This window comes from Megalops cyprinoides, chromosome 13 (assembly GCF_013368585.1).
Source record: "Megalops cyprinoides isolate fMegCyp1 chromosome 13, fMegCyp1.pri, whole genome shotgun sequence".
Lineage (NCBI taxonomy): Eukaryota > Metazoa > Chordata > Actinopteri > Elopiformes > Megalopidae > Megalops > Megalops cyprinoides.
The window spans coordinates 33,064,011-33,342,352 of record NC_050595.1 but is presented as its reverse complement, the minus strand read 5'-3'; the positions used below and the strand labels follow the sequence as shown (position 1 = coordinate 33,342,352).

Sequence of the window (278,342 nt, the reverse complement as noted above, 5' to 3'; positions counted from 1 at the left end):
GGCAAATTTAGATTAAAAGTTTAATTTGGAAATGGAATATCGTTCTCCCTGATCACGTTTTGTGAGCGCGCCACTTTTACCGACTGGATCATTATCAAAAAACACGCAAGAACAATCAACTTGAACCTAAACCTTAAACATGCACCCGCTCCTCGGGAAAAGAAAAGGAAAAAACAGACATTAGATCGTTTTTGGAGTAAAGACTGTATGGTAGATGATAGTGATAGGCGTGTGTGGATTCATTTAGCGACCAGTTTTCACGATAGTCATCTTTTGAATAATTTGGCAACAGCGATTGTAGCCTAGGCTATTAGCTAGCTAGTTTCTGTACTGTTGAATCTACTGTACGTTAAATAAAATTTGATTTCGGGATATGTTGAATTCATGTTAAACGACGACTGCAAGCACAGTGAACCCATTAAACAGGTTTTTATTTTCGAAGATAACTCAGGGCTCCCGCTCCTTGACACAGCAGATTAACTGGGACGACACAGCCAGAGGCTCTGGCTACAACAGTCGTTTTAAAAGAAGTTGAGTTCACGAGGTAACCGCCTTTGCAAATCAAGGACGTAGGAAGTATTCTGGGCTACTCGCCGCGCGCTATTTTCTGTATCAAATTCTCTATAGCCTACTACTGAACAGTATTCTGTCTGAGTATGTTGTAAATTTTCATATATAACGTTAGCTTGTTACTTATTTCGCTTATCTTTAATGAACAAGCTAACGTTAGCTAGCCAGCTGTTTTGTCACTGACATAGGCCTATTGCTGAGGTAAAGTTAGGTAGGGGAGACCGGGGATGGCTGTAACACGGGTCACTTGTAACACTTCCAATTTCTCCAATCAGGAACAAGTTACGAATCACCTGATTCACTCTGCACATGCTCAGTTTAGTCCTTATTCCACATGTAAGGAAGTAGGACTGTGTGGCAGACACAGCCAATTTTAGAGGTTAAAAACTAATTTTGAGGTAAGAAAGTATTTTTTACTTAATTTATTTTTGTGATAGCATTGCCTGCTTTGTAGTTAAACTCATCAAACTTAAATCACGCTTATTGTGTGTCTATGTAGATATCTTTCATGCATGTTGTTAGTGCTAATGTTCTAGCTGTGAGCTGTAAGGTGAGCTAGTTCATGGCTACAAGAGTCTGGGTTAGTTGTAACAAGAAGAGTCTGGGTTAGTTGTAACCACAATGAAAAATGTTACAACTTACAATAAGCAAAATTTTAGTTGTATTTATATGTTTTCTTTGAATTTCAGTATGCCTAGGTCTTGGAAGCGAAAGACAGACAGGGGTGCCTGTCAACATTATGCAGAGAGCATCAAATGATGTAAAAGAGCAGGGAAATTCCATCAGATCTGTGGCAAAATTGTATGGCATATGCCAGGTCACTCTGTACAGATTCTGTAAAGAGAGGAAGAGGTTAGAAGAGAAGGAATCAAGGGAACTTCCAAGTGTAGGCTACCATAGTGGAAAGAAGGTCTTCACTGATGAGCAAGAGAAAAAATTGACAGAATATTTGATGAGGGCTGCTGATGCATATTATGGACTGTGTCCACGTGAGGTAAGCAGATAGGAATTGGTAACGGATAAGTCAGGGGAAAGTTAGCAATTTATATTAGTGGCAAGGGAAAATATAATGGATGGGGAAATGTTGAACATTTTTTATGTGATTAAAACTACAGGTGAGAGAACTTGCATATCAGCTTGCAGTGAAATATGGGTGCAAACATCCAAAGTCATGGGACGAATCTTCAACGGGTGGAGCAGACTGGTTTTCAGCCTACATGAAAAGAAACCCAACTCTGTCCATTAGGAGTGCCGAGGCCACAAGCCTGGCACGGGCCACTAGTTTTAATAAAAACAACGTGGCAATGTTCTTCAGAAAAGTTGAAGTGATAAGGAGACACAACTTAACTGCAAATGACATTTGACATATCCATGAGACTGGCATAACAACTGTGCAAACCCCAGACAGAGTGATTGCAAAATGTGGCAGTAAACAGGTTGGGGCGATGACATCAGGAGAAAGGGGTTGACTGGTCTCTATCGCATGTGCAGTCAATGCCATTGGCAATACAATTCCTCCAATGTTTGTGTTCCCACGCATACGTTACGCAGACCACTTTGTCTTATCTAACCCAGACTGTGGGGTGAATTGAAACATTTTACTCCTTGTGTTTGAGACTAAACCATGCATTTTCTGTTTGTGTTGCAGAGATAACAGCTACACCATTTAATAGCAGACACATGTAACTAGTGTCTTTCACATTTTGAATGCACTGGCTTAAAAGAGCTCCAAGATACAGACAGAAATGTCAAAAATGTTACAACCATCCCTGGTCTCCCCTACTTTAGGTTAGGTAAATTAGGTTAGTGAGGTATCAGCTAGCTAGCTAGTAATACCGGTGGGAGAATTATGTGACCAACTTTGTGAAGAAAACTTCACCACAGTATTCAGTCGACATTTTAAGTTTTAGAAACTGCAGACCAATAAATGTTTTAATTAAGTTAAACAAAAAACTTACACACAGTATGTACTGTACTTCCATGCTTTCCTGTTGTTCAAGGCCATAGATTTTCATCAATGTTGCGCCTGTTTTCCCTGGCTATACAGTGAGGGAAAACCCGTCTGCTGTGTGTAGTCCATAAGTAGTAGTCTTCGGGTGTGATGGGATGGCATGCCATCATTACATTAAAGTGTGACATTTGGTTATGTGGATTAGTGTCATACACTTTCCATCTCCACAAGGAAAACAACTCTTATATATAGGCCTAATGAGATACATCCTAATGGTGGGAGACACACCTTCATGTTGGGCAAACTCTGCCCCAGATGTGCATCTCCTATGTCCAGATGAGCTTAGTAGTAACAGAGGTGTGCAGCTCTTCTTGAAAGCACTTAAGTGATGTTTACATGTGCATATACCTTCTTATTTTAAGATATCCTGATATTGTTTTATTCTTCAGTCAGTATATGCTCCTTTAAGGACTGGGATTACGTATACAGACATAAAATTCATAGCAAGTTATGTGTCCCCCAATATCAAACTCTCTCCTACGCCCTTGCCAACCGGTAATGTTAACTACACAGAAATCCAGTTAGCTAAAGTTAATGTTAACGTTTGATAGTTAGTAAAGTGCTTGAAAGCTTAATTAGCTAGCTAGCTACTTGCACATTCAACTGAAAAGTACAATTACCACCTTACAAAGACAAATCTAGCTAGCTAGCTACAATACAAACAAAACAATAAACGTAACTAGCTAGCTACTATCACATTCCGTTGACAAATACAAATATCACCTTGCAAACAAACACATAGCTAGCTTAGCTAGCTACAATAAAAAAAAAACGTATAAAGCTAGATAGCTTGCTAGCTAATTTGGCTTTCATGCACTTTCCTCAACTGTCATATTACTAATAGCTATCTGGCTAGCTATCAAACTAATACAGCCTCATCACATCTCTTCTGACCAAATAGGCTAGTTAATTTTACCACAGACACTGCAAGCAACCTGTTCTGACAACTTTAGTACTGTTAGCTAGCTAGCTAGCTACCAAATTAGCATTATAGTTTGTAAATTCGCATAGTTACCGCCGGTGTGCGAAATACCCGGTGGCAATCGGGGGGTCCCCTACCCATACCTGCCACCATTAAGGGGCAGGTTTTTTGGCGGGGGGCGTTGGATAGTAAATAATTGTATGTAGTGTGTAGATTGTGTTTCATAGAAGATCTGGCAACTTGAGTAACGTCAGACAAACATGCAAAACTTATGGATCCGTGTGTGACGGACTGACCCATCACACAATTACTGCCCCCCCCCATCAGTTTTTGCTGTGTGCTATTTGTGTATTGTTTTCTTGTCACTGCCTTTACTCTGGCACTCATTGCGCTGTTTGAAGTTGTTGAAGCTGAAGTTGCTGTTTGAAGTTTGAAGGTGTATCTTATTAGTTGCCCTGTACCCTGTAGTTCAGTGGTTCTCAACCTTTTTTGAACAAATGCCCCCTGACCTCATCATGATCCTCTTGCCGCCGCCCCCCCCACCACCACCACACACACACACACACACACACACACACACACACACACACACACACACACACACACACACACATACACACACAGAATCAGAATCTGAATCAGAAGACTTTTGTTTTTGCACGGTGGGGGTACAATGAAATTGTGGGTGGTCTGCAACAACAGCACACTGGAATATTTATATAAGCACAATACAAATAAGGCACACGACATTGGGTATAGAAATAATATGCAATAAAATACAATAAATACAATAAAATACAAATTTAAAAAGAAGACTCATATTATTACACTAATTCATGGAGAACTGTTTTTGGTCAAAATTAATGTCAAAATCTTGAAAACACTACTCACCTTGGAGTGATGTAGCCTATTCAGGTTTTGAAAAGGCCTTGAATGTTTGATGTTTTGAATATGAGTTGGGAAATGTTGTCTTTTGGGGAAAAAAACAATAACGACAACAACAACACTTTGGGAATTGATTGAAAAAATATTGTAAAGATACTTATTTGAAAATCCATAACAAATTCAGGACAACACACAAAAGCTTTTTTTCCAAGACTACGAATCAAACACGTGAACAACAGAAACTAATTGCCTGGCCAACGAAAAAGCAGCGGTCCCTCGCGCTGTCTTTAACTTATATTACATACAAACGGTCATTTTATTGAAGACCGAAGACCAGTTCACTGAACCTAACGAACGACAAAAGTAGGCTGAAATGAACTGAATTGAGAACTGAACTGAACTGAATTAAGAAGAAAGCAGACGCTTTTTTTCTTGTTTTCCGCCATGTTGTTGATGTTGTTTGATTGTGTTTTGATATTACAGTTTTAGGTAATAGCCTACGTAATTGTGCTTGTGTGCATTTTGATTGGTCATGGAATCTTAACCCGCAAAACTGGACTGCTGTCAGAGCCGTCAGAAGTTTATAGGCGTTGCTATGGAGATCATTTACCGGTAGTGTATGAGGAGAAGTCAGAGCAGCGGCAGCATGAAAATATTATAATTGTAACCGAGCGTTCTGTCGTAAGCCTATACTTTTAATTCAGTGAACAAGGAAACGGGAGCTCCGAACCGATCGACAAGCTTTATTAACTTCTTCATTCATCAGTCAAAACCACATAACTCATCACCATCACTTCCAGTGTGACCTTTCAAAATAAAAGCACTGAAAAATCGCTTACATAGCCTAATCATTCGCACACAGACATCAGAATATATTTTATTTCAAATTCAAATGAACACTTTTTGTACTGACAGAAGCTTAAAAGTTGTGATGAATAACTGTCACTAACGCCCCCCATTTATGCCTGAGCGCCCCCTTTTCAGCTACCTCGTTAACAACGCCCCCCAGCATTGCCCGAACACCCCCGTTGAGAAACTCTACTGTAGTTGTACAAATTGGATAGTACTGTGTCCTCAAACAGACCTTGTTCTCAGCTGAGAACTACTGTCTCATTGTGGAACTATAGCCTACACATCCTGTCCCCATACTGTCGCTATACTTACTGCATGCACTTTTGTACATCGCTTTGGATAAAAGTGTCTGCTAAATAAATGAATGTAAATGACGATTGATCATAATAAAGTTTGCCATGGAAATTACGGGACTTTCCTGGGAGAAACAACAAAACGGGAGGGCGCTGGGAGATGGCTTTTGACTCATTGCAATGAAAAGCAAATACGTTATTTTGTGTCTACATCCCACTCTGTACGAAAAATAATATCAGCCCTATGTTGGAGACAATGCAGAAATTTGCTGTGATTTCAAAACCGTCAAAATCGTCACACAGAGAAATAACTAACCTTTGATATGCGGTACGTTGTGAAGCAATAGGGGCTTCGTGACTTATTCAACTTATATTCGACTTATTGAGAAGCAGGAGTGTGAAAATGGGTGAAGAAATTAGTAAAGATATTACTTTGCGGAAGTTTTATCTGTCTTCATAATGTGATTACTTAGGTAGGCTATGTACAAATATGTGACTAGCATCATTACAAAGCTCCGGTTCCGCCCTTTCTTGTGGTATGTGTTCCATATCTATGCAATGACGAGTTCATGAGTAGGCTAATTCAAACAAGAGTAGGCTAATGGGTGTGGAGATGGACGCAGAGCTGTATACAGATTGTAACTATGATTAAATTTGATGTAAATTCAAAATTATTTTTCTCGCCAACACTTCGGCGCATAGACAAGCAACTAGCATCGTTAGCAATGAATACTTTGTGAGCAATTCAGCCGAGAAGGGATGTGAATTTGGACACAGGCTGCGTCTGTCAGACCTGCCTCCAGCCAACCCCCTGTTCAGCCACGCCCACGCTCTGAGTCGCCTGAGTTTTGACCACCTGCAGCTGATTCTGTTAATCACCACTGGGATTTAAGGACTGCAATTCAGGCACCTCTTTGTGCGGTATTGCACTTGTTTGCTGAGCTGCTGGTGGTTGTGCTTTGCGCTTTTTCTGTTTAGACCTGTTTTCCTGTATGTTAACTCTGCTTATTGTCTGGCGGTTTGGATTTGTGGACTCGATTAAAATTACTGGAGCTCTGCACTTGGGTCTTCTGACTCTTTCGTTACAGAATACCTCACTGCAATATGGATCCAGCAGAGCTTCGGGAGCTATTGACACGACAAGAGGAGAGGCTAGGAGAACTGGTGCAGCTGCTGCAATCTCATCCACAGTACCTACCCATTCCAGGGCCGACGACTGATTCGTCCACATCTGCTGCCGCTTCTGCTCAGCCTGGGTCGGCGTCCAGTTCAAATGCAGACCCAAGTTCCCCAGCATTCATTGCCACCCCCGAAAGATATGTCGGCAATCCAGATAAGTGCAAGGGCTTTCTTATGCAATGCTCCATGTATATCAACCACAACCCCCAAATGTTCTTGTCTGAGACTAAGATTCATTTTGTGATCTCCCTGCTAACTGGAAGGGCATTAGATTAGGCGACTGCCCTATGGCACCAAAACAGCGCTGTACTAAATTCAGAAACCCAGTTCATAACTCTGTTTAAGCAAGTGTTTGATCACCCTGCCTCAGGACGTGAGATTGGTAATCAACTGTGTGAATTGCGCCAGAGGCATCATTCAGCGGCTGACTATGCTCTTGAATTCAGAACTCTGGCAGCAGGGAGTGGATGGAGTGAACCAGCCCTTCTCACAGTGTATCGTCAAGGTCTGAATGCTGAGCTTCAGACAGAGCTTGCCTGCCGTGGGGATACTTCAAGTCTCGACCAGTATATTCAGATGTCCATCTCCATTGACAACCTTTTACGTGATCGCAGGAGGTGGCGCTCAACCATTCCGGTAACTCGCCCCTTACCTGCCGTTTCCCCCACAACGCCTTCAGCTTCCTCCACTACAACTGATCCTGAACCAATGCAGCTGGGCCGTACTCCACTGTCCAGTGAGGAGCGCCAACGGCGCTATCAGTTGGGGTTGTGCTTGTACTGTGGGGGAACTACATCAACAGCGAGGATGCCCTGTCCGCCCTCCTAAGCAAGGTTCCCTCTGGAACTTGGGTAAGAGTATCTGCCCTGCTCAATGTATCTGCCAAGCAGTTTTCGGTACCAGTTCTGATTTCCTGTGGTTCTGTCTTATTATCCCTTTCAGCACTAGTTGACTCTGGTGCCGTGGGCAATTTTATTGATGAAGCACTGGCCCGAAAACTGGAGGTGCCGCTACAGCCCATTGATCCGCCCCTGTACATCAATTCATTGGATGGCCAACCCATTGGATGACCCAACAAACCTCCCAATGTCAGTTACAAGTAGGTGCACTGCATCATGAAGAGTTGCAGTTGCTGGTTATCGCCTCCCCCAAAGATCCTCTGGTGCTTGGACATCCATGGTTGTGCTTACATAACCCAGTCATCTCATGGAGTCAGGGAGAACTTGTGTCTTGGGGCTCGCATTGTCTTTCCTCCTGCCTAGCACTTCCTTGTCGTTCTCCTTCAATTGAGAGTCCTAATGCAGTCAAGTCTGAGAATGTTCCCACAGAATACCATGAGTTCCTAGATGTGTTTAGCAAGAAGGAGGCAGCCACTCTTCCCCCACACCGCTCATGGGACTGTGCCACTGATCTATTGCCTGGGTCTTCGCCACCGAGAGGTAAAATTTATCCACTTTCCATCCCTGAATCTGAGGCATTGGATCAGTACATTGATGAGGCAGTAGGACAAGGAATAATTCGCCCTTCCACATCCCCTGCAGCATCCAGTTTCTTCTTTATAGAAAAGGATGGAGGATTTCGTCCCTGTATTGACTATCGAGGTCTGAATGACCTTGCAGTAAAGTTTTCGTTTCCCACTCCCATTAATCCCTGCTGCCCTGGAATAGGTCCGAAAGGTCAACACGTTCACCAAACTGGACCTTAGAAGTGCATATAATCTCATCCGAATACGTGAAGGGGACAAATGGAAGACTGCATTTATCACCACTAGGGGGCACTACGAGTACCTAGTAATGCCATATGGTCTAACAAATGCTCCTGCTGTGTCCCAGTCCTTCATGAATGAGAACTTCCATGACATGATCAACCGGTTCTTGATTGTATATATTGATGATCTCCTTAACTACTCATCCAGTCTGTCTGAGCACATTCAGCATGTCCAGCAGGCGCTTCAGTGGCTCCGAGAACATCACTTTTTTGCAAAAGCTGAGAAATGTGAGTTCCACCAGACTTCCATTCCATCCCTAGGGTATGTGTTGGGTCCCGATGGAGTCCGTATGGATGACAGCAAGGTTTCTGCTGTTCGCAATTGGCCAGAACCAAGGACAGTGAAAGGGCTACAGCGGTTTCTGGGTTTCATACGGAACTTCAGTTCTGTAGCTGCCCCACTCACGGCTCTGATCCGAAAGACCACAAAGACTCTTCAATGGAATGATTCGGCTCGTACTGCCTTTCAAAATCTGAAGGAGTTATTCACCACTGCCCCTATGCTGAAGCAACCCGACCCAGCTCTACCATTTGTAGTGGAAGTGGATGCATCTGAGGTAGGGGTGGGTGCCGTTTTATCACAACGTCATGGTACACCCTCTAAGTTATATCCCTGTGCCTTCTACTCTTGTAAACTGTCTTCAGCAGAAAGGGATTATGATATAGGGAATAGGGAGTTACTGGCAATAAAGTTAGCCCTGGAAGAATGGACACATTGGTTAGAGGGAGCTATTCACCCGTTTGTTGTGCTAACGGATCACAGGAACCTTGAAAACATCCGTGAAGCAAGGAGACTTAACCCAAGACAAGCCAGATGGGCCCTATTTTTGACTCGTTTCAACTTCACTGTCGCCTATCGACCAGGCACAAAAAATGTCTTTCCAGACAGTTTGAAGCCACAAACAGGTCTTCTGTTCCAGATACGATTATACCATCGTCCTCTGTGGTGGCACCAGTCAGATGGGAGATAATGGACGCCATTCAAGATGCCCTTCGCATAGACCCAGGACCACCAGATTCACCACCAAATAAGACCTACATCCCAGACAACATCCGGCCTCAGCTCCTGCAGTGGGTGCACACTTCTCTCAGCTCTGGTCACCCTGGGATAACATGAACTACAGAGCTGATCTCCCGTAAGTTCTGGTCGCCCTAAATTACTGATGATGTCAAAGACTTTCTCTCCTGTCCAGTGTGTGCCCAGTCAAAGAGTTCACGCACCTTACCCACAGGCAGGTTGGAACCCTTGCCCATTCCAGATAGGCCTTGGTCACACATAGCCCTGGACTTCATTACTGACTTGCCCCAGTCAGGAGGTTACACCACCATTTTAGTTATTGTGGATCTAAGATGTGCCGTCTGATTCCACTGCCAGGCCTCCCTACGGCCATGGAGTTGGCTGAATGTGTGTTCAATCAAGTATTCAGGTTTTATGGGATCCCAGAGGACATAGTCTCAGACAGAGGACCCCAGTTCACTTTTCGGGTTTGGAAGGCCTTCTGTGAGCGCTTGGGAGCCAGAGTCAGCCTATCCTCGGGCTACCATCCCCAATCCAATGGTCAGACAGAGAGACTTAACCAGGAGATTGGACATTACCTACATCAATACTGCTCCAATAATCAAGAAGATTGGAGTCGGTATCTCTCATGGGCCGAATATGCACAAAACTCCCTTGTTCATACCTCTCTAAAACTAACCCCCTTCCAGTGTGTTCTAGGCTACCAACCACCATTGTTCCCATGGGAAGCAGAGTCCAGTGACGTTCCTGCCGTTGATGACTGGTTTTGGCGGAGTGGTCAGGTGTGGGAGACGGCCCATGTGCAACTCCAAAGAGCTGTCCAGAACCAGAAAAGGCTTGCAGATCGTCGCTGTCGCCCCACTCCTATATTCCACCCTGGGCAACGGGTGTGGCTGTCAACGCAGGACCTCGAGCTCTGTCTCCCCTCGAAGAAGCTCAGCCCCAAGTCCGGCTCCTCGGCCTAGTGGTCGCCCGCCCAGACAGCTGTCTGGGGCGTCAGGTACCGCCCGTGGAGGTGGGGGGTACTGTCAGACCCGCCTCCAGCCAACCCCCTGTTCAGCCATGCCCACGCTCTGAGTCGCCTGAGTTTTGACCACCTGCAGCTAATTCTGTTAATCACCACTGGGATTTAAGGACTGCAATTCAGGCACCTCTTTGTGAGGTATTGCACTTGTTTGCTGAGCTGCTGGTGGTTGTGCTTTGCGCTTTTTCCGTTTAGACCTGTTTTCCTGTATGTTAACTCTGCTTATTGTCTGGCGGTTTGGATTTGTGGACTCGATTAAAATTACTGGAGCTCTGCACTTGGGTCTTCTGACTCTTTTGTTACAGCGTCTGTCAGGCTTTAAGGGTTAAAAGATATTTTTAGTGACAATTGCCGTTGAGGATTTCAGGGGGACCCCCCAGACCCCTGTGTTTCGCACCCTGGTTATCGCTATTAATCTAAACACACATTCGTGCATAACAAAGGAAGGAATACAAACAATTAATAAACCTAAGAAGGAACATAAAACATATTAGGCTAAACAATTTCACTAGCACATCCAATCCAATTCAAAAGTAACAGAAAGTAGCCTTATCAAGTTACGTAACTTTAATATTGTGATACTTGGATTAGGTTACTGATGACATTTTTTAACAGGTAATTAGTAATTGTATCAGAATACATTTTTAAAGTAACCCTCCCAACCCTGCTGGGTGTGTAACTAACAGATACCCAGCTAACTTGCTATAACGGATAGGCCTATATTTGTTAAATGGGACAGTCGCATCATTGACATCTTGTTCGAGTTCTGTGCTCGGGCATGGTTAGTGATCACACTGATACGTACCGTGCCCGAGTCCAACTGAACCGTGCTGGAGTCCACCTCTTCAAGTGGGCCCGGGCAGCTCTTAACACAGACACAGGAAAACAATGCGTCAAATCGTCACTTGCCTTTTAATTCAAACTGCCCGGGTTTGCTGTCTTTGAGCAAGCTCTTAAAAACAAATTAGACTAAAAGACGACTGCTGCCACCGTTTCATGTATGGTTGTTTTGTCCGAATTCAAGTTGCATTTTTGCTCGTTTTGTCGGGACACTCCGCACTGTGAGACTCTGAACTGCACGTTACTGTCACTATAGTTCAGTTGTTAGGTCACTCTTGCAATTACCTGTCATGTGATAGCGGAGGCGTGCCGAAGCCAGCGCTGGTAATGAAACCTGCACTTGCGTGTGGTCCAGGATGAAAACGTTCAAACTGAAGCCAAATTAATGTAACTCCACTTTAAACGAAACCATTAAAAAATTCAGACGTCTAACATACTCACGAGGTTTCATACATTTGTGGGACAAAACAGTTTACACTGTAAACCCCAAATCCATTCATGACACAAAATGTTAAGTCCACACAAATGTTCAGGACTGTCAAAATGACATAAAAACTTTATGTTCACATGACAAAAACACGCATCCCTGATTAGCTTGACATAATTTTTTATGTTAAGTTGACATTTTTTGATTTTTGAGTTCATTTTACTAAAATTTATAAAGTCGATACAGCCTAATTAGTTCAGGGCCAATTGACAACTCATACACTGTCCACTTAGCATATATTTTGATAGTTCAGTGAACTACAAAATAGTTGTAAAAATATGTACTTAATGTTTTCATGTCCATATGACAAATAGTCAATTTCTTTTTCAATAAATGAAAATTTTGTGTTCACTTTACATAACAAAAACATGCAATTACAAGAGTTGCAGTTATTCTGAACACAAAACCGGTTTGTTGTCTTAACAATAAAACTGTAATAATTTTCTGAGTTTTTCCCCCAAGTTATTATTTTCTAGCATACACTATTTAATAAAAAATTGTCAAGTAACATTAAATTAAAGGTTGAGTACTTAGAAACTTACATTTCTTTGTTTGCGACTTTGCGTAACCTAAATTCTTTGAGTAGAAACAAAATGTAAATTTATGTTATATTTGTGTCAATACAGCTTAAAAAATTAATGTTAATACGGCATATGTTGTTACACTCAATGGACAGCTTAGATATTCTACACTATTTATAAATTTTCATAGTTGTTTGAACTTGCAAAGGGGTGTAAAAATATGGACTCAATTATTTAATGTTTATTTGACAAGAAGTCACTTTCTTGGCCTGTAAAATGAAAAATTTGTGTGCACTTTACAAAACAAATATACGTAAGCAAAATAAGAGTTGTGGGGTTATGCTGAACACAAAAAGGTTTTGCTGTTTAACATAAACTGTCACATTTATGTTTTTACCAGCTTATTATTTTCTGGCACACACAATGTGATGAAAATTTGTCAAAGCAACCTCAATTTTAAATATTAAGCAAAACTTACTCTTTCATTGTTTTTTTTTTTACTTAAAATCTTTGACTAGAATCAAACCTAAATCTGTTATGTTTGCTTCAACACAACTTGAAAATTTAATGTTAAATAGCATATATTGTTACGTTTCAATGGACAACATACGAAGTTGTACACTATTTTGATCTTGCAATTTGGTATAAAATATACACTCAGTTGCTTAATGTTTATTTGACAAATAGTCACTTTCTTGCCCAATACAATGAAAAATTTGTGTTCACTTTACATAACAAAAATACATAGTCACAACAAGAGTTGCAGTTATGCTGAACACAAAAAGGTTTTGCTGTTTTAATATAAAACTGTAAATTTGTCAAAGACAAAGACAAATTTTAAATGTTCCGTACAACTTTCTTTGTCCAATTAAGTATCTTTGAGTAGAAACAAAACCTAAATGTGTGTTGTTTGCATCAACCCAACTTAGAAATTTGTTAAAATGACAAATTCAGCTCAACAAACAGCATAGATATTATGCACCCTTAAGTTTTCAGCTGTTTGAACTTGCAAATTGGTGAAAAAAAATGTGACCTCACTCATTTAATGTTTGACAAGTTTATTTGCTGTCTTAACATGGAACTGTCCAGTCCAAGTATTGAAAGCAAATTCCATTGTTTTTGTTCATGAACTTGAAATTTTTCAGTTGAAACAAAACCTGAATTTGTGTTACAATGTTTACATCAATATGACCTAAATGTCAGTTGTCATATATTGTAAAGCTCAATGAGCATTTGGCATCTTTAAAATGTTATTTTAAATATTACAATTAGAATAAGATACTTGCATCACCTTAACACATTAAACATTTTTATCAATCTTTACAGGCAACTTTTTGGTTCAACACTTCAAATGGTAGCATTTGTCATAAATTACCATCTTTGTCATCAATATGACTAAAAGAAACCAATGAACAGTAAAATGAGGCTGATATCTGAAAGTACCAACAGGAATAGAGGAATGAAACAAAACCACAGAGAGACTCTGAGGTTGTATCTCTGGTCCCCAGCACAGACAGAGTGTTCAGATGCTGAGGACACAACTCAGGGGAGGAGAGCATCATGGGTTGGCTATGCCAGCAAGCAGGACCACCGCAACAGCAGGTGCAGCATGGCTATCCCCTTCAGGCTGTCATGGAAGCGCATGTTGACACAGTGCTACATGGCAAAAGCGTACCAACCTGGGCTGATGGAAAGCAGCAAAAGTTTCTTGCTCAAGGCCAAGATTTTGGATTTCATTTTGTCTCCATCAATGTGCAAGAGTACTTGCTGAATGAAAAGAAAGGTGTTCAACATAGATTTTGGGTAGTTAAGTTGTAAAGCATAAATAATCCCAAACAGATATATGAAGGCATCAGGCCAGGAAAGGAGGGGTGAAGTCATCACTCTGCCTTCAAGGATTATGCTGACTTGACATGGCTGCAGGAAGGCTGCATTTCCCTCTTCAGCATTAGGGACAATAGACCGTATGCAGATTGGGCTGTCACTGTTTTCCAAAGTTCCTGGTTGTCCCTCCTGGAAAAAGACAGCATTGACAAATTCATAACCAAATTTTTAACTGAACTGTTTTATGAACTGTTTTATACTTCTCATGGAACAAACAAGATCATTTCCATGGTATATTTTTACACTGTCTTGCAAGTTAATATTATTTACGCAACAGGATTGTCTAACATGTTCTCACACAATCTATTTGTAGTGGCCCAGCACATGTTTTCTATTTTTTTTACTATTTCAAATGGGTAAAATCTTATTTCATTGTAAAGATGTGCGCAGCGCATTGATTCACCCAGCTCCTCCTTGCCCTGCTCTCACTAGGGATGGGTGATATGGACTTAAAACAATATCACAATAGTTTTGGTATTTATTGCAATAACGATATCAATGACGATATAAATATAGTACAATTCACCACTATGTTTTTGGCTACAGGTGGTAGCTGCCTACAGTCTTGAGAGCTTCAGAAACACAAACATTGATCTAAAAGTTAAACTTATCCACCATCAAATAGTTTATTAAACTATACCAATTACATATAAGAAAAATAAAAAAAGCAGTAAAAATCCAAACACCAGCCCTTGCAGAAATGGTTCTTCTGTAAAAGTGCAGATAATGTTTAAATAGTGCAATAGAAAACATCACACTATAATAATTCAAATTAATTACAAGTTTGAAATGCAAGCACAGATTCTGTATTTATTTATACTCTCATGGTGCAAACAGTGGCAGAAATAGTGCAGAGAGCAAAAATAACAACCCTAACCATGTCTTCAGTTAGGTTACAAAATTACAAAAGAGTGCAAATACAACCTGATAAAGTAACAAACATGTTAAAGTAACCTCACAAAGTAACAAACTTCAATGTAAAACAGTCAATGATACAATCTTGGAATGTAAATAAAATACTGTGGAACATGCTACCAATTAGGTAGTGCAAGTTATCACACACTCGTCTCATGGAACAAATTGTAAAAACAGTGCAAATATTGTATCAAAAAGTAACAATCCCAACCATGTCTTCAGTTAGGTTACAAAATAGTGCAAAACACAACATGATAAATTAAAAAGAAATTAACAACTGAAATGTCAATAAAAGTTCAATAAAAATGTAAACACTGAGAAACTCTTAAATTGTAAACAAAATGTGGAAATGAGGCTTACAGGAAAATGTCAGGTAGTGCAAGTTATAACACATACTGGAGAAGCATGTGTTTCAGACAAGTAGCTTTCAAAAAGAGAACAGGGCTCACACTTTAAGATTTTTGGCCAAGAACACTAACATATTCACTGTGGCTGGTTTCAGTAGAGACTTTTGGCATGTTACTACATTTCCACCAGCACTGAATACCCTCTCTGAAGGTGTACTTGTGGCAGGGATGCTTTTTTGCTAAACAATGATGTCGGGGAAATTCACCTGTGTACCTTCACCATGTGAGAGGATTGCTCTCACCATCTGCCAGTGGACCATGAAGTAGTTGTTTAATTTGGCCTCGATTTTTTCTGTGTCAGAAAAACTGGTCAGCTCAGCAGCTGGTTTCTTGAAAAGCTTCCAAGACTCTTCTTCTGCTTCTTTGATGCATTCTGGGGTTTTTTCCTGTAGATTCAGCTGATGTGTCAGGTTGGGTAGCAGCCAGAGGCAGTGTCGCTTGCGTGACAGAAAGGGATTCCACCTCTCTGACTACTTTGGCTTTGATGATCAAGATCTCTTCTTGACTCATATACTGAGTGCGGAAGCGTGTATCAAGAATTGTTGCCATGTTGATCAGTTCCTGAACCTGGGTTGCTGTATTTGGTGTTCATGTAGTCCAGTATTGAACTTTTAATTGTCTTGGTGAGGTCTGTATCTTCCTCTTTCCCCTGCAGCAGCTCACTGTTGAATAGGTGAAGAATAGGCTTCAAGCATGACACTGTGACACAGTTTTCAGATGAGAGGGCATCTGTGAAATCAAGAAGAGGCCCAAGTGCCTTACTAACAGAGTCCAGAATACCAATATCCTGCCATGTACGCACCAGATGCCTGCTTGACCTGTCAGCAGCCAGGACTTGGGTGATGGCCTTCTATTGCTCAAGCAGCCGATGAATCATCTTCTGCCTTGACCCCCATCGTGTTGGTGATTCAGTCACAAGTTTGTGCTGAGGAAGGCCCAGTTCTACTTGAGCATCTTTGAGTGCCCGCTGCTTTTTCCAGCTGTGAGAGAATGCACTGACGACTTTCTCACAAACTCCCACAGCTCTGTCAATCCTGGTATCCCTCATACTTCTTTCTGCAAAACAACAAAACAATGAATGAGAGTTCAGTTAAAATTTAATCTTAAATGCACACAATACATACATACATATTATCTCTAATGAACTGCATTACTGATCAGAATATGTAGCTATATGACTGAGCAACAAGTGCAGTAAAGATTAAGCTCATGAATCTCATGTTTGCTCAATATGCATTAGGGCTGCACGATATAGCCATCGCGATGTATAGCACAGCTATTTTTAGCACAATAACAGCTATCCCCGGTATGTGGCGTTAGGTTTTTTCCCTGTATGTTTTTCAGTATGGGGTAAGGATCATACCAAAAAAAAAACATGCAAAATTAAGATTTTGTAAACTCTCACGTAAGTAAAATCACATAAAATATGCGATGTGTATTTTGTCTGTGAGAATATGATTCAGAAGTTCAACTTACAAATACGAAGTGCATTTTTACAAATACAAAGTGCTTTTTTTACACTTGTGGTTTCTTCATTATGAATACGAATTGACAATCGTGAGTTTACTGTCAAAATACATCACGGGGTCACAGCCGTTATGTGTCGAGCAGATGATTCATTGATTCCACAAACTGTGCATGCGTTCAAAGTGCGGTGTGTTTTGGTTGAACTTATGGCGCCAAGATGGCTACAGAAGACACTACGGACACGGCACGAAATCAGGTAAAGTTAAATATTTCATGTATGTCACTGCACACTTCTAATATGATATTCGTAAAATATTGCTGCATTGAAGCCACATATGACATTAGTTGTCGTCATTGTTTTCTTTCTGTTAGGTCCAGTTAGTGGATATTCTAAACATGGCACACAATCTGGTGTCGATGTTGAACAGCAGGTTAAGTAATGTTACTCCAGGGAATGTCAGTGCAGTTAGACAGGGAAATACAAGACAGCCTGCTGAGGGACAGGGAAGCCAAACAGAGACACCTCAACAGACAGGACAACTAGTAACGAGACCCCCGCGTAATGGCTCCGGACTTTCAGTGCATCAAGAAATGGCTAGGTATGTTCATTGGCTGCATTGCTGCACCTTCTTATCGTCACCAGTGCATCTTATCGCATTTCACTGATGCGGGCAACTGATGTTTTGAAATCATTTAATTTTGTTGGTGAGTTATCAAACATACTTATTTTCAGATCTTTTCCTGGACTTTTTCGCAAAGAGGCAAAAGGAAAAAGACCTTTTGCACCATATGCACAACCACAAAAGAGTTTTTGGTGAGTTTTTTCCTGCTTGATAGACAGCGTTCAAAGACCCCCAAAGGAGATGAGGAACTCCAACTTGTACTGGCTGGTCTTGGGAAACATTCTCTAACAGTAGCTGAAGACAATACAAATTCAGAGGTATGTTTCAGGAAATGGAGTACCAACATTAACTTTTGTTGTAATAATAGTAAGTCCTTTTTTAATTGCATGCTTAGATAGATTTAAAAAAAAAAAGCTGTATGATGACGTGTTAATTCATATATTTATCACATTGACCCAGTAAATTTATATGAAGCATGTTATTCAAGTTGACAGGTTTACTGCTGAATGCATATCCAAGACTTGGAAGCATCTGTGGGGGTTGGTTGCTACACAAGTCCACAGGCATGTATGAACTTAAAGTGCTGCTCTTTAAAAGTACTAATTCTTCATAAAAGGAATGTTACTGTTAAAGTTGCTGGTTTTTCCATTTCTAGGTGGGGGTGGACAGCGCAAATTACTTGTCATTCCTCCTGACTCAGATGGATACAGTGGGCAGCAGTTAAAAGGAGTGATTCGTAATGGAAAGTGTACACTGTACATAGCTCCAAGAATTTGAAAACATGCCCAAAGCTCCATGCACCATTTGCAAAAAGATTATTCCACTTCAAGCCCTTCCACTCCATATCAAGAGCTGCAAGGAGTAGAATATAGATCTGTGCAGCTCTTCTGGGGATGTACGTCAAATCTTTGGCTACTGTACGTTGGGTATAATTTGCTGTAACTAAAACTGTGGAGTAATTTCATACTATTTTGTGGTTTATAACTAGGAAAGCTCAACCCACGTCCATATGCCTCTAGTGGACCCAGAATATCAATCAGAGATGGTGAGATTTCTGTATTTATTTTTCTATTAATAAACCATGCCACATGAGTCTCGTATAATATATTGTAAATTATTATTTTTAGACTGCTGAGTGTCCTGTGTGCAGAGATGTATTCAACATTGACATCACTGAGACTCACTCATCTAGCTGTGGATTACGGTACTTCAACTGCAAATAGTGAACTTTGTTAGAATTGCATTTTAAATCAGGCTCTGTTAATTGCTAATTAATTAAAATTTTGTAATTATAATTTTGTCCTTGCAGAACTGCAGACCATGAAGGGAATGGCAACATCTCAAGTGAAGCAGTCAGTTCCTTTCAAAGGTAAAACCTCCTCTATCCCTGCTGTTCACAGACTGCACAATTTCCATTTCTACCAGAAAAAACACAAACTCTCAATTTTCTATAGTTAACAGTAACTATAGAAAGATTTGTCTGTTTGCATAGGTTCATTTTCACATCATTACTGTTCTTACTATATTCTAGTATTTTATTTTTATTTTGATCTGCTTTTGGAACACCCAAATTTCCCCTAAGGGACCAATGTCTTATGTGTTTGTCATCATGTATATTTTCAATTTAAAGTTTAGAGGATGTCCTGAATTGGATCAGTTGCCAAGTGGATGAAGGCAGCACATTCTCCCTCTATGTGTCTAGAAGTGACCTCTTTAGTAGAAGAATGCAACAGTGGCAACGGCAAAAGAAATCCTCCCCTAAATGCAGACTGAAGGTTTCTTTTTTGGGGGAAACTGGCATTGACACAGGTGCTCTCAGTAAAGAATTTTTAACAGGTACAGCTACATACCACTGTAATTTTGGAAGTTGTCACTTTTTTGTAATAACAGATTTTCAGTTAACTACATATATTCTTTTAATTAAGAAATGGTTGCAGAGATCAAAAAGAAACTTTTCATGTTGCCGCCTTTACCCTGACACTCATTGCGCTGTTTGAAGTTGTTGAAGTTTGCTGTTTGAAGGTGTATCATATTAGTTGCCCTATACGCTGTAGTTGTACAAATCGGATAGTACTGTGTCCTCAAACAGACCTTGCTCTCAGCTGAGAACTGTCTCATTGTGGAACTGTACACATCCTGTCCCCGTACTGTCGCTATACTTACAGTATGCACTTTTGTACGTCGCTTTGGATAAAAGCGTCTGCTAAATAAATAAATGTAAATGTAAATGTAATGGGCAGCACTGACAGGAAGGGGAAAAATCCTATTTACTGCCTTAACAGCCTGGATCAATACTACTTCAGGTGTATTGTGTTGTCCTTGTGTGCTGTATAGAAATACATTCATTGAAAGGTTACTTCAATTTAAATGCATATTCTTTTTTAAATTCTCTTGATATTTAGGACTGCAGGAGAAGTTATAGCAGTTAGTCTGGCACAAGGTGGACCTCTTCCCAACTTCATGCGTGAATGGTGCTACAGATACCTCTGCTCTGGTGATTCAGACCACATTCAGGTGTCTACCAATGATGTCACAGATTTGGAATTGTCACCTTATTATGGAGGTAATGTTAAGTTTTTGAAATCCAACTATATACTGTATATATACTGTTTGCTCATAAATGTACTTGCACATATCAAACCTTAGGGGGATGATTGCTGTTAACTGCTGATGTAAATAATAGGCCTATTTTTTGAGACAGTTCTATTTAATGACTTTTGTGCTTTCAGATAAACGGAGCAACAGATGAGAATATTAATGATCATATCAATGACATCCTAAGCTGTGGATACACTGGAAAAGTGTCTGCAGATAAAAAATACCTCATAATCAGGTAATTTTAAATTAAAATGATCTTGTGTATAGTAATGGTTATAACAACAATATCTAAGTATACCTTTTAGGATTTGACTTTTCCCCAACCTCACAGAAAATTTTGTGTACATCGTAACTTGACTTGTGTAACTTAAAAACCTTTTGTCTGTCCAGGGCTATTGTACTGCATTCAACCATGAGGGTCATCCCCATGCTTGACCAGCTTAGAAAAGGCCTGCAACTGTATGACCTGCTGAAGGTTATGAAGACACACCCAGACCTTCGTCTGCCACTGTTTGTTCCAGGGGAAGATGGTAAGGTATATACATTTGTCTTTGTTAGGTTGTCCCCATTAAATTTAGTATGGTGCAATACATGCAGTGTTGTAGATCTGCACCCTTTGTGCTTTGTTTTTGTAGGTGGATGCAGCTTTCATCTTGGAAAAATGCCAACCTGATTTCAGCGAAAAGGGCTCTGTGAAATACAGATGAGAAGTTAACATTATGAACTTTTTCCAAGACTTCCTACATGAAATTGAGGACTGTGGTATGTTTGAGCTGATACACAGTTACTGATCTGTTAATGTTTTTTTTTTCATTCACACTAACACCCATCTTTTATTTAAGAACAAGAAGGCCAGGGTGATGAGGGAAGTGAAGTTCCACAGCAGCTGACTGTTGGCAGAGTCATGCCGTGGATGACAGGACAAGCGCATAAGCCTGTTCTGCCAAGTGAGAAGAAGGACTTCATCATATCTGTGAAATTCTACCATGACTGTGACAGACATCATACCATTTGTTCTCCAACTGTAAGTGCATGTAGCCGCACAATTACATTTCCAGTTGCTCACCTGACAACATTCAATGAATTCAAAATCATTATGAAAACAGCCATATCTCATGGGTAGTCCTTTTATAGGGTGTGAGCTATTCAGCTCTTCTCAATGGAATAGAAGTGCAGTGCCTCAAAACCAGATTCGTGTTCATCACTTTCATCTCATCTGTTTAGTGGGTGTTTTTCTGATGCTTTACCATGTTTTCTATTAAAAATTAATGGACTTTTAACATCTATAGTTTTAGCTACTTACAAATTCTTTTACAGCCAAACTGGCTTTGTTTGTTTAAGTGATGTTCAGCTGGTTTTTCTGTTAAAAAGCATGTATTTTCAGCTTTGGAGGTTATGAAATCTGTTGAATAAATTTACAGAGTTTAGTGGAGCCCTGACAGCAGTGTAGCATTGATACAGACAGTACTAGTCAAAAAATGAATGTAGATCTGACCAATTCATTTTGCTAACATTGTACAATACAACGATTTGTCGCATTTTTGTACTAGATATTCAAATACCGTGACTTGCTGCTCACAGATTTTGAACACACTGAACCATGGATACACACAGGTCTCTACCATATGACTCATGTGGTGCCAGAGGATTGATGATGGACTTGACACTCAATTTCTGGGGCTTGAACTCCAAAGCGTTCTTCACTCACACCATCAAATGTCTCCCAGTCAGTTCCAAACAACTGAGGGTTCTGTAATTGATTTTAAACAATAACAGTAAAGTTAAATGTAAAAAGGAAAAGTATTTGAAGTAACAGCGAAGTAAGGGTGCGTAGTGTGAAGCTTATACTAAACAAACCTGAAAGTCTTCTTCAGTTTCATCACCAGTAGATGTATCTGTGTATTTCTTACATTAGATGTCTGAAATGACCATTTACTGCTATAGATTTATATAAACGCTATGGTAACCTTTGATTGTGCACACTTTTGCCAGCTATGAAGCTGCCTCTTCCGGTCCCCTTCATGCTGAACATGGTTTCAGCTATTGCCACATTTTCCACTCCTTCATCGCATCAGAAGCCTCATAATGCATAGTGTATGTATAAGAGTATGTATGTATGTAGGTATACTACCTGGAAGGCCAACCATAGTTTTCCCACTGACTTCAGAAAAAATGTAAGAGCGGTGCTTGGTTTGTTATTTGTCGCTGGCTCCAGATACATGATCTGTACACACATAGGCAATAATGCTTGCAACAAATTATGTCTGAAATAACAAAAATATCACATATTGATGTAATACAACACACCTTTCTAGAGAATCCATCAATTGCCCCAAATATGTTGTACCTTGAAAAAAGAAAAAAAAAGTTTAAAAAAAAGTTCTACATAACTTTCACTATTAATTTTTAATTAAAGCTCCAGTAATATTTGCTTTAAAAATTACCTTATTAGCTTGTGATTGGTGTCCACGTGCACTAAAGACAAAGGATGCTGTACAGAGTATGTCCTTCTGACAATGCACCCAAGCTGCATCATTCTTTCCAAAACTCCAGTGGCATCAACTCTGTGCATAGACTCTTTGATGCGTTCCCATTGAACTCTGTGTCCGTCTGCTTGCAAGCAACCTTTTACCATTCTGTATCCTGCATTGGGTAGTTTGTTTTTTACTGACAAAACAACATTGTCAAGTGTCGGATAAGCTGCTGTAGGAAGATCTTATTGACAACCCAAGTTCACGCATGCGCCTGAAGATGCTGGATTCGCTGACTCCCAGCAGGTGTGCAATGGATGATATTGGTAAGGGCATGGCTATCAGATGGGCAAGCAGGTCTTCAAAAACTTTCAATTTGGGTCCCTCTTGAAAAAGAGCTGCATTAATTTTTCCTTGAAAGCTTAAAAGACAGTCCACAATATCTGTGGGTATGTGAAGAACGCTTGATGCAGATGTCAAAATAAACACCTCCTGGTTGACAATGTACTGGAAATAATCCAAATCCAAATGTGGCTGACTTACACTGTCACTTATTTTTGATGCAAGACGCATCATTAATTGTGTCAGAAGTGACTCTTGTAAGATCAATCAGTTAGACAGGTTAGTTAAGTAGCCCGACCCAACTGACCTTAAAACACATGTAAGCTTGAATCTGTTCCTGAACGACCGTAGTAAGGAAATTATATTGTTATATGATGTAAATAAAGTACCTGATTTCGTGCCGTGTTTGTCGTGGCGGGAGCCATCTTAATGGCAGTTTGTGGCAGTTTGCAGTTTGTGGAATCGATGAATCATCTGCACGACACATAATATATGTGACCCCGTGAAGTATTTTTGACAGTAAACTCACGACTGTCAATTCGTATTCATAATGAAGAAACCACAAGCGTAAAATTGCACTTCGTATTTGTAAGTTGAACTTTTGAATCATATTCTCACAGACAAAATACACATCGCATATTTTATATGTGATTTTACTTACGTGAGAGTTTACAAAATCTTAATTTTGCATGTATTTTATTTTATCCTTACCCCATATTCAGTGGCTGCGGGTGAGCTAGAAACGGGGGAAGCGGAAACACTACCTTTAAATCTATCATTACTTTCAGCCTGTTCCCCTTTATCCTCCTTGATTAACAATAAAACAAATAATTCACAGAATAATTGACACCAATCGTAAATAAATGATTATGCTCGCGAAACAGCACAGATTGTCTGTAGTTTGTGTGCTTGCGAAAGCGACAACATGTGATTGTATAATTAACAAGGATGGCATTTATCGATTTAAATTACTTTATATGCTCAAAATAACAAGGATGGCAATTTGAATAATTAAGTGGCAAGTAATCCCAAAGCTTTCTCTTAAATGTTTCAAATGATAGCTTTCTTGTGTTAAAAAATTCAAATTACAAAACGGAGCTAAATTTAGTTAAATCGATTTAAATTACTGAGAATAAACTTTCAGGTTAGGTTGAGTGCAATGAACAATAGTTTAGAACACAGACCTCACAAAAGCTGTGATGTGTCATGAGCCTTTAACGTAATTTACATCGATAAATGCCATCCTTGTTAATTAAACAATTTCACGTTGTAGCCTTTGCAAGCACACAAAACACAGACAATCTGCGCTGTTTCGCGAGCATAATCATTTACTGTGTTTACAATTGGTGTCAATTATTCTGTGAATTATTTGTTTTAGTATTAATCAAAGAGGATAAAGGAGAACAGATTGAATGCAATGATAGATTTAAAGGTAGTGTTTCCGCTTCCCCTGTTTCCAGCTCACCCGCCTCCACTGAAAAACATTACGGAAGAAAAAACCTAACGCCACATACCGGGAATAGCGCGATACATCGCGATGGCTATATCGTGCAGCCCTAATATGCAGCACAATAGTCAATTGGTTTCACCACAGGGAAATGTTGCTCATAGTAAGATTTTCTTCTTTTTGCTGTTGACAAAGCCCCATCTCTGGAAGTGCAGCTTCTAAGCACATCATTGGTGACAGTTGCATCAACAATTTCAGTCACAACCTCCCTGCTGACATTACTCTTGTGTTTGTGCAGTGTCTGAGCCACTGTATCTTCAAGTACTCCACTGGAGAGTGACCGCAAATGATCCAAGCCCTGTATCATTTCTTGAGTAGCACTCTCTGAGACATGAAGGACAGTTTGTGTTTTCAGGAGGAGAGAAGCCAAGTTGTGTTCAAGCTGTTGTTTCAGAGAATTTATGTTTCCATTTTCTTCATTTGGCTCATGGTTGCTGTTACAATCTAGATCGCTCTGAAACGAGCTGACATCATCATGGGACTGTGTTGCTCTTTCAACTGTGTCTGTGAAATCATTTATCCCAAACGATTTATGATTTCTTGACTTATGACAATCAAATGTTGCACTGACATTTGTCTGGAATGAACAATATTTAAATGGACATTGTACCATCTCATGATTCTTTAAATGTTGTCTTAAATGTGATAGAATCTCCAGCCCATAAGGCTGAATAAAAGTGCAATTAGTACAGTGGAAGGCCAGATGTGGGTCATTTGCAGGCTTTGGTCCTGGCTCTGTGTGTGTTCTGCTAATATGAATTTTTAGTGCATTTTCAGAGGCAAAGGTACACACACAGCTATCATACACACATGGCAAGGGGCTGATTCTACTGTGCAGACTATGAACAAGATGATAATGATGGAGAAGACTGTTTTTGATTGACAGTGGAAATTGCAAAGTTTACAAGTCCATGTCATTTTGAAACTTTGGCATAATCTGCAAAAATACAGATGGAAAAATGATTACATTCAATTACATTATATTGTTCCGTGTGGTCTACATGGCTGCATAACTTCTATAACTGTTCTGCAGTCTTCAAATATAGTATGACACTTGGGGAAGTGGGCGGAGCCCAACCAGCATGCTCTGCAGCTCGTGATATGCATATGTACAAAGTTGCCCACCATGACTGTGTTTTACAGTGCATTTAGTTAGTCCCTTCCCTTTTTCCCTTGTGTGTGAGCCTGTTTGTGTTACTAATAAAAGCTGCAGGTCCTCACTGATCTCTAGCCCGAGGAGCAGCTCAGCTGGGCAGCCATCAAGGGGGCAATATGGCGCCATATCGGCCGCCATGAGCACGTGGATGACGCCAGGGACAAGCTGGTCAGCCACCGGAGGGAAGAGGGAGAGAGCCTGGGTGCCTACGCTGCGGACCTCTGTCTGTATGCCCGGCGTGGGTACCCATCTTTCGACGCCGCAACACAAGAAGAGCCCACTCTCCAGGCCTTCGTATGGGGGCTCCGTCCGGAACGACCATGGAAGCACGTCCGTCTGCTGGCGCCTGGGACCCTCTCGGCAGCCCTGCTCGAAGCAGAAAAGGTAGAGCATGTGCTGCACACGGGAGACCGCCCCCCCCAGCGTGGGGCACCGTGTACGGCAAGCGGATTTCGGGGGAAGTGACGAAGCGGCTCGCCAGGTCTTCGGCGCACCGCCACAGCGACTGCGACAGGGAGCGAGGAGAGCGGCCGGGCACTCGACGGAGGGCTGCTACCGGTGTCCTGCCTGGCACTGACGGGCTGAGACCGCGAGGCTGGAAGCTCACCAGGCTACGCATTGCCACAGTCACCAGCAAACGCGCCTAGATGCAGGGGTAAAAGTCACTCCGGGTGTCTGTTGCTAGCCACAGCGGCAACCATCGGTTCTGGCTAGCCAACATCCAGGACCCCTGCATCATCAGGCTGGACTTGTTGGCCAAGTGGGAGGCCACGGTGGATGTCCCCAGGGCTATGCTCTACCTGGGGTCAGAAGCTGTGGCACTCCGCTCTGCCGGTGAAGAAGGCCTGCAATCGACCAGGCCGCCGCCACCAGCCGAGAGGCCCGTCCCGTCACCAGCGCCAATCCAGAGGGCCACCAGGCCGCAGCCGCCAGCCGAGAGGTCCGCCCCGTTGCCAGCGCCAGTCCAGAGGGCCACCGGGCTGCCGCCGCCAGCCTTCTGGTCCACCCTGTCGCCACCACCGGCCCAGAAGGCTGCCACTCCACCGCCCGCAAGAGAGGAAAAGACATGCTGATTTTGCCAGCGCGTCAAGGACCGGGACACGGCGACCCCGACGGTGGCAGCCTTGCAGACCCTTCCCCCGGACGACAGCAGCACCTCCTTGGTGGGCAACAGCAGCGGCGTAGAGACCCTGGACCGGCAGCAGCTCCTCCTGAGCCAGAGCCAGGACCCTGTCCTCACCCGGGTCCAGGGCTGGGTGGCAGCGGGCCAGCGACCAATGTAGCCTGCAGTAGAGCTGGGGAAAATAATCGTTTTTACGATGCATCACGATGCGAAAGTGAAAGATTCTGCATCGATGAAGAAAAAGAAACTAATCGATTCTTAAAAACTGTAATTAACCCTTTCATGCATACGGTTACACCGGTGTGATTAGCTGTTTAGCGCATATGCTAAATCGGTGCGGTTCGAACTAGGGAATAGTTCTAAGAACTAGGGTTGGCTAATAGCTGACAGACATCACGATGTTGAGCTGGCATCCTGATTTAAACCGCCCCCCCCGGCCTCCGACACAGACAGCTGGGCGCATCCTACCACACACACACACTATAATTCCAGTGTCTCTGCTATAACATAAAAATATATATTTATTACTTATTTGCGGGGATTTCCCCGGGGATCAACTTGAACCGTAGAACTGATGAATGTGTATTTCAAGGAGTGTCAGCCAGAGAGCGCAAAAATGAAGGATGGTTTTATTCTAATTATTATATTAGCTCCTTGCTCCTCATTTAAAGGAAAAACAGCTTATTTGATCACACTATACCGCCCAGTGAAAGCATGTTTTAATTTAGGCGCACACATAAAAATTATTTTTAAATCTACCTGGTTTGCACCTACCAGGGGCGAGTCTTTATTTCTGTCGCAAAACTGAGGATTAAAACTTACAGAGCGAACTCTCCCGTTCTCTGCTATACCTGTCTTAAACAAATCATTCCTAATCGTTATATTGTTATAAACCTTTTTCACCATGTATCATCCTGCACATTTAACTATATTTCATGTTTAGGAAAAATATAATTCACGAATTATTAATATTGTAATGACTAGAGGGAACTCTTGCTGATTCTTAGCGTTATCTAGCACTGGTGCTACCAGTGAAAAAGTTGAAAACTTTAAGAGCACATGAAGAACTTCAGGGGCACAATGAAAATTCATCAAATATCTTTTTCCTCAATTTGGGGTTTGGAGGAACATTAACGAGTAAAATTACTTTAATTTATTTGAACACAGAAAGTACATTAGCTTTATAATTATTTCTTTCTGTTTTTACGTAATGATAATGTAATTATAACAGTCATCTTGATATTGATACTAAGAGAATATTCAAGGTCTGTAGCTACCATACAAACCGACAACAGCCGAGTGTAAATAAGGCTTGACAATTAGTTACTGACAGAATTAACAGGACAGCTGATATAACGTACCACAGACAAGGTTTGCTTAAGTGAAAGTGATGCTTAGCACTAAGTCTTGCAATATGAGTGAAATGCTTGCACTGTACAGCTCCGAAGACAAGACAAACAGGATTTTCACTCGACACGAGTGCTGTGTGAAGTCAACGTCAACATTATTTTAACCCACATCACAATCTTAAATAAACCAAACCAGACTGCGACAGTTTCTTTAACCAAGCTTGAGAAAGGCTTTCTGGCCTATGAAGGCTAATTATCTCATGTGCATGCTCCCCCTGACAGGAGCTAACAGTACCGATAGCACCACACTATAGAAACAAAACGGTTAATTTCTTTACTCAATATACTCTCGTCCTTGTAAGGACTCCCGATAAACAATGTAACGTTAATGCTGATGTTACGAATATGGAGTGTGAGATAACTCACTGGTGACATATTCTTAATAGGTGGATTCTGAAAGAATGAATGAACAAATATTTGTGGGACGGCTGATTTTTTATTTCAGTTCATGTCAACTGCCAACTGAAGAACACAATACAAATGACAGTGTAACAGTATCAACATTGTATCAGAATCATAAAAATATTAAAATCTCTCACAGAATACAACAGATATTTCCATTTAAAATCCATAGGCTAATGGAATCACAATAAAGATGAAATACAGTTCTATATGACAATAGGCTATTGGAAAATTATCAGTTCTATAAAGGCAAATTTATTATTCTGTAACATTGGACTATCTACAATTTGTACACGTCATTGAGCAGTTTGTCTGCAACTAGGCTTCATTAACTCAGGCAGGCTCTCTGTTTATGTGTGACGTCTCACAGCTAGTGAGCTGCCCGGTTGCCTTGACAACGATAAACTAAAGCGGCTATTCAGCCGTTCGATCTCTGGCTAAACTGTTAACATTCTATTACAGTTACGGGAAACATTAATAATGAAACTACACAGCATATAACATAAAAACAGTCTGTTATTGGATTATTGTCATTGAATTGGTATCCGTGGAGCCAGGCAAACGTTACATCTGACTCACTCCTACTCGTTTTGATCCCAGGTTTGTCAACGTAAATGGCAAGCTAGTGGCTAGCAAGCTACCATACACATATCGGTAACATTTTAACGATTCTGCTATAGACTGATATATTAATAATAACAAGCTACATGACAGAAACAGTTTCACTACCCAGACGACGTACGTTAATAATACAACGTACGAGTGGTTATGGTGATATCTTCCCACTTGAAAGAATGAAGGAACAAATATTTGTGGGTCGGCTGATTTTTTGCTTCAGTTCATATCAACTGCCAATTGAAGAACACAGCGCGTTCCCACAGCTTAAATACCCACAGGTGGTCTCGTGCGTTCTACACTCAAATACAGCAGTTAAAATACAGTACAGGAAAAAAATGAAGTGGTGTCTATAGACATTCAAGATTACCTGTATACCTGCAGGACCACACACGTATGGCTTATGTTTATTAAACATATTAAATATTACATGACATGAAATATCCTGTATCTCACACTGATACTTAAAATGCCAGTCTAGTTCCTGATGCATGCAATTGTTAAGTTTGTTCGCTTGCTAGCAAATTCTTACAAGAAGTGTTAGACAGTAGTCAGGCACAGTATCAAACGGGGAAAACGTGGGTTTGTGGGACATTAACGTGGGGCATTAAATTTAGCCATACAGAGTTATGACTCAAAACATAATTATTATAAACTTACTGTTGTAACGTGATGTGAATCTTTCTGGCAAAATCCGCCGAGTGAGTCAGCCGCCGAAATCTCAACAGACGTTAAGTCCTGATGACGTTGATTTGCCGGCAGTGGCAGATCAGACCACTCATCATCAGCCTCCTCGGTTACCTATTGGTGCAAGCCTGGAAGTTGAGCTTTAGAAGAATACGCGGCTTTCCGCGAAAATCTGTTATTTTTGTAAAATAACGGTTTGCATTCACTACAGTATCTAACATTACTGCATATTTAGCATAATAAATCACATGAGAAAATGTATATTTTAGTATGTGTTCGCAGCTCAGTTACTTTCACATAGGTTTGTAGATTCATTTATAGTCTGTCTGAATATGTTTTTATGCATGTTTGTCTTAATACCAATGTTACATTATTTTCTATAGAGTGGATATTTTAATGGAGTGGATCGAATTTACAGAAAATACTACCTCATGTGCACACATCACATACAGGCCAGTTGAATAGCCTGTCCATACTGTATCCATACTGTACCTGTCTGTTATTTCTTGTAGGATAATAGGATTACGTCATCATCTAGACTTCATCAATATGCAGCCCACTGTCAACATTTATTCATTTATTGTCATCATCACCAGCAGTTTGACTTTTATAGACTACTGTGCCCATAAATTTACACATTCTCATGTAACTACTCAGATGATTCCTGCCTCTCTTTAACAAGTCATTTGTGTCATTTTCTGTGATACTTATACGCTCAACACTTGTGTTGACTATCCAACACTAACATCCTGCATATATCTTCACAGTAATGAACTACTTTTGTCATCCTGATTGTTGTAATGTCTTCTGTGGTGTTCTGGTCATGCTGTGGTCCTCCTTTATTCTCTGCACACATATCCAAGGAAATTCCTCATGGATGCTGTGTGATTTTGGATTATTATTAGGCTTTAAATGTATTACTTGACTATACTTGACTTGAATTTGCTCGACTCATTTAGTAATTGACACAAATTAGAAATCATGATTTTGTATCTTTAGGTGTATCAACTTGCTTGCTATGAATCATGAACCACAAATGGCCTGTTGAAGATAAATTTGAAACTTGTCCATTATAGCAATGTTTTTTTTATTATATCTGTACCACAGAAAACAAAACCCAGCTACTTACATCAGAGGTACAGTACACAAAATGTGTGATGTATCTTCCATTCCCAATTTAATCATATTTCTGTAAGTGGTGCTTGGGCTTTATTGCATAGACAGTGAATTTTGGAGCCATCCTTACATTTTGTACAACCCAGGGTTGCTTCCAGCATGTTGGTCATATACCCAGAATGAAAAATCAAAAGACAGGTGACCAGCTGTTATCAACAGCCTTAACGTCTGCTTCTTATGAATCACAACAATATGGTAGTCCTGCTGGAGACAGCCAGGACAAACAGACATCAAGTCAGTGGTCAGACATGCCAATGCTTATCCCTATTTTAGAAGATTACAGAGAACCTATATTCTCATGGATGTTTTGCAACACCTGGATTATACTCACTAATTTAAAAAATTATTTTAAAAAATGGCATAATTAACTTTTATCTAATATACATGTATATTCACTACTTTGTCATTGCAAAGAGTTTGTGTGCTGTTTGTTATTGTCAACAATGGTAAATAATAATAATAATAATAATAATAAAAATAACTCCTATCTGACCCTGAATGGCTAAAGAGGAGGATGTTGTCAGTGCCCATAGATTTTGATCAATCGTGCTCACTTGCAGCCACAGCAGAAAATTGTTTTGATCTATGGATCTAGATTTATCTGTAGTGGAAGCTCTGCCCCTCCAGCAATTTCTGGAACTGCGCCGGTTGAGTTTTGAAGCGCACCCAATAGTGGTAAGATCGGCAGGAACGATCTGCAAGTTCTTTGATCTGCTGTCTAGAGCATGTGGAAGACTCTCAACGTACGCATGTGGCTCTCAATGCATGTGGCTCTCAACGCACATGGCAAGACACAACGTTTTCGTCGTGTGAAAGACAAATAACGGTATGTATACAACCTTATCAGGGGATAGGATTATGCTGACAATAGTTTGCACAATGTAGTGTCTATTTTGCAACTTAATAACAAATGTATTTTCTACTCACTGTTGCTAGTCAGCATTATTAACTTGGCAGTCTGATGCACTAGCTGCATTGCTACAGATAACATGACCCTGGGGAATATGGTAATAAAATGAAAATGGAGAAAAAGAAATTGGTCAGTAGGCCTGTGAGACACAGCTACTCATGTTAAACCTGTCTTTGATATTTTTTTTCTTCCCGCATAAATTTATGCTCATATTGAGGTTTAGCCAACCTCAATTTGCTTTCAATTATAAGTGCACACATGCAATTAAAGCACACTGATGTTATTCGGAACCTATAGGTGTATGTAACCTATATATTATATGTATAAGTAAGAAGACTGCAGTTTAATTAGACTGCATCTGATGTAAATGCTGCTAAGTTAAAAAGAGATGCTGAACAAGTCCTTCTAACACTGGCTTTATTTTTTGCTGACAGTATTTCAATGTTGATTCAAATCAAAGGTGATTTCTCAGTTTGTGTAATTTTTTTTATCAGATTATATTATACTGTAATATTTTCCACTCTGAGTATATCTACTTAGAAGGCTACAGTAGTAAGATTATTAATATTTTGTAATGGGAAAAGTATTTTTGGTTGTTCTCAGTATTTCATCATGGGACAAAATAAATAAGAATCCAATTATTTGTAGCAGTCACGGCAGAATATGAAAGAATTATAATGTATTTTTAATGTTATATATGAATCTACATTGTCTCTTAACTAAATGCTGTAATCCTCTTTTTCCCCACAGAAATGTCATCTACCTTCAGACTATGAGTGATGTTTGAGGATGGTGCCATTGAAAGGATGGTGTTTCCAGAGAGGCCACATTCTGTCAGCCACCTCAGATTTTTAGAGATGCAACATTTCAATATCACTGGCCAAATTGAACTCCAGTCACACATAATGTGTAGTCTGACCTGTATTGATAGTGTTTCAAATAAAGGCACAATCAAGATATTGATGCACAAAGCCATTTCCAGCTCTCAGCCATCAGAGAACACTGCCCATGTAACTACCCCCCATTCTGGATCATCAAGTGAAAACTTTTGCTTGCCAACCTTTTCTCATGGCATGGACTTAATTCTAAGGAAAGGAAATGAAGAGTATTTCAAGAATGGAAACCAGCTGATTTTAATTAGAGAACAAAGACAATAGATTCTTGATGTTGTAGCAAGAGCATTGTATTGTAGAAATGTCTGTCCAAGTGAGAGTGACTTTGAGGAAGCTGCAGAGGCCTTGATCAAACAATTCCCATACATTGCAGATTGTGATGCACCAAAAGGATGGGGCGGGTGGAAGATTGGTCTCAAATTCAAATTTGGAAAATACAGAACAACAGCAGAGAGGGGAAGACTCACAGAGGTTGCTGATAAGAATTCTAAAGAGGTCACTGACCTTGAACCATCCCGTAAGTGCCTTTGCATGGTTGCGGTCAGTTCTGCACAGTTTCCTTAAGGAAAGACTGAACAAGATCTAGAAGAGCTAAGAGTCAGAATGGTCTTGGAGATGAAGAAAGTACATAAAGATCTTGCAGCAATCAACTGCTGCATGGGAAAGACTTTTGCATTAAGAAGACATGAAATTGTAAATAGCAGCTCTGCTATAACAACTATAAAGGACAAATGGCCGGCTTTTTCTTCAAGCACAGGTAATTGTTTGCTTTCAGTATGAATTTTTCTAGGTTATCTGTGTCATCTGTGAAGTGCTGTAATGTCTGCAAATAGTCAATCGTCCAAGTAATTTTGCCAGGTCTATATTGGGTCATTCCATAGCAATTTACTTAAGACCTTTCACTTTATGAATTTTGTAGAAAAAAGTAAAATCCCATAGCCCCAAATACTTTTTTAGTTGTGAAATGTTGAAGTTTGGCCCTAAATGTCATTATTTTTGCAATTCTTTCTGAGTATGTAACCTTAATCAATTGCTTATTTTTCAGTGGATTGGGTTGAAATTTGTACTGAACATCCAAGAAACCCCTAAGGATAATTTGAACCATGTATTCATGTAAAAAGTTATTGTGGAATGCAATCTTTCATTTCTCTTCCTGACCTTTAGATTTGTTCTGAATTTCAACAGATAACTAATCAGAACCTCCTGCGATCATTCTATGCTGTGTTGGACAAACAGAGCGGTTGTTGAATCTGGCCCGTGAGAAGCAGCTTAGCAAGTTTGAACATCGGTTGTCAGCTATTCTCAAGATGAATGATACCAATGTGGTATGTAATTTGTTTAACCCTAATATCTGACTGTACAAGTGGATCAACTTGTAGTTAGGTTGTGGTTCATACACTGTTTACAGTAGTCTGTTTTCTCTACCCTTTCAGCAAGCAAGGGATGTTAGCATGGCAAGAACAACTGCCATCCATTGTCTCCCTGTGCTGCTTGGTGAGAGTGACTCTGAAGTGTTTAAAGTTTTCAAGGTGAGCTCTGAAGTAAGGACACAAAAACATCAAAAATTCTGTTTTCACATTGCATTGTGAAATGTTGATTGTAAAATGATGAAAGATAGAGAACTGTTTCCTGATGCAAGTCGAGACTGTAGATAGTGACATTAAGAAAGTTAAAGAAAGATTCAATAATATACTGCTTTTCAGTAACACACAAACAAAATCAAAATCTAACAAAATCATGTCATGTGAAAACCTTAACATGAATGCTGCATGAATAAAAGAAAGAAAACAGAGTTACTGTTGAGATTCAAATTAAAGCATGATATGGCCTGGTCATGTGTGATATATCCATCTAGTGTAGCAGTGGCAGCATCAACAGGTGAAATCTCTCTGAACTATTGAACAAAACTAACACCTTAAGTATTAAACCCACGCGTGAAATAGGGTTGGGTGATATGACACAATATTTTATCATGATGAATGTAAACACAGGTTTAATAGTAATTACGTAACTGCAGTGCATTCACACTCATGCTTCAATTTACTGCTGTAACATGGCTTCTCACAGCCACCTGGTTTCTTGGATTTAAGACAATCAGTCTAACAGAATACAGTGGTGAGGGGATGAAAAGAATGGCGGGGATCCACATGGATATGAAGAGGGGCGGGCTTCTGGTGAGGTTAGACCTGGACTCTGGAAGTGATGAAACCGGAGGTGAATGGGATCAAGGAGGGTCATGATGATTCACACTGAAATGATGGCTTACTGCAGTAGGGAGGAGAACAGATATGAAATTTGACAGCAGCGTATAATTGGCTGATTGAAATTGTGGCAAAATCTGGTTGGCTTACCAGAGAGAGTAAATATTCTATCACAATAAATATAATTTTATATCATGCCAAATCACAGGCACACAGAGAGGGCCAGAGAAGAGATAGACAGGGAGGGTAAAAACTCCTATGACCTTTTTTTTTAGCTAGCTAGTTGTTCATATTAGGCTAGCAAGAAAACGTTCACAATTGCAAAGTTGCAACTGGCGGTCAGCTACGTTTGGTCAGTCATTATAGCTACCTTACAAACCAGCTTTCCCTGTGCTAACTAATGCAAGCACATTGCTGCTTCGTGTCATTAGTAAGTAGCCTAGGCAATGATATGTTGTTTTTGTTTTTAAGGAACTATACCCATGTGTTCCTCAAATAAAAAGATTTTGCTATACAGGCATGTGTCGCTTAACGTCCACGATACGTTCTGTGAAGTAGGACGTTATGTGATTTAGACGTTGTGCGAACACCATATACTTGGCAAACCTATATGGAATAGGCACGAGATGCTTACGAGTCGAAGCATACAATGTTATACGGTAAACTTTTTAATTGTAAGTATGCAAAATTCACATTAAAACAACGATAGCCTATGCTAGCCTACAGTACATACATAAGACATTATAGCATAGGCGTTTATTATAACTATCAAGACATATGTATTATATGGTATACTACGTACTGTACCATTATACGCCTGGCAGCGCAATCGCTTTATTTCCATGAGACATGAGATACACGTGTTGTGTGCAGTTGCCTGCGCTACGTCTGCTACGTCCCGTTCTGCGATTGGGATTTTTAAACTTTATTATAACTTTATGGGACTACGGATGTATATGCGAATGGACGTTAAGCGGCGCGTGCCTGTACAAGCATTTGGCCTTTTCTTTAGTGATTTCCACAATTGGTTTTCAGTGACTCTGCATTTGTAAATTTGTGTTCCCTTTAGAGCTTTTTAAACATCTCTATAAATATGTAAAGCTGCTATACTATTTCATATCTCATTCCAATTCGAATCGATATCGAATGGAATCGAATTGGATTGAATCAAATCGTTACCTTGTGAATCGAATCGAATCGGGGCATCTGTGCCAATACCCAGCCCTAGTAGTACGCATTACACAGTATGCAGTAGGCGGTTTCGAATACAACCTTAGACTGCATCCGAATACTCAGTATGCACTAACGTTGGTTAAGAACGTACTACCCGACCGTTACTGTAGTACTGAGTATGCGAGCGAGTAGTAAGGACACAATTCAAACATACTCCGTCGCCATCTTACCTGTCCTTTGACCCGGATGTTTAAATGTTTACATGTTTTAAAAAATCAGTCTGCTTTACTTAGCTGACTCTCAACATGAGGTAAAACGAAAACCTAACGTTACATAACCAGCCAATTGACTTGTTAGCTTAACCTAACTGGCTACATCGCCATCTTCTTTTTCCTTTTCCCCGGGAAATTATTCTTCTTCGGTTATTCGGGCTCCAACTGACATGGGGTATCGTAGCTTAGTGTAGTACGTTCGCATACTTGGGATGTAGTAGGTCATCCGGGTACCGTTCAACTACTATTAAATGCCTACTAGGTATTCGGACACCCTACGGATTGTGACGTACTGCTTTTTGCGTACTATATAGTGTGGAGGTATGAGTATTCAGATGTAGCCCCAGTCTTCCCACGGTAAACGATAAAGCCTAGTTGATGACGTATTTCAGTGTGTGACCCGCAGCTCACCTGCAGAGCGAAAACAAGCATGGCGGAAGGCAGGCATGAAGCTGAGGAGGAGTTTATCGGTAAATGAGGGGCTACCTCTATAATCTGGAATTGGTTTGTTTACAGAAAATCAGATGTAGAGCAAACGACCGTAATATGCAAAGTTTGCAAAAAACGGTGATTACAAAGGGTGGAAACACTTCCAATTTGTTCTACCATCTCAAACACAAACATAGACCTGAGTATGAAGAAAGTCTGAAGATGCGCGAGGAGACAGAGACACCAACGTCAAGTAGGTCTAAAGTTAAAAAAAATCCTACTCAGGCGAAAACTGACAGCGCATTTGCTAATTGCATTCCTTATGATAAGCAAAGTAAATGATGGACCAAATTGACGGAGGCAGTGGCATTTTGTTTGGCAAAAGACATGTTGCCATTCAAAACTGTCGAGAAGGAAGGATTCAAGCGATTGATCCATAAACTGGACGCAAGATATAACATGGCTTCAAGGAAGTATTTCTCCGAAACGGCCCTGCCAGCGATGTGTGAAGGGTGTCGTGGTAAGTTACAAACAGCGCTGTCTACGGTGGAGTTTTTTTGCCTCAACTACAGACATGTGGAGTAGCCGAGCGAATGAGCCATACATTAGCCTCACGGTCCACTACATAACGAGCGACTGAAGTTTGAACAGCTGTTGCCTCCAGACAAGTTCTTTTTTTTTCCAGACAGAGCTGTGGGAGTTTGTGAGAAAGTCGTCAGTGCATTCTCTCACAGCTGGAAAAAGCAGCGGGCACTCAAAGATGCTCAAGTAGAACTGGGCCTTCCTCAGCACAAACTTGTGACTGAATCACCAACACGATGGGGGTCAAGGCAGAAGATGATTCATCGGCTGCTTGAGCAATAGAAGGCCATCACCCAAGTCCTGGCTGCTGACAGGTCAAGCAGGCATCTGGTGCGTACATGGCAGGATATTGGTATTCTGGACTCTGTTAGTAAGGCACTTGAGCCTCTTCTTGATTTCACAGATGCCCTCTCATCTGAAAACTGTGTCACAGTGTCATGCTTGAAGCCTATTCTTCACCTATTCAACAGTGAGCTGCTGCAGGGGAAAGAGGAAGATACAGACCTCACCAAGACAATTAAAAGTTCAATACTGGACTACATGAACACCAAATACAGCGACCCAGAGGTTCAGGAACTGATCAACATGGCAACAATTCTTGATACACGCTTCCGCACTCAGTATATGAGTCAAGAAGAGATCTTGATCATCAAAGCCAAAGTAGTCAGAGAGGTGGAATCCCTTTCTGTCACGCCAAGCGACACTGCCTCTGCTGATACCCCTGACACATCAGCTGAATCTACAGGAAAAACCCCAGAATGCATCAAAGAAGCAGAAGAAGAGTCTTGGAAGCTTTTTCAAGAAACCAGCTGCTGAGCTGACCAGTTTTTCTGACACAGAAAAAATCGAGGCTAAATTAAACAACTACTTGCATGGTCCACTGGCAGATGGTGAGAGCAATCCTCTCACATGGTGGAAGGTACACAAGGTGAATTTCCCCGACATCAGTTGTTTAGCAAAAAAGCATCCCTGCTGTACAGTCATGATTGGACTGGAGTGTTTACATAGTTCCCAGAACTCCAATAGATTGAGCTATTGAGCTGTTCCATTCATTTCAGTCTCAGAATCACATTTTCCCAGTTAAATATTCATTCATTTCCTATTAATAATTAAGCTCGTCAACTTTATAGTTTTGAATCAAGACCTTTGGCTTTTGGATCCAGATGCTTGTGCCATATAACTTGTGTAAAATTGAGTAGGCTACAGTTGCATTACTTCTGTGTGTCAAGATATATATTTAATCAAAACTTAAATACATATAAGTATTAGCACTGGCAAGTACAGGGATTGGGATTTAACCCCCAAAATTAATTGGGACATCCTAGTAAATCGAGGGAAAATAAGTATTATAGCATATTTGTTCTCCCTTTCCTTGCGCTGCAGCAAACACAAGACATCAACGTTGTGCGTACTGCAGTCCTTCGGTCGCTATCAGCATCACTACAAGACAACGACACGGAGCTGTTCTACACCTGCAAGGTGGGTTGATATACACTCCATAAGATAACTTTTCTAGTTATCAGTTATCAGTCTATCAAAATCAACACTACAAACAAAAACAAAAAAGAAAAATGATACCCAAGCAACATTTTATTATTAAGAGTATTTTTTCTTTTCCTTTCGTATGTTGTACACATTATATAATAATCATTATAAATCAGCAGTTATTTGGGGATGTATACTTATTTGTTTTCTTTTTGAGAGTTAGATGATAAGTTTTAATTTCACGTCTTTTTGTTAAGTACAGACCTGGAGCAAGGAGGAGATAAGTTCAGTTTCGCATAAAGAATGGAAGCAGGAGTTAACAATCCAGCCTGATTCTGTCCAAAATTCTAAAATACATGCTAACTGATTAACTCATTCGATCATGTTTGTTTAATCTGTGTACCAACAGCAAACTATAAGCTAAGGTAACCCTCTAAGTACAACTCTGTGTTTCATAGACAGAAATTAGATTGATATTGAATTTCTTATCCTACTCTAAAGGTCAAAGTATACTTTTAAATCAGTTTAGCCTACTACTCTGTTTACTACATGTTAGAATAGAATGCAGTAGTAAGCTATTTATTGTATCCAATTCTTGGAACATAGGGCACAGATCAGGTTATCATAGTGATATGCCTTGATTAAAAGTGGTACAAGTTTTGCAAGAAAGTAAAATCAGGTGTATAGTTAGCTACAAATGGTAAAGTTCCTTACTTTAATCAGGGTAGATCACTGGTAAAAAGAAATGTACATACAATTTTAAATCGAAGATAATTTGGACATTGTTTTGTAATGTCTATAATAGTGCCACATCTTGCAGCATATTTTGCACACAGCCATAGTCTTGCATACCTTCGGTGGGACTGTGGGTCATCTCTCCATTTAAAACATAATCTGCTCGTCCACTATGCAATTTCCCTTTCAGCTACATGTCCTGCTAATACATGGGGCCTGGGTGGGAGGAAATAACTTATGTCACCTAGTGCTGGGAAGTTCATTGTAACCATATGGACACACTGCACAGCTATTGGAAAAATAAATAAATGATTTAATTAATTTAAAATTTGCATAAAGCACCCCATACCTTTTGTGAGATTTAAGCTTTTTATTAACTGGGTGCCACAATTCTGTGTTTCATGTGCAAGTAAAACCTTAACATAAAAAAGAGGTGCTATTTTATCCCTTTTTTTCCCCTAATTGACTCTTGTTTATTGCTACTTGGGCAATGAGTGTTGTGAAACAGTCCTCTGTCCCAGGAGTTGTCCTAGTGAAAATGGTGTAGGAAGCTTCATAAATACTCATCAAGCCGCATTCCAATGTATTCAATTTTTTTTCAACTGTCAGTGCAATCCCTTGGATAATTACTTTGATAATTACTTGATAGTCCCCCGATTCAGTTTATGTAAATGTTTCTGCAGCGCCATCTAGTGACAATTCAAATATTATATATGCCTGATTACTATCTTTGCCAAGGAGGTCATGTATTCACCTGTTCCTGTTTGATTGTTTGTTTGTTTGTTAGCATGATAACACAAAACATAGAGATTTTTTTTTGCAACAAACTTGGTGGAGGAACAGGGCAGATCCAGACTTACAATGAAATTCGCTTTTTTTTCTCTTGGTGTATGTTATTTGACATTAGCCTAAGTGGAAGTCTATGCTCTACTGAGTGCATTTTCCAGTGACTAAACTACTGTTCTGTCCATTGATATATACTGGATTGTTATTTGAATTGGATTGTGATGGTTTAAAGCCTTGCTGTCAATGGTCATTTCCATGAGGAATTTGCATGAGTGGCTCCCACCTAACCCTGAAAAACAAATGTTGAATCTAATTCATGTCTAATTTTCATGACACATGTTGGGTTTTGCAAACATTTTAGGAACCTAATATAAAATAGCTATTTTTATTACTGATGGTGTGTGTTAAAGCATCATATTTTATTATATCACAGGTATATCCAAAACTGTAAAAAATTATGTGCCCGTAACAGGCAGAGTATTTACTCAAAGTTTTATTTGTAAATTTTTGGGTATATTTTCCAGGAGGGAAATCGCTATAAGATCTGCTGCCATTGTGTCCATAATTGAGGACACTGAGGATGTTACCATGGTGCCATTCCATCCCCGTGACATCAAGGTCCTCCTCCAGGATCAAGTTGTCCTGCAAGGGACTGACTGCTGGCCTGATGCACTCATCGTCTTGTTTGGCTTGATCTATGTCCTCCAGCTCGACTATGCAAAAGGCATGTCATATACCTTTGAATTGTCATCCAGAAAGTGTTGCTGAACATAGATGTAGATAAATTAAAACCCAAGACGCTATCCTTAAAAATAAGTTCTAAGCTGTAATGGAATCTAGCTGTAGTGCCTGCAGAAGTTTTGAGGACAGCTGGTTGTCATGAAGATTTTTTGTTTTTTAAGGTCAAGGTCAAGGTTACTTTATTTGTACCCGTAGGTAGATTTGATTTGCAGTGGAGTTCATACATCTTGACATACTTTTTACAAACATAGACAGTAGACAGCATAGTAAATATGATAAAAGTGCTCCAAATCCCAATCATCACTAAAAACTACTTGAACTAAAACTAAAAATAAATAAAATAAAATAAATAAATAGGATAAATAAATAAAAAGATAAATAAATAAAAGTTGCTTCTTTATCATCTTTGCAATGTTGCTACAACTTGTTCAGCTGAATAATGACTGCTGGAAAAAAGCTGTTTTTATACTGCTTTATTCTGCAGTGTGGGACTAAAAATCTTCGTCCAGAAGGGAGAAGCTGGATTTTGCTGTATGCTGATGAGAGTCGTCATTTAAGCTCTGCTGTAACTGTCTGGTGTACAGGGACGCTGGGTTAAGCTGTGACTCACCAATCAGCCCACTAGACCATTTAACAATTTGACTCTTTCTATTCTTTAAAGATAGGTTTCCAAACCAAGACACTAAAGAAAAAGATAAAGATGTTTTTTATGAAGATGTTAAAGAACTTCTTGCAGACATATTTTTTGGACTTTGTTTAAGATGTTGACTAAGCCCTGATGACTAGCCCTTTAAATTTTTTTCTGAAGGAGTACTTTAGTTTGTTACATAAAAGAGTTTATATGAACAGTAAAATGTAATTGGAACAGTAATTGGATTTTACAGTTTGTAAAATAAAAGACACTTTAGACTTGATAGACTTGATTTTCTGATTTTTTTTTCTTGGATAACTTTATATTGGATAACTTTGTATTTTGTATTAGTAGTGAGAATGAGACAACAACAAATACAAGTTTAGGTTTTATTTTGAAAACATAGGTGAAAACCAAATACAATGCTTTGTTCCACATCAACGTTTAATGTATTTACCCCAGTTGGACTAGGTATATATACTAGGTATATAAACTGACATAGTAACAGTTTGTACAAAACATATTGTAGGTTTCTCACACAAATGTGTTGTGTCTTCATCACACTTCTAGAGTGGTGATGTAAAAATAACAATTGAGTATATGAAGCAGAAAATGTATTGCTCAAATGTCACTGAAAAACTGTCAACACAGTTGCAGACTGCTTTTGTTTAATATCCACAAAACACGGAAACGTCATAAAAGATGCATTATGTAAATATAGCAAAATATGTGAAGTTAACTTAATTTTTATAATACATTTAGCATGACAAATGTAGATATTTTGATGCAACATTTATGTGTATAGAAAATTTAATTGCCTTTAAAAACTAAATCTTCTATGCTCAAAGCACACAATAACAGAAGTAAATGGATTCAAACAGCACAAAATACTTAGTCCAAATGTACAATGACAAATATGTCAACATATTTTAAAGGGTTCTTGTTATTTGCATTAAAAAATACTTGTTCAAAAATTAATAACTTAATGTTAAGTTGACTATAAGAATATAGGTTAAATGTACAAAAAATCATTTAGTTTAGTCACCTCATGTGTATGTGTTGAAAAAACATTAATATATACACTTACCAACTTAATAACTTTGCATTATATATACAAGATATTACCTTAAAATGGCACAGAATTATGTGTTATTAAAACACAAATTATTTTATCATGTTGAAAATTTTGTGTCAAACTGACAAAAATCTCCAGTCAAAGACGCATTCATTTTACGTCAGGTGTACTCATAACTTTGATGTTACTGTACTGGAAAGTTTTGTGTGCACGCTGTTTCCAAAAAAATATTTGAGTAGAGTGAACATATTGGGATTTCGCTGAACAATGGAAAAAATATGTTTATTTGAATTAGAAATTACAATATAATATACATAATATAATTGTTGTATGTACATGAAATGACTAAGTTGTGACACATAATTGTGTTTATGTTAAATAAATGCAATAATAAACATCCAGCAAACTCATAATATTATGTCATATAACATTTAAATTTCCTGTTGGTATGACATAGAATTAAATGCTCAAGAAACATAATTTCTTTTTGTTGTGTTATTAAAAAAATTAATGTTAAACAAACATAAATTTATAGTCAGAGAAGGGTCATGTGACATACTTTTTTTGTGTCTGGTGTACTCATAACTTTCATGTTACTGTATTGTGGTAAACTAAAAGTTTTGAGTGCAAGCTTTTTCCAGTAAAATTTTCTGTTAAGTGAGCGAATTGGGATTTACAGTGTAGGATGCAGTGTAGACCTATATCTGTTTCATGTCATACATATTCGTTGACTGTCAGTCTGATAAATACGCTTCAAACATCACCAAAGTCATCATCGTTTCTCGGGGGCTTAATCCCACCTTACTACTTTCTCTGGATCTTAATGTTGGGGATTTGTCAATTCCAGTTCCAAATATTCTAAAACTAGAATATTTTGGCTCAATGAGTGGGAAAATGAGAGCTGTAGACTTTACAATGGTATGTCTCCATCTAGCGGATATAAACGAAAGCACCCTACATTTACAAATCTTATCTCGTATGTCAAGTAGTGCATACCCAGCAATCTGGAAAACTGGACACTATGTGCATCCTTATAACCTTATGTTGTGGGATTTCTACGTATATTCTATATTATACTTGTTGTCCAACTGTCATTATTGTGGAGATCGATTGTCTATGACTGATGACGCGACACCAGCCCGTATTCTGCGCGTTTGATGTTATTTATGGATATGTAAACTGGTGAGTTTATCTCTTTTTTTCGCAAGGACAGAGTTGCTATAAAATACTCCTAAAGCTATGCTATATAGCCCTAAATGAGCTACAGAGAATCAGCCACTCAAAGGTTGGACAATAGTTTCCTCGCCATCATTTCTGTGGAGCCCTCCATGTATCAAGAACTGGACCCTCGAGGACTACATGCCATGCATATTCTGTTGTATAACTTTTAAGAATTAAGATTTACAAGACTCATTGTGTCTTACGCACCTACATTGCTGTGTCTTACTACCTAGTACTGTTAAGAACTTCATAGGAAATTCTTTATTACTCTATTTGTCCACCCAGTGCCAGCCAGAGGCAGATGGGCTCCCCCTCTGACCTGGGTTCTGCTCAAGGTTTCTTCCTATTAGTCAGGGAGTTTTTCTTTGCCGCTGTCGCCTTTGGCTTGCTCTGAGGGGGTATCAGGCCTGGAATACCGATGTAAAGCTGCTTTATGACAACTCATGTTGTAAAAAGCGCTATATCAATAAACTGAATTGAATTGAAGAGTCAATAGTTCAGTCCAGTGACCATATCAATACTATGACATTTTTATTAGCACTCTGAGCTTTAACTGATTCAGTGAAGTGAGTGATTAGATGAAGGGGTGAGGGGGTTCTGACTGAAGAATACCATCCAGTTATTTCATATGACCATTTGGAATCCTTACATCTATAAAAGTCTTTGATGTTTATACCATAAGATGAAAAAAAGTAAAGATGAAACAGAGCTATGTCAATGACAAAGGAGGTGAACAGCATCATATAAATAGTTATATCTGTGTCCAGTGTCCCTGTATCACGTGTTTTCTCCATGTTTTGCAAATGAATCTGTCTGCTTTGTATTCAGTTACCATTTATGTAAGTTATGGATGTGGTATAGATATCAAGGTGCTTTATTTGTGCATCATGATTTAAAGCAAAGCATTCAAGATTTTAATATGCTATGATAAGTCATACAACATCAATAAAACAGTATTTCAGACAGATAGCAGTGTAGGGAGTATTTCAATGTATTCTATTAAGTCATATGCTCAGATGAAGGACTACAGTTATATTTGAACAAGGCATATAGGTTGTGATGAAATAAGGCTGGATTTATTGATGCAACATGTGCTGCTTTTAAACCATTTAACAGAGTCTGCTTTCCAAGTGGTAATTTCAAGAGATGGTTGTTAATTTGGCTCAGCCAAAACCCATCTTGCAGTCAGAAATAGTTTCATGGATCTCTGTCAGTGATTGTTGAAGCTGTATATTCTGCCAACAAGGACCGAAAATGGATACGTAAGATTAACCTGACAGAAGTGTGAGTTCTCATTAGATTTAATTCCCTGTGTAGCCAGCATTACGTACCTTCTTTGCCTCAGCTGAAGATTCTGTCAGTGAAGGGTTGTTCTATGTTAAAGATTTTGATCAGTCAGTCTGTTGTTGGACCATTATAATACACTTCAGTATGTGTAATGTTTTGCCTAAAGTGTTCCATATGGGTGATTCATCACGTGAATCATCAAGGCAGAAGCAAGACAGCATTAAATTTACTCCCCCTTCAGACATTACTTATCTGTCCAGAAGAGGGAGCCATACAACTTAAATGAGAAAAAGAGAAAGCTTTTCACCATTCAGGACCTGTGACCTAATGTCTAGTCAGTCAGAATGTGTGCCATTTTTGTCATGGTACTCTAAATTTTATCTATGCTTTTCAAAATGGTCTGTATTTTTGCAGGCATAGTAATGGGTTTAGAATTTATCATATATTCATAGTAGTTAGATCATAATTTCAAAAGTCAATTACAATTAGTTGATAAAACATATATAAATAGCTAATAAATATATAAATGCCGCTAATATTAACACAGTGAAGCAAGCATTATGAATGGCAACAGGCAAAATTGCATTTACAATGAATTTTATCAATGATGTTTATAATTGTGCAACGCAATTGAGAGATTGATGACAAAGGATACATAGAAAGCCCTACAGTGGCTGATCTATATGAGCGTCTGACAATGTCCAGAGAATCGGGTCTGGAAATTGGCCGGAATTGCCCTTTCACACATGTAGCACACAACAGGAGATTGTCCGTGACAGACGCGTTCTCACATATTGGAAATATTCCGGTTGGTTTAGGCACAGGGCAGCGCCTGGGTAGAGCATGCAGGAGACAGGACATGACGCAAAAAGTATGTTGCAGAAATCGCAGTGGCTGTATTCGAAACCGCCTACTGCATACTGTGTACCGCGTACTACACAAGTATATACTATATACTGCATGCTATTTTTCAGTGTAGTACCCAGTATGCGACCATTAATGATTACATTTGTAGTATGTTACATTGTCGCATGAAATCATTGCGAGTCTAATAGAAACGTCCAGATTTAGATTTCCTCGTGTTATTTTCCAGTTAGACGCCACGTGCATTCTCACGAGTGAAAAGTATTGATGAGTTCAAGAAAAGTATTGTAGCGTTGAATTATTTTCAGGTTTTATTAGCTGTGCAGCGGAATACAAAACTCACGGTCCGGATCGTATCATGGTTTCTGAGTCACGGATCGGATCATTTTTCGGATCAGCGAAAAAAGGAGACAAATATAACTTTGCTTTCCATTTATTACTTAAAGAACACTTAAATCAAGGATCCTTTGCCCGTGGTCTTAAATGAAAACAACTTTCAAGATGTCCAATAAAATCTTAAAATATTCAACACTCAATTGTTGCGCGCTTCTTCTGCTGTTCTTAGGCTGTATCCGAAATCGCTCCCTATCCACTATATAGTGCATATATATATATATATATATATATATATATATTTTACACTTGATCGTTGGACTAGCTAGCAGGTTAATGTAAGTTGCAACTACCTTGTCACTTAGCTAGCTAGCTGGCACAGTTAGACACAAAGATGTTCATACAAATGTTCGAATAAATTTGCAAACATAAAACTATATCCAGAAGATTATTAATTTATTGTAAGACTGTGAGAGTGAACAAGTGAGCGATTTTGTCTTCGCAATGCTTCTGCTAAGTGAGGTTGCTGGTTTTTAAAATGGCGCTTGTCTCTTTTCACTGCAACTCTGCATCGAGATTTAGGGAATTATTACTTTAAAAAGTAACAGCGGCAGTAAAACTGTATTTCACACTAATATGGTTAAACTTCGCAATTAATCCGCTGTTCACATGCGTGCCGAACCCTGGGTTCCACATGGATCACGGATCAACTACGGTCTGTTACACCACTATTAATTATACATGTATTATAACAGAAAGGTAAGTTCTTGTTGTTTGCTATGTAATGTTAGGTCACCAGTTCACATATCTCACTATACCTATCACTATTAGCTACAGCTTAGCTAGCTACTAACCAGATAATACACTACTAACCAACGTTATTAATCATCGTAAGAGACAAGTTTTGGCAGTATAGCTATACCTAACTATCTCTTTAACAATCGTTGCACTCAAAATAACACGTATTTAGATATATCTGCAATATCAACGAGAGTGGAAAGAAATATACAGGCAAGCAGAAAAGAGTACGAAGCAGATGTTTGTATTCTTCCGGTTTCGTGCCAGTCGCATGATATAAACGTCATCAACACGTCCACTTGCTCGCTGTGAACTCTCCGGCAAATTACATGCTCTATTCACACATGGGCTCACTCCGACATGAGACAGACTTTGTACTAGGGAGCTGGCAGAACGAAGTCCATCTCATGTCCAGTCCGACTGATTTGGACGTTTGCGTTCTCACATACAGCTCCTCCGGCTAATGGCTAGATGAGTTCCGGCTTTCAGTGCATGCCTGAAAGGGGCTTCAGATTGGATGGGGAGCGTCTGAACTGCTATCTTCAGGTCTCTCCACAGATATTCTGTGGGGTTCAAGTTCTGACTTTGGCTGGGACACTCAAGGACATTCAGAGACTTCTCCTGAAGCTGCTCAAGCTGTCTTGGCTGTATGCTGGTCTTTGTCGTGCTGAAAGGTGAACCTTCACACCAGTCTGAGGCTGTGTGCACTTTCGAATAGGTTTTCTACAGAGACCTCTCTGTATTTGGCTGCATTCATCCTAACCTCGATTCTGACCAGTCTTCCCATCCCTGCTATTGAGAAGCACCTCCATAGCATAATGCTGCCACCACCACACTTCACTGTAGGGATGGTATTAGGTATTGAGCAGTGCCTGGTTTTTGCCAGACATAGAGTTCAAATTTTTGTCTCATCAGGCCAAAGAATCTTTTTCCTCATGGCCTCAGACTCCTTTAATTGCTGTTTGGCATACTCCAGGCAGGCTGTCATATGCCTTTTAGTCAGGAGTGGATTCCGTCTAGCCACTCTACCTTAAAGGCCTGATTGACAGAGTGCTTCTGTGATGGTTGTCCTTCTAGCAGGTTCTACTATCTCTGCAGAGAACCAGAGAAGCTCTGTTAGCGTGGCCATTGGGTTCTTGGTCATCACCCTGACTGAGGCCCTTCTTGCCCAATGGGCCTTTTTCACATAAAGATGGCGGACCTTCCGGTCTGAGCCAACAGGGGGTATCTTTACTTCAGGTTAGCCATCTTCCCTATTACTAGCGAATCGACAATGGCACAGTCGAGAAGCAAGAAGTGGTGCTGTGTACCTTTGTGTACAAACAGCAAACAAAAACAGCCCTATTTAAGCTTTCATGCATTTCCCGTGATGAGGACTGCAAGAGACAGGGGTTTACTGGGACAGAAATTCAGCCCTGGACTTATCTGCTAGGACCGGCCCAGGGGGAGGGGTGGGTGCTAGGGAATTAAAATATAAATTTGGCTACGATTCTCAAGTTCTGTCTACAACTGAGACTACCTCTTAATTGATGTGCATGGACTTTACAAATGATTATATTCTTCTGAGTATACGTCATGTAGCAAGTTTTATATCATCATGTTTAATGCGGCTAGCTAGCTAGCTAGGTACAACTTGGACATCAGCAGTCCTGAAGTTCCCTTTAACCCGCTAGGTAGCCAGCTAGCTAGCTTGCTTGCCTTGATAATGGCACACAGCTAACATTGGAAACTTTTGTCGTTTTATTTAGTGTTAATTAAAAAAACAGAGGTGACAATGCAATATTTTAGATGAGCACGTTGTTGGTAAGCTTACGCAACTAAGCTCTGTTTGAACTAATCGTGATGTGACTTTGTCAGTGTCAAAGTAAATGATTACATACGTGTGTCCTTGAACACTGCTGTGCAACATTCCTTAACAGTGAATGCATTCATGAAATTATGGTAGGCCTATCTTGTTATTGATATAAACGTTCATTTCTCAGTCCTCCTAATTGAACTATTTCATCAGATGAGAGGAACACAGAGAGGGCTGGTAAAAACTTATTGGATTTTTTTACTGTCCACCGGCCCACCAACCTTTGTCCTGGTATGCCCGATGGCCAGCTGGCCACTGGCAAGAGTATGGATTCAAGCCATCAAGAGAGAGGAAGGCCCACGTCTGTGATGACACAGTTGTTTGTAGCATGCACTTTCGCAGTGATGACCTGTTTACAACAACTAGTGGTCTAAACAGAATTTAAAAAGATGTGGTGCCTTGTATTTTTCCATGGTTCTCAGACACACATTTTCGTTGAAGGTCGGCAGGGCGGCAGTGTAGCATAGTGGTTAAGGAGCAGGACTCATAACCGAAAGGTTGCAGGTTCGATCCCCGCTGGCCCGCTGCTGCTGTAACCCTTGGGCAAGGTACTTAACCCACAATTGCCTCAGTAAATATCCAGCTGTATAAATGGATAACATTGTAAAACAACTGTAACCTATGTAAGTCGCTTTGGATAAAAGCGTCTGCTAAATGAATAAATGTAAATGTAAGGTAGGCATTGTTGACCGGAAGTAACTTTACCCCCTATTGCTTTCCAATATGGTGGCATGAAAAAGGCCTATTACTGGGTTTGGACAGACAGCCAGCTCTAGGAAGAGTCTTGGTGGTTCCAAACATCTTCCATTTCATAACGATGGAGACCACTGAGCTCCTGAGAACAAACACCTACCACCTTAGTAGATTATTTTATGGGCAGTATTGTGATGTATTTTGGATTCTGTGTTCTAGGGACTGTTGTATCATAGTACACTTGGCTTCTGTCAGATTGCACTAGTTAACTTGTGGTAGGGCTCACACAAGTGTTAAGCTCACACTCCCTGGTCTGACACTGTTGTTTAAATTGAATGGATACACTTATGTTATATTGTGATGGAGGTAGCTCTGGATAAGAGCATCTGCTAAATGCCTGTAATGTAATGTAATGTAACGGAGAGTTTCTTGGCTTTGTTTTTGGTCTGACATGCACTGTGAATTGTGGGACCTTATATAAACAGGTCTGTGTCTTTGTAAATGTCCAATTCAATTCAATTGTCCTATTCAATTTGCCACAGGTGGACTCCAAACAAGTATTGGAGACTCAATGATAATCAAAGCAAACAGGATGCACAATTTGGAATGTTACAGCAAGGGGTCTGAATACTTATGTAAATGAGATATTTCATTTTTTGATTTTTATTAAAAAAAATTCTAAAAAACATGTTTTTGCTTTGTCATTATGAGTCTCATTAATACATTTAATCCTTTTTAGTTTGTGTACAACACAACGAAGTGTGCAAAAAGTGAAGGGGTCTGAATACTTTCCAAAACCACTGTGTGTGTGTGTGTGTGTGTATATATATATATATATATATATATATATATATATATATATATATATATATATATATATATATACATATATATGAGTACAGATAATACATGTGCAAATTATAAATATCTATAGATTATGATTAGGTGGCATTGGAATATTGCCCAAAGCTATTACCGGAAAACTGCTTTTCTATCACATTACATCTCTGTACAACTCAGAGTTCTTGGGCTGAAGTCTGAAATACAGAACATCCACTAGGAGACAGCAGAGACTCTTGGGATGCTATAGGATGTACTCCTGCCCACAGAGATCCTTTTCAGACAGAATTGTATGAATGATATACAATAAATATAAAGTAGGAACTAAAACAGAATGACCTCTTCTAAGGTCAATTTGCATAAAGTGTAAACATGATAATGGTAATATGAGTTATGTGCTTATTTTGTTTATGCATCCAAAAAATTTGCTTCTCTAATTCCAAATATTATCATCAGGGACACAGACCAAACACAAAGCAGTTTTTCAAAGCAACACTCATATATACAGAGGCTTCTGCATATTTCCTCCTAATACAATTTCATTGAACTGTTCTTGCATTCTATCAGATATTTCACTTTCAGATGAATTTAACTTTTCCTCCATTGCAAAGTCTTCAGATAATGGCTTGAAAGGTCATTCTGAGTTAATCCGCTCCACTGAGACTTGTGTCTCATGGGTAATAAAGACAGATATGCACTGGCCTTTCCTGAAGAAAATGTAAATGCCAGCATCCTAAGGCAGAGTCTGGGGCCAGCGCTGAGACTGATTTTGAGAGGAGTCAGCTGACTGCCATCTGTTCAGACATGGCTGTTCATTTCTGGACAGCAGCTGAAAAGCACAGGAAAAACCACAGCCATGCACACACCTGTATGTGCACGATGGCATGTCACGCTAAAACCACAAAGGATTGTTTATGTGGAGTGTGGTGGTCTTGTATTTCTACATCAATGCCACACATTATTCTCTGTGGATTCCTGTTGGCCCCCACCCTCCCCCCTTGCTGAAACGAGATGTATAATGTATAATAATTCCCTCTTTTTAACACAAGGAATTTTGAAATTATAGCTGAACTGTGGAATTGCTAGCCTTTTATGCTCCATGTGGCACTTATGAAAGGCTAGTTATCCTTCGGTTCAATTCTAATTTGGAAAACAATTACATGCCCTTTTCTATGTGCATTTTCTGTGTTGCTGCTGCACTCCTTGTAGCCCTTGAATCATAATAGTTACTGTAGTTATATTTATTCAATAATAGCCAATGTTTACCATAATTCCACAGTTTTCAATTTAAAAACAAAATGTAAGCAAACCACAAAGGGCTTTGTAAAGCATTGACTGAGGGCTTTGGGAACATAAACTGTGATGGTTTTCCAGCAAAATTAGGCAAGATAGGACAGGGGATCTAATTCACTCATTGCAGCAATCATAATGGCTTGAAAAAAGAGCGAGCGAAAATCCATCCAGGCTAGGAGGTCTTGATTTGGACCTATGCATAAATGAGACTCTGCAGTTGGTCAGATTCTTTACTGGATACCAACTTCATTTTGACTAGAATCCTATATATAGGTTGTATGCATCCTAATGCAAAGGATGCGTGCTCAAATGCCTCAGGGAAATGTATGGCTTCAGTTTAATGTTTTACGAGGAGACGGAAGCAAAGCTGACTGATCCTTCCTCTACTCATGAGTTATTTTGATCATCTCTTTGTTTCAGTGCACATTAGCACAATGGGGAGGAGAGGCTGTGAAATCTCCACTATCAGCCTGAGTGGCCACCAAGGGTTATCAAATTGTGCTGATTTTGTACTTGAAATTCTGTCTGATATCAGTGACCTCTCCTGGGTTTGGTTCTCTATGGTGCAGTTTACTGTGTAAACAGAGTGGACAAAATGAGGTCCCTCATGCACTGTGCAGCACACCCCATACCCCTATGGTCTTTATGTTTGAATCAAAGATCTGAGGCTGATAGAGATCTAGGGGTGGTAGTGAAATGGGAAATGGGGAATGGTGAAATTCAGCACATCCTATTTTGCGTTATTATTAATATTGTTAATAATATCAATAATATATTGTTAATATGTTCAGCAGAACAGTCAAATGTTCCAAATTTATGTTGTGTCATCATTTTTGTACAATTGCAGGTCTCTTTAAATGTGAGTTGACCTCAGTGACAAAGGGCATGTTAATTGAGTGTCAGTGTACCCTTGCATGACATTAAAGTGCTTTCATATCTTGTTTCATCACTGAATACATTTCATGAGAAAAATGGTGTATCTTAGTCCCTATAAGATTCAGCTATGGCAAGCATAGCACTGGCAGAAATGAAAAGAAATGGTTGTGCATGCAGCTTGCATGGGAATGCTTCCAAGCCTGATGGAAAGCATATGTGGAGAATGAATGAATTGCCCATTGGTTTCAAAACACCTAACAGGTTTGAGATAGCAGCCTTGTTTCCTGATAGGAAGTATGCACATACTACCTGACACTAGAGTGACATATGATTATATTGTATAGAAAGGCTCACATTTGAATTTGAGAAAAATGTTTGATACTATCCAACATATTACTTAACCTTTTGCATAGATATACCTACTGCTATTACAGAACCATTTAGCAGAACCATTCTAGTAATTGATGGCCCATGGTGGGAAGAGCCATGCTTTTACTGCTCTTCTTACTCTAAAGTGGTGTAATCCTGTCCATCTTAAATTAAGGGGTACTTGGAGATTGTAAGGAATAAGTGCTCATATCTGTTTCAGCTACCAGAAAATGGGCATTAGCAATTCCCCAGTCATCTTAGGAACTGGCAAAGGCCTCTCCTGTATTTCCATAATTCCCTCATATCTTTGTTTTTCATGGCCCATATCAGTATGGATCTGTACAGTACACTGCCTAATGGTACTGTCAAGAACTTCAAAGGCCATTAGCTTCAATTCCCTATGGTGAGACTTTGGAGACCCTCTGCCCCATGCAAGGGTGGGACAGAAACAAAGAGACTATGGGATTGGCAAAACGTGTAGTGCCAATCCTTATTCACACCAGTCAAGCTGCATGAATAAAGTGAAAAAAAGACTGATCAAAACGGTGTCGATCTGCATGCTCGATATGCATTCATTTCACATGGACGGTTTTTCTGGACAAGATAAGTGTAGTTCTCACCTCTCCTCTATGTGTATGCTGTCATTTCAGCCTTAGGGTAATTGCACAGTGCGCTCTGACAGACCACTGTGTCATCACCTTCATTCTTCAACAAATGTATAACGAGGTAGAGCTATGGAATGACCAGCAGAGCCTTCTGTTACCACCCTTTTTCAGAGGAGATGTGACAGTACCAGCAGAGCGGCTGAGAGATCACCTGTTGTGTGAAATATTACGTCAATTTATTATAGCTATGATCAGCACAACTTTGTATAATTGGCCTCCACATGTGTATGCTTCATTTTTGTAAAAGATGTATGTGTGTTCCTATTTTGTGTTACAACATGGGCTAAATGCTTATATATTTAGTGCTTGAACATAGCAAATCTGGATCTACACCCAAAATACAAAACATATTTCCCGTGATTGCTGAAGTATTAAATTGATATGTGATGTTTTTCTGCTCATGAGTGTGTGGGATATCTCTAATCATCAGTGTTTTGACAGCTGTTCTCTCAGCAAATTACTGGCATTTATAAATAACTTCATTTATGGATATGTTAGGATAGTTGACAGGTTAAGTCATTGTGGTGGAATATTCAATACATTTAGGCCTATTCAACATGGGTGAAATAGTGATTTAGTCAATATAGCATGATATTTAATGGACTTGGCTCATGCAGCTGAATACCCATAGCATTTGGCCAATGCAGTGAGTAGATTGAACTTTCAAGAGGGAATCATGGGTACCTACCCTGCACACACCCTGTGAAGGTGTTTCCCTATGACCTTATGCCCAAACCACAGCTCATGATGGCACCTAACAGGGCAAATTGCCAAGGGTCCCCTCTAATGAGCACGTGGGCCTCATGCTCAGCTGTATTCCACTCAGCTGGCAGTGGAATGTGCAGTAGGATATCTAGTTAGAGGCAAGATTATGCTGCTTTTGCATCTAGAGCAAAACACAGATGCAACAGCATAATGAATCAGCTCAGCTTTTCTTATGGGAGAACCATCGTCCAAACATGAGTTTTGTTCAAGGCAACACACTTTTATCATGCACACTCCCTTTTACATTTACAATACTTTCAGAATTCAGAACACATAGCGGTACAGTCATAAAGTACTGCCCCCATCTTCTTTCAGGTACATTTCCCACCTTTCCCTCTATTTGTCCTGTATGCCTATTATATTTCCCAGAATGCAATCGTTCATGGTGAAATCCACACTGCGTAACAGGTGGAAAAGTCCCCTTTCAGCACTTTCATATTCAGCATTCCTGAAGTAAAATGTGGAGACCCTAGCAGTGCCTCAGAGGGGGTGTCCCTGAAAATCCTCAACCGTGACAGAGAGGAGGATATGAATAATTCAGAGTTGCCTTCTTTCTTCATTAACGTACTGCAGGGCTGCTTTGGGATAACCCAGATTGGGCACCCATTATAGCAATTCTAAAATTATCCCCCTCAGTCCTTTAGATACCTAACGAGGAGATGAACATGCAGTAACGAGATAGAACAAGGGCCCCGCATCTTTGAATCGCAATAGCTTTATTTTCATTATCATTCAACTCAGGCAATTCAAACAGATACCAGCAAATACATGGAAAAGAGAAATCTATGCTATCTACAAGAGCTTGCTCTCTGATGGCTGTTCTACATTTGTATCTCAGCAGTGTTTGAATTTTGCTGCTGTAGATGGAACATATACTAATGTGCCCTTCTACAAATTCTTGGCTTTAAGCCTTTATGGAAAGCTTTCTTTTTTTATTTATACAAAACACAACAGAGAACAGTCTTCAAAAACAGTTTCAAAGAAAAAGACCCCCCCTCCTAACCCCCCCCACACCACCCTCTAGTCACCCCCCCCCCCCCCTTCCTCCCTCCTCTACGCTCCTCAGCCCTTCCTCCCCTTCTTATCCTCCCCGTAGACAGAGTGGAAAATACAACCTATGGCTGGATTGACAAAATAATAATAATAATGTATAAGTACATATGGAGGGGGAAAAAAGAAAATAAATAAATAAATAAATAAATAAAATTAAAATAATAAATAAATAAATAACTAAGAAAGGAAAGAAAGAAAGGAAAGAAAAAAAAAAACAGAAAATACACCGACAGAAGATCAGCAGCACTGTATAAAGCTTGCAGAAAGTGGACTCTAATTTAAATGGTTCACTTTCCTTTCTTTCTTTTCTTTTTTCCCCTTCTTTCTTTTTAAATTTACCCCCACCCCCCTCAGAGGAGGACAACATCTTGTTCTGTCTTCTCCTTTATTATACGATATATTTAATTATTCATTTACTTTCGTGGTTTAAATATATTACCCATTCTACCCTTCAGCCTCTCTAACTTTATCCCATCTTTTGGCATAAGCTAAACCTCCTGTTTCCTGTGCCATAAGACACTCAGTTCTACAGTAATAGCTGCCAAAGTTCTTGAATCTCGCAATTCTTAGAGTCTCCACTGTCAACCCAAAAATAAGCACTTTTCCCAGCAATATAATTATGTTGTGTATTGCGTGAGAGTGATATATCGCCCAGTAACACTGTAAACAAGTTTAGGTGAAGACAAACATCATGCATTGATAACCAATCTTGAACCTTTGTCCAAAACAAGGTGACAAATTGACAATACCAAAACAAATGCTCTACAGTTTCCATCTCTTCTTGGCAGAATCGGCATACAGGGGATGGGTCAATTCCCCAGATATTTAACATCTTTTTCATTTCCAAGAACTTATATATTAGTTTGTATTGGAAATATCTTATTTTTGAATCGAGTGTTGTTTTATAAAGGATTATGAAGATCTGATTCCATGGGATTGGTGTATCTAACATTTTTCCCAGCTAGCTAAAATCTTGTATGGTATGGCAACTAAGTTCTTCGTTCTTAAGTAAAATTTGTACATATCTTTATTAATCTGTGTTTTTTTGCCATTTTCATATGTGGCCTACAGACTAATTGGCATCCAGTGCCATTTCTAATTTTCCTTTTCCATGTTGGTGGTAAAGATCCGTTAAGTTGATTGTATTGTTGTAATGTGCAAACATTTCCATAAATACAAATTAGTTGTTTATATGACATGAGTTTACCTTCTTCATCAACCATATCCTTTATAAAAATTATGCCTTTGTCAAACATTTGTTTCCAAAAAATCATTGTTCCATCCATTATAATACTGGAGTTCAGCCATATGATTTGTTGTAAGATTTGTTCTGGATTTTTTGGTGGATGAAATTGGTATTGTAACCAACTTAGTAGAGCTTCTTTCAAAAAAGTGGAGACATTTGAGAATATGTAATTAATTACTGAATAATGCATAGGTTTGATTTGTAAGAATGGAAAAAGACCTTTTTCAAATATGGGGTGAACACTCTTAAGTATTTTACTGGAAAACCACTGAGAGTTGAAATAGAATTTAGGAATAAGGGAGGCTTTAAGTGAGAGATTCAAGGCTTTTAAATTTAGTAATTTTAAGCCACCAGATATGTAATCATTATAGAGATATGTCCGCTTAATTTTATCTTGTTTGTCATTCCATATAGACTGGATCTTTGTATTGGCCATTAGGTTCTTGCTTTAACAACAGAGAGATTACACTTTCTTGCTGAGTACCCGTGAGCATACCTTTTTCATATGAAAAATTAAAACATGTAAGGAGGGGTTTTTTGATTTGTTCATAAAATGTTTGGTACACTTCAAGTGGAATACCATCAAGGCCAGGTGTATTTCTGGGCTGAAAGGAAATAGGTTGGTAAGGCTCATTTTCTGTAATTAGGCCTTCACATGATTCTTTCTGTTCATCAGATATTTTAACATGAGTATGAGGAAAAAATAATTTACAAGTGACTTCATTTAATGGTACAGGTGAGGATTTAAATGAAAAAATATCTGTAAAATATTTCTCTACTTCATTCAAGATATCAACTGGTGTAGTGAGAATATTTGAATCATTCTTGACTCCAGTTCCAGTGTCTCTTGTAGTGTGTTCACACAATGATTTACAAGGTGACAAGAACAAACACTGTTTGGAACAACAAACAACAAGAGTAGTGCAGGACACATACATAGAATGGCGTAAAGATGGAATGAATGAGGTATATAAAAATATGTATATGAACAGATACTGTACAATATGTTAACAGCTACTGCACAATACATTAGATTTACAGGAGTGCAGGCTGTGGGTCTGTACAACAATTTGTTTCAGACAGCTATTGCACATACACTTATGCTGTAATTGATGGAGGCCTGTGACTGCAGTATGCGTTTACACAGTGGGATTAGTCCTGCTTTGCTCACATTTATGTGGTTAAATAAAATCCCGCTAAAAGACATTGTTTCACACAGTGATCACACTAATTGCAAATTCACAATGCCTTTGCTATTCTTATAGTAAACTGTATCCCTGCAATGGCAATTGCATTTGAGTGGATTGCTTTTTCAGAGAAAGCAAAACGTCCTCAAATATGTATGGATTCAGATATGACACAGAATTTACTGGGAGCATCCCAGCCCCTATTCTGATCTTTCTGCAGTTGAGGAAATACAGTACGTGGTGCACAAAGCAGTCCCCAGACTTATGGAGTGCAGACACAAACAGCAGGATTTGGTGCACAGTAACAGTGATGTTGGGTGAGCTGGGAGGAAGGGAGGATAATACTATAAAACTTGTGCACTGGGGAATGACCCTGTCCTTAATAATTAATGTTCTGATACCATCTCTCCTCCATTCCCATTCCACCATTCGTCTTTTACAATGATGGATTTTTCACAGTTTCCAAAGGCTAGCCTAATGGAGACAAATGTGTGTGAGAGCATGATGTTCAGGGACCAGTTCCTGTAACAGTGGTTGATGTTTGCCCCATTCACAAGTATTGAAAAGGTGATTTATGCACCTCTTGCTCTTCTTGTATTCAACAAAGGGAGGCACATTTCTTCATTTTATTGTATGTCTTTAAAAAAAAAACACAGCAGACAACATATGCAAGGTTTCATCCAAATCAGTTCTCCAGTCATTTTGCCACAAATTCTTGAAAGTTTTTATTTCCAACTCCTGTATCCAAGCTGAATCCACTTCCTGAGTTAATTCTCTCTATTATTCAACAGTAACATATTCCTCAGATAAGGATTTCTGCATTATTTCTAGGAAGTCTCAGAAAGTGCTGCAACTAGCTTTTGTTTGTTAGCTTTTTATTGCTTTGTAATGAAAGCAGTTGCCTATTTTTTTACTTACTTACTCCCTCATTCAACACATTGAAAGAACCAACCCAAAAGCCATATTTTGTTCCATGCACAACAGCCTGTGGAATGCAGCCATAATGGCACACTAACATGAGCATTGCAATTTTCAGCTGAAAGCCAATCAGTGGAATCCTTTGATAAATGGTCCTACTTAAGTGACTATCATTTGTTTCTGCTAAATCTAAGTGCTATACTGTGTGTAGCTGAAAAATTTCTATTTCTCCCCCATCCGTTTGGGCAATTGAAGCCCTGCTCTTGAGATACAACAGGACTCTGCATCCTCTTTTGAATATGGTTGATGTAGTGGAGAGCCACTGTGTACTTCTCCTTTTCCAACATGCCCTCAGTGAGTTTGAGGACTGGATACACTCACAGTGCTGGAGGCCCACTGCTACCGGTATTATATTTTCCTTCTTATTTATCTGTATGCTTTCAATGATCAGTTGTTGAGAGAGAAAAACCTACTATATGAATACATTATGTTCATGGGGGGCTAAGGTCACTTGGAAAGTGTTTTCATTCAGTATTCATCATTCAGTTGTATTATGATGTTCCTGTCATATTTACTGTGTTATAAGAGCTCACATTGGCTTGTTGATGTCTCATCCTAGATGTCTATTCATCATTGGTGGTAGCTTTTCCACATCCAAGCAAGTCCTGTCCTCTCCTAAGACCTTGACGTTGCCATGGAAAACACTGTCTGCCTCTAGATTGTCAAGGGCCTTGGGATGACACTTATCAAGGGTCTGACCATCATGGTGCATGGAGCGGTGATCAGAAGGACCTGCAGATCCCTGCTCTACACCATCTGAAGAATCTACCCCTTACTTACCATCTACACAACCCAGCTCCTGGTTTAGGTACTGGACCTCTCCCACCTGAAATACTACAAATCCTTCCTTGCTGGCTTGCTTACTTGTATGATCAGACCCCACAGCTCATCCAGAATGCCCTTTGACTGGACCACAACATCCACAAGTACTCCCACATCTTGCCACCCTGATCTTCATCCACTGGCCTGTACCTGTAGCAGCTGGATCACTTTCAAAACACAGGGGTTAGTGTATCAGGTAGGAAGGGGAACCTGTTCTTCCCTACTTATAACTGATTATCAGACCCTACACACTGGTTAGGTTTTGCCTCTCTGCAACCTCAGGAAGCTTGGCCATCCCTTCCCTATGTGGTCACAAAGCCTAGTTACATCATCCATCTGGTCTGTTACCACTGATGTATGAATGAATGATCCATAGTGTTCACAACAATACAGTTTCTGGTGATCTTCCTTTGCAAATTGGAGATCTACCTTTCCCAATGGACTCCCATACTCAGTCATAACACAGCTCTTTCCCTTACCTGTGAAGTCCTGTAGGGTTGGTTGTATTGTCCCTATAAATTTATTGTAGCTCTTATTTATATATATGTACAGTATATCTTATTTATTGTAGCTCTGACACTCTGTGGTAAAAAGGCAAGATGTACATTTCTTAAGTAAACAGGAATGTTTAATTGGTCTGGTCTCATTCAGCTGAACATGACATCAGAGAGTTGCTGTATAATAGCAGATGCTGCATCACAACTTGCAGTGTGTCAAATGTCACTTGGGCTCTGCCTCTTCAACACATTTGTAGACCAGCAACTTTTAGACTAACTTTCTCTGTCTGACCTCATTTCATTGTAATTGGGTGTTTTTTATCCAAGAGTGCAAGGCAGCTGCAGATATTCACAGTTCATTGTTAATTGCTGGCTGACTGTGTTCAGAGAGGGAATGTTAGGGGACCCAAGTCATTTAGTCCGAGAAAAGGTGTGTAATACCAAGATGGCATTTGCTTAAAGTGGCTCTTTGACAGCGAGCATTTTCCTCAGAGATTTACACAAGGCCTGGTTCTACTTAAAAACTTAATTGTTTATTGTGAAACAGCCAATGTAAAATTTGAAATTTGAGTGTCAAATTTCATGCTGCAGGTTATGTAAAAGATGTAGGAGAGGGCAAAGAAGTTTGTGTGTGTGTGTGTGTCCGCATGCACGTGCGTGTGTGTGCATGTCCAGCTGTGGCTCAGCAATGGAATCTGAGATTGGTGATGATATTATTTGATATGCTGGTGTAGCAAAGGGCAAGAGCAGTCACCCCACCCGGCCTCAAACCCGGGTCTACAGGGTACCAACCATGCGACTTTGACCGTGACGCCGAAGAGCCAGGCTCGTTGGTATGGCAGTCAGAGCGCATACTCAACTGTGGTGACAGCACTCCGTCACACTGCCCACCCCTTCGGGAAGCGCGCCCATGCGCTTCACGCACCATGGCGTCCCTCACGCATTCTTTTGCCATACTTCTCCCATCCCAGGGTGCCCCACTCACCAGTGCTTCACCCATCTCTGGGGTCCTTCACACCGTGCTTCACCCATCTCTGGGGTCCTTCACACCGGGGTCAACCTAACCTGGGGGTCCCTCATACAGCTCACACACCGGGCACGCCTCCGATGGCCTCGCAGCCAGCCATCCCACTGCTGACACCATTTGTAGCAAAGGGCGAGAGCAGTCCTGGCTCTTTGGCGTCGCTCAAGGCCGGGTGGGATGCTTAATGCTGCACATGGACAGTCACACCAGGGATCTGGCCACAAACGTGTGAGAGCAGAATCCAGATGGCCAGTGAAGTCACTGCCTCAGGGAAAATACTAATGTGACAGAGGTGGGACTGTGACATATGGAGGTGAGACACACTGGGCGTGAGAACACTTAACAGCCTTCAAAGGTGGCACCAGTGACAATGACGCAAACACGCGGACCCGGCCTGTCAGATCTAGAGTGGCAGCCCAACCAAATGGGTCACCTGCAGCTCAGTAACCTCACCAGGGGAGGGGGCAGATGGAGCTGATGGAGATGGTGAATATGTGGTTTCAACACAAAATAAAACCTCCATAAAATATCACAAATGTTTTGTGATATTCATTTCGAAACAGCCAGGTTTTTATGTGTAGATATCTTTTTTACTTTACAGAAATGCACTAAAAATAATTTATAATCCTCCATGATAATTTATCACGAGATTTGTGACAACCAGAAAAGACGGGGCAGATGCACTCGTGGTGTGTCAGGAAACAAGCTCAGTTTAATGTGGATGGAGTGATTCATTCCCCGAGAGGCCTGTCTGAACTTTGCAGCTGGATTTCTGCAGCACACCTGGTGACTGATCCACTCTTTCTCCATGCAGACAGCTCTGGGACTGCTGCAGTCCACAAGTCAACGTGAAAGTGTGCCTCCAATGCCTCTGTGCACTGAGTGAGTGCATCGTTTAGTCCAGTCAATCGGCAAACACCGCAGCCCCATCTCAAAATCTACAGCTCATGGGTTTTTGGAACTTTGAGCAGAGTCAGTGACCAGTGTCACTTACACTGACGTTTACACTAAGGACATGGGAGGCCCTGGTGCAATTGAGAATGCTGGAGGGTAATTATGTGTTTGTGGACCACTTGCAGCAAGCCCCTTTGGCCCCAGTAATTACTGTCTGGAATATGAATTATTGAACAGAGTGATCCCTCTGAAAAAGTCAAAGTCAAAGTCAACTTTATTGTCAATTCTCCAATATGCACAGGACATACGGAGGATTGAAATTGCGTTTCTCTCAGGCCCACGGTCACAATACAACAGTTCGACATAACACAGTGACACTGAGAGACAAGAACAAGAATTATTTACAGAAATATAAGAAATTTAAGAAATATTTACAGCAAGGGCATCAAGGCACATGGTAGGTTTAGAAATATAAAAATATAAATATAAAAATATAAATATAAATATAGATTCCACAGGATATGATGTTATATAAGTAAAGTGACTGTGCAGATCTGTGTGAGTTTGTGTGTGATTAATGTTGGGAGTAGGAATGGGTGGAGAATAGTCCAGGCTTCAGTTTTTGGGGGGGGGTTCAAAGTTCAGTTCTGTTCTGGACAGAGAGGAGCCGCTGCGTCTGCACGCGCCACCATGTTAAATTAATATTACTGTACTGAAGTACAAAACAGAGATACTGTGCATTCTTGGAACAGCAGGAATGCTAAAGTGCACCATACTCTATATATTTGACGGATGCAGAGTACAAGGACCTGAAGAATCATATTGACATCTTCCAGGACACACCTCATGCCAGTGTTTCTTTTTTTCACTTAATCCTCCTTCTCAGTAATGATAAATTAGAATTAAATTAAAATAATATCACAGTGTGAAAAAGTACTTTTCTTTCTCTGGGGAATTAGATGTCTGCCTTTCAAAGCAGCAGGCAGGTCTATTTGAAAAGCATGCACCCTGACAGGAACAAAATGCCTCTAATTGCCTTCACAGAGAGACAATAAACAAAATGGAACATTTAGGACATTTTCACACTTGCATAGATTGTTCAACTAGGCTAAACTGAAGTATAGATATTAGCTAACTGATACACAATTGTAATACTTTAGCATTATGTTATGCTCACTTAGTAGACAGAGTTTGAAAGTGTATCGTATTAGTTGCCCTATAGGCTGTAATTGTACAAATCTAATAGTACTGTGTCCTCAAACAGACGCTGCTCTCAGCTGAGAACTGTCTCATTGTGGAACTGTACACATCCTGTCCCCGTACTGTCGCTATACTTGCTGTATGCACTTTTGTAAGTCGCTTTGGATAAAAGCGTCTGCTAAATAAATAAATGTAAATGTAAATGTAGACAGAGTAGAGCAACTTCCAGCGCAAGAGAACAGAAATGTATCTGTCCCAAGTTAAATGAGCCAGGCTAAAACACTCCCAGAGCAGTGAGTGTGAGCACAAATGTAATGTGCTGTAATGTGCTGTGATGTAATGTAATACTTCCTTCTAATTGTTTTTCTTGATTTAATGTGAAAATCCAATTGTTTCATTTGCCAGCTATATAGTGAAATCACTGGGGCCCACTCTTTGTCCATAATTATGTACTTATCTGTTGGTTGGCAAGATGTCTCTGCCTCCACCAGAATTTCCTTACCTGACTTCATGATATGAAGGGTGAGAATTCCCATTTTTTGTCTTTGTCATAGTACAAACTTTCAAAATGTTACACTGTTAGAAACCAAAGAGCTTGAATGAAACTATCACTTCCTATTTACACAAGGTGAAAAAAAAGAAAACTAACTTCTTATATTAGTCTGTGAGATATGATCAGTGTTGTTGTGTTATCTTATCAAAAATCAACTCTTGAACCACTCAGGAAACTCATATATCTTGCATGTACCTCTGTTGAAGCAGTAAGGAGACTGGATATTTGACCAAAAGGTCTTGAATTGATTGCTAGCATTTAAATATTTGCTAAGTGAAATAAATTTAAAATTAAGAGTTTATTCTTTCTCATGAAAATTCATGGAGGACAATCAAAGAATTGTGCATATCATAACTGATAATTCATTGACATTATTCATTTCCCTGCCCTGCAAACTGGAATTTCTTGCAGTGTCATGGAGATGGCCAAGCTTCGAAATGACTGACAGGTTTCTTGTCCGACAGAACTCATGATTTGCAATTTGAGAACTATGTGCTGGTTTTCCACATAGCTTCAACAGCATATAGCATCCTTGGTGAATTGCAGAGATATGTGAAGGCCTAAGGGAAATTAACAGCAGGGGTTCAGCCCCAGGCGGCCCCTCCGACATGTTTATATGACAAACCCAATTGATATATTGCAAATAATACATATTGAGACATCTAGAAATATTTATCTAGAAAAAAGTTTTCACCTTTTTATAGAAATTAAGATGCAATGTAAGTATTTTATTCAGTGTATATAAGTACACTGAATAAAACAGATTAAGTTTACAGTTTACAGTGCTAATTTGTCAATATTTCAGTCTTTAGTTGGTTTATGTAACCAGGTGGTGGGAAGCTCTTTTTTAGTTGTTCCTTTTGATGAAATAGCATCACATGTGTATATCCTTATTAGTTGTACGCTTGGGAATATAAGGAGTGATCCTTAAGGAGGGAGCTACTTTCTGACCTGAGCCTTTGATATGAGGCAAAAGGTAACAATAAATGGTTATGGTTAGGACTGTGAATGTATCATCTGATTTTAGATCTATTGTTAAGGGTAGAGAGTAGTAACTGGTGTGAATCCAAGTGTTAATATGGTCTTGTACTTGTAACTGACTAAAGGGAACAAGTAGGGTAATTAAGACAAAGCAGAAGATCACAAAGAGCAATGTCCAAATAGTCCAACTTTGACCATGTAGTATAAATTGGTAGTGTAGGTTCCACCTGATTTCTGTGTATTCCAATAAGGTCAGATGGTTTAGAATTTGGTAATTGTAATAGGTAAGACCTTAGGGTGATTTTTTTCATTTCTGTAACAAAACCCCAAAAAGGGCCGAACTCTTCTTGCTTTGTAGGTGTGGGATATGCCTGACCAAGCCATTCCTTGGTGGGTGAAATGTCTGCCATCCCAACTGAATAAACTTGGGAGACTCATGGATATGTGAAAGACAGGGCTCAGGTGTTTATTTTTCCAGGTGCTTTTTGTCTGAAATGGTATTGCATCATTTTTCAAGAAATGACTATGTAGTCATGCGATTGATACTGTGGGTCTGAAGATTACATAGAAGGATGACTTTTTTTTGAGTTGATAAAGCTACAGTCACTCGCTAGGTGACATACTACAATGGAGCTACAATACAGCTAAAATATGGACATAAGTGAAGTGATTTTATATAAATATTTATTAGTAACATTTGAAAGGACATTTTACATACTAATTCAATAAATAAACAGCCATGGTACACTACACGTGTGTTTATAGAACAGATTTTCACTTTTTCAAAACTTCAACAAAACGTATCCAAAACAGAAAATACCCCACAAAAAGATCCCCTGTCCTGTATCTGAAGAAAGTCAATACAGATGTGTGACAGCCACAAAATAAAATAAAATATATAAAAATACAAAAAATAATTCTAAAAAAACTGAACAAGAAGGGGGAAAACACTTACCTCAAAATAAATGGCTGGTGAAACTGTTACAATACTCAGTTATTTTTGTCTTTACTCAACAGTGAAAAATGCTAAAAAGAAAAAAGAACAAAAAAAGAAGGATGACGAATCAACATGCAACTGAACACACACCCCATGCAAAGAAAACTCCCATAAGCACAGAATTGATAGGATTAAGTTTTTTTTTTTAGGATTAAGGTCATTTTGAACAGGTGGACACATCTAGGATGACCATTTTACACAATGTAGTATTTTAGGCCAGTCGATGTTTTGATCTTTATCTGCACCAACTCTTTCCATCACAATATTGAAGGATTTGTTTGGTCATGGAGATGGAGGTGTTTTCAAGGAATTGCAGGAGCCCTGACTCCCACCAGTTGTCCCTTGCCCCACCCACTGCAGAGGAAAAACAGGCAGTGTTAGTGAAGGTCTCTGATGTATACCAAGCAGGTGATACCGTACCAATGAAGAAAGAGGGAAACTCATTTAAAGGAAAGGGGAGACATAGCTGTTTCAAAACCTGAGCTCAATAATGGACTAAACTTGTCATCTTGAGTTCTAAATTATCCAGTGCTGTGCTGGCATCCACAAATCTCTTGTCTGTGCTCTGCTAAAATTTCTCTCAAGCGGAAAAACAAACCCTAGCTATAATTGATTTTTTTTTGTCTGAAAACAGTTAGTTGAACAAGCAGAACAGTGTTTTGTTGTAGGCTGATTAACAGAACAGGGATCAAGTCATTGTTTTTTTTTTTTGTTATTCATGGCTTTGTTTGATAGCAAGTATGAGCAAATGGAAGAAAAAAATACTCTTCCAAAAGAGGTATCAAGGCCTTTGAAATAACTTGGCTGTGCTTATGTTTTTACATTTAGTTTGGTAAAGATAAACAGCTCTGGTAAAGTGGGTCTAACCTTGACTGAAATCGCCCGGGATGGGTTGAATAATAGACGAGGTCTGTGGTCTTGAGGGTCACTGAGGCTTGAACTGAGATTTCAAAGCAGTGTAGCATGAATGGCCCACGGCAAATAAAATCAGAGTGTTTGCTTTCCTTCGCACTGCCTCTCATGCCCTGTGAGCTGGTGTCTGATGGAAGGATACTCCTGAGAGACACACACAGCAAAAACACCAGCAATAATTCAACTTTGAAAGTTAAAATCAAAAACATCATCTTGGTAAGAGTTGAATTAGGGCTGGTCCTTTTGCCATTTGTCATGTATAACAGTTATTTGAGGCTCACTTTTATCCATTTATCCATATCATCTCCAAATTGATTATGAACAGTAATCAATATCTCTACAGCCTATAGCCTACAGCCTACAGCCTCTACAGCCTATATTGAGTTTGTTTTTCAGTTATAGATATTGATAATATGTTTTACATAGATGGAATGGAGTGAGGTTCAATTTGTATATAAAGTATATAAAGAAATGATCGATAATAAAAGTGTGTAGTTGTGCAGTGTAAAGCACAAACCAAGCCAAGGTTTATCATCCAGCCTTCTAAGTTATGTGCCATCAACATGTAGTCAATCAAAGGACTGTTTCTTTTGCCTGTGAAGATAGTGGCTATTATCTTTCTGGGGGGCTGTTATGTTGAATGGTTGAATATTCATAGTCTAATAACAATTCTTAGCATGCTATGTACAAGCTTTAAAAGTACTACAGAAACCTATTTGGGAGGATAAAACTTTGCCATAGCTTTAACCCTCAACAGCTGGCCATCAAAATCCTTGCTGTTACATAAAAATGCAGCACTTTCTGTGCAGCACCCGTACACAATGCATGCTTATTCATATGCAATCACATTACTTTTACTTTTGCTTTTACTTTTTAAGAGTTCAACAGACTTAATTGTCTATTATTAGTAGTTGTAACCATTGGACACAAATACATCATGTCTGATTCTTAAGATGTTATATTCTGTTAGTGTATATGATCTGCTACAAGAAGTTATGTCATTGTTTTACAATGTATAATGTACTACCATGTGTTATGAATATGGTCATCTCATGTTGATGCTTCAAAAAAATCTTACAATATTCAGCTCATCAGTAGGATCATAGCTTGTTTCCGGTCTCATAACATAGACTTTGTAGTATATAGATGACATTTTCTGCTGCATGCAGTGCTGTGGCTGGGCCTGAGAGGGTTCAACAGACTTGATGCCAAAATGCCATTCCTCTGCCAGGGCCCTACCTCGACCAGAGGGTGCCAGTGGGCTATGGGCTTGCGGGGGTACATAAGCATTTCATTCCAGTGGTCACGGCCCAGACTCTCTGCATCGTTGCCCACCCGGCACACGCCAATGACCTCATTGTGACCTACACTGTGAAAAGGGACCAAGAATGTATTCTGTCTTAAAACTCCCCAGAGGATATCTGTGTTTCATGCATATTTTAGGAGCTCAGCCTTTATCGTGGAATGACTAGGTAATTATAACGTTCAACAGTTTCTATCATTTCATACATATTTACAGCTAAAGACATCAATGACTGTGAATCTAGATTCCACATGGTCTACTGTCATGCCTCTGTAGTCATATTGATGTCTTCAGGCAAAATCTGTCATATTCTCTTTGTAAAACACTTGCAAGTCTCAGTTTAAACAGAGTAAGGAAACTGAAGAGAGAGAAAGTGCCTGTCATCTTAGGCTTTAAACATAACTATGGCCTCTATGCAGTCTAACGGAAGGGTGTGTTGTCATTAATGTTTAGTAATAAAATAAACCAGTTTTAACAGATTTTCTATAATTGCAAAACTCATGATACTGCATGCTATAGTTATTGACTTAAACTCATGGGATGAAGTACAATTTGGTTAAATATAGGCCTCAGTTAGGACTATATTCCTGTCTTGCTTGTATAGCTTAACTGATTGATGTGTTACCATGTCAGTTGCTTACACCATTTCTTTTGCAGTGAAGCCTTTGTATTCTTGTTGCACGTTCATGAGCTTTAAATTAATTATGAAAGATTATAATAAGAGTGGTCATAAGTATTCAGTAGAAGAACTGATGTCTCACCGATCGTAGTCCATTACAGCTATTAAAAGGCAAATTTGGTCAATGTTTTCTGGAGGAACATCAAAGACTATGGCTTCGTTGTAGACAGGATTCAGTGTGTTTCTTTTGGTTGATGTTTTTCTCTTCTTTAATCTCCGTCCATCGCACATTAAAGAAACCTTTACATAAGGATCTGGAAACAAACAAGGATATTAACCTGGGCCTGGAGACAGAGGGCAGAGCACAAACATGGAACATGTACCATGCTATCATCATGAGGACTTGGTTCGCATTATGAAACATTCAATTTTTTTGGCAGCTTGGATAACACATATGTAAGCTCCTGAGTGGCTCAATCGGCAAGGTAATCATTTTGAGCACAGGCTGAGCCCCACAGCCCTGGTTTGAAATTGGCAGTGTCATCTGCTGACAATGACAGTGGGGGAACAGGTTGGCTTCATTTCGCCAGGTATAGGGTTGGGTAAGTCAGCCAAGGTTTTCCTTATCTCACCGCTCTCAGTCACCCTGGGATTTACCAGATAACTGAGTGTTCCTCAGATGGCAATAGTGGAATGGTGTCTATCCTCCAATGAGTGACCACTTCACTGTTGTGCACAGTATGACTTTTAGTGTGAAAAATCACTTTTGGCTGCATGAGCGTATCAGAGGATTGCATTTGTTTCTCTTCAGAGGTCCTGCAGGATTGCAGAGGTTGTCCAACAAATTCAATGTACAATTGATGATTCCAAATTTGGTTAAATAAATGGGGAAAAAAAATAATATGTGTGTCTGTATATTAACATTTTATTTGTGAAAGTCTAACTGAATTCCATATACAGTGTAGTTATTAAACTATGAAAAATGAAAATGTATGTTATCTGGACACCCCTCAATCTTCAAGACACTGCAGGGATTACATGAATGCTTACCTGATGCCCCAGTGATGTCCATGGCTTTCAGATTTCTAGCCTTTATCATGGTGATGGTTAGCCTTCCAGCAGTCGGTAGGTAGCAAAGAGAAAACATGAGATCTCCAAGGTCCACATTATCCTAAAAAATGAACCCGTAAGCCAGTAAAATTAATAGAACTGCATGATCAAAAAAGATGAACAACTACAGTCAATCAAAAAATATTTTTCTCTCCAAATGGCTCAGTCTGTGGATGTGACCCTGAAATCCCCTGTTTCTTCCAATTATAGACTCTGCTGCTTCACAGGAGAAAGAGGTCTCCTGTTTATGTGTAACAAGCAGCCATTCAATTATCACCTCTCTCAAGACTGCATCTCAGAGAAAGGGTGCTCTTTTTTCCATTAGACACCATCTTGAGCAGACTCCCCAAAAATACTCAAAAGTGACAATCTTCAAACCTCTCTGTTGAGTGTTTTATTTGATATTAGTTCTAGTTTTAATGTATTCCTGCCTGAACTGGGTGAACTTCACTTGAATAAATTATACGCTCTTTGAGGATATGCTAATATATGCATCTTATGCATATGACGATATGCATTGTTTTAAAATTGCAGTTTACTTACTGCTCTGTAAACACAAATACAAAATAAATGTTCCTCATCTTTGTTTTGGATTCAGTCCCTTCCCTATTGGGGTAGTGGTTTTAAAGTATATAGTATATGTATCCTAATTGTGTCCACAGAGGATCTGATAGAAGAAACTGATTCTGATAGAATCTTTTAGCAAGCTTTTAAGCTCTAGGTCCCTCTCTGTTGGGGACAGCATTTTTACAGATTGGAAGGTCATTCTTGTTGTCTGCTGAGATTCGTTCATAGTCTAGAGGGGGTCACACTTCTCAATCTGGGCCCTATAAACCACCTTACTCATAATGTAAGGTCCACCTCGTACTGTATAATAGCAATAACCTTACCCTTGTTTATTCTTGCTTCATAATTCATTTTATACTATGTATATAATCATAGCACGTGCACGATAACTTGCACGATAACTCAACGCATAATTGCACAAACTTCTTTCTATTTGTTGTATTTTATACCTCTTATTTATTTTATTCAATTTATTCTTTGTTGTTTTGATGTGTGCCGGACGGTGCAGTTGTGACCCTCAAATTTCCTTCAGGATTAATAAAGTATTTCTTATTCTTATTCTTATTCTTACAACTGCTAGTAGGTTTTTTTATTGGCATACTATCAACTATTAAGCGTATATTTTGTATCATAGATGTCACAAAACAAGTCCCCTCTGAAGGGACAAAAACGTTTAATTTTTTAAAAAAATACTTATCTAACAGAGACTTTCAGTGGAATAGTCTCTAGTGGCGATCAACAACTGGTTGGCTCTGGCTTCTGTTTGTGTACATAGCTTCTTGTGGGTTTTGTCGCAGAAAATAGGACGTACACAGTCAATACAGTCAATGAAATATTGGGCTAAGACAGCTGACTGCTTTAATTTTCTGAGAACAGTCATTTGCAATTGAAGAAGGAGGTTAGTCTAGTAGTTCGGGGTAATCAATTTTCGGAATACGTAGGAGACCAATTTGAGTACCATTTGTCCATGCATAACTGAAAGCCATATGTGCCAAATACTTATGATAAATGTGTACTATTATGAAGGATGAAGGACTGAGGCACTTTCTGAATGCTGGGAAATGTTTGCCATGACTGGTGTCTAAAACCAGTAGCAGCTCAATCAAACTAACAAGGTAATTTATTGCTCTTGTCAAAATACCAATGGATATCAGCTGGGAGACGAGAAATGACTCCCTGAATTGTGACTAACAACACCCGTGGAGCTGGACCATCAGTCCACATCTCACACTCAGACTTTCTGTCATAGTGGTACTCAAACACTGAGAGTGAGGTAACAGAGTTACATGAATCATCTGAGCACTTAGCCTCCTCTCACACTGAAAACGAGGGTGGATCTGTGAAACCAATTCCTCTCAGGCTAAAATAATCCAATTACCTTCTCCTATCTCCAGACTAAAGGGCGACAGTCGCCTCTGCTCTCACACGCACTTAGATCAAGTTGGTGGTGAAATTATGGTCATTTGCGCATGGTAAATCAAATTACAGCAGAGCACTGAAAAGCTGGATGTAGCTGAGAGACAATGGAACCAATCTATCTTATGTAATTATCCACCTTGTGACTCGCCCCAGGACTCCTTTACTCTTTCATGTAGCTTTAAATAGACGTAGCCCTCAACCTTGTTTTAAGAGAGAGCAAGAGTGAGAGAGGGAGAGATAGAGAGAGAGGACAAGAGAATTGTTTCAGAATCACCTGTATGTCATTTGCAGACTTATTTGTGTTATTGGGTAATAACACCTATTAGCTCTTGTTGCTAATAGTAAGGAGCTTTCAGATTCTGTTAAGAGCTTTGAGCTCCAGTAAATATTGATCCCTTATGGCTGGGTGGACCGGCACACTGTGGAACAGGTTTATGGGCAAAATAGACACCTTGTTTGAAAGAGGTCTCAGCAGCTCATCTCTTGGCAGTAAATCACTTTTCTTGTCCTTTTACTCTCCACGATTAAAAATTTCTGCTTCTTCTCTGTCAGTGGGAAATATTTTGCCTGAAAAATATCTCTGGGGCTGCTTGTCTTCTGTATGGCACCTATGCTGTATTCATAATTTAACTAATAGGTTTGCCCTTACATTGCAATAAATCTTATTTTAATGGATAAATATATCCATGCTTGGACATTAGTGAATGTATTGGAAACTGGACTTGTAAATTGGAGGGGGCATGCTTGAATCTGAAGTGAGACAGTGTTATTATAAGGTTTAGTAAGGTACTTGACCTAATTTGCCCCATTAAACAGTAACATGTAAAATGTAAACTGCATGAATCAATCTGGATAAGGGTGCCAGCCGAGCAAATTAACAATAGCATATGCCTACATCTCAGCGCAGGAAGGTGAGCTGAAGCAGAGGGACTTCTTATAGGGGAGTCCCATCCTTTGGTTTTCAATGTGCTTTTGCTTTGAATCCACTGACAGCAGGCCTCTCAGGTCACTTTACTTTATGCTCAAGAAATGCTGTCTGGCCATCGCCATTATCATGCCACTGATGTCAGCTGCAATAAGACATTATTAATTAATTGTGGGAGCTGGGGGTAATTATCTCACTCTGACTTTATCTGTGTACACAGATGACAGGCTGTGCGGTTTTCAGCTCTCACAACACAGGCACTACTCATCATATATACACATGCACTGAATACTGAATATATAAACACGAGTACATGTTTAACATCTTGGACATGTTTAATGTAAATAGCTTTCCAAAGCACACACGATTCTCTTTGGTTGCTGCTGGAGCTTAACTGGCTGTTTATATAATTCAAAGGGGAAAAAAACAGCTTTGAATATTTTCTTTGGTCCATGAAGGCTTGTTATTGTTTGTAATACAGATGTAATTGCAGCTGAACAGTAGAGTTTACTCCCTTGTTAAAAAGGCTTTACCGTCATATCATACTGGCCATAACTCGCGCTAATAAGAATTGTGCATGTTTCTTATACTGACGTTTTTTTTTTTTTTCTTTTTCATTTTAGCTTGAGACTGCTTTGTTTTGGTCATATAGTTCCTTCAAATAATGAGATGTTGCTTACTTTTGTAGTGCTGACCTGTCTGTCTTGTTTGGCTTCATATTACATGGATTCTGTCTGCTGCTAGCCTTCTTCCCACCACATATTATTACCCATTAAACTCATATGTGCATGTAATACTGTATGTTTGCGTATGTGAATTGTGTGTGTGAATGACAGTTCTGCACTCTACATAATGGGAAAGAATGGCGTCAGTTGAGTATTAATGGCAGGAAAATGAATCTTAAAATGAGCGTACTGGAGAAACAATGGAAACACTTCCATTTCTCCAGTGTGGTTGTTGCTTTTATGTGGGGCTGGGTCTAATGCATTGTGGTGTGAAAAAATGCACTGACTCTGACATATTGAGTTTGTGTGGAAGTGTTTCTCCAAAAAAGTAATGCTAAAAGTACAGTACATTAAGGTAGCTTACATCTGTCTCCACTTACTTGGCCTTTTCAAGCAATATATTGGAAAACTACTTATTTACTTAAAAGGTATGTTTCTGCAGCAGTTTAAAGGTTCATTTTTTCTTGCTCACAACAAATCTGGGTTCATTAAAAAAAAAACAATGCTTATATTTTGTGTGTCAATAAATCAATGTATTTGTTCCAGCGCTACCTTTATGATGAGTAAATCTTTTATGTGTCTCTGTGCTCATTTGTCAGTCATCTCCCATCTGCAGGAGGGTTAAGGAAGGGATGATCCATGATGTAACCAGAGGAAAGAGATCAAAGGATGGTGTCCCTACATGGTTAAGAGTGCATATTACATTGTTTTTTGTTTTTTTGGTAACCCATTTACAAATCTGACTCGAAATGAAAAAAAAAAGCTGGGACAAGTGGTATCTGATACTGCTACTCTAATTCCATTAAAAATATTCTTAATTATCTCCAACCTTATCGAAATGCAATTATATCAGCTCTTGTAACTGAGACTTGAATTAATATGTTCAGCCTGGATGGAATCATTTCTAAGAGGTTTTGTATTAGCAATGCAACAATTTAAAGGAAGATGGCAAAGCTGCATTCACCTATCGAATCAATTGATGACACCTATCGAATCAATTGAGTGGAATTGGACCTAATTAACCAAAAGGCACCTCCAGCAAGAACCTCCTCCATTCACATAAACAGTTTATCTTCATTATATGAAGAAGAAATCATTGATTTGTGCATTAAAATTGGACTTTTCATGAAGAAATTTGTTTCAGTCCTTCTGGTCCCACAGGGAGGTGGTCAGCAGAGGAAGGCAGGCTTCGGTGATGTGATCTATTAACTGTCTTTCAGAAGTATTAACATGGATCTCTGTTGGACCCTGAGGGCAAAATAGAATTGCACACCAATTTGCTTTTATTACTGTCCACCGATGCAAACTTGAACACCACTGCTGTTGCTGCTGCTCAGCCAGGTCTGTATAAATGCACAGGGGCAGACATTGATAAGCTCTACTGTTCTTTTGAACCCAATGCGTTTTGCTTATATACAGAATGAGTTAAGGTATGTCAATCATTCAACCTTATGCCCTTATAGCTATAGCTGTGTCAATATGAGAATAGGCAAACATGGGTGTTTAATTTATTTACCCTTAGCAATACCTGAATATCATGTAACATATAATAAGAATAAGTTTGTGAAGACTGACTTGATTGGGGCACATGAAGATTGCATGTGGAAATTACTATGAATAAATTTCAATTAATTTTCTGCAAATGTAGCCATTAGAAATGGCTTTACACTACAGGCTCTGGAGGCTGGAGGCAATGTAGGCTTTCCAATCAGGCTAGGTCCAGAGCAGAAATGTTTTAGTGTGATCAAAACAGAATGCTCTGTAAAGCATATGTCTTTTAGCACATACCAGGGAGCTGGCCTTGTCAAAGAACAGCCAGTACATTTGAAAAAGGCTGAATTTGAGATCTAATAGCACTTTACAAACACTTAAAATTTCTGGCAATGGTAGAAAAAAGCATTATGGAGTAGTGTTACTTTGTAAGAAATTGGATCAAGTAAAAATAGTGCTTGGGTTAAAGTATGAAGTACACTATTAGTTGGCTGCTTAGAATATAAGTTATAAGTATATCAGTAAGTTATAAGTAAGCATATTGGTATATAAGTATTTAAGTATATAAGTAAGTTATGTTATAATATTGTTAAAAGAAGCATCCCTTGAATTTTACCCAAATAATGCCCATAAGAGGAAATAGGATACATAGCCTTGATTTTTAGTCTTCTACTGCCGCTACCATAGGAAACAGTCAAGTCAAGCTCTCCACCTTCTTACTGTACCAGATTGAGTCCTAACAAAGTCAATCCTACCCCTTTGTCTGGTCAAGAAAGTTGGCCAAGCTTGTACATGGAAATAGATTTGCAATATATCTGCCATGAACCCCAGAGAAATTTGGCATGTGCATGGCGAACTCCTACCTCAGCTTAATAGCTATGATCATGTCACAGCTAAGATCATGCCAAGTCCTATGAGAGACCTTGATTGCTCCTCTGATTTCTGGTCAGTGCAGGATTTCAGAAGCAATGGGGGACTACCACCAGCCAATGAGAAATAACCACTGTATAGGTCCTCATCATGCACTATGTGTGAGACTTTAATATTACCTGTTGAGCTAGTTATCAATAAGCAATCACATCATTCTAATGTGGTATATATTTAGTTACTAACCAAGGCAAGCAGATACCAGATGTGATTGTCATTGCACCAGTAATAGTTTTTAACATGCTCTAGTGCTTTATTTGAATATTATTATATGTAGTAATACATTCCTTTGTTTTGTTACAACACAGAATAGCGTGATTACTGTCAGTGCATTATGCATTTTGTGAATTTTAATGCCTTTTGAAAGTGGGTTAGCTGAGTGGCTCAGTTGGTTCCGAGTGTAGATTGAATGCTACGGCCCGGGTTCGTCACTAGCTGACAGTGACCGGGAGCTCACAGGCGGAGCACATTGGCTTCGTTCCGCCGGGGATAGGGGTGGGTACGTCGGCAGGGGCTTCGGTCCCATTAGCAACAGTCGATCGGGCACCTGCGGTCCACGTGCCAAAGCTGCATATGAAATGTCTTCCTCTGACTCATCTCTGTGCTAGCTTAGCTTGTGGACCGCAGTGCAAAAAGAAGCAGCGGCTGACATCATGTGTCTTGGAGGAAGGCACGTGCTTGTCTACACTCTCCCGGATTGGCAGTGGGAGTTGTGCAATGGGACTGAAAATCGATGACAAATTGGGTATTCCAAAATTCGGGGAATTGGCCATTTCAAATTGGGGAGAAAATGAAAAAAAAGAAAAAAAAGAAAGTGGGTTAGATAGCTAGCTATGATACACTTCCTTGTGATGTTCCCCAACATGTTCAGAGTAGGTTTCAGTATGAAACAATGACACTCAGCATGTATTGCTATGATTATGTAAAATGCTATTAAAGTAAAAATGCTGAAATGAAAATATTAGTTACCACCATGGACAACTGGTAATAGTTCATCCATAAACACAGAATGGTGCAGTGACTTATTTATACAGTTGAGGCTCTGTGATTCATCTCCCACCATTACAATTTATGTTCCACATAAAAAATGTAACGTAGCATAACTGGGCTTATGGAATGACTTATGCATGAAATCATGGTGGGTCTGCTGATGTCCCTCATTTTCATTTCTTTGGGGGTCTGGCCCAATTTGGTGACTGAAACTGGTTCTGTGCATAGCCTGGAGCCTGGGGTTCAGGCTAGCCAGACCTTCACACTTGGTATCTGAACCCAGGATCCCTGGGATGAAATCCCATTATTATGTGACACAGACTGGTTCTGTGAAGAAAATCATTAAGCGTACACCCTATTCATGTTGAGATACAAACTGAAATATGTCTCTCTGAGCCAAGCAGTGAAAAGAACCATGTGTTTTAACCTACTAGAGTTGGGCCAATGGACAATGCCATCGTCCATCGCCAATGGTTGACAGACATTACGATGTTGAGCTGGTATCGTGATTTAACCCCCCCCCCCCAGTCCACACAGACAGCGGGGCACACCCTGCCACACACACACTATAATTCCAGTGTCTCTGTTATAACGTAGAAAAATGTATTTATTACTTATTTGCGGGGATTTCCCTGGGGATCAACTTGAGTCGTAAAACTGATGAATATGTATTTCAAGGAGTGCCAGCCAGAGAACACAAAAATGAAGGATGGGTTTATTCTAATTATTATATTAGCTCCTTGCGCCTGATTTAAAGGGAAAACAGCTTATTTATTCACACTATACCACCCAGTGAAAGCATGTTTTAATTTAGGTGCAAACATTAAAATTATTTTTAAATCTACCTGGTTTGCACCTAGTAAATCAGGGGGCGAGTCTTTATTTGTATCGCAAAACTGAGGATTAAAACTTACCTACAGAGCGAACTCCAGTTCTCTGCTATATCAGTCTTTTTTAACAGTAGTTTTTTTTTTTTAGCTTGAAATATAAATCATCTGAAATATAAATAACCCCCCCATGTCATCATCCATCACAATGTTTCACTCTAGACATCATCATATGCCAATTTGGTAGACACTGCCCAACCCTATAACCTACTTTCCCTGACAGGGACGTCTTCTTCACATCTGTTGTGAAAGGATTCCTATTCAGAGATCTCATCACTTGCATCAACAGTTCTTTATCAACACCATTTTATTCCTGTTTGTATAATGAGGATAATGGTATCTTATCAAATCTATATTGGGTATCACGATGACGAACTGAGATGGAGAGACAGAAATTGGGTATATTGGCCACCGTTGATTCAAGGGCCTATATATTGTTAAACAACAGCAAATATGACTGATCAGTGAAGAATGACAACTATGTAGTGATCAATTCAAAATCTGAAAAATACTAATGTTTAGAATAATTTCTTTACAATTGTACCTGTCCAGTTTTCAGCTTTTCACTAAATTTTCATGTTAATTATGCTGCTCACTAGCTTTCTGATCTAAATTACATTAAAAAAATGAAGAAAAAGAATCTTACGTCCTGTTTACCACCTATCTTTTTTTGACTGGGCTATAAATATTAACAGGCCATTAAAATAAACTGCAACCGCTACATTAACATGGACAAAGCACGACTGTGATTGTTGCGACTAATAGGAAAGAGCTGGATGAGGACATGATGGAGTGCATTACAGGAGCCTCAGTGGGGTAGGTGACGGTGTGGGAGATGTGTAAGTGGAGACAGCTTGGCTGTGTAATGTGTGCACCACTCGTTGGTGAATGACTAGGTGCTGTGGCGGGAGGCAACAGCACTTCAGGAAGCCCCGGTCTGGGCAAGACATATGAATAATGGATGCCAGTTCTGGCTCTATATCAGGCTGTCAAAGCAACCCTTTTACTGCCTTTTCAAATTTAGGTCACCTCTTTCCATGCTTCATGGTTGGCTCTTGTGAAAAATTCACATCTTTAAGTATGTTTTTATGTTACCACCATTTTTTTTTCAAACCAAGAGGGGGACCTGGGGATAGTTACAGTTTGCATTTGATTTGTAGCGTAGGTCTGCTCTCCACACGCTTCAAAAAAGTTTTAAGTGTGTCAACCGGAAGGCATGCAGCCAAGCCTTGAACCAGAGTATAATCTTGCCTCCACGGTTAGTGAATTCCATTTTCCCCAAGTCCTCATGCTAGAGAGTTAATTGGAGCTTTAATGTTGAAACACTGAGGAGAATTAAAAGCAGAATGATCTTTTTTTTTAGTTTTTTTCTGAGAGGTGTGGATGGGGAAGTTGGCCTGCAAAAAGTAACTGGTGTAATATAATGAAATTTGGATATCAATTGTTTAGAAATTGCTGGTAACAAGTGTTTCAAATCTGCAGAGTGGTTGGTTGTGGGGCTAAGTACATGCAACTTTTGTAAAATGTGATGGCCTAATTATCAAGCAGATGAAGAAGGACAGTTTGTGTCAACAATTAGGAGCGCTCTGAAGTACAGCCCCAGAACCCACACTGGTAGAGTATTAAATATGAGAGTAGTTAGAGTGTAAGACAAAAGGAAAAAAATTATCTGCTAATGACCAGAGACATTAGGTGTTAATATTGCCTTGGCCCGCTGCAGTAAATTCTCTATGCTAATGAGACCAAAGTAGAATTAGCAGATGCATGAAAGGTCAATGAAGAGTTGGACACAGATTTCATGAAATTAGAATGCCTGTTGTCAAGAAGAACAAAACAGTTTTCTCTTTGCTGATACAGCAAAAAATGTGCAAACTGGTCTGCACTGACAGTGCTTCTACTGTCCCCCAAAAGGTTCTAATAACATGATAACTTTTAGGAAGTCCAATGAATGGCCAACCAGGAATGAGAGACTAGCTTTAAGCTCTTATAGAGAAATAAGGCTTGTGAGGAATTTCAGATCTGGATTTACATAAGCGGCACTGTGAAAGAAGTGAAAGAAGATTAGACAGTCTTTAATGAGGAGTGATTAACCCGAGAACAAAATCAAAAATCAAAGCAAGAATCATTATGAGTTTGCTCATTTATGCAACACAGTATATTCGTTGGAGATCCTGTTGACATATTCCAAAGAATGGTCTGATATTCATTGTCTGTGTCATTCAAGGCTTGAAATGAATGTATCAAAAAACATTATAGATAAATATATGACAGGCACAAAACAGGAGACAGATGCTCCAGGATGTCATTTGTTGTCCATTGGTCTTAGTTTGCTGTAGGTCACTCAATACCACTGAGGAACTTCTGCAGCCAGATTAAATGTGTGATATTCATTCAAAGGCTGAACTGAAAGAAAACGAGTCTCATATCTACCATCTACTGGGTGGTGTTTCAGTCCAAGGTTGATGGGCATATTTAAATAACATGACTTAAGAAAATTAGAACTACAAGTGTCCAAATAAATGAATGACCTTAATTTAGTGTTTGTGCAAGCTTAAACTGATTGGTGTCAATTCCCTTACACTTCCCAAGGAGATACCCAATACATATATGCTGTTTCATTCTTCCACTCATTCATGATGACTACATTTAAGAGCTGTGAAACCCATGGAATGGAAGGTGAGTTTGAGTTTTAGCACACTATCAACAGATTGCTGGTTCATCACATGGCTATTACCTCAGTCGATCTCTGTGGGAAAATAAAGTCCATTTAACATGCCATTTAATCCTCGACTGAACCACCAGCCTTCTGGCGGATACAAAAAGACAAAGTCACTGTACATGGTTCTTTCTGCTTCAATGATGCTTTCCATATACACATCCCATTATTTGAAACCAGTGGCTACAATCTGTATTATTAATATGGTTTCTGATGTGCTTGTCACAGGAAACTGGAACAGGCAGGCTCGAACACTGGGCAGGCAGAGATATCGGGCGATCAGGGCAGAGCGGCAGGCAGCAATCAGGTCGAAAGCGGGCAGATCGAAAACGGGAAACCGCACACAGACGAGAAACTGGCGGGGACGAAACAGGCGAAATCACACTGCTACGAACTAGCAACAGGACAGGGACATGCAGGGAAGATATAGGGCAGGGCTGACAAGGGGATGGGAAGCAGGTGTGCAGGCAGGCAGGTGAAGACGATGAGGCAATCAGGCAGGTGGAGACCAGGCGGGGAGCGGGGCAGGGCTAGAACACAAGGAAAACAAAAGCACATGGACAGGGAAAAACAAAAACACAACAGCTAGGAGGCGGGAGCGCTGACAGTGCTTGTCAATAAATCTTTTTATTAGCCCAGGGGCTTAATTAATTGTTACCTGTAGTCAGTGAAGAGAATAATGGGTTGCTTATAAGCACTGAGAAATATGTTGCTGTTGCGTTAAAACTATAAGTTACAGTCTATAAATAATTACTTAATCAACAAGGCAATGAGGAGATTGCTGCTTAAATATATGCCTTGATTTTGCTTTATTTTATGAATTTGGCTGGGCTGATTTAACATAATAGTCTAGATTTCCATCTCTAAACAAGGAAGAAGTCTTCAAGAAACAAGTTAGTAATGCCTTGCTGTGAATTTTTGATAAAACCCAGCTGTGCTGCATATTTACTTGAACACCAGAACAGATCACAAAAGTGGCAACATTTTATTTCCCAAGGTTACTTATGCAGTCCTGACTCTCTGCACGCTCTCTTCCTCTCCATCTACCAATGAGGCCATGAATCACTCCCTGCCCTTTCCTTTGAGTCTGTTGTCACACAAGTATCTCACTTTCAGTGATCAGAGAGCTAAGCAGAGACTACCTCCTGGCACGGGGAGACAGACAGGAACACAGAGCTAAATGATTTACTATTTTTACTTTCACCAAGGCATTAACCCACTAAATAGGACACCAACAGTAAACCTGAGCAGGCACATTAATGCTTTTACAAGGACAATACCTGCTTCAAAAAGTGCTCTTAACACTTCCCCAACAGGATACATCCACCTCCACAACACCACTAGTGGGACCACTCCAAGAAATAAGATGTTTAAAAAGAATTCTTGGAACAGTAAAAGCAAAAGGTTGCAAAAGTACAGTGGGATTATCTCTGTGTGCAGAAGATGCAAGAGACAGGAATTGGCTCCACCCCTCCAACTCCTCCCTCACACCTGACAAGTATATAGCCCCTTTCAGACATGCACTGAAAGCTGGAACTTATCTAGCCATTAGCCGGAGGAGCTGTATGTGAGAACGCAAATGTCAAAATCAGTCAAACCGAACATAAGACGGACTTTGTTCTGCCAGCTCCCTAGTACAAAGTCCGTCTCATGTCAGAGTGAGCCCATGTGTGAATAGAGCAAGTAGTTTGCCGGAGAGTTCACAGCGAGCGAGTGAGCGTGTTGATGACGTTTATATCATGCGTCTGGCGCGAAACCGGAAGCATACAAACATCTGCTTCGTACTCTTTTCTGCTTGCCTGTATATTTATTTCCACTCTTTAGTTAATATTGCGGATATGTCCAAATACATTTTATTTTGAGTGCAATGATTGTTAAAGAGATAGTTAGCTATAGCTATACTGCCAAAACTTGTCTCTTACGATGATTAATAACGTTGGTTAGTAGTTTATTATCTGGTTAGTAACTAGCTAAGCTGTAGCTAATAGTGATAGGTATAGTGAGATATGTGAACTGGTGACCTAACATTACACCCCCCCACATGTTTCGGCACACATGTGAACAGCGGATTAATTGCAAAGTTTAACCATAATAGTGTGAAATAGTTTTACTGCCGCTGTTACTTTTTAAAGTAATAATTCCCTAAATCTCGATACAGAGTTGCACTGAAAAGATACAAACTCCATTTTAAAAACCAGCAACCTTACTTAGCAGAAGCATTGTGAAGACAAAGGCTGCTTCCGAAATTGCTCACTTCTTCACTCACTCACAGTCCTACAATAAATTAATGATCTTCTGGATGTAGTTTTATGTTTGCAAATTTATTCAAACATTTGTATGAACATCTTTCTGTCATCTTTGTGACCAGCTAGTTGCAACTTACATTAACCTGCCAGCTAGATAATACCGCTACCTACCTAGCTGTCACTAGCTAACACAAAGACCTAGCACCCAGCTTCATCTGTTGAAATTAGTTGAAACTAACGTTAGCTAGCTAGCTGGCAGTTAAGTCCAACGATCAAGTGTAAAATGGCGTTTGTATCTTTTCAGTGCAACTCAGTGACACAGCCTAAGAACAGCAGAAGAAGCGCTCAACAATTGAGTATTGAATATTTTATTTTAAGATTTTATTAGACATCTTGAATGTTGTTTTCATTTAAGACCATGGGCAAAAGTTCCTTGCTTTAAGTGTTCTTTAGGTAATAAATGGAAAGCAAAGTTATATTTGTCTCCTTTTTTTCACTGATCCGAAAAATGATCTGATCCGTGACTCAGAAACCATGATACGATCCGAACCATGAGTTTTGTATTCCGCTGCACCCCCCAATTATTAATAATAAATTATGTGTACTGGTAGCACCATTTGCAGGGCTATGTGTGATATTTTTTATAGGCTACCCAAAAGTACAATAGCTATGTTTGTCTTCTCCTCCTCTGTGCCACATTATGTGCCCATACCAGCGAAAGGTAAGACATTGAAAAGAAAAAACCTGAAAATACTTCAACTTTACAATACTTTTCGTTAACTCGCTTTTTACATTTCCTCATGCATGTCTTTGTCTTTTTACATTTCTTCATGCATTTCTTTTTACATTTCCTCATGCGTTTCTTTGTCTTTTTACGTTTCTTCATGCATTTCGTCCTCATTATGCAAATTCAAAGTGTGTCATGGGGTCAACTTTTCGCCTATTGGTTAATCGACATCAGATTGCATAGTTCGACTATACCTGCCTTAGTTGCTCCCACACAGGTGGCCAGGCTCACTACAGAAATGGCTGCCTCCAGTCAGGAGATCGCTAGAGAATTGAGGCGCTTAGCTGAAAATAATACTGTCAGTTTGGACTAGGGCTGGGTATCCTTTAAAATTTTTCGGTATCAGTGCCGATACCGGTACCTAGAATTCGGTGCCGGTACCAAAACGATACTTTTTTCGGTACCTCATTATGCTCGTTGTTGCATAAACTAACGTTAACTACATAAAAGAGTTCACAGCACTCAACTCTAAGATATGGAAAGAACGTAACTGCTTCCCTTTCCCGAAGTTGCAGAAACCATGGCGTCCAGTGCACCGCACCGCGTCAATTTTCCGTTGACCCTAAAGGGGATATTCCTGCCTTTTTCTACCAAACAAAGGGATTTACAGTCATATAAGGTAGGTAGCTAATGCTAGCTGGCAATGATGTGGCCGTGTGGCCTGAACTAGCTAATGTCAAAGGAAATGCGGGTTATGAGAAAAATGATTTCACTTGTAGTGAGCAAATAACGTGTAATTTTTTATGTAATAGCTTTATATGCAGCTCACAGGAATTAAAATAACAATTATATATATAGCTTTATAACGAATCCTACTGAAATCAATATAGCTGCCCAGCAAGCTAGCAAGCACAATTTTAACAGTCGCACTAATGTTTCTGCAATGTTCCCCTTCGCTACAAGACCGTCTGTGCTCATTATCACTGACTGGCAAGTGCTGGGTCGATCCGTATATATCTCAATGTTCATACGCAGTTCAGTAACTGTAGAAAAGGGCCACATGTTTCTGTTTCTGTCTTTGTTTGCGCACAACCCCCACCTCTCACAGGCACTTGTTTACGACTCAGTTGAAACCTGCCCAAACCGGTCCTGCTGCTCCCCTTATCAGCAGGACCCCTGCAGGTAACCTCCTGAGGCACAGGCGCACCCCCAAGGACGGCCCCCAGGTCACCATTTGCCCTCTGACCTACCCGTATCCTTCAGCCACCAATCAGGGCCTCAATAGGGCCAAGGATACGGGACAATATAAAGGTAGTGGTGACCTCCCCCACCTCAGTACCACAACAATACCTGGGAGGTGAAGAACTGGGGAGAATAAAGCCCTTGGGGACCAAGCATTGTGCTGTTGTAGTGTGCGTCTGTGCCAAAGAAACCACACACACATACAAACAACACACACAACCACATCCACCCATTCCAAATCCCCAATAAACAACTGAACCCGGAACCTGACTCCTGTGTCCTGACCGACACCCCACTGTGACAGCAATTTAGCCTGAACCTATTTACAGGTGAAACTGCCCCCTCAGTTTCAGTAACAATTAAAATTCAAGCTACTTTACGACTGTAAATTCTTGTAGGCTATTCATTAGTTATACACGTTCCATTAACTTCATTGCCGAATCGTGTCAAGTAAAATCACGCCTTGATTCTTATTCTTATATCCATTATGGGTGTAACTTGGTTGAAAATATGACTGTAATCCCCTTAGTTTGGTGGGAAAAGACAGGAGTTTCCCCATTATAATCAATGGGAAGTTGCAGTGCGTTAGCCTTCCATGATGATGATGAGGCTAAATTAAGAAACATCAAAGCGGCAAACAGGTATTTTCAGCTTTGCCGTGATGTTCCGACATACAGTGCAACCGCAAGTGAGCTGACGTTTAATTTCGTGAACGGTTGCTTAAATGACCACTGCAATTCAGAAGGGCTCTGCTTTACGGTAAATTTCTTTCAATGTTCCATTTGAAAGAATAAATATACATTACTATTTGTTAAATGTGTAATGTCAAACTGTTGCAACTTATAGCATAAGTGCACCAATTAGTCCTCATTGCAGTTAGCCTACTTATTTATTTTATATTCCAAGCTTGTTTTTAGCTTAAGCGTAGATTACTTATACTGATTCAAAAAAGGTCAAATTAGCCTAGTGCAGTTTGGTTAACGGCATGGTTTGAGCACAACGACCCTTTTACTAGATACTTACCTTCCATCCTTGCTTCCAGCAGCAGGTCTGAGAAAACGTTTGATTTTCGTTTGATTTTCAACGTCAGATAACGTTGTCTGTCTTGGCCAATGAGGGAATTTTGTGAAATGTTAGCCATACCAATAGCATTTTTTTCTGACAGAGGAGATGTGTCGGGATAGTACACGCATTTCTTTTTTTTTTTTTATCGGGAATTTAGATAAAAAAATACCAATGACCGATAATCAAAAATTTGCAAATATCAGCCCCGATTATCTAACGACCAGATAATCGGTCGACCCCTACTGTGTAGCCAAGACATTGCAGTCCAAATTAATTTCTCCATTTTGATTTTGCTAGTACAGTATGCTCCATGATTATTTCTCCATATAACTTTATGAACGTCAACAAACTTTCCTCAAATATACATGTGACTGGGCCTCAGATGTATTTTCCCTCAGTGAATGCTTTAAATCGATGTGATATATATGAATATTATATGACAGAAACAAAGAGTTGTAAGACTGACTTGGAAATGTGCTTTAAAAACATCTCTTGCTCTTGCATAGAAGTAAGGAAAAAGTCATTTGAAAAAATGTCATCTTAAAAGTTAAATCAGGCTCTAGGGATTCCCAGCTGAATCTTTGCAAACAGCCAATGGCTGCAGTTAAGTCTGAATTTATGTAATTGTTCTCTTTTAGCTTGACATTTCTTCAAGGCTGGTATTGCTGTAAGGTATGCCTCTCGAAAGCATTTTCGGCAATGTGGACTGTGTTACATTTCAATGTGTGGATCAGTGAGGTTACTCTTCAGGTATTAACCACTGCCCTTTCCCCTTTAGCTATGACTAATAAAGTTAAGAAAGTTTCACTGTTTTCCTTTCAAACAATAATAAGCATTTGCTTATAATTGTCTCTTGCTGTAATTAATACAAGTCCATGACAAAGTAAATTGCAATCAGATTCAACCAAGGCCTGTACTTTGTCAATAGTAATCACATGAATGAAGTATGCACAGTGCAAAGGCAAAGGACATGATATTAGACACTACTCAGTTGATTTCAGAAGACACTTACCAAGCTGACATACTGGATGTCCATGCAGAGTTTAGTTTCCCTAGGGAAGTCTGCCAGGTCCAGGAAGTTGTCCACCACCACTTGGCCAATGATGTCATGGCGGGAGAACCTGTCAAAATCGTACACGCTGAAGTGCAACTTGCGCATGGGCAGTTCAGTGTAGGCTACAGGGAACAGGAAGACCTCGTCGAACACTGGGTTCAGAGTCTTCCGGTGCACCTTGGTCTGGTGCTTGGTCTTACGGTCTGGGAGCAGGTAGATCTTCACATAGGGGTCAGAGGTGCCCAAGAAGTCCTTGGCGGGCAGGTCTTGTGCCTTGTGGATCTTGACAATGAGCTGCTCCAAGTCACAGTCATACTTGAGGATGAAGTGGAGCTGGCCACAGCTCTCGCTTCTCCTGCCGTCATCTGTGTCCACTGATCTCTGCTTGTACAGCTCCGGCTTGATCCGGCCCAGCCCGCTCAGAGACTCCTGCCTCTGGAACTGAGCTACGTTGAAGTCTGGGTTGGACAGATTCATCTGCCTCCGTATAGAGTTGTGCCTTCAGAGGAATGGAAGACGGGCAGTCAATGTGCCATCATTACAACATTATACTCTGACACACAGTGAGCAGCTGCCTTTTACAAGCCTTGACAATTTTCCCTTCAAAAATATGTTGCTTCTTTTAGCTGCCCATTTGGATAAACAGAATCAAAGTCTCACCTGCTCAAACATACCATTGAAAACAAATCTTTCTTTTTCTGAAGGAGCTTTCATTTACAGTGTGTCTTAATCAGTTATTCATAATGATTATATGATTATGATTAACAATTTTTAAAATTATAAATATTAGGCCATATACGCACTTGCAATTAAAAGGGACCTAAAACACCCTTTTGCACAATTTTGCTTATTAAAACTGCTCTGTCTACACTCTGATGTGGCTTAGATACGATTTAACTGATACCCGTTAAAAGCGTGCATTGAAAACTGGCATGGTATTGATGCAGTTGAAAAGATGTCTTGCTCTGCTGAAGCAACAAGCTAGCCAGTGGGCTGGGAATTGGGACTGACCGGACAGAGGAGGTTGGCTCAGTGATCTGCCTCTGCATCCGTGGGTTGTGGACACAGTTCTCTTTGGCCTTGGACTGGGAGTCCAGCGGGATGTCTGGTGAAGTGTGGCTGATCTTCATGGCTGATTCAGGCATTAGCACCGCTGACGGCTCCTTCACGCAGTCCTCGCTGTACTCATTGTCAATGGCATCCAAGTCTGTGTACACGGACTGCTGTTCTGGCTGGCCCTCCTTGGTGCCGGGGGAAAGGCCATGCTCACGCCAGGGGATCCAGCATAGCTTCCAGGACACAAATAGGGAGACCCCAAAGAGGGCCAGGCCACAGGCTGTTACCACCAGGGAAAGCAGGCTCACCGATACATCTGTGAAGAAGAGGGGGGCGAAGAGCTGGTGATCAACAGTGATCAGTGAACATCACCTGGACCCACTTGCACCCTCAGATTCACACCGCAGCTCCACCTTCAGACCCTTACTGTAGCTCCACCTACAGTAGACCCTTACTGACTCTCACTGGAGCTGCATATTCAAGAGCTCCACTCAAGCCACACATTTTAATGTCACACTGCACCTTTGCCCTCTCTTACCTTTACTGCAGTAGACCAGTATATTGCTTGTTAGTGGGCAGACAATAAATCAGCTGGCAATATGTCAGCCTATTTATTCTAAGACATTAGCGAATACCCTTCTTAGTCCCGAAGGGCACTTCATCAGTTATCATTCTTCATTTATCTCATCTGAACTGTACAGTATGATATGCAGCCCCCTCATTTCTCATGTTTTCAACATTCATTTGTTTTCTGTCTATTTTGGTGTTACTCTCTTACCTGTAATTTAGCTAATTCACTGCCAATATACTGTATGTGACTCATCAGAATAACACTGCAAAAAATAGCCCTTCAAAAATAAGAAATAAAATAATTAATACAAGGTGTTTTTTGCTAGTAATAAGTGAAAAAATCTGCCAATGGAACTAGTGGAAATACACTTGTTAAGATTTCTTGAAAGGGATCTTAAAAACTATTTTTGATCCATTTTTAACTGGTATTAGGAAGTGTTTTTGTGTCATGCAGTTTAAAAACCTTCTGACTTGTCGAAAAGGCTTGCTTAATTTGATATACCACTCAAAGTAAGATGTTTTCAAGACAGTTTCACCAAACAAGATATTCAAGATGAACCGTCTAAAAACAAGTCCTTGTAGCTCAAGGAAATTTTGCTTGTTTGGTGACTGTGTCTTATATTAAGTGTAAAGAGATATTTTGACTTGAAAAGAGACAAATATGCTTGGTGAGATTTGGATTTTTTGCAATGAAGATATCAGAACAATTTCTAAGTAAAGCCTACCTGGACAACAGACTTAATAATCCATGTCAGTGGGCATTTCAAGTTTACAGCAGAAACTCTGTTCATCTTGATAAAACTCCATAATTCCCATTAGATGTTGAGCAAGATTCCACAGCGAGGTGGGATATAAAATAGTGAAGTGAGACGCAGGACAGCAGGAATATACTGCTGACAAATGCTGCACTTCATCAGACATGTTCTTCTCTGGAACATGGCAAATGAGCCTCCAAATCAACTCATGAATACTGCATCATCGCCACCCTATGAACACGGTCTTTCTCCTTAGTTTTAGCAATCCTCTCTGTGTTAGGTAAAGGGTTCTGGAGATCTCTAAGATCACTGCATATTTCAAGTGAAAGTGTTGTGGAAGATAATAGAAGAAAAAAGTAACAATAACATACTTTTGGACAATGCACTGTAATTAATTAATGCAAAGCATGGCAAGCACACTGTAGTTATCCGATAGTGTTATTAGCGTGATTGCAATGCGAACTGCCAAATATAGACTACACACAGCAGACAGGTTTTCCCTCACTGTATAGCCAGGGAAAACAGGTGCAAAGTTGATGAAAATCTGTGGCCTTGAACAACCAGAAAGCATGGAAGTACAGTACATACTGTGTGCATGTTTTTTGTTTCACTTAATTAAAACATTTATTCATCTGCAGTTTCTAAATCTTAAAATGTCGACTGAATACTGTGAATACTGAATACCTTCGAAAATAAAAAAAATGTTTAATGGGTTTACTGTGCTCGCAGTAACATGAATTCAACATATCTTGAAATCAAATTTTATTTAATGTACAGTAGTTTCAACAGTACAGAAACTAGCTAGCTAAGAGCCTAGGTTACTATCACTGTTGCCCAATTCTTCAAAAGATGACTAATGTGAAACTGGTTGCTAAATAAATCCACACATGCCTATCACTGTCGTCTACCATACTTAGTCTTTACTCCAAAAAATGATATAATGCCTATGCGGTCTCAAAACGTGATCAGGGAGAGCGATATCCTGTTACCAAATTAAACTTTTATTATAAATTTGCCAGTTGTTGTGACACAACGACAAATAATGTTTTTACTCATTTAGAAAAAGCACTTTATTGGGGAACTAGTTGGAGGGGGGGGGGGGGGGACGACAAAAATAGTCCACCTAAATATTGGGGACACGTCCCCCCCCCCCCCCCCCCCCCCCCCCGGTTCCTACACCCCTGGTTCTGTGAATCTTTTTGCTTATACAAAATGTGTTTTAATCCATTTCAATGCATGTATGATGGATGGAAGTAAAACAGGATGCCATGTGTAGAGTGCTTGGCAGTCTGCATGTAGGGCTGTCTGTAGCACTGGGATTGGCCAGTACTGTACAAATCACTGAAGTATGAGGAAGCTGACAAGTGTACAGAACATTACAGAATCAATTTATTTAAGTGCCTCAACTCCATTACTGTGTGTAGTCAACACATTTTGTACTTGTAAGGACCACACTATTGTGAAACCAAGCACAGAGCTGGCTGCTGTGAAGATAATTAAAAATAGCAAATGCTAATTAAAGTTGTCATATTTTTAAAGATGTTTCAGAGTGGTATATAAGTGATTATCTAAGCTTACTGGCTTTAACTAAATTGTATGGTTCTAATCTGAGTCTTTTTTTATTTACAGTTATGTCAGGACCGCAGCTTCTTAGCCTGGTTTGTTTTTGTTTTCCCCGTCCATGTGCTTTTACCTGACCGGCTCCACCTGCCTGCCGGCACACCTGCGTCCCATCTCCTTATTAGCCTTGCCCTATTTATTCCCTGTTTGTTTCTTGTCTCGTTGCGAGTTTGTCTCAGTTATTCTGTTACGCTATGAGCTGGTTTCCCTGTTCTGCCTGTTTCCTTGACTTTGTCTTTGGATCTGTTTTTGGTATTGTTTGCCGTGCTTTTCTGGATAGCGACTTTGCCTGTTTTTTGACCTTGATTCCTGGACTGCGTTTTGGCTTAATTAAACTCGTTTGTGCATGCTGCATTCCTGTCTGCGCCTGAGTCCCTGCCTGAGCTGTGACAAGTTAATTATTTCATGATTACACCTTGTCAGCTTTACATTACAATGATAACAACACCCAGAACAACTTTTGTGTAGGGGCAACTAAATATTCTACTCATAATTTATGAAGACTGGCAATCTGAAAACAGTTACCTGTTCCTCAAATCAATTTAGAAAAATATCAAGGGACCCATGAATTACCTTTAAATACATACATACAGTTGTTCCATGAAATTTGAAGTAGATGTCATTTTTATTTCTAATGTAGGATTGCACATATCAAGTTTTACAGTTCCTCTATGTCAAATGCAGAGCTGACTATTCCTGGCACACCTGCAGGCTACATTGCTTCTCAATTGCTCATTCATTTTTTTGACTTGCAAGACCTTAAAGATCATGGTTCACTTTATTTATTTGTTTTCTGAAAGCCTTTAAGTTCATATTGCAGATTCAGCATCCATTCCATTACATGAGATATTGAGGGACAGATTAACCCTCAGTGAGGGACAGATGAATACACTGCTGTGGCTGCTTGTGCTCCAGTCTGTTCAGAAGCAGTGGGTTGTACAGTCTGGAGCAGTAGAAACAGGCACTTCTTGTCAGCACTTCCCCTCCTGCCAAACCTGTCCACATTAGTCTGTCAGTTCCTCCTGCTATGCCCTCCCGCAATAGCCATTCAGCCTCCAATGCCAAACTGTCCCCTCTCTCCTGTTCCCTTCACCAGAGGGCCCCTCATTTTTCACATCACCAAGTAGTGGAGTAGAGTGTCTGTATTAGTAAGTGGAGGGGAGAAGGTGGGTAGTTTAGCTTTCACTTTGTAACAATATCAGCCCTTACCTAAGCAACAACAGCCTAACAATGGCACTATGATAGAATTGTTACAGGAAAGTAGTTCCTCAGTAATATTTTCCCTGCAAACATTTCAAGAGAGAAAGATATTAAGCCAGTCAACCAATAATGCCCTATATTGCTTGCAAGCTAAGTTCTGATTGCTCTGCCATCTACAGTTGTAACAAGCTGGTTGGTCATCTTAGCCACACAGCTAATTATTATATATGGTAGGCAGCTAGTAGGCAGCTTGATAATAGGCACTAGCTAGCCAGCAGTATATTATAGGTACATAGTCAGTTATTTTAAACACTTAGCTAGCTAATCATTATATGCAGGCAGCCAACTCATTAGCTCATTCTTTTCTCATAGGCAGTTAATCCCGCTAAATTAATCCTGCTAAGTAGCCACTTTATACCCACAAGAAGAGGCATTTATGCAAACCATTACGTTTAGATGATGTATTATGTAGTATTATGATGTGTATGCAATACATCTATAATGGTGAGGGGGGTGTTAAGAGTATGACTTCCTGTGGTACTGAGACACATTCAATATGGCAGGCAGCATGTCCCTGAGTGTGGGGCGTTAACTAATGTGGGTGTGGGGAGTGATGGTGAGTTAGCACCCAGCTTCAATTCCTTCTGCTATACCAGCCCAGCTCAGATGGCTACCCTTTGGCTCTCAGTCATTTTGTTATGAGTAAGACAGGACCGATCACTCTGGATGGAAGGAGAGAGAAAGTCTCGTCAGCTGAATGAACTATTTTTCCATTTATGAATTCCTTCACCCAGTTCCTAAATGTTACTGTAATGCAGCATTTACAGGCACTATAATCCATTATCTGCTATAACCCATTTATGTAGCTGGATTTTTTTACTCCAGCTATTCAGGTGAAAGGGTACAACTGCAGTGCACCTGAGTTTACAAAACCCAGAATTCAGTGCCAGAATCTTGTCTCCAATCAATAGTTCTGGAGTTCACATATTCCCAAGATTTATTCCAATCTTAACAAACTATGATATACCAATGTAACAGAAGAAACGCATGATTACCTTTCTGAACTGGCTCAGAAAAATGAAACCATGCTTTACGTGCTGTACGCTGGCATTATCAGTTGAAGAATCCAAATCTTTGATTGAGTTTTATAACATTTTCGAGCAGTTTGGCCAAACCTACCACAAAGAACGTGTAGGAATTTGTAACTCGGACAGCAGTGTTACAATCACAGCACATTTAAATCTAAAGCAGCAGTCAGACAATGACGGAATGATGGTGACCATGCATGACTCTTAGCACTTTTACTGAAGGTTTGTGGACAGTTTGTGGACAGTTTTTTATGATTATTATTTTTTTCTTATTAAGTTTTATTCTCTATATCTTTAAAATGAATCCTGAGTCCTGGAAAAATGGTACTGAAAAAATGATACCCAGGGCAAGGGTTTTATTTAGAAATACCAAAACATGCATGCATGTTTCCACACGATAGTGTTTGGACTCCCAAGCCAATATGTACCTCTGAGTCCGAGTTTAAAATATGTATTTTAATCAAGAACCTCTGATGGCATAGAACTTTCAGTCAAGGTTAAGATATGTTCTGGTTATGTTCTGATGTATTTTCAAGAATATTTCAAGAACGCCATAGAGTTTTCTTGAATCTGGGTTTCCATGTAGAAGAATTTTGGTGAATGAATTTTAAATGGTTGGAATGGTGGTGGCTGGGATCAAGGCAGTTTACCAACTGATCTATCAGCACAGTGGGAACATAGGCAGATTCTGGCACAAGGAAGGGCACTAACATTATGTTAAAATAAACCTCTTGAAGCTTCCATCTCCTCTTCGCATTCTTTATATGCTTATATCCCTAGTCTCCTGTTAGCAAAACAAAATCAAGAATCTTAAGAGAGAACTAGAAAAGTGCATTTCCTGAAGAAAATGCAGAGTGTGATTGCGACCCGGCAGCGAAAACGTGCTAACATATATGAGACGATCGCTAGGATGTTGCTAGGTGGTTGCTAGGGCATGGCTAGATGGTTACTAAGGTATATGAGGTGGTTGCTAGGGCATTGTTGGGTGGTTTCCAGGGTGCTGCTAAGTGGTTGCTAGGGTGTTGCTAGGTGGTTGCTAGGGTAAAAAATATGGTTGCTGGGGCATTGTCAGGGTGTTGCTGGGTGGTTGCCAGGGTGTTGCTAAGTGGTTGGATAGGGTGACTGAGCTGTAACACCTTAAAAATGAAACTGAGGTGAATGGGAGGATGGAAGGATGAGTGAATGACAAAAAGACGAGTGCCGGTCAGTATGGCTTTCAATGAGTCTTGGGTGGCATGACCTGAGCCAGCATATGAGGTACTATAACCGTAGGCCAAAAGGTGAACGAGCTGTAAGACTTTGAAAAATGAATTGAAGTCATTGGCAAGATGGAGGGATGAGTGAATGACAAAAAGACAAGTGCGGGTCAAGACAGTCTTGGATGAGTGTTGGGGTGATTGTCCCGAGGCAACATGTGAGGTATGGGGGCTATGGGGTGAAAAGTGACCGAGTGGGAAGGCCATGAAGTGTGAGGGGGTGATTTTGAAAATGAATGGGAGTCTATGGGAAAAACAGTTGGTTTGGGGTCAATAACTCAAAAACTGCAGGAGGAGAAGTGGTCAAAAATTTGGTGGAATAAGAAGAAGAACTAGATAAGTGCATTTCCTGAAGAAAATGCAGAGTGTGATGGCAACCCGGCAGCGAAATCGTGGTAACATATATGAGACGTTTGCTGGGGGTGGCTAAGTGGTTGCTAGGCTGTTGCTAGGTGTTTGCTAGAGTGTTGCTACATGGTTTCTAGGTTGTTGCTGGAAGGTTGTTAGGCTGTTGCTACGTGGTTGCCAGGGCATTACTAGGTGGTTGCTAGGCTGTTGCTAGGTGGTTGCTAGGTATAAAAGGTGGTTGCTAGGGTATTGTTAGGTGCTTACAAGGGCGTTGCTAGATGGTTACTAAGGTATATGATTTGGTTGCTAGGGCATTGTTGAGTGATCGCCAGAGTGTTGCTAAGTGGTTGCTAGAGTAAACAATATGGTCGGCTGGGGGCATTGCTAGGGTGTTGCTGGGCAGTTGCCAGGGTGTTGCTAAGTGATTGCTAGGATAAACAATATGGTCGCTGAGCATTGCTAGGGTGTTGCTAGGCGATTGCTAGGTTGTTACCAAGTGGTTGCTAGGCGGTTGCTAGGGTAAACAATATGGTTGCTAGGGACACACCCAACTTTGGTGAGTGCTGGGTCACATGACCCAAAGCAGCATATCAGGTCCCGTGGCTATTGGTCAAATGGTGACTGAGTGGTAAGGCTTTGAGAAATGCACTGAAGTCAATGGGAGGATGGACGGATGAATATATGAAGTCAAGGGATGAGTGCAGGTCAGTATGGGTTTCAGTGAGTGTTGAGTGGCATGACCTGAGCCAGCATATGAGCTACTGTGACCATAGGCCGAAAGGTGACAGAGTGGAATACTTTGAGAAATGAACTGAAGTGAATGGGAGGATGGAAGGATGAATAAACAACAAAAAGACAAGTGCCGGTCAGTATGGCTTTCAATGAGTGTTAGGTGGCATGACCTAAGCCAGCATATGAGCTATTGTGACCATAGGCCTAAAGGTGACCTTGCGGTAAGACTTTGAAAAATGAATTCAAGTCAATGGGAGGATGGAGGGATGGAAAGAGTAAAAGACGAGTGCAGGTCAGTATGGGTTTCAATGAGTGTTGGATGGCATGACCTGAGTCAGCATATGAGGTACGTTTGCTGACAGCCTAAGTGTGACCGTGTGATAGGGCTTTGTAAAATGAATTGAAGTCATTGGCAGGATGGAGGGATGAGTGAAAGACAAAAAGACAAGTGCGGGTCAAGAACGGCCTGGATGAGTGTTGGGTGATTTGTCCCGAGGCAACATGTGAAATGTAACACACTCGTAAATTTTGCGTTGTGTTCGGTTAAAACACACCTTTTGGTATATTTCCGGACAACGCGGGTTAGCAAAGCCGTTGGGACAAATTTGAGTGCAACATCATCAAGGGTAGGATGGCTTACAAGGAGCTGTCTCTACGTCTAGACAGGCTCCATTCATTTGGCAGTATGTGCTCAACTTTTGAGCGTTGTTTTTGATTGGTTCTCTTTGAATTTGCACCGCCTCTTGTCTGCCAATTAAATCAATGCACATTGGTCTAAAGCTAAGCAACCTTAGTCTGCCATGCTTGCGACCAGTCGACCACGCCTAGGTGGGTGGCCATATTGTCAGACAAGAATGCCTTTCAGTGCTGGCAATTCAACAATATTTTCCTTCTGAAATCAGAAAAGGGCTCTAACATTACTGTACAGTGTAAAGCTTGTTTACCAGCGGTGAATATGCTGTCAACATCGAAATGCTTGATGTCAAACCTGAGGAAACATCAACAGGTAAGTTAATGTAACCACAATCAGTCACATAAAAGTTGCTTTGTATTGCTCTAGTTTTAGACCTTTATCTCTGTTAAATTCTGACATGAAAATCTATGCTAAGCTCCTAGCAAAAAGGATAGAGAATGTTGTTTCGGACTTGATACATAATGACTAAACTGGTTTTATGAGGGATTGGTCTGCCTCTGATAATGTCTGTCGTCTTCTACATATCATAACTGCCTCCTCCTCTAAGAAGATGTCATGTGCTGTACTATCGTTGGATGCTGAGAAGGCCTTTGATTTTGGAATGGAATTATTTGTGGCAAGTTTAAGAACATTTTGGTTTTGGGCCTTCTTTCATTCACATGATTCGTACTCTATATTGCCATCCATCTGCTTTGGTGCAAACAGGTTGCACGAGATCTCCACAGTTCAACTTGGAAAGAGGCACCAGACAGGCATGTCCCCTCTCCCCAATCCTATTTGCCCTATCTTTGGAGCCTCTAGCTCAGGCTGTCAGACAGAGCTCGGTTATTACACCAATCCAAATTAAGGAGTCTGTTCATCATGTCTCCTTGTATGCTGACAATATACTTCTTTATCTTTCTGATGTCGCAAAATCAGTCCCTTGTACCCTGGCATTGTTTAATAGATTTGGCTCTCTCTCTGGCTGTAAGATTAATTGATCAAAGTCAATTTTAATGCCTCTTAATACATCTGCTCACCTCTTTCTATTCTCTGCCACCCTTCCAGTTTTAGTGCAGCCTTCTGGTTTCACTTACCTAGGTGTTAAAATTCGCCCTACCCTTAGTTCTATCGTTAATAACAACTTTTCATCTGCTGTTGACAATATTAAAAAGGATCTAATCAGATGGTCTCCCTTAAATATTACATTGCATGGTAGAATCTCTGTCATTAAAATGAACATCCTCCTGTGAGTTAATTTTCTTTTTTCTATGATTCCACTCCCACCCCCTCACAAATTCTTTGATGATATGGATGCAATGTGTAGAAAATTTATATAGAATAATAGACGGCCGAGAATTTGATTCACAACTCTACAGTGTCCTAAATTATTAGGTGGTCTAGCGCTGCCAAATTTTAGATTTTATTTTTGGTACTTTCAGTTGAGGCCTTTGAGAATATGGTTTGACTCAACATCTCAGGTGGCTTGGCGATCCATCGAGGAAGGTCTAGTGAGACCAGTTAGGATCCAGGATCTGCCCTTTTCTGGCATAAAGCTGAGAGTATCGTCTCTTTATATGGGACTGATTGTTACAAATTCGTTAGTTAGACATATGAAGGCAGGCTTGTAGGCACTTGGGCATCCACAATATATTTTGTAAGTTTTCCCCTATATGGTACAATAATAATTTACTGACAGGTGCCAGACCCCCCCCTGGTCCAACAGAAATATTTATAGCTTGAATGATTTATTTGATACACAGGGTCTTTGGACTTTCCAAGGTTTAAAAGAGATGTACTCTCTCCCTGGAACTTCATATTTTTTATATCTTAGGCTTCCTTCTGCTCTTCGAGCCTATGGAGTTCCATGGAATAGCCCATAGCAGTCACATGATTTAAGAGAGTCCCTCACTACCTCTGATTCCACTTGTAGGTCTTGTTTCTCATTTGTATAACAAATTCACGAATGCCAATGTTTCTTCTCTTGATGTGACTTCTGTGTGGGACAAGTTTGTTGCACATGTGCTTTCCCAGTTACTGTGTTTGACAGTGCCCTAGTGCCCAGGATTGCTGCTTCTTGAGATGACTCTCAGATACAGTAGGGCTGGGCACTATATCAACTTTTTAAGGTATATCGATATATTTTCAAACGAGATATAGGATGAGACAATACCGTTTATATTGATATAGTTTGATGTTGCGTTACTTAACCCGTTTCTTCCGTAAAGCCATGCCAGTGTTTGCATCTCTCCTCTCTCACGTTCTCCGCGCAACCCCACCCCCACTCTCCCTCTGCGTCTGCGCGCAAACCCGGCCCCACTTGCTGACAAGTTCTCCTGCAACATGGATTGCAGCTGTACATTTTCAAACAGGTAAGGAAACCCTGTCTTTGCATTTTATTTTGATCACAGTCTGTTTTAATAAAAGTGCTTGTGACCAGGGTTTCCATTAGCCTGTAGTTACCGGTTTTTGCCTGGTAAAATTTACAAAAAACCGATAAATTAAAAACTTGCCGGTCAAAATGTCAGGTAATAATGCTCATACAAAACGTAGCTGTAATGAAGGCTATCCCTAAACAGGACATTTGTGTTTTGACAGGTTTGACAGGTTTGAAACGTGCTTATTTATGAGTTCAGCGAGCTGTACCCCGACTGGGCTACACTGGCTAAAATTGCTTGTGTGTTGCCCGGGTCAAGCGTGCCAGCAGAGCGGGGCTTCTCTCTGCAGAATCGAATTAAGACGGCGCTGCGAAGTTGTCTGGAGGAGAGAGTGACACGTCTTATGCGCATTGCAAGACATTACAAGACACATTGGACATGTTTGATTTAAAGTCGGCAGCAGAGGACTTTACCGCAATGAAAAAAAGGAGAAAATAAAATGTTACCTGGTAGCCTATAGGCTACATTTTTTAAACAGGCTACAGATGTTACAGGTTACGGATGTTTCGTAGTAGCCTAAATTTTAGCAGATAATGTTGAGGTTTTGCTCAATCGTTACTGTTCATTTTGCTTAATCGTTACTGTTCATTGTTCATTAAATAGTCAAACTGATTTGAGGTCATTGTCATTCTTTCGTCAACATTATATTTGTATTTGTAACATAGACTATTAGTTATTGAAACGTGACTAGTAAGTTTCAAATTTGTCCAGTAAAATAAATTCTTTCTTGACACCAGATCGGCAAGAAAAAAATCCTAGCGGAAACCCTGCTTGTGACATCTCCCATGTGGCTTTGACTTAAAATTGAACATTTAGCCCACTTCGTAGAAAATACTGAAATATATATTGTGTATTGCGATTCAGCCTAAAAATATCGAGATAATGATTTTTGGTCCATATCGCATATCGCCCAGCCCTGAGATACAGTTAAATATTTATAAAAGATGTCTTTTTCTGGCAGGGCTAACTTCAGCTAAAAAGCACATCCTAAAGGCTTGGGTGGAACCCACCATTGTTCTGTCATCAGTTTGGTTGTTTTATTTTTTTGATTGAATTTTTAATTTGAATTTTGGAAAGGACAACTGCAAGGCTACACAGAGCACAGTCTGCAACCTTGAATAGTTTGACTGATGCCATTCAATTTGTCATTGATCTCATTTGTAATGTTTAGTTGAATTTTATCCCCCCCCCCATTTTCAGTTCTGATTTTTTTATGTTTCTTATGGGTTTTTTTTCCCTCTCTCTCTCTTTCATTTGTGTTGTATTTGTTGTTTGTTACAAACAGAAAACATTCCAATAAAAAATTGTTCACAAAAAAAGAATGGTAAAGTTAATGGATTCACCACACAAAACCAGGAATCACAAAACAGATTTGAAAGCACATAAAGGATACAGTGCAAGAGTTACCGGGAATGCAGTGACAGCTGTTCTGAGGAACACAAGCTACAGAAGAACAGCTTTGCAAGGAGGAGACTGATCCACCAAATTGAATCAGCGGCAGTTCAATGTAATCTTCAAAGTACAATAACAACGGCACAATGATTTAGGTCTTTCATGGCTTTGAGCCTTGATGACAGTGGCATCCGAGATATGTTGCACATGACAGAAGTTGTCCACAGTATAAAAGCCTGAAGAAAGTTTGAGCTGGGCCCAGTTTCAATAGCAAGAGATTTAAAAAAGTGTCCAACCCCATGTTTCAGACCCAGAAATGTATCATCAGAGACTCATCACTCTCAGACCAGGAGTTACAGTCTGAGACCTTTATTGAATCAGAAAGCAAAGATGAGATCATTAGGCCTTAACATAATTATCCCCTCAAATATGATCAATACAGGTTTAGTCAGACTGATGAGGTTTCCTCCTCATCCAGTAACAGAAAGGCATTGTAATATTACTGGACTCAGTTTTTTTTTTCAAAACCTCTGCCTCCTTTAATCAGTCTCCTTAAGGAAAATGACAAGGGGAAGAGTTATGATGCATTTCTTATCGCTAGTCTTTTATCACACATTTGGAAGTCACTAATACAGCATTTAATGTGGACATAGCAGAGAACAGCCTCAGTGTTAGGAATATTTACCATCAATGAACACACAATAAATATCTGAAGCATTTTTTCTTGATTCCTTGGTGACCCATACCATACCCCTAAACCCACTACAAGTTGCATTAATCGTTTGCATAAAATGGTACAGAATGGAAAACAAATCTAAAATGCTCAGTTATTACATACATATCCCTGTGACCAGTACACATTATATCAAGGTATTATATCAGGTATTTAAATGTCTCTATGAAAACTCCAAACAGCTTGACAATTACTAAGCAATTAATTACCAGACAAGTGCACCAACAAGATTAAGGGAGGGGAAAGCACTTGAGGAGCAGGTAGATTGCTCTCTGTTTTAATAACTATAAAGGCTAGAAATGAGGCTCTTGCTGATCATTTCAGAGGGAACATCTGTTGGAATGATCTGGAGAAATCTGCACTAATAAACAGTCAAACTCACATTTTACAACTGAGCCACAGCCAATCCCTTTGATTCCCACAAAAAGCTCTGGTTTTTGGTGCTGCCCACTGCATTAGATATTCTCTCAGAATCCAGAATTTTGCTCCCTGAATGTTGTTGCTCATAGGCCTCATTAATGAGACCAGAGCTATGTCCGTGTACAATTGGCTCAACCATGCTGTTATTTAATCTATTTCATGGCTCTTTTTCTTTTTTCAGTTTTCAAATGTAAATACACACTTGGAAACTTGAACAGTGAATTAACAAACCGGAACAGAGCTCTTTCAAAGACATTCTTCTATACCCCTCCACTGAGGTATGGAGACTGAGCTGGTCTGTTCAGGAGAGGCTTTCCTTCCCATGGGTTGTTCCTCACATTCAGGCAATAATCAAAACTTTGCAGGCTTACTCACTCACCTAAATTAGATTACTTTTTGTGGGCTTGCTATCTGTATGTGAGTATTATGTACAGTATGTTTTGTTTTTTTAGTTTAATGGATACCCTACATCTGAAAGTTCCATAATTGATGTTTCTGTTTGTTGTGATTAAAATGTCCACCCTGTCACAGGATAGGTAAATAAAAGGCTTCATTATGATATCCTAAATGTCTACCTGGACACAGTCATGCATGATTAACTCTTTCACTGCCAAGACAGACCATTGTGTGCTAAAGCTTGATATCCTCTTTTTTCACTCTCTTTTTCAGGCCTCAGGAGCACCTTTTAACACCAGAGGCCAGAGCATCAAGAAGTATAGCCAGGAACTGAATTACAGATCCTGGAGCTTTTGAGAACTTGAGGCTATTGATCCCACACACACAAAGTCACAGTACATGAAACATTGCTGCAATTATAAGCTGACTACATTGTACTGAGCACAGTGAATACATTATCCTAACATAAGCGAAAGATTTAAGACTTTCAAATGACCAATTTTGTGGCAGATATGACATTCTGATTGACAGACTCCCCAAAACAAAAACTGAATGACTGCCATATAGCTTGCCAAACTACCTACTGTAACTGGGCATGTTCACAATTGCCCTTAGTTCACCAGCAATATAGGTTGGAATGACAGATTTCAAGGATGAAATTAAATGGAAAATGCATGGATGCTACTTATGGGAGTACACATGGCTGACGAGTATACATAGAATAGCCAGAAAAAACGTATCAATGAAAAGCAGCAGTGATCATTCATAATGTTTTCTGGATGTATAACCTCATATTATCCCAAAATTACACTACACTTCACTATGGCGTCCATTATCATATACTCTCAGGCTGCTGACAGGGTTGTTACCTTGCAGTCAAGACAAGTTTACTTCAACTTAGTGTGAGTAAAACATTTTAAGAGGCAAATGTAAATCAACTTTTTGAGACTGCTTCTTTCTTGAGGAACACCTACCTATCTCCATCTACCTGATACCACATCTCAAAACACATCATTCAGTACTTGTGGTGTGAATCTAGTATCCATGAAGGTGCAAAGAAGAAGCCACTTCAGAAGCCTCAGCACAAAATAGAGAGGTACAGATTTGTTAGACTGTATATTAGAATTAGAAGCACGCATCCACACCTTATACGAGATTAAAGCAAGTGAAAAGTTTATTGAATCTTTTTCGGTACCGGATGCGCCAATTAGCCGCTCCTCTAGTTCAACCCCGGCAGAGCCTTCGCAGCAAGGCAAGTGGGTTACGGTTTGGGAAAATAAACGCAAGCGCAAGCCCCCAGTGCACCACCAACCCTTGGTTCACGTTTCTAACAGGTTCTCTCCCCTCAGTAACACACCTGCTGAGAAGCCTGTTAAAAGAGCCCTGATTATTGGCGATTCTATTCTTAGAAATGTGAACGTAGAGACACCAACGACCATAGTCAATTGCATTCCTAGAGCCAGAGCTTCTAACATAGAGGCCAATTTGAAAATGCTGGCTAAAGCTAAAGGTAAAAGTAAAGCGAAATACTCTAAAATTGTTATTCACGTCGGCACTAACGATGTCCGCATAAGACAATCGGAAGTAACAAAGTTAACTATTAAATCGGTGTGCAGGATTGCTAAAAAATGTCGCAATCAGTAATTTTCTCTGGCCCCATCCCCATGCGGCGCGGTGACGAGGTCTATAGCAGATTAATGTCACTTAATTGTTGGTTGTCTGAGTGGTGCTGCTCTAACAACGTGGGTTTTATAGATAATTGGCACAAGCTTTGGGAGAGGCCTGGTCTTTTAAAATGAGATGGCATCCACCCCTCGAGGGAGGGTGCAGCTATCATCTCTAGTAACATGGATCATAGTCTGAATTCCTCTAAACCTTGACTTATCAGGACCAAGGCCAGGTAGCAGACTTTCTGTCCTACACAGATGTCTGCTTTTTCCCTGGAACCACCACTTAAAGTCAATCCCATAGAGACAGTGTCTGTTCCATGACCCTCGGTCCCAAACTTCTTAAAAACATCCAGTAGGGGCATTTGTGCTGATAATTTGATAAAAATTAAGTTTGACAAACCTGAAAGTAGTATCTGTAGACAAATGGTCCTTAAGGGTTAATAAATATCAGATCATTACAACCTAAAACTATATTAATAAACAAATTGATTACTGATCACCAATTTGATATCTTATGCCTGACTGAAACTTGGCTTAAACCTAATGACTTTGTTCCTCTTAATGAATCAACTCCTCCCAGTTACTGTAATCACCAGGTCCCTCGACCTACTGGTAGAGGTGGCGGCATTGCTGCTGTACACAGCTCCCAACTCTGTGCCACCTTTAAACCTGACTATAACTTCCATTCGTTTGAACTGTTAGTACTTAGCTTTGCACATCCTGACAAGACTGCATTTCAGCTATTTACCCTTGTAATAGTTTACAGGCCACCTGGCCCTTGCAGTGTTTTCTTATCGGAATTCGCCAATTTTTTATCTGACCTGGTTGTCAATACAGAAAAGGCTGTGATGGTAGGCGACTTTAATGTGCATATGGATAATGAACATGACCCGTTCAGAACAGCATTTTTGTCCATCATCGAATCCATTGGACTCTATCAGGCTGTGGATAAACCCACACATTACCGCAACCATACTCTAGATTTGGTCCTCACATATGGAGCAGATATTAACCAGGTAGAAATTATGCCACACAATCCTGGGTTATCCGACCACTATCTCATCTCTTTCAATTTACTACTAACATGCTTCATATACTCGGAGCCTAGATCTTCTTCTAGGAAAACGTTTTGCTCTCTTACAGCCAATGCCTTTATTGACGAGCTACCTACATCATACTACCTGCACAATGAAATCTCCTCTAGTTAATGTTCAAACCCTAGCTCAACTGAAATTAACCTACTCGCGGACAGCATTGACGCTACCTTGCGTAAAACTCTGGATGCTGTTGCTCACCTCAAAAGGAAGAAAATCACAGACAAGAAGCTAGCACCTTGGTATAACGACCATACTCGTGCTCTCAAACAAGCTATGCGAAAACTCGAAAGAAAATGGCGCTCCACCAAATTACAGGTTTTTCTCCTGGCATGGAAGGAAAGTCTCCTAACCTACAAGCATGCCCTCACAGCTACCAGATCCAAATATTTCTCTACCCTTATTGAGAGAAATAAGGACAATCCTAGGTACCTGTTTAGCACTATCGCCAGATTAACCAAGAGTCCTGCATCAGTTAACCCTACCATACCAGCAATTTATAGTAGCAATGACTTCATGAGCTTCTTTGATAGTAAAATCTTAAAGATAAGAGACACAATACAAAACTTCTCATCAACTTCTGGTTCCTGCCTGGCCAGTCCCGTTCCAGATTATGTAGGTATGTATATTAGGCCCATCTCACGCTTTGACTCTTTTATACCCATTGAATTTAGTGACTTTTCTTCTTTTATCAATTCATCTAATAACTCTATCAGCCAACTTGACCCCATACCAACTGGCTTCCTAAAACAGCTACTGCCTGCAATTGGCACACCAATTTAAATCTTATCAACGCCTCCCTTACGTCTGGACACGTACCTCAGCCCTTCAAAGTAGCAGTTATCAAGTTTATTCTGAAAAAGCCCAATCTTGATCCCAATGACCTGTCAAACTATAGGCCCAACTCGAACCTTCCATTCCTCTCAAAAATTCTGGAAAAAGCAGTATCAAAGCAACTCTGTGCCTTTTTACACTCTAACAACATTTTGGAAGTTTTTCAGTCCGGGTTTAGACCTCACCACAGTACGGAAACCACTCTCCTGAAAGTGCTCAACGACCTTCTACTCTCCTGTGACAATGGCTGTATCTCTCTTCTTGTGCTACTAGACCTAAGTGCAGCCTTTGATACCATCGATCATCGTATCCTCCTCAACTGCCTCAAAAACCTGGTTGGCATAAGCGGACAGGCCCTATCTTGGTTTAGGTCTTACCTATCAGAACGATATCAGTTTGTCTCTATTAACAACGAATCCTCCGCTCGTAAGTAAGTAAGTAAGATATGGTATACCTCAAGGATCTGTGCTTGGGCCTCTGCTCTTCTCGTTATACATGTTGCCTCTTGGCGATATCATCCGTAAACATGACATTAATTTCCACTGTTACGTGGATGACACTCAGTTATACATATCAGTCAAACCTGATGTCCCTCTGAATATATCAAACATGGAGGCCTGCCTAACTGATATAAAGAATTGGATGGCCTGAAACTTTCTCCTCCTTAACCCGGACAAAACCGAAATATTGGTCATAGGCCAAAATTCAATCAGGAGCAAACTCACTCATTTTACACTGGACCTTGATGGTGTCTCCCTTGCCCCGAGTGCAGCCATCAGAGACCTTGGTGTTATTATTGATCCTGAGCTCTCTTTTGAAACTCACATAACTAACACTTCTAGGACTGCCTTCTTCCATCTGAGAAATATAGCCAAAATCAGGAAAATCACATTAATTAATGATGCTGAAAAGCTAATCCATGCCTTTGTAACATCCAGATTAGACTACTGTAATGCCCTCTTGTCAGGATGTGCAAACATCTCATTAAAACCCCTTCAGCTGGTACAAAATGCAGCTGCTCAAATCTTATCTAAAACTAAACGCTTTGAGCACATTACCCCAGTTCTGGCTTCTCTCCATTGGCTACCTATTAAATACTGGATCGTTTTTAAAATACTCTTACTCACATTTAAGGCTTCAAATGGATTTACCCCTCCCTATCTTAAGGACCTTCTTCACCCATATCTTCCACAGAGAGCCCTTCGTTCCCAAAATGCCAGGCTTCTCATCATTCCAATAGTGGGCAAAACTACTATAGGCGGTAGAGCCTTTTCCTATCAAGCCCCTCTCGGGGAACAGACTCTCTCTCCACCTTTACGTCTAGGATAAAAACATATCTATATAGTAAATCCTTCAGCTGAGGGACATGGCCTGGTGCTGGCGTGGATCACAGAGTCTCTGGTGGACTAAGTGGCTATCAGCATGCATACTCTAGACAGCTCCTCTTCCATAATCCAGTTCAGCAGTATCTCATCTCATTGCTGCACATTACTTTTTCATCAGTCCCCTTATTGAGTTACACATTTACACAGCTGAATAGTCACTGGCATAATTCAGTTTAACAGCTTTTCACCTGGCAGCAGAAGTGTCCCACCAAAGATCTGAGCCTACAGTTTTCTGTTAACAGATGACAATTTTCCTACTAACCCCTACTGGCTGAGACATACACCCAAAACATTTCCATAAGAATGACTTCGTAGTATTCTATGACCAACCTGAAACTAGTCCTGACATGGACATACACACTGCATGAATCTGACAGATGTATCATAACAGCAGCCAGCAGTGGTTCTGTGAGAAAAGGAAACCCAGGAAAAGTGTTTGGTTTGTGACCACAATTCAAAAAAAGACCTACAGAGCCAGGAAAAGAGAAGACCATTGATTTGGTATGCGCCTGGTGCAACCCACTGAACAACATCCCATGGCTAATTTTCAAATTAGTTCTAGCTGTATTCAAGAAAACCCCAGGCTCAGGCTTCAATTACATGTAAATGTTAAATGATTAACTTAAGGCCAGAGAGTACTTTTCAGAGAACAGCTCTGAGAGCAGTTGCAGGAATTCCATAAACAAGTGTTCCGTCAGAAAAAAACTAAGAATTAACTGTCTTTATTTCCATTTGTGCTGGGGTGGAAAAAGAAAACTTCACATGCTAAATGATGTAAAACGCTTTGTCCATGTAGTCATAGTTAAATTAACATGAGTGTGAACCAAATGACAGTAAATAGGTCTCGATATATTTTGGGACATAACTGGCAGAACATGTGCAGGATAAATATGTTTTAAGACATTTTAAGACTTAACTAACTACTTAAGTGTAACCTGCCATGATTGAATACCTTAAGATTGTGTGAAACCTGTTAACACGTCCGTAAGATCACACTTGAAGCAGTGAAAAGCATGTATGTGCTTTTATCCACAAGTACAGTGCGTTCACTGCGTTGCATACTTAATCACGCATTTTGTCAAATATTTTTGACAGTTTGAATGAGTTTGATGTTTGCTATATAAAATTTAATGTAAAACGAGAAAAAGCCTTTCTAAAACAATTAATATCCTCGCAGAACCTCCTACTGCGAAAGGGCGGGGCTCTTTTTTCATTGCACCTTCTTTAGAAATAGGCCTACTGACTTTATTTTACCGTGTACTAACGTGCCAGGTAAACTCACCAACCACTCCGGGAAAAGCTCATTGAGTATTAGTTTCGAAAAGCATTCCCTCCCATACATTCTGAAAACGGAAAATAACGTGATGAAATTACACTTTTAAACGTCTCATTGTAACGTTTGTACAAGGATTCTTCATAGTGACCTTCTTTTATAAAGACGTGTTCAATTTTAGAGAACTGCATGCATGTTTCTGAAAAAGAAAGAAACAAAAAAATGATTGTTTTTGTACGAGTGGCTGGAGTGCCGTCATTCATATGCGCTAAAGTTGTGAACAGAAATCTCGTGCAATATATCCAAACGAATAGGCACCACAGCTTCATTCTCCACAGGATGAAATGGGAAAATGATATAAGTGCATTGCCGAAGAACATACGGAGGTGATGAAGACGTTACCTGAGTCTGAATACCTCGGTCTGGCGAGATCACGAAAATAGTATATGAAATCCAAACAGTTGTCGCTTTGCACTTTGCCCTTTGAGCAGAGATCCGACAAGAGTTCCAGTGCCTTTTGACAAATCTCGTCCTCTCTGTCGCCAGGCATTTCCCACCAGCATCCTTCTGAAGAGTGAGACTCTCCGGGCAGCTCCGGACCTCTCCGACCACCTTCTTAGACACCGTCCTCCAAGACTTTGCGCATCCGCTCACCCTTAAGTCTACTCCACAGCACAGCTGAATTGGAAAACCAGAGCACGTTTTACGAACGCGTAGACCTAGCCCGGTTTCGGATGCTTGCCCTTTTCCACCCGCACACGACTGAATCAAACCAACAGCTCAAGTTGTACTTTTCAGATGAAGAGGCGAACCTAAAGTCACAAGTAGTTTTTTCCCCGTAAAACCAATAATTACCGATACATAAAATTGCCACTGGTTGAATACAGTAAAATGCAAGCGCGTGAAAAAGCCTGTGCGGTGCCCAGAAGCCCTGAGTACTGAATCTCTGTGCTTGCTTGCAGCTGAATGAATCGCGCCGGCTTAGCTCACTTACTTTCCAATGGGAGCGCCAAGGGATTTCTAGCGTTCATCCATTCACCACATTACGGACTACGTGCTGTGCCGCCCGTTTCTTTTTGCTTTGTAGTTCAGCTGCAGCCCAGCGCAACATATTTTAATGTACCACCCACCTGACCTTTTAAATGGTAGTTAAATCGAGCTCGGCAGATGAAAACAAAACACCAACGCTCCTCTGATTGAATTATTCAAAACGAAGCATTTCAGTTTAACTATATATTTTCGATGATGCGCTCGCCACTACTTTGCAATAAAGCGTTTGCACTATTAGTTTAAATATAGCATAAAATTTGCAGCCGTTCTTATTGCTTATTTTCATTCATTCGTGTTTCCATCTGTACAGGGAGGGCTATTTGCATACAAACTGGTTTACATTCAAATGCGCAACATTTACATTTATTCATTTAGCAGACGCTTTTATCCAAAGCGACTCACATATGTTACAGTTCTTTACAATGTCATCCACTTAGAGAGCTGGATATTTACTGAGGTAATTGTGGGTTAAGTACCTTGCCCAAGGGTACAGCAGCAGTATCCCAGCGGGGATCGAACCGGCAACCTTTCGGTTACGAGTCCTGCTCCTTAACCACTACAACACCTTAACACAGTAGTAAGTTTAAAAAAAAAAAAAAACTTTTTAATTACATGGATGCAAACTGACTTTAATACCTACCCGACATATGTTGGTGTTTTGCCACACTCTTTTTTTCTGTCTCAACAGTTGTGTTCATAGTGTAACATAGACTGAACTGCGCCCACTGTTATTGCTTTCAGTGTGCAATTGATTGCAGCTGTTTGAGGTCAATGTTATTTTTCTGTTCCATCTCACCAAAGCTATCTTTGTGTGGAAATAGAAGACAAGCAGCCTTCAGGGCAGTAAAGATGTTGAATGTAGCCTTACAGTGCCATCAGCCACTATTGTGACAAGTGCTAGAGACAGAAGCCAGATTTGGACATTAGGGTCATCACCAGGACAAAAGTACTGAGAAGTCACTTGGTTAATGAGGAAGTAATGAACAATTCCATTAAATAATTTCAGGTTTCTATGTTGTCAATGTAGGAGTGTGTGGGTCTGCCAGCTGTCTCTGGCCCCAGGCTAAAGCGATAGATTAAAAAGTCATGAGCTAACCTTTTCCTCAAACCTCTCTCCAGAGACGTATAAAAAGACACCTGTAGGCAATAAAGGATTTTGGAGTACACACTGATATTAAAGCAGTGTCAAAGCTCAGGCACCAATTGGCAGAGGTTTTAAAAGATGTAAAGGACGCCATTCAGTACATTTCAAATATGGTCACACACATATTTGCACTGTCATGCATTCAGGTTGGAAACAATCAGTCATGCAGATGGTATGTAATCTTGCTGTACAGCAAATGTGTGTAGAAATATTCTAGTGAGAACAAAAGGGAGATGAGGGTTTGATCGAGAAACAGGTCCCTAGAGGTGATGAGGACTGTCATAAAAGGTAGGTTGCAGTCATTTTTTTTAAGGTAGCACTTTCAATTACTGTACAATGCACAGCAATATCTGTCATGATGTGTAAATACATAGATGTATCAAATCAGTGAACACACTCAGTATGGGCATTTAGTTAAGTCTGAGACAAGAATGGTTCTAGTGAACTCAGCCAAGTGTGTAGGCCAGGCATTCTCAAGGAGACTCCATTCGTGACACTCTGAGTTCAAACTGAATTCCCTTCTGTCATGAATGCACAGGCTCTAAGCAAACAAGGCTGCCCCATTTATAGAACATTAGTGAGCAACCTTCCCAGTGTGCTTGGCATCTGCTGACAGTTCAACCATCAACTGGGGTCGTGACTCTCCTGCCAGACAGTTTTCACATTGAATTAGCTGATATTGTACAAAGATCCAATGCGCACAGAGACCCCCAGTGACTCTTCACTCTTACAGTCTACTGGACTTTTCAATGATAGTAGCTTATAGTTGTGATGGGGAAGTGAGGTCTCATGAACCCTTTAATGGATGGAGCAACCATGTGCTGCCAAACACTGACTAACAAATGGAAAGACTTTGCTCTCCCCAGCAACACACTATGATTGGTTTAAAGCAGTGAGTTGTAATGACAGCTCTTCCCTTTTGGGGTGCATGGAGGCTCACTTTTGCACTGCCAGCTTCAGGGTCCAAAGAATCCAGAGGCTTGATTATGAAGACCCACACAATACAGATATAAGTCATGCTCACAACTTTCTGTTTGAGTTTCTGAAGTAGAACTTGGTCAAGAAATTACCTAATCTCGGGGGCAAGAGACTTGGGTCTTTGGTACAGTGAGCTGGGACCTGTTAGCATTTGAACTATGGCTGTTAAGATTGTGGGAGGGATCCCAAAACACTACACATCAGTTACAACTGTATGTGTATGTGTGTGATACATTTAATATGTAAATTAGCAATTTTGTTGGTAATACAAAAGAAAGTAATTCATGCTAACTGGCACAGTACAGGTGTAGCCAGGTAAAATCTAATTTGTTGGAATGTTTTGTAATATCAGATCCAAAGACTGATGAGACAATGCAGTGTGACATGAGCACATGAATAATGTATTATCTATTTTTGATAAGGTGTTTGCTGACACAACTTGTGAGCAATATGTATGTACCTCTTCCAGCTGGCCTGTACAGGCTACATACACTGAAATGGAGAATCACATCCTAACTAATGTGAAGCAGAATCAATCTGTTCTCAATGTATTTATTCATAATATGGGCAGCCTGCTTTTAACTACTAATATGAGCACTTGCAACTTACAGTTGCATTTTGTCCAATCCACACTTTGTTTTGTGTGTTTGTCCATTACAAAGGCCATGATTTGGTGATCAAGTAAATTGTATCCTGCATTCTGTTTAAATACCATCTCCACAAATCGTTTTTTGTATAATTTTAATGTTGCAGCTTTGTATCAAAGCTATTGTTATGAAGAGAAAGGCATTCCTACTGTACTTATTTCTGGCTGCAGTGACAAATAAATACCGAGTTGTTAGTGGAGACAGTTCACTCTCTTTCATGAAAACACTGTGTGTGGAAAATAAAACCAAACATGAAAGATTTTATGTGCCTGCAACCCTGCTGTGACATGACGTCTACATTACATGTTTATCAAATCATTTTCCCTTAATGTACTGACATCTGACACATTTGCTCTGCAATACTTGTTCTTCTTGTCTCCCATACAACTTTCTAATCTTAGAGGCAGATATACCCGAAATAGAGGGCCGTTTGATATCAACAAGCAGGGGAGGATGAATGTAAGGAAAGCCCAGTGAATTGATATCTAGAATCATGCTCATCAAAAGGCAGCAAATGAAGGAACTCAATGACATCTATGATTAAGGGAAGGCCCTCTCTCTCTGCTATGGTGCCAGTCAATCCATCAGCCCTCCCAAAAAGCAGGGAGGGAGCCATTTTACTTCACGTGGCCTTTTCTGGGCCATTATCATCAGAATGAAGTAACTTGGTTGTCAGAAATAAATTAAATGAGTGATATCCCTGGAAAGGAGTTGTGAGTGACCGGCTACAGCCTGGCCACAGTCATCAAAGAGAGGGAGACGATTGGTGTTGCTGAGCATTTGAAAGGCACATAAAATGACGGTTAGGAGCAGGGGAAATGCTCAATTCCAGTGTGCTTTTTTACCTATATGACTGGAGTAAAAATGAAAGGGAAACCACCTCCATTAAGGCTGCATGTCAGGAGGGGTCACAGTGTCACCTCTTGTTTTTGTTCTCGTGTGCAGTCTCACTTTCACTTCCAAATTGGCTGTGGTATATGCACACCTGCCCTCTGCTTGGTGGATGATGTCCAAAAATAACTCACGCAGGCGTGATAATAACAGCCCCTGATGCTCACCTTAAATATGCTACGGAGACTTACCATCTTGGTATAAAGCCGAGCCATGTCACTTCAAACCTCATGCAAAACAGGGCCCTTCAGAAAGAGAGGAGAAAAAATCAAAGAGAGAATGCGAAGAGAATGAGTGAGAGGAAGTAAGTGGATTTTCTGAAGGCTCTGTCATATCTTCAAGTGTGCTTTCCTAGTGTCCATGGCAACTGATAGACACAATCCCTCCTGGTGAATCTCTTTCTTATGCTCTTACAAGACATAATTACAATTTATATTGCTTCAAAGGAAGCAACAACATAGCGGCAGCCTGAAGTGTTAAACATCTGCAATGATTTCCTGGTGTCTCCTTGCAATGAAGACTTGAGAGAAGACAGAGCAGTCCCTCTCTGCTCTTTGTAGTAGGGTAGGCCCAGCTTGAATTAGGTCTTGCAGTCTCATTTGAGAGGTCCACTGCACACTTTCTGTTCTTCATCATGGCACAGTGACCGGACGTATTTGTATCCTTACAGTCCTGTGGAGAGAGGGGCAAAAAAGCAATTAGACCAGTGCAAGGTTAATCAACATGCCCCTCTCATCACTGTGGTGTATGGAAGCACTGTGAGATCTGAATTGTGTTGTGGCCTATGTTTCCCAGAGACAGAGACTGAATATAGTCTCAACAGGGCAGCACACACAAACACAGTGATTAAGAGTAATGAAATGAGTCCAGAGTGAATTCTCTCCAGTTCTGGGCAATTGCCACTGTACCCAGCTCAGCTGAATTATCTTTTTTTTCAGAAGGAAGGATAAAGAGGGAAGGATAAAACATATCAAGTTTATCAAGGATAAAATAACTAAGACTTTTTTTCAAGATGTTTCACTGCCCCAGCACACTCCATTAGAAGGAGCACAATGGACTGTAAAGGGCTGGAGCTTTACCGTAATGCCACAGGTAACCTCATCTAAAAAAAGTATAACCAACATGCTTGTTGATTTTTCTGCTTAGATCAGATCATGATAACAAAATTTGAAGTAAATGTATGGGAAGATTTGCATATTTTATTGCAGAAATAATATTGAAGAATACTTGCAAAGCATCCATCCATGCATCAACAATCAATGACCACAGAATACACATGAACTGAAAACACATCACTTTCTTGGATTGGGAACACATCATTTGCCATTTTTGACCATAAATATGAATGCAACCAAATCATCTTTGATGAAACGAACTGTTCCACTGTGGCTTTTGCAGACATATCCTTATATGTTATATGACTAAAACTGACCTGCATAGTGTCAGTTTAGAATATTGGTGAAGCAGATGTTTCAAGCTGTGTGGAAACATTCAGTAAATCCATCGCATGAATACATAGGCACAGCACAAGCTCTCACAGTTGTGTGAGATATGTGGGCTGTCTGTGCCATCTAAAAAAATGTTTTAAACCCATATGTCATTCATTCAGCTGATGGCTGTGAATTGTAGCCAGTTTTAGCTTAATGCCAACCCTGGTCTCAGTTATATAGAATAAGAGTTGTAGAATAACTAATTAGTTATTGGATAATTCAACACAATAAAGGAAGACCTCACTGATATGACTAAACTTTCCAACCTAGCATTGATAAAATGGAAATTACTGACTGGATGAAGACCTTGAAAACTTAAGTTTTAAATCTTAAATGCTTTACATTAAGAGCAGTATTCTTATGAGCTATAAAATGTTATATTGAGAGTCGCTGGTTCTATCCAGTATACTTTAGACGATGTGTGCCAGCATGGTGGCTCAGTGGTTAGCACTGTTGCCTCACAGCAAGAAAGTCCTGGGATCGAATCCTGTCCTTTCTGTGTGCATGTTCTCCTTGTGTTTGCATGGGTTTCTGCCAGGTACTCTGTTTTTCCTCCCACCATAAAAAATTCAGGCACCCAGTTCTGCCCCTGTGCCATCATGCCACTCAGAGTCTTTGCAAGAATTATGAGAACTGTGGAATGATCTGCCCACACCCTTAAGGTCTGCTGATTCTGTGGATTCTTTTAAAAGGCAGCTAAAGACACATCTGTTTAGACAACCATTTGGGTAATCTGTTTGCACCAGGTCTGCATTTTATGTATTTATTGTGTATTGTGTATTTTTATTATATATTGTGTTTTTTAGTTTTTAGCTTTGTTCTTTTTAAATACGTGGCTTGGGTGGTCACTTCATCTTCTATATTTTTCTCTTTAATGTTGTATAATGCTCTTATAAAGCACTTTGTGACTTATGTCTGTGAAAAGCGCTATACAAATAAATTTTACTTACTTACTTACTTAATTTTTCATAACTTGTATTTTAACTCAATATAGAAATTCTGGCTCTTTGTTATACCAAAATGAGAATTGGGTGCCCTTTGGCAAATGGGATATTTGTCATGACAGTGCAGTATACAGTATATTCTGCCTGTCCATGTACAAATGTGGCACATTACTAAAATGTAGCAGGGTAGCAGCTCTACAGATGCTTCAGCTCATGTGAATCTCTCACAACAGCAATCCAGTACTGAAATACATGCATTAAAATGTGCTATGGCACATAACGCTACTTGTTGTGTCATGTCAATTGCCTACTCCCCCCACCTCTTGGTTCTAGAAGCCTGGCAGTGAATACTGGTAACTCTAGAGACAGGAAGTGACAAAAGAGCAGCTTAAAAAATCCCAAGAGAGAGGAGAGTACTGGGAAACATCAACATCCACTCCAGCTAAGAGCACAGCAGGAGCCTCCTCCCCACCTCTGTCTCCACTCACCAAAGAGTGCTCCTTCTCTGTGCTGCAAAAAATGTATCATTAGGCACAAGCTTGATCTGGTAAATTTTTTGAAATAAAAAGATGAAAGGATTCCCTCTTGTGAATTATGCACTGTGCTCAATATTTTCCTGCAAGTTTGTACATAACCATCATGTTTGTTGAAAAAAAATATTCCCTGTGCTTGATGGAGAGAAGAATCTACACCACTAACTCTACACATAAAACAAAGGGCCCTGTTCTTTATACCTTTTGTGAATCTACTCATAACAATGTAGAGGAAAGTTTACATCTTTAACTTTCATTCCCATTAATTTCCTATCTGACAAAGAATGCCATTGATGAATGAAACAGATACTTCTTTCGCGAAGTCAGTATGAGGTGTTTGATGAGCTTGTTGCTTGGCACATCTAAGAAGTCTGATATCAACTCATGAAGTGAAGTGTTTATCACAGAATGAGACAGAGATGAAATATGCCTCCAGGGTGTTAACAGCTACCTGCTGCTACAGTGCAGGGAATGTTCCCTTTCTCATGTTGCTTGCCTCTTTCTGGGCATGTATTAATAAATTTGACCACCCTGGCTAGTACAGATATTCCCAGTTTTAGCAGCTCCATCATTTCACTATGATATTTTCTGTCAACCCTCTTAGTCATTTTGCATGGATTTTTTTGTGTATGTGAACTTCGATTCACTGGTGCTAGGGTGTCAATATGATCTACCATGTAATGACTGGCTCTACCGTGATCATCTCACACTTTTCTTTGTTTTGATTAGCACAGCAAACAGCAAAGACACACACACACACACACACACACACACATGCCATCCCATGGTCTAAATTAAAGACTGCCGGTGACATATTTCCCAGAGAAACAAAAACATGCACATGTACATGAGCCAGTGTGTGTAAATCTCCAGCCCACACCCCCAATGAATGTTGTGCTGTGCTATATCAGTGTTTCTGCAATGCTTTTATACAGCTAAGGCATCAAGCACAAAACCCAATAAAATCCACGGCTATCTGATTTACCTGTGAAAACAGCAGTATGGGGGTTTGTTCAAGTCCAAACTAATTAAAAATAAGTAATTTCTGAGCCATGGAAAGCACTAACCTGAAATCTTTTTTTTTTGGATAGAAGCACAGGGAGTTGTCTCCCCCAGACACACCATGAAAAATGCATGAATGGAGCCAAAATGTGATGATGCATTGCTTTATGTGTGTATGAACCAGTGAAAATCAGGTGGATATCAGCAGGGGTTAAATTGGGATTTGTTATGTGGGGGGGCTCTGTAGTTTCAGGGTTGCCATGGGTGCACATGTGTGTGAGCGCATAGACTACAAAATTTGATTGATATCATTTGACAAACTGTAAATAAAATATAACAAGGTGAGAGAACCCTCTGCTCTGAACACTAAAACGCTAATCAAAGTCATTCTAGATACTGTTGACTGTGCGCAAAATTACAGCTGATGACAATAAAATCTTTCTGTAAGTGCACTCTCCTGTGTATCTGTATCCAGTATAGGAATGGTGTTGTTACCACTAACGGAGAGAATAATAATACAAAGTAATGTGAATAGAACAGTCTTTTTAATAGTTACATTAAACTGGAATTAACTTACATCTTACAATATTACAATATACACAGGTTGCCAACACCTTTTCAATTTTCCAAACCTTTCCATGGCATAAAATTTCAATCACCATTTCCTCGCAATCTTGCTAACCATAATCTATAGATAGAAAAGTGAAAAAACGGAGAAGCAACTATGTACTCACTGAAGACACATTATCCCAACTAGCTAGATTTCAACTTCTATACACAGTGGAAACGGCAATATTACAGTTAATTCCATCACAGAGAACACAATCAAATTCCATGACTTTCTAAAAATTCTGTGCACAAAGTATCTGTCAGTGCTCCCGCCCCCTAGCTATTGTGTTTTTGTTTTTCCCTGTCCATGTGCTTTTGTTTTCCTTGTGTTCCAGCCCTGCCCCACTCTCCGCCCTGTCTCCGCCCACCCGATCATCTCCACCTGCCTGCTTGCACACCTGCTTCCCATCTTCTCATCAGCCCAGCCCTATATCTACCCTGCTTGTCTCTGTCTTGTTGCCAGTTTGTTGCAGTGTGTTTGTACCAGTCTTGTTCCTGCTGTATTTTCTGCCTGATTGCTGTTCCCTGTATCGACCCTGCCTGCTCTTCGACCTTGCTCCTGCCTGCTGCCCTGCCTTGTTCACCTGATCTTCCTGACTACCTGGTTTGACCCTGCCTGTCCCCGGCTTTGATTCCTGACTGTTTTCCTTCCTTCCTTAACATTTAAAAATATAGTAAATACTAACTGAACTGAGAAGCTTAATAAGGCTAATGAAAACATGGCGAACCATGTAATATAACACGCGCAGTGCGACAGTAAGGAAAGTTTCCTTAGGGAACCCATTGACAGAAAAAAGGGAAAGCCCGTGAAAGTTCAGATGTTCACAAGTTCTTACATCACCTCATTTATGTTCTCTACAGCTACAGGAAATGTGTTTTAGTCATTGTTTGAATTAAGATCGACAAAAGTCTAAAAATATATACATTGTTGATGATGTGCGCGGCCGTGCGTCCCCTGATGATATAAAAGAACGTATGTCTATGTGCCGGGGCTGAGCCCCAGACAGCCCCAGCCCAATTTAACCCCTGGATGTCAGTATTATTCTCTTTTTGTCTGTATTTTAATTCACTTCTGAAAAATGTAAGGAACGTTGATCACAAAGTTATAACTTTTCATATGTTAATGCATGCTCATGCCTGGTCCTGCTCATGCTGGATTAATTATTGCCTCATCTTTTTAAAATATTCACAATTTAACCTGCGTTCTTAAACAGTGTATCTGCCAGTCTGCTTATTCTCGTTTAAGGGCTGAAGGGTCTGTGGCGTGCTTTCAGACCCACTGAACATCCTCTGAAACTTTTTAATAATTGAGTAGGCAGGCACAAGGGCTAAATTAAATGAATCAAACATTCAATCAAACAAAGACTCTGTATTATACAATGAACGCTCACGGGTCCAGGGCCACTAATAGAAAATTTACCTCAGGGAACGCTGCACTGTATTCAGCTTTGACTCTTTTCTAAACCATTGAATCTACAGTAGTAAACTGAAAAGTGTTGATTCCTTGGTGCACTGACAGCTGACTGTACCTGAAGCTCTAAGCCCCCATCCCCACAGATGCATTCCCGCAGGGCCAGTGTACGAGGGATACCACCTGAAAATTTGAAATTGCAGGTTATTTAACGACTGTTGTAAGTGCTCTTTTAAAAATGCATCTAGGGTGGTTCTGTGACAAAATAAACCCACATGAAATGTTTAGCTGGATGTATCTAGTGTAATCAGTTTCCTAAGTACCATTTGGCTCACAGTAGTGTATGTCCGGCATATCCACATAAACACTTTCAGACACATTCAAGCTGTTGGATTTTCCAGAAAACCTAGTTAAATTGTTTAAAGGTCCACCTAAAGATACATGACAACCAAAAATTCTGAAGTAAACTAAAAATCTAAAAAAACTAAAAAAGTTGCTCAGCCCTTGATCCTTGGTAAGTTATGCTACACCATCTGGAAAATAACAGAACTGATAATGAAAGTTTGTGCTCTCTGAATCACGCCTGGCACAAGGGTGGTAGGAGCTGAGTCTCTGGTGTAGAGAGCTTAACTACGCCCCAGTCTGAAACCGTTATAAGGCTGGACTCCACAACAATTTGAGCTGATGAATGGCATTGTGCAAATGGAATCTTTCTGTGTGCAAGGGTGTTTCAACACATTTCTCATATGGAAAAAAAGCAGCAAGCAGATTAAAAGCAATGCTGCTTCTGCTGCTGCTGCTGCTGCCGATGCTGATGCAAGATGATGATGTCATTATTGTGTAGTAGGTACAAGTGATAGAAAATAGTAATTTAGCCATTTGGAAATAAGTGAAGCAGTGAGCTACCATCACATCTACAAATGAAAGATCTGGCATAGACACCCCCCCCCCCATCCACATTCCAACCTCCAGTCAGATTCTTTCCCCTGCTGTGCTGGGCTGACACCACAGTGCTCGCTGGCTATCACTGGAGGATTAAAAGTGCGAGAGCTGAAACTGTGGGTGTGCTACCTCCATGGGAAGGCATTCCATGGTGATACCAGTGCTCTTAACAGCTGTTAACCCTGATGCTCTGCCCTGTGGGAAGGCACCTGCACCACGCTGCTCACAGAGCTGCTGTTCCCATCTCTGCGCTTGTGTTATTGTCATGGCAACAAAAAGATGTGAATTTCACCTCATAAATCAGAATACAACTTTACAGGCGAGGGGCCCTAAACCTGAAATAGATTCTTGAATTGCTTAAGACTTTATTTATTACAGTTGCCTTTTTGTTGCTGAGTGAAGGGTTTGACAAGATTCTATGAGTGCTGCTAATGTCTGGCTGTACAAATTTTATATGGATAAAGAAAGGTATACAAATATCCCCATGGAACAACTCCCATTGTTATTGACTCAGGGCTTGTACATGGCATTGATATTTCTGAATGATTTACCAGAATACAGTGGGTAACAGCACCAGCCATAGCAGTGCCATGTTATCACTGGGCTATGCCACATCTGTTAATCCCTGCCACATCATATTTGATTCATGTTGCCAGGTTACTTCCCATGCAAGCCAAGAGACAGGTACCTGACACGGTGTCAGCAGCTGCAGCCTCAGACAGCTCTGGCCTCATGACCAGTATGGGTGCAGATTTCCTCATTCATGGCACTGATGACCTTAGTTGCACTCTGGAAATGCTCGACCAAAATGACACTTCCCAGAAGGAGGGCGATGATGCCTATAAGTATGTTACTCTTCTCACCTAAATCATCGGTCAATCATACCCTGCCCCCCCTCCCAGGAAACTATGTGCATGTGCTGAAGCTAACTAATGACTCCAACTGGCCTGTGTTGCTAGTTTGAACATCCTCAGGTAGAACATAGAAGGCTCATAGGCTTTGCTGTGGAGTTTTGAGTCAACAGAGATGTAGCCACACAATCCCTACCTCTCTTCTGGGGGAGATGGAATGCGTCTGTGTCTCTGTACAGTCAGTGGCAGGTGACAAAGAAGCCCAGCTCTCCTGCTGTGCCAGAACCAATTATGGCAGTGATATTGACTGGGATAATGTGTCGACACCTGGCACATCCACCCCACCTGCTGAATTGCACATTTCCATTCAGCTCTGCAAATGCCCTGATATAATGTGCTATTGTTAGTATTGTTATATTGTAAGTCCTGTTTAGCCAGTGCAAACATGAAAACCAGCTTACCCTCTGCAATACTACATGCTATTGATTCAGCTGATGCTGACCATCTTGAGTCATAGAAGTGACTTCCCATAGATAGTCAATGAGATTGTCTCAGAATTGTGCATAGCTACACATTGTCCACATTATTGTTAAGGCTTCACTGATCATGGAGTCATTCCTTAGAAATTCCAGCAATATGAAAAGAAAATGTTTATGGCAAAGCTATCGGTGGAAATGGGTGAAACCAGAAAAACATAACAGCAACATAACATTTTCTCACTGGAGACATCAAAATGCAGGCCTGTTGTATGATCCTGAAGAAAAGAAATCTGTTTAACCTTGTTAAAATTCTGAAAAGTGGAAATTCTTACGTGTCTTACATGGGATAAATTAATGAATCAAGGTCAGTTAGATATAAATGCAAAGATAAACTGTGATGCATATCTGTATTTAATTTTTAAAAAATATAAATGTCTCATGAATTATTAAAAATGATGCTGGTCCTCTGCAAAGTGCTTTGAGAACTATGGTGCACTATGAGAATCTTGGAGAGACCAGTGTATCATTTGGTGCTGATTTACTGAGCTTGTTTACTGTGTTGTTGGTCTTTGCTGTTGTGCGGTAATTATTTTTTAATGATTTAGTTCCTGCAGTGGTTAACAGCTGCAAATAGCCATTGTTCTATGGAGCACAGAGACAGGTTCACTGCTCCTGTTCGGTGTGTCATAAAGAGAAATGCTGTAAGTGGTCAAGAGGGAATAGCCCTAGAACTATTATGTTTGAGCTTGTGTCAGCTTGTGACAGTACAGAGTGAAAAACAGAAAATTGTTTTTGTTTCCTTATAGGTCTATGTGTTATGGAAAATGCAAAATATACAACAGACGTGATTCCGGTCACTGGACATCACTGCTGTTACTGTTATATTATTTGATGAAGAAAGATATTGGAGATCAATTTTGCATTCTGTTTCTTTGTCCTTTTGCTGCAATTAACATTTGTATGTGTGCTCCATAAAAGGTAGGAAGGTAATGGCATCAAATTAGACAGAACTATAGGAAAATCATATACTATTATCAACTGAGTGGTATGATCAGTAGTTGATTCAGCACTGTAGTAGGTATAATTCTGGCCTCCTCTATTTCAAGTGAATAAGCCTCCTTTACGTCACACACATGCATCATTACACTACTTCAAGCTTCAAGATATGGCCTGGGTTATATTTTTGAGGGGTAAACAGTGAAAGGTTAATTTAAAAGTACCATCAGCCTCTTGGAACTTAATAATTCAATTATTGTGAAATATTGTTAAATCACCATCTATTACATTAACCTTATTTATGAGAGATAATCTATACCGCAGTACTCAATACAGTAATACTCAATATAAAAATCAATACTTTTATGTTTGTCCTTTCTCAGTATGTTATGAATTATAGTACAACATGTGTTATATTTCATCTAAATATTGTAATAAATAGCAACAAAGACTTGTTTCAGAGTGATAGGCAGCTTTTTTTCCATTGTACTCTCAGTAGGAAAAAAAGCTGTCCTCACAGTGAAAAAGGAAGAATGTACTGTACGATATTCCATCAGTTTTAGTTCTTTTTCCTGTGTAAACAAACATTAGGACCTGCTCTCTCTCTCTCTGCCTCTGATAGGTTCCCAGGGCACAGGTTTACAGTGGTCACTAAGATATCAACATTATCGTACTTCAATGAACATAAAAATCTCTTCACTGTCTTATCTGATGAAGATTCATAGACATTTTCAGTTATGTCTTTGCTTTGTGCAGGCGAAGACAAACCAAATAGATCACACAAGCACATTCAGCACCCATGTCTAATCTATACGCTTTTGCTGAAACCTTGCATTTTCAATTTAATGTATGCATGAAGATGGCATGATATGGCAGCCATTTCGGAGGTTGTGTGTTCTCATAGAGAAGAACTGCTGTGGGTGAAGTGGCCTGACATTCAAGCTGGAGCCCCAGAAGAGGACATAACCCTATTGGAATAAATACACCGTAGGACAGGACAATATCCTACTAAAAAAGCATGTCCCCTAAACAGACGACCAGTCTATAGCAGAACAAACACTGCCAATGGGTTGCAAGATTGCTGTTGCTATCTGCTGCTCATCTGTGGCCTCCGTGGTCATGCTGGCATTTAAGCAAGAAGCCCTCCAGAGTCAGACAGATACCCAAACCACATGGCCACTGAACAGGTTAAGGCAACACTTTTGCGATTTCCTGTGCTGAATATCATCCTGAGAATGCTGTAAGCATGAGACATGCCAGCTGGGGAACAGCAAGGCCTGTAATGAGACCTGCAAGCGTGGCGTAAGTTTGGTATTAATTCCATCCATTATTCAAAGTTGTAAGATGACTAAGTAACCAAGTGCACTCAGCATACTTACTCTCGGCAAAGCCCTCAGCATACTTACTTTCAGGACGCTGTGGGAATAGCTGTTGGCAAGCACCAGCAGCAGGGAGAAAATGGATGCTAAACAACAATAATGAGACACAGCTAACACAACTGTGATCCTTACAATTCCACTGGCAGCTTTGGTGGGATGTTATTTACGTGAGAAAGCTCATAAGTACCCACATTCTGTTGTGAGACAAGATGACTGACTTGATTTAAGGAGGCAAAGGTTTGTGTCCTGACATGGAGACTCATGGGAATGATACTTTCATACTAAAAAAAGATAAAATCAATGTTTTTTTGTTTTTATTTCAAAGCACTTATACAATATTCTTGGCAATTGGAGAAATATTAAAATTCATAGAAATAATTCATAGATGTAGATAGAGATAAACTTCAGTTCCATGTGCCCCAGCTGTCCCACTGAAATGGTGCCTGTTATGGTATGATATGGACTGGAAGGATGTAAAAGTAATCAGTACAGTGTATAGGCCCTCAAGTCTGTGTTTGAAAGCTTTATAATATAGTGTAACCAGCAGCAGAGGTGACACATTGAGAGTCAATACTCAGAAGGTTGGATCATACAGGTGAGAACTAATGTGACAGAACGTGGCCAGGGGATACAAGAATGGCACAGACAATGGATTGTCTCATGGCTTTTTATTTAATGATTTCTCTATTTTTTTCCAAGGCAGAGTAGTGTCATCCAAAGTACGTCACCTGCTGTGATATTCATTTAAGCCCACTATGCCTAGCGTGCTACTCTGGATACAAGTGCCTGACAAGGAAACAAATAGTAATAAAAAATAATCAATTAATAAATACCTAATCAGCTGATTAGTTTGTAATGTCCCTTTGGTCCACTGTATATTTATACAATGGCTTTAGCAATATATGTGTATGATCGATTGTTATCACTACTCTCAATGCATCTAACATTCTGCATGTGAAATACTAAAGCTGATATTTTGTCCATGAATATGGTTAAAATAACCACTTCGCATATTTTGGAATGCACTGCATGGATAAAGTTAGAGGCAATACTGCTTTCAGTGTGCGCTCTGGGTTAGTAGTATTTGCAGTAAACATTCCTGATGTGTTAATGGCAAGCTAATGTTCAGGTTGTATTTTGGTAAAAAGCATATTTGAATAATTTATGCAACATCCGCTGAGATATGTGCTGACAACACAGTGGTAAGTGCAACCTTACAAAAGCTCCCTGTATTTCCCTCTCAGTTCATCACTCTGTTTTAGGTGGTGACTACACAGCCCAGTGTTACTATTATTTGATATCATTATTGTAAACTATTATGAATAATACCCAAAATAAGTGCAACACCAAAGACCCTAAAGCTTCATAAATACACGACACACAGTGTAAACTAGTCCAATCAAGACTGCATGCATTCAGCCTGACTGCTTTGAAAATGCTTGTAACATTTCTCTGCTTGTAGCAAGACTGCTCACAGACTTAGACTTGTAATGCCCAGACATTTCTGTTTCTGTGAATGACAACAGCTGCCATGCTGCTCTGGGACATGTTTCCCTTTGTGATGCAAAGATGTTCTTTGCATCTCCTGGGATTGGAATGGAGTGGAATGTTCCTTTGGGCAAAACCTGCTTTCTCCTTGCACATTGTTACTCTATCCTGTTAATTGCTCAATTGCTAAAGTGTTCAAATAAAGGCTGGAGCCTGAGGGAAACCCATGCTAAACAAATTAGTTTAGTCAGATGTTAAAAAGTATAATGTGCCTTCTTGAAAACTATTGGACTGAAGGAGTGATGCTGGGAGAAGATGATGTGTGGATAGAGAGGGTAGCTCTTGCCTTTAGGTTGCTGTTGGTCCTACTTTGTCCCCACAGCCTTTCAGCTTTTCAGCAAATAGGCACACACACACCTGAAGAGCATAAGTAATCAGCTCAGGTGTGACTTGTTACATCCAACAGGCATTGTGTAAAGACACAGGTCCTGTGTGTTGGACACAACTGTTGTATGGGCTGCTTTCAAATGTCTCCAAATTCCAGCCAGCTTGTCTTCTCGGTCACTGTGGGAGGACTCACAGGAGTAAGCCTGAATTGGGGGCATTTTCCTTGGTTCATTAACTTATCAGATATGAATGTTGGTACCATCCGGTCAGTGATGGTTGTCCATTTTACTGCTATGCTCTGTGTGTGTGCTGTAGACCAATACTTCCTGAGCACAGTGGCCTTAAAGTTTATTCTATTAAGTAAACCTAAGTAAAGTTCAAGTATATTTCTCAAGTATACTTTATGTAGTAAGTATACCGATATCAATGTACTCGTAGTATACTTGTAAGTGTACTATTTCAATACTTATTGGGACTAAATTGGCCCACCTTTTAGTTTATAAAAGTATATGTTTAAGTATACTTTAAGTGTGAGAGTAATAAACTTTGAGTACACAACTAGTTTACATCTAAGTTTTATTTTGTACTGCAACTATACTGTGAACTAGGGATGGGCAATATGGACTTAAAACTATATCATGATATTTTTTGGTATTTATTGCGATAACGATATCAATGACGATATAAATATAGTACAATTCACCACTATGTTTTTGGCTACAGGTGGTAGCCGCATACAGTCTTGAGAGTTTCAGAAACAATAACATTGATCTAAAAGTTATACTTACCCACCATCAAATAGTCTATTAATCTATACCAATTACATATAAGAATAAAAAAAACAGTAAAAATCCAAACACCAGCCCTTGCAGAAATGGGAAAAGTTCTTCTGTAAAAGTGCAGATGTTTAAATAGTGCAATAGAAAACATCAAACTATAATAATTCAAATTAATTACAAGTCTGAAGTGCAAGCACAGATTCTGTATTTATTCATACTCTCATGGTGCAAACAGTGGCAAAAAAGTGCAAAGAGCAAAAATAACAACCCCAACCATGTCTTCAGTTAGGTTACAAAATTATAAAAGAGTGCAAATACAACCTGAAAATGTAACAAACATGTCAAAGTAACCTCACAAAGTAACAAAGTTCAATGTAAAACAGTCAATGATACACTCTTGGAATGTAAATAAAATACTGTGGAACATGCTACCAATTAGGTAGTGCAAGTTATCACACACTCTCATCTCATGGAACAAATTGTAAAAATAGTGCAAATATTGTATCAAAAAGTGACAATCCCAACCATGTCTTCAGTTACAAAAAAATAGTGCAAAACACAACATGATACATTAAAAAGAAATTAACAACTGAAATTTCAATGAAAGTTCAATTAAAATGTAAACACTGAGAAACTCTTAAATTGTGAACAGAATGTGGAAATGAGGCTGACAGGAAAATGTCGGGTAGTGCAAGTTATAACACACATACTGGAGAAGCATGTGTTTCAGGCAGAAGTGGATTTCAAAAAGAGAACAGGGCTCACACTTTAAGATTTTTGGCCAAGAACACTAACATATTCACTGTGGCTGGTTTCAGTAGAGACCTTTGGCATGTTACTACATTTCCACCAGCACTGAATACCCTCTCTGAGGGTGTACTTGTGGCGGGATGCTTTTTTGCTAAACAACTGATGTTGGGGAAATTCACCTTGTGTACCTTCCACCATGTGAGAGGATTGCTCTCACCATCTGCCAGTGGACCATGCAAGTAGTTGTTTAATTCAGCCTCAATTTTTTCTGTGTCAGAAAGACTGGTCAGCTCAGCAGCTGGTTTCTTGAAAAAGCTTCCAAGACTCTTCTTTTGCTTCTTTGATGCATTCTGGGGTTTTTCCTGTAGATTCATCTGATGTGTCAGGGGTATCAGCAGAGGCAGTGTCGCTTGGCGTGACAGAAAGGGATTCCACCTCTCTGACTACTCTGGCTTTGATGACCAGGATCTCTTCTTGACTCATATACTGAGTGCGGAAACGTGTATCAAGAATTGTTGCCATGTTGATCAGTTCCTGAACCTCTGGGTCGCTGTATTTGGTGTTCATGTAGTCCAGTATTGAACTTTTAATTGTTTTGGTGAGGTCTGTGTCTTCCTCTTTCCCCTGCAGCAGCTCACTGTTGAATAGGTGAAGAATAGGTTTCAAGCATGACACTGTGACACAGTTTTCAGATGAGAGGGCATCTGTGAAATCAAGAAGAGGCCCAAGTGCCTTACTAACAGAGTCCAGAATACCAATATCCTGCCATGTACGCACCAGATGCCTGCTTGACCTGTCAGCAGCCAGGACTTGGGTGATGGCCTTCTATTGCTCAAGCAGCCGATGAATCATCTTCTGCCTTGACCCCCATCGTGTTGGTGATTCAGTCACAAGTTTGTGCTGAGGAAGGCCCAGTTCTACTTGAGCATCTTTGAGTGCCCGCTGCTTTTTCCAGCTGTGAGAAAATGCACTGACGACTTTCTCACAAACTCCCACAGCTCTGTCAATCCTGGTATCCCTCATACTTCTCTCTGCAAAACAACAAAACAATGACTGAGAGTTCAGTTAAAATTTAATCTTAAATGCATACAATACATACATATTATCTCTAATGTACTGCATTACTGTTCAGAATATGTAGTTATATGACTGGGCAACAAATGCAGTAAAGATTAAGCTCATGAATCTCATGTTTGCTCAATATTATGCATGCATAAAATACACTGACATCAAGAAGGAAAGAGGAAGCTTACCAATAGCAATGTGTAGACAATGGCCAAAGCAAGACAGTTTCGTCCACACGTTCAGAGTGGCTGCTTTTACTATATTAGTTCCACTGTCCGTTGTCAGGCACACCTCCTCGTCTAAATCCCATTCTTGAAGAAACTGCTTCAAACCACTCATGACGTTTTCACTCGTGTTGTCATCTGGAAAAAAAACTTGTCTGGAGGCAACAGCTGTTCAAACTTCAGTCACTCGTTATGTAGTGGACCGTGAGGCTAATGTATGGCTCAGTCATTTGGCTACTCGGCTACACATGTCTGTAGTTGAGGCAAAAACTCCACCGTGTTGTTTGTGACCTACCACGACACTCTTCATACATCACTGGCAGGGCCATTTCGAAATAATACTTCCTTGAAGCCATGTTATATCTTGCGTCCAGTTTATGGATCAATCGCTTGAATCCTTCCTTCTCGACAATTTGGAATGGCAACATGTCTTTTGCCAAACAAAATGCCACTGCCTCCGTCAATTTGGTCCATCATTTACTTTGCTTATCATAAGGAATGCAATTAGCAAATGTGCTGTCAATTTTCACCTGAGTAGGATTTTTTTAACTTTAGACCTACTTGACGTTGGTGTCTCTGTCTCCTCGCGCATCTTCAAACTTTCTTCATACTCAGGTTTGTGTTTGTGTTTGAGATGGTGGAACAAATTGGAAGTGTTTCCACCCTTTGTAACCACCATTTTTTTTTTTTTTTTTTGCAAACTTTGCATATTACGGTCGTTTACTCTACATCTGATTTTCTGTAACCAAATCAATTCCAGATTATAGAGGTAGCTCCTTGTTTAGCGATAAACTCCTCTTCAGCTTCATGCCCGCCTTCTGCTATGCTTGTTTTCGCTCTACACGTGAGCTGCGAATGGGTCGCAAACTGAAATACGTCATCAACTAGGCTTTATCATCATTACTTGGGGAAGACTAATTCTACCGGTATATTCCAAACGATAAGATATCGCCCATCCCTACTGTGAATTGTACTATAAATGAACTTATAGGTACTAGTTATATACTTCTAGCCTGCTTTTTAGTTTATGAAAGTATACTTTGAAGTATACTGCAAGTAAACGTATATATATATACTTAGTTTACTAATTATGTAATACTAGTCCACTTTTTAGTTTATGAAAGTGTACTTTAAGTATTCTTTAGGTATTAGAGTAGTAAACTTTGAGTACACAACTAGTTTACATCTAAGTTTTATTTTGTAATGCAACTATACTGTGAACTATACTAAAAGTGAACTTATAGGTATACTGTTAGTTTACTAGTTATATACTTCTATCCCACTTTTTAGTTTTTGAAAGTATACATTTACGTATTGTCTCAGTAAACGACTAGTTTAATAGTTTTTATACTGCAAGTATACTGGTAAGTTTTCTTTAAGTGAACTTAACATCACACTTATAGTTTACTACTTATATATTATTTTTGCACTTTATCGTGAAGTATACTACTAGGTTTCTATTTAGGTATTATTTTTTATAGTTGAAAAATACCTTTAAATGTACTTTAAGTAGACCTGAAGTTAACTAATATGAACACTACCAGTGGACTACATATAAAAATTCACAAGACATACTCAGGATTATGAACATATTTGTTTTTTTATAAATCAAAATTTTCAAACAAATATTGTACTGGATGCCAAAATATAAGAACATAACAACTCAAATTGACATTCCAGTTCAAAACAAAACACATCAAACACACAGTATGAACACAGTCTTTAGGGAAGGTTGATATTAGAATTTGTGTCATGCAGCCTCTCCGAAATCAGTCCCTCACTGCTCACAAACAGGTTGTACTTCTCTGTCCTGTTAAATGGCAATTCTGAGGCAGAGGAACCACAAATCCAACCAAAAAATGTTCTTTTCACATGGTCTTCTTTGCAGTAGCTTGCTTGGCGCAGCTTTTGTTGTTGCATTTTTTTCTCATGATGTGTCTCACATCTTGCATGCTGTCAGGGAACTTTGACAGAGCGTGACCTGTGAGTTAAAACACATACACAAACAAAACACATTACCTTTACGTTTTTTTTTCTATCACCCCAAATTCACCATCCAGAATTAACACAACAAAACAGTCAAAGCAGCATGTAGGAATGTGAAATTCAACTTGAGCCTGATTACTGATATCTGAACACTAATGCAATCGGCAAAATTGCTATATTTACCAACAGACATCTGAAAACATCCTTTACCTTCACATAGATTAGGATTAGTTTTTAGGGCATCATCAAAGGGGCCTTGGTTTTTTGTTTGCAGCATTGTCACATTTTTTTTTTTTTTTTTGCCACATTCACAAATCTGAACTGATGCCATCCTTGTTAATTAAAGAATCTCATGTTGCAGCTTTTGCAAGCACACAAACTACAGACAATCTGCTGTGTTTCGCGAGCATAATCATTTATTCTAATTACGTGATTGGTGTCGATTATTCTGTGAATTATTCCTTTTATCGTTAATCAAGAAGGGGAACAGGTTGAAAGTAATGATAGATTTAAAGGTAGTGTTCGGGCTTCCCCTGTTTCCAGCTCACCCACCACCACTGAACATCTGTAGCCTGTTGCCTGTTGAAATCGAACATGTTCAATGTGTCTTTGCAGCTTGCTATGCGCACAAGCAGCATCACTCTCTCCTTCTCCAGATGACTTCACAGCACCGTCTTAATTCGACTTAAGAGTAGCCCCGCTCTGCTGGCGTGCATGACACGGGCAGAACACAGGCAATTTTAGCCAGTGTAGCCCAGTCGGGGTAGGCCATAGCTCGCTGAATTCATAAATAAGCAATCGTTACCTAGCTAAATAAATAAGTAGCTACGTTTAGCTATATAGCTACGTTTTGTATATTTATATTTGTATTTTTACCGCCAAGTTTTTAATTTATTGTTTTTTTTTTTTTCTTTTCTTTTATAAATTTTACCAGACAAATACCTGTAATTACGGATAAAGGAAACCTTGCCCAACAGAAGTACTCAACAAAATTAGCACAAAACACTGCAGTAATTTTTCACAGAATCAGCTAATATTAAAGTAATAAAAAAATTCTCAACTTACCCTTTCTCTTAGAAGCAGCAGGGCAGACGGTGACGCACTGGCGGGGACGTTAACCATTAGGTTTAAAATATGGAACATTTCTTACAGGGCACCACTCCACTCTCCTCCTTCGACTCCGCAGAGGAAAGCCCCTCTCTGCTGGCACGCTTGACATGGGCAGAACACAGGCAATTTTAGCCAGTGTAGCCCAATCGGGGTACAGCTCGCTGAACTCACAAATAAGTAATCGTTACCTATAGCTAAATAAATAAATAGCCGTTGTTATAAAAGTAATAAAAAATTCTCAACTTACCATTTTCTTAGAAGCAGCAGGGCAGATAGTGGCGCACTGGCAGGGACGTTAACCATATTTTTTGTTCAAAGTACTATTTATGACAAAAAAACAAGTTTGTTTTTAAACTGCATTGTGTCATGTTATCTTGGTGAGGACTCTTAAATAACCACACATAACAAATGGGTTAATAACACTGGACATAAAAATCAGGTATAGTTCCACCCATGTACTATTACTAGTCTAGTCTAGTCCAGACGTGACAGGATGAGAGCCTGGATCACAACTTCAGCTGTGTAATCTGTCAAAACCTTGCCTTGATTAGTTCAACATTGTGAAAAGACAGCAGAATGAAGGTGTTTGCAATTGACCTGCCCGAGGTGTTATTCATGCACAACACATTAGTGGAGACAGACAGAGAGAATGGTTTTACTGGTGCATGCTGGGAAATGATATATTCTCCCTTCCAAATAGGTTTTATACAGAGCAGTAATACCTTCCAAACATTTGGAAGTACTTTACTGACTGAACATGCTTTTGGTGTGCCATGAAGGATACTGCTACTGAAGGTGATGTTTAATTTATGTTCCAAAGTCCCTCCTGAATAATTTGTGTATTTTTCTCCAGTTATTCATTTATGTTCTCTGGTGTGCAGTTGTCTGTCTCGGTTATTGAGTGTACTCCAGAAATGATGAGAGGAATTAAACAGACTTTGTTTGGAGGTATCTGAAAATCTTCCTCAAGCCTGAGGCGCAACAGCTGATCAAACAATTTGCTTCTAATGGATTTTCCTCCCTTACATGTGATGTAAGATTTAATGTACTCTGTAATGTCACCCAGACTTCAGTGAAACTTTTAAAGTTTACCTAGGCCACCACAGGGAGCTGCTGAAAGATCCATTCATACATATTAAAATCCCATTTTTGTATTGTAGTCAAGCATGTCAGCCATTGTAATTGTGTCCTTCTGCCCGACATTTCACTACTGAATTGGGCTTCTTCAGCTGATTCAGGCTCTTTTGCATTGATAATGGGATCTGTGACAGAAGAAGAATCGTGTTTCTACATCTACATGTCTACACTTACAGGGGTATCCTTATCACTTCTTACTCTTTAAGATGATTAGCTCTCATTTTTTTTACAAATCCTGTTCACTGAGCCATATTATGGAAGGTGATCTGAGTAGATATGTTCTGTCATTTACAGGTAACCTTGCTCCTTCAGCCCCCAGCAATAATAGGACCATCTCCAAGTTTCCAGGGAATTATCAATACTAGCTGTTGGGGAGGCCTGACATGAGGCTGCAGAGAAGGTGGTCTCCACCAGTTGGGTCTCCTCCTTCCTCCTTGAATAAACTATGAGCCAGTGCTGGATGTGCTCCACGGGTTGATTATAGGCCTGATTCCAGCCAAGCATTACAGTTTTGGAAGATTGCAAGCATTAGCGAAGCCATAATGTGCACGTGTTCAGTGTGTGTATTGGGGGCACTTTCCTCTTGTAAACAGGACTCACCTCTGCACTCCTCACTCTCAGTTCACTCAGCCCCAGCATTCACTGCAGATGTCTCCTCATTCTTATAATGACATATTATACTACTATGGATTTGTGTGTGTGTGTGTGTGTGTGTGCACGTGTGTATGAGGGATTATTGTTTACTATTCTACACTATGAATTTTTAATCCCTAAATGGCCTCTACGAGAACAGCTTTGAAAGGCTACAGATAATTTCCTCATAGATGGCCTCTTCTTAAGCCATTTACCCAGCTACATTTCCTCCCCTGGTCATGAATAATTGATGTTATTGGTTTCAAAAACTAAGCCATATTCTCCAACCTTCTCTGGCAATGTAGTGTTCTGGAGCTTCCCCACCTTTCATGAGGCGAGAAGATCAATAAGAGGCTTCAAAGACTGATTAGAGGAGCTACTGAAGGTAGTGGAACTCTGTTTAGCATGTTAGAATGCTGCTTTATTGGAAGTTGCATCATAACAGAAATAACAGTATGACCCAGCCTGTATAAACCTCTAGTGAGGTAAGTGGAAACAATGGAAAAGTGAAGGGAATAATGTTTATATTTTGTTAAACATTGTTTCATTAATTCCACAAACAATGAAAACTGTCCCATTGCAATATATATAACAAGCTGCAACCCCACATTTTCAAAATGTTTAATTTCTAAATGTTTTGCTGTACATTCAGGGAATATTTCATTTTATCAACTGTGTTTAAAAATATGGAATAACCACAGAGGGGATTACACCGGACAGTGATAGTATCTTTTTGGTTAGATGATGGAAGATGTTCATAGAAGCTTATTTCCATAATAAGTTGTAAATTACTTTATAATGATGACAATGACTGCTGTTTAATTAAACTCAGGACACATTCGAACTAAGTGCCTGCTTAGAGCCCCCATGGTCACCAGACGGCCCCCAAGAGCGCTTGAAATGTCCCACAAGAGAGCTTGAAATGTTTATTTATTTATTTATTTTTGTGATATATTATGTCAATGGTAATCATACAAAAACGCAATATTATGTTAACGGGCTGGCTAGCTAATGGTTTAATCAATTCCCGCTGCCTCTGTCAGAGCTGGTGTCATGTTCGTGCGCATGCACACCGTAACAGACGGTAACTGCATTTTCATGCGCACCCCCATAGCCAGCTATGAGGTCGCTGAGGTCTGGACCTTGGTAATTTTTTCCGTCTCAGGCTGATGTTTTGCATTATATGTGTGTGTGAATGAACATGATTTTATTTTGTGAACGAAAGTGTTTTGACATTTCGTCAAAACGACGTTATAAATCCCCCTGCCGACGCATCTATTAGGCTAATGTTAGAGCATAGCCTGGGCAGAATTGTCAACAAATCTCTTTAGGCCAGCAATTCTCTGTAGGCCTTATGGTCATATCAATCCACCAAATAATTAGAACTTACTCCTCAGTGATAAGGGACCGTGTTTCTGTCACATCTGATAGTCGAAGGGATAAGAACAACGAAAGCCTACCAGCAGTAAGTGTAGTGGGCCGGGAGTTACCCGCAGCACATTACCCATAATTCCTGGCCAATGCACCATTTTCAGTTTTGTTGTTGTTTAACTGCTTAGTTATGTGTTTGTTTAATTATCATTTACACTGGTTATGTTAGTTAAGTCCTTGGCTTTCATTGTCCTTGTTTGTCTGGGTTCAGTAAGGGTGCCGCCATTAAGTGGTTTGTGTTGCCATTTGTTGACTTCCCTTCCCCTTTCCAATTTTTTGGTTGTAAAAATAAATATGTACCTGTGGACTGTCTTGTTAAAGACAGAACAGGGTGCCTAAAAAGAGCAAATGTTTGAATCGGAACAGATGATGATGATGATGATGATGAGGGTAGAAGTCTGAGACCAAGCATTGTGCCTTCCCAGCTCGCCCTGATGGATCTAGTGCTCCAAGACTCCCCAACCTGGGGTATGCTGCAGGGAGCAATGCCGAGGAGACTCAGAGCAGGCAAGGGACAGCAGCACATGCCATTCATGGCACTCAGAGGAAGCAGGTGGTATAGGCCGGCCAGGGATAACCCGCTTCTGGGGAGCAGAAGATGCAGCAACCCCTCTGATGACATCACTATCAGGGGAGGAGATGAGTGTCATGGAGCAGAACAAAGTGGCTCCACTGTGAAGAACCATGCTCAAGCTGCCGAGATATGGTGGAACGGAGCTGCCCAAAACCATTCCTCACTCAGGACCAGCTGGCTGCATGGCAAAATGGATGGAGGGATCAGCTGGCCAGTTGGCGCCGCAGATTAGGGGAAAGACTGGGTTCGTATTTCCCTGGTTCGACCTGGCATTCTCCCTGGCACCAACAGTCCACTTCCACCCGACTGGACACCTACTTGAGGACATGAGTACATGACACTGCATGATAAACCAGATTTTCAGCCCTGTGAATGCCAGAAAATTTTACTAATTCCTGGCAGTTAACAGCCTGTGAAGTTTGCGTTCGCCTGTCATAAATTGTCAAAAACGAATCACTGGGGGGGGGGGGGGGGGATTGCAGGGGCATCACATATGCCTTGAAATGAGGAACAGCAAGCAAGCTACGGTAGTGTAGGAGACCTTGGAGTAAGCTTTAAGTGCAACCTAAACAACTAAACTCAGCTAAATAAGTCAAGGAAAGTAGAAAACAGAGGTAAACGAGGTGAAAACACAAGGATAGACAGGCAGAGGAGACAAACAAGTAGTGACAGGAGAAAGAAGTGCGAAGCAGAAAGTGCGCGGAGAGCTCGTTCCACCAGCGGGGAACTACATATGAGAATAGTCTGGACTGAGATTGCCTTGTGTGCATGGGTGGCAATGCTAGACGACGTTCCTGGGAGGAACGTAACGGCCAAGAAGAAGAGTAAACCTATATGATTGAGCTCAGGTATACACAGACCCAGAGGTCACTGTGTAGGCAAGCATGAGGGACTTGAATTTGATACGGGCAGCCATGGGTAGCCAATGGAGCTCAATGAGCAATGGGGTGACATGGGCTCTCTTGGGCTGATCGAAAACCAGATGCGCCGCCGCGTTCTGAACCATTTGTAGTGGTTTCACCACACATGCTGGGAGGCCAGCTAGGAGGGGCATTGCAATAGTCGAGGCGGGAGATAACCATGGCCTGTACCAGAAGCTGGGTAGCATATTGAGTCAGGTAGGGCCGGATTTTGCTGATATTGTATAGTGCAAAGCGGCACGATCGAGATACTGAGGCAACATGGTCCAAGAAGGACGACTGGTCATCAATCATGACGCCCAGGTCTCTTGCAACCTTAGAAGGTTTGAGAGTATTTGAGGCAAGCTTTAAATTGATGCTGTGATGCATGGATGGCTTGGCTGGGATGACCAAGAGTTCCGTCTTAGAGAGGTTTAGCTGAGGGTGGTGTGTCTTCATCCATAGGGATATGTCTGCAAGACAGTCCATGATCCGCGCCAAGACTGACCGCGCCATCAGGCAGGAACGACAGATATAGCTGGGTATCGTCTGCGCAGCAGTGATACGAGAAGCCATGCGAGCAGATAACCGGGCCCAGAGAGGTGGTATAGATTGAGAGGAGGGGCCCCAGCACCGAGCCTTGGGGTACCCCTGTAGACGATGGAATGAAGATGTCTGTCCTTGGCATGACACATTAAAAGACGATGCACCGCTTCCTATAAAATCCAAGAAAACAAGTTTTGTGAACAAAACTTACACTGGTGTTGCTCAAGTGCTCATAGCTTTAGCGACTTTCTCGCTCAGCTGTTTACACGCTATTAAATCTGCTAGTTACTTTTAGCTTAGCACTCACCGAATAAATTCTTACTGCAATGTTGGGATTGTGTGCCCGTCTTTTCCTTGTAGTCTCCTCCACACTTGGGCAGCAGTTGGATTCCAAAGCAGCCATCCTCTATGGACAGCAATCTGGTGCTCACTGTGGTGAATTGCTGATTCACATCAATAGCAAACTGAGCCAGCTGAAGTTATTTCTGTGTCTTTTTTAACGCAAGCACAAAAGACATAAAAGAGTTTTGAGAGCAAATTTCTCGCACCGCATTCAAAAATTGAGTTTGTCTTTTTTGCGTCACAAAAAGTTTTGATTGCAAATCAATCTTTTTGGTTGGGTCAAAAAGTTTTGGTTGCAAGTTGAACTGGACATAATGGGCAGGATCTACGCTGATGGATGAGAGAAGAGTTTCTATTGGTGGGTTTGACTTGGATTGACAGCATGGCTACACCCACAGATATAGAAATGTAGTACCTCATTGGCCGCTGCTGTATGTTGCCGCTATGTGTCTGTGTGGTCGCCATATTGGAGCGGTCAAGATCCGCTAGTAAACAAATACAATGTGTATTGAGAGATACAGACTTCTGTACAAAATCAACTGTAACTCACTTACGTCTGAACCGATTTTCATGAAATTTGGTTTGTTATAAACATGAGAAATTGAACATGATACCGGTTACTTATTGGAATTAAATTCAGTTACTGGCGGCGGATCTAATCAGCTCTATGTCAAAACATTAACCTTCTAATCGCCACAACTTCCTCTGGGACATGCAGGCTCCGATCTATGAATAGGCAACATCAAATGTAAACTATTTAGAATTTCAACTTTTGTGAGTCCAAAAATCAGTGGTGGCTGGTGAGCTGGAAACAGGGGAATCTATCCCTTTAAATCTATCATTACTTTCAACCTGTTCCCCTTTATCCTCTTTGATTAACAATAAAACAAATAATTCACAGAATAATTGACACCAACCGCGTAATTAGAATAAATGATTGTGCTCGGGAAATACTGCAGATTGTCTGTAGTTTGTGTGCTTGCGAAAGCTACAAGATGAGATTGTTTAATTAACAAGGATGGCATTTATCAATTTAAATTATGTTAAATGCTTATGACACATCACAGCTTTTGTGAGGTCTGTGTTCTAAATGTTATTGTTCATTGCAATCAACCTAACTCTAACCTCTAAAAGTTTTTTCTCAGTAATTTAAATCGATTTAACTAAATTTAGCTCTGTTTTGTAATTTGAATTTTGTAACACAAGAAAGCTATAATGTGATACATTTAAGAGAAAGATTTGGGATTACTTGCCACTTAATTGTTCAAATTGCCATCCTTGTTAATTAAGCAATCTCATGCTGTAGCTTTCGCAATAGCACACAAATTTCAGACAATCTGCGGTGTTTGGAAGCATAATCTTTTATTCTAATTACGTGATTGGTGTTGATTATTCTGTGAATTATATCCGGGATAATCTGATCATTTTGTTCATTTGAAATGTTCATTTGTTCATCTATTTATATCAGAGATTTTCTTAAAATGTTTGTACCTTTTAGAAAAAGGTGTCACCTCTGGACCAGTGGTGAGTAAAAATCCCCCTACTACTCTGATTTGCATTTGTATAGCTCACAGCATTTTCATTTACATGTGAAAGCCGCCCCTAGACCTAACGGGTCAACTGCCAAGCTTCCCAGACTTGTAAAACTGCCAGAAATTCAAATCCCACGTCAATTCCTGGGAGTTCCCAGCAGCTTTCTGTCCTGCCTACAAATTCCCGTGAACAGTCGTTAACCTGAACTTCCATGGCAATTTACAGTTCTGCTTACTGATGAAAATCCCACTTTTCATGCAGTGTGAGGACGGTGACAGGAGAAAGGGCTGGGATAAAAGGGAAGAAGGATGTGTGGGTGGCCACGGCCACAGGCAACCAGGAGATGCTGCATGAGTTGTGGCTGGCTGATATTGAGGACCCCTCAATATCAGCCAGACCTGCTTAGACCTGCCTAGACCTGCTGGACCGCTGGGGAGCGCGAGTTGACGTGTCAGGGAATGCCCTTTCCCTTGACACGACGGCCATGGCTCTTTAGTGAGGTGGAGGGTGAAGGTCCGACATGCCCGGTGTCAACTTGAGGCCCTCCCCTCTGCCAAGTCAAGGACAGGTGCCCTGCCAGCGTGACCACTGCACGCCACCACCGCCTCCTTCCACCGAGACAGCACAGGCCGTTCAAGTGCTCTGGCAGCGGAGCAGTGACAGTCTCCACCCCCATTAGCACCAGCGGTTGAGAGAACTACTCGACCAGTATGTCGACATCTTTGCAGCCCGGGATGAAGACTGCAGGCAGACAGGACTCGTGCAGCACACCATCAACACTGGCAATGCTCAGCACATCTGCCTGCGCCAGGCGGCTGAGCAGAAAGTCAGGGAGATGGCGGAGGCAGGCATCATTGAGCCCTCCTGCAGCCCGTGGGCAACCCCAACAGTCCTTGTCTGCAAGACGGACTCCACCTGGCGGTTTTGCGTAGACTACAGATGCCTTAATGCCGTCACGAGGAAGGACTCACTTCCCCACATCGATGATGCACTCAACCACATTGCCGGTTCCAGCTGGTTCAGCTCCCTCAACCTCCACAGCGGGTACTGGCAGGTGGACCTGGCCCCGGACATTCACTATTGGGCAGGGATTCTGGCAGTTCCAGGTCATTCAGATTCTGCAAAGCCCCTGCCACCTTTGAACGCCTCATGGGGAGGGTGCTGGCTGTGGTTCCCCGGAGCCGCTGCGTGGTGTACCTGGTCGATCTGCTGGTGCATGCCAGGGACTTTGAGGGAGCTCTGCACAATCTGGGGGAAGTCTTCGCTGCCATCTGCCAGGCTGGTCTCCACATAAACCCTAAGAAGTGCAGCCTACTGCGGCATGAGACTGCGTTCCTGGGTCACGTGGTGAGTGCCAATGGAGTGGCCACCGAACCAGCCAAAGTGGCCTCTGTCCGGGACTGGCCCACCCCCGTGATGTCACTGAGCTTCACAGCTTCCAGGGGCTAGCCATGTATTATCAGCGGTTCGTCAAGGACTTTGCTACCATTGGCAGGCCACTGCACCGACTGACTGATAAGGGGCAGCCATTCAATTGGGATGATGCCTGCACTGCCACCTTTGACTACCAGACTGCAGTACAGGACTCCACCAGGTGCACTCTAGCCACCCTCATGTTCAGGCGAGAACTGAGGACGCTGGTGGGCTTGGTGTTCGGTGCCCCTCCAGAGCCAGAGATCCGGGGGGCATCAAGATGGAGTACCTGCGGCAGCTACGTGACCGTTTTCAGGTGGCACACAACTTGACCCACCAAGCGCAGGCGGACTCAGGTGTCTGTCAGAAGAGGGCATATGACACCCGCTGTCAGGGACAGGACTTTACACAAATAAATCAAATAAATAAGCTGCAAAATTGTCTGATGTGGAAAATGAAAACAGCATTCAAAAAAGCTGTAAGTCCTTCCTCTTCCAGATCTGAGCTTCTATGAAGTTAAGTTTATGACTCTGGGAATATAGCGCTTTATTCTGACTGTCACAATTTTTTTTTTGGTTCAAATGTAGGGGATGGATTTCTTTTCCAGACCTTTGGAGGCTGCATCCAATTGGCTGTCACAAATAGGTGCCATGTTTACCAAAAAAAAAGAAAAAAAAATGAAAGGGAGAGAGGCTTGCTTGTCCAAACCAATGTAATCCCATCCCCTGTCACATTCCAAAGCAAGAGACTCATCCACTGAATTCATCACGGCTGATCCAATATGATAACTGAACACCTGAAGAAAAAAATGGACCAATCCCATTGATGTATGCTGCTGAAGCAAAACAGCTTGATCACATCTGGCAGGGACTGTCATAAGCCATTCTTTCATCTGTCTGCTTGTGAGCCAGACAGTTTGTGAAGGTGCTTGTAAATGAAGGCTCACAACTAATGAAATTTCAAGACAAGGAAAGGATTACTCTGTTCCATGTTTTAAAATGAAGAAAACAGATGCTCGGACAATGAAGGCTGTCACATATCCAGCATCTGATGCACTGTACAAAGCACACACATACGAAGCCCTTGTACAGCCAGTGAGTGATTGCTTGTTTTGTCCTACACTTTCCCAGAGTTTCACATATCATGGCTTAACAAGCTGGTTTCTAAGGGGCTGGGGTGGTATTGTAGGGAGGTCCATAATATAATCAGGTACAGCCAGGCTCAACATGTAGCAATCAACAAAAATATCAGAATGTTCCTTAGATATTTTAAAACTAAGCCAGTATTGTATCATATGTTGTCAACTCCTAATTAACAAGTTCATAATTCTCATTTTGAAAAATATTTTCTTCAGAGTCAGGTATAACTGTTAGGTACCTAATATTACCCAATATACCTAACATTCTGTCAACATGTACCTGAGTTTATAGGCTCTCACTTTAGGCATTTGCCCATGGAGTGATCTCTCAGGAGAGTCACAACAAATCCCTGCATCACAAAGGAGACTGAAACGCATTTGATGACGGCTTTCAGGGTGCACACAGTGAGGCGAACCGTTCTAAGCAAAGGAGTGATATGATAAATTATATAAAATAGACCGATTACACATTTGCTATCATCATGTTATAATCTCTGAAATAATATAACACAAATGTTCATTGATGCAGTCATCTGAAAAGTAAAGATGAACCATTGCTTAATTATTCTTTTTTTGTGCCGGGAGTGGGTATCCACAAAATATATTGAGTTTTAAAAAGTGGTCTGTGGACCCCAAAAAGTTAACGAAGGGGAAGTCATTATTTTGCCCTTGAGGTTTGTATCTGTGGTCATATAAAATAAAAGAGGTCAAACTTACCCTCAGCCATAAACCCTGAGGCCCTGTTCAATTTGTTCTTTTTTTCCCTTCCTGCACTACAAGCCCAGACCACCTGCTCTCCTCTCCACAAAATCCATATTTTAGCTTATAAGCACCTTTGAGAGATAAGACATCCTGTACTCTCATATTTTTATGCCAGAACTTAAAACCTTCTACAAAATCACCTCTCATAAGACCCACTGCAGTAAGTGTAGTATGGAGCCTTAAACTGTTTCTCTGTTAAAAGGGATAAAGATTCATTTCGGAGTGCAAGGCGAAGTACCACTGCAGGCTACACTTTTGACAGCATCTCAGACTAGCCACGTGAACCAACCCAAGGAACACATTTGGTCAGCTTGTGTTCATCAGTCAACTTTGTGTGGGCTCAATACATCCAAACAAGAAACATTCCCTGGGACATTGTTTTCCAAAAATGTATTGATTGTTAACTTCATTTTGACAGTGAATGTCAAGTTACAGCCAATTGTATTGCAAATGCAAGTAAACATGTAATTCTAAAACTATACTGCTGGAATGAGAGGCAGGAATGGGACATAATATTTGAAGTACATTGGATTCATTTGGAAGTGGGTTGCATTGCACTTAACTACCTACTGGCTTTCACTAGTGTTATCTGATTAACCAGATTCTCACCTTTGTGTGGAGGAATGCATCAGTGTTTCCACTAAATCTCATGTGGGATTAACACTCTCTGTATAAAAAACAGTGTCAGACTCTGTACATTCCCTGTGAGGAAAACGGTTACCATGGAAATACAAAGAGAGGATGGAAACTGTGGGTGAATGCTGCAGCATTTGATCATTCAGAAATACTATTTAAAGGTTAAGGTTAGGTGGGTCACCCACATGACCATGCACAAACTAATAGATTTTCTAAAATGCTGCAGATTGCTTACTGTGTTGTTTGAATTGAAATTACATTAGATGTTAAAATGCCTGGTGTTGGATTCGTCAGAGACTACAACAATGCTGTTTTTTGGTAGAGTTGTTTAAAGCTTAGTAGCATGATGTGTTTATAGTTAGATGCTTGAAAAATGCAAATGAATGGTGAGAAAGAATGAATCCTATAACATTGTTAATAGTTAATGTTAATAAAGACTGTTAGTAGGGGAATGTTGCTCCTGGTACCAGGTGGCACAGGACCTCCATGTTAGGCTGGAGGGGAGGTGGAGACGGATGTTGAGGTTGCCATGGAAACACAATACTGTGGAAATAACTGAGCTGCAAGGATTTTGACTTCTCCTGAGACATCCCAGGTGCTCAGTCTATCTCAGTCTCCATTCAGCATCTGCTTTTTAAATATGGACCTATATTCAGATCTCAATAACAATGCAACTCCAGTATGAAAAGACATTAACTCTTCCTTGTCCAACACTCTTTTATTCTTTTATTCTTTTACTCTTTTATATTTACAGTAACTATAATATTAAACTGGTATATGTTCTTTTTCATCAGATTTCAGAAGAGGCTGATAAAACCAACAGTTCTTCTCTCCACATGAATGGGAGGCACTCTGCCAACAGCTCCATCCTGCTCAGTACACATTCTGGTGTGTGTTTGCAGTACCTGGCAAAGGAATCAGATGAATCAGATGGCAGGGTGTGTAGAAGGGTAGGCTGCAGTCTGGGGAACTGGTGGAGGAGCTTCTGTAAATACCCTGGGGCCACACTGACATGTTGAACATCCCTTTGCAGTGCTGGGAATTGGGAGTGGCAGAGAATCCAGACAAAGGTGGTCCCCCTGAACATCTCTCCCAGCATCCAGAAGTCTATCTGGGGGTCCTTTCAGGATCGAAGGGTGGATGAAGACCCCAGGTGAAGGTCATTATTACATTACATTACATTACATTACTGGCATTTAGTAAACAATCTTATCCAGAGTGACTTACATTAATTGCAAAAGTTTTTACAATGTTATCCATTTATATAGCTGGATATTTTTACTGAAGTAATTGTGGGTTAAGTACCTTGCCCAAGCAGCAGTAGCCCCATGGGGAATTGAACTGAAAACCTTTCAGTTACAAGTCCTGCTCCTTAACCACTATGCTACACTGCCACCCCCACATCAGTCCTGCAATACTCCTGCCCTCATCTCAAGAATTACCCACAGCTCTACACTGAGTTGTTGATATCCCTTTTGCCCTGGTCATGCACTCCAGAGATTGTTCAGAGACCCAGAGATTGGCCAACCTGGAATATTTTGTCTCAGATTCCCCTCAGAGAAAGGGAGCAAGCCCATGCAGCTGTACACTTTAATACTAATTTCATTTGGTTTAAATGAGGACAAACAACAAAAGAACAACTGTCAAACAGAATATAAATTTAGGCTGTATATGAAATTTTCAGTATAGTACAACATAGATAAATGAATCAGTCAGTCAATTTTAATTTCATATTGTGCTCTCAAAAGAATCATAACAGACCAAAAAAGTTACATTTATTTACTTTTACATTTATTCATTTGGTAGATGCTTTTATCCAAAGCGACTTACAAGTGAGATACAATACAACATGAGCGAAATGCCATACAGCCTAGGATGGCGGCGCGTGCACATTGTGAGGGTCAGGGTCTTCCCAGATTTCACAAAATAGTGTTAATTTATCTGGTTATTTCCTGCGTGTTCACCCGATTCAGCTGTACGAACTTCACATACAGCAAACACACACTTTTGGACATTAGCTATCAGTGCACCAACATAGTTTTTGACTATCCATTCAACTTCAACAAACTACCACCAGAGTTAGAAAGGACACCGCGGACCTGCGGACAACTCACCCCAACCAGAAGTGTCTGGCGCCAGTGTTAAGACCGTAAACAAAGAAGCGTGGAGGTCTGTGGGCTAAGCTAAGGCTAAATCCACACCGGCCAGTGCTAACCTAGCATGTTCCTCGCCAATGTACAGTCCCTGGCGAACAAACTGGACAAACTAAGGACTTGGACCCTAACACAGAGAAGGCTTATGGACTGCAGCTTCATGTTTTTTTACAGAAACATGGCTAAACAATGATGTCCCAAACAACGTGGTGGAACTGGAGTGGCACACGGTCTTCAGGGATAGGTAAAAGCAGGGGCGGTGGTTTATACATCTATGTCAGTACTCAGTACTTTGTTTGTTCTTTCCTTGTGTTCCAGCCCTGCCCCGCTCTCTGCCCTGTCTCCGCCCTCTTGATCAGTTCCACCTGCCTGCCCGCACACCTCTTTCCAGTCCCCTCATCAGCCCAGCCCTATTTCTACCCTGCTTGTTTCTGTCTTGTTTGCTAGTTTGTCACAGTGCGTTTTTTGCCTGTTTCGTCCCCGCTGTTTTCTTCTCTGTCCGTGCTATTCCCAGTTTCCGACCTTGCCTGAGCCCTGACCAAGTCCCTGCCTGCCGCCTTGCCTGATCGCCTGATAGCCTGCCTGCCTGGTCCTCAACCCTGCCTGCTCCTGTTCCTGATTCCGGTTCTGCCCTTGGATTACCTTCCTGGTCTCGTACCTCCCTGTCTTTGTACTATGTCTTGTTTACCGTTTTCAATAAACCCGCCTGGAACCCGAAGCTCCCGTGGTCTGTGACTGAGTCCTTGTCTGAGCCGTTACAATGTATGTGAATAAATCGTGGTGCTCTGACTCTACCATTGCTGATGCTTATTGCTCTGCTGATCTGGAATACCTGATTATTAAGTGCAGACCCTTTTTATTTATACCACAAGAGTTTACATGCATCATTGCTGCTGCAGTTTATGTATCACTGGATGCAAATGCTAAAGTAGCCATGAAATACCTCAGTGCCGTTATTAGCAAGCTGCAGACATTCCATACAGGCGGGGCCTTTATTGTTTCTGGGGACTTCAATCAATGCAACCTGTGCTTCCAAAATTTTACCAAAATGTCTCATGCACCACAAGGGGACATAAAACCTTGGGTCACGTTTATACAAATGTGGCTGATGCCTACAAAGCCACTCCCCTACCCCACCTGGGACAGTCTGATCATGAGGACCATCAAGATCTGGTTGGAGGGTGCTGACTCTGCTCTTCAGCACAAATTCCAACACACAGACTGGAGTGTGTTTGCTGCCCATGCCACCACAGACTCTCAGATTCTTATTCTTATTCTTATTAACATTGACTCATATACCATGGCATACATGCAAGGCATACAGACCATCACGGACTTCAAACCACCTAGTACTGTGCTCCCATCCAGCTCTGCCTCCCTCCCTGATGAGCTCAACTACTTCTACAGTCACTTTGACTGGGGAAACAAGGAGGCCACCCACAAAGCGGATCTTCCACCTGGTGAACTGCTTCTTTCACTTTCCACCTCTGATGTTGTCACCCTGAGCAGGGTGAATGTACAGAAGGCAGCTGGCCCGGATGGAATACCTGGCCGTGTGCTCAGAGTCTGTGCAGGGCAGCTGGCCGGGGTCTTCATGGACATTTTCTATCTGTCCCTGGCCCAGGCAGTTGTCCCCACAAGCTTCAAGACCACCACCATCGTGCCAGTGCTGAAAGCACTCCAGTGCTATGGCCCTGAATGACCTCCGCCCAGTTGCACTCATGCCCATCATTGCAAAGTGCTTTGAGAGATTGGTTCAATCACTTCTGAAATCCTGTCTGCCCACTACTCTGGACCCCCATCAGTTTGCCTACCGCACCAATCACGATTGAGGAAACAGGCAACGTAAACTAACTGGCAGGCAGAACAGGAAAAAGGCTGGTAGCAAAACAGTAAACTGAAATGACCTGGCAACAAGACAGAGACAAGCAGGGTAGATAAAGGGCTGGGCTGACGAGGAGATGAGATGCAGGTCAGCAGACAGACAGGTGGAGGCGATCAGGTAATCAGGTGGGCAGAGACAGGGTGGAGAGCGGGGCAGGGCTGGAACACAAGGAAACAGTAAACAAGAGCACATGGACGGGGAAAATGAAAACAAACCGGCTATGATGCCGCAGTACTGACAGAGCCACGCACACGCCCCTATCTACATCAACAGAGCGGTAGTGGAGCGTGTATCAAGCTTCCAATTCCTTGGCATCCACATCTCCGACGACCTCACATGGTCCCTGAACTCCTCCATCCTGATCAAAAAGGCGCAACAGCGCCTTTACTTCCTGTGGAGCCTAGGTTACTGGTGGATCTTTACCGTTGTACCATTGAGAGCATACTCACCAACTGCATCTCAGCGTGGTATGGCAATTGCTCCGCATCAGACCGTAAAGCACTCCAGCGGGTGGTGAAAACTGCCCAACAGATCATCGGCACCCAATTGCCCACCATTGAGAATATTTACCATAAACACTGCCTGGGCAGGGCAAAAAGCATTATCAAGGATACATCCCCCCTAACCATGGACTTTTTACTCTCCTCCCATCAGGCAGGCATTTACAGGGGCCTCCACTCCCGCACCAGCAGGCTCAGGAAGAGCTTCTTCCCTGAGGCTGTGACCCTGCTGAACTCCACACCACAGTGCTAAGCATTATTGCACTCATTACTGCACTGTTTCTGTACTTTTATATATGCACCGCTCATTCTAGCACAGGCTGAACTTCTCAAGTTGTTCAGGTTACTATTATTTATATTGTACATACAACCAACTATACATATCTTGCCTATACTGTACATACAACCTATATATACACTCATCTTTCCAACTCGGTCCACTGCACCTCTATGTATAACATATTTAATATATTATTCATATATAATAATCTGTATATATGTTGCTCTCCACTGTCAATAACACTACAACACTATAGCATCACTTAGGCTGTAGTACTTACTTTTTACCTGCACTATCTGTAAATAATACTATTCTTTTGCACTTCTGGTTAGATGCTAGCTGCATTTCATTGGCTTTGTACCTGTACTCTGCACAATGACAATAAAGTTGAATCTAATCTAATCTAATACTGCAGTTGATACAGAACGCAACTGCACATCTGGTTTTCAGCCAACCAAAAAGGGCTCATGTTACCCGTCTTAGTCTCACCCCACTGGCTCCCTGTAGCTGTCCGCATCATGTTCAAGGCCTTGATGCTTGCGTATAGGGTGACCAACAAAACTGCACCTAAGTACCTGAACTCACTGCTGCAACCCTGTGTTCCCTCCCGACTGTTATGCTCTGTCACCGAACGGCACCTGGTGGTCCTGTCGCATCATGGCGTTAAATCACTATCCAGGACTTTTTCCGCCGTTGTCCCCCGTTGGTGGAATGAACTTCCACATCTCATCCGTTCTGCTGAGTCCCTCTCTGCCTTCAAGAGACATCTAAAGACACAGCTCTTCCGCTCTCATGTGAGCACCTGAATCACTTCCTCCTATTTCCTAGTACAGTGTTTCTCAACCTTCTCCTGGAGGACCCCCTGCCCTGCATGTTTTAGATCTCTCCCTGCTCCAACACAGCTGATTCAAATGATCAACTCGTTATGAACTCCTGAAGCTGCTTAATAACAAACTGATCATTTGAATCAGCTGTGTTGGAGCAGGGAGAGATCTAAAACATGCAGGGCAGGGGGTCCTCCAGGAGAGGGTTGAGAAACACTGTCCTAGTAAACTACAGTGTATTCAAAAAAGTAATGGTTTAGCTGTAACAGTCTTGATTTAGTGTAATGATTTAGTGTAATGCTTTGGTTGTAATAATTTAACATATTGATTGATGGTGTAATGGTTTTGTTGTAATGGTTTAAAACATAAAGGTTTGGTTGTAATGGTTTGGTTGCACGGGCTTAATGCACTCACTAGCTTTTCCTGCTAGTTGGTACCTCACCTGGCCAGCCTTTGGAACTTTGTCATGCAGTACTTTTAATATTGTGACTCTGTATGGTTTTTTGCTTGTGTTGTATTGTACCTCACTTGTAAAGTGTCTGCCAAATGAATAAATGTAAATGTAAATGTAATACGCAGTCAACAATGTTAGAAGTACTGCATGACAAAGTTCCAAAGGTTGGCCAGGCAAGGTACAAGCTAGCAAGTAAAACTAAGGAGTGCATTAAACAGTTACATTAAACCATTACAACCAAACCATCATGTTGGTATTCAAACTTTGCTGTTGGGTACCGGACAAAGAGGTGCCCTGATGGAACCCTTTAGACTTAACTACACTGTACTAAGGTATTATATTAACTGTTTACCACTTACAGCTGAGGAACCACAGATACCTCACAGGCATGACAGAAGGAGTGAAATGTGTTTTCAATATTATATCTCACCCTATACCAAGGTGACATGAAGGAACTTCAGCAACAGGTGAAGGATGGCAGTATTGCTATGGTTCAAAATGGGCTGTGGGCAGGTGCCTTTAAACACAAGGGTAAAGAGATGGATTGTTTTTTTTATTTGGAATGTTCAGTGTTTTTTTCCCCCACTTTCTCCCTAATTTGGAATGCCCAATTGTATATTACATGTTCTACAGCTACGACCCCCACAGTCAGTACAGGGAGCGAGACTTATACATCAGGGATTGAATCTGAGCCATAGTGCTCTACCATGTACTTGGAATTGCAAACACTTTTACTGGTTGAGAAACTCAGGAGCCCAAAAAGGATGGATTTTTAACCAGGATATAAACATTAAAATTATCTCTGATTATAGCACATGATGAGGCAGGTGCTTCCATAATACTGGGAACCTATAGCCTAAAGAGTCCTACCACCTGTTTTAACATTTTAGAATTAAGGAATGAGCCAGAAGGCAGCTACATAATGGTCTGGCAGAATTATATGGAGTACTAAGTTCTCTCATGTGAGACAGAGCTTTCTCATTCTGTGCTATGGAGGTAAAGAGCAGATTTTGAAATCTCCTCACTTTTAATGGGAATTCAGTGAAGAGAGGTTACGAAAGATGTTATGTGGTGAATATATTTGACTTTAGTCAAAAGCCTGGGAGCAGCAGTGCTCTCAACTAATTGGAGAGTGAACTTTTCCTACACTGGAGTACCAGGCTTTATAGTATTGAGGTATTGCAATAATTCAGGCTTGATAAGAGACACAGATGAGCATTTATTTACCTTACAGTATTGCTTAGCTTTACTTTTTTTTTGTTGTTAAATGAAAGCAATCCATATTCAGGACAATCTGTGGCCTCTCACAACAAAGCCACCTGAGACCAAGAAGCATCATTTCAGTGCTTCTTTGATTGTACAACCAACTTATTTGTCATCTACATTTTCTGATATTATGGCACATTAATTTGCTCCTACACTGGTAGAGCTTTTTCTCGGGGCAGTCATACAGTATATAAGCTACTTTTCAGGTGCATACTTGGAAAGTGGAAAGTAGAAACTGCTGTGTTTCAGAACAACCTCTCTTGGTTGTTCTGAAGGTTGTAATGCATAAGAGAAAGACTGAAACCCAAGAACAGAACCTTGTGGGTCATTCTGCAGCAATCAGTATACATCATTGAACTTCATAAACTGTATTCTGTCTAACCAGTATGATATTAGTCATTTACATTTATTCATTTGGCAGACGCTTTTATCCAAAGCGATTTACATAGGTTACAGCTATTTACAATGTTATAATGTAATCCATTTATACAGCCGGATATTTACTGAGGCAGTTGCGGGTTAAGTACCTTGCCCAAGGGCAAGCAGTGTCCTTTCGGTTACGAGTCCTGCTCCTTAACCACTATGCTACACTGTACTCCTTCCACTACACCAGGAAGACATTTCATACAATGTATTTGGGTTTAATTATTACTGGTGTAAGATGTTTGGACTTCAAAGGAATCTGGAAAGATTTACATCATCATAACACGTTTCTCTAAGACCATGGTGAAATTGTTCTCATGCAAAATGCATTGTTGTGCCATCACTTTCTCCACATGTTTTATAAAAGTTTAGAACTGGATCTATAACCTTTAGGGCTGTTTGAATCAAGATTTAGCTTCTTATATAATAGCTTCATTACACTTCTTCCCTATGAAAAGAGAGACATTGACTGTTTTAAAAATAAGTTGGCATGTAGTGGTTCCTTGACAAGCTTTGTGGAAATAGGACAGAACAAATGTGGAATGTTTTGAAGTCAAGCTTATTTAGTTAGCTCAGATTTAGTTGTCAAAGAGGAGAATTTTAAAGATTGTGTTTTGTCAGTGGAGTAAGTGGTCGTGCTGTGTGGAATGTGCTTTGCATTTAAAGGTACAAGTGCATGTGTTCCATTTCCAATGTCATATTACCATTAAAGAAGTGAGTGTAAATGCTACTAATTTGTGTCTATTTGTGAGTTGAGTGACTGTGTCAAAGAAGAACCGGGGATTATCTTTGTAGTCTTCACAAAGGTCAGAGCAGTAAAATGACATTAAGAAGAATGTTTTTTTGCAGTTTAAGACTGACTTTGTAAGCAAGGAAGAAAAATTGCAACTCAGAAGCTTTCATACTGTACTCCTGCATATGACATGACTACATTAGCAGTGTTGTTTACTTATGTTGTTTATGTTTACTTTAAGTGTGCAGTCATATTGAGAGTATTTTGTAGGGCTGCATGATGATAGCTTGCAAGTAGGTTTATGGAGTGAGAGGGGGTGTGTACTGCAGTGGTTGAAACCTGCACCACTGTCACAGAGAAAAGAAATGAGAAAAGGTGCTGGGACATCGAATTCTCACTAGAGACATAAATATTTTCAGCATGTCATGTGGACAGGAAATGATAAGATGGAGCTAGACTATTAGGGGAAACAGTTACATTATGGATATGTAGGTAAATAATCAGGATTTATCAATAATGGATATAAGTAGCTTTTTAGAAAAAAAAACTTGAACTTTATTGAACTGACAACAGATAACAAACTATTTAACAAGTATTTTTTCTGATAATGAGAAAGTTGCATTTGTTTCAAAATCAAGGAGATTTTACATTATTGTTTGTTTTTAATTTTCCACACTTTTGCTGCCATCCACAGTGGGCAGTTAATTAAGCATTGCCACCAGTGTGTCACAGTAAGTGTTTGTGTTAGATAATAAGTGTCCCGTAGCTCCCTCTGTCACGGCAGTCAATTGCAGATTACCACTACATCACGACATAATGCAATAATTAGGCTGGAGGAGATAAAGTGACATGAAATTGAATTTCCCATCTGACACATTTCTGTTTCACAGCCATTATTTTCCTTTATGGATTAATAGAGTTCATCATTGCAGAATTGTTTTATGTATATCCAGAAAAAAACAGCCAAAACACTGACAAAACCAACAAACCACAATAATTGAATTTAAAAACAAAAAAAATCAACAATGGTTGGCTGCCCTTTTATAATTATAAGTCTGAGTCCCAGAAACAATTATACGGCCACAATACCATCAACTGTGAAATAACTGGAGGATCCAGGACTCTTATTTTTGGAGAATCCAGCAGATGCATTTAAATAAATGAACAACACACTCATTTTTTAAATTTCATAGATGTTTTAGGAGACAGTTTTGTGGAACGGCATGGCATTTGATCCAGAGACACGCGGTGTGTATTAGAATGCAAAGCGATGCCGCTACATCCGACCGGAGCCAAACAGGTGCCTCTTGACGATAACAGTCTGCAGAACACGGGGTTCCCCATGACCATATATGGATCTCACTTCCGTCTGAAGCCTACGGAGCCAATTAGGTTACAAGGCTCAGGAAAGACCCAATTAGAGAGGGAGTTGTTTTGCTATGCACAGCTCCACAAAACCAATCAAACACAGCACCCCCTCTGGTCATTGCAACTCATTTAAATGCACCTACTGTAACTATATAAAAAAAAAACTAAACCTTATACTTGTTGAACTTCTGCTCAATGCTGATGTTCCCACGGCTGGCTGTGCAAATAAACCTTCCTATCTTTTTCTACTAACATCGGATCTGCTTCTTTGTCGGAACGAAACACGTTTTGGTATTTGGGACATTTACTAACAGACGCAATCATTGTTATATTAGGGAAACATGGTGCTGCCTTTTGATTATTTTTGTAGGGTAGTGACCTTTCATGCAATACGTTTCTCAACCAAAAAAAAGTATTTGTACAAGTTCCCTTAAAGCTTTTGACATTGCACATTGAAAGTGATTGAACTGATTGGCCATCCTCATCTTCAAATGGCAAATTACTATACATTTGTATACATTTTTATGTAATTTCCCAGCAGGTTCTGCTCTTAAATAACCAAAAAATCAAATGCAGGAGAGCTAGGGTTCTACCCTTAACTTTTACGTGTCTTTCCTCCATCATTTCTGCTCAGAAATAACGTGTCTTCCATACACAAAACACCAATATTATTGTGTAGGTGCATTAGTAAAGTCTGTACATTTGTGGTGTGGATTTTCCAGGTCTGTATTGATTTTTCTATTTTGCTTATTGGGTTATGGAATTGGATGTTTTATATTCAGCTTGTCATGACTTCAGCAATGCCCAGACCAATAGTGGAGTAGTCACGGGGTAGAACTGCAGCATCTCTGCTGGTGTATAGTCAACTTCCTGTGTCATTTTTGTATTTTTCCCACACACTTGTGAGAAACGGCTGTCTTCTGAAATGATATGAGTTCCAATCAGACATGTCAGGCTTTGCTGACTGAGATTGCCTGAGACAGCCTGAATCTATGGTTCATTATCATCAGAGCCGGCCCTGACCAATTTGGTGCCCTAGGCAAGATTTTAGCTGGTGCCCCTTGCATCATAGCCAATTCCACCACCACAGCTAATTGTGGTTTTAAACTATTCTTTATGGTCAGAGCATGACAAACACTTGCCAAACAGCAGAACATTTCACAAATCTGAGATAGAACATTCAAAACAATTATAAAATCTTTTTTCAACATCAAAATATGCATGAGTAAAATCCTTTTTCAGTCCTTTTTCCTCAACAAAATAAAAATTAAGTGCTGCAGTGTGATACAGCACACATGTAAGATGGCTCAGACTGCAAAGTTTAAAAGTGTTTTAAAGGATAATGTCAATAAATAAAACAATAAATAGACAAAGAAATCTTAATTCTGGTCAGCATGCCAAACCCTTTGTACGGACAGTTTGAAACATTTTGTAAGTGTTTTAGCTGACAATGTAAACAGAATAAATAGACAAAAGAAAAATCTCGACTGTGGTCAGTATCTTCTGTACAAGCAAAGCCATTACCCTGCAAGTTACGGAAGACAAGTCTGTCTACAGTCTCAGGATTTAAAGCTGCCCTGTGACAGCTGATAAACTTCTTAAATCCCTCATTTTCGACAGTGCTAATGGGAAGCATTTCTTTTGCAATGCAGTACGCAATTGCATTTTTGATGTTAGTCTTTTTGGTTTTTGTTTTTCTGTTTTTTTGTCGTAAGGCACGGTGCTGGAAAATGCTGATACGATCGTTTGCTGCTAGGTAGTTGCACTGGGTACTGGCCTGGTGCTTGTCGAGGGTCCACTAACAACACTCGTTTGGGACTGTAATTTCTTACTTTCTGCATGTTCTAACGGGTGATATTGTTTCAAATGATGAAACAGGTTTGTGGTATTGCCTCTCATTGATGGCACGTGTCTTCGGCACAGTTTGCAGTGCATGCTGCTGTTTTTTGTCGGATTGTAAATAGCCAAAATATCTCCAGACTACTGAAGTTGAGTGACCTTTCTTGTCGGTGAAGTCTTTGTCCTTCGAGCTGGTCATGGGCACTGCTTTTTCCTCAGTGTCGCTCATTTCGCTTATTCTGCTTCACCTACAAGCCTGTCAGCCATTGTGTCTGTAAACAATACCACATACTGGCCTGAATTTATACCTCTCACCATGCAACCTAGCTTGTGTAATGCATACCTCTATTCCTGTGACATGATTGGTAGTTCATGATTAATTTCTGTGTGTGCTATCTAAGCATGGAAATTAATTATATCAAACATTTGTTATATTTCTATTGATGAAAATTATATCGTGATAATTATTGTTATCGTTTTATCGCCCAGCCCTACATTTAATTACAAAAGGGGATGGAAAAGGAAAAGCATTTTGATTGACTATTACAAGCAGGGCTAACGTTGGCTGACTAGACTAAGATGTCAATGAAAATGTATGCCTGGTTTCTTGAGGAAGACAGTGGATGGTTCCTGCAGCACACTTAAAAGAAAAAGTGTATTTCTCAAAATTATGTTGTAGGTTATTCCCCAAACACCTGAATAGTCTGTCCAACTTTCCATAATGAATTTAAGGTGGGAGTAACTGAAGTTAAGTCTAGTTATTTATTAAATTAGCGAAAGTTACTATTGTCCAAAGTAAGCTAGTAACACTCTGCTCCAACAGCGATAACTACTATGCAATGGATAAACTAATCATTCATCACATTACCTCTGTCTGCTTCCCATTTTTTCTCCTTCTTCTTTTTCTTCCCTGGGCACCAGAAGGCTAATTCAAATATATATATATATATATATATATATATATATATATATATATATATATATATATATATATAGATAGATAGATATATATATATATATATTTGAATTAGGCTACTAATGTTAATTGTATCACGTTTCACGGTCAGTGTCACTGACACTTCAGACTCGCCCATCCCCCACAATCAGGCTAGTCTAACTAAGAGCGGGAGGGGGTTGTGATGCTGCGGGCAACCCAGAAAATAAGCTATGTAGTCATGTTGATGTGAGCTTTTTTGTAATATTTAGAAATAATAGTATTAAAATAGTATTGGTAAAAAATAGTAAAAGTTAAAAATTTTGACCTTTTTTTTCTTCCCTCATTTTGGGCGCCCTATGGATGGACAGCACCCCTAGCATTTGCCTATACTGCCTATGCCACAGGCCAGCTCTGATTATCATCACACACTACTATGCTGTTTGCTGTAAACATTTTGCAATATCTAAAAAAGCAGGCAAAGTGAAGGAATCCCCAATTCCAGTGCACAGAACTGTGTGTTTACCTTTTTATGTTCTCCAGAAAAAGCTTTGGTTGACTATGGAAGAAGCATTCTTGTAAAAAAGTTGGGGAATGAAAATGAATGGGAGGAAGGACATCACAGTAAAAGACCATTTTGGTAATAACGAGCATGAAAAACAAAACAAAACTTTGACCATTGACCATGACTTGAGAATGAGAATGGCCTGAACATTAGTTACTGATTCAGAAATAAATACTCTGAAATACCTCAGTCCATCCGTAAATCACAAATTATCATTAAATTAATTTCCCATTTTAATTAGGGGTTCTGCTTTTATTAGCATTACACTGTCAGACAAAGAAAGCACATTCAAGGTTTTTACATTTGGAGACTAATGGCTGAGTTGGTGATTTACAGACTCACTGCTTTAGACAGAGGCCTTGTGTTGCTTATCACATTTCACAGTTCCCTAGCCGATTGACAGCTATTGTTCAAGATATGTACGTTTACCAGAATCAAGGATATGCTTGCTTATCACACCTGTGTGTTTGGTCTAACAATTATTAGTAAAACTGGCCCAGCTTAAAGTGGATGTTGCCATTTCCAGTGTTATCTGCTTTATTCCAGATGAAATGCATTTCCCTGGAGGACAATGCTCCTGTGTAACAAACTGATACAAGATAGCATGTTTTCTGAGCTCAGTTCTGCCTGAGAATTGCAAAAAAAACAACTGCTTTGGTTTTGCTTTTGAAAATGTCCAAAAATTTCCATGGCAAGTTACAGTGCAAATTGTGGATATGAATGATCACCACTTTTGCCCATTAGTAAAGATTATTTATTATTATTATTATTTGTTATTATTATTATTATTGATATTATTGTTATTATACCTCTTTTGTTCTACATAGCAATAAAAATTACATCCAAATACACAAACAAGTCCTCCTGTAAGTGCATGCTGAAACATGAGTGGTGCATGCAAGCTTCTGCAATAGAACAGAGCAAGTTCAAGTTCATAGAGTTCATTTGCTGTAACCTTGATGCATTGTGTTTGTGAGCTGAGGAGAAGAATGGAAAAAAGAAAAACATGATGAGAGCACACTTTGTGCCAGAGGGATGCAGCAGGAAGGTGTTTTAATTAAATGGCAGTCTAAACAGCCTGGGTCAGGGTCAGAGAATGATCTATGCTTGTTGTCCATTCAGTGATCTGAAGGTTGGTTCTTGCTAGGGAGCAGGATTGGTAAAAGAAGATAAGGGTCCCAATAGATAAGCAACAAGGACAAAGATGCGTACCCTGGATGGAAGTGGGTGCACAAAATGCCATCTGCTAGGGCAAAGAAAGTCCCAAGTGACTGCAATAAGTTGGAATCTATGGAGAAATTAAATGTGAGGGAGGCAAATTTGCTTGGTCCTTTGGCTTGACTTGGAGTCATGGCAGCTGGTGTCAGTACTGCGGCACCTTAGCCGGGTTTGTTTTTGTTTTCCCCATCCGTGTGCTCTTGTTTTCCCTGTGTTCCAGCCCTGCCCTGCTCTCCGCCCATCTGATTGCCTGATTGTCCCCACCTGCCTGCCCGCGCACCTGCATCCCATCTCCTCATCAGCATAGCCCTATATCTTCCCTGCTTGTGTCTGGTCTTGTTGCTAGTTCATCTCAGTTTACCTGTTGTGCTACAAGCCGCTTTTGTCCTGTTTCACCTGCCTGGATTACCGATCTTGCCTGTTCCCCTTGACCGTGTTTCTTGGATCTGTTTTGGTGTCGATTGCCGTGTTTTCCTGGTTTTCTGACTTCTCCTGCCTTGACTTTGTTTTTTGGATTCCAACTTGGAATTAATAAATTACCCGTTGTGCATCCTGCCTGGTCAGCTGGTCAACATGGTCATAGGCTGGTGCTGTGAGACTGCTGGAGCAGAAAGATCCATTCCTGGTGGTGGTATGAGGACCCCCTGAGGAACCCTGGGGGAAGGGCCAAATGGAGACCTGCATACAGGAACAGAAGAGCAAGAGGCGGAGGGAGAGGAGCTGTGAGTATGTGAACAGCTGATCCAATCGGAGGAGGGAACGTTTGTTTGGATAGGTGGGGAAAGGGTCCAGGGACAAAGGAATTTCTCCTTCTGTCTTTTATGTCCCACAGAACTCCAGTTAGCCAACTTTCAGCAATGGCACAACAGTGTGAGCACTGTTGTACCATTGAAAATTAGTGCTTGGTTTAATGTTTAAAATGATGTTCCACTGCTACAGTCACAGCATAAAGTAAGCATGAAAGACAGCATCCCATTCACAGCTTTTGTATGATATTTTTAGGAATGATCCAAACGGAATAACATCTGATTCTGGAGGTAGTCCACATACACCCCCTCTACACCTGGAATTAAAATCCATCATGGGATGGGAACACCGACAAACATTTACAGCTATGTCATGCATTCTCATAAGTAGAAAATGACCTTTACTTGTTGTCTCTTTAAAAGGTAAAAAAGATTCCAGCTCTCACAGAGGAATGCTTTATTCCTTACTTCAATGTGCATTTCATTGCATAAGCTTTATTTACTTTAACCATGGATATTTAATGTCTGTGTCAGCAAGTACCACTATGACAATCTGAAGTGAATCTTTCATGAATGCACGAATGTAGGTCTCCTTGTTACCATGACTACAGGGGTGTATAATGTTTGATTTGGTGTCCTATTTAATTAACTCTTCCCTCAATTTCTAACCTGAGGCAGATTTGAACAGTCATGTTTAATTAGATAGCAACTTGAAAGTCATTTAAGGGTTAGCAATATACAGTATATTATTTTGACATTGTTATGTTTGAAAGGCTTGTTATGTATTTTATTCATATTCAGTCTGGATGTGAAATTGTGCCATGTCTCTCTCAAAGAAAGCAAAGGTCTCCTTAGTGGGTCAGACTGTAAAAGTGCTTGTTTTCAAGTGCAGGCTGAGCTCTATGGACCAAAACTGAATTTTTTCTGCTTCGTTTGCAGAAAATGACTGACAGCCTGCATCAGTGGAACAAATTGGCTTTGGGATAGGGATGAATATGTTGGCCAGGGTCCCCTTGTTGCTTCACTCTCAACATCCTAATACTTGTGTGGGTACCTATGAGGTACTCAGTGTCAGTTGCATGCACCTATTTTCCAACGGCATTAGTCTCTTGGTGTGAGATTTGTGGTGAGAAAAATAGTCATGGTAGGCAACTGTGTTTTTCTTTCTTTTTCTACAGAACACTGACTGTAAAATCCAAGACAATCAAAAGAGCGAAAGTATATCCTCTCCTAGGATCGTCTCCTTTTTGAAACTATTATGTATTAATTATTATTAATTATTAAATATTAACTATCATGTCTGAATAATAAGCCCCAGCTGGAAAGCTTTTTCTTCATTTATTCACACTTCCAGTATTGGACAATCAGATGCCTTTCTGGCTTTGTTTTATGTATGGTGCCTTTGATTGTGTGAAGAATTCCCGGTCCTTTAATTCAAAGTCATGAATTCCCCTGTCTAATTGTGAAACCTGAGGACATAATGGCTACCTTATAATGGAGTGAATGTGATTGGTCCAACAGTCCTGTGTGGGGGGCAAGAGTTGGAGAAGTTCAGTGGCATGTAGTCATAGTTAATTACTCCGGTGTGAAAACTGTACAATTACTTCAGTCTATAATTGTTGGCGGGGTGTAGGGAGACTGTGGGGAGCTGCTGACAGGGAGAGACAGATGGCTTATTCCCAAAGGTCAAGTATAGAATAACTTTATATGTTTATGTTTTCGCTGTTCCACGGACACATTCCCTGAAGGTGTATGTTCACAACAATAGCATTAATACCAGAACACCATCTATAACAAGCTACATCACCCCAGCCTAGGGGCCTGGGTTCAGCTACTCTCTATTACCTAGCCTATGTCATGAATGATTATTCACCCTATGACATCCCTGCTCAATCCATGGACAATGGATAATTATCACCTCTCTGCCCTCCGTAGGTAGAGGGCTGATAATTGGTAGTTACTTTTCGAATGAACTATAGGATCATGAGAACATAGATGGTTCAAGGTGTTGTTCTCTGGAAATAAAATCAGACATGTGAAGTTAAATATCAAAGCTACCTAACTATCTAGCTTGTTACAGAGGTGTAATGGCTTCATTGTCTTATTGGAACACATTCCAGTGCATTTGTTTGGAGGACTGGATTCAACCATACCCATTCTGGTCTCACAGTTGCCTGGTGAAGGAAAAACGAAGACAGACTCATAAAGAAATTAAATAAACATTTCTGGAGTGGTCCTCTCAGGTGATTTTCACAATCAATTAAAACACTCTGTGAGGATAGTCACCAGAAATACACAGTAAGTTAAACAAGTTAAGACTTCAGTTCATGGCAGAACTAAGGAGCACTTCAAGGACATAGTTCAAATAAACAGTTTCAGTTGGATTCAACATGAATCATGCAGCAATTACAGTGTCTGGATGAATGTCTGGATGTCTACCATCATGTAGTTGGTGCAATCAAGATTCACAATTTCTCACTGAGTCTTTGTCACCACCTAGTGGCTCCACATGTGTACCATAGATCAGCATTTCTCAAATCTCTCCTGCAGGACCCTTTGTCCTGCATGTTTTAGATCTCTCCCTGCTCCAACACAGCTGATTCAAATGATCAATTTGTTATGAACTCCTGAAGCTGCTTAATAACAAACTGATCATTTAAATCAGCTGTGTTGGAGCAGGGAGAGATCTAAAACATGCAGGACAAGTGGTTCTCCAGGAGAGGTTTGGGAAACGCTGCCATAGATAATGGGCAGCTCCAAAGGCTCCAGTTTTACAGTCAGGCATATTGCTGTGCAGCTGTTATAATCTGGTCCAACCCGCAATCTAAGCATCTTCAGTATGACTGGCACTGAACACAATGAATACATTATAAAAGAAAGCTTATTTTATAAATCTATATGCTGAAAGACAACATCCCATTCACAGCTTTTGTATGGTATTTTTAGGAATAACGGAACAGAACAGAACAGAACAGAACAGGATAAAAAATTGTCACATTTACTTTTTATTGTAAAGGTGATTTATACCAAAATAGTATTATGATACAGAAAGAGACAAACATCTACAAAACATCTACACCAAACTTTGGTAAGAATCCTGGTGATATTCTTATCAAAAAGGGACAACAAAATTAGTATTTTTTAAATGAGGAACAGAATTTCTTTCCTCTACATGAATTAGAGAAGAATAATAAGATTCAATAACATTCAACACAACAGATTCTTGCCCTAACAACAGCATCTTTAGGCATAAAAATGCTGGAATGGTTGGTTACCTGTGCTTTTGGTTTATGAACATAATAAAACTACTGAAGTTACAATTAGATAATCATTCTATTTTTCATCTGGTTAGAATATTATTATTATTATTTAGGAATAGTATACAGTAATCTTGTCAGTAATTCTATATGCCACAGAGCTTTTCTAAACATTCATGGCAAATCAATCTGTTTTAATCAAATCTGCTGTTTCCAAATCAAGTGGGTATTGATCCTGGGTATTGACCTGCCCTGACAGCATTCAATGTGGCATCCTGGTTTGGAATGGATCTTTGATCCTGGATTAAGTACAGTTGAAGGTAACTTGATTGAATTGCAAATCCAACACTATGCCCTTGACATGTCAACATAAGAGTCTGGCAGTTTACGCAGATTTGCATCTTGTTATCTAAACTCACTTCCATTGTCATCATCTTCCCTGGCAATGAGTTAAGGGTACTTTCTCTGAAATTTTTGGATTTTCCTTTCTCAGAAAATTTAAGGAGTAGAGATTTGTCAGTGCTAGTAAACTTGTGAGCTAAAAAAAGCTTGTAAAAAAGTGTTTTATTAATGTGTGCATTTTGATGTCAATACACCTATCAGTGATTACATTGAAATATATGAGCCTGCTGAAAAGGCAGCTATACAACTAATTGCTGTTTCCCTGAAGACCACCCCCCATCCCACCCCCATGCCTTGACATCAGGTTTACCACCAATGTGCGACCTGGAATAAAGCAAGACTTATTTTGTTTTTTCTTGCTAGCTTTTGAGAGCTTTCCTAGGTAACTCTAGCCCCCCCCCCCCCCCCCCCCCCTTACCTTCCTCCCCACCAAAATCCCCTCCAAGCCCCTCCCTGCCCCATGGCACTAGCAGGGGTACACGTTGCAGGCACGGATCTCCTTCCTGTCCTTGCAGCTGAGGGGTTGCAGGCCCTTGGACCCCTTCTTGGCTACCATATGGCGCTCCTGGATCCCGCCGCCGCACAGCTTGGTGCAGTCCATCCATCCCGACCATGGCCGCATCTTGCACCCTGCAGACGCAGGAGACAGGGGAGAGAGGGGACAAGCCCCAGAAGAGGGCTAAATGGATATCATGAGCAAGTTGACAGGGGTGGGCAGAGAGTGGGAGACCTCGACTGAATACTGTGGAGGGGTTAGTCATGGTTCTGGAGTCTGTGTTAGTTTAAGATGTGCGTCGGCAACAACTGCTTCCTTTTTTATGTCCCTCTCGTTGGAATCTCTGTGAGGGAAGCAACTAGCATCCAAGCGTGTGTCATATCTTGTTAAACAGACAAGGCTGAGGATATTAAGCCATGACGCTAGGACCTGGCTGAGGAACGAGTTTTCAAATTACTAATTATGGAGGAAATCAAATCAAGTGAAGTGAAATATCACCCCTTTTCACTAGCACTACTAGATCAAACAGCCAAATATGATCTAAGTCTACATACGGTATGTGCATGTACTCTTCCTACGTCTCATTTGAGCCAAACTGCAGGAGTCCAAAGGTAGAGTAAATGACTTTGAATGGACATGACGCTCTGGTGGTGACAGCACCCCATGATTCCATGTTTAGCCATAATGGATGATTCCCAGGCAGCACTGATATCTGCTGACAGGGATGCCATGTTCCTCTTCAGCACCAGAAACTAAGAACATTTGTCACTGATCAGAGCTTGTTAATGATGATGATTGTGATTATTTTGATGATTATGATGATAATGATGATGATGATGATGGTGGTGATTATGATGATGGTGATGATGATGATGATTGTGATGAATTTTATGATTCTGGTGATTATGATGATGATGACAATGATAGTGATGATGACTATGGTGATGGTGATAATGGTGATGATGGTAATGATGACTGTGGTGGTGGTGGTGATTATGACTATGATGATGATGATGACACTGACGATGATGACGATGATGGTTTTGTGCATCTAGTTGGCGTTGCGGCATCTTCGCGCAGGACACGGTTAAGTGTATCGCTTTCATAATTGTTGATAATTGTCAGCTGTAGTTGTAATTGACTTCGTGTTTGCAGCGACCAGTTTCATTCTGTTGTGGTGTTAATCATCGATTAGTATCACCTGTGCTCAGCTGTAACCAGCTGTTTGTACTTTGTTCGTTTGATCAAGCTAATTAGCATCACAGGTATTTAGCTAACACAGAGGCTGCCGGTACTTATAGTGTGCTCATAGTCTACATCATCAGTGTGCATCTAGTTGTTGTTTATTGCCCCCCAGGTCCCCTCGGCTTCTTCATTGATGAGCTCGACACTCTTCTGGGCTCCCTTCCTGATGACACCCCACTGACTCTACTGGGAGACTTCAATATTCCATCTGCAACCTCTGCGATGGCCAGCATAATCTCCCTCCTCCAGTCCTTCGCCCTCAACCTCTCACCATCACCTGCGACCCACAAGGCCGGCAACCAGCTCGACCTCGTGTTCGCCAGAAGTTGCGCCACAACCCACCTCACGGTGACTCCCCTCCACGTATCAGACCACTACTTCATATCATTCTCCCTCACTATCCCCTCCACCCTCAACCCCCCTACTGATCCCCCCACCTTCACTTTCAGAAGAAACTTCCACACCCTCTCACACTCTGAATTCTCCTCTACTGCTCTCTCTTCCCTCCCTCCCCTTTCCTCCTTCTCCATCATGTCTGCTGAATCTGCTACATCAGTCCTCAACACATGTCTGTCTCAATCTTTAGATGCTCTCTGCCCTACTGTCTCCAGGCCATCGCGACCATCACCCTCAGACCCATGGCTGACTGACTCCCTCCGCTCCGACAGGACTGCGCTGCGAGCTGCTGAGAGGAAGTGGAGGAAATCCAGATCCTCCGTGGTCCTGGTTGCCTATCACTCTCTGCTAACAGCATTTACAACCGCAACAACATCAGCTAAGTCCTCTTTCTTCCAATCCAAAATTAATGCCAATATAACTAACCCACGAAAACTTTTCTCCACCCTCCTCACCCCCCCTCCTCCTCCCTCCCCCTCCCTCTTCTCTGCCAATGATTTTAGAGTTTACTTCGAGGAAAAGGTGACCAGCATCCGGGACTCCTTCTCTCCCTCAACACTCTTGACCACCACGGGCAACTGCATCAACCAGCTGTCTTCCTTCATGCCGCTCAAAGACTTGGAAGTGCTCCAACTCATCACAGACCACCATGCCACAACCTGCCCTCTGGACCCCATCCCCTCTACCCTGCTCCAATCCATATCTGGTGAGATCGCCCCATTTCTTTCCTCATTTATCAACTCCTCACTAACCTCTGGCACTGTCCCCACAGACTTAAAGAAAGCTCTGTCACACCACTCCTCAAGAAACCATCCACCGACCCATCCGATGTTACAAACTACGGACCGACCGATCTCTTCTCTCATTTCTATCTAAAACCTTGGAACGTGCAGTACTTAACCAACTCTCCCCTTTTCTTCTCAGGAACAACCTCTTGGACCCCCATCAGTCAGGTTTCAGAGCTGGACACTCAACAGAAACTGCACTCCTGGCTGTGACAGAGGCTCTCCACACTGCTAGAGCCTCCGGCTTGTCATCTGTCCTCATCCTCCTCGACCTCTCTGCTGCTTTCGACACAGCCAACCACCAGACACTATTATCAAAGCTGTCTGAGATGGGCATCTCTGGAACTGCCCTCTCCTGGTTCACGTCCTTCCTGACTGGTAGATCCTCCCAGATCTACTGGAAAGGCTCCACCTCTGCACCCACCCCCCTCACTACAGGAGTTCCACAGGGTTCAGTACTGGGACCCCTACTCTTCTCAATTTATATCAACTCTCTTGGCTCAGTTATCAAATCACATGGCTTCTCCTATCACTGCTATGCTGACGACATCCAACTCTTTTTCTTTCCCTCCCTCTACCCCCCAGGTCAACGAAAGAATCTCTGCATGCCTGGCTGACATCTCCAAATGGATGACATCCCACCACCTGAAGCTGAACCTCAGTAAAACGGAACTGCTCTTCATCCCAGCCGGCCCTTCCCCCCTGCATGACCTCTCCATCACCGTCGATGGCACCACAATACCATCCTCTCAGTCAGCAAAGAGCTTGGGCATCATCCTCGACAGTAACCTGGACTTCAAGGAGTACATTGCTCGCACGTCACGGGCCTGCAGGAGGATTCGTCCGTTCCTGACAACATATGCGACGCAGCTCCTTATCCAGGCCACAGTTCTCCCTCGACTGGACTACTGCAACGCTCTCCTCGCAGGCCTCCCAGCATGCACCACCCAGCCTCTCCAGCTCATCCAGAATGCAGCTGCCCGACTGATCTTCAACCTCCCCAAATTCTCCCATGTTACTCCCCTGCTGAAATCCCTCCACTGGCTTGCTGTCGCTGCCAAGATCAGATTCAAGACACTGACCCTCGCCTTCTCTGCAATCAACAGGACAGCCCCTGCCTACCTCCAAGAACTCATCCAGCCCTACACACCAGCCCGGCCCCTGCGCTCAGCAGCAACTGGACGCCTTGCTCCCTGCATGGTCAAGGCAGGAGGTGCTCGTTCTGCCAGACATCGGCGTTTCACCTACATCGCTTCCAGTGGTGGAACGAACTCCCTTGCTACGGACAGCTTCTTCACCCCATTCCTTCAGACGGGGCCTGAAGACGCACCTCTTCAGACTCTACCTGGACTGACCCAGCACACAATTGCTGCCCCCCCTCCCATCAGTGCTGTCGTAAATTGCTGTGCTTTATAAATTGTGCTTTTAAATTGTCTCTTGTTGCCGCCTTTACCCTGACGCTCATTGTGCCGTTTGAAGTTGTCGAAGTCCGCCGTTTGAAAGTGTAGCGTATTAGTTGCCCTATAGGCTGTAATTGTACAAATCTAATAGTACTGTGTCCTCAAACAGATGCTGCTCTCAGCTGAGAACTGTCTCATTGTGGAACTGTACACATCCTGTCCCCGTACTGTCGCTATACTTGCTGTATGCACTTTTGTAAGTCGCTTTGGATAAAAGCGTCTGCTAAATAAATAAATGTAAATGTTTTAACAGTGATGGAGCTCACTGACCTTGGTGCTCCTTGGCGGTTTCGTCCTGGCTCAGCGAACTCCTCCATTTCTCGCGTGCCTCCTTCTGCCCCCGTGAGCACTTTTGGATCTTGCACTTCTTCCTCTGCACCGTCACTGGGCAGGGGGCACTGCCAAACTGTGGCTCCAGCTTGATCATCCGTGTCCGGATCACGTGACCCTTACCGCAGGACTTGTTGCACTCAGACCACTCAGACCACTCTGACACCACACAGTCAATGGCTGGAGAGGGAGAGGCAGCGTCAGCACCTTCATTAACATGCTGACAGAGAGTCCCAGTATCTCTCCACTTCAAATCCTGCATCTCTATCTCTACTCATTACTACATGCACTGTTCTCCTCCTGTGTAAGTCACTCTGAATAACAGCATCTGGTACATAACAAAATGTACAGTTGAAACAGGAATGGGAATCATAACAACATACATCTTCATTTTAACCCTTGCTTTTAGCCTTAGCCAGTTATCACCAGGAATGCTTTTCGTATTAATGACTAGCATTTCAGTTTAAAAAAATTCCAGGCAACCACAACCGGAAGAACCAAACATACTTCTTGTAACTGAGCGCTGCAAGTTGACATATGTCAGCAAGGGAAGAATTTAGGGCAAGTTTGGCTTGTCTTTCCTGCTCTTTCATCAGGGATAATGGGATTGATTCCCTTGATGTGGAAAAATACCACAAGCACACTTTATCTGTTTCATGATGTTTTCATAATTCATTCTATTAATAACATACATCAATGAATCAAGGAAAAAAACATCAAAGTGCATTTTGCATGGTATTGCTTTCACAATGCTGACAGCCCAATTGGAATTTATATAACGTAATTTATATAACGTATGAATCCCTGCTAAATGTTAAAGCACATGGCTGGAGTTTGTGCCAATAACCAGAAGAAACAGAATGTACAAGGTGATGTGAATCATCCAGTCCCTGTCAGGGTCTGCACATGTACGTCCTCCAGTGCTGGTCTTAGTTTATGTATCTTTACATCAGTGCTGGTCTTAGTTTATATGTCTGTGCTTCAGTGCTGGCCTTAGTTTATGTTTCTGTGCTTCAGTGCTGGTCTTAGTTTACGTGTCTATAAATCAACACTGCTCTGAGATTGGTATGTGCCCGTGTGGTAATGCCATTATTCTGAGTTTGATGCACTCCTGTTCTGTATTAGTGTGATGGTTACAGCACTGCTCTTATCTGTGCTGGGCTCTGCGTGGCGCTCCTGTGATGACACTCACAACACTCGGGCAGCATGCACTTCTCCACTTGCTCCAGCTCCTCAACACACTCCCCCAGTTCTGCTGGTGACTTCAGCATGCGCTGGCGCATCCGCATCCCCATCCCACACGTCACACTGCAGTCGCTCCAGTCAGACCAGGGAGATAGCATGCAGGGGATGGTGTCTGCGTGTGACGGAGTGGAGGGTTTGCCATCATACACATGCTGACACATTACATCCTGTCCTCAACCTTAAAGCAAAGCTGCCAGTACAGCACGCATACATGAAGCTATGAACGTTTGCTTCATAATCTCTGTTATGTCCTGCTCTGTTGTACTGTTTTTGAGTTTTAGGGGCCCTGGGCTACTGTGTTTTGTTTGTGTTCCTATACAGGTGGAAGTGGGGAGGCATCATTGTAGCTGGGAAACCTGACCGGAGGATGCGGTGGGGAAGGATGCACCAATGACCGTAGCAGAAGAAGAAGGATGCACCAACTACAATAGCAGAGGAACCGATTTGGAGGATGCGTGGAGACATGGACGCCGCCATCGTCGCATAGCAAATTATTACCCTATGGGTTCACATGAACTAAACAAAGAAAGACTTATCTTTCACTTGCATGGGAGTTTGCATGGGAGTCAGTAAGAATTCAGCAAGGATTTTCTCTCTGAAACCAAACCCTGGAAATATTGTCAATAATGTTATTTTCAAATGAGAACCATCTTGAACTCTTCAGGATTTGTTTGTGCTTGCTTGGAAAAGTAAGCAAAACCACAACTTTGTGATTTACTTCATATACCAAGAATGTGGAAGCAGAGGGTTGTCTCCAACAAAAGTAGAGTTTGGGGTTTTGAGATTTTATTCAGGATGCTTTCACATTGCTTTGCAACACATTTCCACCCTAGTGAATGTACCATATTTGGGGAGGGCAGCTGGGTATCCTCTGGATTTTGAATGTGAAACGTTCATGTAAATAAAGTTTCTTTTATTGAAAATTTTATGCTCATTTATAATTCATTGCCCAAGGACAACAGACACAGCATACTGAAGTGTACTCACAGCACTCTGGCATCATGCACTTCTCCACCTCCGCTACGTCTGCGCTACAGAGGGAACCATCCAAGGGGGGCATCTTCACCATGCGCTCTCGCCTTCTCATGCCCAGTCCGCAGGTGACGCTGCATGCATCCCACTCACCCCACTCTGTCACCAGGCAGCTGCTGGGGGCTGGGGGGTGGAGATGTGGGTTCAGATTACATACACATTTACCTGGGTCTTATATTATATGAAATATATATGCTTAAATATATATATATATATATATATATATATATATATATATAGAGCAGTCATGAGACGTAAAGTTAAGGGGTTTTTAGGGTTATCTTTAAATAAGGTGTCATAATGTCAAGTGCAAACAAAGAAGTTATTTAGTTTGCTTATTTAACTTCAAAATGAGAATCTAGTCATCTCTACAGAGACATGGGCCTATGGGAACATCAGTTCTCTCCTGACATCTGTACAGTGCGGGGACTCACAGCAGTCATTGTTGATGACACACTTCTCTGTCTCCTCGGTGGGCAGGGAGCAGATGGAGCCGTCCTCAGGGAACTGCTTGACGTACCGCTCGCGGGACCTCATACCCATCCCGCACGACACGCTGCAGGGGGACCAGGTGATCCACTCTGACATCATGCAGGTGGAGGAATCTGGAGTGGACATGTGAGGGAGCTGTTAGCATCCATAAATCTGTCCACCCTACAGTTAGCCACTATACCTCTGCTTATGCATCTGCCAGTACATCTCACTTTGGAAATCTGACCTCCCCCTACTCCCCCCAGCATGGCAAAACAACTGCTAAAGCAAAACCACACAGGCGCACTTAATAGTAATGGCTCCCCAATTATCTATCAATATGCATTGCGCTGTTTTGAAGTTGGATCTTGTTAGTTGCCCTATACCCTGTAGCTGTACAAATTAGCTAGTACTGTGTCCTCAAACAGACATGGGTCTCAGCTCTCAGCTGAGAACTACTGTCTCATTGTGGAACTGTACACATCTTGTCCCCGTACTGTCGTTATACTTACTGTATGCACTTTTGTACATTGCTTTGGATAAAAGCATCTGCTAAATAAATAAATGTAAAATAATAAATGTAAATATGATTGAAAAGGCTTGTTTTCAGACAGGATGGATGAACTTTAAGGAACTTAAAGTTCTTTTTTCTTTCCTTATTGTTCTGCAGTGAATTCCGAAGGGCATCATAATACAGCAGATCTAAACTAAGCCAATTAATAAAAGCTGAGAGTAAACACAGCTCAGATGAGTGTCCTAGGGCTCCATGCCAGTCAGCTCTAGGATTATTAATCAATACAAACCATTAATGGATCATTAAATAAGCACAAAGAAAATCTGCAGTAGGGGAAAAGAAGGGTGAGATGCCATGCCCGTTAATCGATAACATGTACAGAACAAGCGCAGTGAGCCCTAGACAGTTCCACACACCCATTTTTAGTGACAGACCTCAGGAAGCCATGACAGAAAATGATCTTGCAATGACCAGTTCTGTGCTCTGTCTTGAGGAGGACCCAAACTGGACACTTTAGGAGAAAACTGAACAAAAGACTAGGACATAGGAAAAGCCAGGGCAACATGCAGTGGTGAAGGGGTCCTGCGATCTCATCCACCGCTTACTGAATGGTTGGATGCAAGAAAAAAACCACATGACAGTTATTCTTCTTTGTTGTCCATGACTGGCTGGATAGCCTTATTAGTCTCTAATCTCCAGACTGTGCAACATAAACCCACCTTATTGGAGACAGAGCCAAACGCATGTTTAGCAGCGGGTATCATGTTTATGGCAAACAGAAAGCATCTCCCGGTGCTGTATGTGTTTATTTAAGTCCAGGCTTAAGCACAAAAACTGAAGGATCATAACACCATCTCGTTGCGTTGTCCCCAGTGCCACACCTTGTCAATTGAAGCAATCGCAGGCCATCACTGAAGTCTTGGCCATTTAATTGTGAGACGCACAGCAGAATCCACTGCTGCTGTGTGGAGCGCATGGCTGTTTGAGAAGCATGGTCAGGCTAACTAAAAGGCCCACCAGGGCCCGGTGGATGCTCACCCTCCTCGCTACAGCCTGGCCCCATGCAGGGCTGGAAGTCCTGGGTGTGTGGACAGGGCACAGTGCGGTCCAGCTGGGCCTTCAGCATCCTCTGCCTCATACGTTTGCCCTTTTCGCAGGTGGCTGAGCTGCACACCGACCAGGGGGACCAGTTGGAGTAAATACAGGTCTCTGGGGTATCATCTAGGACAAGACACAACAGGGGTCACCTGCTTTAAGTAATTATGCTTATTAGATTTTAACTGTAGTTTGTCTCTCCTGTAAGTGCTATCCCCCAAAAAAGTGACAAACACCTGTTTGCTCATCCAAATACTCACAGGTGATGTTTGTTTCATTACATGATGTAAAGTTATTATCTTTTATTAATGACAGTTGACGACAGATAAAATATGTTCCTGATCCTGAAAAAAATAGAAACCACTTACAGGTATTATTGAGGTTAATTTTATGGAAGTTGGGACTGAAGTAGTGGACGTTGTGGGAGAAACATTTTTCATTTTTTTAAAATTTTCTTCTAAGTCTCACTAATTGCTTTTAACAAGATTGATATCTGAAAGTCTAACTGTGGCTTGTTAATTAAATTGTCTACAGTGCTGTCTCTAATTCACATGCTGGAAACACAAAGATAAGTTGCGCACCTTCTTCCTTTTCCTCCTGGGCAATATCTGCTACAATATCATCCACGTTATCCGGGACAATATTGCACTGCTCACCCTGTGGTAAGAAGACATGCTTTGACATCATATCAAACCCAGATAATATGCTCAATTTGTCGTCTGATTGCTATTGGAGCAAACTGGTAAACAGCCACAAAGGAATTCCCTCTCCAAAGTCTCATCTGGACATAGACCTTACAGTCTGTTTTAAAATGTAAACCAGTTGATAATTTCATGAAGTCAAGGTTGATAAGAGTAACTTTCTAGCTGCATCAACATAGCAGTCTGTGGTTAAGAAGAGTGGCGCTGATAATGGGTGTGATAGTAAGTAATAAGACATTGAAGTTTCAGATGTAACTGATTGCTGTGTAAATGCTCTACACAAACATTTAGAACATTATGCGTATCTTATTAAAAAAGAGCAGTGCACACCTCATATATTAGTTTTGACCAATTATGTGACCTGAGTTCTGTTCAGTTATCCTCAGCTAAGGGAAAATCTGGACAGAATATGCTCCATTCAAAAACAATTTTACTCATGTGTGTTCTCCAATACATGAAAGTCAAATAAACTGGCCTGTATCCACAGCAACAACGGGTCCACACTTCAATAGTCTGAATCATTCAATTTTCTTCTCAAAACACTGATCCTTGTATAATACACACTACACACATTCCAGGAACATTGACTTACTCAAAAAGTTTAGATGAGGACCTAAATCTGTGGGAAAAAAATTAATAATAAGTAATATTTACTAATATTTACCTATTCAACCCAAATGAACAGGAAGTGGGAGACTGCTCAGAAAATAATCAGAGCTTTCAATCAGCATTAGAAAAGATGAGGTGGGTGGTGGAATGGCAGTTATCACAGATTGGCTGGACGAAACAGCACCTTTCTGGCGATCCTCTCCACCACCACCCTGGCCACAGGAGTGATGGGACCTCCCTCAGGGTCGTAGAAAGGGCTTTGGGGGTGATCCAGGCTAGTGAGGGGCCGGATCTTCTCCTGAGGGACTGTGGGCCTATTGGGGGACTGCAACAACATCAGCAGAGACCAGCCGGGAGTGAGCAGCTGTATGTCACTGTCACCCCCTACATGCTGGCATCTGATAAGCTTAAATTGATTGGTTGTGTAATAACCCTTCCCCCCCTTCCCCCATGCATTTTCAAAACTTAAAGTCAACCAAACATTTGTTGAGGAAAGACCCCTAGATTTCATCAAAGTTCATTACAGATCAGTAGATTTCAGCAGAGCCTGTAAGCCTCCGATGGCCTCACAGCCAGCCATCCCACTGCTGACACCATTTGTAGCAAAGGGCGAGAGCAGTCACCCCACCCGGACTCGAACCCGGGTCTACGGGGCACCAACCATGTGACTTTGATTGCGACGCCAAAGAGCCAGGCTCTCAACCCTTCGCTACAAATTGTGTCAGCAGTGGGATGGCTGGCTGCGAGGCCATCGGAGGCGTGCCCAGTGTGTGAGCCGTATGAGGGACCCCCAGGTTAGGTTGACCCCGGTGTGAAGGACCCCAGAGATGGGTGAAGCACGGTCTGAGGGACCCCAGAGATGGGTGAAGCACTAGTGAGTGGGGCATCCTGGGATGGGAGAAGTACAGCAGGGGAATGCGTGAGGGATGCCTTGGGCGCGCTTCCTGAAGGGGAGGGCAGTGTGACGGAGTGCCGTCACTACGGTTGAGTATGCGCTCTGACTGCCATACCAACGAGCCTGGCTCTTTGGCGTCGTGGTCAAAGTCAAATGTTTGGTACCCTGTAGACCTGGGTTCGAGTCTGGGTGGGGTGACTGCTCTCGCCCTTTGCTACAAATGGTGTCAGAAGTGGGATGGCCGGCTGTGAGGCCATCGGAGGCTTACAGGCTCTACAGCCTCACATATTTATTTTTTATTTTATTTTGGAATCTTTTCTGCATATCACAGCCTTTCATTGTGAGATTCACCCCCCTCCCCAAAAATGAAGAAAAACAAGGACAGTGGATCAGCATTTCCACTTCTGAATTCTTTGCAAAAGATTTTGGCCTAGTTTCACAAATCAGGGCTTACATCTTATCTCGAAGAGATATACTTCCCTGATTTCAAGTAGTCCATGATTATAGCCCCATGAAGCACTTACATTTGCAGTTAGTCATTTAGCAGATGCTGTTATCCATAGTGACTTAGAAACAGTCACACCACTGACTCAGCCATGTGCTTGGCTCGGCCACATTCTCGGCTCAGCTGCACGCTTGGTTCAGTGCACTCACCTCATAGGTGACTCCGCTGTCTGTGCCAGCATCCCAGGGGATCAGGTCCTGCACCACCTTCTGGACCCAGCCACACTCCTTGGTGCAAAGGTCCTCTGCGGATAGGCCCACGTTCCAGTCAGGGCTTGGGCCCAGCATGGTGAGGAAGGACATAAGGTGGCGTGTGCGGTCCACCGAGAACTCTGCTGAAGGGGCTGCCCGTCTACACCACAACACAGTGAGAAGGGGGTACAGAGAGGGACAGTGGGGAAGAGAAGCTATGCTCAGATCCATTACCATGTTTCCTTCAGGAGTATATGGAAATATTAATAAACATCTTAGCTCACCTCAGATTCTTATCCAGAAGTATGAATACAGTAAATACACACACACCTGTACTAACCAAGAAGTGGACTACAAGGATTGTTTCAGAGAATCTCTAAATCCCTGTATTGGCTTGTCATACTGTGTGTCATTAAAACATTGGTGATGTTGTGCACAGTCTGTGAGTGAGTCCTGCTGGCAATAAGGTCCAGCAAGCCTTGGTGACAGCAGGATAGAATGTGGCAGTGGCCCTCAGAGCTTAATGGCCACAGATAGTGCATTAATTTCCATTTGTCTGCATGCAGTCTGCATGTTATCACTGTGACTTTTTCTACCCACAGAACACAATGAAGCCCTGCAAGAGCATCTTACACATATAAACATGGTTCCCTCCACATCTAGACATGTAAAATGCCCTTGCAAGCAAAGTTTTGGGCAGAGTCAATGACATAATGGTAGGGCTGTAATGACTGGCACTTAATAAAAGTCAGCATGATCCATTTACTGAGGATTCGACATTCCTGGTCATTTTCTTACCATATTGATACATTAAGGACAAAAAGAAGCAAACATCATCTGAATACCAAACCCTGACCAACCATGCTCTTATTCTGCTGATGCAAGGAATGAGCCTGAGATTCTGCTTATCAACATTTCCTACAAAGATGTGAAATCAAGTGTTTGACTAAAGAAATACTGGAGTTATGGTCATATTCAGTTTAAGTCAGAGTAATTATCGCAATGCACAATCATACATCATAACAATACATAATAAAAATTGTAATTTCCTGTTTTGAGATAACTTTAGTAGATATTTTCACTCTTATGTAAGGCCAGATGTGTTTTCTATTTGCCCGTCATACAATAACAGGAATACCAGAATACCACACTTGTTCAATAAGTATGTTTCTGCTTGTGTTTTAAGGTAAACATAATTATTATATGTCATGCTGATGCTCAGCTGAATATAACACTTTGATGTTGATGAAATATCTCAATTTATCTAACAACAGCACATAATCAGAAAGGATCTTGGGTTTAGACATGTAGAATAAGGGTCTGCTAAATTCTGCAGCCACAGAATGGCGAGGCAAGCTGGCAGTACGATCTCTGCAAAACATGAATCACATCATTATGACATGGCAAGGAGAGATCATGCTTCAGTATGCATACACCTTTTGCAAAAAAAAAACTTTAGCAACATTTTTCCTGATAGCTGTCACACTAAAGTGAACAAGTAAATCTCATGAATTCTGTATGTCGGTTGTAGAATCACAAAACCAGCCTGCATCTGTCTGAACAGAGGCATTTTAGAAAACTCCTAAAAGCTTCCTGTGAATACCTTCCCCCATTGTTTCTCTAGAGAAACCACCACCTAACCTATACATACAGTATCTGAATTCCAACAGAAAATTCAATGTGTGTGTATAAATAAAAAAAATAAATAAAAAATAAACACACACACACACACACACACACACACACACGTGCACTGTGCACACACAATGAGAAAAGAGAAGCTGCTCTCTGCACTGTCTTCTAATACTGCAGTGCCAAATTTCACAAAAAATTAACTGCCACAGATAAACCCACTTCCATGATTTCCTGAGGACAGAAGGTTCTGGATGTACGCATGCTGCAAACTATATAATGACAGTGAGCTACATTTTACACATACATGTGAGTGGAATAAAAAATGAAGTAGAAACAGAATTTCCATTACCATTTAAATTTACAGCAACATTATTGCAGCAGGGATGTAAAAGGCTATGATTACTTAATTGTTTGGAGAGATATTTGTCACCATTTTAGCAACTATTGGCAATACATTACACACAACTCTTAATTCACCTCAACAATGTGACATACTGTACCACTAGGACATCTTAATTTCCTCCTCAAAGACTGTCTTCTCTAGGTCCCCTGTCTTGAGCAACAATCATGCTTTTAAATCTAATCAAATGAATGACCTAATTCATGTAGCAAGACTATCTTCACCCCATTATTTTTTGTCAGTAGACTGCTAATCAACTGGTTTTTCAAGGTGCAGAAATTAAACTTGAAATCCTGCTTTGCACTGAGTTGATGTGGAGCAACTTGGTACATACTGTAAGAGGCTTGAATAAGTCATTCGAATGGCTATAGGGAGAGGAAAGTAACCTCTTGTTGGGAAAGTATGGTTCTTTGCCCTGGTCTGGGTTTTTATGTTTCTCTTCATTACTCCAGACCAGACCAAAGGCAGATAAGTCAACAAACACACACACACAGTAGGCAAGAGGGCGAACGGCCTACCACCATAAATAGCCCTAAATCGTGACCTCAGGTCACATACCTACTAAAAGTCAGCAGCCATCACTTTAAGATTGCAAGAAGTTACCTAAAACCTAGTCCTAAAACCTCAAACTAATGATTGCCTTTTTGGATTCACATTTGATTTTGCCAGATAAAAGCAGAAGTACAGCATGGTACGCCCACTTTGTGTATTGGTAAGCATTAATCTGCCCCTCAGATGTAGAATCTTGGCTAAATGGTGGCCACAGTCATGTTTGGTTTAATCTGAAAGAGGTTCAGGTGCCAAATAATTCTAATATAATATTAAAGAACTCTGCCTTTTCTGCCAATCTTAAAGTCACTTCTTAAAAACAGTAATGCCCTGATAGACCACAACTGCAGAGGGTTGCCTTCCCCCCCCAATTCCCCTTCCTCAGCACAATGTTTGTGTGTGTGTGTGTGTGTGTGTGTGCGTGTGTGTGTGTGTGTGCATGTGTATGTGTGTGTGTGTGTGTGTATTTCTTTGTGTGTATCTATCTTACCCTTCTATACCTCACAGTTAATTGTACTCTCGTGTCATGGGAAAAATGTTGGAAAACCCAAGGAAGTGTGATAACGTGTATTTCTCAATATAGCAGCAAAACCACCATTTTACCAGTTCCTCTCCGCTAACTCTCTCCTCTCAATCCATGCCTAGTAATGTTTGGTGTCATTGCAATGCTCATGAAGAGCTGAGTGTAAAAATGAGAATCTGGTAATTCCAGATGTTTCAGTCTAAAGCACAAAATTAAGTCCTGATGAAACTTTCAGGCACTCCCCCCACCATAAAATTAATCATGTGTGGGTTAGGGAGGTGGAGAGAGCTTCTTCTTAAGTCAGGCCTAGAACAGGCCTGGTTACTCAGTCAATTGCTCAGTCATCCGCTCAGTCATCCAGTACGCTCAGTTTTTGCTTGCGTTCACACACAGTTCACTGGAGATTCTCAGGTCTTTGTCACCTAGCATCTACATGGGCTCCTCTCATCCAATCAGATCACGCAGCAATTAGAGGCGCGAGTTTTGTACCAGTGACGGAACTGTACTGCCCACGTGGACTATAGCGTTTGAAGTAGCTCTATATAAGTGCGGCAAAAGCAGTGTCCCTTCTCTCCCTTGCTCCCGGGGGCTCCCCGGGCCCCCGGTCTCCCTGTTCCTCGGGCTCCCAGGCTCCCTGCTGCTGATGGCATCACACCTCATCTAGCTCTGCTACGGGACCCCTCCTTGCTCTGGGAGGGGGGAAGTCCTTTCCCCCCGAAACAGATGCACTTAATTTTTCTGAAATCAGAAAGCTCTAAAAGAGAAAGACTCCTTGATCATTGATGCCTCCTGAAATCAAACCGATGCATCCTGAGCTCACTGCCAATGTATCATGAACTCATCCTCAACTCTGGAGGGCCAACGTCTTTGCAGTACGACCTGTTATGAATTCACAACGGCTCTGGAAGCAAGACCCTCGACAATGAACGACGGACCTTAGAGACCGAAATGCCCTGACACGAAGTTGGAAGCAGTTGAGAAAGACAGCTACTTCACTGAATACGAAGCTGACTGTGTCTCTTCATCGTTCCTGTGTCGACAACATTTGTACCTGGCAAGGACACCAGAAGACCTAGCTGTGGGTAATATGTAGCACTTCTTTTACGCATGAGTGCGACCCAACACGAAGTTGGAGGCTGTCAATGAAGACGGCTATTACGGGTGCAAAGACAACCGGATCTCTTCAACATCCTCATGTCAACGTCGTGTGTCTGGCAAGGAAAACCAGGAAAAGCAGACCTGGACGTCACGTTTGTTCCCCCAAGATGGTCAGGCAGCAGATCTCTCTTGCGCGTCTCAGTGACTTCGGCAACAAAGCCAGAAGCTGCCGGTGGAAAACAGAATGCGGCCTCCCAGTAGGCCTGCCAAAAATGAGCTTTCATCTCCTCAAGTCTGATGGACTGCCCCTCCTCAATAGCTTGATGAGTATGATTATTATTATTTAATACTGGCATTGTTTATTGCTTAGCTGATTTGATCTTGTACGAGATGTGATTATACATATCCGCAACCCATACAACGATATTTTTTTCCCGTTACAATCGTTATGAGACTGGTTAGATTGACTTACAAATAGTTGAGCTAAACTTGTCAAGTTAGGTAACTTGCACGGTTAGACACATATCTAATGATGTTTGCCAGCGCGTGTCAAACTACGGTTATCGCTTCATGATCTCCTGTAGTTTGACTGCTGCTGATAACCGCTCTGAAACACACAAATCCTTATCATCACGTTTCCCCTTTATATCTTGTCCTGTCTCACAGTAACCTTCTCGCGATTGATTCATTAATTCATTTTCTGTTCTCTTTGATTAGATATTCTAGTTTATGTCGTTTCGTCAGTATTTGTCTGCGTTGTGTTAATAAATTTGTTTTATTAATTACATTGTCATCTCGTCTGAATTTTGTATTGACAAACTGGGCTTAAACTGGCTTGAAAGACCTCATTTTATTAATTATTATGTTCGTTGAGGAATGTTAACTATCCTCAGCAAATGGCTGATGCCTCTGTGGGGGTAGGCATGTGCCCTACATAATTGGTAACCCGTATGACGCAGACTAACATTCCTCCTACATTCTCCTGCAACTTTTTGGATGTTTTCTTTTGGAGTTTTGCTGCTATTGTGAGTGGTTCCTGTGTTCTTCCTCGGGAGATATAAACAATCGCCTTGGGTCATTTTCTCTTCACGCATTCATTCATCCATTCAGTGATCCATCCATGTTCTTGTTTTGTTAATGTCTATGTAATTTTGTGTCTGTTAAGGTAGTGTTATGGCTCTGAGATCGTTGGAAACTGAAATGATGTCTTTATTTGCATACAGTACAGGGAAGTGAGATCCGATCACAAGTGGTCACTCGAGAGGCATGTGGAGACACATTCTAATGCCAGGTGTGAACTGACGTACTTAGAGCTGTCCACTTGTGATCGGATCACCCAAGACGCATGTTAATGCCAGGTGTGAATGTCAGGAGGTAAATTGACAGTTGCCGCCATTGTTGAGCTCCTCAATTAGGGAAATTAATTGGGAACCGCGGGTGCGTGCTTGAGTCGGGGAGATTGAATTATTGCCGCCGCCAAATTAGCGGGGTCCGCGGCTGTTCTGAATTGTCATTATTACCGGGAGTACAGGTATAAAAACACAACGATTCAGGCAGTCGGAAAAACGTACGGCTCGGGAAAGAAACGCTCTGCACCGCAGGTTTTATTGGGGAAGATTAATTTCGGTTTGGTTTATTTATTTATTTATTTTTTTTTTTGCTTTCGGTTATTTTTGGTTTTGAATTTGGTTGACATTTTCGGCCGGGTTTTTCCTTTGTTTTGGGAATATTTTTGTTAAGTTTTGCTTTCTTTTGTTTCTTTTTTGGTTTGGTTTTGGGAGAGATCCCGGCCGGCCCTTACGTTCCGTGAGGTGAGCCGGGAAGCCCGTGAGCTGGAGCTGGAATTGGGGGGGGGATGAGAGGACGGCCTCTTATTTTTCTCATTCCCAGCCCTCCAGGAAGCCTGCGGTTCCGTTGCTGGCTGGGGACATGGAGCAGTGGAGGAAGTGCAGACAGAGCTGCAGCGGGAGCTCCAGGCACAGATGGCCACGCTGGGGAAAACCCTACTGGGTGAGATTCAGCAGCAGTTCTCGCAGATCCCGGGCCTCCAGGTTGTGGACGATGCGGCACCCAGGGAGCAGGTGCCCAGTGGGACTGGACCAGGGCGGAGGCCGGGCCGGTTCCAGTGGGACGCTGAGGGCCGCCCCATCAGCGTGGAGTGTGGGCAGGCCGGACACAAGCAGCGTGACTGCCCCCAGAGGGTGCCGTTAAACTCCCGACCCCAATCCGCGGTAGGACGCGCAGGCGGAGTGTACCAGCAGGGGGGTGAGGAACGCCCAAGGAGCGAGGAGGTTCTGGGCGCTTGCCCCCAGGTTGAGGTAGAGGCTGGGGGAGTAAAGGTGCCGTACTGGCTAGATATGGACTCGCAGGCTACCCTGTTCAGCAAGGGATTTTTTAGGAGTTGGTACGGGGAGGCGCCTATGCGGGACTGGGCGGGCCTGCAGTGGCTGCCTCTAAGGGCAGCCAATGGGCTTGACATCCCCTTTGCAGGGTATGTCGTTATGATTTCGTGGTCGGGGGTGTGAGTGTTCCAGAGAAGGGGGTGATCATTGTTCAGGATCGTTGCCTGGGGTCTGAGGCTGCAGTCCTGGGCATGAATGTGATTGCCCACTGCTGGGAGGAAGTGGTGAAGGGTGCACAGCCGGGGTCCTTAACCTTTTCCGCCTCCCAACAGGGAAGAGCACACCAGCAAATTTAAGGATTACCTTTGGGGCGCGAAAGTCATGGCCTTCACTGACCACAACCCCTTGGTACATCTCACCACGGCGCGGCTGGGGGCAACGGAGCAACGATGGGCAGGCCAGCTGGCAAGCTTTGACTTGGAAATCAAGTATCGTCCAGGGGGCCGCAATGCTAATGCCGACTCACTGTCCCGGTTATCTGAGGGGTGTGGGGTTGTGGGGGTGGTGCAGGCGGCCAGTGGCCCAGCGGTGGAGGACGCGTGGGACTGGTCGGCGCTGCAACAGGAGGATGACCATCTACGGGCCTTGGCTGAGCGGGTGCAGCAGGGGGAGCCCCCTCAGCAGGAGGAGCGGAAGGTGGCCCTGGCAGAAGTGGGTAAGTGGTGGAGGGAGTGGGAGAAGCTCCGGATAGAAGGGGAGGTCCTGTACCGGTGGGTGAATGATCCGGTTGAGGATCGGCTACTGTGGCAGGTGCTGGTGCCCTTTTGTTGTCGTCCCTCAGCTTCAGCCGGAGAAGCCGGTGTATGCGGTCTGGCCGGAAGGGGGTGGTGAGGAGCGGACCCTGTACCAGAACAACTTGTGTGCCTGCCCGGTGGGAGACGCCTGGACGGAGCCCCCTAGCACGGAGGAAGCTGGGTGGGTTCTGGAGCCAGAACGCCCAAGGTGTGCGTGGGGCTGGAACCCAGTGTGGGTCGCGGCCCAGGGTCCTGTGGATGAGCCTGCTATTCCCCTAGAGGAACAGCCCCAGAAGGAGGCGGCAGAACCTCCTGAGCTGCTGGAAGAGGCACCCCTCTGTCACTCCCAATGTGCAATGAGAGGGCAGCCCCCGCGCCGGTACATCGAGGAAGTGTAGTCAGGGCGACTACCGGTAAAGCGGGGGGAAAATCTGTCAGGAGGTAAACTGACAGTTGCTGCTGTTGTTGAGCTCCTCAATTAGGGAAATTAATTGGGAACTGCGGGTGCGTGCTTGAGTTGGGGAGATCAACCGCCGAATTAGCAGGGTCCGCGGCTGTTCTGAATTGTCATTATTACCGGGAGTACAGGTATAAAAACACAATGATTCAGGCAGTCGGAAAAACGGACAGCTCGGGAAAGAAACGCTCTGCACCGCGGGTTTTATTGGGGAAGATTAATTTCGGTTTGGTTTAATTTTTTTCTTTTTTTGTTGCTTTCGGTTATTTTTGGTTTTGATTTTGGGTGATGTTTTCAGCCGGGTTTTTCCTTTGTTTTGTTTTAAAGTTTCGCTTTCTTTTGTTTCTTTTTTGGTTTGGTTTGGGGAGAGATCCCGGGAGGGGATCTCCTTTTAGCATCTGTGGCGGACGGATCTATTGGGGGGAACCTGTGTTGGGTAACGGGGGCCAACATCGGCGTTTGTGGCTCCTGACATGAAGAGGGCCTAAGTAGCTCCTTCACTGTAACACATCATGAATAAGAGAATAAAGTTAAACACTCACAGAGTTATGCTGTTTAAGTACCCTTTCTTGTACCTTTCAGTCTGTGCCTTTTATGGGCCACAGAGTGAAAGGTACTGTTTTAAGCTGCTCATTTCTATAGTCCATCAGTTTGGGGGCATGTGCTTATGAACTATTGAAATGAATGGTGGCCATTTGAATTGGGCCATAATAAACATCACACATAGTTCTCTTCACAAAAAATCAGACTTCTTCTACCCCAAATCCAACAAATTCAAGATACTATTGACATATTTGCCACAAATAATACAAACAGTTATCTTGTAAACATTTTTCAGACAGGTATCTAAGACTTACTTTGGAATTCTGAATACCAAATCACCAAACCTTTCTGCAACTTTTTGGAGGCCAGGCATGAGCAAAAAAATCCTAGATATTCACATGGATCCTGCTTCTTCTTAACTACTTACACATTGAGGGGTTGCCATGCTGGCCACTGAGCCTTCGCTTTGATGACTGTCAGAACGTCATCGCCCTGTGGAGGACAAACATGAGAGCAAACAAAAACAAAAATCAGTCATTAAGTAGAGTGGCAGATTGCACTAGTCAGGAATTTGCTCTGCAAGCTTCAGCATAATTATTGCCTTCCACTGTGAAAAGAGAAAGGGAGGGCCACTGAAGCTGGAAGGGTTCAGCAGCACAAGCAGATGTGAGATTATATGTGTGACACTCACTGATCATATTAATATTAATCATAATAATAATGTGGCCATTATGTCGAGATTCGGTCAGAACACATTGTCGCCGCGCCCATGCGAGTCTCCCTTTGTGCATCAAAATAAATCCTTTCAATTGAAAAGTAGTCATCAGTGTGTTACTTTGCCAGTCCTGACTTGGTTCCATGAATGGAGAAAAATTCCCAACAGTTTGCAAGTAAAGAACGTGAACTTGAGCTCATTCAGGTTTGCGCGAGATTCGGAATCCTTGGATGTCTTAAAGTTACTGCTTGATGAATAAACACGGATGGCGTTATTCTATACTCGAGACATTTTTATTAGTGCAACTAATCAGATAGACAGCTCCGCAGCTTGCAACCAGCTGCCCATGTCCCACGTAACAATCACTGCGCATGTAGATGTACGCATAAAATAGTCCCTGGAGCAACTCATTTAAAAAATGGAAGAAATGAACTGGGACTGTGAACTTGTTCTTTTTTTATTTTTTTTTTATTTAACAACAACAACAACTACAAAAAACAAAGAGCAAAGGGAAGCAATGAAGAAAAAACAAAGGAAAAGGAAAAACAAAAAACAAACAAAAAAAACAAAACCCAAAATAACATTCAATAAATACATAAATAAAATGAATACATCATTCTTTCTATATATGTATTTACGTTTAAAGGTTGAGGCATAAAGCATTACAAGACTGACAAGACGTGATGGGGCAGGACAGGCAAGACCAGACTGGTGGGAAAAACTGCACACTGTGTTTTCATGTAGGTTTGTTGGAATGGAAAGAAAAGAGAAAAATATATAAGAAAGGAAAAAAATATACAAATAAATAAAAATTAAAAAGAATAGTAATGCTAAGGGTCATTTGTGGAGAGAGGATTCAGCGTTGAAGGTATTGTAAAAAGGGGACCATTTATCTTCATAGGATTTAATGTTGTTTTTCAAAGATGCTGTAAGTTTTTCTAGATTTGAATGGTCTATTAGTAGATTGAGCCAGTGAGCTTATGGATATCTTTCCAGTTCAGTAATATGGTCTTTTTGGTGATGGTTAGTGATATTAATATGAATGATTTGAGATGTTTCGGTGTATGTAGTGTAGAGACATCGCCAAGTAAAGCTATGATGGGGCATAAGGGGATGCTGAGGCTAAGGATCTCAAATAGCCTGCTCAAGACCTCCGACCAAAGGTTTTGGACGTGTGGGCAGAGCCAGAGGGCATGGAAGTAATCGTCTATTGAGGTTGAACAATATGAACATGTATTACTTTGGCTAAAGCCCATGTGGTAAAGTTTGTGGGTAGTAATGTGTGTTCTATGGAGGACTTTATACTGTATAAGCTGGGTTTTGGAATTACATGTCATAGAGAATGAGTTATTGCATATGCTTTGCCAATTAATATCTGTTGGTAGGTTGTTTATGGTCCACTTGTCTATAGGGATTGATATAGTGCTGTCTTCAGATGCTAGGAGTTTGTATATTTGGGATAACATTTTTTTAGGTTTGAGTGATTGTAACTTTAAATTGAGGGGAGGGCTGTGATTATTAAAATTCCCAGTGTTGATGTTTTTTTATGACTTCTTTTAACTGGATATACTACTGGAAGTAGCAGTGGTCCGGTATGTTATATTTTTTTTGGATGTGGTCGAAGGTCATGAGCAAGCCATCATCGAGTAACTGTCCCAGGCTGGTTACTCCTCTCTCATTCCAGGTTGAGAAGAAAAAGGATTTGTTATTGATTAAAAACATGGGGTTATGCCATAATGGAGTAGGGATAGATGCTGAGAGGCTGTAATGGAGAATTTCATTTGACTTCCACCAAGCAGTTAGGGTGGTGCTGATAGTGTTGTTGTTTTTGTAACAAGTGTGAGTTTTTATGGGTTTATCTATAAATGGGAGATTTTTCATGTTCAATTCTTGAGCTAAAGTGTTTTCGATATCTAGCCAAGGTAGATTGGTGTTATTTGTCCAGTGGCAGATATACTGTAATTGGTGTGAGAGGAAATAGTAAAAGAAATTTGGGGCCCCGAGTCCTCCGTATTGTTTGAGCTTTTGGAGGGTGGATAGTTTAATTCGTGGTTTTTGGTGTTTCCAGTAAGATCTAGTGACTGCACTATTGAGAGACGAGAACCAGCCCAGGGGAGGGGTGACAGGGGTCATGGCAAAGAGGTAGTTTATTTTTGGGAGGATGTTCATTTTAACAGTTGAAATTCGGCCAATTAGAGATAGTGGTAATTTATTCTTTATTTATTTATTCTATATTTATACTTTCCAGATTGTCTTTTATTTCTTGTAGTAGGGGGGTATAGTTTGAATAATTAGTTTAAATTTGGAGAAATGTGGATTCCAAGGTATGTAATAGATTTTGCTGTTCATTTAAAGAGGGGAACCCCAGCCTCAGCATCCCAGTTGAATTTGGATATAGGCAGAATCTCTGATTTTGTCCAGTTGATGGAGTAGCCAGACACCCTAATTACTGATCAGATTATGGACTGCTGGAAGTGAGGATGAGGGGTTAGTAATGTATAACAGAATGTCATCGGCATACAGACTGATTTTATGGTGGTGTGAGTTTGATTGGATGCCTGAGATACGGTCACATTGCCTAATGGAAGCAGCCAGGGGTTCAATAAAAAGTGCAAACAGTAGTGGGGATAGAGGACATCCTTGTCTAGTACCTCTTTGTAACTGAAATGGTTTTGATTTTGGTTTTGAAGTCCATTGGTTATGCAGATGCAGTGGGTGAGTTGTACAGTGTTTTAATCCAATTGGTGAAATATGACCGGAATCCAAAGTGATTAAGGGAGGTGAAGAGAAAGGACCAATCTACCCTGTCGAATGCCTTTTCGGCATCAAGGGTTGCTATGATGAATAGTGGATTGTTTGAGGAGGTGTTATTTTTATAGAAATTGATCAGGTTGAATACTCTTCGTGTGTTTTCTGAGGAATGCCTCCCCTTGATGAAGCCGGTTTGATTGTAATATAGGCAGTGTTCATATGATGGGGAATAGTGGTATTTTGGTGGATTTCAGATATCACTTTACAAAAGAGAGGTGAAAGGAGAGGCCAAAACTGTTTATAAAATTCTGCAGGGTAGCCATCTGGTCCAGGTGATTTATTGTTAGGCATGAGATGAAGCGCTCTGGTGATTTCTTCTAAGAAGAGAGGTACCTCTAGATCTTCTGCTTGGGTTTGAGTTAGTTTAGGTAGGGAGACATTCCTGAGAAATCTTTCAGCATCTTTAGGCGAGGAGTTCTGGTCTGAAGTGTAAAGATTTGAGTAAAAAGATCTAAAAGAGTCATTAATTATGGAGGGGTTTTGAGTTTTATTTCCGGATGAGTCTATGATTGAGGTAATGATAGATTTCTCTGTTTGTTGCTTTAACTGATTTGTTAATAGTTTGCCTGTTTTATTTCCAAATTCAAAATGTTGCTGTCAGAGTATGAGGAGGGTGCCTTCAGTTTTCTTGTTCAATATGTTGTTTAACTCATATTTAGTTTTCAGGAGTTCTTTCATTACTGAATCGGTAGGTGCGTGAGAGGCCAGAAGGTCCAATCTCTTCCCCTCTTTTTGCAGGTTGTTTTCTTTTGCAATTTCTTCTTTCTTTTTGTATGTACAGTATGATATAATTTTCCCTCTCATGACTGGCTTTGCAGTTTCCCATAGTGTACATACTGTTATTCCAGGAGTGTTATTGATTTCTATGAAGGATGCCCATTCATGTTTGAAGTAGTCGTGAAATTCTTTGTCCTTAAGTAATGAGTTATTGAAGCGCCATCTGAGAGGAGGGAGGGGCTGATGTTCTGCTAAGAAGTTAATGCTAATGGGGGCATGATCAGAGATGATAATGCTATGGATGGCTGAGTCATTTATTCTGTGTGTGATAGAGTTGTTAACCAAAAAGTAGTCTATACGGGAGTATGATTTATGGTAAGGTGAATAATATGAGTATTCAGTATTACCGGGGTTATTCATTCTCCAGATATCCATCAGTCCATAATCTGTCATGTACTGTTTAAGCAAGGATGAGGATATGATGATATGATGATATGGGAGTCAGGAAAATTAGACAGTTCTGAGAATAATGAGTGTAAAAAGGAGGAAGACTCTGCATTGGGGCCATAGATATTTGCTAGAGTTAGAGTGTCTTTTCCAATAGTACCAGTGATAATGATATAACGTCCCTCTGGATCGATCAAAGTTGAGTTGTGAGAAAATGAAATGTTTTTACTGATTAAAATGGAAACGCCTCGTTCCAAAAAAAGACTGTGAACTTGTTCAAAATTCAAAATTGTGAACTATGAACATGAACATTTTAATCTGTGTGAACTGAACTTTGAGCTAGCTCTTGTGAAATGTGAACTTGCACAACACTGGCTGTCTATACGGTGCAGTAAGCAGGTGGTGTTTGCATACTTTAAAACAAGGGCAGTGATACTTCTGAAAAGAATGCATGATGCACTAAATTGGTCTATTGCACACATAACCAAAGAACATCTAGTTCACATGCCAGTGAAGGACACTGAATACTTTATTGTAAACCTTATGTATTCCTACCCCTTACTTCACAAAAAGCACGGCTTTGTTCAACATGAGGCATCACACAGGAAATATGGAGTGACCTTCTTCTGACATTGGTCCCTGTCTTGCATTAATTTTTAAGCAGAACAGCATGAACACTAAGCAGCCTTATTCTTGCAAACACAAAATATTGAAACCCACCCAAATTGGTTGTGAAGTGTGATCAAGTTTACCCTGCAGGGACAATGCTTTCCCCAGACACTTTCAATATTTGCTTTGCTGTTTCTCAACAGCCATAACACTCGCATTAGCTTGATCATTTCAGCTACCTTGGCAAAATTAGATGCAAGATATGTTAGCATGACAAACTCATAATCAGCACATGAAATATTTAATATCTGCTCATGCAGTTTCCCCCTCTGATTCACCTATAACTTTTGTCAGGCAGTTGACAAAGTGACAGGAGAGAGCAAAAAAGCTACAGCTGATCAGTAGCTGAGGCCAGTGGGGAAAAGCACAGGATTAACAGATAAATTCTGTAAAGTAATTATGTGTCAATGTGCAGTTCACAAACCATTAATTAGTGATCCAATTAAGATATACTTTATTATTATTATTATTGGTCATATACATTAGCCATTAAAGAACTGCATGTTTCAACAAACCCTAATTCTGCTTCATTCCAACATTAAGAGCTTATAAAGCATTTGTGGATGAGATTTGCATATTCAGCACCAACAGCAGAGTGTAGATGTCAGAAAAACCCAAGCCCCAGCACTTAGAGACAGGAGTGGTGGCCGCTGTGTACAAAAACAGTGCTCATCACTACCGCCAGCATTCATCATTGTGCTCCCATGATACATCTGTCTGCTTAAGAGCAAGGTGGTTGGGGGTGGGCTGTGCACAAAATGCATAATACTGAGCTTTACCACAGATCCCTCATCCACCACAACACCATGTTAAAAGGGACTTGTAATTGATGGATCCCCAGCGTGATATCCATTCTCTACAGAAATAATTGCATTTTCTTTCCCCCATGAGTGGTAAGTACAGATGATGCTCCATGCTGTTTTTAATCCTTACTGTGTCTCTCCATTGTGAGGGGGTCTGTACATCCAGAGTCGGTCCTGACCTCCCCAGGGCCCTAAGCAAAATTCAGCTAAGGGGCCCTCCTACCTGACCTGTGAGCCATGTAAATCATTTGCCATTGCCACACAGTCACACCTGACACCCCAGTGCTCTCACTTCAATCCTCCTTCTTTTAAAACATCGGTCTAAGAATAAGTAGACCTATACAGAACAGAATGAGGTATAAACAAACAATATTTATTGAATAGAATACTTTCTATAGAATCTTAAGATAACTGAATATTAACATAAACATAAATAAGAAATTGTAGAAAATATGTAGAAAATAATAAAATATAACACTGAGCTTTGGCTCTGCTGCCTGGTAAGTAGTCCAGTCCTCACAATATTATACAATTAGCTTTGGCTATACAATGTAAACATAAGCCTATAGGCTATGGCTGCAGCTCTATGTCTCAAAATAGTAAAATAAAACCTATACAGCTGTGTGATTAGCTGCTGGGGTTTCATTTTGTGCACGCGCATATGAATGCATGTTCACACGCGATGCGGTTATCTTTCCCGAGCTGCAGTTTATAAACACTGTTGTCCGTTCGCGTTTATCAAATGTAATAGATAGTTGTATTTCACTCTCACTTTTGTCAGACACAAAGTCACAGAACACAGCCCTGGAAGTGGTTGGCAAGCAAGCAACACACAGACAAACCAAGCCATGCACTGCCCAGCTAGGTTAGCAAGACAGACAGACAAGAGAGAGATGCACTCCCTGGCGTAAATATTGACAGTGCAACCGGTGCAGCGCACCAGGGCCCAGAAGCTGTCAGGGGCCCATGAAGGAAGGCGATTTTTTGCTGCTTTACTATTGTAGGTGGGCCCTCTCACGCATTGACCGTTTCACACAGTCTTCAAAGTAGGCTAACCATTCAACAGTATCACTAAAATTACTTGTAATTACGATAGCTATATATACCACCTTCACACCTTGTGTATAACACTTACGGTTTTGAGTCATAGCCTATTTTTATGTATTTTTATTTGTCCTTATTGAAATGTTCCAAAACTGCATCTTTTATTAACCCTTTCGCACGTATCTTATTTTTATGCTATGTAGCATAAATATGCGTGTGTTATGATACATGGTTTGTTATGTTTTCATTAGCGTTATTAAGCTTCTCACAGTTTTCAGTTTTTTAACGTTAAATAGCTGTAAAGCTAAAAATAGTTCGAATTTTTCCAAACTAGTGTTCTAATCGCACCGGTTTTAGATTTTGCTAAACAGCAAATCACACCAGCGTGACCGTATGCATGGAAGGGTTAAAAACAAATATTATTTCTACCCACCACTTTAATTGTCAGTGTGTGTGTGTGTGTGTGTGTGTGTGTGTGTGTGTGAGTGTGAGTGTGTGTGCGTGTGTGTGTGTGTGTGTATGTGTGTGTGTGTGTGTGTGTGTGTCAGTGCGTGTGTGTGTGAAAAAATATTTGCACCGAGGCCAATCGCAATAATGTTATGCTACAGAATGCACTGCAAACGAGCACATCAACTTAACGTCACTGTTATTTGCTGACATCAGACTTGGAGAGGAGAGGACACAAGTTTACCTGTTCCCACAATTCACTCTCATTGTGTTTTTTTCTCTTTTCGTGACCAGAAGGATAGTTCCGCTTCATCCTCTTATTGAAGTTTTAAACATTGACACCCGCTTCAAAACGAGGGGGAGGTGGGGCCCTTGTGTAATTTGCGGGGCCCTACGTAACTTGCGTAGTGAGAGTATAGGGCCGCCCAGCTCTGTGTACATCATCATGTATATCTCGGGGGCACTATTAAGAAAATTAATGGGAATATTCTGCCACCATGGGGTCTCAAGTAGCTTGGTGGGTAAGGCACTCTCCTTGAGCTCACACTAACCTCCACAGCCTAGGGTCAATGCGCCAATTATGAACCAACCACAGTATTGACAAAGGTGATAACATTAGACCAAGGGCTTTGCACCACTGTACATTTGTAGAGCATATGTAATAATGTACCTCTGTCCTCATCACATCTCTAGCACAAATCAGAATGCCCAATCCCCAGTCTCACCATCCTACACTGGGTCCAGTAATTTCTGTGAATGATCTTATAGTTAATCAGGCATGTCTGTATTTCTCTTTGTGTCTTAAACCACGAACCAATGACTTCCTGCCATACTTCCTCCCCCAAATCTGTCTCCCAGCTCCTCTTAAGGCCATCAAATTTGGGCAGTTGTGACCACCTCAATATAGAGTAAAACAAAGATGCCCCCCCCCCATTTGGGAGCCATTTTTTGCAGCACTTCCTGTATATCTGTTTTTGAGATCAGAGGTAGCTTCCTATTAATTGTCATAATACAGCCTCTTAATTGAAGATATTTCCAAAAGTCTTTCTCAGGTACTTTATATTTGCTCTTCAACTGCTAAAATGACACAAGGTTGTCTTCTTCAAATATATCCTCAATATAAAAAATACCTGCCTCTATCCACTCGGCCCAGTAAAATGTTTTCTTATTGATTTTCAGTAATTTATTGTGCCATATGGATGTTTTCTTTGTGAAGGAGTGATTTGACCCTGTAATCTGGTGGGAAATCTTCCATGTTTCCTGTGCAAAAGCCAAGATCGGGTTTCTATATGGAATTTCACCACTTGTCTGTGTAATAAAGGCATGGACTGGATAGGGTTTTGTAAGTTCTCTCTCAATTTGTACCCACCCAGGGGCTTGTTCTATCCACATATATAATTTTGACAGCTGTTTTAAACAGAATGCATAATGATACCATTCTACTCTAGGATGACGAAGGCCTCCATTCTCTACAGCTGCATAGACCTTTGTACTATTAAAAGAGGGTTTTTTTTGCGAGCCCATAGATAATGATTTACTGCTTTATTATACCTTGTTAGTAAAGGAGGGGTGAAACTCAGTGGTAACATATAAGTAATATAATTCATTTGTGGGACTGTTTTCATTTTCAGAATGTTGATTTTCTCCCAACAGTGACAGCCCTAATTTTGACCAATTTTGTAAAGCGCTTTCTATCTTCTGAACAAGGGGGAAGAGATTTACAGTCATGATGTTATCCAAACGGGGAGTGAGCTTGATCCCTAAATATGTTAATCCTGAAGGAAGCCATTTAAATTGCCAGTTCCCTCTGACACTCGGTAGACAAAATCTAGTCTTTGTCCAGTTTATTTTATAGCCAGACACCCGCAAGAAGGAATCCATTACTGCCAGGACATGTGGCACAGCTGTGCCAGGGTTCACCGACAACAGTAGAATGTCATCTGCATACAAGAGCAGTTTATGCTCTACTTCACCAGTTTTAATGCCAACTATATTGTTGTTATTCCTAATTGCAATGGCCAGTGGTTCCAGTGCCAGAGCGAAAATCAAGGGGGAAAGGGGGCAGCCCTGTCTCATCCCTCTATAAAGTGGGAATGGAGAAGACTTTATTCCATTTGTCATTATTGCAGACCTAGGACCACAATAACAATTGTAACAATTTAACCAGTTTAATAAATGAAGACCCCAGCCCAAATCTCTTAAGTGCTCTGAACAGGTACCCCCACTCCACCCTGTCAAAAGCCTTCTCTGTGTCCAAAGACAAGGCTACAGTGGATTCTACATTGTTTCCGGTTGCCTCGTTGAATGGAGCAGTCTGCAGGCATTGTCTGCTGATGTCCTATTTTTAATGAATCCTACCTGGTTAGAATGGATCAGTTTTGATAAGTATACCTCTAACCTTTTTAGCTAATAGCTTGGCATCTACATTTAATAATGAAACCGGACGGTAGCTGCCACATTTTTGCAGATCCCTGTCTTTTTATGTATTAAAGTTATTATTGCCTCTTGCATACTGTCTGGAAGACAACCCTTTTCTACAGCATCTTGGAAAACAGTGAGAAGCCACGGTACATGTATATCTGAGAAAACCTTAAAAAATTCAACTGGGAAGCCATCCATGCCTGGAGACTTCAGATGGCTTGCTGAATCTCCTCCAAGGTAAAATCCACACCTATTTCATTTTGTTCTTCCTCTGGTAAGGTTGGCAGATCCACCGTAGAAAAAAAATATTTAAGTCAACATGGCTATCACTGCATTCCGATGCATTGATTGACAATCTGTCTCACAGTGCTGCAAACCAAGGTGAAAAAATTAAGGCGAGTCTGTGTTAGGGGCATAAATGTTCATAAATGTATACCTAATAGAACCTGACCGATAAATCGGCATTCCGATATTATCGCCCGATATGAGCTAATTGCAGATAAATCGGTATGGGCATTTATAACAGCCGATAAATGACAATTAAAAAAAAAATGGAGAGACGGAAGATGGATCCTTCAACCATGTTATGAGTGTTGTAGTTGCGTAGTTTGTCCACCAGAGGGGACACTGCAACTCTACTGTTTGCAGCTCACGTGTTTGGAACGCCACAAAACACAACAATCAGCTGACCCAAGCAGAGTTGAGCAGAGTAGCCCACGACAGGGATCATCTGTGTTCCACAAAGGTAGCTAATGTCATGTTTATCAGTGGAAGACCGCTAACGTTAATGAGTGGTTAAACTATAGCATCGCATGTCTGTAGTTACAGTTGGTGCATTGGAAATTATTAACCATTTCGAGTGTACGGTCACACCAGTGTGATTAGCTGTTTAGCGCATATGCTAAAACTGGTGCGATTAGAACATTAGGTTGGAGAAATTCTAGCTAATTTTAGCTTTGAGGAAACAGCTATTTAACTCTAAAAAGTATAGCAAATGCTAACTGAAAACTATGAGAAGAATTTTAATAACCCTAATTGTAGTATTAGGTCATTTACATAGGTAGGAACCCTTGTATTGTTTACTGTTGACTGGGGGGAATAAGAGAGTTCCGGAGTGTCGAGTTGCCTGTTCTGTCTCTCACTCTACCTAAGGTTTATCATTGTACCTAAAACAATAGAACACTAATGAAAACATAACGAACCATGTAACATAACACACGCACTACTTGGCATAAAAAACAAGTTAAGTGCGAAAGGGTAAAATCAGAGAGGACATGTAAATAAACGTAAGTTGAACAAGTATCTAACATGGCTTGGTAGCCAAACAAAGTTATCTAGCTTCTCTTTCAAACGTGTAGTGTGAAATCCCAAAGTTGCAAGTCCTCCTTGCAGACAGTCATGTAGTATTAGATACATTCAACAGCAGCTTTTACTGTAGGTTACTGTATCAGTTTACTGCATAGTTTAAGATGGCATGATATTTTTTAAATCTTTTTTGTATTTTTATATATTTGACTCTTATCAAAACTTTAAAATATTTTGTTGTACTTTTGCTCAAAGTACTATTTATGACAGTAAAACAAGTTTATTGCATCATGTCATGTTATCTTGGTGAGGACTCTTAAATAACTACACATAACCAATGTTAGGGAAAATCTTTGTTTATGTTATGTGTTTCTGAAAAAAAAAAGAATATCGGCCGATATATCATAATCGGATTTTTAAATCCTCAAATATCGAAATCGGTATCGATCTTAAAAATCCTGTATCAGTCGGGCTCTAATACCTAATGCCAAAAAGCTGAGCATCTATGGCTACCCACCTCCCATCCTGATCTGAATACTGCTTATGGATTTTAATGTTAAGATGTTTACGTATTAAAATAATAACCCCCCTCTTATTGGAGGAACTTGCGCTAAAATAAACCTTCCCCACCCAGTCCCTTTGTAGCCTTAATGACTCTTCTTTCTGTAAATGGGTCTCCTGTAAAAAGACAAGGTCTACTCTCTTCTAAGTATAGCAGAAGCTTTTTTCTCTTAAGAGCCAAATTTGCACCGTTAACATTCCAAGAAAGCACTTTGAGCATATTTACCATATTATCTTATGATTACTATATCTTCTGAAAGATCATTTAAACTTGGTTGACTTGAAAAAATAGTGTGAAGAGACCCTACCCACCTTGTGACTCCCTCCTGTATGGCCATAGACATTATAATTCACAAAGACAAAACCGACAAAAAAAAGGAGCAAAACATAACATTTGGAACCACATCTCCGCACGGGATTTAGTGGTTTCCTCTCTCTAACGAAACTGCAATAATACATCCGTGAAACAAGAAGTCTCTGTCCTGCTGAACACTCTCCCCCAGCCCCCAACTAACATACAGTATCAATGTCTTGTAAGAAGTACACGAAACTGTTGGTGCACGCCAGTAATCTTCACTGTAAAACCTCGATCATTCTCACATATTGCGTGCAGTAATCAGTGTCTTTGACAGCAAGCCTGTAACCTTAAACGGCTAATATCAACATTGAAAATAATAAGAATAAATAAATAAAAAAACTTAATGCCTCTTGACTTCATGTCCTTTTGTAACACTTTAAGAACTATGCCAGCTGGCTACCTCTTTTTGCTTTGTAATATAGCGTCAGTGAACCTCATTAGTAACACATTTTCTCACAAACTGAATTTAGTTATTTAGAATCTTATGGGTGTGGTACACACCAACGGATCATCCAAATTGTCCAAGCAAAATCTAAAGCTAATAAACACTGAATGGTATTAGCTAACCACTACTGACCATCTGCTATCTGTAGGCTACAGTGCGCTAGCCAGTCACTTCTTAAACATACCTGTGTAGCTAGAGTTCCAACACAATATGTAAGTGTATAAGGCTGTAATAAGTGTTAGGCTGTGTTTACACGTAGCGTCTTTTTTTGATGAAGAACGCTGGACAGAGCATTTTTCCTGGCAGCGTTGAGAGTGACTTTTGTTGCCATAACAACGGTAGCATGTACAGTAGCATGTTGTTAGCGATCTAGCTGGCTATACATTGTTGCAGAGCAAACGTTAGGGAACAGGCTAGTTTTGGTAACGACAAGCAATAAACAAAAACACTTTCCAGAAACTCCTATGATCCGTTCAATTTGACTCCAAACGGCATCTTTATGATGAATGTTATGATACTGTTTACCTGTCATGTTGTGCAGTTCACTGTGCTCAGAAGCTAGCACAACTAACTTCTCCACCGCTACCTTCTCCATCTCCGCTTGTGACTGGTCAGCTGTCAAAAAAGCGCTTGACGTAGGGTGTTTTTTTCTGAGAAGTTGAACTTTTTTCAACTGAAAAAAAAACACCCTGAGCTGCAGTAAAAAACACCCTGAGCTACAGAAAAAGATGCCGGCAACGGCATTAAAAAAACGCTCAGGACATTTTTGAAAACACAGTCTACTCCATAGGATTATTATGTAAAACAAACTCTGACAGCTTCAAAAAAGACGCTACATGTGAACACAGCCTTAGTTGTTGCTTGCAACAAGAAAACTATCAGCCCAGTGTTGAAACAAAATCTGTGGCCACTTTCAGTGAGGTAAAGCTGTGATGAACACTGTTGACCATCACTCTCAGGGTTGCTGGATACAGCATGGCAAAACATATCTCCTTCCCCTGGAGCCATTGTTTTACTGCATCAAATTTCTTACGCCTCTGTAACACTCTTGGGAGAGGTCCTGGAAGAAGGACACCCGCTTCCCCTGCCATTCGACTCTCCTCCTCTCCTGGGTGACCCACAGAACAATTTCTCTAGCGCTGAATTGCAGAAAGCGCACAAGGATGTGTCGGCAGCGGCCACCCTCCCGTCTTGGGCCAATGTGGTGTTCAAACCCTTTTTCCACAGTGAGACCCAGTTTTTCAGAGAGTGGGACGAGTACAAAACTATTCATGTCTTGTTTTTCCGCGTTTTCTATGATGCCTGTAATCCAGACGTTGTTCCGTCTCCCCACATCTACTAAGTAGATGTAACTTTTTCCTGGAGTCTCTCCATGTTTACCACTACAGAATCTACAGCTTCCCCCATGCTATTGCTAACATCCTCCAGTCCTAAAATTCAGGTTTCAGCCTCCGACATACTATTCCCTAGTTGTTGCACCGTGGTTTGAAGTGTTTTGAGCCCCGTTTTCATTTTGCTCACATCAACTGCAATTCCTTACAAAAGAACTTTGAAGCTAGCGAGTTCGGCTTTAGTGTCATTGTGTGAGGCCTCTTCTGCTGCTGCCATGTCGCCCTCGTTGTCAGTCGAGTCTTTTTTTGGTGTCTAAGCGGTCAAGCAGGTAGTGCTTTCGACTCCGATGACATTTGGTTTGTGTTGTATTACTTTAATGCAGTGAACTTATATAAGTTATTTTATGAGGGCTAAGGGTTCCCTGCCCAGTGGAGCTGAAAGCTAGGCAGCCATCATGCTTCACCGGAAGTCCCAACCATGCTAGATTTCTGTGGATTATATCGCAGAGATGTGCACTGTGGATGAATTCACTCTCAAATTTTTTTTTTTTTCTGTAATCATTTGAATAGGGAGTAGGACAGGCTTTCTATTTTTGCACAAAGTTGGCCCACATTTTCAATTCACTCTGGTATACTCCACTGTCACACTTGGGCCAACACCTTCAGAAAGCAAGAACAAAATCTTTTGTTGTGTGACACAACAACCAAACCAAATTCCTAAAAAAAATCAGTCACAATCAGTTGCAAATGTTAAACCCAAAGCCACAAGCATCCTTTTTACTACCATATTCTGGTCATGCTCCCCAACTAGATTTGATACTTTTTATATGTGGTACATATAATGTGACATTCATACATGAGGCTCATACAGTACTTGGTTTTCACTTTTCATCCATTTCTCTGTACTTCATCCTCGCTGGGGATGAGAGGAATATTGCAGGGAAAGTCATCAAGGACTAGCACGAGCTACAAGGTTTAGAAAATTCTTGTTCCTTACTGATAGACATTTTTATTGATCTGCATGCCTCTGGTGAAAAATATCAGTTCTTACAAGTTGACCATGAAATATAACTAGGCCTACTCACATAAATGTAAGCTGCAGGGATATTCATTGCACACATTTCTACTATTAGCTACTATGCTCTACCATACGATTCCTGGCAAGCGGAGATGGACCCAAGAGTTCCTTTATAATCACTTAAGGGACATTGCTGCTGCAATACAAGGCCAGACATTGTGATCTAGTACATTCCAGTATAGTCCCGTGTCATTTCAAACCCATTTGATTTGACTGATTAAAGCACAGTCCTTTTTGCTGAGCTAATCTCCCACAGATACCCAATCATTCATAAAAGCTGAGAAAATGAATTCCTGTTCCCTTTTACTGTGCAGCAAAAATGTGGCACAAAGGGGAGCTCATAACAATGCTACATGACAGAAATAGGTGGACAAAGTGCAAATTCCTTTTTTGTGCAAAAATCGTACAGCTTTCTGAAATATTTTTTAGCAATTTACTGCTAATTTCACTTTTTCAAACAAATGTAAGAGTTTTTATGACTATTACTATTTTCACAGCAGTACTGTACTTCATAAGAATGTTATTGGCTCATATATGTGACAGTTAAAAATGGCTGAACAAACAGCCTAAATATGCAAGCTTAACTTATGCGATATTAAAGGTATAACAAAACCCTTACTGGAAATATTGACAGAAGTATTTTAGAAATTCAGCTATTCATCTGCAGTTTTACTATGTAGCTCACGCTTTACCTGAGCTCCTCAACAAGTATCTGTTCTGGACTTGCAGTGACAAGCAACCCAGTGTCTAATATCTGGCTGAGAAGTTCCATGGAGTGACCTTTTGACCTTTGATGTTTAATGTTCCCAGGCCCAAAATCCAAACACATTCTGACAGATTTTCATGTGAACAAATTACATTCCATACTCTGTCCTAAAACTGAAACATGTTTAAACAGTCAAATATACACGCTGCCATTGACCTGGACGTTTTATGTAAACTGCTTCGAAGCTTAATTACAGGATGGCTAAAGACGAAATAAATTAATCACTTAAATAAATTAATCATTAATCAATAAGTGCTTTTTTTGAGTAACAACAGGAGCTGCCACTTTGCAGCACAGTTTTGCCAAAAGCATGGTGTATCTGTGATGTCATAACACAACTGAGGGCAAATGACACCACTGATATATTGGTGTCCACAGTTAAAATCTGCAGCCATGGACAACATGCATATGTGCATACCCCAATGGGCTGCATGTACAGAAAATAATATTCATAACCTTAACATTTTAAGGATATGAGTAACTGTAACCTCTGCTTTAGTTACTAAATGAACTTCTGCATCATGTGATCGGTGGCAATCGGGGGGTCCCCCCTATCCATACCTGCCAAGATTTAGATTTCAGAATACGAGAGATTTTTTTCAGCGGGGGGTGGGGGGGGGGTGTACATAGTAAATAAATAAGTAAATAAATAATAGTATGTAGTGTGTGTAGATTGTGTTTCATAGACGATCTGGCAACTTGGTAACGTCAGACAAACATGCCAAAGTTTCCCAGGAGGAACAACAAAACGGGAGGGCGCTGGGAGATGGCCTTGGAATACGGGGGAAACTCAGGAAAAACGTGAGTGTTGGCAGGTACGCCCCTACCTAGTGCTCCATACAAAGTGGGATGTAATGTCAGCCCTATGTTGGAGACAATGCAAAAAATTTACTGTAATTTCAAAACCAGATTACTCAACAACGCTTTGTCACACAGAGAAACAACTTGTATCACTGGAAAGAGTAAGTTCTGCTGTTTATTTTATGCGGTACATTGCGAAGCAATAGGGACTTATAGTGACTTATTCAACTGAGAAGCAGGAGTGTGAAAATGGGTGAAGAAATTAGTAAATGTTATGAAATGGTGCATATTGTTCAAAACTGAAGTGAGAACTAAGCTTCATGTCAAAACATGCAAGGCCCACAAGAGGTGACTCAGGTTTGTGAAAAAGGTTGCAGTGAAAGGTACAAGTGTGAGGTAATAGACAGGCTAAATATACAAAATTAAATACACAAACAAGTAAATAAATAAAGACAAGTGCATTAATTAGAAAAATAATTAAATGAAATCTGGTGAGTGAAATGCAATCATACTGTTGTGTAATGTCATTAAAAGGCAATAACCACATGGTGATAATACAAACGGAATCGTAGATTTTAGGAGGCAGAAATGCTTGTTCCTCACTTGGTGTTCCATCACATGTTCAATATCAGGAGGTTGGAGTGACAAGATGTAATGAATTAATTTGGTCACACATCAACAGGTGATGTTCCTCTCTCTCAATGCTACTTCTTATTTCAGATTCCAATAGCATCATCATGCAGATAAGTATATTGTTCTGGGTGCTTGGCATTCTTCCTATTTTGTTGCCTTACAGCATGGAATTAAAATGGATATTTTGGGGGATTGTACCATCTGATTTACACAACATGCCTACCACTTTGAATATTTTTTTACTGTGAAACAAACAAGAAATAAGACAAAAAACAGAAAACTTGAGCGTGCATAACTATTCACCCCCCAAAGTCAATACTTTGTAGAGCCACCTTTTGCAGCAATTACAGCTGTAAGTCTCTTGGGGTATGTCTCTATAAGCTTGGCGCATCTAACCACTGGGATTTTTGCCCATTCTTCAAGGCAAAACTGCTCCAGCTCCTACAAGTTGAATGGGTTCCGCTGGTGTACAGCAATCTTTAAGTCATACCACAGATTCTCAATTGGGTTGAGGTCTGGGCTTTGACTAGGCCATTCCAAGACATTTAAATGTTTCCCCTTAAACCACTAGAGTGTTGCTTTAGCAGTGTGCTTAGGTTCATTGTCCTGCTGGAACGTGAATCTCCATCCCAGTCTCAAATCTCTGGAAGACTGAAACAGGTTTTCCTCAAAAATTTCCCTGTATTTAGCACCATCCAGCATTCCTTCAATTCTGACCAGTTTCCCAGTCCCTGCTGATGAAAAACATCCCCACAGCATGATGCTGCTACTGTAGCAGAGCTGAAGTGATTAGCTCGTGTGAGTCCTGCATAAAGCCTTAGGTAGCGGGTAGCAGGTAGCCGAGTGGTTGCAGCGGCTACGTCACTCCCTGAGACCTGGTTAAGTAGCGTTGTTGCCGACAGGCTAGGGTGCAATTTGCCTTTAGCTCAACTGGCAATGACGCTGGCTGTAAGGGGTTGACAGCGAGCAGTGAGAACCTTGGTTCGAAACTCGCTCGCTTGCCGACCCACGTAACACCGAATTAAACACAACACAAGATCCCCCACCCGTTACATTGGGGCCGTGACTCGGATCACTGGCTAAAGCACAGTTTGGCCACCAGTGGTCGCTGATGAGTCAGAGGAGGTCAAAGGGGGGTGAGTGTAGCAGAGCTGAAGTGATTAGCTCGTGTGAGTCCTGCGTAAAGCCTTAGGTAGCGGGTAGCAGGTAGCCAGGCAGTTGCAGCTGCTACATCACTTCCCGAGACCTGGTTAAGTAGCGTTGCTGACGGGCTAGGGGCAACTTGCCTTTAGCTCAACTGGCAACAATGCTGGCCATAAGGGGTTGGCAGCGAGCAGTGAGAACCTCGGTTCGAAACTCACTCACTCACCGACCCATGTAACATCTACATCAATCATACACGGCGCAGCAAGATCTCACCCGTTACACTACCACCATGCTTCACTGTGGAGATGGTGTTCTCGGGGTTATGAGAAGTGTTGGGTTTGCGCCAGACATAGCATTTTTCTTGATGGCCAAAAAGTTCAATTTTAGTCTCGTCTGACCAGAGTACCTTCTTCCATATGTTTGGGGAGTTTCCCACATGCCTTTTGGAGAACTACAAATGTGTTTTCTTATTTTTTTCTTTAAGCAATGGCTTTTTTCTGGCCACTTCCATAAAGTCCAGCTCTGTGGAGTGTATGGCTTAAAGTGGTCCTATGGACATATACTCCAGTCTCTGCTTTCGTTGTCTTTGGTCTCTTTGTTGCCTCTCTGATTAATGCCCTCCTTACCTGGTCTTTGAGTTTTAGTGGAAAGCCCTCTCTTGGCAGGTTTGTTGTGGTGGCATATTCTTTCCATTTTGTAATGATGGATTTAATGGTGCTCTGTGGTAGAGATGGTAGAGATGGCAATGATGATGATAGTGGTGGTGATAATGGTGGTGGCGATTATGATGGTGATGATGATGATGATGATGATGATGATGAAGATGACAAAGGCAATGATGATGGTGATGGTGATGATGATGACAATGACAATGGTGATTGTGATGATTACATTTACCATATCAATGATGATGAAAATGTTGACAATGGCAATGATGATGAGGATGAGGATGATGATGATGATGATAAGGACAAGGTATTCTTTCATTTTCACAATCGTTTTTGATATTGAATTGTGAATCTACTCCAACCCTCCACGTGCCCCAACCTCTGTGTCCCTTGGCCCGTCAGTAATCCACAGCCCAGCACTTTTGAGACACTCATTTGCTGGTAATTGATTTTGCAAAGCTGTCAGTCAGGTGAGAGGCTCCTCCGGGCAGTACGGCAGGTATGTGTGCCTGTTTAATGAGGCTGTCATTTCCAGTCCATCCTCTAGCAGCCAGGAGGCAGCACAGACAGCAACTCCCCTGCTCTACTGCTGTCCCCACAATGCATCCCAAGGACTGGGCACACACACACACCCATACCAAACAACAATTACACCAAATTCATCAAGGGGCCTTTGCACATGCGGGACAAAATACTGCTCTGAAAGCAATAATTACAAAAGCAGACATGGGGGTGGAGGATTCAGCTAATTCTTGAAAAGAAACAAAATCACAGAGATGGTTTAAATTTATGGATGGCAAGTGCCATTCCACTCCTAGTGTCTCAAAATCCAGAAGGAAGACAGAATATTATGGAAAATGCCTTATGTCTTATATTATGGAAAAATAGAGCCAGAATAGTACAGGAGCATGAGACACTACACTACAAGTGAAATATACGATCTTGCCAATTAACACAAGCAAAAAAATGCATCTTCCAAAGTTGATTTTGAAGCATTCCAGATGGATGGGTGAGAGGACACAGACAGAAATGAAGACATATCAATGGGGAGATAGACAAACAAAATTCAATTCAATTCAATTCATTTTTATTTGTATAGCGCTTTTTACAACACAAGTTGTCACAAAGCAGCTTTACATTGTTCCCAGGCCTGAGACCCCCTGAGAGCAAGCCTAAGGCAACAGTGGCAAGGAAAAACTCCCTATCAGGAAGAAACCTTGAGCAGAACCGGGCTCATGGGGGGGCCCATCTGCTTCTGGCCGGCACTGGGCAGATAGAACAATAGTAGTTAACAGTAGAGTAATTATAAGAATGTCTCCTAGGATGTCCGGGTCTTGGAATGCAGTTGGCTTTGATGGGCAGGGCAGCGAGGTAGCAGGACTGGAAAACGGGATGAGACGCTTGGGCTACAGCTCCGGACAGGAGCCCGGAGCAGGGAATAGGAAGCAAACAGAAAACAGTGGTTAGTGGATGATAAGAATGGCAGGGATGTAGAACAGAGAGGCAGGAGAGGAGGGGCAGAGAAAAAGGTGTGCAACAAGGAAAGACCCCGGCAGGCTAACATTATGGCAGCATACCTAGGGGACGGGAGGCAAGGGACCGGCATAGTCATGAGGGCGACCCTAAGACAGTCAACACCAGATCACGGCACAGGGTCCATGAAAGCAATGACCACTTAGTCCACCAGAGACTCTATGATCCACGCCAGCACCAGGCCATGTCCCTCAGCTGAAGGATTTACTATATAGATATGTTTTGAGCCTAGACTTAAAGGTGGAGAGAGAGTCTGTTCCCCGAATCTCAGAGGGTAAACTGTTCCACAGGAGAGGGGCTTGATAGGAAAAGGCTCTACCGCCTACAGTAGTTTTGCCCACACTTGGAATGGTGAGAAGCCCAGCATTTTGGGAGCGAAGGGCTCTCTGCGGAAGATATGGATGAAGAAGGTCCTTAAGATAGGGGGGGGCAAGCCCATTTAAAGCCTTAAATGTGAGTAAGAGTATTTTAAAAATGATCCGGTATTTAATAGGTAGCCAATGGAGAGAGGCCAGAACTGGGGTGATGTGCTCAAAGCGTTTAGTTTTAGTTAAGATTCGAGCAGCTGCATTTTGCACCAGCTGAAGGGGTTTTAATGAGACTTTTGCACATCCTGACAAGAGGGCATTACAGTAGTCTAATCTGGATGTTACAAAGGCATGGATTAGTTTTTCAGCGTCGTTAATTGATAGGATTTTCCTGATTTTAGCAATATTTCTCAGATGGAAGAAGGCAGTCCTAGAGGTGTTAGTTATGTGAGTTTCAAAGGAGAGCTAGGGATCAATAACAACACCAAGGTCTTTGATGGCTGCACTCGGGGCAAGGGAGACACCATCAAGGTCCAGTGTAAAATGAGTGAGTTTGCTCCTGATTGAATTTTGGCCTATGACCAATATTTCGGTTTTGTCCGGGTTGAGGAGGAGAAAGTTTCGGGCCATCCAATTCTTTACATCTGTTAGGCAGGCCTCCATGTTTGAAATATTCAGAGGGACATCGGGTTTGACTGATATGTATAACTGAGTGTCATCCGCGTAACAGTGGAAATTAATGTCATGTTTACGGATGATATCGCCAAGAGGCAACATGTATAACAAGAAGAGCAGAGGTCCAAGCACAGATCCTTGAGGTATACCATATTTTACTCTGGAACGAGCGCAGGATTCGTTGTTGATGGAGACAAACTGATATCGTTCTGATAGATAAGACCTAAACCAAGATAGGGCCTGTCCACTTATGCCAACCAGATTTTCGAGGTGGTCAAGGAGGATACAATGATCGATGGTATCAAAGGCTGCACTTAGGTCTAGTAACACAAGAAGAGAGATACAGCCATTGTCACAGGAGAGTAGAAGGTCGTTGAGCACTTTCAGGAGAGTGGTTTCCGTACTGTGGTGAGGTCTAAATCCGGACTGGAAAACTTCCAAAATGTTGTTAGAGTATAAAAAGGCACAGAGTTGCTTTGATACTGCTTTTTCCAGAATTTTTGAGAGGAATGGAAGGTTCGAGATGGGCCTATAGTTTGACAGGTCATTGGGATCAAGATTAGGCTTTTTCAGAATAGGCTTGATAACTGCTACTTGGAAGGGCTGAGGTACGTGTCCAGACATAAGAGAGGCATTGATAAGATTTAATAGTGGTGTGCCAATTGCAGGCAATAGCTGTTTTAGGAAGCCAGTTGGTATGGGGTCAAGTTGGCTGGTAGAGTTATTAGATGAATTGATAAAAGAGGAAAAGTCGCCAAATTCAATGGGTATAAAAGAGTCAAAGCGCAAGGCGGGCCTAATAGACATGCCTACATAATCTGGAATGGGACTGGCCAGGCAGGAACCAGAAGTTGATGAGAATTTTTGTATTGTGTTTCTTATCTTTAAGATTTTACTATCAAAGAAGTTCATGAAGTCACTGCTACTATAAATTGCTGGTATGGTAGGGTTAACTGATGCAGGACTCTTGGTTAATCTGGCGATAGTGCTAAACATGTACCTAGGATTGTCCTTGTTTCTCTCAATAAGAGTAGAGAAATATTTGGATCTGGTAGCTGTGAGGGCATGCTTGTAATTTAGGAGACTTTCCTTCCACGCCAGGAGAAAAACCTGTAATTTGGTGGAGCGCCATTTTCTTTCGAATTTTCGTGTGGCTTGTTTGAGAGCACGAGTATGGTCATTATACCAAGGTGCTAGCTTCTTGTCTGTGATTTTCTTCCTTTTGAGGTGAGCAACGGCATCCAGAGTTTTACGCAAGGTAGCGTCAATACTGTCCGCGAGTAGGTTAATTTCAGTTGAGCTAGGGTTTGAACATTAACTAGAGGAGATTTCATTGTGCAGGTAGTATGATGTAGGTAGCTCGTCAATAAAGGCATTGGCTGTAAGAGAGCAAAACGTTTTCCTAGAAGAAGATCTAGGCTCCGAGTATATGAAGCATGTTAGTAGTAAATTGAAAGAGATGAGATAGTGGTCGGATAACCCAGGATTGTGTGGCATAATTTCTACCTGGTTAATATCTGCTCCATATGTGAGGACCAAATCTAGAGTATGGTTGCGGTAATGTGTGGGTTTATCCACAGCCTGATAGAGTCCAATGGATTCGATGATGGACAAAAATGCTGTTCTGAACGGGTCATGTTCATTATCCATATGCACATTAAAGTCGCCTACCATCACAGCCTTTTCTGTATTGACAACCAGGTCAGATAAAAAATTGGCGAATTCCGATAAGAAAACACTGCAAGGGCCAGGTGGCCTGTAAACTATTACAAGGGTAAATAGCTGAAATGCAGTCTTGTCAGGATGTGCAAAGCTAAGTACTAACAGTTCAAACGAATGGAAGTTATAGTCAGGTTTAAAGGTGGCACAGAGTTGGGAGCTGTGTACAGCAGCAATGCTGCCACCTCTACCAGTAGGTCGAGGGACCTGGTGATTACAGTAACTGGGAGGAGTTGATTCATTAAGAGGAACAAAGTCATTAGGTTTAAGCCATGTTTCAGTCAGGCATAGGATATCAAACTGGTGATCAGTAATCAATTCGTTTATTAATAAAGCTTTAGGTTGTAGCGATCTGATATTTATTAACCCAATCTTAAGGACCATTTGTCTACAGGTAGTACTTTCAGGTTTGTCAGACTTAATTTTTATCAAATTATCAGCACAAATGCCCCTACTGGATGTTTTTAAGAAGTTTGGGACGGAGGGTCGTGGAACATACACTGTCTCTATGGGATTTTTAAGTGGTGGTTCCAGGGAAAAAGCAGACATCTGTGTAGGACAGAAAGTCTGCTGCCTGGCCTTGGCCCTGATAAGTCAAGGTTTAGTGGAATTCAGACTATGATCCATGTTACTAGAGATGATAGCTGCACCCTCCCTCGAGGGGTGGATGCCATCTCGTTTTAAAAGACCAGGCCTCCCCCAAAACTTGTGCCAATTATCTATAAAACCCACGTTGTTAGAGGGGCACCATTCAGACAACCAACGATTAAGTGACGTTAATCTGCTATAGATCTCGTCACCGCGCCGCATGGGGATGGGGCCAGAGAAAATTACTGAATCCAACATTTGTTTGGAAATCCTGCACACCGATTTAATAGTTAACTTTGTTACTTCCGATTGCCTCATGCGAACATCGTTAGCGCCGACGTGAATAACAATTTTTGAGTATTTCGCTTTACTTTTACCTTTAGCTTTAGCCAGCACTTTCAAATTGGCTTCAATGTCGGAAGCTCTGGCTCCAGGAATGCAATTGACTATGGTCGTTGGTGTCTCTACTTTCACGTTTCTAAGAATAGAATCGCCAATAATCAGGGCTCTTTTAACAGGTTTCTCAGCAGGTGTGTTACTGAGGGGGGAGAACCTGTTGGAAACGTGAACCGAGGGTTGGTGGTGCACCGGGGGCTTGCGCTTGCGTCTATTTTCCCGAACCATAACCCACTCGCCTTGCTGCGAAGGCTCTGCCGGGGTTGAACTAGGGGAAAGGCTAATTGACGCATCCGGTACTGAAAAGGATTCGATAAACTTTTCACTTGCTTTAATCTCGTATAAGGTGCGGATGCGTGCTTCTAATTCTGCTACCTTCTCCGGCAACCTAGTGTTAAGCTCGCATTTAACACAGGTGAAGTTGGTAGTAATGTCGGAGAAGGAATAACTAAACATGTTGCACACAGAGCAGGGGAGACAGCGAGAAGGAGGAGAGCTAAGGATTGGAGAAACAGAGCTGCGAGAAGCCATCGTACCTAACTAGTAGCTACTTACGTCTGTAGTTTTTGCGAGGGTGTCGCATAGATTCCCATTCATTTTCAAAATCACCCCCTCGCACTTCATGGCTTCCCCACTCGGCCACTTCTCACATGTTGCCTTGGGACAAATCACCCAACACTCATCCAAGACCGTCTTGACCCGCACTCGTCTTTTTGCCATTTTTTTCACCAGTCTTTTTACTCATTTATTCATCCCTCCATCCTGCCATTGACTTCAATTCATTTTTCAAAGCCCTATCACGTGGTCACCATTTGACCAATAGCCACAGGAACTGATTTGGTGCTTTGGGTCATGTGACCCAACACTCACCAAAGCTGGGTGTGTCCCTAGCAACCATATTGTTTACCGTAGCAACACCCTAGTAACCACTTAGCAACACACTAGCAACCACTTAGCAAGACTTTGGCAACCACCCAGCAACACAGTAGCAACGTCCAGCAACCATATTGTTTACCCTAGCAACCACTTGGCAATAGCCTGGCAACCACTCACCAACACCCTAGCAACATCCTAGCAATCACCTAGCAACCACTTAAACACATCCTAGCAATCGTCTCATATACATTAGTACGTTTTCGCTGCTGGGTCACAATTACACTCTGCATTTTCTTCAGGAAATGCATTTTTTGAGTTATAATTTATTTTTCTGTATATTGCTGCACTATTACTGCTCTGAATATGCCACGCTCCATGTTGAACTGAAAGGTTGCAGCACATCCAGCCCTACACACCAGCCTGACCCCTGCGCTCAGCAGCAACTGGACGCCTCGCTCCTTGCATGGTCAAGGCAGGAGGTGCTCGTTCTGCCAGACATCGGCATTTCACCTACATCGCTCCCCAGTGGTGGAATGAACTCCCTGTCCTGCTACGGACAGGTCCTTCACCCCATTCCTTCAGACTGGGCCTGAAGACGCACCTCTTCAGACTCTACCTGGACTGACCCAGCAAAAAATTGCTGCCCCCCCCAATCAGTGCTGTCGTAAATTGCTGTGCTTTTTAAATTGTTTCTTGTTGCCGCCTTTACCCTGACACTCATTATGCCGTTTGAAGTTGTTGAAGTTTGCTGTTTGAAGGTGTATCGTATTAGTTGCCCTATACGCTGTAGTTGTACAAATCTGATAGTACTGTGTCCTCAAACAGACCTTGCTCTCAGCTGAGAACTGTCTCATTGTGGAACTGTACACATCCTGTCCCCGTACTGTCGCTATACTTACTGTATGCACTTTTGTAAGTCGCTTTGGAAAAAAGCGTCTGCTAAATAAATAAATGTAAATGTAAAATGTAAATGTAAATGTAAGTCTGTGGTGCACAGAGTAATCTGCAGCAAGGAGAAACTCAAGATCGTGTCATGCTCACTCTAATTCAGAAAAGGGCTGCCTCACCCTGCCAGTTTAACACCATCCTTACCGATGGCCATTTTGGGATCTCGGCAGGGATATAAAACAAAAGGTGAAATGGCCAGGCTTTATGTGTGTGTCTGCGGTTCAAATGGGATAGCTAGCGTTGGGTCGTGCACCTGCATGCTGGAAGGAGTGTTTTCACAACCTCAGTACTGCTTCATATAAAAATGAATATGCTGTCACATTGACTGGTATCCAGGAATAGCTAATGATTCCTAGCAGCTGTCTCCAGCCTCTCCTCTCTAAGGTAGATATATACATGAAAGCACAGACTCTGTTAATGTTAAAGTGCTACAGAGAGCTCTGAGCTAAACCTCAGGCAGCAGCACTGGCAGTATGACTTTCTATGCACCACAGATCAGAAAGAACAAAAACCTTGGTCACAAGTGATCATTCCTAACCTTTCTCCAGACCTGCATTAATGTGAATAATCCACAAGATGAGACACATACAGTATGCAGCTCTTGCTGAAATGTAATCAGAACAGTGACAGTGAATAATAAATGACTTATCTGCCTCTCAGAGCGCATTTCACTTGTCAGATTGCAGGATGTTCTACTCCACACTTACACTGTTAATTGTACTATATTTGTTTTCTGTCACTGTCAGATGTGTGAATAATTTGATGCAATGTAAAAAATGGGTTGTGTAATGTGGCTTTCACAAGCATATCAGCATTTCACCCTCCCACATAGCTTTTAATAAAAACCCAGGAGTATTCAGCACATGAGAAATGAGTTCCTTCTGTGATACCCATGTGGTCTCCTGGCAGTACCACAGGAAGAACTGGGGATATGAAATCATACATGTGGATTTCAGGAGCACATCACTTTTTCACTTTGGCAAGGGGCTCTTTTACAACAATACTCCACGTGTAATAGACAAGTTCCTTTCATGACAAACCCACAGCAGCTTAGCATTGCCCAAAAACTGGGGTTGGTTAATTTTATTGAATGAGTGCATGCTAATTTTTTAATCTTAAACCTGGAGAAATACAGTGCATTCAAAAAGTATTCAGACCCCTTCACATTTTTCACATCTTCTTATGTTGCAGCCTTATGCTGAAATTGTTTAATTTTTTTTTCCCCAGCAATCTACACTCAACACCCAATAATGACAAAGCAAAAACAGGATTTTAGAAATTTCTGCAAATTTATAAAAAAATTGAAATATCATATTGACATAAGTATTCAGACCCTTAACTCAGTACTTAGTTGAAGAACCTTTGGCAGTGATTGCAGCCTTGTGTCTTCTTGGATATGATGCGACAAGCTTAACACCTGGATTTGGGGATTTTCTGCCATTCTCTACAGATCCTCTCAACCTCTCTCAGGTTGGATAGGGACCCTCGGTGGACAGCCATTTTCAGGTCTCTCCAGAGATGTTCAATTGGGTTCAAGTCCCGGTTCTGGCTGGGCCACTCAAGGACATTCACAGAGTTGTCCCTAAGCCACTCCTGCATTGCGCTTAGGGTCATTGCCCTGTTGGAAGGTCTACCTTCAGCCTAGTCTGAGGTCCTGAGTGCTCTGAAGCAGGTTTTCATGAAGGATATCTCTGTAAATTGCTTTGTTCAGTTTTCCCTCAACCCTGACCAGTTTCCCAGTCCCTGCCACTGAAAAACACCCCCATAACAGGATGCTGTCACCACCATACTTCACTGTTGGGATGGAATTGCGCAGGTGATGAGTGTTGCCTGGTTTCCTTCAGACATGACGCTTAGAATTGAGGCCAAGACACCAGAGAATCTTGTTTCTCACAGTCTGAGAGACCTTTAGGTGCTTTTTTGCAAACTCCAAGTGGGCTTTCATGTGCCTTTACTGGTGAGAGGCTTCCGTCTGGCCACTCCGCCACAACACCCAGAACGGTGGAGTGTTGCAGTGATGGTTATCCTTCTGGAAGTTTCTCCCATCTCCACACAGGATCTCTGGAGCTCAGCCAGAGTGACCATCAGGTTCTTGGTCACCTCTCTTACCAAGGCCCTTCTCCCCCGATTGCTCAGTTTGGCCAGGCAGCCAGCTTTAGGAAGAGTCCTAGTTGTTCCAAACTTCTTCCATTTAAGAATTATGGAGGTCACTGTGCTCTTGGGAACCGTTAATGCAGCAGAAATTTTTTTGTAACCTTCCTCAAATCTGTGCCTTGACTCGATCCTGTCTCTGAGCTCTGCAGGCAGTTCCTTCGACCTCATGGCTTGGTTTTTGCTCTGATATGCATTGTCAGCTAAGAGACCTTAGACAGGTGTATGCCTTTCCAAATCATGTCCAATCAATAGAATTTAACACAGGTAGACTCCAAACAAGGTGCAGTAACATCTCAATGATCAAGAGAAATGGGATGCACCTGAGCTAAATTTCAAGTGTCATAGCAAAGGGTCTGAATACTTATGTCAATGTGTTATTTCAGTTTCTTATTTTTAATAAATTTGCAAAAAATTCTAAAATTCTGCTTTCACTTTGTCATTATGGGGTATTTACTGTAGATTGATGAGGGGGAAAAAAATGAGTTTAAATGACTTTAGCATAAGGCTGCAACATACCAAAATGTGAAAAAAGTGAAGGGGTCTGAATACTTTCTGAATGCACTGTATCTCTCCAGGCCTTTCTGGTTTTGCAAAGCTTGTGACATGAGAGCCACTTTATTCATCGTCCACACCCCAATATGCAAAGGTAATAAAAAGATAAAACCACAGGAATATTACATATTACAATATATTACACATATTATGAACATGCATGTCGGGGCTCAGGCAGGGACTCAGGCGCGGACCACGGGAGCGTCGGGTTCCGTGCGTCTTTAATGGAATCGTCAGGCAAATCGCTAATCCGAAAACAAGCAGGGTCGAAAACCGGGAGACAGTCCGTGGACAAAGCGAGGATCGGGAAATCGGAGCAGGCAAGGTCGGGGAACCGGACAGGCAGGCAATCAAGCGAACGAGGCAAGGAGGCAGGCAAAAACGAGGTCAGGGTACAAGCAGGGTCGAAAAACGGGAAACAGGCAGACAGAAGCATAAAGCAAACGCGGGGACGAAACAGGCGAAAAACACTGTGACGAACTAGCAACAGGACAGGGAAAAGCAGGGAACATATAGGGCAGGGCAGACGAGGGGATGGAAAGCAGGTGTGCAGGCAATCAGGCGGGCGGAGACCGGGCGGGGAGCGGGGCAGGAAAAACACAAGGAAAACAAAAGCACGACAGCTAAGGAGGCGGAGCACTGACAATGCAGTTATCAGCAGTATTAATGAACTGATTATGGATTTTCAGACACTGCTCCTCAGTAATTCTGGTGGGTCCACACTGAATGCGTGCTATCTTAAATCTCTTTGTGTCTAATATGGGTGCTGGGACCAATCTGTAACTTTATCCTGGAACATTCACTTCAGTCTAATGTTTTACTCTTTCTCTGGACAAACAACATGAATGCCACACTTGAAAGAAAAGAGAAACCTGCAGTAACTAACCTACAGTATTTGTCACAAATTCATTCAAAAGCTTACATTTGTTATGGCATGTGTTTCAGCAAGAATGTTATTTAACCTGTCCATTATATTACATATAATTTACTTACTCAGTTTAATTACAGCTTTTAATTATAGATTATCCACTTACCCAATTGTGTCGTTTCCAACATCCATTTTAAATTAAAGAAAATGACATAAAGAACTTACATTTGTACAAATGTACAAAACTGTAAAACACAGTGTGCAGTGTAGACGATAAGTGTGTCACAATAACCATGACATACACAATACAGTATAAATTCACAGGAAAAAGGAAAAATGAATTACATATGATACAGACTTTTACAAATAGGTATCAGTGCATCTCCCATGGCATCCCTAACAGAAAGAGATGCACATCCAGATTCTCCTTCAGCCTGTTTGGTAATGCTGTGCGTGTACAATATGTCTGTTGTTTGCCTAAAAGACAAAAATCATGCAGCTTGGGATCCTTTCATCCTCAAGCAGCTTGACAGATGCCTGCAAGACACTAGGGTGATGTCGTTGGAGATGTGGCTGCCCTGCAGTCGATATTTGCTTTGCTGTGGTGCAGGAAGAAAACATGCTGATGGCTGCACGCAAATGTACCATAGGACTGCATTTGGAGGAAAGGAAATCCTTCAATATACATGTATGCCAGCCAGGATAACTATGTTCACACTGCCAGTCCCAAAGTGTACCTGGAAGCAAATGTCATATGGAGGATAGGTGTGTCTCCCTGACATCATCTGAGCTGACGACAGGCACCCAGACACGTCATAAGGTGCTGGGAATGGTGTGATAACAGAACCCTAGACAACATACCGATTTGTGCGCATTCATACTGCAGTGGAATAAAGCCAGCTTGTACAGATGCTGTGAGATACTGGTCATTGCCCACCAATGACATGGTGGGCTCAAACTCGGGCCCCTCAGACCTGACTGAGTCACGTGCAATCCCCTTGATGCCAGGACTGAGCGGGCAAATTACAAGTTATGGCTCACTACCGATATGTTCAGGATAAAGAATGCCACCTCTGATTGATTTGTAATAACAGGAAGCAGAACCCATTTTCGACAAGTGCATTCATCACCAGTGAAAGCAGACTAAAAACAGGCCAAAATTATTTCTTACATTAGTACAGTTGTTATCTCATATCAGAACAAATGATACTGAGACATAACCATGGTTACCGTGATTGATTTAGCGATCATAATGCCCTGCTAGAAGAAAAAGAATGTGATTGTGTGATTGCAATATTCGCACAAGGAAAAAAGCTTGACAAGCTGTGCTGTTGTGTGGAATTAAAAGGAAAAAGCAATACATTTACACTTACACTGACTCAGCATGCAGTTTGAAACTGATACCCTCTGGAACATGCATATATTCCTTTGTCATTAATAGTGAAATAATTAACAGTGAGTCTTAAGTGTTCTGATTGGAAAATGTTGCAGACTGCCTTTTGGGTCACTTCAGATCTTTTTGATACTGTCTCATTTTATTTTGCCATAGTTACTGTTATTAATAGTGACACCTCTCTGTAGAAGTGTTAAGTACCAGGGTTCTCAGAAAACAGTTCACAGAGAGGGAACAACCAAGCAGAACTCCATTTAATTTAATCTGTATAATTAGGATTTTGGAGTGAGTGACACACTTTGCTCAGTTGCTTTGACATTGAACTGCTAAGCAATTTCAAAAATGACCAGTGAGCTCTGAGCAACCATTGTGTTAGCTACCGTAGTTACGAGTTAACCGATAGCTGTGTTCATCTCTTCATTTATCATAGATACAATTGTTCCTCAGCATTTTGACAATCCAATGGAAATTTTAACAGCAATGTCTTGTCATTTCATGTAGCTAAATAACAGATTACATGTGTCACTAATATCTTAATGTTCAAACACTAAAAGTCTAACATAGCTTTCCATTCATTTATAGAGCACAATGTCAGTCCTTCCACGAGGTCCTACTTGTATTGTTTCTGTCTCTATCTGTCAGTGTGGGTGTGTCGTTTGTTTGGGTTTTTTTGTGTGCATGTGCTTTTGTTTTGTTTTCAGCCCATCGCCCCACCTCCTGTCCCGCCTATTAGAGTGTGACAGGGGAGTGGATTTTCACTCCTGTCCCGTCCCACTCCCCCAAAAATACTCCTGTCCTGCCCCAATCCCATGGCAGAATAAAAAAATATTCCTGTCCTGTCCCAATCCCAGAAGAATGACTCCCGTCCCATCTCGTTCCTGTGTTGTGTTTTTTTAGGAGGGGTAGTCTTTAGGCAATGCAATGATTTTGATTTGATGTTCTCGCCATCATTTTCTTAGATTACTTTGTGTTCTATTGCACAGTTTTTTATTCACACCATATGAGAATGTGCTAAATACCTGGTGGCAATCAGGGGGTCCCCCCTACCCATACCTGCCAACATTTAAGTTTCAAAATACAGGCAGTTCATTGCTGAATCATTGGATGAAGAATGTGCTTTATTTTTTGAAAACCTTCACATGTCTTTTGACCACAACTTTTGAATCATTGCAATGAAAAGTAAATACATTATTTTGTGTTTATTTTTCATACAGTGGGATGTAATGTCAGCCCTATGTTGGAGACAATGCAGAAATTTGCTGTAATTTCAAAACCGGATTACTCGACAACGCTTTGTCACACACAGAAACAACTAGTATCATTGGAAAGGGTAAGTTCTGCTATTTGTTTGACATTTTGACATTGTGAAGCGATAGAGACTTCGTGACTTATTCAACCGAGAAGCTTGAGTGTGAAAATAGGTGAAGAAATTAGTAAAGATATTACTTTGCAGAAGTTTGATCTGTCTTCATAACGTGATCACTTCGGTATGTACAAATATGTGACTAGCATCATTAGAAAACTCAGGTTTCACTCTTTCTTGTGATATGTGTTCCATATCTATGCAATGATGAGTTCATGAGTAATTCAAACAAGAGTAGCTTAATGGATGTGGAGATGGACACAGAGCTGTATGCTGGTTGTAACTATGATTAAATTTGATGTAAATTCAAAATTATTTTTCTCGCCAGCAATTTCTCGCATAGACAAGCAACTAGCATCGTCTCGGACCTCCCGAGACCCCCCATACTTCGCACCCTGCCATTTGACCTATTGTTATTATGATTCCCGTCCCGCCTGCTCCCATTGACTTTTTTTCCTGTCCCGTCCCAGTCACATGAGGAATAGTGCAATTGACTCCCATCCTGCGGGAATCCCACAAATGACAAAAATGTCAGCCTCTACCGCCTATCTGCCCTGCTGCCACACCCACCACCTGAAGCCCATCCTGCACACCTCTTCCCTGTTTTCTCATCACCAGTCTGTGTATTTATAACCCTCTACAGTATCTGCTCTGTTTCTCTGCCAGTTCGTCACAGTGTACCAGTCTGTTTTGTCCCCGCATGTTTGTCTTTTGCTCACTCTGTTTTTTTTTTTGGATATTGGAACTTGCCTTGTGTTTTGGATTTTCTGCCTGTGGATTCTCTGGTTTTGACTTGGACTGTTTGTTTACAACTGTTTACTACCGATTTGCTCCTGAGGCAGACACAGACCCTTGCAAAGTAGAAATAACTTGAGTCAAGAGTCAAGAGAGATTTTATCATCCCATCCATATACAAGTATAGAGTAGGGTTGAAATAACGTTTCCCTGGGACCCATGGTGCTACATTCAGACAGTGAAGGACAAAGACAACATAAGGTGCACAGAATAAAATCAATAAATACCAAGACAGTGGATACAATAAATAATAGAAGACAATAAATAGACAAAATAACAAGACAATAAATGGATAAAGTGGCAGACTGAAATGTGCAATTAAGCAATTGTAAAAAAAAACTTGTTACGTAAAGTGGCTGTGTGCATTTCAGTTTTTTGGGGTGTTCAGTCCAGGGTATTGGATGGGGGCATGGAGGGGTGGGTCAGTACTTGTTCAGGGGCAGTAGAGATTTGAGGAGTCTGACTGCCTCAGGGAAAAAAAAACTGTTGTAGTGTCTGGCAGTGACGGTGCGGATGCTGCGGTACCTTCTGCCAGAGTCAGGGGGGTGAACAGTCCATTGGAGGTGGTGGGAGGGGTCTATGCCGGATACAGCGTTTATTTCTTAAGCTCTTTCATGGTTGGGAGAGGGACCCCGATGATTCACTCAGCTGTCCTCACTATCCGCTGTAGGGACTTGTGGTCAGCGAAGTTGCAATTCCCGAACCAGATGGTGATGCAGCTGCAAAGAATGGTCTCTATGGTCCCTTAGTAGAAGCTGGCTTTCTTAAGCCTTCACAGGAAGTGGTGACATTGCTAGGCTCTTTTGGTTATGGTGGTGGTGTTGAGTGGCCAGGTGAGGTCTTTTGCTATGTGCACTCCCAGGAACTTGACACTGCTGTCTCCACAGCAGAGCCATTGATGTTCAGAAGGAGTGTGAGTAGCAGGGCTCTTCCTGAAGTCAACAACCATCTCTTTAGTTTTCTCAACACTAAGAGACAGCACTTGACACCAGTCCACCAGCCAACTGACCTCTGTTCTGTATGCAGACTCATCTTTGTTACTGATGAGCCCCACCACTGTTGTGTCATCTGCAAACTTGATGATGTGATCTGAGCTGCGCTGGGCAGCACAGTCATGTGTCAGCAGAGTGAACAACAATGGGCTGAGCACACAGCCCTTGGGGGATGCCACTACTCAGTTTGATGACCTTGGAGGTGTTCTTCCCTATAGTGACAGAGGCCTGTCAGTCAGGAAGTCCAGGATCCAGTTACAGAGGGAAGTGTGTGAAGGAGCTGGTTGGGGACAGCCTATTACACACTGACGTTGAAGGCTGCAGAGGGCCGGCTGATTGAGAGGCATGGCTCGTGTCTATTAAATTGACGAGAAGTTACTTGGACAGGGGAGTGAAAAGAGGAGTCCCGCTGGTGGCAGATAACTTGTCCTGCTCAATCCTGCGAAAGACTATACGGCTAAGTTTTTGAGACGTTTGTTTGTCATTCGTTTTTGTTATCATCACTTTGGGACACCTAAAATAAATGTGAAGGAGATACCAGGCTGGAGCAAGCCACTTCAGGAGGAAGCTAAGACGGTGCTCAAACCAGGAGATGCTGTGAAGCCCTCAGGTAAGCTGATTCTCTTGCGGCCTTTGGTAGGTGCATCCAACATCCAGGTCACACTGACATAGGCTCAAGTTCACATTCTTTGCATACTGCAGGGTAAGTTACGGACGACCCTATGTAGCGTAGTTTGGATCCCCTAGACCTTTTCGTAGTTCATGCTAGCTAGGTATTCCCTGTGCTTGTTTTGGGTAGGCATCAGTTGGTGGCAGGGTAGCCTGTGCCGTGACAAATGGGGGCTCGTCCAGGATCATATTATTGTAACCTGTGGTGAGTGCTAAGTTATGGTGTTTGCAGTTGACATGTTAGTCACTTAAAGTTGTTTGTAGTATTTGATTAGCAGACTAGGCTAAACTTAATGCTACACACCACTTTGTGTGTTAAAAGTTTTCATTTGTTTTGTGATTCAAGCTGGCTAGCGTGTTAACTCGAGTCTTCGAATTCATCAATCTTCCCTTCTGTGCATGCTTTTCGATTATGATTGAGAAGAAGGTGGGAGACCGCAATTATGTCCTCACTACTCCTGATCGGAGGACAAAGTGCAGGTTGTGTCATGTCAACCTACTGAAACCCTATTATGAAAGTGAAGATCAGGGGGTGCCAGTGGCTTGTGTTCCTGTGAAGAAAGTCTTGGAAGAGCAGAACAATGGAGCTGAGGCTGGTGAACTAGTCAGTATACAGTTGAGCAACGCTGAGACTTTGAAAGAATTGAACATGCATCTTAACCATTTGACAGAGGACCAGCAAGCTGGTATTAGGTCTTTAATGCAGGCTTTCTCAGACTTGTTTCAGGATGTGCCTGGTCATACTGCTCTTGCTATGCATGATGTTGAAACAGGTGATGCTTTGCCTATTAAACAACACCCATACAGGCTGGCTCCAGGGAAATTGCAAACGGTAGAGGAAGAGCTTAAATATAGGGTGAAGATAGGAGTAGTGAAGCCTGGACATAGTGAGTGGAGTTCACCAGTTGTTCTAGTACCTAAAGCTGATGGAAGTATGCGATTCTGTATCGACTATAAAAAGGTCAATCAAGTGACCAAGACAGATGCATTTCCTATCCCATGCCTAGAAGATTGTATAGATCAAATTGGTAGGGCTCAATATGTATCCAAACTTGATATTTTAAAAGGATACTGGCAGGTGCATTTGTGACTCCCTCTGCTTTGTATAAATGCAAGGTCCTCCCATTTGGGATGAAAAATGCTCCAGCTACTTTTCAGGGGTTAATGAATGCAGTTACAGCTGGTCTCAATATGTTGTCACGTATACTGATGATGTGGTGGTCCATAGTGCTTGTTGGGATGAGCATGTGACACACGTGAAGCAGTTATTTGAGTGGTTACAGGAAGCCCAGTTGGTAGTGAACCTGCCAAAATGTGAAATTGGGAGGGGCCAAGTGACCTATTTGGTACATCAAGTGGGCCAGTGGTCAGTGATCTCAAGGCGTGCAAAGGTCCAGGCCATTTTGGACATCCCTGTCCCTACAACTCGAACTCGCAGATTTGCAGCGGTTACAGAGCCCTTCACTGATCTGCTCTGTAAGGGAATTAAGTTTAAGTGGACTGAAGCTTGCCAGACTGTTTTTGACAGAGTGCAAGCCATCCTGTTCTGTCAGCCTGTGTTGAAAGCACCAGATTTCTTGGTGCTCTTTAAACTGGCGGTGGATGCCTGTGAGGTGGGAGTTGGTGCTGTCTTATTGCAGATTGATGGCCAAGGTTTTGAACGACCAGTAGCTTACTTCTTTAAGAAGCTCAGTAACCATCAATGAGCATATTCAACTATTGAGAAAGAGGCTGGCTCTTGTGCTGGCAGTGCGCCATTTTGAAGTTTATGTTTCTAGCTAAGGTGGAGGAGTAATAGTCCTCACTGATCATAACTCACTTTTGTGGCTAACTTCAAAACCTCTAATGCACAGTGTTTAGGTGGAGTCTGGTGCTTCAGCCTTACAACCTAGTTGTGCAACATGCTGGAAAGGATAATGTCATCGCGGATACTCTATCACAGGTGTAGACCATAGAGGAGGTGGAGTAGTTAGTCAATATTTTACTCTGTTCTCTTTGTGTTCCATGCCAGGAGTATAGCAGATGTCAGAATATAATTTGACCTTTTTGTTTTTGTGTGTATACACAAGTTAAAGGGACTGCTGTTGGGAAATGGTGAAATAGGAAATAGTGGTGGTGGAAGAAGTTTAAAAAGGAAATAAAAAAACGGATGAAAAAAGAGGTGTCCATCTTTTTTTCTTTTGTCTTCTCTTGAGGCAGGAAGGAATGTTAGGGGAATGTAGCAGGGTAGCCTGTGCTGTGACAGGTGTTCATGCCAAGTAGGCTCAACTTTCCTACCAGCCTCTGCAGAATTATTGTATTGAATGATGAGCTAAAGTCTATGAACAGCAATCTGGCCTAATTGTCCTTTCTGTTAAAGTGGGAAAGAGTAAAGTGGAGGGCTGTAGACAGCATCATCAGTAGTCTGCTTGGAGCAGTAGGCAAACTGCAGTGGGTCGAGTTGGTCCGGGAGATGGGCCTTCATGTCCCTCAGTACCAGCCTCTTGAAGCACTTTGTAACGATGGGTGTGAGTGCTACAGGCCGGTAGTCACTGAGGCAAGACACGGTTGACTTCTTAGGCACTGGGATCACCCTGGTTGTTTTGAGTTAACTGGAGTTATCTAATCACCACACAGCAGAATCACAGATGCTCATCGTGAATTACTCCTTATGCTACATAAAAAATTAGCTTGTAATACATACCATGGCAAATTAATTCAATCCATGAATATGTGAAAAAGGGCATCCGTTTATTCACTACTTAAATGCATAGACAAGTAAAATTTTCTCTTTTGAATTCTGAAAACTCCTAGACAAATCATTTAATAGCTTATACTCTAGAGTAGCATGTTTCTATAGGAATTTCATAAAGAACTCTGAAAACATATGTGTCTAGTAGAGAGGAGGTACTAGAAAAGTCCCTGTGTTATTTTTTTTAAATTCTGACAACATTACACACATGACCTCATGGCATAATTCTTGGTCTAATAACATGTTAAAACCTCACTCACACCACACTCAGACAAACCAAACCACACTCATTTGATCTCAAGTCATAATGCCAGAAACAAGGAAAATCTGTTTGATTTGTTACACCAAGCATACTATAAATTTCACACATTGACACACAAGAACACAATGAGAGCACAGTTATTACATTTGAGAGTCCTTGTGCTCCCTTTTGTTGAAGAGCATCATATCTGGAAAGAACATCAATAATATGGACATCATGGACGGACATCATTACTTTGTTTAGCTCTGCTCTACCTCAGTTGCATATAGCTGCCAAATAGCATGCACCTGTAATATTTTCTGTGAATATCATGGCTGTATTACAATTAGAACAGTCCATGACCTCAGACGACCCTCTAACTGGACTACTTGATTGGACAACCCCCCCAATCTCCTGGCTGGAGCCCGAATAACCCTATGATATCGTAACCAAAATGGATATCATAGGTTTATTCAAAGTGCTCACTAGTACATGTGTCACTACCAGATAAAACTGCTAAAAAGGCATAAAATGCCCTGACATCCAGCTAGACTTCAACACACTGTTAGCTATATATGGGTCCATTGCACAGACTTTTTCCTACATTTTCCTACAGGACTTCTAAATATGTATACCCACAAATGTTATGAAGATACCAGGAAAAGCACAGTACAAGCAAACAAAAAAATCTCACAAAATGTAAAATCTCACCCTCATTCAGCCTGCTGAATTGATTTTCTCACCACAGTTTGCCAAAGTACATCCACCATGCCTCAAAATTAGTTTTTTTTTCATTATTATTATAAACACAGAAATATAGTAATTGCTCAAAAATTTGGGTGGTCCATAATGATATGCTGAAGGTCACTTGTGTCTCAACTCAACTTCAGTTTATTACAGCACTGTGTGTGTGCGTGTGTGTGTGTGTGTGTGTGTGAGAGAGAGAGAGAGACAGAGAGACAGAGAGAGAGCGAGAGAGCATTATCATGTTACCACATTGTATTGGCGATGGGCCTGTATTTGGTGACTGATCATCACTGCAAATATCTTTGCCAAGTTACAACAGCTCAAACTGCTCCTAATCTACTCTCTTCGGATCACTACATCAGGTTGGTTTAATTGAATATCAATATTGCATTAGAGACTCATGGAGGCATAGAATTGTATTTCAAGAAAGCTATCCAAACAGTCTTAAGACAGGTTTAAAGTTTGGTGCCATAAAAGTCTGAGCTTATCGGCCACTTTATGGGAGCTGTTGATCACCGTGTGTTGTCCTAAAAAAAAAAAAACTAAAATGTTTCTTTAGCTGACAAAACTGTGCCATTAACTCAGTAAAAAGGGGTGTAGGAGCTTGAACAATGCAAATACCTCAACCTGCTGACCCACAGTAAGAAAGAAGTGCAGGAGTACTTTAGCCAGTGAGGGCCCCTCTAACTGCCATGGTGCCTTGATCTAAAATTGAATCCCACTACAAAGCACGCTATCAAAGGCTTTGAACATAAAACAGGAAAGGTCTCTCCGACAGATTGTGCCATCTCTGAATATATTTTAATCTCATGGTAATGTTGACTTTTGGGGGAAAAGTACATGTATGTCCCCATTTAATGATTTATAACTTGCACACTCGGGGGGGAGGGTTTTCCTCTACAACCCCAGGTCCACACAGTCCACTGCTATCCCTTCCCTGAAGAGTCTAGATCCATCTAGATCCCCATCATCGTCCCTGTTCAATTACTTACCTTCAGTTTATTAAATTAAATTTTCAGTTTCAAGTCCTTTTTCTCCAACTCGGTTTGAAGCCAGCCTCCAAGCAGGCCCTCTGGCCTGGCTTTACCACTGTTCCTGCCCTCCTCTCCAAATTTAGTCTTTGAGAGCTGTCAGCCATCACACTCCTTTAGTCCTACTGATAATGTTGTATGGGTGCAATTGTCTGTAACATCCCACTGCTACCACATCTCTATACAAAGACAAGCTGTGGCTTGTGTTTTTTAATCTTTTTTTTTGGGAATCCAATGCATATTAATGCCAATGTATTCTTTCTGTCAAGCATGGCTGGTCTACCCCAATTAGGTTAAATTTATGTATCTTACCCACCCTCAGCAAATACCAGCACTACTCCACTTGAAATAGAAAGGGGTAATGCTCACACCTCTCTCTGGGTAGAAATCCAATATAATTTCATCAGACTTCAAAGTCAATTTAGGCATCTATACTCAAGGATGATAACTTCAAAGTCAAAGTCAAAGTTTTTTTTTCAAGTTTACCTCCCCACTGTTATCCCAATCCCCTACTTGATACAGTATCTAGGAAAATGTTCATCATGTAATCTGAATTTAGATATTCCAACACCTGTTATTAACTAAACCCAGTTACTAATAAAAACTGTGAAATTAGTAGCATGTCAACCACACATTATTCACAAAAAGCTTTGTATGTATGTATGCATGTATGCCATTACAGAGAAGCAAGGCCCAATGAGACAAGTAAAACCAAACCTGAAATTATGAATTCCTTTTTCTACCTTCCTGAGGCAGACATCTCATCCAGCACTGTATGGACAAGTATGTACATATTTCAATAGTGATCACTCAGAAAAAAAATCTATGCAGTCACGTCACCTCCAACACGGGGTACCCAAAAGCACCTCAGACATTTTCCTCCATGTATTCCAAACACTGAGACACACTGAGAAAAAATACAATGTTTACATCTTCAGGCAACCCATCCCCAACAGCATCCACGGACCACTGCAATACAAAGCAACTTGTGACCACAGGAGTAGATTCTGGATTTTAAGGGGAATGTAGTGTCAGAGAGGGAAAGTTGTGGAAGTGAAAAGCCCTAGCACAGCCCCCAGTCAATAAACTTTGATGTTTCATTACTGAGAAACATTTAAGTCACAGAATGTGTGTGTGTGTGTGTGTGTGTGTGTGTGTGTGTGTGTGTGTGTGTGTGTGGTGGGGAGGGTCTCTTCTGCCGAGTCCAAGCTGTCAGTCATTCTGTCATGGCAGTTTGCTTTGTGGGACCACCTGAACAATGTGTATTCTTTCAGCGCCTTCTGTGCAGAGATTGGGGCCACCGGCCAAATTATATGTAGATTACTGTCAAGAAATCCTTTAGAGGGAGGGCTCATTTACATATTAAAAACATACCAGGGGAGGACCATTAATGAAGACATATTTATGCTGGAAACCTCATGAATATGAGAAACGGTCCAAAAAATGTGGGTTTATGGCATTTACGGGGCCGCGGTTTATGAATATTTTTCTCAAGGCACTGAGACCAGCGAGATGGCACCACTTCCTGTGAATCCTGATGGGAGAGCAGTGTCCCAGTGGCCACAGTTATTCTCAGGATTCACATTGTCATCTGTATCGTATCAATCCATAAATGTTTTGTAGTCTCATCACAAAAACCTAAAACAGTACAATGCCCATCATTTCTGTCTCAAGGGTGTGTTTGTCCTTCTTGATGTCTTCAATATGGATTGTTCAAAGCGCCAGTGAGGTTTAAAGAGCTTTAAAGAACTTTTGCCTTTTTTACAAAGATCTTCATAATGTCCAAGTATTATTATCATAAAGTGAGATGTGACATCTTGCATGCATACGAATTTAATAAAATTTAGCTTCAAACAAATACTTTAATGCTCAACTGAGCTGTTACAAGATTCTAAAAGTTGAATGAATGGAAGGCTTCACACATATTTCTCACGTGAAAATGATTTTATGAACGTAATGGGCCCAGTAAGCTGAGTGTTGCCATGTCAGAGACAGGATGCAGATTGCTTTGAAGGGGCATACATGCAGACGAAAGTGATGGACAGAGATTCAAGTCAGTGAGCCCTTTCTCTTGATCTCCCACAGTCAATTTTCCCAAAAATGACACTTTCAGAAGTCCTTGAAAATAAAAAATCTCTTAGTACTTAGTACTTAGAGAAATGCTTAGTACTTGTTTATCAGGTAAAAGAAATACCACCATCAAAATAAATAGTGAGTGTGAAATGCTAGAATGCTGAGTGATATCCTCTGCCAGCTTTAAGAGGGAAAATGTACATATTCATCAAGATAGTCCAGCTTGGCTCACAAATAGTAAACAGTATTGGAAGTAATAATGGAGAAATAAAACACAGGCATATTGTGCTGTGCAGAACTGCTTTCAACAACATTGATGCCCATCTCTTTTGGAACTTTTTACTTCGATATGTGCTCACCTCTGGAATGGTTCCCTGACTTTGGGCTGTGTTTTTTTTAAACGATTTTCAGCCAACTGTTGAATTTATTCAATTCTGAAATTGCAACCAAAACTATCTGTTTTTACATGGAGTTATTTTCGGTAGTGCCCATCGACCAGCTTCTCTGAACAAGGTGGTATTATGGGTGCAGCTGTCAAAGAAAAATGAGACTAATTTTTCTTTGAAAATTTGAGTAGAGTTTAATTGAGTTCTGAAAGTAATACAAACAAGACAATTATCCAAGAAAAAACTCTACAAGAATAAGCTTTTATCCATTTCTTGGGTTCTTTGTCAAATTCAATGTTTGTTAATTCAATGTTAATTAATGAAAATGTTCACTGCATTCATCTAGAACAGATAATATTAAATCAGTATGCACCAAGCTCTCTCCCTCTCTCTTTCTCAACTGCACAGATCAAAATTCCTCATCATTAAGATGTACTTACAGTGCACTGATCTTAGCACACTGCAGACACACAGCGCACTAATATTATCAAGGGTAGTTTCTTCCCAGATGTATGACATTCCTTTGTGATCCCTGGCATGTTTGGCTCAAAACATTGAATGCCGCTGGACCACATGTCATAAGTGTGAGTGCAAACATATGCAAATCACCATGTCCAAGCCCCTCGCAAGAAGGCTATGCAGTTGAATATGAAAGGAAGAACCAGGGGCATTAATATCTGACTTTTATCTTGTGTGAAGATATGAACAAACGTGTCCAACATTCATATATAACATATATAACATATATAAAGTTCCTCTGGTTGTGTTGGCCATGATGACTAGCAAAATTTTCTTAAAGAAGCCTTGCAGTGGCGTTACAAATCATTCCTCCTGGCTGGCCTGGTTTTCCACCATTGCCCCATTTGATTTTGGGTTTAATTTCCTGTTTCAGGTATGAAAATGGCACTGATTGCTTACCTGCCTGACACTGATTGTAAGGGATAATGATTGTGGGGATGACCTTGTGATACAAAAAGGAGCACTGGGGGGCTTGTTCAAGATGCTGCTTCATGCTCTGACCCTTAAGCTGTCCACACTCAGACATGGTCGACCTCCATTTATTTTTCCTTCAATAAGATACTTTAAAAGCCTGTCTTTAAATGCCCACAATACCACTTTGTTGAAATAAAAGGCTTTTAACACACATTAGCCTCTTTTGCTGACATGTCCATCTAAACTGAAAGGGGTAATTTCCCAAAACATCAGTTTGATAGTATGTGACTAAATGGTCTGTAATCTTTCCAAACAGAAGCACCAAGTAAATCACTATGATTTAGATATAATGCAGACATATACATCATTTAGAACTACAGAATTGCACATTTCTCTGCTTCTGTTTTACATTTGTGTCAGTTCTAAAAAACTTGACCACCAAGCTAATACAAGCATTATCTTTGTTTTTTCATACAGTGGAATATCTCCACTCAGCTTACAAAGCTGATTTGACAGGCTACTAGAAAACTGCCAGTCATTTGAAATTAAACAGATTTCTCCAGTAAACTACTGGAACACGTTTCCAAACAATGCAGCAGTCAGCTGAATCCCTCAGGAACAAAGGGCCCAGCAAGAAGATGATTGATGTCGAAGGAATCCGGTGGCTGCTGTCCAAAGCCCTGACAGCTTAAGACTGTCTGTAAAAGGAATTGCAAACCACTTTTATTCCTGTCATCTCGGTGTACTCAGCTCTTCTCTGAAATTGGCACGGTCAGCCAGGCTGGCCATATACCCCTGAGAACTTGTTCACCGTAGATTGCTCCTCTTTGGCCATGCTGCACAGTGTCCAGGGAACTGGGCTAATAACCAGAGGTTTTTAGCAAGTTGATTCTCAGCTGGGGCCTTGCTGTTTTACCCTTGAAAAAGGCATAGTTTAATTAACCTGGATAGCTTAGCAGGTATCCACTTGTATAAATGGATGACACGTCTGCGGTAAGGTGCATTGGCTGCACTGTGCTACAAGGCACTGTCTACTAAACGAGTAAATAATGAATTTTTATTCTTTTTGGCAGTGCAATACTCAGTTGGTACAATATGACAGGTACTACATAAATCTGGCAGCATTTGTTCACTTTGACACTCCATAAAACAACAATTAAAATGTGCATGACCCTCACTGCAGGATGTAACTTGATATCCTCTGTTTGAAATGGAGGCAACTGTCAAAATGTAAGTGGTTTCATCCCTATGAGAAGGTCAATAGGTCCTAGAAACTCACAAATGTCTAATGGTGCTATGGGGGAACTATCTCAGCTTCAGAGACCAGAAGTGCCACACTGCCCACATATAGTAACCACATGTTTTATACACAGACTCTCTATACAGTCAAAGCCCCAAAAGCTTCCAAAACCTGTTATATTCATTGTGAGTGGATTATCAAATACATTTAAATAAAAACGGAATGGCCTCAAATTTGATTCAGTTACAAAAATAACAGTGTTGTAATATAGTTGCTAACTCTATTTGCAGGCAGCAACAGAAAAAAGTAGTGACGCTTTTTGTCTGTGTTTTGATTTGTTCTTTTTTTACCCATCACGCACATAAAATCATGCTGCAGAGGCAATACACAATTGGAATGCTATGCAAGTGAAACACAACCTTCACCACCTCAGACACACCAGCGCAAAATCACTACTTTGGTTCTGTGCAGCATGATTGCAGTCAACTCCATGACTGATTACTCCACGATTGGTTAATCACTTGTCAAAGTGTTCTGTTTATACAATTTATTTATTTCAAAGTTTCAGAACTTTAAACAATGCATTATTGTATCCATGTCAAAACTTTCCCACTCCTTCCAGATTTTTTTAGTAACTGCCTTCACACTATCCCTAAATTTACAACAAAATCCTTTTCACACCCATAGCACCTATCCAATAAATATTGCAGCACAGACCACAACATTGTTTTCTAGGTCCAGCAGCTCTACCTAATCTGAAACCATTTACATTAGCATATATAAACAGAGTTCTGCAGGCTGGAGTGGCCTAATGTGAAATGGACAGTCCTGCCTTCTACACTGTCAGATGAAGCTCTGCAGCCCTCTCCCATCCTGGGGTTTATTCAGTGTGCTTTCATCTCATTTCCTGTTTTATCGGCTGTTGCTCTAATCACACTGCAGGTCATTTGTCTGAGCACAGAAAAACCAAGGGACACTATCTGTGTGTGGCTCTTTTTGTTCTTCCATGTGGCAACATGGCATTTCCATTCTCTCCTGAGGGAGGAGGTGAAGAGAAACACAAAGGGTTGGCAGTTACAGTAGCCCATGCTTTTCAAACAGGAGGAAGTGGCTTGTCACAACACATGGGTTGACAAAAATCTTTTTAAAAAATGGATTGAATTTAATCTTGTTTAATCAGTAGATGAATAACATTTTAATCAAGGATATTAAGTATGGAGCAAATTCTGTTCATTACTATGACTCATTTGGCTGACTGGGATGTCTTTCATTGTTTCATTAGAAGTCAGAAAAGTAAAAATATACAGGCAGTATAAACAGTTTTTTTTCTGTTTGGACCACATACAAGCAACTGAGGATCCATTAATAAAATGCTGTTCCATAATATAAATACATGAATAAAATGTGACATAAATACATATCACATTTACAAAGTCATTCAAGCCCTAAAAAGAACTGTTTAGTTTGAATGCATGGTCAGAACATTGTCATTGTAATGGAAAACAGCTGGCTTTAAATGGTTGGCTTTAAATTCCTGCTCTCAAACTAAAATAAATTCTCACAGAACAGCATTAATGAACCTTGAATGAATGTTTTATATTGTGGTAGTCATGCTGTCATCTGTTCATTTCCAGATGCCTGTTGACATAAATGGTATGATAGTGATGTACTGTATATCATCAGCCTATCTGGAGTTGCAGATCGGAGAGCATAATGGCTCTGGCTACACACACAGATACAGAAAATTCTTGTTACATGTATTTTTCATTTAATGCTTTCTTTTTGATGACACTTCGGAAGGAACAACCAATAGTTGTATTATTTTTGTGAGAAACATTTCTAGTGGAAACACAGGGAAGAGTATAAGTTTTGAATTTTGGAGAAACAAATGTGTAATATGTGACTGAACCTCTCTAAATCCAGTCTACACAGCATTACACAGCATTCCTTTAGATATGACTGCGCCACATCATAATGCAGAATAACCTACCCCTCATCATGTTGAGTTAGGGTCTTTAATCCTGATTTTTCTTCCTAAAACGGCGCGACTTTCCTCTACATTGTCTCCAGAGAGTGAGAAAAGCCATTCGCAAGGCACTGCTATAGCAGGTGTGCCATGAGAGCTTACTGGATGCTCTGGAATTCTGTGGGTTCAAATTCTAATTTAGTAATATCATAATCTGTCATTTGTTTTGCATGTATATTCTCAGAAGCGAAGGTCTACACATAAGTGGCAAGAGTGAAATTTATACAGAAACTATGTCTGCCCTCATTAGGTTAAAAATATACAATCCTTCATTTTTATTAATCCTTACCAATCCTGAATCCATATTCACAATCCTTATCAATCGTGAATCTGTATTCACACTCATTGCGTAATGCATACCTATTCCCTGCTGCTTTTGCCTATTCTGCCTCGTCATTGCTGACATGACACAGAAGTGACTCCTGCGGTACTCACATTCATCAGCCTACTGTATCGTGTAGCTACTTAGTCGGCTGTGCATCAATAGTTATATTATTGGTAGAATAATTTCTGCAAAATATTTATTTGGCATTCCCTTTATAATGCCTTCATGACCATGTCATAATCACTGCATAATTTGTCATGGCATGAGTCACAACATCTCTTAAGGAGTTATAAAATTTTTTTGGGGCTGATAAGGTTACAGCTGATACTGTTACAGATCCGACATCTGGCTTCAATACACCCACAAATAGATTCTTCATATTTCTCCTGCTGAAACACAGAAACAGAAATGTCCTCACTTGCTCTAAATCCAACCTGTTGGGAGGAGCAACATAATACAGAGTCTTTTTTAAAAGCAGCAGATTCAGCTGAGAGACAATGAAAAACCTGCTTTTCATGGTTGGAAAATCCTGACAAGCATCGAACTGTTGCACAAACACAGAGGACAGCTGCTCTACTGATACTGTGGTACTGTGCATGTAGACCTTATGCTGTGAGAATATTGTATTAGCATTGCAAATACATCCTGCATTAGCCACTGTTGTAAGATTCATGGGAGAAGAGTGTCCAAATCTTAGCACCCCATTACAGACCTATTAAGGTAATTATCCATGAATGATATCTGACCAATTTTGTTAAGATGTTCAATCATGCATTTAGCATTTAAACAGCTGGTTAATTATTTGGAGCTGTCAACACAGTGTATAGTTCATCCACACTCACAATTCCAGCTATAAATCCTGCTGCACTTTCATTCCACAAAAAAATACACATTTTTTCTGTGAATAAATAGCACACAGTTGATTAATACCATGTGCTTTTCCTCACATTATGGCCTCAAAAATACGACATGTTGGTGCACACAGATTGTTGAGCATTATTTTCAGAGGCAGTCTAAAGACATAAAACAGCTTTCCAAAGAAGACATCCACATAATCTATTCAGTGTGTTGTTATTTTAGTCATCGTTCATTCATATTTCATTCCTGTGTCAACCAGTGTAGCAGTGTATTTTTTGCTGTTTTTTTTCAGGTTCTCTGAGTGCCTCCAGTCCCACAGGAAGAGTTTCAATGGTGGGTTTCCTGCAATTTCCTGCAAATTTTCAAGTAAGAACTTTGGACCTTCAGCATTCTACTGGAAAATCAAATCTACATCCAGGTGTATAAACACATGATCTGTTAAAGGTGAGTCAAATGCAAGTTGCCCTGGAAACAGTATATGTACAGCAAATGAAGTTTTTAATATTACTTTTAAATACTGTTCCTACTCTAATGCTTTGGCATTTGGCATTCAAGTCTCAGATCGAGATTTTCGCTAAAGCTTCTGTAATCATACCAACACTTGGTTGATGAATCTATCCTCACTCGATATCCTTTTACAACCACATAATATTTTGAACAACATTGCTCCTTCGTAGGACTGTGCCAAAATTAAACCCAGTGGCATCAAAGAGAGTTAAGGCTGGATCCATTAATTTGAAGAAATACAGAGCAAAGACATTGTGTTCCTTATGGTACAATATTTTTTGAGGAAGGACATATCTGAAAACAATTAAGACAGCGTCATGATCGGCCGCCTTGGTGCAGTGCTCTATAACCGGAATAGCTTCTTCCCACATGCGATCACACTCTTGCACTGTTAAACTAATGACTCACAGTGCAATAGGTGTACAACCATAGTTGTACATACCCATAGCCTGCACTCAGGTACACTTTATCTCATGCTCATTGTGCAATACCTGTATACAACACAGTGCAATAGCTGTCTGAAACACTTTAACTTATTGAGCAATTGCTGTTAATCTATTGTCTAGTATCTGTTAATATTTATTTTTTATATACTTCATTCTTTCCATCCATGTATGTGCCCTGCACTACTCTTGTTGTTTGTTATTCCACTGCTGTTGGATGGTATTCGCTGTTGTCACCTTGTAAATCATTGTGTGAACACACTACTAGAGACACTGGAACCGTCTCTAATATGTAAAAGCAATATGTATTGTTGGCCAATAAAGTCTGATTGTGATTGTGATTGTGATTCAGATTTTTTCTGCTTCTGTTTGAAGAGGCATGGTTTTAATTCAGTGTCGGTACTGAATCTGGAGTGTGTGTCTGAAACAGCTGAAGTAAATATATAATGCATGAAAGCTTCCTGGTGCATTGCAAGAAGGGGGGAGCTGCTACTAATGGGCCCCCTGGTCTCTGAGAACAGGCTCTGTATTCACCGCCACATTTTAATAGAGCACTCAAGTATATTAACCATTGACAGCCCCCGACTCCAGCACCAGCATTTGTAAGATTTTGAAAACATCAAACGACTCCTCCCCTCTCAAAGATGCTACAGCCCATTGTGCACATAAAAAATCTGAGCTGTGTTGCCAGCGTTCAGAATTGCATTCTGGTCCAGTGAGTGTGGTTTTGAAGAATAAAAACAGAGAGTGGATTTGAACCGGGGTGACTGGCAAAATATGTCCTACACAGAGATTTTTTGGAAAGCTCTGAAGAATGGGTCATATACTGCAAGGCCTGCCAGAGCAGTATCAAACTCTTTAGAATGTGCCGTGCTGTGCTCCCTGAGGAAGTTTCTGTTATGTGTTACAAACTAAGATGGTTGAGGATATAGCCCTCTTAATAATCAATCAGTCAAACTCAATCAATCTATCAATCAATCAATGTCTGAATCAACCAATCAATCTCCTTTTATTTGATATGGCACCTTTTTCAATCTGATTCTTACAGAGTGATTTACAGTGCATATTTTCAAGAAGGAAACAAAACTGAAACTGGGTATTGCTCTAAAATGGCGGCACGTACGCATGCAGTGGCTCAAGGCTCTCTACTACAGTGCACTCTTTTGTGTTTTTACTTGTTGCTTGTCTTGTTTTGTCATGGAAACATAACCTACAGCCATCAGGAATTGATAGGCATTGGACTTCAGCTTAACACTGAAGTCACAAGTGCCTTCTCACGGACTCATAACATCCCACTGGAGATAGCAAGACTGCCGGGAGCTCCGTGCATCGTTGCCCAGCAGGCGACGGAAGGCGGCGCAGAGAGAGGAAGCAAAAGTGAGGATGCAGAGCCGGACTGCTAGCTCAGCTAAGGAAGCAACTGCACAAACCTCCGCTACCATCTATTTTCCTCATAAACGCCAGATCCCTCACAAACAAAATGGATGACTTACAGTCACAGATTGCCTACAACTGCCTCATCTATGAGTGTTGTCTGTTGATTGTGACGGAATCCTGGCTGCACTCGCAAATCCCCGGCGCAACGATGGAGCTAGCAGGACGGACCATCCATCGCCACGACCGAAACAAAGCCTCCGGTAAGAGCAAAGGGGGGGGACTCTGTGTTTACGTGCTTGAGGGCTGGTGTTCTAACAGCAAAATAATAGACAGCCACTGCTCACCGGACGTAGAGGCCATGTCTGTCCAGTGCAGACCGTTCTAGCTGCCACGGGAGCTAACTGTAGTCATCGTTACCGCTGTCTATATCCCGCTGGATGTTAACACGCTCGGACATCTTCAACACATCATAAACAAACAACAGAGGACTCATCCCGACGGCGTCCACATAATTGCCGGGGATTTCAACCAAGCATGCTTAAAGACTGTGCTCCCCAAACTCCATCAGCATGTCGTGTTCTACTAGGGGAGAAAATACACTTGATCGTGTCTATACCAACATTAAGCATGCTTACAGAGCGACGCCCCTCCCCCACCTAGGACAATCCAACCATCTCTCTCTGCTCCTCATTCCGGCCTACACCCCCCTCAGAAAGCAAACAAACCGAGCACACAAACCATCAGAACCTGGCCTGAAAATGCTCTCCCTCAGCTACAGGACTGTTTTGCTTGTACAGAATGGAGCATCTTTGAACAGCAGGACCTAGAGGCATACACAGCGACTGTGCTGCGTAGAAAATGTCATAGTGGACAAACGCATCCGGGTTTTTCCAAACAGGAAACCCTGGATGACAAATGAAGTCCAGACTCTGATCAGAGCTCGTAACTCTGCCTTCAGGACAGGAGATAGCTCACTGTACAGCATTACCAGAGGCAACCTGAGAAGAGGCATCCAACATGCCAAGGAGGTCTACAGGAGGAAGATGGAAGGCTATCTCATGGACAACTACCCTCGGCAGATGTGGAGGGGCATCCAGGCTATAACCAACTACAAAGGCCAGAGCCCAACGACCACCGGCAGCAGCAGCACGCTGGCAGAGGAGCTGAACAGCTTCTTTGCCCAATTTGAGACCACCACACACCTGCACACACTGCCTCCCCACAACTCCAGCACCCCCCCCTCTCTCTCCAGGAGCATGAGGTGAGGAGGACACTGAGAGCAGTGAACCCCAGGAAAGCTGCTGGACCTGACGACATCCCGGGGACTGTGGTCAAGAACCAATCTACGGAGGATGCCATCGCCATAACACATAACACAGAGCACTGAGTCATCTGGAGAACCGGAAGAGCTATGTGAGGATGCTCTTCGTGGATTACAGCTCAGCGTTTAACACAATCATCCCAGACATATTAGTTACCAAACTGTTCAAACTACAGATCCCCCTCCCCACCTGCACCTGGATCAAACATTTTCTCACAAACCGCCCACAATCTGTCAGACTTGGCCCCCACCTCTTCTCCACGCTCACACTCAGCACTGGTTCTCCTCAGGGCTGCGTGCTGAGCCCCCTACTGTACACTTACCCCCGCCCTGTACACTTATAACTGCACTCCGTCCCACCCAGCCAACACCATCATTAAGTTTTGCGGACGACAACACCATGGTTGGGCTCATCTCCGATGGAGACGAGATGGCATACAGGGCTGAGATAGAGAAACTGTCTGTGTGGTGCTCAGAAAATAACCTGTCACTGAACGTCCTTAAAACAGAAGAACTTATCATGGACTTCAGGAAACACAGACAAGTCCACGCCCTTCTCCTCATCAACGGAGAACGTGTGGAAACTGTCACCACCTTCAGGTTTCTGGGCACCCACATCTCTGCAGATCTCTCCTGGACATCCAACACCAAGGCCTTAGTGAAGAAGGCTCAGCAGCGGCTGCACTTCCTGCGTGTCCTCAGGAAGAACAACCTGGACAAGAAGCTGCTGGTGGCCTTCTATCACTCCTCTGTGGAGAGCATATTAACATACTCTCTGGGGGTGTGGTACGCAGGCTCCACAGCTGAGGACAGGAAGGCTGTGCGGAAGGTTATTAACACCACCCAAAAAATTATTGGCTGCCCTCTACCCTCCCGGGACAACATATCCAGATCCCGCTGCCTCAGTAAAATTAAGGCCATCACAGGAGACCCCTCACATCCCCTCACACGGATGGCACTTCAGGCCAATCAAGTCCCACACCACCAGACTAACCAATAGCTTATTCCCCTGGGCCACACAGACTGCTAACAAACACTGACCCCCCCCCCCCCCCTCCTCCCCAACCCTCTACCTCAATACAACTGTGCAATTCCACTGTGTACTTTAAGTAGTTTTTAAAAGGCCATATTATTGCACAAGTTTTTCTTTATATTTCTTTATATTTACAATGTGTCTTCTTTTTAAATTTGTATTTTATTGTATTTATTGTATTTTATTGCATATTATTTCTATACCCAATGTTGTGTGCCTTATTTGTATTGTGTTTATATAAATGTTCCACAGTGCGCTGTTGTTGCAGACCACCTACAATTTCGTTGTACCCCCACCGTGCAATGACAATAAAGTCTATTCTGATTCTGATTCTGATTCTGAAAAGGTGATTGAGATAAACCTCTGAAAATGTGAGAAAGTGTTAAGGCTTCAGATTGACAGCATACGCTTTGGCAATGTATATTGCCACTTGTATAGATGTGAGAATTTTAAAAACTTCATCTGAGTTTCGCAATCTTTCCAGTGACTGATTCACTTCATGGGGGAGACAAGTTCTGAATGTTGACACTGTGGAAAGACAGATTTTACTGCTGAGATTCAAGTGCCAGTGAAAATGGTGAACCTGGTAGTTAATCTGTGCAATATTTGTTTCAAACAATTAATATTGTTTGAAATAATTAATAAATATTTTTTTCTGTCAGCAGGTTAATTGCTTGGGCAAAAACAAACTTGCAGGCCACTGCAGATTTAAGGGCATTTTTCATTGGCAGAAGCTTTCCCTGTAATTCCATAGCACTTTGTGTTTCTCTTACATTGTGCCTTTGTAATAACCAGTCAAGTACACATGAGAGGGGGAAAATGCAATTATAATTTGATGTTTCAAGGCTCTTGCTAAAAAGATTCATGTTCATTCATTCAAATGCATGGACAGTGCCTTGAAAGGGTCTATGTATCATTACTATGGACTTGGAATGGACAGCTCACACTAATTCCCTTCAGAAAAATGTGGATCTATTGCTTCATATCATCCTGGAAGAGCTTGAACAGCCAGGCTGTGTTGCTTGTGCATCATGGACTTGCGATTAAGGCTTGACCTCTTATCGCTAAATGACAAAAAATAATTTACACATTTAACACTCCAATCAGTCGAAAGGCCTCTCGACAGGATGAGTGTTTTAGGATGAATGTTTAATGGTTCAAGGTCAAAATCCTTCATTGAGGGCGCACCAATCCTTCACTGAGCTCACAGAGGCTTTGCTTTAAACCATGCTTCACAAGGACAGAACTCTCCACTCGAGTTCTCCATCATGCGATAGCTGAATAATGATTCTCTCGCTGGCTGCTGTTGTGGAAGGAGACATACAATTTGTGCTTCTTTGTTCCTTTCCCACAGCCCATCTCCTTCTGACATGCACCACTTTGGACTTTGTCTCATTCAATGAGACAGCTTTTTTCTCTCTTATTAGAATGTAATCATTGAGGAGATGCTCTGATTTAGAATGACTGGACTTCAACTTGAGTACATTTGTGAAAAGCATACACACAATAATCAGTGGTGACATACCATTGGTAAAAATCTCCAAAATTAAATTAAACTAAATTAAACAATACACATCATCATCATAAAACTGAATGAAATCAAAGGTAAATCCAAGAGTATCCCTGAGTCCTTAAGAGGGGTATTTTACACAGGGTGCAGGGGGTTTTCATGAACACAAAAAGTGTATTTCTGTATATTTTTCAGTATATTTCTGAAAAATCCTTAGACAGATAACTCGACATGAACCTTTTCAGAAAAAGAAATGAATGGTTGATTTAAAAACTCCAATGCTGTCCTTGACTTTGTGTTTTCTCCTGGATCCAGGCAGTAGACATGGTAGCCACCATTTGCAGGTGACACTGGAGCTGTCAGTGTTGCAGCTTTAAACGGTGACAGTGAACATATGGCGTGACCTCTTGTATAAGTTTTACCAGTGTTGCAACATGGATATGTGGAATGCTTTGTTTTCATTTGAGAGGTATCCTACAAAAACAGAAATAACCCACAGAGCATGTGAAAGATGGAGATGAAAGAAAAATGAACTCTGACATATTCAGGAGTCGTTAGCAGCAAAGCAGAAATGACTGCAAACAAAATATGTAGATGATTTCCATGTGTCCTGTGTTAAGGTGTAACTACGCAAATGAAAACATGAAATCATCTATCTATATTTTTCTCATAACTGTCAGAAAAGCCACATGGCAGCAGACGTACATTTCAGCAGTCTAAGACAGTGAGACAGATAGCATGTCTCATCCAGGAGGGTGACAAAGAGAATACAAAACTACAACATTAAGCAGTGCAAAGAAAAGGCCATCAGGCCATCACATGTGATTGCCTCTCTGGCTTCTGCAAATGAAACTTGGCCTGCAGACTTAAATTCCACACCAGCGTTCCGCACGAGTGACAGACTACTGCTGCATGTGATTGGTTTCAGATAAATGCCTAGTCTGACCACTACATATAAACAGTGGTTTTATTGGTGTCAGCATTTCTATATGGGAATGTCTGCTTTTATCCAGCACTCAGATCCATATTAGTAGTCCTCTGGTGCACTCAAGTGAAGGTCAGCTTCCAAGATCATTCTGGAGCGCCATTTAGAGGAGACTTAGAATATTCAAACCTACCTGTGACATGGTCACAGCATGATGATGTCACCTCATGACCACACAAAAAAGAGCAAAGCATGTAACTGCAGATATCCTATATACTCAGTGTATCAAGTCAAATTAAAAGATTATCTCTTATTTCCTTCAGGACTGTTGAATTCACCTCTCTAGCTCAGTTCAAGCTTCACCAGTTATCAATCCACTCACATCACAATATCCAGTATTATATGAATAATCAATATATAATTGCTGTAGTGCTTTACTTCATCCAATGCAATTACAACAATTATTGATCCACTGACAATCAGAGTCACTAAACAGAGAAGTACAGTTAATCTAAAATATTCTGGGGGGAAATCTCATTATTGGCTATTTGTTTTTCTTTTGTTAATAAGCAAATGTCTACTACATTGAAAAGGTAAAAAAGTTCTGCTCTTAATCACTCAAGAACATCACAAACATCACTGAACTGGCAGAACTGTGTTTAACTTTGGCTGCACCCCAAGTGTAAAGACAGTTGTGTTTACGTGTTGCTGGATATGAAGGGATCATCTTTCATGACACGAAAATGTGTCAGTCATGCTGCATGAATGCATGCAGCAAGCCAGCACAAAACCATGCGAAAGACGAATAGACACACATGGAGAACGAGCCTTGCTGCCTGACCTTTGAAGCCATTGCTCTTCCTCCTCTTGCTTAACAAAGACTTCCTATTTCACAGTTCGAGCCACAAAGCTACAGTGACCCTTGTCTTGTCTTATTGCATTTTCAATCTTCTATGCTCTGTGTATTGTCGTCCAGTCCCATTCAACTCCAGGAAATTTAACATTAAGCTGCAGCACTAGTAAAGTGAGGAGATTCTGATGAATGTGTCTTTTAATTAAAATGCCAGGAGTGATAGCATTAACTGATTAACCTTTGAAAAATACATACTGTATAGCTATTTCAAGAACAAGACATGTGAGGAGCACAGCACAAGTTTCTTTCCGAAAACAGTCAATTTCATGATCCCAGCATAAATCAATGTGTCATCAACACTCACTTTAAACCTCTTAAGTGTCACAGCAGACAGCAGTTAGGACTATACCTTGGACAGGACACCAATCCACTGCAGGGCTTGCACACACAGACACCCATACACAACTCAGATATCCAAAACAAAAAAGTGGGACACTTCAGCATTTAGCTGGGAAGAAATATACATTTTCATGAGTTTAGAGTTTTCCAATTTTCCAATTTTATCATAAGAATGTAACTTTTCACAGTGCAGAAAAAAACTGGATCATCAGGCTGTCTTTGTGAGCCTACCTTCTGCCGAATCTCCTCCTCCATCTTGACCGGGGACCCCAGTTCAGCAACCTGTTTGACCCCCTCGCTGGCGTAGCCCCCGTACTCCCACAGCACGTAGTTCCTTGAGTGGGATGCTCCAATCAAGGCAGACCAATGATTGGCACGTCCTGCCAAGGACATAACACGAGGGATACTGCAGCAGCTTAGCACCATGGCACTCTCTCACTTACATCAGAACAACTACATCTGAACAGAATCCTTCTTTCATAAATGAAGCAGGTGGTGTTATGTACTGTTGTAAGGTGGGAACCGGAGATGTCTGGCAATGTATACACCATGGCATTGTAGGGGGAAGTTAGTGTTCCTCACAGGGGCAATGCAAATTACGTAGGGACAATGCCTACGATTAGAGAGGGGTACCACTTCCGTGTAAGGAATATCCTTACATGAGGTACCAATTATGTTGGTGATAATTAAACACATGGAGGCGCCATACAGAATATGGTGTCTACCAAAGTGGTTAAAATAAAATATCAGTCTCAAATTCATTTCGTATATCAGTCTCATAAAATATATTAAACTATTAATTTGGAACTTCAATTAATGATTAAATTAATAATCATTATTGAAATTACCACATCAATAGTTAATCAAATCACAATACTAAGAATTTAGCTAACTAAACAAATAACAAATAAATAATAGAATTCTGATCAGCAGAGGTTGGCAATATTCATTCCACGTGTAATATTACAACACACAACCTTGGAAAAATAATGCATTTATTGAAATATAAAACCGAAGTAGTAATGCAGTACAGTTATATACAATATGAGTGAGGCAATTGTGTGTATTTACACATGCATGTAGGTATGAGTGAATGTCTTGCGCAAATGTGTGAGCGTGTCATCGGGTGTGTGCTCCTTTGTTCTGTGTCGTGCGTGTGCTGCGTGTGCACATGTGCTGCGCGTGCTTGCTGAGCACACGTGTTCGAAGAGAACAAAGGAACATGCGTGTGGCGGCGAGTCTGAGTTGCCTATGCGCATGTGTGAGCGAACATAACGTCTGTCTGGTACATGATACATTCGGACGATTGATAACCGCGGGGTTATTTTATGCGAATTAAAAGAAGGTACCGGGGTTAGTAAGACGATACGCATGCAAAGACCCTACGTCTCTGTGTGGTATCTTAACTAACGCTGCGCGGTGAATAGTGTGTGACAAATCAGTTAGGAACAAAGAAACAGGGCTAGTTACATTACTCGTAATGATTTGAAACACACGGATGTACAACATTCATCGATGTAGCTAACAATCGGGTGTTTAGCTATGCAAAGTCCTATGCCCAGGGTTAATGAAATGAGGTTCCAATCTTGCGGTTCCGTGGATGGTTTCGCTGGCGGTTCCGTCGTCGGGGAGCCAGGGCTGGTCTGGATGAGGGTTTCTTTCGGGAGACGTGTTGAGGTGGATCCGGTCGCACCTTTGTCGCCGGCTAGTAACAAGTTTGCGCTGCTCTGATCGCTGAAACTTGGCTCTTGCGTTATTGATCTCCGCTAGCAATTCGTCGCTAGCTTGGTGAATCTGTTTTCCGTGTCCCGTCCGCGTGGTGCGGCCTTCGGGAGAGAGTGAGTGATGCGTCCGTCTTCTTCGGACACACGCAGCAAGAGAGTATGTCCGTCTTCGGACATACGCAGCAAGAGAGTAAGGAACAAGAGAGGGAGCGGTACGCCCGTCTTCTTCGGACGTACAAAAGCAAGAGAGAGAGTAAAGGAATGCACCCGGTTTTTTATTTGCATCGCTGCAGGGGGGGGCATTTCCCGTTTACTGTAGCTGTTTTTTTGGTTGGGTGATCACGTTTCACATTAAATGCGATTTACGCATTACTGTCCGTAAAAGTTGAACGAATAAAATGAACGACTCTATCTGTGGACGGCACTGCACCTACAGCATGTAATACAAGAGACCATTGTCCAATTGTCCAAATACATATTTTCAGGCCATCCTGACAGGCACCAGGCCTTGCAACGTCTGGACTGCGGCATGCAGAAGTAAACATTCCCAAGCCAAAACGGCAGCCACCCGGCTGAGGAATATATCCCGCTCTTCCACACAAAGGAAGCCCATGACAGGATGAGGCACCACTGATAAGGAGACTCAGAGGGCATGGGATTTTTATGACCCCAAATCCTCCAGGCACCCTCCCTCCTGACCAGTGGTGAAATCACAGTTATAAACTACTATTTCTGTATATTCTGTTTGTTTCAAGGTATACATGTCTTGTTTGGTCTCATTTTGATCCATACAGTGCGAGTGGCAATGGGGTGATAGCTCTATAACAGTAGGAGGTCTCCAAACCATTGTTCTGGGAATTGGCTCAGAAAACTAAAAAGATGCACACCATTGCACATGTCTTAGATAACGGGACACGAATAAACACCGGCACTAATCAATCACCTGGGAATGCCAAAACATATTGGGGCCCTTCCCATGACCTCATTTCACGTGCTGATCACGTCTTTTGTTGTTTGGGTATATAGAGGGAAAGATTTTGCACTTCGAGGAGCCCTGTCAGCACGGACTCCTGCACATCAAGCATATAGCCATGTGACTCCGTATAGGGAGCACCGCCAGCACGGACTCCTGCGCACCAAGCATATAGCCACATGACTCCGTATAGGTATGTGCATTTATCATCATTTGCACTATATCATACTGCCTGTTGTAATCTTGAAATTTCAACTGATTGGGATGATTTTGATTAATAAAAGTATTAGTTTTACCCTCTGTTTGTGATTTCTCATTTGACCAATTTTAACGACACAAGGAGCAGGATTTGAGGTTTTTCCATAAGTTCTTGCCGTACCGCTTGAAACCCATTGATACTTATGCTCGGACAGTCTTAAGTATTGCACTATTCTGACGAGTCTGCAGTCCCTAGATGGGCCACCTAAATTGCAGCGAGTTACATTAAATGTGCTGGAACGGTATCCTATGTCGTGGTCTATGTAGCCTGATCACCTACAAGCCAAAGCAAACTGAGAATTCCTGGGTTTCTAATTAGAATTGAGAATTGGGGAATTAAGACATAGGTTAATATAAAATGGAGTCAGATTTAATTATTAGATAGGCAGACTTTAACATCATTACTTCCAAAGACGCAAACGCATGCATCTGCCTTCAACAGCCACCACTTCCCTCATTGGTTGTGACTGGCTGTCCTACACTGTATGTAAGGTCTGTTGAAATGATTTAAGGTTATGGTTGTGCCATGAATCTGAAAAATCATTCAACTGCAAAACCCTGAACTTATGGCAATGCGAGATAAACGATATCAGAGAAATACAGCACAGTAAGGTAAATTTTACTCATTAGATAAATATAATTTTGAAGTCATTGACTACCCAAAACATGTAGATGAAGATAAATAACCACTCGGTCAAAAGAGTTTGAGCAGGGAGTGCAGAGGTAAGTAAAATCTATAGCAGCAAATCCAGTTATGTGTTCCTGTGCAGTCAGTTGCAGCACTGGCTGTCCAGATAGGTCTCTCTAGTCTCCTGCTGCATTTATGCAGTACAACCCCACAGAAGCAAATGCATTCACTCATTGTTCCACTGCTTAAGCCTACAGATTATGGGCAAGGTCTGTCTCTCTTAGTTTATCTTGAACTGGGACAGTGTTCTGATCATTATATTGACCAGGGTGTGCACGCATGCCTTCTTTAAACCCTGGGCTTGATTTACACCCAATAAAACCATTTCAAGGTTATCCTTGGTACAGGAGGTGGAGAGAGTGGCTGATGCTGTACTCACGGGGGTAGTCTTTAGGGTGCACTTTCTCCGACCAGTTTCCATAGAACATGAGCCTGTACTTGGCCGTCCCACAGGCACAGCACTCCAGCAGGGGCTTCTCCATCGCCTCTCCAGGAAGTGACTCTGAAACAATTGAGAGTCATCATTAGAACTGCGCTAACAAAGACAGAACTTCCCTGTGGTCTCCCTTTCACTCTGCACCATCCAATGTACTGTCATCCATCATTCAGTTAGCTGAATGCATTGCAAATACAGACTGCACCTTTGGATTGTAGCAAACATCAATGCACTTCATACTCAACCTGGAAATGCAAAAAGGCTGAACCAATCTGCAGAATTTGCCATACTGAGGGCACAGGAATCAGGTAACTACACCCTGATTCCAGCAATTTACACAAATCCTCTTTCATTCTGTAATTCAGTAATTTCCCCAGTAATTACACCTGCACACTGAAATCATATATTTTGCAGATCATATTGAAATTCAGCCCGGTGATTTGATTCATCCATAATAAGACTCTTACCTTTCTCACACATTCTCACAGTGAGGGAGCCTTCATCCTGGAAATAAATGGTTCTCTTCTGTATAATACTTGCCCTGCAGAAGAGATGAGTCACTGTTAAGACTGCAATTAAAGATCATTGCTTCCTGGCAATCAGGCACACCGATCTGGCACACTGTGAACCCAAAGCAGCACATGCGTACTGAATAACAGCCCCAGAGGGAGGCCACAGTTTCAGAAAGCTGGCACAGCTGTGAGATTTATATTTAGACTCCTTCAGCTGCTGGTACGTGCAAATTGCACAGGGGAATTTGCAGTTGGGTATTTAAACCCACAATTGGAAATTTTTTTCCAGCAAGACTTTATTTATGCACTGCACTACAGCTGTCTCTTTCAAAGCATTTATTTTTCGGTAATTTAACTCTACCGTAACACATTTGCCTTGCCTGTAGGGGGCAACAGTCCATACACTTTGCATTAAATCAGAGAAAAAAGAGTGACTCAGGTACTCAAGAGTCCTGCCGGTTGTGCACTTAAGTCTCCCTTACATTTACACATCTAGAACAGCAGGTAAGTTGACATCCCGTCAAATCGTAACGTCAACTAAGTTACTGAGCAAGTAGCTCTAACTGAAGTTCTTCAGCAAGAGGTTAGGGCTTTTAGGGATAAATGAGTATCTTGAGGACTCTGGTGATCTGGGTTCAAACTGCAGCTGCAGCGGCAGACACAATGTCAATTATTTCCTCTCCACCACTTGGTGCCCAAGGAGTCTGGAGACAGAGAGAGTGATTCAGTGAACCAGAGGAAACAATGTGCAATGTATGAGGAAACTGTGAGCCTCTGCCCCTTTTCCCAACCCCTCCCCCTCTTCCCACCGGACCCCTCACTTCCGAAGAGGGCAACAGTGATAACATGCAGCCAGGGAGCGTGCTGAAGGCTACACCAGGATATTGCCACTTCCGCACAGAGTATAAATACAGACTGTCTGAATAGAGATTCCAAACAAAAATTGAGAGATACACCATCCATCAAATATCAGCCTGACACACCATGCATTTCATGCCATCTGGGAGTAAAACAAAAATGAAGAAATATTTTTTTAAGGAGAAAGAAAGAACGCCAGACCTGTCAAGCCTTGAAGTTGGCAGCCACCTGAAGTGGAAACACGCCTCACCTCACAGTACTTTATCAAACATATCACATGTACCTACAGAACATCTCACAGCACATTACATCCTGCTAGAGGTCCTCATGGCCTGATCCATGTGTGCTCCTAAGGGCTGTTAAAGTGATTATTATAGTAAGGCCTGGCTTAACTCCAAAGCCAACCAATTAGTTCCAAAAAGTTTATTTACTGTTCTTAGGTTCTGGCCCATGAGGCTACAGTTTCTGACCTCTTTTCCTGTGCTGGAAGGGAACTGTGCTTCTCTTGTGAATGGCCACAGTGGGATGGAACTCCCACCTGGCTTTCAAATTCTCTTACACTTTCATCTATTCAACTGCTACCATTCAGCACCCCTCAGAATATCTCCATAAACTGGCCTCCTTAGCTTGGGATATCTTAAAGGCAGATTTAAAAAAAATTCTTTATTTTTAGCATGGAAGGTTGATGCCTTATCTTCAATTAAGACTGGTACATTTTTCTAAGCCATTGTATTTTTTGCAGCTGATGGGGTTTCATAGCCTTTGTCAGACAGGCAGCTGAGCTGCACAAAGTGGAAGTGAATGCAGCGTCTCTCCTCTGACAAGGAGTGACACGGTGACAGCAGTGCACCTACATTTGCTTGACAGTGGCTTTTTTGTGCAAAATTTATTGGAATAATACCAGGAATGCACAATGCCATTTTTCCTGCACGACTTAAGAACAAACGAAATTCTAATCTGTATTGCTTTATGTGGGAAAGCCGTCAGATGCGATGAGTTATTTCCAACACAGTCATGGACCTTGGTATTAAAAGTAATAATAGCCATGAGGCAGGAAAGTGAAGGAGAAGATATCTAAGAGGAAAAATGATAAAAAAAGGGTCCAATAGCTATTAAATGCCTAACCAGAACATTTTTAATACTTCCTGCTTTAATTCAATGTCACCTCAGTTTCACATTTCTCCACATTGAAAAGCCTCCCTACTTTTAGGGTGGTCAGGCAGTTAACCACTGTAATGGTTGTTTAACATCCAATTTAAATTCTATCATTGATGCGCTGTTAAGGCCAGACTCATTTTTCTGGCATAATGCTCAGTTATAATCATTGGAGACATACACGCATGTGAGTGCATGTGCATGCGTGTGTGCGTGTGTTAGAGTTCATTCCTTCACACTACACGAAAAAATTAATGTGAGAATTAAAGCACATATTAACCTTAATCAAACGCAAATATTGCACCGTCTAGCCCATCCAATATGTTTTATCATCACATTATATGAACTGCAGCTTACAGTAGCATGATGACGGTTTTTGTAAGAATCATGTCTACCTTACATAATTAAATAATTGAAGTCTTACTAGCATGCTGCAGTATGCCACATACTATACTCTACTATACTATACGGCAATTGTAGCTTTTCAGATTTGCACCCTCTATGTAAGATTAAAGAAACAACACTGTTATTAAAGTTTTAAAGATTTAGTTTGGGGATGAATGTTAGGCCTAAAACAGGTGTCTCACTCTCAGCGTCTTGTTATGTTATGTTATGTCTTGTTATGCTAAGTAGCATGCTGGTTTGGAGGGACCCCTGTTTCATTAAACCTGCAATTCTTCCAGTATTTCAGTGAGCTCCCTCTCTGTTTTTCTCCCTCTCCTCTCTCCCTCTCTGTCTTTTTCTCCCTCTCTCACTCTCTCTCCCTCTTACTCTTTTTCTTTCTTTCTTTCTCTCCTCCTCTCCTTCCCCCCCACTCTCCCTCTTTCTCTCTACCTCACTCTCTTTCCCCACTCTCTCCCTCTCTCCCTCTCACTCTCCCTCTCTTTCCTTCCTTTTCCCTCTGTCTCCCTCCTCACTCTTGTCATTACTGTCTCTTACATTATTTAGTCATGCATCTTTCTCCCTCTGCCATTCCTGTACCATTTCCTAAACGATAAAGCTATGTCAATGTTACGTTACCTCAGAGCAATATCTGACTCCAACAATCTGACAGAGCAATGCAGGAGTGATGTGCCCCACAGAACAGTATAAAATTTCTATCACAGAGAATGTCTGGGAGACAGGCACAGAGGCAGGTGCACAGGGAGAGAAAAGAAGGTGCACTTATCACTGCCTCTCATCAGTCTTCCCTACAAGCACAAAACAGACTACACAAACAGCACTGTCGGCCTTTTTATGCCCTTTTACATAAAATCATAAAACATCTGAGAGGAGGTGATGACAGTTCTGAAACAAGGTCTTTAATAATGCAGTGATTATAATGCGATGTAGGCCACAACCTCTGTGTATTCCCTTTTCCCTACACAGTGTACATGGTCTCCAACCCTAGGGTTCAACATGTGGAAATGTAACTCTTTGTTTGCTCTGTTCTATACATGACCAGCAAACCACCACTGAATTCAACTCTGTTGTCATATTGTCTTAAAAAAAGGGGAAACAACCATCTGCACTCTATGTTGAAAAACAGATGTGTATGATTTCATAAGGGTTCATGTTAAATATCACTTAACCTGCCTGGGTGTGTTCCCAATTAATCTGGATTGTCTGGTTTACTGATTTAATAGATTTAGGAGTCAAGAGTGACTACTGCTCTCCTGGAACATTTTCTTTCTCTGTTGCTACTAACAAACTGAATATTTTAATTGCTCAACAAGAGACATGCAGGGTAATTGACAATAAGTAATGTGTCTCATCATACCCCCTTGGTCATCTGCATTGTGACAGTTGTTCAGCTATGCCTGGTTGCAGAGTTTGCTTTTCTCAGTTCAAAGTTACAGTAGTGAGTGCCAATTTTCCACCATTTGATATTTGCGAACAGCCTACTGCTTGGTAGGTGGCTGCCAAGAGAATTAAGTAAAATTATTCCCAGCCCTTGGATATGACTTACTTGAGAATGACACAGCCACTAGGGGGTGCCGTCCAAAACACTTGTATCCTGGTCCTTCTCCTTGGGGTGCTTTCAGTCACTGCAGGTGGGCAGCTGGTCATAAACTGTGTGTCCTCCTCATCTATGATCTGTGAACAAGAAGGACCAGAACTTAATACTGATTCAAAACTGATTGAGAAACCAATGAGAAGGTTTGAATCCACCTCTGCACCTTCAATGAAAATGAAATGCAACCTTTTTTGCTCCATAGTACTACTGTATGTAAAAAAAACCACTTATATACGTATCCCTATACTTGTTTTTCCACATGCAATGTTAATTAGTATAGCTATCCATGTGTAGTTATATTTGATTCAATCAGTTCAGAGGACAGTAAAATGATGGAATTCACTGTCACTGTTACTGTCACTGTGATGGGACAGCAGGATGCTACTGCTAGACTGACACTGCATTTTATAGTCACACACAGCTTAGTATTTCCAAATGGAAGAGCTTTTAGTGTGACCTATAAATTTGAAAATCTCTGTGTTAACAACTAGCACTGCAATGTAATAAAGAAAATGAGGCTGCAGAGCTTGCAGGGATCTGTGGGAATACGTGTTTCATCAAAACAATAAGCCACAGCTGCTCAACAGGCCACACATTGTCTATATCCACATCCATGTTATGAGCGCTTCATTTTCCACTAATACACAACAGTAGGAAATGAAAGTCAGGATCACACCTCTGAGTTGCTAACACATGAAATCAGATAAACCCCTTTTTCAACCCTTACCTATCTCAGCATCCATTGCAGTATCCATACTCTTTTTCTCTTTCTTAATTTGTGGATAATCCAACCTGAAATCATTGCCAAGCATGGGCAGTGCCAAAAGCAAACATGCTCAATGTCAATATACTTTTTTCAATTGTTCCAATGTTCAAGTCAATATGTTGTTAAAAATAAATAATGCATAATACATTGTAATGCATAAATGAGTGTGAGTGTGTGTGTGTGTGTGTGCGTGTGTGTGGTGTGTGTGTGTGTGTGTGTGTGTGTGTGTGTGTGTGTGTGTGTGTGTGTGTGTGTATTCTTTTGTTCTTATCCACCACAAACATTAGCAGATCAACTCTCAGCAGTATTTGGACTGATGTCTAATCTTGGCCATTGGCCTGTGGATATTTCAATATTTCAGTTCAATACCAAAAAGTGTATATAATTTGCTAAATACAGTACTACCCACATTCCAACAAAAAATCCTTTATATGTACTCGGTACACCACTTGGTTGCATGTTTACATTCATATTTACATTCTTTCACAGGGTGGTTTATATCTGAGCACTGCACAGAACAGTATTTACTTCAAAATATTACTGTTTCCTTAGCCTGACTGATGTGGCATCTCATCAAGACAAATACTTTAACATGTAAGGGGAAATGAAAACTGCAGTCTTCTGGATGCCATCCCCAGCTGTTAAAGGCTGTTTCAATCTGAGTTAATGTTGGGACAGACTGGCTGAAACCTTTTATACTGTTATTAGTTTTAACTTTTCCAAATCTTGGTTGTTGTAAATGTAAACATATGACATCAGTGCAATAAATCCACAAAACTGGGCCAGGCTCTTTCTCCACAAAAAATACTGTTTCACGATTTCATATGTAAATTTCTGTCAGCAGGGGAGCTAATACATAAAATTAAGGGTTTAAATCAAAGTCCAGTTTTTTGCAACATTTGTGGTCTTCCCACCATTTCAACCAGCACTAAAAAGAGACATGAAAAGAATATTCCATGTTCCCAAGTTGTCTAATAATAGCACCCCTAGATCTGAAAGTGGACTCTCTCACTCCAGAACCATTTTCCTCCATGACAGCTCGGTGAGAGAGCAGTAAAATGCAGCTGAGACGAACAGCAGCCTGACTCACTGCTGACCTCTGGCTTTATTAAGTGTGCACCAGCTGTTCTGGCTCCAGAGTAACACTCATTCCTCACCAGGCCTTACTGAGAGATGAGTGGAAAGCAGTGGAACAGTTTTGTGTGCAGAACAATTCCTTTCAAAATAAGAGCCTCTACCTGTACCATGAATGGCATTAACAAGTGGCCTCTTTTGGGTAGGCCTCTATTACCACACTGCCCTGTACTCTCCGTCTCCACTATCACCAGACTGCCCTGTACTCTATGTCTCCACTATCATCAGGCTGCCCTGTCCTCCTTGTCTCTACCATAACCAGACTGCCCTGTACTCAATTTCAATTCTTAATTCAAGAAAGCTTTATTGGCATGAACGTTACAACAACATTATTGCCAAAGCCATGTACATACACACACATAAAAAAAAAAAGAAGAAAAGAGAAAAAAGGGACAATTATGTTGAACACAAAACAGGCCCCTTCCAATAATAATCCCAGACAGAAATGGAGCTGGTGTTTTCTTATGGGTGGCCTCACTGGCTGTCCCTCAGGTTATGACAAGCTGCCACAAATTTTGCTGCCAGAGTGGCCAAATCCTTGTTCTCTCCCAGAATGTGTGGTAATTTTTCTTCATGCGTGTAGTTTTGAAACTCAGGGAGGATTGAGTAGAATTTATTAAATGAAGATTCTCTAATTGCAGCATATTTAGTGCATTCGGTTAAGAAGTGCAGCTCTGTCTCTACAGCCCCCAGACTGCAGTGCGAGCACAGCCTCTCCTCTCTGGGCAGCCAGGTCTGCCTGTGTCTGCCTTTTTCGATGGCGAGGCTGTGCTCACTGAGTCTGTACATTGTCAAGGTTTTCCTGAGTTTCACGTCTTTTACTGTACACAGGTAAGTAGCTGTTGTATATTCATGTTTTAGGGCCGAATAGCATTGTAATTTGTGTTGTGTTTTAGTCACTTCTTTCCAATGGTTAATGTAATTTTCCTTTTCAGTGGCTGTAATTTTGTTGGGTCTGATGCTTCTGGCTATTGTGTCATTGTCCTGAGCCTCTGTGATGTGCGCTGGTGTTAAATCACTGAGTCTCGGGACAAATTGGCTCAGTGGGCTCCTTCCTATATTCAGCTCTTGGCTTTTCAGGGCTATGTAGTGGAGTGACTGGGGGTCGCTCATTTTTAGGTGTTGCCAGAATTAGAGTGCTCTTTTTTGGATATTGATAATTAGAGGGTATTGGCCTTATTCTGCCCTGCATGCATTGTTGGGCGTTTTTCTCTGTACCCAGATGATACTCTTGCAGAACTCTGCATGCAGGGCTTCAGTGGGATGTTTGTCCCAATTTGAAAAGTCACATTTTGTGAGTGGACCCCACACCTCACAACCATAAAGTGCAATGGGTTCAATAATTGATGTGAATAGTTTAATCCAAGTTCTAATTGGTAACTCTAATTGCATTGATCTTTTGACGGCATAAAATGCTCTTTTTGCCTTTTCTTTAAGTTCCTTCACAGCCAAGCCAAAGTTTCCTGTTGAATTGATAGTTATACCTAAATAAGTGTACATACTTGTTTGTTCAATTTTGATGTTGTCAATTGCAAAATTGTTGGTGTTTCCCTGTAGCCTGGAACGTTTTTGAAAGATTAGAACCTTTTATTTTCAGGACCCATGTTTGACCAAATTTTGCCAACAGATTCATGCTGTGCTGCAAGCCCTCCTTTGTCGGTGACAGCAAAACCAAATCATCTGCATAAAGCAAACATTTGATTTCGGTGTCCTGCAGTATGAGTCCTGGAATTGTAGAATTCTCTAATGTGTGTGCCAATTCATTAATGTAAATGTTGAATAGCGTAGGACTCAAACTGCAGCCCTGTTGCACCCCCCTCATTTGGTGGAAAAAAATCAGTCCTGTTGCATCCAATTTTGACCGCACACTTACTGCTGGAATACATAGATTTAATTACATCATACAGTTTCCCCCCCACACCACTCTGAATGAGTTTTAGGGCCGAATACAGAGTGCTCTCTGTAAGGGCTCAGGCAGGGACTCAGTCGCAGACCAAGAGAGCTTCAGGTTGCAGGCGGGTTTATTAATGACGGCAGGAAAGTTGCGAAACAAAAGCAGGCAGGGTCAAAAACCGGAAGGCAGTCCGTGGACAAAAACAGGGTCGATAACGGAACCAGGCAGGATCAGGAACCGGGCAGGCAAACAATCAGGCAACGGGACAAAACGGCAGGCAGAAAATGAAGACGAAGGGCAGGCAGAGTCAGACACGGAGAATTCGGAAATCCAAAAAACTGCGGGACCGAAACAGGTACGAAAACGCTGAGACGAACTGGCAAACAAGACAGGAACAAGCAGGGTAGAAATAGGGCTGGGCTGATGAGGAGATGGGATGCAGGTGGGCAGGCAGGCAGGTGAAGGTAATGGGGCAATCAGGTGGGCGGGGACCAGGCGGGGAGTGGGGCGGGGCAGGAACACAAGGAAAAACAAAAAGCACATGGACAGGGAAAAACAAAAACACCACAGCTAGGGGGGCGGAGCCCTGACAGCTCTCTGTCTCCACTATCATCAGGCTGCCCTGCACTGTAACAAATTGCTGTAATTTCTACACTAAAATTTTACAGTAATTTCTGTCATTTTAGAAAGTTTAACTGTATATCGCAATGCATCATGGGTCCTAAATAATTACAGTAGCTGATAGCATTTTTCCACAGTAACATATTGTAAAATTACAGGCAAGTTGTGTTCTGACTGTATATGATGCGTATTATAGTGAAATACTCTTGATATCGGATTGCGTTGCACGGCGGTTTGAAAGCGGGGCATGAAATGAAAGCATTTGATGACGGAAGCAGAGGAGCAACAGCAGTGTCCATCCACTCATCCATAATACGTAAGTTGAACGTAAATAGCCTACAAAATTGAAATGTGATTCAACTTGTTAGTTAACATAACCTAAGTTGACCGTGTATCAGCCTGGTTTGCATGCCCCCACATAAATTTAGCGAGAGAATTTTCAGTGAACATTTCAAACAAGCAATCCCAGGCGAAGCAGTTTAGTGGTAAATCAAAATTAAAAGTACAGTGGATATAATGTTACAATGCAACTAGACCTGGTTAGCTAACCCATTTCAAATTTCCCTACGGTAAGCGTATTAGACTTAATCTAATGTCTATGTGCTGTAACGTCAGGCATGAAGCAGACACCAGACCACCTCAGTGAGCGCCAACATAAGGCCACAAAGTCACCTCTTTGGTGAGAACAATGTTGTTTTATTTGTGTGAGTGACTGTAATTTCCCAATATTTTAACTAAGTCATGTTTTGAATCTAGACAGATTTGGGATTCAGCACAAGCTCAGACTGCAGTTTTTTTTTTTTTTTTTTTTAGCAAACATTAGCTAACTAAAGCCATCTTAAGTGAAGCTAAAGCTAGCTACTGTCAGGGCTCCCGCCCCCTAGCTGTTGTGTTTTTGTTTTTCCCTGTCCATGTGCCTTTGTTTTCCTTGTGTTCTAGCCCTGCCCCGCTCTCCGCCCTGCCTCCGCCCACCTGATTGTCTCCACCCGCCTGCCTGCACACCTGCTTCCCATCTCCTAATCAGCCCAGCCCTATATCTACCCTGCTTGTCTCTGTGTTGTTTGCCAGATCATTTCAGTGTTTCTGCCTGTCTCGTTTCCCGCCTGTTTACCCTGTTTGGATTTTGCTGGTTTTTGCCTCGCCTGTTCCTCGACTTCGTTTTTTGCCTGCCCTTCTGTCCTGATTGCCTGATCTGCCTGCCTTCAAGGTTTGACCCTGCCTGTTTCGGTTTTTGATCCCTGTTTTGCCCTTGGACTGCTTACCTGGTATTTTGACCCTGCCTGTTTTTGGACTGCCTGCTTGTTTGAGGATTTTGCTTATAAACGCCTGTAATTGGAGCACTCGTGGTCCGCGTCTGAGTCCTGACAGCTACATGCATTTGCCCTATCGCCTGCAGAACAGGGAGACTGCGAATTGGTCCCATTATTCCAAAACCCCAAAAGTTCGAAATGTCCTATTGGACCAAAAGCCCATAGTCCGCCAGCCCGTTATCCCGAAAACAAAAGCCCATTGCTCTGAAAATACACACTCTGGAGTTGGAGTTCTACTTACTACTTTACTACTTTTTGCTCAATATAACAGACAACGTATAAAGCATGACGTAAATCATTACGTATCACTTTGTATGACTCCTAAAGAAAGACTTTCCATTTCGGCTGCTATTTAACTTTAACAGCTCTTCTGTGTGAAATAAACTAACAATGTGTAACGTTACTGTTTGACATGCAGGTGAAGCTCTCGTTCTCACGACAGGGAAGGAGTTAGACTGGACCAGACTTGGTGGATGTACACTCGCATGGACTAATATAATAACATTATGCTAACATTAATGTCACCTTGTTCTTAATAGATTTCTACCTCAGGTCCTGATTTCAGATTGGACCTTTAAGCTTAGTATATGGTCAGTTTTAATAATGCTTGACTTTGTTGCAACTCTGACTAATTTGAATTCCATTGAGTGGCTGACAGGTGTGAAGATAACCCTGAAATATTCAAGTTATTGTCATCTTTCCTGTTAATGTGAGTTTGTTCTAAGTAGATCTCTATCTCAGGCTCTAATTTTAGGAGTTGTTCAGAAAAAGGAAAGTCACCTCAGGTTCTGAAAGCTTACATATTTATTGTAATATCTATTGTAATTGTGAATTTCCCCACTGTGGGATCAATAAAGTTCTAAAGTTCTAAGTAAAACTGTTTTAATAAAGTTTTAATAACAGTTTTGTTGCAACTCTGGCTGTGGTTTTATTTAACAGGTGAAGAGAATCTAATGCAATGTTGATGAATTTTGGATTAACAGCAAGCCTGGTCTCATTTAAAACACTTCACAATATGCATAATTTGCAAAGCTGCTAATGTAAAAAACAGAAATTTACTGTAAAAACATTCTACAACAACATATTGTGTAAGTATTAACAGCTATTTACTGGCAACTCTAGTTGCCAAGTAACTTCTGTAATTTCAACAAAATACAAGATAATGTTGTAAACTAGATTCCAATTAATTGTTGTTTTTCTGTTAAAAAAACAATACATTGCTGTAATTTATATACAACAAAAACCTGTAAAAGTTATCCTGTAATATACTGTAATTGCTTTTACAATAATTAACAGCAATTTTACAATACTTTATTGCCAGGTATTTACTGAAAATTCTACAGTCAATTCTTTACAGTGTGTGCTCTGTCTCCACTATGACCAGGCTGCCCTGTATTCTCTGTCTCCGCTATCGCCAGGCTGCCCTGTATTCTCAGTCTCTGCTATCGCCAGGCTGCTCTGTGGTCTCTGTCTTAACAGACTAGCCTTTACTGTTTCCACTATCATCAGACTGTCCTGAGTGCTGTTTCCCACACAGCAACCATTCAGCCACCATGGCTTACATTCCCTTTCTTGCTCTGACACGTTCTCATGTTCTGCAGCTATTCATTCACACCGTTCCCACTGTGTCATTAGTTTCCTGACATTAATTCGCACTGTGCACATTAACATTCCACAGCCCCATTACTTTTCTGAAATTCCTTTCTTCCTTTCTGTGAGGAAATATCCCATTATTCACTGGTAAGAACAAATGGTAGCCATGGCACACGCAGGTCTACCGAGAGTGAAAAAAAGACTTGAAACTAATGAAAAATAGCCAGAGAAAGTAAGAAAGCTGTTCAGAGTACAGCATCAAACATAACTGTGGAACACTGACCCAATTTTACTCAGTGAAGAAGCAGTCACGTCTGTGTAAACCTAATGCACAGGCGTCATACTGCTATTGTAATGTAGTCTGAGAAAAGCAGACTGGTATGTGGGTCCTCCATGGGAGCCAAGAGGAGGGCAGCTGTTTCCACAGCAATGCCCCCCAGACGACGCAGCATGCTCTGATGCTGCATCTAAGCCTGAGTGGCTCTGCATCTCTTTAAAGCCAACACTACTCAATCACAACTCAGTGGCACTCTCCATTAGCTAGGAGACAGGCTCCCTGCTCTCTCTGGCTGATCCCTCTCATCTCTGCTGAGAACAAAACAGCACAATAAGGCTAACCATTGTTGCAGTTAGTTTTCTGCTTGTACAAGCCGTTAATGCTTCCAGAATAAAAGCAGCAAGACCTGGGTGAATCACAGAATCAGACTTAATTGTATAATTCAAAGTTTAAGGTGCTGTGTGATATGGATAGTGTTCACAAGTGTATTGGAGAAATAGCAAACTCTGTGGCTTGAATGTCATTTTGAGGGTCATGCCAAATGTGGTCCAGACTTTAGAGTGAGCCATTAATATTTGTTAGACTTATAAAGCCTTCTCAGTTTATGATATTTATATGTAGGCAGGTACTGTGACTATGTGAGAAGCCCTTACAACAACAAACTTCAAAAATGAAGCCACAGTCAGGCATAAGAGCTTGAATAGTCTACAATTACTCGTGTTCATTGATAATTTTAAATTCTTCTAGAGCTGCACTTCAGAGACCTTAATTGCTTTAATAACACTTGAGGGTTTTTTAGTTGCATAAAATACTGCATTATTGCATCCTATGTTTTTACATCCATGTTCAGTCTCTATTGAACCACATTTGAAAAGTGGGTCAACTATGTCCTAGAGAGAACTCCTTTGGCAATTCTTCAGTGTGCAGCACAACAAAATCATCAACAAACTTCATTTTCAGCGTCATTTTCATTTCCCTGAGGCCCCCATTTGAAGTTTGCAGGGAAGAAAATAATGTGCACTTTGAGGAGTTGAGAGGAATATGTTGAGACTATTGCCCATCATTGCTGCTGCAGAGTAATTTGTGGAGTCAGAGACAGTTTATCTGGCAGGCTTGCTGACAGCGCCATGTTAAGGTGATGTGAGCCACACATTTTCTCACCCTGGGAACCTGACTTTACTCTGCTTTACCTTGTCACATTCAAAAAAGGTCGAACACAGGGGGACATCATTACTCAAGGTAATTACCCAGACTGGCACCACAGCAAGGTTCTTCTGTACATTCTGTAGGTTACTCCTTGTGTGTAAAGAGATGTATTTCACACTCAGTGGCCTGTTATACAGTTCTCAGCTCACTGTGAACAAAACAGCAGCACATTTCAAAACGATCTTTGTGGTAACAGCCAGTCTCTAAACAGAATGTGAGGGAGAATGAGGAATGGGATGCACCCTAAATGTATTAATAGAATGGTTTTCACAGGTGAAAACTTTTTTAGTTTTAACATCACATTTCAGACAGCTTCCAGCACAGCTGCCAACAAAAGCCTGTGTGAGGCTGAACTGTGGGCAGCCAGCTCACTTTTTTATCACTGTAGTGTGTTTCTTTGCTTCACATACAAAGTACATTTCTATTATTATAAAAACATACTTTGCATAATAAAGCTAAGTTACTCTAGTATGTGAAAGAAGAACATCTAAAGTAGTAATTACACTCTGCACTTTGGTTATGACATGTTTCATACACAGAATATGCTTCTCAATAGACAAAACCTCTCTTGACCTCAGATCATTGTCTTTTTTTCTCTAAAACTGTATTTCAAGGAGGCTTTTGATTTAAAACTAACATGGCTGTGGTCAAACCAAAGCCCATCTGGTTTTTTGATTTAGTATTCATTCCATGCATCTTTCTTCATGAGAGAGGCATCAATGTCCACCGTACTCTCTCTTCAGTCCAGACGGAGCACAATGAGAGCGAGGCATTCAACTAAGACTAAACCTAGCCCAGTTTATATTTTGAAATTTGAGTCTTAACAAGATGCAAAAACCACTCCAGTGCTAGTCACTAACTGTCATTCCGTTCAGTTTGAAACAGCTTATAGGCTCTAGCTAATTAGCAGCCTGGGCATCCATGCAAATGAAGTTAATTGAAAAATTCCATTAGTATGTATGTTAATTCAATGGAAACAGCTCTTCCCTTTCTCCCTCAGCCTCGTTCCATTAATATTTTATATTTCCCACAAGTGGAATATTGGAATGTTCTGCATTGCATTTCTCTGGATATCAGGAGCAGAGCAATTCACATTATCCTGATTTTCACAACCTCATTGACATTTAAAGAGACTTTTTTCACTCTCTTACCTGGAAATTGCCAGCATAATCTTTGTCCTTGTCACCGTCCTTTCCCTCCTTCAAGGCGATGAGTGTGAAGCCTCTAAAATAAGAGGGGCTGGATGTGTACAAAGTCACTAGAAAGAGGAAATGAAAGTAAGTGGAATATAGGTCTGAGAAAGCAACATTCAACCACAAAACAAGCTGCTCTCTCCTGTACTTGTCCGTGACAGGGAAGCAAACAAATGCCACTGAATATGGATGCTGGCATACACTGCTCTTTTCGAGCCTGTAGCGTGTCAGTTTTGTGCTGACTCCACCTAGTGCGATGAATGTCCCTCTGGAGGGACTTCTTTTAGTCACAAGTGCCACCTTCACTCTCTCTGAGTCTTATACCTTCTGTTTTACTGTAACCCCAGGCCATGCCTCTACCAGAAATGCCTGTAACAACCACCCCCATTGTAGACCTAAAATACACCAGGAATTCTACAGATTTCCAATCCATAAAATTTAGAGGTGGACCTAAGGGTCAAAACATTGGATTGTGTGGTGGAGATTTTCTTTATTTAAGCGTGCACATGATGTTCCAATATGTCCAATAAGTTTATCTTCTAAATGGGAATATAGCAATACAAACGATACAATACAACAGGGAATGGGTCAACCCAGTGTACATTACCATGAGCTCATATCATAGCATAAAATTTTATGTGCCATGAATCATGTCACTGTAGCTTGAGCTCTCCATCATGTTGCAACAGTTTGCCTCTTACATCAGAACAAATGCAACAGTGAAGGCAAATCTTCATAAATTGTTCATTTTTCATGGAGAAGGGAACAGGGTAAGACCTGTGGGGTGCAGTTCAGAGCAATGGCCAGGTGGGGGCAATGCAAAGAATTTTTTTCTGCTACCACCTTAGAATGTAGCCACAACAAGTGGAAATATTGTAGGCACACACTGCAGGAAAATTGTGCTCTCTAGACAACGAAGATACTTTCCCAAAAATATTAGTATATACAAGTGTAGCGAAGGGCAAGAGCAGTCACCCCACCCAGCCTAGAACCCAGGTCTATGGGGTACCAAACCTGTAGCTTGACCGCAACACCAAAGAGCCAGGCTTGTTGGTATGGCACTCAGAGTGCATACTCAACCGTAGTGACAGCACTCTGTCACACTGCCCTCCCCTTCAGGAAGCGCTCCCATGCGCTTCACACACAGAGGCGTACCTCGCGCATTCCCCCACCATACTTCTCCCATCCCAGGGTGCCCCACTCACTCACCCATCTCTGGGGTCCCTCACACCAGGGTCAACCTAACCTGGGGGTCCCCTCATATGGCTCACACACTGGGCTCTCCTCCGTTGGACTCACGGCAAGCCATCCAACTTCTCACACTATATGTAGCGAAGGATGAGAGCAGTCACCCCACCTGGCCTCGAACCCAGGTCTACAGGGTACTAAACCTGCAGCTTGACCACAACTCCAAAGAGCCAGGCTTGTTGGTATGGCAGTCAGAGCACATACTCAACTGTAGTGACAGAACTCTGTCACAACAAGTTGTTAGATCCAGCTATCCAAAGCCATACTTTATTAACTATCTACCTGCTAATTGCAGAGCTGGACTACTACTTAGCTAGCTGAAGGCCATAACTTGGTAACAGCATGAAATAACACCTGTTCTACCTGATCTAACTCCTTAGACTTTGTCCCTATTTCAGTAATACTGTTGGATTCGTAAGGTTTGTACTTGCTAACAGGGCTGGCCCAAGCCTTCATGTGGCCCTAAGCAGAATCTGATTTGGGGGGCCCGCCCACCGCCTTGGCGCTGCCAATACTATTGACTATTGTCAATGCTTGATCATTCGCTCGGACTGTAACCTAATGTTAGTCTGACTGTGCTTGCATGAAAATGCAGGTACCATCCGTTACGTGACACCAGCTCTGATAGAGGCAGCGGTAATTGATTAAACCAGAAGCATTAGCTTGCCAGCCTGTTAACATAATATTGCGTTTTTGTATGATTATTTGTATGATTACCTTTGACATAATATATCACAATAAATAAATAAATAAATAAATAAACATTTCAAACTCTCTTGTGGGACATTTCAAGCGCTCTTGGGGGCCCTCTGGTGGCCACGGGGGCCCTAAGCAGGTTCACTTATGCATCAGGCCGGCTCTGCTTGCTAAGAACACAACTACATAAATGTATAATAACTGTAAAACATATTCAGGCAGGATATGTGCTTCTGCCTCAAACTCTTTCCGCTGTTCAAGGATAGGAGCAAACGCTGTCTCCTCCATCTTCCCTCATCTGCAATACTGGCCGCAGCCTATGGATGATGAGAGCAACACGACGTGACCATCGCATGCAGTTTTCGGTGTGCTGTAAGATATCCCTAAACAGTCCACTCATCAAGCACTGCAGGGCAAAGGTAAACTTCAGCGGAATTCTTTTACCAAGGAAACGCTCAGAATTACAACCTTGTTGAACTGCGAGCAAATGCACTATGTTCCCATCACTGCAATTCAACTGATGTCACACATAGGCTATTTCATTTATATAATTCCCTTAAGGCCCTGCTCACACCTGGCATTAACATGCGTCTTGGGTGATCCGAACACAAGTGGACAGCGCTAAGTACAGGTGTGAACGCACCCAAGACGCACTGAGATTCGATTGCTCAGACCATTCGGGCGTGTTCTGGGCCGCATATGGCCACATTCTTTTAGCAGTGTGAACTTGAATGTGTCCTGGGCCACAATGAAGGACTCGCCTACTCAACTGACGTCCTCTGCATAAGCGGAAGTACGTACTCATTTGCGCGCCATCGGTGTGATTAGCTATAGTGGTGCTCAAAACGATTCTTTTTAGTGATTCGGTTCCTTTCGTTCAGTTCAATAAAATGAATCGAATCTTTGACTCACTGATTCGTTCATTTCCATATCCGGTAGGGCAGCATACACGAATCTGTAAATAGTTTTATTGCATTTTAAAAGTTACTCTACATTGTTCCAAACATCATGTCCATTATTAGCCTGCTCTGCGGCAAAACAGCACGTGTGAAACCAAATATCAATGAAATTAATAATAATTAAATCGTAATATTCATGACGTGAAACTGCATCACGCTATTCAAACAATCATGCAGACGCAAAGTATACTTCATCCTTAGGAAGGTAATAAAATCCCATATTTTAACGTGTAGGATATGTTAAGTACATGCTGTTTGTTAAAACTAAAAAAATTGAGGACTCGTTTAACAAGTTTTCAATAAACCGAACCCGAACACTTTAATACACTTGTAGTCACCACTCAAGTCACAATGTGACACTGAAGGCATGTCACTGCCCCCGCTATCTGTCACACATACGGTAGTTCATTAAACGCACTGAACAAACACATGGGGTGTCCCACACACACGACCTAACATAACTGTGTAACAAAGTAACATAGCCTACATAACAAAGTCTTAAAGGAAGAACATTAATCATAAAGAAAAGCTAACGACAAAAACAAAAAGAATCATGGGAACACACACTTCCTTAGCAGCAATGGCTAACTATCAACCGCTACAATATATTATGTAGTCTAAGCATCATAATTAAAATGATCCACAAAACTACTGTACTTTACTGAACTGTACTACTGTACTGTACTACTACTGAACTGTTTTACTGAACATTAAATACATCGTAGCCTACGTAAAATTGCAGTTGTGATAAACAAGAACTGCGATACATTGTGCGCACCTAAAATATGCTACTGCTAAAAATATAAATATAAAATAATATTGCAGGTAGGTGAGCAAAATCATATTTAATATTGTTTTTAATTCCTATAATAATGCCACGGAAGCGCTGATTCCTTTTGCATCGTCACAGTCAATGGCGGATGTAGCCCAAGCCTGCTATACTGAGAACTAGCGATTCTGGCAACATAGTCAGCAGGTCTTCATAGTCAGTGAATCTTTGGAGTCCGAACGAACTGGTGAACTGAGGAACTTGTCAGCATAGTCACCAGTTCCTTTGAGTCCGAACGAACTGGTAAACTGAGGACTCACAGTTCCTTTGAGTCGAACGAACTGGTGAACTGAGGAACTGAGGTGGAGGTTAGAGTCTTCGTAGTCACCGGATCTCTTGCATTGTCCCACATCGTCAGCTGTGCCGAGATGGCCAGTGGGACGCGTTTCGAGAGTTTTAGCATTTCAGGTAGTTGTCATGAGCGTACTGCTGATACAGTTTTGTGACAGGCTGCTTCGTGGACCGCATATCTAATACCCACTGTAGGGAGAGTTATAGCTGCTATGTCAGCTAATCAGGGCGCATGTTTGCAAAGAGGAAGGAACGAATCTTTTAGACTAGGGATTCAGTACACAGTACATTTTCCATATAATGGGCGTCGATGGAGAGGAAAACGCTTAATGTAAGATAACGTCCATACTCATAGGATGTCGATTTTGATTTTTGACAGGTGGAAGTGTTTATGACAAGACATATCCAAGAGAAATTTGGTGATCACTGATCGCTGTTTTGAAACATTAAGCCATGTTAAGCCTTTTCACGTTAAGCGTTTTAGAATGTCCCTTCTTCCATAACAAGTGCACTTCGGTTTTAGAAAAGTAATTCATAAATGTATTCATAGTACCAGCAAACACCCTTTTATATTAAACTACATTATGAAACATTTTAATTGCAGTGAATAACGTAAGAAACTTTGGAAACATAATATCTTGCTTAGCCTATTTAATTCAATCAAGTTCAAAATGTTCTAATCTAGCGTTTCGGCTTTTTCCAACGATAAACAGAATTTAACAAAAAATCAGCTGCAGCTGAGTTAAAGGGTATTTAATTTCAGTGATGAACGGAATCTAGCTTGCTAGTCAACTAGGCTTTCATTTACACATACAACAGGCATTATTTCATAGTGTCAGTCATAACAAGATTCGTTCAAACAGACTTTTAAATGATGAATAAACTTACATTTGCAAACAGAAATGATGTATGTGTTTATTTGCATATAGAGCGGGGAAGTGAGGTCCGATCACAAGTGGTCACTCCAGATGCATGTGGAGACGCATTTTAATGCCAGGTGTGAACAGACATACTTAGAGCTGTCCACTTGTGATCGGATCACCCAAGACGCATGTTAATACCAGGTGTGAACAGGGCCTTAATCTGGGTAATATGTATTGTGGTTAAGACCGCTACAAATGTTTCAGTCATTGCTATCATGTGAAAATGACAGTACACTCATCTTGAACAAATTATATACCACGTGTCTAGTTTTAGATTTCGAACAAATTAAAACGTTTTAGTAAATATACCAGAATATGAGTACCGTGAACAGTAATTGAACTGACTGAAAGATAACATCGTCATCTGTCGAACAACAACGTAAATAGGTGCAGAAATATTTACATGAAAAATTTAAAGGATTTTAAAACACAGGAATAGCATAACCCTTTCCTCTGCCACATTGCCAATGAAAAGTGAAGCTTGGAGTTGCATATGTCAATTTGTAATTAATTTATACCACAGTTGTCTCAGTACCAGAGCATGGCAATAGCAGGCAAACTCTGTCTTTAGTATGCAAGCTGGTTTGAAAATAAATAGTTGCATTGCATAAAAGTTCAAGAAACCTATCCATATATCCGTGCTCCATAATCCAATGCTTATTTTCCATTTTGAGATAGTTTCCAGTGTTTCGAATGGTAGCGTGCAGAAGGTTCGTCTCTGTCCGCTCAAACTGTGAGGTGGTATAGCTTCTCAGTTGGTTTAAAACAATATTAGGCTACCGCCTTGAGAACATTTACCTACTCTAGAAGACGGTCAGTGAAAACGTTTTGTAAAAAAAAAAAAAAAAAAACTACTACAACAACAACGATGATGATTAACTTTAGAACTTCGTGGTTTAGAAAATACACTCCCCCAGAATTTGACTATATAGCACAGGTTTGAAATAAAAGCAAATACCACCACAGAGCATGATCAAAGTTGCGCGTAATCTTCAAGTTCACAGGTATATGTGCTGCATTCTAAGGTATGTTTGTGTACCTCCTGTAGCACTATCTGATCGCTAGCGATCACATCACACCACAAAAAATAGCATGTCTAAGCGACAGGTAGGCCTATGTGCTGTGCACAGAAGAATGCTTATCAGCCGATAGAATTCCACATAAACAAGGAGAAAACGTGCGATTACTAAACCACATACCTCTGTAGGTGCTGCCAGGTTGATAATATTCCGGATCACCCTCTACTCTAAGTCTAAATTCGTTGTAACCATCCTTTCTTGTGCCCTGAGCCCTTACTATTCTGCTGCAATACCCATCCGATTTCGCCGTTCTATCTGCATGTTCGTCTGTGTGTGCAAGTGTGCAACACAGAAAAGTCGAAATAAGACGCTGTAACAGCAGTATCTTCGGAGGTAATCCTATTCTTGACATTACGTAGCAGCAGTTTTTCAGCAGTCAAAGTAGCGAGAAAAGGAGAAGATGGAAAAATGAGAGGGGGAAAGAAAAAAGCTCGTCCCTAACTCCAGAAATTGACAACTTGTCAATTTCTCAAACCGTTTTCACTTAGCATGCGAAAAGATGGTCTCCGCTACAAAGGAGGTAAAGCCATCCAGAGTGAGTCGATGTATGATCGAATGCTCCTTCACTCCTGAAGACTTGTACTGATTTGTTAGAAAGCCTGTGATGATTGGCTACTCAATAGTGTTTAGTACCACTTCACGGAGTGTAATTCTCAAAGTTCGGGTAAATAGCGAAGCGGATGGTAGCGCAGCTGTGTCCTAGACATCGAGGGGAGAACTAAGCTGAGTGTATTGAGTCAACAGACTTAAAGCAAACCCGAGACATTCCCACCAATGGCTGTTGTGACCGAGAGGAGCGTTTGACATTCTTGGCTTTGACTCCTAGCTGAGACGTATGTTTGAACAGCTGTTAATCGTATTACAGTTGAGAAATAAATGCATATATGTTGTTTAACGCACTTAAGTGGCTGATGTACTTTATTTGCATGCGGCTTGGCTGATGAATAGATGCGCATTCCATTCACAGAGGGTTATTTAACACTTCCCAGTAGTTACTCTTAATTACAAATCTATCGAAAACATTTATAAATATTTAGGCGTGGTCGCGATGGTCACAGCATATAAATGTAGTAATTGTGAATAAAATTCTTGCTGTGTATTCAGTTTCTCGTGTGGTTTATTTACTGTGTGTGCACACTGAGTGAGAAACGTGCGACTTGAGGGCGCAGTTTCGCTAATGATACAAAGAATTTGAGAATCTTATATATTTTTACAAGTTGTAGATATCTAAGATTGCATTACAATGCAGTGGTAAGCCGTTACCCTTGTAACACTGTAACCCGGTCTCAAGATAAGGTATAGGGTGTGTACATGAACAAACGGTCTCTTCCTGCATTTATTTCTGTTGTTGTCAGTACAGACTACCGGTTTGCGCTGAAACAGTGAACCAGCAGTGACTTCCTACATCATCCCGGAGCAACTGTGCCTCACAGCACCTGTGGCTTTTTGTGCTTTAATATCACATGTGGCTATATGATATTCATCTTTCACAAAGCCTTAACCTGCTATCTCTCCACACTTTGCAGGGTTTCAAAGAATGACAGCTTCCTTAGTCTTGCGCCAGTGTTATTTGAACATTGTTATCAGGATGTATATTTTCCCGTAACCGTAGAGCTTTTTTTCTTTGTAGTCTCCCTCTGCTCTGGCTCTGATAGCAAAGTGAGTGAGTTTATTTGAGATGCAATACAAATTCATGTCATGAAGTGAGTCTTTCAGAACCATACAATGTTGTGAACTCTTAGCTGGGTTTGAGAGGACCTAACGGTGTGCTGGTAGTTAAACTGGTAAAATAACTATAACCGAAAAATAACCGAAATCAAATAACATTAGAAATAGTTCATTTTATATATGTCTATTATATGATCATTCAATACAATACTTAACTGTATATCAAGTATATTAGTAATGCCATTACAAATTGAGGCTATGAAAAAATTATTCAGGTATTCCAGACAGGAACTTATTTGTAAGATAAAGGCATGGTTTTCTGTAATAGACAAGCACCTCTATTACAGCTCATTTTTCAGGGGTGACATTCAAATAACCCTGGCAAACCCCTGTGTTGAATGTTTTCTTTGCCCAGATATAGAATACCCAGTAAAAGTAACTGAATCCCATACTACACAATCTATTAAAATGTGGCTTTATGTAAAACCCATATTTGAGAGTGCTGAAACCATTTCAATTTACAACTTACAATTTTGCATTTTGCAGACGCTTTTAAACCTGAGGCTCACTGTGCCGTTTGAAGTTGTTGAAGTTTGCTGTTTGAAGGTGCATCGTATTAGTTTCCCTATAGGCTGTAATTGTACAAATCTGATAGTACTGTGTCCTCAAACAGACCTTGCTCTCAGCTGAGAACTGTCTCATTGTGGAACTGTACACATCCTGTCCCTGTACTGTCGCTATACTTACTGTATGCACTTTTGTAAGTCGCTTTGGATAAAAGCATCTGCTAAATAAATAAATGTAAAATGTAAATGTAAACCAAAGCAACTTACAATTAGTGCATCAATCAGGTTTAGCTGACTACCTCATAGGCAAAAGATCGCAGTAGGAATGCAAATTAATTATTTACAGTACCATGCTCCTGTATATCCTGCAACAATAAAACAGAAATCTGCAAACAAAACCTGCAACATAGAGACAGGGTTGGTAAAGAAGATTTTTTTTTTATTTTATTTTTATTTTTATTTTATACCATGACACACAGAAGGTGGGTTTTCAGGCTCTTGTGGAAGATGGCAAGTGATTCTGCAGTTCTGACTGGGTGAGGTACGAGGGCAGAAAAAAAGACGTGGCCGAGTGGAACGGCTGCCAGGTTCCCAAAGTGAGGGGACCGCCAGCTGCCCAGAGGAGGTTGAGCAGAGAGATCTGGTTGGAGTGTATGGAGCGATCAGAGACTGAAGGTAGGATGGGGCAGAGCCTCTTATGGCCTGGTAAGCCAGTAACAGTGTCTTAAACTGGATGCGGGCTGCTACCGGAAGCCAGTGAAGCACAGTGAGTAGCGGGGTGACGTGAGAGTGTTTCAGGAGGTTGAATACCAGGTTGAATTCTGAACCAGCTGAAGTGACCTGATAGCGCAGGCTGGTAAGCCAGCCAGTAAGGCGTTGCAGTAGTCAAGGCGGGAGATGACTAGTGCTTGAACTAGGAGCTGGGTTGCTTGTTGAGTAAGGAAAGGGCGGATCCCCCTAATGTTGTAGAGGGAGAATCTGCAAGACCAGGTGACCGCCGCGATGTGGCTTGAGAAGGTTAGCTGGTCGTCCAGGGTCACGCACAGGTTTATGGGTAACCTGGAGGGGGTCACCACAGAACCCTCAATGGTGATCGGAGCATCGATCGTTGGGGAGTTCTTTGCTGGAAAAAAGAGAAGCTCAGTCTTCTCCAGATTGATCTTAAGATGGTTAGCGGACATCCAGGAGGCAATGTCAGCTAGGCAGGCTGCAATGCGTGGCTGGACCTGAGAGTCGGAAGGGGAGAAAGAGAAGAACAATTGTGTGTCATCTGCATAGCAGTGGTAGGAAAGACCGTGGGCAGAGATAACCTGTCCAAGTGATTTAGTGTAAAAGGAGAAAAGGAGTGGGCCAAGTACAGAACCTCATGGGACCCCAGGCGGGGGCAGGAGACTGATTCCCTTCAAGATACCTGATAGGAATGGTCAGACAGGTAGGATTCAAACCATGTGAACACAGATCCTGAGATGCCCACAGTGTCGAACGCTGCGGAGAGGTCAGGTAGTATGAGGAAAGAGCTGAGTGACTTTCACATTTCAAATATAAACTGTAGGCCTACAGCTGGGATTTAGAGATTAGACAACCTGGCTAATAATTTCAGTCATCATGCTGAGCAAGAGTAAGCTTTAATGTCACTGTAGGAGATCATCTGCTTTAACATCACAGGTGGCACCATTGTTTTGCCTCAGTGATAATGCTTGCATTGCTATTGGGCACCAGAGGCAGCTGTAAGGAACCACCCCCCCCCCCCACTGACTCAGACAATGTTCCAATGTACTCAGACTGGAACCGCCTGCCCTCTTGATCCTGTCCTGCAATATGCTGGGACTGCCTTAAAGACATGTCAAGTAACTGACAGCAGACACTGTGCATATGTAGGAAAAACAGTCTCTCAGAGAGTGATAGCAGCATGGAAATGCTGATAAAGTGAACTCTCCCCCCTGCAGGGTAATAGCTATATCTGGTAGTGTTGGATTTGTCCCCTGCGTACACTGCGTATGAATGTTTAGTGTCAGAGGGAGAATGTCATGCAAACAGCACCCCCACCCCAAGAGCTGCTTAATTTAAATATAGCAACGCATCTGAAGGGATGATTTCAAAGTTATCTATAAACTTGGGGTGTATACTTGAAGCTGCTTACCAAAATAGTTAAGGACAGCACATTCAAATAAATGTTTAAAATGTTGTATGTACAAACTTGTTGAGCTTTACAATCTGCTATAGTTTAGTTAAAATGTTAATGTTTTTGTAAACCACATGTAGTATTTACTTACATACAACAGTAAAGTACACAGTGAGTGCATGTAGCATACAGTAATTAACACAAGTTTATATATATATATATATACATCTCATTAGTGCTGGGCGGTATGACCAAAAATTTGGATCACGGTATTTTTTAAGATTCTGCCGGTTTCCGGTATATCACCAGGTCCGTGGGAAGAGGCTTTAAGAAGGCTTTAAGTGCGCCAGAGAATTTTTTTTAACCCTTTCGCACGTAAGTTATTTTTTATGCTACGTAGCGCGCGTTCGTTATGATTTCATTACCATTATTAAGCTTCTCATAGTTTTCAGTTAGCTCCCACCGCCACGTTCTTCCGGATAAGATGACGCGTCCCTTAAAACTGACGTTCCACCAATGAGCGGAACGTGGCAGGGGCGTAGTGAGCGCTGCGCTGGTTGAGTAGGAAATAAAATGCACTAAAGAAACGTGTCTCTGTGATAAACTACAGTCGGCCTTTTCGACAGGGATGCCAGTCTGATTTCAAGTGACGTCACATAAAAAGATGAAATCGTGTTACACACTATCAAAACCGATTCCCGACAAGGTTCGCTTTGGAAAAAGCACAAAAACACCACTCTTCCAAGTGTTTACTCACAATAAACTGCTAACCATGGAAACGAACCGTGGCTATTTCTGCGCAGGAACGAGTGTTGAAATTGATGGCTAAAATGCATGTTTTATTTTGTTTAGTTTGATCCGATCTCAGTAAGGAAACCAAACTATTGCCATTTCAGTCACACAAGTCAGTGCGAAATCACTACCAATTAGGCAAAAATAATTATGCCAAACCTGGCAGCCGGGGTTAGCGGATTCTGTTGTATTTCCGACCAATAATCTGTTGTTGGTGTTATTAGTTAGCCAACGTTACTACAAAACGAAATTACCAAATCGTTTCGAGTGACCCTGTGAATGAGAAGCTAATTTTCGTTAATACGTTTGATATTGTGGCTCATTAGCTACCATATGGGGACATTTTGTGATGTGTAACTTAAACGTTGCTCAATGTAAACTTAATATCCAATATTGATTTGTTATTTGGTGCTATCACTATGATGTTTAACTTTATATTTTTGTTAATTTTTCAAGATGAAGTCAAATTTCCACTCTTGATTACAAAAGAATACAGCTGTTTTCAACTTAATTTTCTAAAGCACCTTGAGATGTATGCACTTTCTGTCAGAAAGGTGTCTTTCCTTTTAAATATGTTTATGCTCCCAAGAAGAAGCATATGGATGTTTTATGTTTTTGACAATCGATGATGCAAATTAATAAAATTACTGTAAAGCAGATTAAAGAGTAGTGTTTTTGTTATTTTGAAATTTTATTTTAGTTTTAGAATGTTAATTTTCAATTAAATATATTTCATTTTAAAGTAATTTCACATAATATCAACATTTATTTTTGGTCCACGGCGCTCCACCCAGATTATTTTTGGCCCTTCATAGGAAAGAATTTGGGCACCTCTGGTTTAGAAAAAAATATTTTAAAGGGAGCAGGGAAATTAAACTTTAATTTTTTATAGTTATAATGTCTTATTTAAATTAATGTTCTGTTTAATTGGCTGGGCATTCATGTGCAATTTGTTCAATAAAAGAATGTTCAAAATAATTTATGTCATTTCTTTATTCAGTTGGCATAGGCTGTTCAATGTTTGGAGTCTATGCTAGCGGTGTAACTATTAAAGCAGAAAGACATAGGAACTGTATAGCTAATATGTACACTTCAATATTTATTTATCGCAAGTCATATCGTCCATCGCAAGATTGAACAATGTTATCGCACATCGCAGATTTTCCTAATATCGTGCAGGCCTAATGTTAAACTTAATGTTGATATGGCACACTAATTAACAAGAACATTTCAAACTGGCACTTAATGTCAGAAAGGTTGCCGACCCCTGGGCTATAGGCTACTTCATAAACATAAATTAATTTTTTTAACGAGTCTGAGCGAAACATTTTTGGGTGAAAATTCCATTCATAACATTCACATTCTAATATAACATATGCTACTATAATATGAATCAAACGTATGCCAGTCTTGCAACTACTAGAGCCCGTTGCACAAAGCAGACAAGAACATACAAATAGCCAAGACATAGTTAAATAGGTCCAAAAGGCTGTCGCGCACAGCGGACAAGAACATATCCACATACGCACAATATTTTAACAGCACAAATACATTACAATATTTAAACCTCTGGCCCAGTGACAGGGCACAGACAGCTCACAATTGTAACAATCTCACGTTGTAGCTTTCGCAGGAACACAAACTACAGACAATATGCGCTGTTTCGCGATCATAAACATTTATTCTAATTACGCGATTGGTGACGAATATTCTGTGAATTATTTGTTTCATTGTTAATCACGGAGGATAAAGGGGAACAGTTTGAAAGTAATGATAGATTTAAAGGTAGTGTTCGGGCTTCCCCTGTTTCCAGCTCATCTGCCACCACTGATTGTGATACCTAGCTACCTTGAATGATGCAACATTACTACATACTAGATGACTAGGCTACGTGACGTCTGTTGACCATTTTGATAATTAATTATTCAATATTGCTAATTATTTCTCAAAACATCCCCAGGCATTAAATTCTTAGGTAAATAACAACAGGGGAACTATTTAAAATGTTTTAATACGTTTATGTTTTTGCATCTGGCAGAGAGGTCTATGATGTCTGCAGCACCCCTGCTTCCCATAGCCCTGTATATCACGGTATTTTAATTTTTTTATTTTTTAAATTTATTTATTTATTTGCCTGACTGGGCCTTTATATACGTTTGTGGCTTATTCTACTGTCAGGAGCACATAGAATATAAAAACATTTTAATTTCATCATGTATATAATGAAGGCTTTGATTACTATAGGGTTTGCTTGGCCCCACAAAATGACACAACATATGAAGGAATCAGTATGCATGAAACAGTTGCAGAATGTGAACAATTTTTATCGTGCAAACTGCAACGTAGTAAAAACAGAACTTAAAAAATAGATATGCCAACAACTTTAACAATGCTTCCTTTTTTAAAACAAAATATTTAAGATAGTTCTATAAACACTATAAACTGACCTAACATACTCAAAGTGCTTAAGTATTCAAAGAGATATTTCTCAAACGTAAAGTAAGAAACAAGCTTAATATTAATTCACAATATGTTATCCTTCAAGCTAAGGTATTCAGGTATTAAAATAGCTGTTGATCAGTCACAATTCCATTGGTTCTCCATTTACCAAATAAAACATTCCAAAAACATTCCACTCCGGTCTCACTTTCTTCATCCTAGATCTCGGTTTTCTGTTCTTTAATCTACCGTAGCGACAGAGCCTCTCCCAGCTATTAAGACTGTTATGCTACATGGCTAGCTAGCGAGCTGTACCCAGTATGCCGTTCTGCGGTGTAATTTTGTAAACGAACAATTATTAGTGTTACATAGTGGACGCTGGTGAGCTGGAAACAGGAGAAGCGGAAACACTACCTTTAAATCTATCAATACTTTCAACCTGTTCCCCTTTATCCTCCTTGATTACCAGTAAAACAAATATTTCGCAGAATAATCGACACCAATCGCGTAAACAGAGTGAATGAATATGCTCACAAAACAGCGCAGATTGTCTGTAGTTTGTGTGCTATTGCGAAAGCTACAGCATGAGATTGCAAATGGCAATCTGAGTAATTAAGTGGCAAGTAATCCCAAAGCTTTCTCTTAAATGTTTCACATTATAGCTTTCTTGTGTTACAAAGTTCAAATTACAAAACGTAGCTAAATTTAGTTAAATCGATTTAAATTACTGAGAATAAACTTTTAAAGTTAGGTTAAGTGCAATGAACAATAACGTTTAGAACACAGACCTCACAAAAGCTGTGGTGTGTCATGAGCATTTAACGTAATTTAAATCGATAAATGCCATCCTCGTTAATTAATCTCACGTTGTAGCTTTCGCAAGCAGAGGAGAGGTTTCAGAGACTGGAAGTGGTTACTCTCCCCAAATAATGACGTCTTTTGAAGGCACACATCTGGCCTCCTGCTGTTGCCCAGCATGGTGGTCGGGGTGGGGGGGAGGTGTCGCTGAATTTTGGCACTGTTGTTTATTCCAAATGACTCTGTGTTGTGGATTGTATCTTGCAGTGAGTGATAGAGTGGTCACACTTTGCTGGAAAGACAAGATTTATTTAACTTTGTTTTTCTGTCACATGTACAAATACATGAAGAGAAGGTGCAAAATAAACTGTGCAATTCATAACAGCTATCAAAGACTGTTGTCTTTGCCAATTCCATGGCCTTGGGGTTGTCAGAGTGTGTGGGCTGATGCTATATGATTGTGAGTTCGATCCCCTGCCAAATGCTACCAAATACTTTAAAATGGTGCCTGCTGCATTTCTAGCTGGCATTCAGGGGTAAAAGATATAGACAAAAGGCCCCTATTGTCAAGGTGGTCTGCATCAAGTCAGTTCAAAACCTGGACATCAGGAAAAACTTCAACCCCATCCAGCCATCTGAGCCTCATACACGTCTTACTTATCAATTACTGCTAGCCTGAGAAAATACTCCTGCAAGTTTACCAGAGGATCTTTGTTTGGGACAGTGCCTATATTGCCATCTGCTGAGGAGCTGACATTTGGTTGATGTGGAGTGCATGCCTCCAGCTGGTTGCAAAGCAGCCATACAGTCCCTCTCTCTGACTTAAGATTTTTTACCAATGTGGTCACATCCTTGTTTGCAGCATGATTGACCCGAGATCGACCCAAGATCCCATACCTACTGCCAAACATGCTTCAGCACAAACATCATTTGGTACAGGGAAAAAAGGTAATGCTCTAAAAAACATAGACACAAAGGTCTTAAGAATGTTGCAATAGGAAAAGGTAAAAGGAATTACAGGGAGCAGGAAAAATAAGGCTTGCATCCAGGGTTTATATAAATTCCTAATTAGATGCTTTAATCATAATCTGAATTGTTTAATGTCCATTGGGAGTGCAACATCACAGCCTGCATGAGAACAGTTTAGAATTGCAAAAACAGGAACATAAAAGGAGGAAAGGAAATAGCGGGAGCCGAATTTAGAAAGCCAGTTATAGGGTATTTGTTTAATTGGTGTGCCCTTTTACTCTTCGTCGAATGGTGAAGTGCTGCTGAGAGGTCTTAATAAAAGGAAACAGCACAACAGTAAAGAAAGAGTTTGGCTTCATTGTACTGCTCAGAGTAGTCTTCTCTGGATAGAATTTGATATGCTATGAGAAAATGTGTCAGATCAATTGTTCCTCTCTCAGAAACAGACTAGTCAATAAAAAGGGTTTCATTAAAGAGACAGTAGCCTTGTGTGGAGTCATTAGGCCACATATGTGATATCTGAAGATCATCTCTGCTAAATTGGGAGGGGTGGAGGGATATGCAATGTTCTGGATCTACAGTTTTGCTACTTAACTTACTGCCTACTGAGTACTTAACCATCTGCCTTTCAAAGGAAAAACATACTATTATTAAAGCATTGGGAGTTTGTACAGTGCATAGTAAATGATTACCAGTAGGACACACTTGGTTTTTATGCTCATATGGTCAGAAAACATTCTTCCAATGCGATGATGTCACACTTTCCTAGAGTTCATCTAATGGCCCACATGACTGAATACAAGCATGAAGAAATGTGCAGTCAGATTCAGATTCAGCAGAGACCAGTCATATCCCTTTTTAAGCTCTGCCCTCTTGCTTTGGTGGAGGTATTGCCCTCAACTGCTGTTTGTAGTAATGTGTTCTGACATCTATTTAAACACCCAACGAAAATATCTGAATTTAAAGCACTTGCAGCATTTGGAGACCATCAAGTGTTATTACGGTCACTTAAACTTGAGGGCTTGGAATTTAAATTCAAATCCCTAGGTAAGAGGAGTAAAATATTAATCAATGTTTTCCCCCAGGTTCAAATGGCTATTGTGTATCTAGAAATCAATTGTTTTTAATCATACCCTTTTTCAAAAGTCACTGAATGCTGTAATATAGACACATCAAAGGTCAGTTGAATTTGAAATACTGTAAAATGACTGCATTTGAACACTTCTTTGGGTTATTTGAAGGCCTAGCACATGTTTTTGTATGGCATCTCATTGGCATTGGAAACACTTTTGATGATACCTTGAGGGGAATTGCCACTGTCCTTGAGTTTCCTCCTAACTCGTTTGATATTTGGCCTCATTCTGACTTGCACATGACATTAATATGCTTGTAATAGCCTCCTGCCAATCTGTAAACACTGTCAGAAGGATGCATCAGGATCAATCTGCTACATATGCAGAACCTGCAGTTCTCTCCTCTTATTGGTGAGACAAAGTGCATTGGCACAAATCTACTGGAACACCACACAGCCGATAAACATAAATGCAATTAGTATGGCAGCTTGTACATCTCCTGTAAGAAATTAATTAATGCAAGTACCTAGTATACATATAGTAGACACACAACAGCACCATATCTCAAGTTATGAGAAGTCTAGTCTTCCAACATGGTTTTAGATATAGTTGTGCAGCTCCTATTAACTGATAATGCTGTGCATTGTCTGTGCAATTGAAACAATAATCTTGTACTGATCCCAAGATACCCTTAGTCCTGTATGCACAAGTAGTTATCTCATTGAAGGGGGACAAGAATAACAAAACTACCTGTTGTATCAAGAGAACCCACAAAATAATAATGATGTGCCGTTAAATGCTGTCTCATGGTCCCCATCAAGGAATGAATTGTTACAGAGACCATACATCCGTTACAGCCAATGTAATGAACATTATACCACTGGAGCAGGGAGTGCTGCAGCTAAGGGGGTTCCACTGTGCTTTGATATGGGCTTGTGCTTCTTATCTGATCCCACTTTCCATTGGCAGCATTTTAGAGCATGGATAAGTTAAATTGTGAGCTGGGAACCAGTGTGTCTGAATGTCTCTAAAACTCACCTGGTGCCCCACATGTGCATTTGTCTCAGGCTGAAAAATAAATGTAAACTCTGAAGGACTGAAAGGATGCATCTCTGTTTTAGAGTCATGCCAAGAATCAAAAACTAAAGCAACCTAAGTGCTTACCAGCCACATTTCTTGGGGTGTGACAATGTTAATATTGGAAGTGAGGGGTGCTAGGGCTATGAACTATTTCACGTGGTACCTCAGATGCTTCTTTTAATAAAATTGAAATTAGGAAGAATTCAATTAGTGGTGCTATTAGCACAGGCCAACTCACCAGAATGTCCTATATGGAATACATACATATTTAAAGTAGTACTTCAAAGGATACAAAGTTGAATTAAAGTCCATGTGAATGTCCTTATGGAATTGATTCGATTATCCAGTTCTGCAAAAATGATAAATACCTGGCCTGACTACTTATTCTGTTGGATGTCTATATGTTCTCTTATTCAGACTGATCTCATAAAGACAGAGCATTGTTTAGGTTACTACAATCCTTTTAATTAGTCACGTTTGAAATTAAATAGGAACCAGCAGTCTGTTCATGCTCACTGAATGCATACTTCATCTACTGCTAATTGCAAACATTCTATACAAATCACTTCCAGCAAATATTCCATATAAATTCATTCCTCAATGAGAGTTGAGAAAAAGCTGAATATACAGAAACACATATAGCAGCATTCAGAAAAGGTTTATAACCCTGCTTGCAACCGCTGTTTTGGGGGGCATATAGCATTCAGACTAAATGCTAAGCTTGGTCATGTTTTTGAATACTTATGAATTGGAATTCCTCATTGCAACAGCAACACTTCATCTCAGTTTTGTTTCTCTGTTGACTCCCCTACCAAACAGTGTGGGATGCCTGTGTCTGTCAATCGAAGTAACAGGAAACTGTGGCAGGAGCTGGGATTGCAATGAGTAGCTAATTTCAAAGGGCTCTCAAAAGACAACAGGTGCTACAAATATCAGCAAAGGGGAAGCTAATGTGGCGTGTGTGTGCATGTTCAAGTAAATGAACTCATTCCCACCTCTGTGATTATACAATTTTCATGAGTTCATGTTCATTGTATGTGTTCTCACCTTCTCCATTGCTTCTCAGTTCTTCCAGAGACATCTGTGCACTACCCTTTTTTGGCCTGAGATACCCCTGACTAGCCCAACCTGTGATTGTATGCTTCAGCGGGTGTCAGTGAAGTTTTAATGCACAGCTGCATGGAGTCTAACCAGAACTTGAACTTTGACCAGGATACTGAAATGTACTTATCAGAGTAAAAGCAACCTGCCAAAAATGGAGGGGCAAATGGAGAATTTAGCTGCTGATAACATGATAGAGCAATTTAGATAGCATTTCCTCCCAGTAAGATAGAGATTGTTGAAAGAATAATCTTAGCCCATTCTTCTTCTCCAGTGTACCTCCTGAAGACTTCAGCATTTCCAATGAGCAATGTTGAACTTCCATAATGCAATCCTACACTGTTCTCGACAGATATGATGCAAGTTATCCAAAGGAATATGCATGCCTGTGTAAATTACTGTAAACACTGTTCAGTCATACAGTTCAGTTAGCCCTAAAGGTCTAAAATATTTCAGCTGTAAACAAAAGCAAAGCTTACCCTTTTTCAAGGTGTGCATTTCTTTTGGTAGCTGCACCTTTGGTGCCAACTGAAATGTTTAACCATGAACCTGTTTATGTTCATTTACTTCCATTCTGGTTGTCATAACTCAAGTCTACCCAATGCTACAGCAGTAGTCTGTGTGCTTCCTGCTGTTTCACTGCAAATGAAAGCAGTACAATCTCACAAAAAGCTTGACATCCTTGACAAAATGAGGCCATGACAGTCAAGAAGGAAGGACATGTTGTAAATAAAACTATTTGTTAGTGTGAAGACAACTGCAGCACAGATTAGCGGCAGAGCGGAAGTAACTCAAGGAGAAGTTGAAGGTTTAAGTAGTGTTTATTCTTCATGATCTACTATACATTTCCTTTCACAGATGTTGGAGCATAACAGAAACCACATAGAAAGTTAATGTAGTGGATTGGATCATTTGCAAATGAGTAGAAACATTGCAGCTTGTTGGCTGTCAAGTGCTGTTCTTTTCACCACTACACTGCTGTCCTCAGGAATGTACTTCATCAGCAAAAGGACTGCAGTTTTTTTGGATTTGATTGAACTTTTCTTGTCTTAGCTCTGAACTGGAACTTGAATGGAAAGTGTGCTCAAAAGTATGCTATTAGTATAAAAGTATAAAGTATGCTAGTAAAGTATACTATGACATCTGTAGTATTGAGAATGGAAAGCTAGAAGGCACAGGTTAACACCAAGTATAAGATGCATTTTCTTGTCATCTTGAACAGGTTTTCTGTGTCTATATTGACATCTTTTCAACTGGTGATGTTTAAACCCTACTGTATAACATATCACTATAAAAAGGGACTTCCAAGAATGTAACCAGTACATTACACAATGAGTATTTTGACTATCAAAGAAGAAGTCAAAACAATTATTTATAATGGATACCAGTGCATAATCTGCTAGGAAACCTCTCCTCTCAAACTGTAGGACAAGTGGCACTCCTGGAGTACCACTTGTCCTGCATGTGTTATATGCCATGCAGGTTTTAGATCTCTCCCTGCTCCAACGCAGCTGATTCAAATGATCAACTCGTTATGAACTCCTGAAGCTGCCTAATAACAAACTGATCATTTGAATCAGCTGTGTTGGAGCAGGGAGAGATCTAAAACATGCAGGACAAGTGATACTCCAGGAGAGGTTTGAGAAATGCTGTGCTAGGATAAGGAAATTATATATAGACTGTCACCACACATCTGAAAATTGCTCAGAGATGCAGCATGTCATAATAGCTTGTAATTGAGGAGGTCTAATGATGTGGGATAACACCATTTATTAAAACCATGTAACTCTCCAGTAATTTAGAACACACAGACATCCAACAATATTAATATAGTACTGTGTAAGGCATCTTCCTATGATTCTCACCATGGAAGAGTCATGCTCCATTTGCTTCTTTCAGAGAGGATTTCTTAGGACTATAATAGTTTTGTATTCTCATGTAGTAATAGTTATACTTACATTGTTTCACAGTTTCATATTCCTGGTGGGGTACTGCTGTTCCCTTTAACAAGATATTACTGAATTGCTTCAGTAAACATTTACAGTGACTGCTTCCATTGGTATGTCAAATGTAACATATGCCAATCCACTAAGATGAAGGTATCTGCAGTGCATTAATATTACTGCAATACAATCACAATTATTGTAATGAGACTGAAGTTCAAAAGAGATGAATTCTTATACATTTCAAATCCAATAGCTTTTCCAACAGTCTTTCCTTGGAGAAATGGGCCTTTAGAGCTTACCCTAAACAATAGCAACACTTCACAAGTATTGCTGCATATCTGGTTATTCAAGCCCTCATTCTTGTAATCTGAAAATTCAGTTTATACGGAACTGTTCTCTGAAGTCTCTATTAACATATACACTACTCACAAAAAGTTAGGGATATTTGGTTTTCGGGTGAAATTTCAGGATGAACCTAAAATGCACTATAACCTTTACAGGTGAACTTAATTTGACCTTCTCTAAACTCTTGAATGCACATGTCCAACTGTTCAATGTTTCAGTACTTTTTGCACAACTTGCTGTTCTCTAATAAGGAGCTGAACGGCAAAATTCGCAAAAGGTGTTTGATCCATGAATAGACCAATAAATTTCCTGGTTCAATTAGAATTGGTATTTAAGCAGTCCTCTACATCATGCTGTTCACATTTTGACATCATGAGACTAAGACGACACCTAACAATTGATCAACAGTACAGTGCCATTGCGAGGCTTCAAACAGGATGTTCTCAGAGGGAAGTGGCCACTAAGCTTAGAGTGTCACAGAGTGTCATCAGCAGGTTGCAACAGAGATACAGAGAGACTGGAAGAGACAGAAAGGCATAGAAGTGGACGTCCTTTGGCCACATCCCACACTGATGACTGCTTCATTGTGAACAGTGCCCTGTGGAACCGGATGATGAATGCCACTCAACTCCAGGCACATTTAAGGGAGGTGAGAGGCACCCGAGTGTCACGTCAGACCATTCGAAACCATTTACATCAGCGTGGTCTGCGTGCTAGACAACCTGCAAGGGTACCTGACCACACCACCAGGCACAGACGTCATCGTCTTGCATGGGCCAGGGAGCATTTACGCTGGACGAGGGACCAGTGGGCCTCAGTGCTGTTCTCTGATGAAAGTCGATTCACGTTGAGCAGAAATGATGGCCGCCAACGATGTTGGAGACATCAAGGAGAGCACTATGCATCAACCACTGTTGTCACCAGACGAGCCTTTGGTGGTGGTGGTGTTACAGTGTGGGCAGGTGTGTCTAGTCAATACAGAACTGCCCTACACTTTGTGAATGGTACAGTGACAATTCCATACTACCTGAATAACATCATTAATCCAGTCATTGTGCCCCCACAACACAGGCCTAATTTCATCTTCATGGATGACAATGCTCCAGCTCATCGAGGTCGCATCATTAGGGAACGGCTGCTGGAGACTGGGATACCTCAAATGGAGTGGCCTGCACTTTCTCCAGACCTGAATCCCATAGAAAACCTATGGGATCATCTGAGTTGCCGTGTAGAGGCTCGTAACTCTGTACCCCAGAACCTCAATGACCTGAGGGCCGCCCTTCAAGAAGAGTGGGATGCCATGCCTCAGCAGACAATAAG

At 41.1% G+C, this 278,342-nt stretch overlaps 2 protein-coding genes across 3 annotated transcripts; both read right to left on the bottom strand.

The window, feature by feature from the left end:
* Positions 1-66,575: 66,575 nt before the first annotated feature.
* LOC118787967 (synaptotagmin-9-like) lies at positions 66,576-108,885 on the bottom strand. Its single transcript, XM_036543757.1, has 7 exons — positions 108,616-108,885; positions 88,292-88,652; positions 87,239-87,779; positions 70,240-70,360; positions 69,332-69,503; positions 68,507-68,636; positions 66,576-66,709 (listed from the first exon to the last, which is right to left on the bottom strand). The coding sequence occupies exons 1-7, from the start codon at positions 108,761-108,763 to the stop codon at positions 66,638-66,640; spliced, it is 1,545 nt and encodes a 514-aa protein (XP_036399650.1). The 5' UTR covers positions 108,764-108,885; the 3' UTR covers positions 66,576-66,637.
* Positions 108,886-161,654: 52,769 nt separating this feature from the next.
* Positions 161,655-262,820, bottom strand: LOC118787891 (spondin-1-like). Of its 2 annotated transcripts, XM_036543640.1 has the most exons (16): positions 262,244-262,820; positions 256,057-256,163; positions 246,057-246,184; positions 242,051-242,124; positions 241,527-241,649; positions 237,736-237,884; positions 181,978-182,042; positions 173,168-173,369; positions 171,803-171,943; positions 170,890-170,965; positions 170,252-170,434; positions 168,663-168,833; positions 168,184-168,351; positions 167,144-167,308; positions 165,892-166,131; positions 161,655-161,869 (listed from the first exon to the last, which is right to left on the bottom strand). In XM_036543640.1, the coding sequence occupies exons 1-16, from the start codon at positions 262,473-262,475 to the stop codon at positions 161,706-161,708; spliced, it is 2,388 nt and encodes a 795-aa protein (XP_036399533.1). In that variant the 5' UTR covers positions 262,476-262,820; the 3' UTR covers positions 161,655-161,705. The 2 variants fall into 2 exon arrangements, with proteins under 2 accessions (XP_036399533.1, XP_036399534.1); XM_036543641.1 differs by lacking the exon at positions 167,144-167,308.
* Between the last annotated feature and the right edge of the window lie 15,522 nt (positions 262,821-278,342).

What these genes read in the sequence shown, in the direction of transcription:
- LOC118787967 (XM_036543757.1), bottom strand. Translation starts at nt 108,763, where the DNA reads ATGCCTGGCGACAGAGAGGACGAGATTTGTCAAAAGGCACTGGAACTC. An exon ending in GGACATCACTGGGGCATCAG is followed by an intron (nt 69,504 to 70,239) that starts GTAAGCATTCAT and finishes GTTTGTTTCCAG; the next exon opens with ATCCTTATGTAAAGGTTTCT. An exon ending in ACTGGCACCCTCTGGTCGAG is followed by an intron (nt 66,710 to 68,506) that starts GTAGGGCCCTGG and finishes TTTCCTCTGCAG; the next exon opens with TGGGTGGGGCAAGGGACAAC.
- LOC118787891 (XM_036543640.1), bottom strand. Translation starts at nt 262,475, where the DNA reads ATGTCAAGAATAGGATTACCTCCGAAGATACTGCTGTTACAGCGTCTT. An exon ending in TGTCATCAACAATGACTGCT is followed by an intron (nt 168,352 to 168,662) that starts GTGAGTCCCCGC and finishes TCCACCCCCCAG; the next exon opens with CCCCCAGCAGCTGCCTGGTG. An exon ending in AACCGCCAAGGAGCACCAAG is followed by an intron (nt 161,870 to 165,891) that starts GTCAGTGAGCTC and finishes CTGCGTCTGCAG; the next exon opens with GGTGCAAGATGCGGCCATGG.